The 288,358-nt window shown below is 41.6% G+C and overlaps 1 protein-coding gene across 8 annotated transcripts; it reads right to left on the bottom strand.

Moving 5' to 3' along the window:
* Positions 1–100,940: 100,940 nt before the first annotated feature.
* Positions 100,941–288,144, bottom strand: LMO7 (LIM domain 7). Of its 8 annotated transcripts, none has more exons than XM_039544106.1 (33): positions 287,990–288,144; positions 287,250–287,320; positions 233,827–233,897; positions 227,173–227,242; positions 194,212–194,318; positions 155,610–155,640; positions 155,067–155,180; positions 154,389–154,587; positions 151,797–152,049; positions 150,464–150,757; positions 150,019–150,153; positions 148,894–149,613; positions 147,348–147,377; positions 144,221–144,338; positions 142,551–142,693; positions 140,627–141,077; positions 139,524–139,841; positions 134,361–134,475; positions 131,668–131,829; positions 130,384–130,571; positions 128,274–128,334; positions 127,114–127,170; positions 124,941–124,966; positions 124,518–124,622; positions 121,123–121,215; positions 119,015–119,472; positions 117,255–117,320; positions 114,739–114,791; positions 111,991–112,210; positions 110,407–110,706; positions 106,380–106,488; positions 104,413–104,515; positions 100,941–101,522 (listed from the first exon to the last, which is right to left on the bottom strand). In XM_039544106.1, exons 2-33 carry the CDS (start codon positions 287,316–287,318, stop codon positions 101,500–101,502), a joined length of 5,262 nt encoding a protein of 1,753 aa, XP_039400040.1. In that variant the 5' UTR covers positions 287,319–287,320; positions 287,990–288,144; the 3' UTR covers positions 100,941–101,499. The 8 variants fall into 8 exon arrangements, with proteins under 8 accessions (XP_039400040.1, XP_039400049.1, XP_039400059.1 ...); XM_039544115.1 differs by having other exon boundaries at positions 150,019–150,150; XM_039544125.1 differs by lacking the exon at positions 106,380–106,488.
* Positions 288,145–288,358: the final 214 nt, after the last annotated feature.

Here is a 288,358-nt window from a genome sequence, read left to right as displayed (position 1 = left end):
GCACAGGAGGTTACAAAAGTTTAGTAAGGCTAACAGAAACGCTTTAACATGGAAGTACTTTGGTTCACATAGGCCTAGAGCAAGAAGACTTCATTGACACTCGTGGTCTTTCATCCTCCCGAGTTACCTAGATTTATGCCTAGTGACACCAACAACTGCCTAGTGACACCAACAACTCCCCCCTTTGAGAATACTCAACAAACTTTTGGCTGAGTTTTCTCATACTTTGAGGACAAAAAGCAATTAAGCTCTAGGGAGCTGGGGTCATTAATGAGGGGATATAGCGGGATTTCCTGGGGAAGAGGAGGTACAAATTCTATGTAGGAGTGCTTTACAGCAAGCAAGCAAGAGGAGAGTAACGATACACAACACCATACCAGTGAGCAGGAGGCAAACAATAGCACACGTCTATTTTGCAATCAAGCTCTGCAGAAATATTTACAACTGCTCTCTTGAGCTTAGTCACCACCAACCCAGGAATGAGTACACAGACAAAAGAGTGGAATCTTGTTTATTTAACAACTAAGGGATCGGGGCACTGACTATAAATCAGTTAGGTATATCAAGTGGTTTAATTTCCCAGATGTCTTGGTGAATAATTCAGTCCCACATTCATTCTTCCCATGGACCCGGCAGGATTCGGTATGTGGGAGCCCACACCCCCGTAACCGGTCCAAATGCTTGGAAGGAGTACTGTAAATGTTTACACTTCCACCCAGAAAGTGTCCAAGTATGTCTCCCTGACCACAGATCAGATGGTACTCCTGATGTGTCTGTAAGGGCAGTGGGCCAAGTCTGGTGCTCAAGATCAATTCAAACATACTAGATCCCACTGCAATGCCTTCCCAGCCTCAGTGATATTTAATACCATCTCTGTCAGTAACTTCTGGGTCATAGAACTAAAGGTGGAAATGACATGTAACTCACCAACTCCAGCCTGTACTGGGGATAGCTGAGCTCCAGAAATAAGGCTAGTGGCCCTTTCTAGTTGGCCCAATTTCTCATCATGTTTTTGGCTTTTAAGAATATTTTAAATGGCTGCTGCACTATTGGTCCCAGCTCACAGGGATCTGGTCAATTCCCTCTTCTTCCAGAGGAAATAACCCAGGCTCTCTGTTGTGCTAATCTAATGGCAGCCCTTGTGAGCAATTTGGGTATGTAGAAGTGATCTGGAAACTGGATAAGGACAATGTCATTTAAAATCCAGATAGGGAGGGCAATACATGCTGAAGGATTTATCCAGGACACAGGGCGCAGCCTGTAGAATAAACCCCAAAATCCAATCAATATTACATTCCCAAGCAGGGGTCCCACAAATTACTTCCTGCCAGTGTATAATTCTTTGTTTCTTCACCAGGGTCAGTTCTCAATGTCCTTCCTAGTCAGGAATTCCTGGATTTTGGCAATTTCAGTGGAGTGAGTGTTTCGTCTTCTTTCCCGAAACAGTCATGGTTCAGCATCCTACAGGGGAGAGGTTACCAGCACATCACATTGTAATGGTTTTGATTCTTTTAGAAAAGTTCAAAGGCATAGTAAATCTGTCAGTGGACAAGGGAGAGGTTACTAGCACTTCACCTTGTACTTTTTCCCTGCTGTCCAGAAGGCACAGTGGAGCAAGGAGGAGAAATAGGCTAATCATCAGTAGGAGAATTCTTCTGATGTGGAGGGATCTTTTTGCAGTGAGAATCATGGGTACAGGCAGTCAGTCTTTGGCACTTCACAGCGGTGTTGGTAGTCAGCAGGACTTACTAAGGGCCTTTCCAGCATGGAGCCAAAGCAGTCTTTCGTTGGTGGACCTTTACATTGATCCAGTCTCCTGGTTCCAAGGAGTGGCAGGGCTGCTAGGGTCTTTGGGTAGCGCTTCTTTACCTGTGAGAAAAGAAACCTAACACATTTCATTAGTGCTTGGCAGTGTTTTGCAGATCTCATAGCTGCGTGGGCAAATTCAAGCCCCCCCCCCTTTTCCTGGTTGTCAGCCAAGTCTTAACTGTGAGTAATGTCCTTGAATGGAGTCAGTGTCTTATCTATAGCCTGAGCTTGCTAGCTATTTTATTTTTCCAGTTAACTCATTTCGTTTTTTTGTTTTTGTTTTTCTTTTTGGCTTTTTTTTAACCTACAAAGGAAACTTCCACTCTTTACTCATACACCTTTTTTTTTCTTTTCACCAATGAACACATAAACATTGCCATTATACAAGACATTAGTCTTATTATTTAATGTATACCATATATGCCCTTTTACTAAAATAACCTTATTACAGAGCTTTGGAACAACAAGCCAGGACAAGCACACCCACTTTGATGAGTTCATTTAATACAACCTCTAGTCCAATAGCTTCCCACCATCCCCAGCCCTCTGGCTAGAAGTCTGAGGTAGCCAGAAGGATCCCATGTACAATATGGGGAGTGGGTTAACTTTTCATGTCCTTGCTTCCAAAGACTGTTGGTATGCAAATTTTAATAACAATTTTCAGTTAAAAGATTTGGCCAATGACGTTTCTTTTTCTTACTTAAGGAAATGTATTAGACTTTAGTATATCACATTTTTCTGATTTATCCAAACAGTTTGTATTCCAAATTGAACAAAACAAGTATCTGCATTTCAATCCAACACTTTCCGCTTGATTCCAAACCAGACCATCCCATGAAAACACTAAACACAACAATTCTGGCCACGAGACAAACACCACAAGACAGAACATAGAACACAAAACATAATTCCTATTGTGCCAGTAAATGCATGATACATTGAATGCTGTTCAGCTGGCATCAGTTTTCTCTGATTATCTGAAAGACAAAAACAGAGGTCTACCCCTTCTGGGCAGTCAATCATCGCTTAAAATATACAAATACCCTTGTTGATTTCAGGCAAAACGGGGGAATTACCCCATATTTTCTTGTATGTGTTTCATAGGCAGCCCAGGTTTCAGTGGCTTGCTACCTTATCAGTTAGATAATTTGCATTAATGCAGATGCTTTCTGGCTTGCTTTTTTACTTTTAACTCCTGCTTTTAAACACTGAAAGAAAACACCACCACTTATAGTGTCCTTAGACCCTAATAAAATTTCGGGTTAACAAACTCAGTAACCTGATGAACACCTGACCAGAGGACCAATCAAGGGACAAGATAATTTCAAATCTCTGTGGAGGGAAGTCTTTGTCTGTGTTCTTTGTTTGGGTCTTTGTTCTCTCTTTGGATCTAAGAGAGGCCAGACGGATTTCCAGGCTCTCCAAGTTCCCTGAAGTATTTTCTTCTATTCAGTATAGTGAGTATTAGAAAGGCGGATTAGTCTTATAATTAATTTCTACATTTGCAATTGTGTGTTTGCTGGAGAAATATCTTTATTTCTGTTTGCTGTTACTTTGATTATTCTGATAAAGGAGGATGGGGGAAGTCTCTCCAGGTTTATAAGCTAGACCCTGTATATTTTTTCCATCCTGGTGTTACAGAGATAGTGTTACTTTCTTTCTTTCTTTCTTTAATAAAATCCTTTTCTTTTTAGAACCTGATTGATTTCTTCCCTTGTCTGGATTTTCAGGGGAAGGGGAGGGGGGAAAAGTGAATCCCTCTTTGTTTTGATTCAAGGAGTTTGAATCAATGTGATCTCTCCCAAGGACTAGGGGAGGGGGAAGAAGGTGGGGGGAATGGATTATTTCTCTTTGTGTTAAGATCCAAGGAAGTTGGGATCTGTGTTCCCCAGGGAAAGTTTGGGGGAACAGGGAGTGTGCTAGACACTGGAATTTCTAGCTGGTGGCAGTGTACCAGATCTAAACTAGGATTTAAGTTTAGAGGAGCCCATGCAGGTCCCCATCTTGTGGACGCTAAAGTTCAAAGTGGGGAATAAACCTATGACAGTGTTTCATAGGCAGCCCAGGTTTCAGTGGCTTCCTACCTTATCCGTTAGATAATTTGCATTAATACAGATGCTTTCTGGCTAGCTTTTTACTTTTAACTCCTGCTTTTAAACACTGAAAGAAAACATCACCACTTACAGTGTCCTTAGAGCCTAATAAAATTTCAATTACATAGCACTGTATACATTTTTCAGCTAATTCAACTAAATTGTTCATAACCAAATGATTGCAATCCAATAATTTCTTTGCCTGAATTCATTTACAAACATTTTAAAGACACCAAGAACTTTTTCTCTTTAGCATTTTTACAAAGTTCAAATGCTGTTCCCTCCAGCAACTACAGAGTTAACTTCTCACTCTTCCTTAAATCACTTGCTTGTCTCCCAACAGCCACTTTTATCAACTCAAATCACCATTCAAGTATCCTCCTGGGTATTTGAAATCCCCATGCTTACACTTACTTACTCCTTCCTTCCACTACACCCTCAAAATTTTCCAACCTGTTTTCCAATCTTCTCTGTCTGTTGCCTGCCCGCCTGGGCCGGATCCTGCTTTTCTCGCTGAACCGTCCCTTCCATGGGCACCAACTTGTTCCACTACCAGTTTAGCTAGGAGGGTGGGCTTCTCAACTAGCCCCCACCCCTTCTGGTCTTTTCCCTTAAACATTTTTACTTACAAGACTACCCAAGTCCTCCTTTGTGAGGCTTGCCACCTGGGCAAAAACGCATGGCTCATTGCCGTTTAACTATTCAATTTCCTCTTGTAGCAAACACACTGCTGTTACGGCATATGCTGAGCACAAATGGTTAAATTTTAACAAGTCCCTGAAGGACCGGTACTTGCTTAGCCAGGGCTTCCTTTTCTAACTGGAAGTCCTGTCTCAAGGCCTGCAACTTTCCCTGGGCGCAGGTTTGAGTTGCTGCCTGGTTCATTATCTATGCTCTTAATTGCTATTTATCAAGTACACATCTCTTCCCTTTTCTCCAACTACTCTATTGCCCAGTCCTGCTACGACTGGGGGTAGATCCACCTGCCACCCTTCCCGGTCAACCAGGGTGGAGAGAGGAATGCTAAACCCCCCTCCAGTTCTCAGACTTATTGCGGCTGAGAGTGGGCACACCTTTAATCATGCAATCCTCAACATATAACACCAACAGTATCAAACAAAGCAAACATAAAATAACAAGGGTAAAACAAATAGATGGTGTAAATTCTGCAGGGCTCCCCCATTCACAATTGCTCACCAAGCTGTGACAAATTTCTGTTACCAATCTATCCCTCATGTTAGGTGATCAGGCTGACACTGCAGGACATTGGGGGAAGATAAAGAAAACACACCATATAACCGAATTTTAAAGCTTCATTAAAAATAATAAAACAACAATGGAGAGTGTTGGGAACGCTCCCACATCACTCAGGAAGAACATGAATGCCCCAAGCCCTAAGCCACTTTAATACTCACACATGTCCAGACTTGCCACGTCTGTGTATAACGTTCAGAGAAGGGGAATAGGTGGATGGGAGATTATCCTGTATACAGCTTGTCCAGAATTTCCAACATGCTTCCGCTCTTGGGAGGGCTGTTCTTTTATACCCTGGAATCTCCTGCGGTGTCTCTTTCAGAGATTCCAGTCCAGGTCAGCTGCCTGTGGCTTCTCCAGCGTCACCAAGCCACACTGGCTCCAGGGTCGCAAAGGCACACTGTTGGATCTCACTGGACAGTTAAGCTTTGCAAATGTAATCTCAGTTCTGTAACTTGTATTGCCTTTGGTTTGCCTCTGTCTATATTTTTTTCCACAGCCAGCTGGGGCCGAAAGCAGTTTTTCTTTGTACTTAGCATAGTCTGCGTTGATTCTTGACCTTGAACGCAGAGCAACTTTCTCTTTATCTTTGGGCCAAGCTGAATTTCAAATTAACCCGTTCCTAGACAAATTGCTCACACTGTGTCAGAGGCTTTTTTTGGTGATTAAAAGCTCCTCTGAGATGTATGATCTTATCTAGATTGAAGGTACCTTCTAATGGGTATTTAGATGGATTTTCACGCGTGTGAAGATTCCAATTCTCTAAATACCTGCAGGTTTTAGGACCATAATGTACGTACATGTAATATGCTGGGGTACCCTTAGGGGGTGAGGTGGAATGTTTAGACTGTCCCTCACCCATTTTCCACTTACACACACAGGGAGGGTGCCCTGTCCGTGCTAGCAGCTCATAAACTAAGGATCTCTCCCTACAGGGTACTCACACAGGAGAGACTAACGAGGATGACCACGACTCTCCTACACCTCCCTTCAGCAAAGAGCGTTGGCTAGTCTCTGGGAGACGGCGCCGCTTACTCTGATTGCGTCCAGTTAGATGATCAGACTGTCAGTAGCCCACACGGAAAGGAAAGGGGAGGGAAGATGGGTTCACACGCTCCTAGACTCAGGTAGCTTCCTCACCGGACGGTGCCAGGCCGAGTCAGCCCACCGTGGGTCAGATCTTCTAAAGATCCACTAGTTACCGGGCTTGCATTAGAGTAGTCCTGGTCACGAGCTTTCGCTTCGCAGGGTACTCTGGGCGTCTTCCGGTAACAGTCAGTCACACTGGTGAACACACACACACACACACACACACCAAGGCCTTTATTTCCTATTACCACGATGCATCTGATCTTGCTGCACAGTCAATAAGTTCAGATGGCGTGAGCCACAGAGACAGACATCCCCACGGACAGTCCTCCTCCCAGTGCAGCTCTGGGGCATATGATGGGGAATTTTTACAAGAGCTCTCCATACAAACAGCTTCAGAAGCTACCCGCTTGCTGACAAAACAGGAGTAATTGAAGGATCGTGTTGTAATTAAGTGATCCTTCCGGTGGCCACCTTTCCTGGCTCTCTAGCTGATACTGAGGCCAGTCAACTGTACAGAACCTCTCCCTGACTTTTACTAAAAATAACCATGACAAAAATCTTAGCCTTACCTATGAGCTGCAAGATCACAAAGACCCCTACCGGCAGCAAGTGGTACTGCATTTTGTTGCACATCAGCTATGCCAGGGATCGGCAATCTTTGGCACGCACCCAGGCGGGCCAGGCCAGTTTGTTTACGTGCCGCATCCATAGGTTCAGCTGATCACGGCTCCCACTGGCCACGGTTCGCCACTCCAGGCCAATGGGGAGGGCAGGAAGCATCAGCCAGCACATTCCTCAGCCTGTGCCGCTCTCCGCCGCCCCCATTGGCCTGGAGTGGAGAACCATGATCAGCCAAACCTGCAGACATGACAGGTAAACAAACTGGCCCAGCCCATTAGGGTGCTTACCCTGGCAGGCCGTGTGCCAAAGGTCGCCGATCCCTGAGCTATGCTATAGTGTGCCATAATTCGTGGGGCTGAGTCCCACTTCCTCCCTAATGATCAGCTTTTCCAGGCATATATATTGTTATGATAAAGTTATATCCACTGATTTTTTGTTCATATGATTTGACCCATCTTTCCTCAAAACAGTTAGTTGTTAATCTAAAATAGGCATTTCTTTCAACTCTTTTTTTTTGCTTAACCATGTTTGTGGTGATTGTATTTATTTTTTCCAAACCATAAGTGATTAAATACATTTACTGGCTGCAGTCATAAGAATTCTAAGCAGGTTTCTATCTTCATTTAATTTCAGCAAACCAGGACATTTTCTTAATGCCTCAATACCAGGAATTTGTGGTGCTATTTCCCTGAAATAATTCTTGCATCAGTTTGCTCACATCAGACCAGAAGTCTTTCAATTTGAGACAATCCCAGGAGAAATCAAGCTGAATACTACACAGCTGAACAAGGAAAGAGAGCAATACCACTTACTGATATTACTTGCTGGAATGCTGTATACTTTACTTTGCTCCTAAAACCACTGGAAAGTGTGCTGAGTAATGACCTATGCATAACAGAACACAATAGATCATAGCCCTCAGCTGGAGTCTTGTTTGTGAAATACAGCAGCACGCACTGTGTTCAGTGAAAGTTGTGAGTGCTCAGAACCTCAGAAAACCAGGCCACTTCTATTTAAGTGCTGATTCTGCAAATGAAAGTGCTTAACATTAAAGATGTGGAGTAGCCCCATTGACTTCAGTAAGATTATCACACATGCGTCAAGTTAAGCACGTGTTTGTAGGGTCAGGGCCACCGCTGCATAATTTTCAGTACCCTGAGTTTTGCTGTTGACTTCAATGGGTGCAGCATCACATTTTTACCATTTTGGAAAATCTTCCAATCAATTTTTGTTTGTATGACTCTTAAAGAGTGGCCATAAAAAACATTATTCATGAAGCCTGAGTTTCAAAATTCTAGCTAAACTATGAAAGCTTGTAGAGGAAAATTAAAGGATTATCCAAAATCTAAAAGGACAGAACAAGGACAAAAGAATCAAAGCAGGGCATCAAAGTTTTATCAAAGTAAAAATCATTTGTAAGGAAAACTGTGAAGGCCACAAGTTCACAATTTCATTATACTGTTTCTAGATGCCACATCACTATAAAAGCATTCTTCAATGCATGGGCATCCCAGGGTTTCTTAGTCACAATAGTCTGTTTTGTTTCTTTCTTTCTTTTTTCAACAAAACAAACCTAAGCAAAAAAAAAGAAAAGAAAAAAACCTGGGGTTTAGTCCCTGCTAGGTCTGCAGCATAATATCCTAAAATTGAATAGATGAACTTAAAATGAAACCATTTTTGGCATCAGAATAGAGCCATTATGGGATATTTAGTAACCGTGGTAACAGAGGTAAAAAGGCACTGTCACTAAGTCATCAACCTTCAAATAAATGAATACAGTCTTTAACAGGCACAAGCGCAGTATTATTCATTGTATAAAAAGACTAGCCTCGGTGACATAATTATTCTGGTGCTACCTGCACAATATAAACTACAGACTCATTAACTGAGTCCTAAAAACAAATATGAATATCAGAAGCAAAAATTAATATTCATGCACTGTAAAGGAGGAGAATGTCAGGACATCTGGCTGTTAAGTGTTTACTAAAGCAGACTTGTTGTGCACTCTATATTTTGTATGGCCTATTTTAAATAAGCAATAGTTGCACATCAGAAGTTTCATGGTAAAGAACAGAAACAGGCAAAACTGCAATGTGACTGAATTAATGCAGAGGTGGAACCCTTAACTTATGGAATTTTCTGTTTTTTGAGTGTTTATATTTTTCTCATTGTTGAAAATAAAATGCTTCTTTCTGCATTTAATTTCCATTATATTTGTGGGGAGGGAGGAAAGATGATTCCTCTGTCCTCACCCCACAAGTTGCACTAAGTGCAGCACTGAATCCAGGGCATGCCAGTTCCCTCCCCATGAACCAGATTGAGGCAGTATGTCCCAGCAGTCTCCATCCCCACTCACCAGTATGACCAGAACCATAGAAGAGGGAGCTTCCTAAATGGTCTTTGAAAAGATCCTTGCTCCGACATGTTTCTCGCCCCCTCCTCCCACACTCTGACAGCAGTACCAGCAAGAACAACTTTGAGCGCATGCACCTCTGACACAGAAATGGATATTTACACCTGGAGCTTTTGAACAACAAACTCCAAACACATCTGATCTTCTCAATTTCCTCCATAACCTCAACCCTGTTCACCATTCTTTCCTTTCTCTCCCCTTTGTACGCTGACCTGCCTCATGTGGTAATTCCTCCCACACTGCGCTAAATAGGAGCTTCACTGGCGAGTTTCACTTTCTATTGCAAATATTTGCATAGGACTATTTTTAAACAATTAGGCTGGGAATTAGGCTCTTTGCTGCTGCATATGTATTGTTAATTGGGGAATATACCATATTACAGGTAAGAATAGACCACAATTATGTGAAACCTTAGAACTACCATAAATAGGCAAGAGAAAGAGAGAGAAAATACAGTACTTTCTTACTTTCTTTTATAGCTTCACATACATACAGCTAACTCACAACATGCAACAAGTATAGCAAGTTAAATGTTACACACAATATAAATACGTGAGACTAGGTGGTATCAGGAGGCAGGTTGTGGCCAGCATGGTTTGTAACAACATTGTTCCATGGAACAGGTTGATAGTTCTGGCTGTAAGCAGTAGAATATAGCTTGGTTTTGAGCTGCCATTTTCAAAGGGCTGTGGAATCCATATGAAACAGAGAGTTTGGACATGGGTTGTTCCTATCTTGCAGTCATACGCGGTGCACATTTTACTAATGCAGACTGATGATACATCAATATCCAAATTAAGGGGAAATTATTCACTGGTAATTCTGTTAGTCATAGTCTCATCTTTCAGCCTCCCACAGAGACAGTCAAGGACAGTTGGTGTCATCAGGAGGAAAAATAAATCTATGTAAACTCCTGCATGGCCCATCTCGCCAATTAAAAAATTCCAGAGCAAGAGAAGTGTTGGAAGAGGAATAATAGAAAGAAGAACTGTAGTAAGAGGCGCTTTTCTCACAGGAGAAAAGAGCAGGATGAAAAGGAAACTATGAAAAGCAGAATTATTGATGAGTAACTTTCATTTGTCAAATGGTTCTCTTCTCCCATGCTAGTGTAACCCACACACTTTCTGGGGGTGGTGTTCTGTCTCATCTGGCACCGAGATCACATAGAGAGATTAGTAAGTTTGCTCTACAGCTTTAGCTAACAGCTAGTTGGCTTTTATCTCATGCACTAAGCACCAGAGGTCCCTCCCATCCCACCTGCCAACGACTGGGGTCTGTCGGCATTACACTAGCACAAGGACAGTAAGATAGTTGGTGGATATAGTAAGTAGTACTCTGTGAAGGAGGTTTCTGGCATGCTTGTAGAACCTCAAGTTCAATGGAAAGCCGGTTGGTAACACACCATGAATTTATAAGTGAATGACTACATTTCCTTACACACTTTGTGGACTGATACTTCAGCTCTTACTGTCCAGAAAATACCCCTTGAAGAATGTTGGACTTGCTAGGATGTCAGTTCACACCAGCTGAAGATCTGCCTCCTAGATTTAGCTAGCAATAATGATAATAGCAGAGGCCTTTCTCTGAAGGATCCCTGAAAACATACAAACAACTTGGTACTCTTGAGAATGAGACAAGTTAAAACTTTGTAACTCATGTAATGTCTGGTGAATACCGGGAAAGGCAGGAATTGACAGCGCAGGAGCACAGATCTCTTGCCAGGTAATGAAGCTCATGCCCTGCACAGAGTTAGCATAATAACAGACCTTCTAATATTAAGTCCCAGAGAAATGTGTGTGTTGTCGTTGGCTGCCTTGGCTTCTACTCCAAAGACCCCTTGCCCTTAGCACAGGATTCTAATGCAGAGTACACTGCCTTAAATCTCTCTCTCTCTCTCTCTCTCTGATTTTGTTCACCCTGCATGAGCTCCAAAAAGTCTAACTTCCCAGAGAGATTCAGGATGTTAGATTTCTCTGTCTTTCCCTTCTTGTTGTCCTTGACTGTAGGGAAGAGGGAACAAAAAGAATGAGAAATTAGAAGAGGAGGCAAAGCAGGAGGACCCTGAGGCAAGGGTATCCAGGCTTTCAGGATGGCAACTGGATATGGAATGGGGTTTACATACAGGGGGACAGCAGGTCCCTACTTTCTGTGACAGGATGGGAGAACAGAGTTTGGATTTTTCCTATAAAGAGATTGCAAGGCACTGTCTGACTTTCCAGTAGTTAAATAAGATGCCATTTTATGAGCTCTGAAAATGTCTCTATATCGTTGTAAAAGGCTTCCTGAATTATTGATGTTAGACCCTTTGAGCAGCACACATGATGTATTATTCTTTTTAAAAATATTGTAAAAAGAGTTTCAAGCTAGATTAGAGTTTATTACAGTGGAGTATGAAAAGGAGCTTGTCTTCTCCTTCACTTACTGCAATGAAAAGTTCAACAGAGAAGTTATCTTCATTTCTGCAAAATTAAATTGTACCGAAGTATCATACTTTCCTATTGATCAGAATAAAGGCCTTTTCAGCTTCAGAACTACCCTAGCATTAGATTCTCAGGGGATAATACACAAATGACTTGTCATTTTGGTATTAAGTGAACCCATGATATATCAGTTATTTATTATACCAAAATTTTTGTACAAAATTGCAATTCCCCTCTCAAACACTGACCTCTGAAGCATCACTTAAAACCCTGTGGATGAAATCTGCAAGCTGATGCAGTCAGTGGTAAAACTCCCATATACTTTAATGGGGCCAGAATTTCATCTTGTTGGTTATGAACTACATAAATTGTGGTAATGTCGCCTGTATCACTGAACCCATTTTTCATCCATTAAATGACTACCTCTGCAAAACAGATGGTTCTATAGATCAATCGGAAGAGCAGTGCAGCATCAAAAGCAGCATCTTCTAAAGTTATAAATAAACTCAAAGATTACTAGAAAATTCATTGGGTGTTCTTTTTTATTATTACTCTTATTTATAATTTTTTCAAATACAACAAATATACCAAAATACCAGATTCATCATAATACACAAAGTAAATAAAGAGGGTTAGGATAAAGGGAGGGGAGGGGCAATGACATAACTATTTTCAGGGTTAATCACAGACCTCTAAAACATGGACATTAATCATAGACCTCTAAAAAGTCAGCCCAAATTGATTTGCATTTTTGGGGTGTTCCCTTGCTGTGGAATGCCAGTCATTTTTGATTGGACGTTCTTTTCCATTCACGACTTCATGGTGACTGTCAACACCATATGACATACTTCTAAATGCTTAGAAATCACATTCTTTATCATTATTTCCATTACTTTTTAAGTACCAAGCATTATAGAGTAGGAAGCTACTGCTATGTGGTGCCAACTAGGAATGACAAGAAATACAAATCTAACAGGATGTAGGGTTGCCAACAGTCCCTTATGACAAGGGATGTCCTTTGGTTTTTTATCTACGTACAACAAGATTGGGAGTTGCTGAGTGTTGCAAAAAGCAGCAAGAAATATCCCTGGTGAACGTAGGTGAGTACTGCTTATTCATTATTATTATTATTGATTATAATAATGATAATAATAATAATAATATTGGGAGGGGGTACTAAGAAAACAGTCCCTTATTTTTGAAATACAATATTGGCAACCCTAGGTGGTGCTAGTGTAAAGTGCATTTTTGTATGTATGCCACTCACATTTCCTCTTTGGAGCCTGGAATCTGAGAGAGAACTGCACTTTCAAAGTGGGGCCCAGAAGAAAAGCAATGGCAACTGGAAGGCTCTGTTTTTCTAATACAGCAAATCAAGGACTAAGCAGGGCCGGTGCAAGGATATTTTGCTTCTTAGGCGAAACTTCCACCTTGCGCCCTCCTTCCCACCCCACCCCCGTAACATCAGTTCATTGAGGGGCAAATCTCAACTAGCCTTTATAGACCCCAGGCAGAGGTGAAAGTAAGCCGGTACGGTACAGTACGGCGTACTGGACGACATCGGCTTCTGCAGCGGGGATTTAAAGGGCTCTGCGGGGAGCCCTGAGCACTTTAAATCCCAGCCCCGTCCAGCTCCGGCGGCCGAGCTGGGGCCAGCATTTAAAGGGCTCCTCCAAGATCCCTGCTGCAGTGGGAAGCTCGGAGAAGCCCTTTAAATCCCAGCCCTGGCCCACTGCGGTGACCGGGCGGGGCGGCAGGGAACTCAGAGGAGCCCTTTAAATCCCGGCCCCGGCCCGCAGCTCCGGCGGCTGGGCTGGGGGCGGGATTTAAAGGGCCTGGAGCTCCACGGCAGCTGGAGCCTCGGGCCCTTTAGTTCGCCCCAGGGGCTGCCAGCCACCTCTGCAGCTGGGAGCCCCCTAGGTGATTTAAAGGCCCTGGGACTCCCAGCCACAGCTGGTACCCCAGGGCCTTTAAATCTTGAGGCCCCGCCTCTTCCGGTTGAGGCCCTGCCTCTTCTGAATGAGGCCACACACACCCCCAGGACTGTGTAACTCACGGTAAGTCCTGTGAGTTACTTTCACTCCTGACCTCTGAACTCCCCTGGAGGGTGCACAGCCTCTCCATGAGCCCTCCCCTCCCCACCCCACCCCGGCGGCTCCCACTCTGAGTCCACTCACTGGCTTTGCCGGACTTGGGCCGCTGCAGCAGCTCGGCAGGGAAGAGCTGCCTTCTGGGGCCTCCTGCAACAGATGCATGTGGGCAGAGGCCCCCCGTGCACCGCCCCCCCCAGTTCCCTCCTCGCCATACTCAGGCTCTGTGGCTCCAAGGAGTGTGAGCTGCCTCTCCCAGAGCAGGCTTAGGGCCCGGCACCCCAGCAGCCAGCTCACATGCCCAGGACCCGCAGACCCCGAGCATGGTGAGGAGGGAGCTGGGGGGCACACTGGGGCCTCTGCCCGCATGCATCTGCTGCAGTCTGCAGGAGCCCCCTGGGCAGGCGCCAGGCCGCAGCCTGGGCAGGAGGGCGGAGGGCACGGCTGCTCCCTGCTAGCAGCACCACCACTGCCTTTGCAGGGCTCCTGCCCCCCTGCACTGCACCGGCTCCTCCATGGCTGGGGTTCGCCACCACCACAAGCAGGACACTGGCTCTCCGGTGCCTCGGGAAGGCGGCTCTTCCCTGCCGAGCCAGGGCACCACTTTTTGGTGCTCCCAGGACTGTCCTTAGGATTTATGGGGCCCTATGCAGTATTATTAAACTGGTGCCCCTATGCCTGACCGCAGCCTGAGCTTGCAGCCCGTCGGGGGCGGGGACAAGGCAGAAAGAATAACAAGATGCCCTGACGGAGAGTCACAGTTCCCTGCAGAGACTCCTGTACCCTCTCCCTCACGCAGAATGGACATGCAGAAGGTACCTAATTAAAAGCAATAAACTTGGGAATACAAAATGTCAGTCACAGGTTTTTTTATATGCTCTGAAGTTTGTCAGACATTTATTTGCAAAAACTTTGTAGTACGGGTGAGTCAGCTGTCTTGCTGAATACAACATTAAATATTATGGAATACATGATGCGGCTCTTCTCTGTTTTACATTTTCTTAATCAGTATTTCTAAGCTGATTTTATATTTTAAATGTACTCTTAAGCCTTCATTAAGTAATCATTCCAGATTACTACATATTTAACTCATTGAAACAGACATTATTTTAAATTAATCAGTCACAGAGGTGTAGTGTGTTCATAACAATGTTCATTGCTTTTAGAGAAAGGGAACACTAATTTACTGTGTGTGATCTCCATAACAATACACATTTATGAAATTTCACCAACTTTAAAAACTATGTTTCCAAAGATTTTAGGCATAACAAAGGATTTTATATCTTACTAAGGTACTGATTTTGCTTAAAACTAGTTTATCAGATAGTCAGAATTAAAGACAGGGAAAAGAGCTGTTGCTTCCTTCAGTTGGGGGGGGGAAGGGGTTGAGGGGGTGAAGGGAGAAATGGATGGACAGAAAGGACAGGAAGACTTTGGAAGTAAGTTTTTTTACTATAGTAATTAAAATGTGTATTTTAGATAAGAGTGGTCTTTTGAAGAATTTATTTTAAAAACCATATGTCTGAAGATCCAAGCATTTAAGGCTAAAGATGATTGTGCATCTAAAAGTCTATGCAAGGATTTTTTAGAGATGTGATTTTACAATCTTCACCAACTCACTAATGAAATATTTTTAAAGCAAATTTTAAACTAAGGTCCTGTAGGCTGACATGTTGTAAGTAAAATTTTTATTAAAGTGAATGTTTGAAATGAAATATACACAAGTTGAGAGGGAAGGTACTGTACTTCTGGGGTCAGGCTTGGGTTATGGGGGGTTACAGATATCGTTTGCAAGGATGAAAGCATACATACATATCGTATAACCAGCATAGACCCAGATTGGGGTGCAAGGGTTTTTAAAGTGTCAGTGGATAAGTGGGCTCGGGTACGCCACCCATGGAATGAATAAGGAGTCCAAGTCGGTATCGGTGGAGCAGATAAGTATATGGGTGGGGTGCGTCCCTTGGTCCATCAGGGAAGGAAGTGGGTTATTTCCCTGGTCGGTGGTCTCGGTTACTCGGTGTGGTATTGGCGGTGTCTGGTGATGTGTTTGGTATAAATGTCTCTGGACCATGAGCTGTCTCATGAGCCGGGCGTAGCGTCGACCGACCCCACACGCTCTCAGAATCGGCTCGTTGCAGGGGTCCCACAAGCCCAAGGCTCCACAACTGTTTTTGTCAGTACATTCAGAAACTAACAGTAGATACCTGGGGGTTGGCAAATGCCTGTTAAATGTCTTCATTACCCCTTGAATGGCTTTTTAACAGTTTCAGTGTTGTGCTTAATAGGTCTGGCAGGCTGGAGACTGTTTCTCTTTTAACTACTAGATCCCCTTCCCAGGAAGACTCAGAGCCTGCAGGAAAGGTCAGAACAGGGATAGGAAAACCAGTAGAGTGGACACGAAGACCCAGTGATGCCCCAAATTTTCAGGTGCCCTACCCAGCTGCCTATGCCTGAGGACGGCCCTGGGCGCCCCCAACCACTTGCCGCCCTAGGCCACTGCCGAATTCGCCTAGTGGTTGCACCATCCTTGGGACTAAGGATCATATATGCTAGATTTTTGTGACTTTGTCTGAACTTAGTGGTACATACTGTAAGAAAACTGTGTAATGAATTGTGCTAGTCATATATATTAAATAATATTAGAGAAATGAATATTGTAAAAAAATATAAAGGAATTTTTGCTGATCCAGCATTTCCAAACTTAGTTAAAACAGTTTCAGAGTTGTGTGAAACCTGGTTGTCTCTTATTTCATAAAACCGTGGTCTGTGATTGACAATGTGATTGACAATAAGAAAGCGGAGAAGAACAGGGGAAGAACATAGCAGGGACCAGAGAAAAGAAAAAAGTCGCTTTGCTCCCAGGAGAGGTAATTTTGCCAATTACTTTTCTTCCCTTGTCTGTTTTTGCATTTATATGCAATACATAGGTGATAAAAGCATTGTCTTAAAACATTCAAAATAAAGGCTACAAGAAATTGGAGTGGATCTCATTTGTTACCCAACAATACCATTGTGTGAGAGTATACATATACCGTTAGCCCACTAGTTTCATTACTGCATATAGTAAATGTGCAGAAAGCCTGGAGTCAGTAAAATAATTTCTTTTGAACTTAAATTACTTGCAACATACCGTAAGTGATCCTTAACCTGATCCATCTGTATTCATTCTAACCTGATCCATCTGTATTCATTCTAAAACAGAGGGTGAGTTATATAAGGGTAGGATTAAGCACTTTTTGAAATCAGGATTGCACAACAATACTCTACAACTCTGTATGGATTCCCAGGGCACACTGTGGTAATAGATTATCCAATGAGTCTGAGTTGTTTTTTTTAAAGTTCACGGTTATTCTTTTTTAAAGTTGATTCACCAGCGCTCCAGTGACAGTGACAATTATGTGAAGGCCTTTTTAAGCTAACCCACATTGAGGTTTGGAACATTCAGCAGCTTCCAGTAATCTTTGACATTTCTTTCCTTTGCTCTAACTTTGTTGCCTGCTGTCCCCATAATTGCTGCTTTTGCTGAAACTCTTTGGTTGAGGAAAATGCAGAAGATGACTATATAACAGTAATAAATCTCACCATATGGAGTGGGGGGGAAATGGAAAGAAGAAAACAAAAATACAAATGAGCATAGGTGTGTCTTGGAAGCAAAGCAAGAAGGAAGAATCTAAACCCACATTTATCATATTTGATGTATCTAAATAGACCATAGTTTTGCATACAAAATGTAGCTAATAAAGGTTCCATTTATTAACTACAGCACAAAACAGCATAATAAAAAATGCTAGCTGTATGCTGCCATCTGCTGATTTTTTATATAATAAAAGGTTAGCTGTTGACAGACTTGCGACACCTTGTCCCTCTAAGAGGTGTGGATCTTTTTCATGAGATTGGCTTGTCTCTTAAAAATATTTAAATAGTTTTTAACCCTTTTGCCAAGTGGAGTTGGTCTGGTTCAATATCTAGGGATTCCTCTTAAAATTACAAAACAAAACACCAAAACTGGTTTGAGACCCATCTGCCCCCAGAAACCTCTGAAAACTAAATGCAATACTTCCCCAGTTGCATGCACTCAGTCTGTGTATAATAGAAAGGGGGAAAGGGACCACAGCATTAATTTGGGGAAACACAGCAATAATGACTCAAAAGTATGCAAACCACAAGTAAAACACCCACCTCCACAGTATGTTGAGTAGTAGTCCTTTGCCTCAGTTTACCACTCTGCTGTGTGACAGTCCAATAGATGAACGTCTCTTTAACAGAGCAGTCCCCATTTCCTGCTGCTATACACCACTCATGGCTTGTCAGTTGAGGTCAGCAGCAAAATTCCCGAATCCAGGGTGGGTTCACCTCCAGCGCCCATCCCACCGAAGGGGGCATGAGCGATGCCTCTGCCACTGCTGCTGCCTCTGCCCCTGCTGTGTCCTTGGCCCAGCCCAGAACAGGCCTGCAATGCCACGAACACCTAGCAAAGCCATTAGTAATCACAGCTATCGGGTTTGCTGGATGAGGGGCACGTTTGCTGCTGCATCTCTCACCTTGCTGATTTTAGCCACAATACCATGTTCCACCACCTAGCCCAGTTTGCACAGGTTTCAACTCTTAGTGATGTCAGTGGATAGTGGAGAACCTCACTGCTGCTGCTGCTGCCTCCTCTACACTGTCTTTCACCAGAACACTGTCTCCACATCAGGCCTCAGGCTCATCCCCATAGATCAACTTAGCAGTGATTTCAGCTCTAATGATCACTGAGACAAGACAAAGCTTCTCAAGTGAGTCTAGTCAGCTTTGTCTTTAAACATTCGAGGAAGAAAGGGACAAATAGCATCTAGGATCCTTAAAGAGAGTCCTCACCACAATCAGGAACACCTGTCCCCACCCCTCTCTGCCCCCTGGTTTTCCTTCACTGCCTGATGCTTAGTGAGTGAGGCTACAGTTAGGGTGATCATATTAAGTACAGTTCTACTGCATTTTAGTCATACAAAAAGGAGAACAACATTTCAGTGCCCCTGCATCCAAAACATACATGAATTTTAACCCAAAGCAGCTAAAATTGATCATATTGACAAAGCAGGTATGTCTATGGATCACCTTGGCTAAGTAGATGTGTCTATGCAAATAAGGTCTACTCCTGAAGTCTTTTCTCACAGTCCATCAACTGATGGCAGAGAAGAGCTCATTCAGAGTACTGACTTTCCAGTTATAAAGTCAGAGGGACAAACTCACTGTTGACATAAGCAGGTGTAAGTCTAAGAAACCAATGGAGTTGTACCTAGTGGACCACTGGGGAATCTAGCCCATGGTTGCCAAAAACTATAGTAATTGTTACTAGCTTGTACTATATACTGTTTCTTTGTTGATATTAATTTAAAGAGAAGTTGTGCTGCTTTTTACAGTTCAGCTGATTAATCTTATTTTTTTTACAGTTCTCTCTCGCTATCCCCTTGGTAACTGGGATTCAGACTATTTAATGTGAAAAAGTCTCATTTTTGTGGAACTCTCATTCTAAGTCATATAATTACACATTCTGCTCTTGAAGGTAGGATTATAATGTTATACTGCTTCTCAGATGGTGGAGCCCTGGAGGCTCGCCATCTGTTTTCATGTATTTTTAATAATTGAATGACTGTTACTATAGTTCAGAACTCTAATGTTCTGATGCAGTGTATAGTGAATTGAACCATTGCAAATGAAGATATGGGAAATTACTTGTTCTGTTTAGTTGATATTTATATCAATACATACAAAAAAGAGGCTCACATACTGCTCTAGGGGTGAAATCCTGGCTCCACTGAATCATTGGGAGTTAGCATTGACTTCATTGGGGTCAGAATTTCATTCTGTGTGCCTTTGTCACAATGTATGAAGACTCAAGCCCCAACCTGCATTGGGCTTCATACAGGTGCAGTTCCATTGACTTTAGTAAGATGGCATAGAGGTGCAAGTCTCAACCCATGTTGAGCTCATTGCCAGAAGGAGGTTTTAACTGACCATTTGAGGATGCAGGAATATTGTGGCAATGGCTCTGTATATGGAAAAAGAAATAGTTTTTAACTAATTATTGAAAGTTTGATCTGAACCAGTCCCTTTGCCTTCAAATGGCCTTTAACTTGGTGTCATTATGAACTGTGCTAAGTTTAAATTGCTCCAAAATGTAAATAAATAATAGTGCAAGTGATGACTTAATATGCCTATAGTACAGTCAGATTTTACAGTATTCTGGCACCCCTTCTACGATGCTATAATTAAGAGGAAAGTGTTAGGGTTAATAGGCCTCAAATTGATCTACCTTAATTTTACTTATAACTGTTTTCAAAACTGATATAATTCTTTATATTTTTAATGTACCCTAGTGGATGTTCTTTTAAAACAACGATTAGTACTGGTAATCCAATTATTATATTTGTTTACACACACACACACACACTACACATGCAACGCAACGCACACACACACACACACACACACACTTTCTCTTCCACTTCTAAGAGTAATAAAACAACTGTTTTTAGAGAGTGGGATGCTGGGCTTTGAAATTTCCCAACATTTATGGTCGTACCCCATAAACAATAGCATAACCAAAGTCTGACAGACAGAAGTGCATAATTTTGACTGTTGTGCTTCACCACTTAAAATCATTGATTTTTTAAAATGTGACTCTGATGTTCATGAAATGTTTGATGTTGTTAAAATTCTCTCTTTATTCACACAGCGATAACAGAACAGGATGGGAAGCACCCAGGCTAGCTTCCTCCATTCTACCTCACCAGTGTGCTGCAACAGTAAAGGCAGTAATTATTCTATAATACATAACACCAAAAGAGTATTGGGTTAACAGCATAGTGCTAGCCTCTATTTTCTGCCTGGGTACGGTGAGACATACATTAACAATCTACCTTAATTGCTTGCTTTTGTAGGCTTTGGCCACAACCACTGTAATATTATTTAACTACAGTTCTTAGCTGTGATTTGTAAATGGTTTTCCCACAGTCTATAATAGCACCACAGTGATGGGAGCTGCCACGCTAACATGTAGCACAAATATTCAGTAACTAGAGCAATTAATACATTGCAGTTTGTAGGAAGCTCTGAGTGTTGCAATTAAAAAGCTTCCAATGTAGCACTGACTGTTAACCAAAAACAAATGTAACCTTGAAAGAACTCACAAGCAGACTATGTAGTAAATAACTATTTATCAGTTTTTAAAATGAAGATAATGATAAACAGCTTGTGTAATGTCACACTTACCACAGAGCCCATGCTTTGCAATACCTAAACTTTGCAATTACATTGGTCAATATGCCTTTGCCTTCCCCTTCTCCATTCCCACCAAAAAGATTTGACCCACAGAATCTAGGACTATTGAATAATTTCCTATTTATTTTTCTGTACTGAAATCTTTTTCAGGAGGGAGGTGGATGGGTTCCAGGATGTTATTTTAAAGCCACACTATTACAAATGGTATTTTTCAACATAAGTGTCTTTTCTTTCTTAAAGTTCGATTTTTTGCATTCAAGACCATTAACAGACAAGAGTATCAAATGTTACATCAGATAAAGAAAATAAAAGAACTGTATTTTATTATAAAGCACTCACTACACATAAATGCTTAGTTTTGTGTCTTTATTTTTTTACAAATTAACAGTCTGTAACACAATACAAATTCTAATTAATAAACTTTCTTGACATATATCTAACCTTCTTTATAAAACTCAGTATCAAATTCCAATAATGCCTTGGACAACACTTTGATTAACTTGAATATAACCCAGACATCAGTAGAGTCTAAAGTGGCAATCAGTTGATTTATCATTAGTAAAGTCCCAAGATGCTCTTATACATGCCCCAGAGGTGACAGAAGCTTTCTTTGGTGGTGTGCTCTTGTGTGTTGTTTTCAGCATATATCTAACCTTCTTTATAAAACTCAGTATCAAATTCCAATAATGCCTTGGACAACACTTTGATTAACTTGAATATAACCCAGACATCAGTAGAGTCTAAAGTGGCAATCAGTTGATTTATCATTAGTAAAGTCCCAAGATGCTTTTATACATGCCCCAGAGGTGACAGAAGCTTTCTTTGGTGGTGTGCTCTTGTGTGTTGTTTTCAGCAGGGTAAAATAGGTTCATATTTTCATTTATAACATGTGCTTTGTGGTACAATCCGTACATTTAGGATAACTTTTTCCCCCCATCAGAGACATCATACATCTTAAGTCAGTTACAAAGGTAAGGTAAGAGTCTCAAAAGTAGTTAGGCTCCTAACTGCCATTGGTCCTTGAGTCAGTGGATCATTCCCAGGACATAAAATAAGGGTTAAATGCTGAATCAGTAGACAACTTCAAACTTATGAAATGGTGAATCAGTGCCCCAAATTGGCATATATAATGACAGCCCAATGAATAATGTATGAGTGAGAGTGATTGTTAATTACATTTGGAGTCTCTTAAATGTAGATCTGGTTTTGTTTGGTTCAAAATGGAAGGAAAATAGTACACTCTTTGCAACATGAAGTACCGCATTTGCTTGGTACAAATAGGGACATCAAAGGGGTATTGAAGAGTTTTCTTCAATTTATTATCCATAAGAGGAATTTTGAGTCCTGAAGTTTAAGTTATAGAATTTGTGGGATACACTTTGGAGTATTTCTCATTGAAGAAATAGTTCACTAGACTAAGGTAGCAATTTATTTGTCGTAGGCCTCCGAGTGTTTCTTCTAATCAATTCTTCCTCAGTTGTGGAGTATCCTGTGTTTAGAAAATGTGTAATTTATAGATATCTATAGAAATCCTGAGCAGGTAGATTTAATTAAATCTGAGCTGTTCAAAATTCAGTAAGTGTTATGTGAAAAAGTCTCCAGGGTTCAACAGCCCATTGGCATCCCATCTTTCAAAGTTAGCATCCTTCAGTTCTGGAGGAAAAATCATGTTCCAGGGATAGGAAAGCAAAGGACAGACCATCCCTATGCCCCAGCTCTAAGAGGTCCCGGACCAAATACATGTTATGGAATATGGTCCAGCCCAGGACAGTGTAGGTCTGGTCAGGATGGACCATGTCCGCCAGCACGGACCCCAGCCACAGCAAGATGGCCTTCGCTACGACCTTATAGTCCGTGCTGAGGAGCAAGATGGGACGCCAATTCTGTAGGCCGCAGAGGTCCCCCTTCTTCAGCAATAAGGCGAGCACGGCTCACCTGCACGAGAGAGGGAGGACCCCGCTTTGCAAGGACTCGGCCCAGACAGTGACTCGGCTGAGGATGTCCCAGAACACGCGGTAGAACTCCACGGTCAGCCCGTCCATGCCCGGGGATTTGTTGGTGGGCATGAGCTGGAGGGCTCCCAAGAGCTCGGCCAGAGAGAGAGGCAGCTCCAGCCAGTCTCGGTCGCCCATGCTTACCATAGGGAGCCCAGTCCAGAGCACTCTGCAGGCTTTGGCGTCGGTCGGATCCAGGGAGAAAAGGCTGGCGTAGAAGGCCCTGGCCCTTCCACGCATCTCCTCCGGATCCATGAGGGGGGCACCATCCTCCGCCAGGAGGCAGGTGACATGCTTTTTAGTCCCCCTCTTTTTCTCCAGGGCGTAGAAGAAGCGGGAGCCGCAATCCATCTCCCAAAGGAGACGGATGCGGGATCGAACGAAGGCTCCCCAAGCCCGATGGTCCTCCAGGGCCCGGAGCTCCTCCCGCTTCTCCCGGTACGCTGCGCAGAGGTGTGGATCCTCGGGGCCAGAGGCCAGACACCTCTCTAGCTCTAAGACCTCCTGCTCCAACTGCCCTATCACCGCATCTCTCCGCTGGCTGGCGCCCCGGGAGTAGTCGCGGCAGAAGAGCCAGGCGTGCACCTTCCCCACATCCCACCACCATCTTGCCGAGGGAAAGGCACGCCACTGCCCCCACCAGGCCAGCCAGAACTCCTGGAAGGACGCCACAAAGCCCACGTCCTCCAGCAAGCTGTTGTTAAAATGCCAATGGACTGGCCCCGGCCTCTCCGAACTGAGAGAGGCCGTCACAGTCACCAGGTGGTGATCCGAGAACGGAGCCGGCCGGATGCCAGAGGCGTGGGCTCATGCCAGATAGAAACGTGAGAAATAAATGCAGTCCAACCAGGAGTGGCATAACCGATCGTCCTCCACCCGGACATAGGTGAAGGTGCTGTCGTCGTCCGGATGGTGGTCACGCCAGACGTCCACCAGGGAGTGATGGTCCACGATCTCCCCGAGGACACCTGCGGCTGCCTGGGATTTCTCGACTCCAGAGCAGACCCGGTCCTTGAGGGTGGTGTTGAAGTCCCCTCCCAGGACCAGGCACTCGTGAGGATCCAGGGTGCCAAGGAAGGCCGACGCCTGCCGATAGAAATGCACTCGTTCTGGCCCCGTGTTCGGGGCATAGACATTGACCAGGTTTAACGTCAGCCCTTCCACACAGGCCCGGACATGCAGCAGGTGGCCCGGCACAACCTTGGCGACCCCCAGCACCTCAGGCCGTAGCCCAGGGGAGAACAGGGTGGCCACCCTGGCCGAGCGGGCGCGAAGGTGGCTAAAATATACCCCGCCCCCCCCACTCCAGCCACCAGCTAGCCTCGACGGCTGGAGCCGTGTGGGTCTCCTGCAGGAAGATCACAGAGTACCGCCCCCCAAAGGAAGGAGAACACCTGCCTCCTGCGGAGACCCACCCTACAGCCCTGGGTGTTTAATGTGGCAAAGGTGATCGACAGCCTCCAGCGGGCCCCGTAACAACCCATGCTCAACCCCAAAGGTCATGAGGGAGTCGCAGAACTTGCGGGCCTGCCGATAGGCTGCGATGTCCTGCCTCCCGGTCCCTCTTCCCTCCCCCAAAAGGGACCTCACAGCCTGGAGGGCATGATGGAAGTCCCCCCAGAGCTGGAGGGCAGGCTGCACCTTGCCCTTTGAGCCACGGGTGTCCTTCAGGAAGCAGCGCAGCTCATCCCTCAGCGCAGAGGGGGACGTGACAGCCAATCTGCTGCCATCCTCCAGTGGGGCCCCTGAGAGATCGTTGTGGCCCGCGGAGACAGGCAAACAAGACGCTGAGCACCAGCGCTGCTGCGCTGGGTAGCCCGTTCCCCTCCCCAGCAAGGAAGGGGGGGGTGGAGGGAATAGTGCAGCCCCTACAGTATTGGGAAGGGGAGCCTCAAAAACCGTCGTCTGAGGGTTTTCCATGTATAGCAGGAATGAGACAACTTCGGGGCCGCCAATAGAATGGGAGGTGGAGGGGAAAGGGACAGGCGATGCCTTGGGGACAGGAACGGGGTGGGGTGGGGATCAGGGCCAGGTAAATCACAGGGGGGAGATTCCGGGGTAAGGGCAGGGCAGGCAACCAAACCAAAACCCAAAGTTTAGGGCGGGGCAGGTAACAAACACTGAAGAGCTTGGGCAGGGCAGGCAGACTAACAGAAAGGGAAACTCCCAAAGGGTCAAAGCAAGTGGCGGGTGGGGCAGGCTGAAGGGGGGAAGGGGCAAACTAACATGGGGGGCCAGGGGGCACAGCAGGGAGGGGGGGTCCCACCAGCCAAATGCAGCTGTGGGGGGTAGGGTAAGTCCAAGGGGAGGAGGCACGTGCACCAACGTGCGCTTGTGTAACTCAGTCCTTACTGCTCACTGCTGCACACAGTCCCAGGTGGTGAAAGGGGGGGAACAAACAGCCACATCGAGGGATGAAGAGCAGGTCCAGGTGGTATGCGGGGTGGTGGCGGGGGCAGGGGAGAAGCAGATGGGCAAGGAGGAGGGCTCCACGCTTCTCCCCCACACTCCCCTCAACAGCAACAGGTGTCACCACCAGCCCAGGAGCAGAGATGGTAAAAGTCACTCAGTTTGTAAACAAACCCCCTCCACAATGTCCCTTGGTAGGAATCCTCTCTTCTTACACTCCTTGAAGGCAGCAGCGGCTCCAATGCAGCAGTAGCGAGCAGCGGTCAGCTGGCCAGGCAGGAGGGACCTGTAGGTGGGGGGGTGGGCATGCTTCTCCTTCCAGAGGTGGGGAGACAGGCCGGCAAGCCCCCCTCAGCAACAGCAGCGGTAATCCAGGGAGGGGGAACACCAGCTAGCAGAAGCAGCAGCAGCCCAGGAAGGAAGGAAGAGCTCCAGCCAGCAGCAACAGCCCAGGGCAACCAGAGAGGGAGAGGCCCAGCCAGCAGGGCAGCCCAAGCAGACTGATCTCTCCCTGTAGTGGGGCAACTGCTCCACTCCAGTAAAACAAGGGGTTAAAAACAGCCCTGGAGAGGGCTGTGGCTGGGATAAGGGATTAAGAGCGGCTGAGGGAGGCTGGCAAGGTAGTTGGCCCCAGGCGTGGCTGGTGTAATCAGGCCACAGCTGGCCTGGATAAAAGGGCTGTGGGGACAGAAGAGTCTCACTCTAGTCCTGGAGTGGGAAGGGCTAGCTGCCTGAGAGTAAGGTACCTTGTTGGGGAAGGGTCAGAAGAGCTGGGGAGCTCCAGCCTGGAAAACCCCTCAGGTTGCAGGCCTTGGAGAAGGCCTCACAAAGGTACTGGGATTACAGAGGTGCAGCCTGGGAATAGGCAGAGGTAGCTGGTCCTGACTCCTTGCCAATGATGAGTGGCCATTACAGACTGCAGTCTGCCCCAGTGAGCAGGGACTAGATCAGGGATCGCTATGCAGCCCCCAGGGTAAGCACCCTGTGGGAATGTGGGGGAGGAGAACGGATGGTACTGCTATGCTTCTGCAGGGTGTAGCTGAGCTTCAGCTACAAACACACAACTATAATGGAAGACTCCAGTCTCCGTGTATTCCTGTGTGTCCATTGGCCGTGTCAGAACACATAGGATACCCTAATTGCGTGTCTGTCCGTCGTGTCCGAAGGCATACCCCAACACATGATGCAATCTACTTTTCTGGTGGAGTGTCCTTATTTGGTGAAGGCAGTTTTGAGTGTGTTAAGGTGTATATCTGGGCCTTAAGTGTCATGTGAATGTCTTTGTTAAGCTGCTGTTATGCTCCTGGCAATCAATAACTTACCCACCTGTTTTATGCTGCTTAAGAACTGGAGTATGCTTGTTCTGAAGTTTTGAGTTGCTGTGTCAATGATGCATTTATTTCCCTTTCCTATTCTCAGTGTTTCACGTTTACCTGTGTAGCTGTGTACAGTTCTTGTTTACCCTGTGGCTCTCTTACATTGAAGAAAGCAAACTCAGAACTAAATCAAGGAGTCTGTTGCCAGGGCAATGGCACGTTGCTTTTGTTAATGATGAAGATCCAAGAAGCAGTTCACATATGCTCATTATTGCAAAAATAAGCTGAGAGGGCTAAAGAGAGAAGTAGAAACAATCAGGAAGATATGGGTAAATGTGAGCTGTATGAAAGAAATCTGACCTATGTGTAACCTGCACACCTCCTGGGTGTGGTGTCTGTCCCCTCTAGTGGCACTGAGACCATTTAGAGATTAAGTCTGCTACAGCCTTAGCTAAGAGCCATATGGCTTTTAGCTGGTGCGGTAGAGGCTTATGCATTTAGCTGCTTAGTGCAGTGTGTAAGGCAGCAAATTCCAAGTTTTTTGAGTAGAAAATAGTCATCCCGGGGAGAAAACAACGTGATACATGCACAGAAATGATTGTCAGGATAATAAAAAGAAGGGAAAAAAGGACAAAATAAGAGCATAAGAACTTGAAGCAGGGAGTTGAAGGTAGGGGGCGATTCAGTATTACATCTCAATAACATTTTTGCCAAAAGTGGTAAGTGAGGGTGTAAAGATTAATATCTATGTAACCCCAGCCCTGAGGTGTGGCTGCAGCCTTCTCCCTTTTTCCCCTCAGGGCTATGGGTCCTGGGTTCACGTATAAGGCAGCACCTGGTACTAGGAAACCTCTCCTAATGCAAAGAACATAGAGGGTGTCTTTCTTGGGAAAATATTTAATACACAGTCTCATATAGAGGAGTGTCTGTCAGAGCACACAAAAATAAAATGGCAATCAGAATTCCCAGAGTAATAAAACAGTGGTGCTTCATTAGGCCTGGGGAACACAGAATAAGGGATAGTGGAAAAGGAAATTAGGATAATAAATGACAAAACAATAATACGTACCTCTACCGTCTCAACATGTACAGCCAGCACAAATCATCCTGTGCTCTCTCCCAGCAACAGCCTAGGCAAATAGCAAGTTTAGGCAGAGTTCATGAAGGGTGGTGCAGCGGTGACTCTAGAGTGTTTGTTTAAAACAAAATAGCAAAAATCAATAAACAGGCAGTATCCACACCAAGATCATCTTCGTGGCTCTTTGGTATGGATAGCAATGTGCAGTTAGGCTGGCTGTGGCCTCTGGGGTGTCTGGTCTCTGCTGAGATGACACTGTGCGATGTCCCCGACATCCCAAAAGGAATCAAAGTGTGCCCTTGGGTAGGAATGTGGAGGGTAGAAGGGCTGTAGTCCAGGCTCGAGTCCCCTAGGTGCTCAGTATGGTATTTCAGGAGCACCCCATTCAACCTAATACTAACATTTCTGATTTCTCAGTGCTAATCAGTCTCAGGAATAGCAAGGCTACACATGCCAAGGGCCTCTAGGGGAAGTTGAGGCAAGAGTAGGACATGGATATTAATATGAAGAAAAGAGATGCAAGGTTTTACAGAGGAAGGTCAGGCCAGGCATCTCATTTAAAGTGAGGGAGGGAAAAAAATTCAAATGGTGCTTTTAGGTAAGTTGGCTTGTCATGGCTGACCTTTCTTTCAGGCCTTACAGCTAAAATGCTCGGTCAAGCCCCCTTTGTCTGTCATCTTGATTACTGTAACCTACTCCTCCTCTCCAGCTGCCTCAGCATTTATGTTTCTGCTCTCAAGTTGATACACAACATAGATGACATCATCTTCCTTGCCCTTTGCTCTGACCATGTCTCCCCTCATTTTGAATCCCTCCAGTGGCTCTACATCTCCTAACGCATCAAGTTTAAGCTACTTCTCTCTGCCTGCTGTGCCCTACTTAATTTTGCCCCTACCCACTTTTCTTCTCCTGTCTATTTCAGCTCCTCTCCCCTTCTACACCAGTGACGACAGCCCCAATATACCATTTGCCTGCTTCATCTACAGTGGTACTCGTGCTTTCTTTTGCGCTATTTCACTATTTTCTGAATTGAGCTAATCTGCAAATCCAGTATCCTCTCCACATTCAAATTCCTCCTTAAAATTCACTTCTGAAGTGACACCAACTAACCAAGCATGGTGAGGGAGAGGGCAAATGTGGGTAATGTCACTTTTCTGATTTGTAAAAAAGGAGTATCAACATATGGCCAATCGTCACTGTGATCATGTTAATTCTTTGGCTTATTCCTTCCTCCTACCTTCTCTGCTCACACTAGATTGAAAGCTTTTTAGGAGCGATTGCTTCTTAGCAGAGTGTGTTTATCCAGCGCCGAGCACAGAGGTGAGCAAACTACGGCCCGTGGGCCACGTCTGGCCCGCGGGACCCTCCTGCCTGGCTCCTGAGCTCCTGGCCCTGGAGGCTAGTCCCCAGCCCCTCCCCTGCAGCCTCAGCGAACCGCGCCACCGGCACAATGCTCTGGGCGGCTGGGCAGCACAGCTGCAGTCCTGCGGCCTGACCCGGTGCTCTGTGCTGCGTGGTGGCATGGCTGGCTCCAGCCACAGCCATGTCACCAGCCACCGGTGCTCCAGGCAGGGCGGTAAGGGGGCTGGGAGCAGAGAGGGTTGGATAGAGGGCAGAGGAGTTTGGGCCAAACTTTGGGGTGGTGGTCAGGGGGCGGGTTGTGGATCGGGGGCGGGGTGGTCAGAGGTTGGAGAAGGGGGGGTTAAAGGGGTGCAGGGGTTCCAGGGGGGCAGTCAAGAAAGGGGGATTGGATGGGGAAGCAGGGGGCAGTCAGGGGCAGGGGTTCTGGGGTGGTCAGGAAGAAGGGGTGGTTGGATGGGGCAGGGGTTGGGGGGGGATTCAGGAATGAGAGGAGGGGTTGGGTGTGGGTTCCAGGGGCCGTCAGGGGACAGGGATTGGAGGGGTGGATGGGGCAGGAGTCCTGGGGGGGCATCAGGTGGCAAGAAGTGGGCAGGGGACACGGGGCAGGGGCTGGGCCACCCCTAACCGGCCCGCCATACAATTTCCGAAACCAGGCCAAAAAGTTTGCCCACCCCTGGCCTAGCATATAGCAAGTACCGCTGGAAACAAATAATAAATAAGACTGAGGATGGTGAAATGGGTCAGTGTCTGGGAAACTATGGACCAGAATAAAGGAAACAGAAGGGGTGGTATTTCAGAAAAGCTCAGTGCTATAAAAGAGATGGTCTTAATCTCAACAAGGAAGGAGTAGAGTAGAGCGCATCACGGCAAACTACTGAAGGGTAGGGAGCAGAGTCTCTCACAGAGCAAGAGAGATTCTGAAGGAAGCTGCTGCCTGAACTAAATATTTTTGAATCAGAAAAAAAAACGAGGAATGATGCAGGTGCAAATGGAAAGGCTGAATATTGCTTAGAGGGGCACAAACTTTTCCAGTCACACACACACACACCGCCTTACCTTTAATGGAATCTGTGTACGCGCACACACACACACACACACTTACTGCAGAGCCAAGACTTCTACCTTGCAGTCAGGCTGAACAATTAGGGCAGGGCCAGTACCTGCCTCTCTACCTCTACCCCCTCATGTTTACAGGGTGAGGGAAGGTACATGCAGTGGTGACTGGGGGTGGAGCCAGTGCTGGGCGTGGAGACTGCTGGGAGCGGCAATCAGCACAGCACACTGACCCTCAGGCTAGGTGGCCTGCTGAGGTGAGTCAGGAGGTGGGCCCCACCTGCCGTGTGGGGCTGTCATGAGCCACCTGTCATCACCACTTGCCCCTCCCGCCCATGTTCCTCCGTGCTCCTTTAGCAGGCACACCCCCACAGTTTGCACACCACCGACTTAAAATGAAAAAAGTCACACACACTTGTCAGGGTCCATTTTTGCACTTCTTATACATTGAAAACAACCACTCCGGTCAGTGGGAGTTTGGGTCTATAAGAAATGTTTGCTGTATCTTTTTTCTAAAAATGTACAGCTGAAAAATATTTCCTTGATGTATTTTCAGAACTAAAGTCAGAGTCAGGGCTAGCCCACTGGAGGCCCTAAGCAGGAATATTTTTGCGGGCCCTCTTACCCACCCCCTTAAAAGCACTATTTGCATTATTTCCACAAACCAAAAAATATACCAACACAACATATACCAATGCACTTGTTAAAAAGGCCACATTAAATAAGATGAATGATATTTTGCAGGTAATGCTAAACTGGGGACCCCTTGAGCTGCTCGGGGCCTTAAGCAATTGCTTAGTCTGCTTATTCCTAGCACCACCACTGAAGAGCATTAAATAAAAGGTCTTTCTTTCTTTCTCACTAGTTTGCCATGTAACAGTGTGATGAGTCCAACAACCAGTGACATAAAAGAACCTACAGAAGTGAAGGAGATGGTAAGTAGCAGTATTTTAACCACATCAGTACTAACAAAATATGCATGGAATGTCGAGGAAACATGCCACTCCATTGTGGTTGGCTATGCCTAGTAAACCGTGTGACATTCCCAGGTTTGAAATGCTGGCTTGACCTCTCAGCCTTGACATAGTCCTGCCACTGGACATTCCATTCATTTAAGAACTGTTGTGAGCACCCCATCATAAAATGCAGCAGCAGATGGGCTTATGTCTTCTGAAATATGTAACTGAAGTAAACAACTTTGGCTGAAGCAGAAAACTTATTGCAATATTCCATTTCCAGGATGGAAAAGCTCATATCAATGCGACAAGACAACGAAATGCACCATCCATGAGAGTGGGATGTGGGGAGGCATTCTGGAAAGAAATTATTCTTGGAAGCCAGACAGAACAGTATGAAATAGAACCAGTGGCAAGAAAGGGAAATTCTTAGCCCTTTAAAACAGAATGAGAAGACTGAGCAGAAGATGTTTACAAGATAAAGCGAGCCTGTAAAAACAATTATAGGAATTTCAATTAACCTGAAGTAGAGTGGCATAAGATATCAAAATAACATTTCACTGTTCTAATAAGCAAATTAATCCTATTTCAGAATTTGCTTCATTGGACTAACAAGGGCATAAATGGTCATCCCTTTTGACTTGTACTTAACCAGCTTCTCTCAGCAGCCATAGAGATCTTAACCTCAGAATGGAGATTTCCAAATATAATTCCAATTAATAAATGGCTTATTTAATGCCTTTTAAGCATTTCAGAGAGACTAATTTCTGATATATTAAAGCAATACTAGCAGTGTGTTGAAATCTGCAGGGCTCACTATCTTTTCTCCTATTAACCAAGTGGTTCTGTTAATGATAGTATGTTATTTTAATTTATTGTACTGGTTTATCATACACCATGTATAGACAAATGTAGAAATTATATATTCATTGTAAACCTGTGCTAACAATAATAAAAATTAATTAGTTTTAAAAAAAGAATTCTGAAATTATCAAGGAAAGATCCAAGCTGCCGATGATATGCTGCTCTTATTTTAACAAGAAACTCACACAAAAAAAGTCCCCCTTTGCTTGTGATAAACCTTGTGCTGCACAGGGTACAAGCTGAGGGACTGACAAATCCATTTACTTTTCCCTTTAAACAAGAACTCTCTCATCATCACAATAATGAAGGAGGCAGAATCACGGAAAACAGCCATATTAAATTGGACTTGGCTGGCAATGTTTATACTTAGCTCTGAAAAATATACTGATATAGCGTCACAGCACTCGGCTTGTGTGCAGTAATATGAAATGGGCATATAGTGTAACCCAGTGGTGAGTATGGTAACAGATCCCCCACTCTCCGGGTCTGATCCACAAAGGATATGAGTCTGTTACAGTCCAAACAAGGGAACCTTGGCTTGTTAGCTCTGAAGATCTCTGGTTCATTCCACCAGCGTCAACCAACACATAAAGTGGAGCTTGTCCAGGATGTAAACTGCTCTGGGCCCCAGATGCTCGGCCCCAGTTTCCTTTGATCAAAGGAAGTATGTAAGTCAGTGGCGGGTATGTGGTACAGGTCCATCTGTGTACCCGATCCACAAAGGAGAAGACCTTGTAATGATGTCCCAGCATTTTCCACTGGGAGTTTGTTTGATAATTTCATGATACTTTGGTTCAATTTGGTTCATTCCAAAGACAGAACATTTGTTCCTTAGAAGTATTTTTATGAGGCTTGGCAGGGATGGTTTAGTAGTAGGCTGGGGATAGGAAAGAAGATGAATTCCATATGAGAAGCAGGGAAATCACTCCATCTTGCCATTCAATTTGGTGGTGGAATTTTAATAAGGAGCTCCTGAGAAGCTCCTCCCATCCAGCACATAGCTAATATTGCACACTTACTTGCATGGTTATGAAAAGTGACATCCATCACAACCAAAACACCTTATGGTTACAGGAGTAGATGTGATTGCTTCTGTAGTTCCTCTGTGCCAAGTAAACCACTTCAGATGCCTTTCTGAGCTAATCTAACATAAACCTTCGAGAACTGGTTGTCGCCATTGATAAAAAAAAATTGAGTTATGTTTATTCATAATTTAAATAATATTTAGTACATGATGGGAACTTCCAGTATAAGGGGTCATTTTGGTTAAATAATGAATCTTGCAGATTCTGGATATTTGGGGCTAGGTTCTTAAGCAGCACAACACAGACTTAAACGGTCATTTGAAGATTCACCCTGGGTAGGGGAATCCCCAGATGGGATAGATCTGCCTTGGTGACACCATCACTCCCTCTCCAAACCTTTGGCACATGAACAGTGGTTGTGGAAATGGGCATGTGGCCTGCACATTACAAAGCTCCAGTAATTGCCAGCTGCTGTGGGGCTGTGGACAGTCATCACAAAGTTGACCAGCATGCGGAAAAGACTATGAAGATTGGGAATAGGTTTACTCTCTTGGGAGTAGGAAGTGAACGCAGTATGTGGTATGGTTTGTTGGAACTAAACTTGCAAGAGTAAACCCTTTGTAGAATTAGTTCATTTTAAAGATGCAGTAGTCAGAAAATAAGCTACGTACTCCCAACACACTGGGCCATTGGTTCAGTATATGCTCACGTTGAAGAGTGGTACCTAGCGCATCGCCAGTATTATTTTATGCAGACCTGAATTTTTCTTCCCAACCCTACTCAGCTTGTGAGATCCAAAGCTGTCACACCATGATGTCATAGGTCTGCAGGAATCAGTTAACTGTGAAAGTCTTGTAGATTTTAGGAATTCTGGCCATTAGCGATCATGGGTTTAGAAAATTACAGAGGAGAGTGGATTTTTTGCAGGTTTCTAAGGAAGTGGCAAAGAAAATACAGACTTTGGGGTGCACCTGCTGTTTGCTGAAAGCCTGGCCCTTTTGGAGATTGCTTTGAAACTGCAATACCTGTTTCATTTCAGCCTTTATTGCTTTTACTGCTCATCAGGGGGTTTATGGCTTACTGACAGAGAGAGAGAGAGAGAGGCAGGCTGTGGCTGAATCATGCTGCCCTGAAGTCTGTATTGAGGCCATGCATTTGAACTGCTCTAATTCAGGTTACTGGATCAAACTCACCTTTCATATTTCTTGAATTATGGTAGATTTTTAGTCTTTTATTTGTAAGACTCATTACAGCACCTCTGTGAGTTAGGTAAGTATTATTATACCCATCTACAAATGGGCAAACTGCAAGCACAGAGAAATTAAATGATTTTTCCCACCCCACTAGTCAATGTCAGAGCTAGAAAAAGAAACCAGGAGTCATGCCTCCCAGCTCTAAACTCTAACCATTATTGAGCACAATTCAAACAAGGCTTTTGCAGCAAGAAAGTGAGGGGTTTTGAGAAATACGCTGTACTATTTCCATAAGTAGGCATGGGGGCTACTTACTTTAAAAAAAATGGATTGCAGTACCATTCAAAAAAGGATTTAGAGTAGGTAATTATTTTATAAGTAGAGATTGAGGCCTGCACAAAAAGAACCTGATCCCATGCTTGTTAAAGCCAGTGGAAAGCTTCCTAGTGACCTCAACGGCCATTGGATCAGGCCCATAATACACGCACCCTTACATGAATGTTTACAAAAATCACTAACTGTGCAGTTTGGGAGTGGTGCACAGTGTTGACAGGATAAGCAGATTTGTTGGTGTAGAATCCTCACCGTATCCTTTTCAAAAATTTGATCAAGTGGGCTGAATTCAGCCCAGGTGTAACTTCTAGTTACATTTGAGTTACACCAGGAGTAAGTTTAGTTTGAAAAGTTATTTGGTATTTTAGAGGCACAATTATGGTAAAGGTTTTTAAAATCAAAACCTAGGCCCTTACTGCAACTTTTAGCTGCAGTCAGCATGTTATGAAGTATATTTGGGAAGCTATTTGATCAGATGCATGATCATCATACACTGGGTTGTATCACCAGTTGTAACAAATTTATTTTTCTCACTCATGCTTAATGAGCCAGAATAAGGAAGCACAAGTAAGCAGGATTATATGAACAGTGAATAAACAAACATAGAAACATCTGCCGAGCAGTAATATGTGTTTAAAACAAATGGATGGAATTGTTTGGCTAGGAAATTTAAAGTAATTAATAATACAATTGTATTCTACATGCCAGTGTTTTTACTGGTATGTTGAAAGCACTAAACTTTTGCAGCTATCTCCTATCCCTGATTTTGTGATATATTGGAAAGTGTGTGAGGTTTATGATTTGAGCTTTATGAAAAGATTCCTTTGTTTACCTGGGCTATAAAACCTGACTTTTTTAATTAAAAAAACCACATTCCTGCTAGATTTATTCTTTGAGAAAATGATAAAATAAACTTCTTCACTGAGGTTCATAAGGAATATGTTTAAATTAAGGACTACCAGAACCAGAGACAAGGATGTGTCCAGGCCCAGAGGAGTACAGATAAAGTCTCCGAATTTTAGAGCTAGTTTGTAGTCATAAAGAAGATGTATAAACTATGACGCTATTGCATGGACAGATCCACTAACTATATCTCTGATTTATTAAAAACAATATACTGTAAAATGGGCTTTCATGTTTGTTAATACTATAATTATCTAATTACTATTATAAATATTATTAAATATTTTTATTGCAGCAGCACTTTGGAGGGCCCAATCAGTTATACTGGCACTATGCACATACACGCAACTAAAAGCCAGTCCTTGCTCCAAACAGCTTACAATTTACAGTAGCACCTCAGAGTTATGAACACCAGAGTTATGAACTGACTGGCCAATCACACACCTCATTTGGAACCAGAAGTCCATTGGCAGCAGTAGAGACCCCCCAAAAAGGCAAATACAATGCAGTATGGTGTTAAATGTTAATTACTGAAAAAAATAAAGGCAATTAAAAAAAAAAGATTTGACAAGATAAGGAAACTGTTTCTGTGCTTGTTTCATTTAAATTAAGATGGTTAAAAGCAACATTTTTCTTCTGCATAGTAAAGTTTCAAAGCTGTACTAAGTCAACGTTCAGTTGTAAACTTTTGAAAGAACCGTAACGTTTTGTTCAGAGCAGGGGCGGCTCCAGGCCCCAGCACGCCAAGCGTGTGCTTGGGGTGGCATGCTGCGGGGGGCGCTCTGCCGGCGCTGCGAGGGCAGCAGGCGGCTCCGGTGGACCTCCCGCAGACGTGCCTGCGGAGGGTCCGCTGGTCCCGCGGCTCCGGCAACCAGCAGAGCGCCCCCCGCGGCGTGCCGCCGTGCCTGGGGCGGCGAAATGGCTAGAGCCGCCCCTGGTTCAGAGTTACGAACATTTCAGAGTTTCTAACCACTTGCATTCCCAAGGTGTTCGTAACTCTGAGGTTCTACTGTAGTATGTAGAAATATCCTGTTTCAACAGAATTATAATAATAATTTGTTTATGGTAGGGCCAATGATGTGGTAGGCATTTTCCAGACAATCAAGAAAGGACTGTCCCTGCCATATATTTCTTATAGGCTATAAATGCACACTCAGAGATTAAAGGAAGGATAACAATACCAAAAAAAAGTGTGTGTGTGTGTGTGAGAGAGAGGTTATTCAAATCAACTCTGTTCGTTGTAACTAGCAAGGCATAATGGTTCTTTGTAAATGACTTAAATGTAGCAAGGGTTGAGGCCATACAGATGAGCTCAAAGATATCAATACCAAAGATAGTTGCCTCTGTGCCTTCTTGAAAGTGGTTCCCTGTGTGAAAAGCTTACAAACAGGTGATTGAGGGTAGAAACATGGCAGAGTGGTGGGACAAAACAGAGCTTGACAAGGCCTCACTTTTTGACATAATCACATCAATGGGCAAGCAAAATGACCATAGCAGCTGCATTTTGTATGGATTTAAAAAGGAGCACTTCTGGGTTTGGGAGGCCAGAGAGGAGAACATTGCACTATTTGAGGTAGGAAATAATGAAGGCCTGAATGAGAGATTTGGCCATAGGTATGGAAAGAAAAGGACAGATCTTGGAAGCATTGAAGAATTAAAAACAACAAGATTTGTATCTAACTTAGATGCTTGGGACAAAAATAACCCATGAGTGACAAAGAGAAGTTCAGTTTAGGCCATGCTAACTTTAAGTGGAGATAGAGAGAGAGAGGCCAAGATGCAGGATTGGATGGAAGAAAATATGTTAGTGGTGAAAGGAGATATTTTTGAATTGTTGTTATAGATGCAATAGCTGAAGCTACATGAGCAGATGAGATTGCCCAGGGACAGGATATAAAGTAAGAATAGCAAGGGGCCAAGGACTGAGCCCTGGGGAAACCTTTACAGCCAGTGGGAAAAGGGAGGAGAAACACCCATCAAAAGAGACACTGGAAATCAAATCTGGGAGCAAAACCAAAAAGGGACAAGTAGAGGATGAGCTGAATCATCTCCAGGACATGAGCTCCTAGAGAAGTTGGTCAGTTTCATATTGTCTCTGACCAACAAGTCCCTAGAGATTTTTAAAATATTGGGATTTCCCTGTAAACAAAATAAAATAAGGTTGCCTAATTAAAAATTAAACATCATAAAGTCTACATTCAGCCTTGCTGCAGTAATATTAGAATACACTGTGACAAAACTAATGACACTGTATTTTAAACTCTTCTCAAACCTCACAAGAAACTGAGCATCTGTAGCACCTGTTTATTGGAGAATGGTTTATTAAAGCGGTTCTCAAACCGTGGGTCAGGACTCCAAAGTGAGTCATGGCTCCATTTTAATGGGGTTGCCAGGGCTGGTGTTAGACTTGCTGGGGTCCTGGGCCAAAGCCTGAGCCCCAGTGCCCAAGGGCTTCAGACCTAGGTGGTGGGGCTCAGGCTTCAGCCTTGGGCGGTGGGGCTCAGGTTACAGGCCCCCCACCTGGGGCTGAATTCCTTGGGCTTCTTCTTTGGCCTCCCCATCTGGGGCAGTGGGGCTCAGGCGGGCTCAGGCTTCGTTTCCTACCTTGGGGTCGCATAGTAATTTGTATTGTTAGAAAGGGTTCACGGGGCAATGAAGTTTGAGAACTGCTGGTTTCTCATCATCATCATCATCATCTTTAATTAGAACTTTAGTGAAATTGTGCTGAATAGTTTGAACACTGAGCACTATTTCTTAAATGTGGATAAAAGCTTTTAAAAAAAATCCTCTAGTTTCCTGACATCTGAACTACACAGTAAAAATGATCCTTAAGATAAGTTATTTTAATCTTCTTGTTGAAGAACACATTAATAGGAGGCACTGTGTGTGCACTAAGGGGACTTAATACAATTCAGCTACAAGGATTTCTAACACAAGCCAAACTTTTATGTTTGTACTCCAGAATGTTTTGGGGCTGGGGAATATCACAGGAGGGTGTTGAAATTAAATTGGAATGATCTTGGTTAAAAAAATGTAATCATATTTCCTCTACACAAATTAGAGTACAGCCCTTTTGATATTACAGCAATATTCGAAAGTGCCAAGGCACCTCTAAGCATAAAAGCTTGTTGGGAATTCTGAGATGAAATTGCTGCGCATGATGGGATTTTGTACAAATGACCTCATGTTGTAATAGTTCACAGCATGAAGTGAGAAATGCTGTGCATAATTCACAGAACCATTGGGGTACTAAGAACTGTACAAACCTGACCCTGGTGCATGTGAAATCTATAACACATACAGAAAACAAAGTGCAAAAGAAGCATTGAAAACACCTAAAATCCACATCACCGTGGGTCCAAAGTTGACACAATAGAATCAAAGATTCAAGAATACCTCTTGGCAGTGAACTATTTAAAAAATATCTTGAATAACATATTTAATAGCAATGTAATGAATAATACATTGTAAATTGCAGTTTGCTTGTTGTGAGATACCAGAGCAGATGATAGAAGATAATGGCCCTCACTTCACAACCAGTTCATTTTGGCTATTCAGTAGCATACCACAACACTTCTTATAATTCATCTATTATGAGGCCAGAAGGCACCATTTCGATTATCTAGTCAGATCTCTTGCATAACACAAGCCATAAGAAAAGCAGAAACCTTTACAATGTGAGCCAAGTCTTATATTGAAAGCAGTAACAGCTTCATATCCTCTGGACTGGGCACAGAGAGAGACCCACAGTGAACAGATGCTCATGCCAAAGACTAGTAATCCTGAAGTAGTTAGAAAAAACACTACAGGCCTGATCCACAACCTAATGAAATCAATGGAAAAAACTTCTGACCAGAATATAAGGACAAGAACACCAGACAGCCCCAGTGCAAATGGAAAATAAGGTTAGATTTCAAACAGGAAATGGCTGGAAACCTCATAAGTTATACATCAGCACCAAGGTCATACGTCTAACCACACCTAAGGGGCAGTCACACAGGAAGGACAGAAGCAGGAGTGCAAGTAGGGCAGTACCCTCCAGTACCCAGTACCTGCAAGAGATTTCTAGCCAGTACCAGAAAGATGTGGAGCCAGCTCCTCTGCTCCCCACACCAGAGCACAGGGCTGGGAGTGTGGGATTGCGCTCTGCTCCTTAAAGGAGCAGAATGTGGCTAGGGATGGCATTCATTCTTATGGCTTTAGCAGCACAATACATACGCTAACAAACAAACAAACTTATATTCTTCAGTAGTCCTCAATAGGGGAGGGGTGAGAGGGATGGAAGATATTTAAATAAAACAGTGTTTTTCATTCTGTTTTTCCCCATTGGTCTGAATTATCCATGACATTCAAACTGCATTAAGTTCAAATCATTAAAGGAATGCCTCTGCTTGCACTGACCAGAGGGTGTTTGGATTCTGTTGTCAGTCCAGTTCTGCAGCCTGACAGGAATCAGTGGTGTTGTCCCCAGTGTAATTAAACATAGAATTCTTCTCTACAGCCAAACTAGTCTAACATGTATTTTATTAACTGGAACTGGAACAGCAAAACAAAGAAAACAAATGCTTCATTTTCCAGCTTTGTGGGTGACAGAACTATAAGTGAAGATTATAATGCTGCCGGACACTGATGGCTTTAAACCAGCTGGCTCAAGAATCTGCCAAGAACTTTGCTGAAAATATGTTCCTCATCTTAGCAACAGAGCTAAGACTTATCACACATCTGCCCACCTTTATTCAAATGAAGCTCCTTCTGATCTGACAGCTCAGGCATTGTCAGTTTCATCCAGAACAATTTGCAATCTTGGAACCTAATCCTGTAAACCCTTAATCATTTGATCAGTCCCATTGAAGACCATGGGACTATTTGCATGACTATGGACCACTTTTGTGGTAAGAGTTTCAGCAGTCTGTTCCTATAAAGGAAGTTGAATTCCCCCCTATTTGAAATGCAGTGTTTGGGTACAATACCATAATGCAGTTTAGAATACAGTTCTACTTAAAATTTGTCTTTTAATAAGTCATATATATGCTGAAATGGCTCCTCATCCAACACCCATATTCCATATAAACAGATGGAATCGATACTACATATTTGGGGGGAAGGTGAGTAGTTAAGCATGTTGATGTTTGTATATACAAACACCCATTTCATCACTGTACTGGAAAATATAGTTGAACTTAATTTTCTATGGAATTTGAAGACAGTTTAACAGCCCCAATTGTTTTCTGTGTTAATCAGTGTGTACCTGAACAAATTACATGCCTTCTAAGAGAAAAGAATCAGTCCCCACGTACTGAAAAAAAAAAATTCCTTCCAACCGGTGTTCAGAAAAGTGCTACAAGACACGTACATAACCTCATGAGCAGAGGGTGGAGAGGAGACCCTCCTACATTATGACCAGCAATAAATAAATAATCAAATCTCAAAGAGGCAGAGGTTCACAGATTTCCAAGCCTGAAAACCTGTGTTATGGTTTAAACTACCTCATCATGTACCAGGTTTATGGACATTAAAAAACTAACTGCAAAGGAACACTGATGCCCATTAACTTGAATGTGTGCCAGGATGCCCTCTCTGACTGGGCTCAAAGGCTCAGTCACACCTGAACAGCTAAAAATTAACCTTGCCCTTTTAGGCTAAACAGAGTCATGTCACTGGCTCCATCTTCTGTTGTTTCATAACAGATAACAAAACTCCTGTGGGGCATGGTGCTGGCACATAGGGTCTCAGATATGTGGTGTGATTTTTCAGAATCTTTTTGGGGAATAATCATGTACGTGAAATGGCTGGTCCTTATGATTATGCTATTTCTATGCATGTATATTCATCTTGGTATCTGAAGTTCTGAACATTAGCTATGTTTACTACATGTTTGCTCCTGTGGTAACGCACACAAGGTATTTAGCCAGCACATGGAGGGACAAGTCAGGTTGAATGGTCCATTAAGGAACACTTAGCTCACAATGGACCCTGGAAAACACCTGTCTACACTTAATGTACTTTTCCTTTGAACGTTCGAACTACAATATGGGTGGGAGTGATGGACGTGTAACTTGCCTATGTGACTCAAAACACCATCTTTCACAGTGAGAACAGATTTCCCTTCACTTTGCAGAAGCTAAAAGACGCCGGTAACATCTTCATTTTGCTTCTTTTCTGCTCCAGTCTCTGGACTATGAACATACATCAATGGTAGCATTCTAAAGGGACTGAGAACTTTAAGGTAATCTGGAGCCTTGATATTCCTTGATCCTTTGCAGATGGACTTATGAGTTGGATATGGTACAGAGACTATTCTAGCCTCATTGATTGCTGATTTCTCTCTTGCCTTGCAATGGACAAAGATCAGATGGCTGCTGATTTTCTCATATGAGTCAGCAGCCTTTGATACTTGTGGCATAAGCAACATAGCCCTTGCTTGTGTGGTTTTGTTCTTTCCTCTCCAAATGTCAAAGCCTGTTCCCATTGAACTCAACAGCAAAATTTCATTTGATTTCAGGATTTGCCTCCAAGAGATCAGAGAATGTGATTTTGATCAATTGCTTATCTGAGATTTCTTATCTGTCCAGAGGCAGTTCTCATGCATTTTCTGCCAGGCTGATTTTGATTCCTCCTCCTCTATGTCATGCTGAGGAAAATAATAAAACAATTTGGGCTGTAGTTCTATCAAGATGCACATGGCACACACAGTTCTAAGCCTCTTTTCCATCAAACCCAGATGGCGCAGCAGCTTTGCTTTCCTAGTGCGTGGCGGAGAGCAATATTTAGATAAAGGCAAGCTGGCAGAAGCTTAGTTTGGACATAAGGGAGTCACTGATAATGTGTTAAGGGAAAGAGGGGTGATTGTCCTTCCTATCCTTCTTTCATTTAAGAAGTTTTCAATTTGGGGTGCTGCTGGATCCTCAATGACACCTGGAAGTACAGATGGCACCAGGGGCCCAAAGCTTCATTTTATAACTGTAACTGTTTAACATAGTTCCTGAAAAAAATACATCAAATACATGGACAGTATAGCACAGAGCTCATCTTAGGTCAGTTGATGAGAGGAGGGGAGAGGTGAAGAGATTATTTGAAATATATACATTACAACACTATCAGATACAAGGCAGAATCTGATTAGCCTTTACTCACATGAGTTCATGTATCTATTTTCCTGAATAACGGGAGCAGCATTTGACCTCCTGTGTGTGCACATACCTGTGTGTATATTTTTTATCTGCACTACATCGATAGAAGTCCTGGTTTTCATGGGGACCAAAATAACCTCAGCCACATTCTTGCTCTGAGTTGTTTGCTACCTTCTTGGTTATATCCAGTGTGACTGTTAAAGCCAAGATAGCAAATCAAAGCCTGATCCTGCAAGTGACTGCGAGCAGGGGCAGGAGTAGGCTGATGCAATCAGTTGCAGGACCAGGGCCTCAGCCAGTAGATATCAAGGGGGATACCAAAACTGGCCCATGTTTCACTCACAGTGATGGAGTATTGGCACGAGAGCATACTGCAGCACGGCTCAGGGGAGAAATGCAGTCTTCTTGTAAATAAGGAAGAAGCCTCCTACATTCACGCTTCTGGGGAGTTTATATTGAGAAAGAGTAGAAAACAGAAAAGCTGGAGAAAGACTGTTCAAAATGAGTTATAATTCCATAACAATTAGTAAGGATAACTTTCACATTACTGAGGGAAAGGATGAACTGCTGCTCATCCAATTTCTGTTGGACACTACAAGGCCAGATTCTATGGTGTGGTAGCCAAGCACTCAATGCAGCTCACAAGCATATGCCAAAGTGTTATTTACAGCCCGGCGTCCTTGGCTGGCTCAGGTCCACCGACAAAGTGTCTTCTCATCTGGGTCAGCTGCCAAGGGTGCCTATGGGCTGTTTCAGCAGCTGGAGACTGCTGGGATGTAGAGTGACGGCAAGCGGAGCAGCCTGGCCAAGGAGCCAGCCCATGAACTGCATTCTACACCACAAATTGAACAGTACAGCCTATGAGTTTAACCAGGATTGCATCAGCATTTTACCAGAATTCTCTAATGATAATTTCAAAACTACTTACTGTTTTACAGCAACAAAACTGTGACGATTCTACCACTCTTTCATAAGAATATTTTTTCTTAACTGTTCAAGACTGAATTTGATTCTAAGACGCTCAGGGAAAGGGTCTATCTTTGTTTGTACATTGAGGCCTTGATCATAAATGGGGCCTCTGAGTACTATTGCAAAATAAACATTAAATAATAATCACAAAATTACATCATCTACCTTTTTTCTGGTGAGGCAGAGAAATAATTTTAAAACTGGAATTTCTACGTTTTCTTTTCTTCTATTTTAGTCCAAACCCTCCTCCTGTAGGCATTAAGTTAGCTAATTTTTCAAGAAAGTATTCAGATTTTTTTGCAGTTGCATTCTAGTGACTATCCTGATCTTGTTATAGTTATATCGTGTATTATCAAGACTTTGATGTAATATGATTTCAGATGTCACTAAGATTAATAGCTAGTGCTGTTACAGAATGTGTGTGTCTGAGAATAACCACATCAGTAAAGGTTTACGTGATGGCAGTTATTTGCTAGAAACAGAATGCAGCACCTGAGCATTTAAAACAAGTTCTTTCTGTTCAAACAAAGGTAGATCATATGATGATCAACACCTAGCTGGTATTAACACGGCTCTGGTGGCAACCAAGTGGTTGCTAGGCTTGAAAAATCTGCATAAATTGTCACTGGGTAAATTAATCTGTCTAATCTGCATTTTGGTTCCCTTCTTTCCAGTTTTTCTCATTGTCATAGGTTGTACCTCTTGCATGCTCCCCTGGGGTGAGGATGGGCACCTCTCTCATCCCAGACATCCCTCTATGGGTGTAGATGTAACTGCAGAGCCAGCTTAGGGTGAGAGAGGCAGTCTCCCAGCTGTAACTCTTAGGGAAGTGTGTGGGGGTGGGGGGGCAAATTGACTAATCCTGCAGTCCAACAGTCTGGGCTCACCCTGATGTTCCTCACAAGGCAACAGGTAAATAGTCTCTATGAAGGGGGCTGGGTTCCTACCTCCTGAGTACCTGAGAGGCCCAGGCTGAGCATCTGGTAGGGTGACCAGATGTCCCAATTTTATAGGGAAAGTCCCGATTTTGGGGTCTTTTTCTTATATAGGCTCCTATTACCCCCCACCCCCATCTCGATTTTTCACACTTGCTGTCTGGTCACCCTAGCATCCAGGGCTCTAATGAAAAGCAAAGCAAAGTAAGGATGGTCCCTTTATGTCTCCAGAGGATCCATGGTGCACAGGCTGTTAAGCCGTTCTCCTGGTAAGTGGCCCCAGTTCTATGGGATTAGGCAGCCTGCATTCTAGCTATTCTTCACTCCAGTTGTCACTCTGTACTGGGTGTGGATTCTCCTTTAAAGGAGCCATTGCCTTGTCACACTGCCTGGTATGGGACACAGCTAACAATGCCAATCTCAGGTCAGACTGCCAGAAAACAGGGCATGGACCCCCAAACTGGTGGATATTCTATCATAAGATTTCACCAAATGTGTGCTTTCAAAATACTACACTAGTTATTATGAAGCCACACAGAGTCCCCTTCAGGTCCTCTAGCCTGTCCTGTACCACCCAGACAAACCAGACTTCCATACTGAAACCAGAAATCACATATATTAGGTTCTTCCAGTTCCAAAGAACCAGGCCCCCCCAGGTCAAAATATACTTCAGAGCTTACCTAAAAATCATGCTGGTAACCAATCTTTTAGTAAAGATTGGTTACTAAAAACTAAAAACTAAAAACTAAAGGTTTATTAATATTCGGAAAAGGAAGAGAGTTATTAAGAGGCCAAAATTAATCAAATACATTACAGTTGATTTCAGAGTTTGTAGATCAGGATAATAGCAGTGATATTAAATATGCCAGTTTGTAATAACCCTTTTTGGTTCATCCCAAATATTGGGGTCCTCTATAAATAGAGCTAACAAGCTTTTAAGATCTCTCAAACTAATAATTCTGAAGTAGACACTACACTGTGTGCTTTGATATATATTCAAGCAAGAAGCTATTATCACTAGGACACAACTGTATGAGTTCTATTACTTGGGACATGTGTCTATTGAAGCAATTTTCACAGCTGGTCACAAAGATATGTGTGAAACCCATTTTTATCTTTAACAAAAAAGGAAAGCCAGAAAATTTACAAAAGCATTATCTGCAGTTAACCTCTGTAAAGATTACTTTTGCTTCATTGTCATATGGTAACATTATCACATTAATTAAATTATCAAGAATGAAAATCTAGGGCCTTATTCACCTCTCTCTTACACAATTGTAAATTCACCAAAGTCAGTGGAGTTGCACCTGATTTACACCGGTGTAACCGAGAAGAGAAACAATACATTTAACTGTAAGGACATGAGGGAACTGTTATATCATAGACCACTCTCACCTTCATTATAACTGTGCAACTCTGCATGCATAGGGGTGGGGGCACATGGTACGGCTGGGCAGCTGAGCTGGGGAGCTGTATTGAGCAGGGAGAGGCAGAGACAGAAGTGAAGGAACAGCTGGGAGCTATTTGGAGACGCTGCTGTTTTAACTCTGCCAGGAGAGGCAGAGGAACAGCTGGGAGCTGCATGGAGGGGCCGCTGCTTTCCCAGAGTGGGGAGTGGCTTTCTGGAAGGGGTGGGGGGATGCAAGCTGTTCTGGGGTTGTGCCCCACCACTAGGGTGACCAGATGACCCAATTTTATAGGACAGTCCCGATATTCTGTGCTTTTTCTTACATAGGGGCCTATTATCCCCACCCCCACCCCGATTTTTCACACTTTCTATCTGGTCACCCTACCCCCCACCATCAACAGGCACAGGTCCTCTATGTTACATCTTACAACTCTGTCTGACTTTAAAGTGTATGAATTGCAGATGGTATCCATGTTACCAAAAACAACTCATGTAAATGATACAAAAATAGGTTGTGTGGCACGACAACAGTCTACAAAAGCTAAAAGCACACTTTGGACTCTAGGCCCTGAATCAAATCAGATTCTATTATTCTGGCCAGGAATCCTCCTTTAGGCAGCTCTGCTTGGTTCCTATTAAACCTAGCACACCATCAAGGTCTGAAAATGGCTCATCATTGCTCAGGCAATGTGCAGACTCTGAACACCAGTTAACTATTTCTCCTCTTTTATCCCCTCTCTATCAAGAAGTCCTGATTACTCGCCTGCTTAAGCTGTCATTCATGATAGTCAGCTGAGCAGGCCCAGGGAAATCATCATGTCATTACATACAGGAGTCACTCCAGAAGCTGCATGGTGAAAGCATTTCAAATTAGCCTGAGAAGGTCTAATTTACTGTATACCGATCTGCTCTCAGGAATATGCAGTGAGAGCTTGTGGGGAGGTGCAGTTTCAAGATGAGAAATCTCACATGGCCAATTATCCGTTCAAGGTGTAGCCAGGGGCGGCTCTACGTTTTGCACCCCCCCAAGCAGCGCGGAGGGAGGCGCGGCGAGCCGCGCGGGCAGCGGACTCGCGGGGCCATGCTGCAGAGCTGGGGCTCTGGGGCGTGGCTCTGCTGGACCTCGGCCGCGGCCGGGCGCGGTGTTCTCGGCGGCTCCGCCTGCGCCGCGGTCGTGGGTGGTCCCGGTCGTGGGCCGTGACCGTGACCCTCCCCTGGACCCAGCGCAGGTCCGCCGCCGCAGGTCCGCCGCCCAGCCCCCCGCCTCAGCTGCAGCGGCTCGCAGCCGCCGCGGCGGAGCCAGGGCCCCCCCCTGGGGCCCCCCCCTTTTGCCCCCAGCTTTTTTTACCAGCTCAGCTTGTTTTTGCTGTAGCTCAGAATTGCATTAGCATCAGTTCATGTCTGAGCTGGAGTAACTTATAAACATTACACACACCGTCAATGACTGTGCAAGGTGGGCGCACATTTGGTAATTTTAAGCTAGCCCAGTGCACTGTTTTGAACAGTCCACTAAAACTGACAAGTAGTACTGGGATGTTTTGGGAACTATCCAGACCAGTAACCTTGGGGGCTTTTGTGCTGTGTAGCTGTGGTTCAGGTCTCTCATCCTGACACCACTAGCATGCCCTCAAGCACAAGGTCTTACCCTGGCTCTCACCAGCCTAGTTACTCTTTGCAGAGTGACAACAGCAGCTCTTCCAGAGTGGGGAAATTCTCTCTTGACTTGAAAGCCCAGATATTCTTTTCAATTTCAGTTGTCTCAATGTCTTTCCATTAACTATAGCAGGGTTTCTCAAACAGGGGTTGTCGCTTATGTAGGGAAAGCCCCTAGCGGGCCGAGCCGGTTTGTTTACCTGCCCCATCTGCAGGTCCGGCCGATTGCATCTCCCACTGGCCACGGATCGCTGCTCTGGGCTAATGGTAGCTGCTGGAAGCCAGTGGGAGCTGCAATCGGCTGGACCTGCAGACGGGGCAGGTTAACATACCAGCCCAGCCCGGCCCGCCAGGGGCTTTCCCTACACAAGCGGTGACCCCTGTTTGAGAAACCCTGAACTGTAGTGATCCACCATTGTCTTCTCCTGGGATGGACAGTGGAGAGTTACTTGAAGCTGGTTTTGTGTAAACAACTGGCTTGGGAAGCCTGACTTCCCTGCCTGACTGCTCCCTGCCCTGCTGTGAGTTGTAGTGCTGATTAGGAGCACTGTTTTCTATATACACAAATATATAAATTCATCACCCCAGTTTGTATAATTTCATAATGACCATCAAGTTCAGAACATTACAAACTTTCATAAACGCCCTTACTCAATATATTTTTATAGTACTCAGTTGGTTTATCTGCTAATTTTTTTGGTTTTAAAAATTCTGTTCTCTCCTTGGGCTGCCTGGACCCTGTTTGTGACAGGTGACAAACATGTTTCCAGCACTTTAATTTGTCCTCTCTCCCATTGTACCTCTATGCACCATATGGCTTTTTCAAGGACGTACTTTATTTCATTTCTTTTCAGGTATGGTTTGTGGGTTCTTTATTTAAAAGCAATAGCTATAACAGTCCATCACTTGTGGAGCCCAGCGAACAAAGATGTATGGCCATAACAAAATTATAAAGCTGGGGAACAAAAGGTTACTATTTACAGCTCTTTACGTCTCCAGGGGAAAAGATCACATGGAACTATTGAAGGAAATGGAGAGGTAATAAAGGGGAGAAAGATTGTCACTAAACTATAAAAAAATTCATTAATGCTCCTTTGCACTTCTCTTTGAAGAGAAGCATCATGCCATATTGATTTTTATTTCAATTAGATTGATACATTTTCCAGCATGGCATGAAATTTTATTTAGAAGAATGACTCATAATTAAATAATTGTCAGGCCACAATGCAGAGGTGGGACTTTCTTCTATGAAGACAAAAGAAAGCCTCCTCTTCCATTACAAACATATTTTTCTAAGTTTAAAAAATACAAACCAACCACGTTTGTTGAAATGTACATTTTCAGTGGTTTTGGATATATTCTATCCATTGTTCTAAGTACAATCAAATAGTCCTGTAGTTGCTTGTGTGCTGTTATATGGGTGACATTAGAAATCATAGGTCAGACCATCTGTTGGTGGAAATTAGCTTAACTCCAGAGACAAAGGAGTTATGCTGATTCCCCTCAGCTGAGGATCTGCCCCTATATTTTCTCTTGATGTGCAAGCTATCTTTTCCTGTAATATATATCCTGTCAGTGAAAATCTGACATACTATATGCACGTAAATCCCCCACACAGTTAATGCTGCATGTACTACTTTTTCTGTTTAGATATTATAGGTTTGTTAAGCCAGGAGCTAATGTCTCTAAAGTATGCAAGACTGCTTCCATCTAAAACACAACTGGTAAAACTTTTTCTACCAGCTTGGCTAGAATGCATACATATATCAAACATCTCAGGTTGAGCGTTAGTTAGGATGTTCACGTATACTAAGCTAAATTCACAATAGGCATAAATCAGTAATGTTAAATCCTTGGGGCAGCCGGCGTAGGAAGCAATCACTTGAAGCCAGAGAGCAGGCAGCTAACCAAAACCTCCGTTTTATTTACAGACACAGAGAGCTCACTCAGCCGATCGAAACCGGTTGAGCTAACCCATAATAATCTAACTCAGTTGCCATAGCAACAAAAACCATGACAACCAAATACACAACATATTCCTCCCCCCCTAATAAGAACATCCCCTAAATAAAACACACACTAGACTAGAGAAGGAGGGTAGACTGCCTCCATTCCCGGCTAAACCCTGGGGATTATTTTGCCCCATAACCGTGGGTTCGCCCTAGCTAAAGATCCTGCCGATGAGGAGGCCTTCTGTCTCTAGGTGGATTACGGCGAACTTCTGGTGTTATTGCACCCGAAAGCACTAGGGGCTCAGGGTCCGCAGCACGAACAGGTGAGGAGGTGGTATCAGCTCGTGCTGGGCAAAGGGGTATCTCAGCCGCCGGCAGTAATGGAGGAGAACAGTCAGAAACAGGTGACTCGTGATTCGGTCCTCACCAGAAGAGGTGAAGTCAGACCCTCACCTGCAGATGGGTCCTGAGGACTGGCATGACCTGGCAACAGCTGATCTACATGTCGCCGCCAGGTAAGATTCTCTGCAGTCCGGACTGTGTAGGAAACAGGTCCTGTTTGAGTGATGACTGTGGCCGGAACCCATTTAGCTCTGGAAGTATAATTCCGAGCCAAAACTGGCTGTCCTGGGCTAAAGGTTCGGTCTTTTGCTCTGGGTGCCCGTCTGATGACTTGATATTGCTGCTGATGTTGCACAATTTGTCGGGGTTCAGAAGGTTTCAGCAGATCAAAGCAAGTGCGCAGCTGTCGTCCCATCATTAGAAGGGCCGGAGATGTGGGTCGTAGCATGATGTGTGTTTCTGTAGTTTAGTAAATAGTTATCAATACGCTTTTGAATGGAGTGTTGTCCCCTTGCTGATTTCAAAGCGTTTTTCATTGTCTGCACAAATCTTTCAGCTAATCCGTTGGTGGACGGATGATATGGTGCTGACGTGATGTGGTGTATCCCATTTGCCTTCATAAAATTTTGAAACTCCTGAGAAACGAACTGCGGTCCGTTGTCGCTCACAAGTTGTTCTGGCAGACCAAAACGACTAAAGAGTCCTCGTAGTTTTTGGATAGTACTCTCTGCTGAAGTGGACTGCATTATAGAGACTTCTGGCCATTTAGAATGGGCATCTATTGCCACCAAGAACATGCTTCCTTCAAGGGGCCAGCAAAGTCAACGTGAATACGTTGCCACGGGTTTTCAGGCCAGTCCCATGGGTGTAGGGGTGCCCACTGGGGTGCATTCCTCACACCCTGACATGACATACAAGCTTTTGCCTTCTTTTCAATAGCGCTGTCCAGTCCAGGCCACCAAAAATAGCTTCGTGCAATTTCCTTCATGCGCACTATTCCACAGTGACCGGAATGTAACTGTTCTAACATCTGTGATCTCAGTGGTGGTGGAATAATGACACGTCTCCCCCACAACAAACAACCAGATTGGACCGATAACTCCGTCCGCTTGGACATGTAGGGAACAAGGTCGGATGAGACCGGAGAGGTTTGTCGAGATTTTCCATGCATCACCAGGTCCATAACGTGGGACAATACTGGGTCAACGCGAGTTGCCTTCTTTATCTGAGTAGCAGTGATGGGTGTATTCTCTACCTGTTCAAAGTAGAAGATTTCCTTTTGGGCACTATCTTGGTGTTTGACCGGCAAAGGCAACCTTGAGAGGCCATCTGCATTGCCGTGCAGAGTGGATTTCGATATTTGATTTCATATGTGTGTGCTGAAAGTAACAATGCCCAACGTTGCATACGACTAGCAGCTAATGGGGAATGCCTGTGTAGGGTCCAAAATTGATGTTAGAGGTCGATGGTCTGTGAGAAGAGTAAATTTTCGCCCAAACAGGTACTGATGAAACTTCCGAATTCCAAAACAATTCCTAATGCCTCACGTTCGATTTGGGCGTAGTTAGTTTCTGCTTTGCTTAGAGTGCGTGAAGCAAAAGCAATAGGTCTCTCTTCTCCTGAAGGCATAATATGTGACACGACTGCTCCCACTCCATAAGGGGAGGCATCGCAGGCCAATTGCAGTGGTAAGGATGGATCAAAGTGCGTTAGAACTTCAGAATTTAGCAGAGCATCCTTAGCTTTGTTAAACGCAACATCACAGGCTTCAGTCCACTTCCAGGCCTTGTTCTGCCCAAGGAGCTCATGAAGTGGTTTTAGCAGTGTGGCTAACTGTGAGATGAACTTTCCATAATAGTTCAGGAGTCCTAGAAACGAGCGCAGCCGGCTTACATTTCGAGGTGGGGGAGCCTCCACAATAGCTTTAACTTTTGCAGGGGCCTTATGAAGACCTGCAGAATCAATGATGTGTCCCAAATATTCAACAGAGGGCTTGAAGAATTCACACTTGTCTTTGCGAACTCGTAGGCCATACTCTTCCAGTCTTTGTAGGGTAGCCTCTAAATTCTTTAAGTGATCCTCTTCATTTCTTCCAGTGACCAGGATATCATCCAGATAGCACTGAACTCCTGACAAGCCACACAAGATCTGGTCCATAGCCCTCTGGAACAGGGCGGAGCAGATGTTATTCGAAGGGTAGGCGACAGTATCGATAAAGCCCTTATGAGTCACAATAGTCAACAGCTCTTGGGACTTTTCATCGACGCATCTGTAAATATGCTTGACTCAGATCAATCTTACTGAACTTTTGTCCCCAGCCAGGCCTGCGAAGAGGTCATCGATGCGGGGAAGCGGGTATTGCTCTGCACACAACACTGGGTTGACAGTGACTTTAAAATCACCGCAAATCCGGAGAGAGCCATCTTTCTTCACGATTGGAACGATAGGAGTGGCCCATGAGCTATGGGTAACTGGTATTAGGACTCCATTGGTGACCAGGCGCTCCAGGTCTGCTTCAACTTTTGGCCTGATGGCATATGGCACAGTTCGGGCTTTCAGATATTTTGGTGGACTGCCAGGTTTAATGTTCAATGTCACAGTGATTCCCTTCATACTTCCCAAATCATCTCCAAAAACAGCAGCATGTTTCCTTAGAATAGGGGTTAGACTGGTTTCTTCTTTAGTCATCCGGTGCACTTCTGCCCAGTTCAGTTGGATCTTCCCAAGCCAAGACCTACCCATTAAGGCTGGGTAGTCACCTCTCACCACAAACAGTGGCAATTTAGCTGCCTGTCCATTGAGCTCCACCTTAACATCAATAGTGCCCAACATGGGCACAGCTTCACCTGTATACGTCTTCAGAACAGTTTTTGTTGCCTTAAGCGGAAGATGCTGTAGCTTTTCCTTATACACAGTCTCAGGAACCAGCGAGACAGCTGCACCGGTGTCTAGTTCCATGCGTATAGGTTTGCCCTCCAATAAAGGGGTTACCCAGTATTCATGTGAGCCCGCTGCCAAAGACAAAACATGCAGTGGCACTTCCTCTTGTGAGGAGGTATCACCTTGATCATCCTGGGTCTGCTCTAGGGTATGCAAGGTTCCTCTTTTGTCGGCCAGACCACAGGCCTCTTTTTCTTTTGTTTACAGGCATACTCAATGTGTCCCTTTGCCACAGTGTCGACACACCAGGTCCTTACACCAGCATTCTGATGCCTGGTGACCCAGCTTACCACAGCGGTAACATTCTTGACTCTGCACCGTTTTGTGGGTCAGTTCTTGTGACACTTTTGCACCCTAGGGGATGCACCGCTGTATTGTGCCTCCTTGTAGCCAGTTCCATGGAGACAGCAATATCAACAGCCTTCTGTAATGTAAGCTGAGCCTCTGTCAGTAGGCGCTCCGTGATAGCTTCACTGCAGAGGCCACACACTAACCTGTCACGCAGGGCATCATTTAACATCTCTTTAAATTCACAGTGTTCTGCTAGCTTTTTTAAAATGGCTACAAATTGTACAACTGTTTCATCTTCCTTTTGGTCTCTTTTGTGGAACCTATATCTTTCAGCAATTACCAGTGGTTTTGGGGAGAAATGAGACCCCAGGATTTCCACAATGTCACTGTAAGATTTAGTCTCAGGCTTAACAGGGTGCAGTAAGCTGTGTAGCAGAGAGTAGGTTTTAGCCCCTACAACAGTTAAGAATATTGGCACCTTCTTCGCTTCTGTAATGTCATTTGCAATACCAAAAAGCTCAAAACGCTCAGTATACACATGCCACTGCTCTGTATTCTCATCAAAAGGCTTCAGGGGCCTGGTCAGAGAAGCCATGATTTTTAGTTTCACTTTCACAGTCAGTGCAAACAAGCAGCTTTTTTTTGTTTGTTTGTTCTTTACCTTGACTTCTACTTCCTTCTGTTACTGGAGCAGCACCAGGATCCCACCCTCGTCGCCAGTGTTAAATCCTTGGGGCAGCCGGCGTAGGAAGCAATCACTTGAAGCCAGAGAGCAGGCAGCTAACCAAAACCTCCATTTTATTTACAGACACAGAGAGCTCACTCAGCCGGTCGAAACCGGTTGAGCTAACCCATAATAATCTAACTCAGTTGCCATAGCAACAAAAACCATGACAACCAAATACACAACAAGTAACAACTTCAAACTTAAAGAGAGTTGCACTGGCTTATGCTACAAGTGAATGTGGCCCGCAGAATCTAGCAGTTGCTGGATGAGGAATTGGTTAATTCTAGTCAACTCCTTCCAGAAGTTGGCAGACAATTCATTAAAAATACTTTTAAAATTGGTGTTGCTCCATAAAATGTGGAGGTTTGCAAGCAGGGTGCTTGTGTGGTCAGAATAAATTTTCTCTCTATCTTTGCTTCTATATATGACCATTCTTAATATCTGGCTGACAAGGATCAGTCAGTATAGTGTCTTCATGGCTAATGACCTTGGATCAGAATTGCATCTTTGCTTTACAACAGTGTGTGACTTAACAAACAAGATTGCTCAGTATCAGTCCCGAGATAATAAAATGATACTAAGTTCATTAGAAAGACATAAGATAGGTAAGTAGAGAGTGTTGTAAAGGAAACTGACTCTGAGCTCGGGAGACTTCTATTAAGCCTTCTACTGCACACCACAAAGCAGAATTTGAGGATTTATTCTCTTTTTGCTCAACTAACTTAACTAAAATGAATAGTGATGATATGCATGTGCTCTGAGAGGAAATACACTCATTTCCTGTTTTGAAAAGGAAGCTGAATCATGCAATTCTTTACTAATTATTGTCAAATCACATTTAAATTTGCATGATTTTAAGTAATTTTAATTTTTTTTCTTGTATATCTCCTGTTTTTCAAATAGTCATGTCAGACCATGGAGGGGTCGAAGCTCTAGTTCCAAAGACTTTCAAAACACAGTCATTACAACCCTGGAAGAAGTCAGAAAAGTCATCCAGATACATCAAATAAAAATAATTTAATACATTTTTTTTTTAAAATAGAGACACGATGCCTTACCAGTATGAACACTGGAGAAAAACATGCCCTTGTGAAACTGAAAATTACAAAGAACGGCTTTAGACTGAGCAGCCAACAAGGTTAAAATTGCATGTCAAAAACAAAATGACAGAAGTTAACTGGTGTCAATGAGTCGCTCTTTTCTCTGCACTCAATTACAAAACTGGTTGTCAGAATTGCTAAGACCCAATAATCATTGTGATTGATAGACAGCTCTAAAAGTCAAGTATATAAAAGCAAAGTGATTTTTTCCATTTACTCCAACACTTCTACCCAGATAATAAGTAGAATTTAAGATCTTTTGTAGCAAAGGTTAGAAAGGATCAATCTGTATGTTTCAAAGAATCCTTAACACCTCAATTGAAAATCATTCAATATGCCAAGACAAAAACGTGCAAACTATATTCAGTCACCCAGTGACAAAGTAATTTCAAATAAAACATTTTAAGCAGCACAAGTTTTAATCTTCAAAGATGAACTTTTAAAATGAGTCTAACATTCAACTGAGAAGTAAAAGCGAATCTGTCTAGTGAAGACAATACCAATGTTAGGCCCTGTTTAACAGCATTTCTGAGATGTTTTGATGCATACTTAGCTGAATTACAATATAGCAGATGAAAGGGCAAGAATTTGATGGGATTTTTCTGATAAAATTATTGGGTGGGATTTTCAAATGGACTATTCGTTGGGATAACACTGCTCCTAGTCCCAAATCTGAGCACTATTTGAAATCACACCCACAGTGGTTTATTCACCATTATCTAGTTGATTTTGTAATTGTAGAAAACTGGAAGAATGAAACACTCAGATGTCCATAACTAGATTAGTACTGAATTTTCGGGGCCATTAATTGACTTGAGAGATGGCACAGGGTAACTTGGAAGAGGAGGAGACTGCAGACATGACAAAGCACACCAACCTGGCAGAGGGTGTGGCATCAGTGGGGCAGGGCTTGTTTGAAGATTTTAATCCAAGGCCCTGTGGTAGATTTCCAAAGGCCAAAGTCAGATCCCATCATGGTACTTTTCAGAAGAAGCTGGGGATAACATTGTTTTCCTCTATGGTAACAATCATTTTAAAGTTGAATTCCCCTATTAAACTGTGAGTTTACTATTGATTTTCATTTAAACAAACAAAAGACCACATTGCCCTTCTTCTAGGCACTTTTGCCATCAATTAAAATGCAACTCTCAAGCAATTTTTAAAAATTGCAGAACAAAATCTCACCACACCTTGACTCCCCAAAGGAGACAGCACTTCCGTCCTCCCCCAACACCCTTTCCCAAAGATGAGCTTTTTCAGAGTGACCCCTGAAGGGGAACAGTTACAGGCTATTTTGGACCAAATGGGAAGTTCATGGGAAGACAGTAAAAAGCTACACAAAGAGAATAATAAATCAATTATCTTTGCTGTGTTCTGTGTATGTGTCATAATATACTTGCTTAAGGTAACTTTTTCTTTTGAGGAAGTATTCAAGGGGATGGGGGGGACTGCAAGAGACACAAACCTATCAAAGTTAAGTATAATACTACTGCTTGGTAAAGAGTGATAAATGAAAGGAAATGCAAAGGGTTAGGATGGCATGCTGGTACTGACTCAGAAAAGCTCCTACCCACTTGCTTAACTTTAAGTCAATGGGAGTGAAGCACATGCCTAAGTGCTTGGCTGAAGCATGACCTCTTTTCTGAACTCAGTTCCTTGTGACTGAATGTACTGCTGGACCCTTGGAATAGCATGGAATGTTAGTGCTGTATCAAAAAACAGAAGGGGAAGATGGGAAGGACAGAGAGACACTCAATCTCCGTAGCTGTCCCCTATGACTCCTGGAAGTCACATGAGATTGATCTTATGGAATAGAAAGTCTCATGATTCTTATGGATGACTCTCCAGTTCTGTGCTCTTGCTAGAAGGCAAACATTCTGCTCCAATCCCTGCCCATGTGTCCTTAAGGAAAACTCCCTGTAATTCCTAAAATGAGTGTTTGAGCCCTCATTTGGGAGGAAATGTTTAAATGTTTAATTCCATTTCCATCCCAAATAGAATATGCTGTAACATTCAGGCAGGAATACAAGATTTTCCCTTGAGTTTGCCAGCTATTGTTGGTTTGCATCCCGCTACAACAGGGGTTCTCAAACTGCGGGTCAGGACTCCTCAGAGGGCCATGGGGCTATTACAGGGGGGGTCGCGAGCTGTCAGCCTCCACCCTAAACCCCGCTTTGCCTCCAGCATTTATAATGGTGTTAAATATATACAAAAGTGTTTTTAATTTATAAGGAGGGGTCGCACTCAGAGGCTTGCTATGTGAAGGGGGTCACCAGTACAAAAGTTTGAGAACCACTGCACCACAATGACTTCAACGCATCCTTGTGTCTGTGCCAACATTTTTCTTTTCAGATTTGTTAGCCAAAAGTATAGGCCAATTGTACATTTGGATTTATGAAACATGTTTAACAGCCAGATTAAAGAAAATAGCGAAGGAAAGATCTGAATAATATTAGATGCATTATAAAATCAGGAATTAGCTGTGGGTTTTATCAACACCTCTGTCCTTAGAACTCCATCTATAATTTCTCAATAGAATTCGGATTAGAATTCCTCATGAATAGAACTTCAATCCACTGAACCCGCTTCACTTCATTTCTACCGGAAGAACTTTAGAATTCCATGGAATCTCATTCAGAAACCCTACTTCCCTTCCCTATTGATTCCTCTGTTTGATTTGAACTTGTTGGTTCTTCTCTCTTTTTCCCCCCTTAGAGGGTATCAAATATTTTCCAGTATTAAAAAATATTAAAACCCTCCTGGTAGCTCGGTTTTCATTCTTTTTTAAAAAAATCACATTTATCACTTATGGTACGTCCCCCTTTTTAATTTCTTTCCTTTAACTCTTTTTGTGTCCTAGATTCTGAGGAATGTTGGCAGCTGTCTTCATTTACATTTTTTAATCTTCACCTGTCACTCTTTTGAGCTGCTGTTGCAGGCTTTTCTCTATCACCTGACATGCACTTTTCTCATCTTACTTCTGTTTGCTTTCTTGCTTTCAATGAGGCATTTTTTAACACTCTCATCACATCAGATCTCTACTGAAAAAGAAATCATAGGGCCAAACTGCTCTGTTATGCCAGTGCAACCCCAGAGACTTCAATGAGAAAACACAGTCATAAATGGGAGCCAAATTTAGTTCTCAGTCTTTCTAGTGGATAACTAAACTCTCTATCTGAAAGTAGTAATGGCAGATGGGATCAAAGAAATGACTAGAGAAGAACTCATAGCTGATATATGTGATCTCTTATTCTGAACAAACAGTGATGGTTTGCAAGGCAATCAAAATGTTGAAACTCCTAGATGAAGGAGAGAGAGACTTTTTGGCATCATCAGGCTTCATATCTCATGAGATCTGATATCTTTGCATCAATATGAATCCCAGATTTAGTTAAGAACTGAGTCCATTTACAAATGTTGTTAAGTGTAAAATTAAAATAAGAGGATAATAGATTACAGTGATCCAGATGTCTCTCCCACACTCTTTCCCTCCCCACTGGTAACAAAACCTCAGTGATCACCTACAGCTCCCTTCTGTGATCTTTACATTTTAAAGGAAATTTACATCTTGTTGCCATTTCTCAGTTAATAGTTCTGCTGGCTTTAGCTACTGTTAATTAGACTTGTTAATTAGATCGCCTGTGAATTTCATATAAACACCACTTTCATAATTGTGCTAATGAGTGAAATGGGCAAACATCATCAAAAGCAGTAAAAAAAAAGTATTGACCTAGACTTTGCTATATCAAAATAGAGAACCACAGTCCTGGAAGCCTTGTTTCAATTCAAGCAGAACTACTACTCTACCCTGCGTGCATTGGATGATCCAGGAAATCATGAGCAGGGCTCAGCAGAATGAAAACAAGAGTTGTTTTTTTTAAAACACCATGTCATTCAATGTGTTTTCTTGCGTGTCACCTGGATTTCAGGACAGCTTTACACCTGAGGCCAGGTGTGATGATAGCTGAGCAGTACACAGGTTTAAACTGTAAGGTTTTTCTGTGCTGAGAGCAGCTTTCATAGATATTTCAAAGACTCCAAAAGCACAAAATATACTATACTGTCCTTCTCCAGAGCATCTCCTTAGGGAAAATGGCACCCTAGGCAACCTTGGATTTTAGCACCCTGGGCTCCCGCTGCTTGCCCAGGCTCCCCACCCCTCACCCCATTGCCTCCCCACCCCATTGCCCCAAGTTTAGATTAAAAACAAAAATCACACAGAACAGCTCATTTGTAACATCATGTCAATAGGCTGAAGCCAAACAACTTGACAGACTGCCAGGCATTTGTCTGGATACAATTCTAGTTCCCTGCTGACTTTTTTGTGAGCTTGTAACCCTGTATATGTGTTATAATTTATGTGTTATTTTTGGACTTCTGCTTCTGGAGAAGTAGAGTGTCATTAATTAATCAAACTTTTTACAATGTATGTTTGTGACAGAAGTAACTAGAAGCTGTAGTATACAATTTTCAAACAAAGCCAACTATAAAAATTAAAAAACAACCAGTTGCAATCAGCACCTTGCTATAAAATATCTCACATTCAAACTCAAGACGTAGCACAGGTTTTATATATGGAACTTGTGAGATCATATCAATCTTTCACATAATTAATGCAAAGGGGGCATCTTCAGATTTTGAATGCATACATCCATGTAGACATATGTGAGAAAATAGCTGCTATCTATGTATATGTAACACATCCCCTCCACATGTGTAGGTCTGGCAAATTGGGCACTTGATAGGGATATGAAGCAGAAGCTCGGCTGGTGTAAATTGTCGTTGTTCCAATAAAACAAGTGACACCTGCTGAGGATCTTGCCAAGTGTATATATACATGCACATAGTGATGTGAAGACCACATTTAAAATAAAAATTAATATTCACTCATGCAAAAAAGTGTGGGGTGTAAGACAGGGAGAGTGTAAAGCAAAATAAAAGATGATCAAAAACCTTACTCTGCTGGGATCAAATGAGAGAGAGAGAGAGAGAGCGAGCAAATTCAAGGTCAGCCAGTGAAGCACAGACTAATACATTTCTGAGACAGGAAATGGAAGAAAAAGGTTTTCTTAAGAGCAGTATGAAAAACACTCAGATATAGGAGGGCAATGAGGCCCCCTGTTGTTCCACTTGCAACAGTCTGCAAGCTCACACCTAGCCAGCCATTTCCTGGACACACACAAGTCACTGAAGATCAGGCTAGTTAAAACAGGCATACAACAGGATTTATAGCAGAGCCTTAAAGAAACATTGTCATCTCCAATATGGCCCCACATTTAAAGGTTGTTAAAACATGTTTTTACAACCCCTGAGAAAGACGGTTGGTTTTGTTTTTAAACATTGATGGAAATAGTCAGTTTTGAACAAACAGTCCCCTGTAATGTTTGCAATCCGAACAGCCTAGCACAGAGAATCTGAAGGTGAAATTGATTGTAAACAAAAATGAAACCAACCCCAGCATCCAAACTGAGAGAACAGAAAAACAAAACAAGCTGCAGATATACTGAAGGGTAAAATGAACTGTTAAATGTTCAGATTTTGTCATCTGAGAGCCAAAACCCATTAGAGTCAGTGAAAAGTCTCTCACTGACTTCAATGAACTGTATGTCAGTCCCTAAGTTAGTTGGTACAAGGTATCATCTAATGTGTATTTAGTTACATATTTATTTAATATTTAATCTACTAATCTCCTTAATAGTCTAAAATGTAAAATAGGTAAAGATACTTGTGTGTTTATAGTCTATGGATTTAAGGTGATTGAAACAAATTTAAAGTCCCTCTATACCTTTCAGTTTCATATGGTGGCCACCTTGTTAATAACCATACCCAGCTCAGCCATAGAGGGGGAGGAAGTTGTCTCATACTTCTCTTGCTGAGCAGAGAGACCAGTAGCCTCCAGAGACTGTTGTAGGGAATTTAAATGGGAAAGATCTTTACCATCATGCGTCTGATGAAAGCTCATGCTCCAATACGTCTATTAGTCTATAAGGTGCCACGGGACTCTGTCACATATTTTATGTTTTCTGCCTAAACACAAGGCTTTTGAAATGAGATTAAAAAGACTGTATAACAAATTATTGTCATTAACATAGGGTTCTGGTCATACTAATATCAGTCGCAAAAGGTCCAAATGTTAGTTAGCATGCTGTTTCTTGCTCACATTATCATGAGAAATTAGAAATCAAGTAGTCCACCCCAAAAGGGCAGGTTGACAACTGCATGGTATGTTCTAAAAATGGAAAAAAATAATTTATACAAATCAAGCTATGCTGGAATGTTAAATTTAGTCAGGACTCCTGATGCATTTTCTGTATTTACATCTTAACACCGAGGACACTTGCAAGGGAAATGAAAAAGGAAAGGTATGGGGAATAACACAAACAAGGAATGTGGGAATTTATAGACTCTGAACAATATCTCAGAGACTTGGGGCTCAGCTCTCTGATGGATATCTTAATTGGGAAAGATAAGATGTGGTACAAGTGCTCAAATCTGTTGCTATCAGCATAATTATCTCTCTGCTCTTACAGCTAGAATAAATCCTCAAAAAGACCTTTACCCATCTTCAAGTTTTCTTCACTAGGTCAGTCACTTTGCTGCTGTGTTTGTTAGGCCTGTAATAGCTTGATCACTTTTAAAAATAGGGATGGAGAGGACTGCTGGAAAAGTGGAAAAGTAAAATAGAGATGAATAAATTACTTTTCTTTTATTCCCACCTCTTTGATGTATGCAAGGAATATAGTGAGTATTTGAGTAAAAAAGGCCGCTTCCTTCCTTTCTTATTCCAGACCTCAGCATGTCTGCATCTTTTAGACAACTTGAGGCATGGTATCCCAAATTGATATCCCCAGTCCTCTTTCTCCATGGAAAAGTCCGGGACAAGCCAATGGAGTTATTTCTATGCACACATATGAGGCGAGACCCATACATATTATGAGTCTCATCCACACATTACCAGGGGCGGCTCTAGAAAATAGGCTGCCCCAGGCAGCGCGGTGTGCTGCGCCGCCCTTCCTTGGTCCCGCGGCGGGTCCCCTCTTCCCGCGGCTCCGGTTGAGCTCCCGCGGCAGGTCCACCGGAGCCCCGGGACGAGCGGACCTGCCGCAGGCATGACTGCGGGAGCTCCACCGGAGCCGCGGGAACAGCGGACCTCCCGCGGGCACGGCTGCGGACAGTTCGCGGGTCCGGCGGCTCCGCTTGAGCTGCCGCAGTCATGCCTGCGGGAGGTCCAGCCGAGCCGCGGGACGAGCGCCCCCTCCGCAGTCATGCCTGCGGCAGGTCCGGTCGTCCGTGGCTCCGGTGGACCTCCCGCAGTCATGCCTGCGGCAGGTCCGGTCGTCCGCGGCTCCGGTGGACCTCCCGCAGGCATGACTGCGGCAGGTCCGGTCGTCCGCGGCTCCGGTGGACCTCCCGCAGGCATGACTGCGGCAGGTCCACCGGCCCAGCCTGCCGCCCCCTAGATTTGGCCCCCCTAGGCAACAGCTTGGTTTGCTGGTGCCTAGAGCCGCCCCTGCATTGAGCTGTTAAACTATAACAGCTTCTTCAGAGCCATTAGCATCTATTCTGTGCGTTGATATTTACAGAATTGATACAATGTATTTTAACTACCCAATAGAATGTAACAGGTCTGCATAGTTAGAATCCCATATTAATGTGCTAGATGCCTTTTAATATCAGATAGGCCACAAAGACCCTTTAATTATACATCTCTACCTCAATATAACGCTGTCCTCAGGAGCCAAAAAAATCTTACCATGTTATAGGTGAAACCACATTATATCAAACTTGCTTTGATCTGCCAAAGTGCACAGCCCCGCCCGCCTGGAGCGCTGCTTTACCGCGTTATATCCGAATTTGTGTTATAGTGGGTCACATTATATCAGGATATTTATTTAGACATTTTATATTTATTTAGACATTTTAAAAAACGCAGAGTTCTGCACAGAAAATTCAAATTACAAATTGGAATAAGTCCTTGTTCATCAGCTAATTTAAAATTACAGTTCTTGGCCAACCTAGGATTGTTTTTTAATATAGCACAAAGACTGAGATCATAACTTGAGATTAACTGCTAGAAAAACTTTATTTCCAACATTTGAGGTCAGAATATAATGCATCAAACTTTTAAAAAGTTTTATTTATTATCTTAAAAGTTTAAAACAGCCAAAGTTATCTGTTTTTGAAAAGCATTAAAAATGTATTCATAGCTGAGATGAACAATGGTACACCAGGCTTCAAAGGGAAAATGTTCTCCAGTTTTCAGCTATGTAGAAGAGCTTTAGATATAGATATAGATGATATAGATGGTGAGCAGTCTCTCGTGTGTGTGTACACACACAGCTCACCATATCACATTCCTCCTTCGGTGTGCTGTTGAGAACAAACAGCAATGTGTTTTTTTCTACTTCTCCACATGGCGTTAGAATATATTCTGGTTTTTCAGAGGAGGTTTCAGCCTCCATCTCTCACAACTTTTGAAGCCATATGTCCTGTTTTTTCATGGCAGAATCTCTGGTTACTTGTGCTCAGGGGTGAGCTGCAGCGGGTTCGCACGGGTTCGCGGGAACCCGTTGTTAAATTTTAGCAGCCATTTTAGAACCGCTTGTTAAGGGCTGCTAAATTTAACAAAAGTTCCCGCCCACTCCTCTCCTGCTCCGCCCCCTTCTCCTCCCCCTCCCCTGCTTCCCGCGAATCAGATGTTCGCGGGAAGCCTGAACAAGCAGCATGGAGGCAGCCAGCAGGTAAGCTGGGGCGCGGAGGGGGAGGGGAGATGCGGCTGGCTCAGCAGCTCCCGGTCCCAGACCGCGGCTCCCTCCAGCCCAGCGCCGGCCGGGGAGTCGGGCCCCGCGGCTGCCGCCGAGCGGCCGGGCCCCAGTGCCGGCCCGGGGAGTCGGGCCGAGCGGCCGGGCTCGTGCCGGCCCGGCCCGGGAGTCGGCCCGGCCCAGGAGTCGGGCCCGCAGCGCCGGTCGTGGTCCTGGCAGAGTGGACCCGGTCCCCAGGCAGTGTGGTAAGGGGGCAGGGAGGGGTGGGTTGTGGGGGTGGATAGGGGTCAGGGCAGTCAGAGGGCAGGGAACAGGGGATTGAATGGGGGCAAGGTTCCCGGGAGCAGTCAGGAAAGAGCAGGGTTGGATGAGGTGGTGGGGGCACTCAGGGACAGAGAGAAGGGGTAGTTGTATGTGGTAGGGGTTCTGGGGGGCCATTGAGAATGAGAGGAGGGGTTGGGTGGGGTGGCAAGGGGCAGTCAGGGGACAGGGAAGGGGGGGATGGGTCAGGGGTCTCGTAGTGTATGTGTTAAGGAACATGAGGGGTTGGATGGGGCACGACCCCCCCCCACGGAGGGGGGGGAAGGAGGGAACCCGTTGTTAAAATTTTGGAGGGAGGAGGGAACCCGTTGTTAAAAATTTGGCAGCTCATCACTGCTTGTGCTGCTGTGTTAGTGAGCACAGAGAAGTTAATAAGTCTGACCTCTTCCCTGCAGAGGCAACTGTTGTGCCAATGCTGTGCTAAAATAAGATCCCAACAGGTCATTTTAATCAGGGAAGCAGAAAGAGAAGGCTTCAGGTAACATTTTCATTTCCATAGGCAGAACAACAGTCATTCCCTCCTGATTTTTTGCTCTCCTAGACTGTCCCAATTCTTGCAGTGTCAGAGGCACCAGTATCATACTCATTCTCACCCTTCATGTTGTTAGTAGTCACTTTGTCTAGAGCACAATGACCTAAATTTTCAAAAGTGACTAATGATTTTGGAGAGCCTCATTTTTTTGGATACCCAAATTAAGACACCTTCAAAAGGGGCTTTGTTTTCATAAAGTGATGAGCCCTAAGCCACTGAGCATCAGGCCCCTTTTGAGAGTATTGTCAACTCCTCTTCAATCCGCATGTGTGTGTCAGTCATGTTCTTGCTGCTTCAGTGCGCCACATGATGCAAGAGAGAACAGGCTTGAAAAGTGGGCCTAGCTAAAGTGAAAGGGGAAGCTTTTGGTGAACTCTCTCACAAGCAGGTTTTCTGCTCTGGATGAATATAAAAAATGAACTTAAGTACCAATAGGTCAATTTTGGAACTGTTAGTGCTCAAATAATTGCTGATCACAGACCAACAGTGACAATCGCCACTCTCTTTGTCCTCAGCACACAAATCTCAATGACTCTTGCTTGCCGGCAATACCTGTTTGCTCCCATTGGCCCTGCTGAAGTTAGGGTTCCCTTGAAAAGATCACTCACATGGAAATCTACTGACTTGCTGATCACAACTAAGTCCCAGCTGACCGGGAACATCCTCCACTTTGAGAAACACATGGGTTGGATCTCAGTGGGCTTTGCCAGGGTCTATGCATAACTGATGAGCATGAAGATGCCTGTGAAGTACACGCTGCATAAACGCCAGATCACAGGAAGAACTCTGGCACCATTGAAGTCAATGGCAAAGTTCCCATTGACTTCAGTGGGGATGAATTTTCACTGCATGTACACAAAGTGAAGATAGGCATTCTTCTGGGACAGTTCACATGAGTAGGAGGGAGCAGTAGGACCTTCTAAAATCCCAAGATCAACTCTGATTCTGCACTGCTGTCATATCACTCTTTAACAAAGCCTTTTGTACATACTGTCTGAATTAGCTGGGGGTTCGTTAAAGCTTGGTATTGAGTGAGGAAAAACAGGCAGGACCAGGGTAACACTGAAAAGCCAAGTGGCTGCGTTTATTTAGGGAATGATTACAACTTGGGCTGGGGGGGTAGGCAACTTTGGCTGGGATGGTATCAAAAGTACAAACACACCCCAAAACACAGTAATAATCCACTTTATACTGCTCACCACACCACACCAAATAGGCAGACACACCGATCACACAGATAGGAATCGGGTTCGTCAGAGCGATGCCCGGTGCAAACACAGAAAAGAGACCCACAGGCCACTGCCTCAGCCACCCTTGCTTTCACACAGAGGGTAAACCCAGAGTGTGGTGCGGCTGCAGCTGGGCAGATTCCACTCACTCAGACCGCGGGGACTGGACCCCCTTAGTCAGCTACCCTCTAAGTAGAGGCGGCTCCCCAGTTAAACACACACACACTGGACACAGACAGAGCAGTGATTCAATCACATAAAACAGTTTGCAATTAACAATTCAATAACTAATAAAACAATAATACAAGCTAGCTAAACAATTGTGCAATTCTGAGCTCACTAATACAATTCTGAGTAGATATTTGGTACCAAGTTAGAGAGGGAAAAAGTAAGAGGCTAGATAAGCTAACTGTCAGATATCAAAAAGCAAATACCGCACTCCAGGCGCAGCTGACCAGCAGAACAGACACCAGAAGCATGACGAGCTGACAGGGATCGGGTCCAAATGACAACGAATCCAAACGATACGACACGAGTGCACTTTACCGGGAGGAGACCCTGGCCGAACGAGTGATCAGGTCCTTCAGCTAACACGCGGATGCTCCACACCAATTTTGGGGGGGGACCTAGTTTTATAGAAGGGTCTCACTCCCTCGTGTCAGCATCCGATTGGCTCCCTGGTCCCTCCTCCCTTCAGGTTTCGAGCTGTTGCCACCCCACGTCGGAAGGATTTGCACATGGCACACTGGGGTATCTGGGCAGAATTAGGTCTCTGTATACAGTACTCTGGAGTTGCTGGGCAGAACTAGCCTGACCTCCAGATGACCGAGCCCAAAAAGAGCGGGAAAAATGCACACAGCACCAAAATGTTGCACACGACACCACAAGCTGCTGGGCAGGATCAGGTCTCTGCACACGGCACTAGCCCGACCCTTAGATGACCCAGCAGGAGAGAGGGGAAAAACAAGAACACAGGAGAGCATACACAGCCAGTGTTGCTGGGCAGGATTGAATCTCTGCCCTCTCCTATGCAACAAGAACCTGGTCCAAGATGGAGGCTGCCTTGTCCTTTTAACAGGACAAGATGGCCGTGGACCGACAATTGGCCATACAGAGCCATAACCATATATCGGATTGCGACACATACCTTGTCCTTCTAGACATACCTTCGGCGCCGTGGGACCAGCGGACCCTCCGCAGGCACGTCTGCAAGAGGTCCACCGGAGCTGCGGCACCGGCGACCGCCAGAGCGCCCCCCCCGCAGCGTGCTGCCATGCTTGGGGCGGCAAAATTGCTAGAGCCGCCCCTGATGGCATCTATATTCTAGGATCTCCACTAACTTCTGATTGGTTTTTAGATAGTTTAAGGTGTTGGCAATGTCTTGTAAAGTCCTAAACAGCATGGGAGCTGCCCCTCACCCTGTGCAATACTGCCACAGCTGGGGTCAGTGGAGGTGCTCAAGCTGCATCTTCCTCAATTTAAACAAGAGAGAGCTTCAGCTTTGGAACTAGCTCTCTTTGGTCCAAAATAGACAAAACCTGTTGACCTCCAAGGTCTTGTCCCAGGCCTTTAAGGAAGTTTGATATTTGTGCATTGCTGGCAGGTATTTGGGAAGATATCACAGTGAGGGAGTATTTAGGAGGGGGGTGGGGGATTTTAATCTTAATTTCAGCTCATAATTTTCTGATTTTTAGGACCATGTCAGATTATCCTGGGTTGCACCAGTATGATTGAATTTTTAACATATGTCAAAGACCCTTTTTAATGTCTCACAAATATAAAATAAATATCTTCACACACAATTTCCACATGTCAGTCTCTGACATCACATCAGATGACATCAGCCAGCTATTCACATGGATTCTTCAACAAGGGAATTTAGCCTACAGGGTTTTTCATGTCAACAGCAACCTTAAAACTACATTTCTATTCTGAGATCCATACAGACTCTACTGTTCTTCTCTCCACACGCACGCAAGTAGTTCAGACATATAGGTAAGCCAAGCAGAATATTGGTGCTGAGATGTACCATGTGACTCTGAGAAAAATTGCCTCCCTAATCACTCACTACAGTGCCTATGGATGCTGCACTAGCAAACTAGCTTGCTTTTCACATCACCTCCTTTGGTTTCAAGATTGTTTCACCTAATGAATGTGGCAGTTATTTTCCAAGCACTGAGCATGAACTCCTGAGGAATATGTAAACGCTGGAAAAAGGAACAAACTAAAGTGTCAGGGAAGCATAAACAATGTGGTTAGACTTTTCAGTACACAGCAAAACTAGTTCTCTGCATTTTCAAAAATGCATTTTCAAAAATATACATCCAAAGCCATTGTGTGGGGAAACATCTTTAGTTTCACTAATGTTTGGCTGATGTGAGCATTAAAAGAAGCATTCTTCTTCCATACACTAAGCTTGAATTCTAAATCTGTAAGCAATGCATGGAAAAACTATGTTTGCTAATGTCTTGGATGTTGATAAAACAAAAGGAACAAGAACAACCGTAATATAGCTTTACAATTTACTGAAGCACAAAAAGTAGCTCTCTTAAGTCGGCACCTTCTCAGTACTGGACAAATTGTCCACTAGGCAGGAAAACTCCATGACTTTCAGCTATGAGTTGTCTTCAGGTTTTTCCACTGTGGGAGAGGAGTGAGACACATCATACCCATCCTTAGATCCTAAAGGCTGGGGGAAGCAATCATTGTGACCCAAGAACCTCTTAATGCCAATTGGGCAGGGGGGCCAGAGGGGTTACAGGAATCTCCTGCATTAGTTCACCAAAGAATGTCATGTGAGGTTTCGAATGAAAGCTGGCATCACAATGGTAATCAATATCCATGTGAAATGTATGTACAGATACTATGGAAGAAGTTATGTATATATACTAAAATATGTTCTTAAAGTCTGTATCAAAGTATTAGTCACTACCAATGGTAAAAACCGGTTTTCTGTCAGATAGAGGTCTAGCCATCTAGCTGTTTACATGTAAATTGAGTATTGTCTCCTTCAAGGGTCTCCCATCACCAGTCTGAAGTGAATGCAAATGAAGGATTGTAAGTACATCAGAAAGAAGGAAAAAGAAAGAGAAAAACAGTGGGAGAAGAGAACTTTATCTTGAGGTGCATATCAAGTGTTTTCTTGAGTATATTTAGGGGGACAAAGGGGACCACTGGACCACCTTCACTAAGGAAGTACAAGGACAGCAATTTTGCTTCCTGCAAAAGAGGGCTCAGCAAAGCTTGGTTGAAAATGCTGGAGAGAATTTTGCATGAGAAAAGCTTCTTTAGACAAGACAGTAACTTGTTAGTTTAGGCACTAGACAGCATGCTATGATTTTGTTTTATGTGGTACCATTTGTTTCCAATATTCATATTCATTTTTGTGTGAATGTCTGTTCTTTAATAATAATCGTATGCTTGTTTTTGCTACAAATATAGCTAAGTGCTGTGGAGTTAAGCACAGCGATGACCCTGAGTTGAATCTTACAAGCTAGTAAGTACTGTTCCTTTGGGAACCGCAGGGCTGCTAATTTTCAGTGTGCAGTGGATAAGGGGCTGGATACTGCAGGGAATGTTCTGAATATTCAGTAGCTGGCCTTTGGTGACCTGTACAGAGAGCGCAAGGCTGGCAGAGGTAAGGAGCATGTGGCCTGCCAGAGGCTGTTATTCAGGGAGCTCATGCACAGCAGGCACAGACAAAACTGCTTCATGCTAAAGGTAGGTAGTGGTGAGGTGCCTCACAAACCTGGTACCCCAGGGGACCACCACAGTCATGCAGAGACTAGTGGGTTGATATTTGAAGGCACAAAGGGCAATTAGTTACCCAGTACGAGTCAATAGAAACTTGGGCTCTAACTCCCATTTGTGTCTCAAAAAATCATTTTTCCTATCCTTCCACACTAATTTCCGGTACCCTTCATCCTTCATAGCAGCACAATTCTCCTTAGAAGCCATGCTCCTGTGAGATCCTTGCCCTTGAATACACTGGGTCTGGGGAATCACTAGAGGCAATAACAACCAGTGACTCCCTTTGGTAAGTATTCTGCAGTCTCGTGAAGATTAAGCAAGGACTGGGAGGTGTGGGGGCTAATACTGTTTCGTTCCCACAAGGGCAGCAACAGCTGAAGCAAGGAAGGAAAACGTCATACAATGGCCAACAATAAAGATGATGGTGAGATGCTGCTTTACAGCCAGAGAAGAAGGGAAGAGGAAAGCTGCCCCACACTCTATGGCTCATTTGACACTTGGGGTGGGGGACTGCTCCCTTTATGCAATCAGCAGCTCAGCCTCAGCTAAGCTGGCGATTTCCCTACAAGCTTTCCAGCTGGAAGAGAGGCTGCCGTAGATACATTTGGCTGTTATTTTCTATAGTGTCAAATGGGACTGAAGTCAGGCTGCCCTCACTGCTTTTACTCTGGGGTTTGGAAACCAAGGTGAAGAAGAAAAATATGACGACTGCAGGGGGGAAATCAGAGAAAACCGAGAGCAGGTGAATGTAGGGAGGAAGTGTAGAATAGGAAAGTGGGATGCGCACTTGGAGGGAGAATAGGTGGAGCAAGAAGCTGGAGGGTGTGGCAGGAAGGAAGGCAGGAAAGGGATAGGAAAACAGGCACAGAGATGGAAATGGAGAAGAGAATAATGAAACACTCACCATCAGCAGAGGGTTACTGGAGTCTCTCTGTCCCGTGCACACGCACACATGTACCTCATTTTGATAGTGGTAACGATCACACAGATGTTGAGGATAGGCAGTTTCCTCCTATAGGCCCCAAAATCAGAGGGGAGACTAAAAGAATGCAAACTCTATTCTTGTTCAATTTCATGATTTTTTGGGGGGTCGGGGTGGGGGTGGGGGCATGTCTGATTTACAATTTTTGAACACTTGGGTGAAATTCTGATCCCACCGAAATCAATGGCAAAACTATCATTGACTTCAGTGAGACCAGAATTTCAACCTGAGAGTTGGCAACACTAATAATTTTCAATACTATTACTTTATACTAGAATCGTATTGCATTGTATGTTGGCTTCACATAACACGAGGTGTATGATGTATGTTTCTAATTTTAATTCACGTTGGTCTTTTGCATACAGTGGGGGACAGGGGCTCTCTCAAGTCCCTTCCAGACCCACTGCCAGTCATTTATAATGTCCTTCCCTGCCGTTCACAGCAGACAAGGGGGGTCTTTAAGTAAAAACAAACAGCCAGAAGAAGGGTCTTCTCCCCTCTTTTTCTTGTGAGGAAGGGGAATGTGTGTGAAAACAAAGAAAGGCAAAGGTGGCCTGGCTATCAACCAGTCTTTCTGGATTTGGGTCTTGTCATTAGCAGGTTTATTGTCTTTTTAATGGGGGTGACCTCCAGCCCCTCCCTCTTGGGGCACACTGCTTTGTAGCTGGGCCATGCACCATTCAGAGCAGTGAGCCCTGCCATTGTCTCCCTCTTGGCTGGCCTCTCTCTGCTCTCAGCAGTCTCTGAGATGGAGCAGCCCTCTTCCTGTTCATCACTCCTTCCTGTGGCATCACTCCTTCCTGTTCCCTGAGTAAGCTCACCCATTGAGGCAGAACAAGCCTTGCAAGTTCACCTTATTGGTGCTGAACAGACCCAGAACAGCTGGTTAGTCTCCTCTCCACCACAGTGAGGGTGTGTCCCTTCACACATATAATGACTTGAAAAACTCCTCAGTGCTTTCACAACCCTCAGAGGGACATTGATTTCTGAAATTGTTTTGTGCTGGGGTGCTAAAATGTGTATTTTCAATTACAGAATAAAGTAAAAAAAAGTGGGATTTTTTTCAGATTCGACATGTATTTTTGTCAGTGGACAGGATCCATGTTGTGGCTCTCCAGTAAGTCTTCCCAACTAGAAATCTTCCATGGTGTGATAATTATCACACTCTGAGATCTGTAAAGGTCACTTTGACAACCAGCTTTTTAAAGAAAGCTTTCAAACTATAAAAAAAATAAAAACCAAAACAAATGAGTTATCAAAGCCTGGAACTGCTCTATGCAGCTCCTCATAGAGCCATTTCAATAAAGCCTTCAGAAAAAAAAATGTGGGAGGAGATGATTTTACAAACAGGGTATTTACTCCCACACTTAAGTAATCAAGTTCTCAGGAGCATCCTATCCATTACAGGAAATGTTTTCCTCAGGTGATTGCTGCTTACCTTCACATTAAGAGAACCTGACAGCTTTAAGTAGATTTCCCAGAGGCTGGCTGAGCTGAATATAGGCAGAGGTATTTGTTGCAATGATCCCATTTTGATGGGATTGTTGTCAGTACAAACTGTATCCAAGAATGTACCAATTCGCGCAGTGAAAGTAAATACCATTTGCAAAATCATCTCCTAACTAGTAAATGGAACTCCTCCCCTGTTGTTTTCTGAAGGCTTTATTGAAATATACAATGTGAAGCTCAAAGTCAGAACAGCCTGGGTACAATTGAGGAGACTCTGTTCTGCCCTAGGGCTGACCTATTTAAACAGGGTGAGAAACCTGAGCAGGAGACTAGAAACTATCCAACTTACAAGGGGTGATGATCTCTCTCTCCACCCCCATCCCCTGCTCCCCCTCTTCCATGCTCCCAGAGGGTTAGCCTGACCAGACACAGAGACTTTATTTTGGACTTTTACTTGGATCCAGAGCTAAGGGCCTTTAACTTTTATTCTATCTGAAACTTCATTAAAGGAAACCGTTCTTTTTATTAATTTCATTTGGCATCCCATTGCCCTGGTCTCTGCAAGCAGATGGGTTGACACCCAGTTGCGGGAAAGTTAAGTTGGGACTCACCTGCAATGCCACACCTGGCCAAAAGGGGGTCACATTGTAAAGGGATAAACCATCCTAATAGATAAAATGCTAGTAGAGAATTCAGTCCTGTTCAGACAAGGACATTAGTCACATGAAGACAGATGGCAATGACTAACTTTTTATTTCAATGGCAATGCAACCATTACAGACCTCTCTACTGCATTCCCTCTATCCAGAATTTCCACTAACACCTACCAGCTCACCTAGTCAGCACAAAAAATAGGTCATTCTATGAAAGGCAGCTGCAGCTAGCTCATATCTTATTGCTGGAGAGTCTGCAATAACAGATTTCCCCCAACAGCTGCCTGAAGATTCCAGCCCCCAGAGAGACTGATCAAGGAAAAGAAGCATGGAGGGTCACTTCATACATTCTCTTATTATCTACTAAATCTTTTACCGGGAGTTTCTGCTCCAGAGAGGCTGTTGAGTGAATCCAGCCTGTAATGATACATGGAATATGACATTAAGCTGTTTAAGCAAGCAGTGTTTGGCGAAAGACTGTAAATAGTAACTAATACAGTGACTCTAGTCCAGTGAACTAGAGAGTCCACTCCAAAGTTTGATTATAAAATGTGGGTATGACTTAGCTTAGGATAAATCAAATTATAAATCAAGCAGAAGAGTAGGATCACAAAATGAAAAGTAATATTTGAGATTATTAATTCACACTTTACTTCTATATTTTTGGCGTAGCCAGGAGTCCTTATATGATTGCTTCTCCATGTCAGGATACAGGGAAATCCTGTGTGATAACTCTAGGCAACATAATCTATGTTTAGTTAGCTTGGGTGTTAGCCAGAGACAACAACAAAGTTTGCCTGTGTCCAGTAGCTCCAATAAAGAACACTTTGTTTTTATTGTATCCGTGTCTACCATGAGAGACACTTCCAGTGTGACACATTAAATTGAATGAAGACATGACTAACAACTGACACTCTTGAAGACCCAATGACACTCAATACCCTAACGTTGTTGGGAAAAGCCTCAAGAGAAAAGATGTGGTACATTTATCAAGAGTCAGTTACTTTGTTTTTCACTTGAAACCAAACCCCAGTAAAGAAGAAAAACCTTTAGCGATCAACTAGAAAAGCTTGGCCAGCACAGTAAAACACAATTAGCAACTCAAAGAAAGAAGGGGAGGCCACAAGCCAAAAAGGAAAGAAAAAAATGAAAGTCATGGTGTAAGGAATGTGTAAGAATTTTCTTAGGTAAAATAGTGTGGTTGAGATTTTTGAAGCAATACAGGGAATTTAGCCACACTTTCCCCATTCATTTTAATGGGTGGACTAATTTTCTGATGATATTTTAGTGATACTGAATCATATACATCTTTGATTTCATATAGACCTTGGACAGAACAGGATCCAAACTGCCTTTAGGATGGCATGGGTGAGAGAGAAAGGTAGTTTAGAGAGCCTCCTCCAGTGCTGAACGTAGCTCCTCTGTACGCAACATTACTGTAACTAGCCAAGCAGTTTACAGACTTGGATGATGTGCTATTGAAAGCGCTAAACAGAGTTTGTCAGCGCATACATTGACTAGAACAAGTATCCCAATTGTGTCCTGGCTAAATTAAAGCTATTTTATACACTGGTGAATTACCTGTTTATAGCATTCTGCTTATAGGGGTACAATCCTAAGTACCAAAGTTTAGTTGGTAACATACCATTCCATTGTGCGAAAGTGTTATTGTAAACCTATATTTCTGCTGAGGTAGTAGATATATTGTACAACATCTGGGTCCCAGTACTGTGATTTTTATGCTTTCTAAAATGAAGTGGTCCAGGTCAGGATTAAAAACCTGAGACGATGGATTCTAAAACTACTCCAAGGAAGCATAAGATGTGCCAGAAAATGCCAGTGTTGTCTGGTACTTGGAAATCAATTTTCAGTAAATTATAATCTTCCACAATTGTTGATCGTATGGACTTTCTTTTGCACCTACTGCTTTCTTCAGAAGTGCATTCTCTGAGGTTCTGTCTACACTACAAATGTTGGTTGATGAAAGTTATTTTGGCATAAATCTGCCACAGTATGTCGCTCATGCATGTGCACACTTGGCTGTTTGTATTTGCACCACATGGCCTCACCAGGAGTACTTATGTCAATGCACAGTGTGGTTCACCATGGGTAGGCATCCCAGAGTGCAACTTGACATGTCCGGCACACTGCCTTTTGGAAATTTTTGGCAATGCATGATGGGGCAGAAACAAGTCCTGCACAGGTGATGGGAGCAAGGGGTCAAGTTCCCATCATAGAACTTTCTCCATCCCATGATGCCATCCATATCCCATCATTTTCATGCCTTTTTAAAAAAAAGTCCACAAACCCATGCAGCACTTTTCGCTATCTGCCATGTCCAACAGAAGCATGGAGCCTGCACAGCTCTGAACTATTGCCATCAATGTTGCAACCACAAGACGAATAATCCTCTGGTATTGCAGAGCCCCAGGAAGAACTGCAGCAACTCGAAACATGTCGATTTTGTGAAGGACGGATTGCTGTGGGATGTATCAAAACCAGTTCAAGGTTGTTGGTGGTGTTCACAGAGCAGCTGCAGATGGTGGAGCACTGCTTCTGCACCAAGAAATGAGCACTGACTGATGGGATTGCATCATAATTAAGGCTACTATTCGGTTACGGAGGTCACAGATTCTGTGACTTTCCAGGACCTCCGGGATTTCTTCTGTGGAAGGGTGGGAGCAGCTGACCAGCAGCCAGCCCTGGGACCGCCAGAGCAACAGTCCCCAGCCTGCCAGAGCAAAGGCTGGGGTTGGGGAAGTGCTCCTGGGGCAGGGCCGGCTCCAGGGTTTTTGCTGCCCCAAGCAGCCAAAAAAAGAAAAAGCCACGATCGCAATCTGCGGCACTTCCGCCGTGACTCTACCACCGCCGCTTCTTTGGCAGCAATTCGGCAGCCAGTCCTTCCCACTGAGAGGGAGTGAGGGACCCACCTAAGAGCTGGACGTGCCGCCCCAAGCACTAGCTGGCCCTGCTCTGGGGCTAGAGCAGCAGCAGTCAGCCCCTGTCACAGTAGCGAGACTGGAGCAGCTGCAAGCCCCGGCAGCGCTCTGTTTGTCCAGCCCTCTCTACCTCCAGGGTATTTTTATGAAAAGTCAGGGGCAAGTCACAGGCTTCCATGCATTTTTGTTTATTGCCCGTGACCTGCCGTGACTTTTACTAAAAGTAACCATGACAAAATCTTAGCCTTAATCGTAATGCAGGCTTGGGAAGATGAGCTGTGGCAGCAGAACTTTTGGATGTGAATGACCACATTCTTAGATCTGTGTTTTGAGCTCTCCCCAGACCTCCAGCGCAGGGACACCAGAATGAGAGCTGCATTGAAAGTTGAGAGGTGAGTGGTGATTGCATTGTGGAAGCTTGCAATGCCAGATTGCTACCAGTCAATGGGGAATCATTTTGGAGTTGGAAAATCCATAGTGAGGGCCGTTGTCATGCATGTGTGTAGGGCCATTAATTATCTCCTGCTATGCAGAACTGAGACTCTAGGCAAGGTGCAGGACACAGTGGATGGATTTTCAGTAATGGGGTTTCTGAACTGCAGTGGGGTGATGATATGCACACATATCCCTATTTTGGCACCAGCCTACCTTGCCACAGAGTACATCAACAGAAATGCCTACTTCTCTATGGTTATGCAACCATTGGTTGATCGCTGGAGACACATCACAGACTTCAATACTGGCTGGTCAGGAAAGATGTACTTGCATGGCACTTGCATCTTTAAGGACACAGAACTATTCAGAAAGGTGCAAGCAGGGACATTCTTTCCCAACCAGCAGATAACCATTGGCGATCAATATTGAAGTGTAAGTAGTGAGTGATCTGCTCATAGAGGTCCATGTTTCTGTGATTTCTCCGTAGCTTCTTCCCACAGGCACAAGAGATCCAATATCTCCTCTGTACTCCAGGCAGGAACACGACTGGAGTGTGTAGCCGGCGTGGTCAGCTGAGCAGCTGCACACAACAAGGGAGAGCTGCTAGGAATGCTCTCCATGCCAGGCAATCGGGGAAAGGCATTTAAAAAATATGCAGGGTTTTTCAAAGGGTATGAGGGGCAACAGGCTTCCGGTCTCCATGACCCTTGGCAATAGAGTTCACAATTGTGACCAAAATGGTCAGTGTCTGGCATTATGGGACAGGCTCTTGAGGGCTGGTAGGGTCGATATAGGTCACACAGTACTTTGACCATTTAATGCAATCTGGGAAGGTGGTGTTATCACCATCATGGGGTGCTTATGTCAGCGGGAGGCAAATTTGAGCATAGACACATGCACAACTAGGTCAATGCAAGGCAACTTATGTCAGCCTAGTAGTGTAGCATAGACCAGGCTTGTGACATTACACATCACCAATCCATGCCACTCTCCAATTCATCACTAGAACATCACTGCACACTGATAATTTTAGTGTAAATATCTCAGAGGGAGGTACTATGGATAATGTACCAGTTGAGCCAGAATGAAACTAGGCAGAATAGAAGGAATGCAAGTGACCTCAGCAAAGGAGCAGTGTGGCATCATATATTTGGGAAGATGTCAAATAGAAATTAGGGATATACAATAAGTAGTCTGCGGAAGCAGATTTAAAAAAAAATAAAAATACTAATGCAATCTATAAATACTCTTGCTAGTTTGAATTGATGTCCTTTCACCGAGTCCAACTGTAAGGTCACAAACAAAAAACATCACTCAATACTGGTAATCAGTAACATGACATGAAAAGCTATTGCATTATAGCACAGAGAATTGCCCAAAACCACATTGACATACTAAATGGTGGTTTCTTTACAAGTGCATTGCCATGACAACCAATTAAAAATCACTCTCTCTTGCTGAATTAACTAATGCCTAAGTTGCTAAAAATAGAGAGAAAAACATTTTGGGTAGTGATCATATCCTTGTGACGAACACAGAGATTTAAAACGAGTAGCAACTTGCCTAACAATTTATATCAATTCCACAGTAAAATAGCTTTGTGAGGGATTGTGATGGGGTTGTGCTACTCCCTGCTCATCGATGGCTCCTTGTGGCTCATCTGGGGAATTATCTCACTGCTGTCCATGCTCTAGCCTGAAGTTGCTCAGTCTGTTGCTTCGGTCACTCACTCCGTGGCCTCTTTCGCTATTCAGGAGCTGTACTGCCTCTCCTTCATGGCTTAGCGCTCTGGCCAAGTCACAGCTGTCTTCCCCTGCTGGGGTCTCACCAAAGTCTCTCTTTACACAGTCTCAGGCACTCTCCGTATCCATGGCATTGACTGTCCCACTTCCACAGTGTCCTTGTGGAAGTGGCACAGTCAGGAGAAACTGGGCCCACCCTCTCCACTCTCCAATAGGTTCCAATCCTGGGACCCTCGAATCTGCAGTTCAGATCTATATGCTCCCAGATTTTACTGCTCCTTTGCTGGACTACTTCCTAGATTCCTATTACAGGTTCCTGCTCTTCCCCCTTTGTATCAGGGAGCCTGACTGCAAGCTACCTCATTACAATCCTCTTCTCTTTTGTCAGCTCCCTGGCTTTATCGAAGCTCTGCCTGTTTTTGCCCAGGTGAGCTTCATCCCCAACTCATCACAAGGATTTACAAGTTTTCCAGGCATTTTCTAAAGCTCCAGAGAAGTGGGCTGGTTTCATGTTTAATTCCAAAGAAATATAAACTACTGGAGCTCAGTGATCTCAGCCAAATCACCTGGCAATTGTTTTGGGTGGCTGTGTTTTGAAATGAAAGACTAGTCACGTTCTTTTGGACGAGAGCACTTCCATCATTTTCATTCATTAAATCTTTCGTTTTAAAATAGCAAATTTAAAAGAACTCATCTGTAGTTGCCTTAAAGTGCCTTAAAACAGAAAACTGCTGATTAGAAATTTGAAACTTTGTTTGTACAGAACAACTTGATGAGCTCATCAGTTAATTTTGCACAGAAGTCTAAGCAGTGACTTTCTACCAGTCTGTCTTAAAATGCAGTTTAAAAAACAATTTTAGAAAATCCATTACTAAGACTCAGATTCTAGGACGCTTAGGTTGAGTAGGATATTGACAAATTAACAATACTTGTGGAGTAAAGATGCTATTCAGCATGAGTAAGGCACTCAGAATATGGCCCTGAATTTTTTTTATGAAATCTTAATTTCAAAACAACTTGCCTTTTTGTGGGTTGAACTTAAATATTCCCAGTCATTGTTTGTATTGAATCATGGTACTACTCTCTAAAAACTATTTTTAAGAATTGACTACATGAAAAACAGATACAGACATCTTTTTACATTGTCTAAGTTGAAGCACAAACATGTAAACATCAACCAAATGTAAATGGACTTTATAAAAATTGTTATAATAATCACCATCCTTGTTAGTAACACAGACATGCGATTTTGACAGCATTCTTTTAAAACAATTAAATGGGACTTATTTGGTTGCTGGATTTTAGAATTTTTGTAACCAAACCTTTCAGTAGTACTATATAGATGCTTTAAAGAAGTTATAAATTCTTAAGTATTAGTTGCCAATATCCATACTGTCTGCTTCTGATTCTCTTAGCCTTCAGTGAGTCACCACCAAAAACTCCATGGACTTCTGTGGCACTAAGCACCCCTGTATTCACACCCTATACAACATTGTAATCTGATCATTAAGTGAGGTATGTGTGTGATAGGCAGAAAAAGTTATAAATATATGCTGGAATTCTAACTAAAGGGTGTATAAACCAGGCATGTCAGGGGGAGTTGTTAAACAGGTCTCTCCTAAACAAAGGAATGTGTGTTTACCTCAGTTTACATATAAGCAGTTAACAGATTCATCAAGCTAACAAGGGATGGAGGCAAACCTCACACTACCCCTCCCTTTGTAGCCATTTGTCCTGGGTTTGCCACAATATATATAGAGTATCAGAGGGGTGCCACAGGATTCCTTGCTGCTTCTATATATAGAGTGAGATCTTTTCTGAACACAGGTTACACTAATGATTAATATGGTTGTGAAATGTCTGTATTAACACTATAGGAAGAATTATGAAAACTCATTGATATGTTTTAAAGTGTGTGGCTGAACAAAGGAAAGAGCAGAAGGAAAGAGCAGTTCTCCTGCCCAGACCAAGCGAAGGGGTCAGCAGAGGCATAGGGAGGGACAACTATTTACCTGTAGGGTCCTGTGTAAATTAAGCATGGTAGATCAAAACAATGGAAGGCTCATTTACATACAGTGGGATAGGAAGCCCACAGGAAGTAAATAGCAGCATGAGGTAAGCTTTCTGGTGGACACAGCAAGCTTCCAGCCTCCTAAAGCAAAGTCATTGCACTTTGGGAGATACAAGCAAGGACAGAAGCCATCTTTGGCATCCATCCCCAGACAGACACAAGGGAATAGATCCCTTCAACCAAGAGAGGGTTGGAGTCACTGGGAACTGATTGGTGAGAAACCTGCTCAGGCAAAGATTGTACCTTTTAGACTTTTAAAGGGGAATTTGTTTTGTTTTACTTGTAACTTTTTCTATCTTCATTCTTTATACTTGAACTCACTTAATTCTATGTATATTTTGTTAATTTATTTAGTTTTTACTAGAAACCAACTCAGTGCTGTATTTAAAGGGAAGGGTGCATTTACCCCTAGTTAAGTTAATAGATTGATATGGTTTGGTCTCTTTGCAGGAGCAACGAACCTTATTATTTTTCTGAGCTGTCCAGGAGAGGGCTGGACATCTCAGGGCAAATGGTTTTGGGGAAATTTGGGACTGGGAATGTGTTGGGGTCCTCTTGCTGGCTGTAACCAATGCTGGTGTGACTGGTGTGTTGCTGGCAGGCTGCTGGGGTCAAAGCTGCTGGACCAGAGCTGCAGCTATACACGGACACTCAGGGGGTGACCTGCAGGCTGGTAGTGAGCAAACCAGATTGTGAGCAACAGCAGCAAAGCACTGTGAGGCACCCCAGGGTTACAGGGCAGGCAGTGACAACCTCTCACTGGTCTGAATTGCACCTCAGAATGTGACAACCTCACATACATAAGCTGAGGATCTGAACCATGCATTCTGTTAACATTGCAAAGAAAAGGAACCAATATTAAGATCTGTAAGCATCTAAAAAGTAATGGATTAGGGCTGATACAAAATACACTGGGCAATATGATCACTTTTTAGGTAGAATTACAAAATTAGATAGAATGACAAATGTTTAGATCATCAGAAAAACATTGCCAGATCAGCGAGAGCACTTTCAATTTTAAGTAGCAATAGCCCCATTTATGAAATTACTTAAAACTGCTCTGGAGAATATACATGTAGGGAGCTATCCTGCTCTGACACAGAAGATATTACAAGGGCCTCTAAGCTCTCTTTCTCTTTTGATTTTTAGGATTCTGAAACCTATTTTAAAAAGAAATCTGTTCACTGCCTATTTGAATGAAAACTTAAAAACAAGCCCCAAGCTTTAAAATTACTATCCATAGTAAATGAAAGAAGCAGCAGTCGAGTCATCAAATTGTCTATTATACAGAGTTATGAAAGCAGCCCATTCACTCCCATAAAGATGTACAGCATGAAAATTTAATTAAGCGCATCAATCAATGAAATGGAAGGAAATAGCTTCACAAAACATGCACAATAAAAACTATTCCAATGACATTTGTAGAAAAAAAGCAGATCATTTTTTGGAAATGCTCTCACCATTCTGCTGTGTTTCTCTTGATTGCTTAACATTGTCCTTGGCTGACTAGCATTTTGAGTGTTATGAAAAGGTAAAAGGAGGTTAATTATAATGGGAATAAATGTATCTCCGTTTGTTGTCTTATGTGTTTCATAAAATGATTGTAGCTTTAAATATTTCCTTAAGTGACCAGACCCTGCATGATCCTTTGTAGATAATAGTGATGACTGGGCAGATCTTGATTTCTAACCCATGACTTTTGAGTCCTGTTTAAACTCAGACCATATTACCAAACAAAAATTAGAAAGACAGCAGTAAGAAGCCCTTAAAAGCAGATGTTCTCTACACAAGATGTCAGTTCACACTGGGCTATGATTAGCTCACAAGTACATGCCAGATTAAAAAGATTGAATAAACTGCAGCTCTCGAGCATGAAGAGAATTAAAGCAAGTGAAGAACAGACCATAGAATTTTGGTTTTCTAGGTCTTGCTCCCCCCCCTTCACATTCACATGTTTCATCAAGTGAAGGGGAAGCTAAATTTTCAATCATGGTCTGGGCCTGGAGTTCCTGGCAGTGGCCTCAATAAGTCTCACAAGTGAGGCAGGTTCAAGCCTAGAGAAAGTGTGGATGTGAGACCTCCGAGGAAAACACATGTCCCAGAGGAAGTGGTGCTGGTTAGAGCTGGTCAAACACAGGGATATTTTTCATGAAAAAATTAGTCCCCATTTTTCAAAGACTATTTTAAAAATTCATTTTTATTTTACCCAGCTCTGATATTGGTAATTCAGAGAGACTTTCCTCTGAGTCAGTTCTGCACTGATTCTGCAGCACAAGTCTATATTTTGGAAATATAAAAACAAGGGCCTGCCCACTTCCACTTAAAAGATCCTGTGCAGTTTTTTGTAAGAGTAGAGGATCCAGTTTCCTGGATAGTTTGCAGCTTGACTAGTTCTAGTCTTAATTCTCCATTTCCCTTCAACTGAGTATTCTGCACTTCCTGTCCTAAACAGCTGTGCACTGTCAAACAACTGCCATATTCCACCCTAGAGGAGGCTGCACTTCAGTTGTGGATCAAGTAATTCCCGAATGAACAGTTTGTAACATACTTCGGGGACCTTTGGGATGAAAGATGCTTCAGTATATACATAAAATATGTTACTTTTAAAGGCAGAAAAGGGAAAGTCACGAGAAAAGGTTATACAAAAGTACAAATACTTCCTTTCCATTTGGAGTGTAATGTAAGATAGGATCCACCCAACTCAACTCCTGCACCTGAAAGAATGACCACAGAATCTTCCTCTGTGTAAGTCTGCCTCTCTCTCTTTGTCCATCCCTTCCTTGTTTTGAGAATACAGATACCGCCTGTGAGAGTTTGTTTCTCAACTGGATAGGATTTGTACTTAGCCCCCCTCCCCCCCCCCAAATATGTGTGATCCACCCAACTCAACTCCTGAACCTGAAAGTGTGACACAAAGCTCTTTGAAACCCAAAAAAAGAAACAGGGAGAGAATGAGGAAGTGAGAAGAGAGGATTCCTTTGGCTATCCTGTAGACACTAGCCCCAGAGGAACCATCAACTCTCCACTGAAGATGGGACCAGAGGCAGCCACATTCCATTTGTAGTCTGTAAAAGGGAAAGTTGGCTTTGCAGCATCCAAGGACTCATCTCTTTTTTAGAAACATATATTATTCAAAATAAGTTCTGTCTGGATTCTATATGGGCTGAAAACACAGTTTCCAATCTGCACCAGTCTGACAGCAAAACAAGCCCAGGCAAAATGGGGTGACTCCTGAAGCTTTCCATTGTTACTGGAAATTATTTCTCTGTGCCACCTTCCAAGTGGTGCAATGACTTTGCTCCATGAAGGAAAACCATGGGCCAAGCAATGATAAAGTTAATATCATACCAGGACTGACTCTAAAATTAAATAAATGCATTTTTTGTCTTTACACTTATATAGTTCAATACTGATGCTTACAAACAACTGCGGGGTACATCACATGTATCTGAAAGATTTAAACCTCAACCACTCAGGTTGAAAATACAAGTCCATGTAGCTTCACAGACACTTACTGCAATCATCTAACTAAGAAAGCTAGAAAATACTGCATGGAAATTCTATAAAAAGAAGGACTTATTTGTTTCACTACAGTCTAATGAGGAAAATACAAACCCACTGCTTGTCAAAGCTTGGTATCAGTAGAGATTGTCCTAGCTTCTTTAGATCATAATAGAACGCAATACAGCAATGACATTTTATGCCAAGCAATCATTGTATTTAAATCAGGAGAAAATGGCTTTTCACAGAGACAGTTAGCTGAAAAATTGCCAACTGAATTTAATTTGTATAGAAATTCCTGGTTTACTCTAATTTTCCTCTGTCAAAACAAGTCACCTGATATACAAAAAATTACCAGAAACTCAGAATCCTTGAAATTAGAGATGTCATGAGCACCACAAAGATGATTTATAAGCCCCCAAAATGTGTGGGCACTCAACAGCTTCTCCAGAGGATGGATTTATTTTGTTTTTACACAGTCTTACTTTCCCAGTGCCTCTCTCAAACTTCCAGAAATGCTAACTAGAAGGTGATACTTACGCAGCTATCCATCAGAAATCAGGGAGACAGGAAATAGCTTTAGTTAACTACAAGTCGTTGCTTTTGTTTTTTTAACCCATACATTTTTACAGTCATGGCTAGATCCTCAGCTGGTGTAAATCAGTGTCACTTCATTTAAGTCAATGGAGTCATGCTGATTTTTTTTTTTTTACCAGTTGAAAATCGGCTCTTAGTGTTTAGCTTAGTCAAAATTACCACTTAGCTGCCTTACAAACAAGCCACACAGAACTAAGTCACAGTTCAAATTATAACTACTCTATGATGGAGTAAATCACCACTGGAGCTGGAGCCTTAATACATTTTTGTACTTTTAGCAAACACTTGCACATGGTCCCATTCCATTCAAGCCACTGGTGTTCAGCAAAAACTATCTGGTGCCAGTGGATTAGATCCAGAGATCATCTCCTAAGATGGATAACAGCAGTGTTCTTGCAGAGTGCCCGCTCCATCATAGGAGACTACAGATGGGTGAAAGCCTCCCAGACTTACTTTTATTTAGCACTGCACTGCAAACCACACAAGACAGACTTGGCGGGAATTGAAGAGTGGCAATCAACCTATGTGCACTAAAACAGCATTAGATGCGCATCTGTTTCATTGGCCCAGCATGAAGCATGATTGGAAGATAAATATACTTGCTGAACAACATAATCCCTGTTCCCATGTAGAGACACAGTGGAACTGAAGCTATGAGAAAAATCTTCTTTCGACTATGAAAATTAGGAGTGCGAGGTTTAAATATTCTTCCTGAGGGACAGGGAGCTGTTCTTGTTCTGTCCACAGAGATGGATAGTTTTGTTAGGATACTCTAAAGGTCATGTCCTTGAGAGACTAGGGGAAGAATTAAAATGCCTTCCAGCTCAGATGAAAATGATGCTTTGATTTCACAAGCTCAATGAGTTTAGGAACTTCAATTAGTTTCTTATGAGTAATTCTCCCATTTCAAGTTGCCATATGTAATCGCTCATGGTTTGGAATATCTGCTTAAGAAAGATTCAAAGACTACATGCACAGAGTTTCCAGACAGGATGGATACTTGACAATCAGGCTGAGAAACTACAGAGGAACACAGTTTTGGAGGAGTATATGGGGATATAGGCCAAATTTCTATGTTACACTCCCATTTCCTTGATATTGGGTATGTACTTATAACAACATTTTGGACTTCACATTTTGCAAGTGGGATAAGGAGGAAATGAGGAGAAGGAATGAAATTAAATAGGGTTGGGTGGGTGAAATAAAGGCAGATAGGTATGTGTTATGTAGAAAGTTAGACAATGACTCACCGTATGTTTTACATAGCTTATTAGAATGACAGGACTCTTCAACAACACACAAGGATCCAGAGAGTTTTCATTTGGCACCCCCAGGGTGTCTTACTGAGAGGAAGAGTGAAATCCCAAGGCTCAATGTTATTTTTACAGGTGTCAAGGATCTAACAACCACCATCAAGGCAGAAAAAAAAAAAAAAAGCTCTACAGAGATAGAAACGAAAACATGACATATTGCAGAGGAGGATTGAATTCCTCTTGCTTTCAAAGACATAAAATGATGAATTATTCCAACAGAGGAGAAACAGGGGCAATTTGTCACTCTTTTCATTTGCTGATGACAAAAAAATCCATTGGAGAGATGTTTGTATTGTCATTGTTGACAGAACCACACACTCGGTTGTCATACTTGCTGCTAATGTTAATTCTGAGTAAAACAACTACTCTGACTAGCTTCCCAGACACTTATTTTTATGCAGCATATCTTGCTAGTGAAGCATTGAAGTCCCACCAAAGATGAAGAGCTGTGACCAATTGAAGGTTGCACATTGGTAATTTGGTCAGACACAAACCTGCTGTCACTGAAGTAGGAGCAGGATCAGCCCCATAATTTGCAATAAAACAGAGTATTGATATAAATGCCATCATTCCTAGTCAGGTGTGACTTGTATAGAATGTAAGTCCTATTTATGCAATACTCCCTCATGATCTGACTGGAGGCTGCTTAAGATGGAGCAGGGCTGGCCTTACCATGAGGTGAAGTGACTTGTGGGGGTGGGGGTGGGGGGAGCACTAGGCCCAGAGTGTAGAAAGTTGTGTCTGCTGCTGGTGCATATGTTTTCTCTCTGCTCTAGATGCACAGAGACGGTGGAGTGCTGTGCTGGAGGAAGGAGGGCACAAGAGACATAACAGGCAGGCAGGAGAAAAGGTGAGAGGGAATAACAGAAAGCAGCAGGAGCTGCAGGGAGAGAGGGGAGGAGGAGCTGCTTATGTACCTCTCTAGCACCCTCAAGAGCCTGGATTGATTAACACCAGCTTCTCAAGGAGCTTCCTGTTTCCTGCTGCTTCCCTGAACCCCCTTGAGGGAGAACAGGCAGTCAACTGAAGTAGTAGGAGTCAGTTAGGCCCTTAAGACGCTGACATCGTCCCTCACTCAGGCCCTGCTACCAGCCTGCTTATTTGTTCCCTTCAGTGTTGAGAGCCACTATAACTGGCACAGAACAGCAGGCATGAGTGAAAGAAGAAAACGCCCCTCTGGGGCAGCATTCAGAAAAAAGAAAGAAAGCGAAGGAAGCTTTTCTATCTAAGCAGGAAGGAGTTCTCCTGAGATACATAGACACAAATGTTCACGGTGAGCCTTCTGGCCGCATTGGGGATGTGAGTGGTGAGAAGATGCCTGATCTTCCAGTCAGTGAGAATGCAGGTGAGCTGGCAGCTACTGCAGCATCCATATCTCCATCTCAAATGGATGTAACCATGCACATTCCTGAAGAAAAGTGTAGATCAGAGAAGAATGTGGTGGAGGCGCAAGGAACAGCTGCTGCTGAGTTTAGTTCCTTAAGTCTAGATGATCCAGGACTATGGACCCACTTGAGCAGTAGCCTGAGGGACTTCCTTGTACTGCATGGGCCACAGCAAGTGAAAAACTTCTATTTTCATTGTCTTTGGGGAACATGAAGTTTCCATCTAACACATTACTGGCATGAAATCCCCAATGGTGACAAAGTGGAGAGGCCATGGCTTATGTACTCAAAAACTCAGAATGCTGCATACTGTTTTTGTTGCAAACTCTTTCAGTCTAATGTTCCAGCCACATTGGGTACTACAGGAACAAAGGACTGGAAAAATCTGGCTAGCCATGAGAAGGCAGCAAATCACCACAGAGCATTCAATAGGTGGAAAGAGCTTGAGATGAAACTAAGGTTAAAGGCCACCATAGATGATCAGCATCAAGAGAAGATTGCATCAGAGTCTCTTTACTAGCAAAATGTTCTGAAAAGGCTCATTGCCATTTTGAGAATGCCTGCTACCCAAAACCTAGCACTGTGTGGCACTTCAGATCAGCTGTATGTGCCAAGCAATGGAAACTTCCTTAAAATTGTGGAACTGATGGCTGAGTTTGATGCTGTACCCCAGGAGTGTCTAAGAGTCACCACCCAAGAAATGTACACACACCCCTACTTTGGAAAAACAATTCAAAATGAGATCATACAGTTACTGGCAACAACAGTCAAACAGAAGATTGTGGCAGATCTGAAGTCAGCAAGATATTATTCTGTTATTCTGGACTGCACACCAGACATCAGCCATATGGAACAAATGACTTTAATGGTGCGTTTTGAAACAGAACCTAGTGAACAGGGGCGGCTCTAGAAATTCTGCTGCCCCGAGCAGGGCGGCGCGCCGCGCCACTCGCACCACCCTTCCCCGGTCCCGCGGCCGGGGCAGAAGTGCCTGCGGACCGTCCCGTGGTCCTGCGGCTCCGGTGGAGCATCCGCAGGCATGCCTGCGGGAGCTCCGTCCAAGCCGTGGGACCAGCGCACCCGCCGCAGTCATGCCTGGGGGAGCTCAAGCGGAGCCGGGAAGAGGAGACCGCCACAGTCATGCCTGCGGCAGGTCCGCTCGTCCCGGGGCTCCGGTGGACCTCCTGCAGGCATGACTGCGGAAGGTCCGCCGGAGCCAAATGCCGCCCTGCCAAGACAATGCCGCCCCACGTGCCTGCTTGGCACGCTGGGGTCTGGAGCCGGCCCTGCTAGTGAAAATGTCCCTGCATTGGTGATTGTCACACAGCATTTTCTAGAATTTATTAACATTGATGATACTACAGGAGCTAGTATGACAAATGTGCTTCTTAAAAAGCTGGAAGATATGGGTATTGTGATAGCTGACATGAGAGGTCAGGGCTACGATAATGGTGCCAAGATGAGAGGAAAGAACAGAGCAGTGCAGACACAGATCTGAGAGTTAAACCCTGAAGCTTTTTTTGTCTCATGCAGCTCTCATTCATTGAACGTGGTTGTCAGTGATGCAGCATCAGCTTCTAGTGAGGCTGCTGAATTTTTTAATGTAATTCAAAGCATCTATGCATTTTTCTCTGCATCAACTCATCGATGGCAAATTTTGAAGCAACATCTGGGAACATCCTCTCTGACACTGAAACCACTGAGTGCCACACAATAGGAAAGTCGAGTGGAGGCGATAAAGCCTATCAAACACCAAATTGGGAAGACAGATGATGCCATAGTTGCCATTATGGAGGATAATGCTATGGCAGGAACTGTTTGTGGTAAAACAGTGGCAAAGGGAAATGGAATCACCAGAAACATACATAACTTCAAATTTCTGTGTGGCTTAGTGTTGTGGCATGACATACTCAGTGGTGAGCTGGAGCCGGTTTCCACAGGTTCAGAAGAACCAGTTGTTAAATTTAGAAGCCAGTGTAGAACCGGTTGCTAAAGGGGTGGCCCGACTTCCCCAGGGGGGCAATTTAAAGGGCCAGGGCTCCAGCTGCCTCTGCCGGTCCTTTAAATAGCCACCAGAGCCCTGCCACTTCCCCAGGGCTCTGGCAGCTATTTAAAGGATGGGGGTGGTAGAAGCAGGGGAGCCACAGGCCCTTTAAATAGCCCCCAGAGCCCAGGAGTAGTGGGGGGCTCCAGGAGCTATTTAAAGGGCCAGGGCTCCAGCTGCTTCTGCCAGCCCGGTCCTTTAAATAGCCACGGGATCCCCGTCACTTCCCCAGGGCTCTGGCGGCTATTTAAAGGACCGGGGCAGTAGAAGCAGGGGAGCCCCGGCCCTTTAAATAGCCCCCGGAGCCCTGGGCTGCTGCTGCTACCCCAGTGGGGGAGTGGGGAGGAGAAACTTGCGGGTTCTGAGGGAGGCAGTCGGGGGTAGGATGTGGGTTGGAGGGGGGGAAGACAGGCACATGGGTCTTGTACTGTACTCACTGCGCGGTTCCCTACCAGGTCTTCCACAGCACTTCGGCAGCGGGGGTGGGGGGTCTTCACTCGCTCCAGGTAAAGGACTTGCCACCGAAATGCTGCCAAACATCTGGAGCAAGTGAAGACCCCCCAACCACCAAAGTGCTGCCAGGGACCCGGTAGGGAACCAGTTCTTAGGATTTTGGGAGCTCATCACTGGACATACTGTTTGAAATAAATGTTGTAAGCAAGACTCCAAGGTGTTAACCTTGATATATGGACACAAATCAGATATTGGGAATGGCAATATACAAAAACCTGTAGGAGAACACTTCAACCTCCCTGGCCACACAATAGCAGATCTTAAGGTGGCCATCCTCCAGCAAAAAAACTCCAGTTTCTCTTAAAAGTCTGGTCCTGATGAGCTTCAATTCATTTGCAAATTTGACACCATCAGTTTAGGATTAAACAAAGACTGTGAATGGCTTGCCAACTACAGAACCAGTTTCTCCTCCCTTGGTTTTCACACCTCAACTGCTAGAACAGGGCCTCATCCTCCCTGATTGATCTAACCTCGTTATCTCTAGCTTGCTTCTTGCTTGCTTATATTTACCTGTCCCTGGAAATTTCCACTCTTGCATCCGACAAAGTGGGCATTCACCCACGAAAGCTCATGCTGCAAAACGTCTGTTAGTCTATAAGGTGCCACAGGATTCTTTGCTGCTTTCCCAAGAGGTGTTTCTGTGGTGGCGGGTTGGGGGTAACCCGGGCCCACCCTCTACTCCAGGTTCCAACCCAGGGACCCTAATGGCAGCAGCTGTTGGCAGCCGACCTTTCACCGCCAGAGCTGCTACACTTCCCTGGGCCACTTCCCCACAGCTCTCCTGCTTCTCTCTCTTAACACCTTCTTCACCCTTACCTTAGGGCTCCCTTTCCAGTAGCTTGAGGGTATCTTCACTACCCAGCCCTTCAGCTGCACTTCCTCTCCTCTGGGCTGGTCTACACTACGGGGGAAAATCGATCTAAGATACGCAACTTGTAGCTGAAGTCGAAGTATCTTGTATTGAATTACCTACCGTCCTCACGGCGCGGGATCGATGTCTGCGGCTCCCCATGTCGACTCCGCTACCGCCGTTCGGATTGGTGGAGTTCCAGAGTCGACAGGAACGCGTTCGGGGATTGATATATTGTGTCTAGATGAGACGCAATATATCGATCCCCGAGAAATCGATTGCTACCCACCGATACGGCGGGTAGTGAAGACTTACCCTCTGACTCCATTGGGTCTAACTGGAGTGAGCCCTTTTATACTATCCGAGGGGGCCTTAATTAGAATCAGGTTTTCACAATAGCTTAACATCCTCACCTGACTCTTTGCAGGTTAATTGGAGTCAGGTGTTCGCATTAGCCTGGAGCAGCCCCTGCTCTGGTCAGTCAGGGAACAAAAAACTGTTTATCCAGTGGCCAGTATATCTGCCTTCGACTACTCTGCTGTACCCAACTGGACTGGGTCTATAAGAGTATGTATATGTATGTATATATACACACACCCAATAAAAGTACTGTTTATAATCTAGCAGAAAAAAGACAGAATCGATCCAATGGTTGAAAGCTGATGCTAAATTAACACAGACTTGAAACAAGGCCCAATTTTTGAAAGTGGGAGTAATTAACTATTGGAACAATTTACCAGGGGATTCAGTGGATCTCGATTACTGGCAGTCTTTAAATCAAGACAGGCTATCTTTCTAAAAACTACGCTATAGCTCAGGGTTTCTCAAACATGGGTCGCCGCTTCTGTAGGGAAAGCCCCTGGCGGGCCGGGCTGGTGTGTTTACCTGCTCCGTCCACAGGTCCGGCCGATCTCACCGCCTTATAGGTGAGACAGCGTTATATCGGGTTTGGTCTGGTACAGCGTACCGACACGAGCTGGTATGCCGTGCCGCACTGGACCGGCTTCCCCGGTGGGGATTTAAAGAGTCCAGTGCTTCAGCCGCTGCGGAGAGCCCCGGACCCTTTAAATCCCTGCCGGAGCTCTGGCAGCGGGGCTCGGGTGGGGATTTAAAGGGCCCGGGGCTCCCTGCAGTGGCTGGAGCACTGGGCCCTTTAAATCACTGCCCAAGCCTGGCTGCCAGAGCCCCGGAGGGGATTTAAAGGGCCCAGTGCTCCAGCTGCTGTGGGGAGCCCCAGGCCCTTTAAGTCCCCGCCCGATCCCTGCTGCCAGAGCTCCAGTGGTGATTTAAAGGGCCCGGGACTCCACACGAATTCGGATATAACGCGGTAAAGCAGCAAGGCTTGGGTGATGCTTTAAAGGGCCCGGGGCTCCCCGCTGCTTTACCGTGTTATATCTGAATTCATGTTATATCGGGTCTCGCTCTGTGGGGGTAGAGGTGTACTTCACTTGTCTTGCTTACAACACGCGAATAGCGTAGCTGAAGTCGAAGTACCTTAGTTCGAATTACTTACCCGTCCTCACGGCGCGGGATCGACGTCCGCGGCTCCCCCATCGACTCCGCCACCGCCGTTCGCGGTGGTGGAGTTCCGGAGTCGACGGAAGTTGCTGAGTTCGCGGATATATCGCGTCTAGATGAGACGCGATATATCGAACTCCGAGAAATAGATTGCTACCCGCCGATATGGCGGGTAGTGAAGACGTACCCTTATATTGTTGACTCTTATTTAGTTTGAGATCCTCTATAATCCCCTGACCCCTTTCTGCAGTACTCCTTCCTGTCATTTCCCATTTTGTATTTGTGCAATTGATTATTCCTTCCTTAGTACTTTTCTTTTGTCCTTGTTTAATTTGGTCCTATTTATTTCAGACCATTTCTCCAGTTTGTCAAGATCATTTTGAATTCTAATCCTGTCCACTAAAGTGTTTGCAACCCCTCCTGTGTTGGTATCATCTGCAAACTTTATAAGTGTATTCTCTATGCCATCAGCACCAGTTCCTTCTTGTAGCCACCTCTTCTGCTAATGTTGGAGGGAGAGAGGTTGGACAATTACTGTTTGTTTGTTTTGAAATAAACTGGTATATTTTGGGACAAGGATGTAACAGGATGTTAAAAAAAAATCTTCTATTACAATGGCTGGAAACAAAGGGGAGGGTGGGGGAATTATGGAAGACTTTCAGAGCGTGTGTGTGTGTGTGTGTGTAGTTATTGGGTTTAAAAGCATCATCTAGAACATTACCTAGGAAACAAAGGAGAGAATATTTAGACACTACATAAAGGACAATAAACCAGAGACTGACCCAATCACAAATTGGTGGATTATATCACCCAGACTGATACTAAGCCATGGAGTGCAGCTGTTAAAATAGAATTTAAATCTTACTTGGCCAATCCATTGTAACTAATGGTGTGTCTACATGGTGAAATTTTACTGGCAGAATCTCTTCGTGTTTGTGCGTGACACCAAGTAACCTGGCCTCACTGCTGGTTCTATTCAACATTGTCCTTCATGATATCAGGAGACCTGCAGAATTTTTGCTCCTTAAGGTGCATGACATGCCACATCTACCCCAGTGTAAAGAGATGTTTAATCCACTATGTGAGCTCAAGGCATCCTGCTTGGATAATTCCCATAAGGAACCTTCATATCACCTCCAGATGGCATATAAAGTGGCAAATGCTTATCTTATGAAAGATCCAACAGTTCACCTTCTGGTTTTGACCTTCCAATGCCATCTTTGGGTAAAGCTCAGTTGGTTGTTCCATATGTGGAGGGATCAGATGTGCTCCTAATGACTATAAATGGAGCCTTTGTGATACTGGCCACAGTGGCAAGGGGGGGTAAGGAGATGTCGGCCACATACTTTCAGGCTCTATCAACTGGCAAGGGCTGTCTGGTTCCTTCATGGACTTGCACAATGCTCTTCCCTCAGCTGTTGAATGGTTAAGTCTCTTAGACAGTCAAATCAAGCATTAGTCTATGTAGATACAATCACAATAAACGCATATACACCTCTACCCCAATATAACGCTGTCCTTGGGAGCCAAAAAAATCTTACTGTGTTATAGATGAAACCGCGTTATATTGACCTTGCTTTGATCTGCCGGAGTGCACAGACCCGCCCCCCGGAGCGCTGTTTTACCGCATTATATTCGAATTTGTGTTATATTGGGTCACGTTATATCGGGGTAGAGGTGTACTGGCAGAATTATGCTGGTATAGTTCTGCTGGTAAATTTCCCCATGTAGGCAGGTCCTAAGAGGTTGGGCTATGCTCAGCAGTGTTAATCCACCTCCATCAGATAGGATCGAATTCTATTTTTAATAATCAGCCTGCTGCAAAATTACAGTTCACTCACAATGTGTTTGGCAAGTACTGACAAAGGGTTTCCAAAGGGTGGCCTATCATTCCAATGCAGGGCATGAAGTTCAATGTTTCTCACATGAATGTGTATTGTGAAGAGAGACACTACTGACACTGGCATGTGATGCTCCATCTCAGGGGCAGCCCACAACATTTTGGCACCTGAGGTGGGGAGCTCAAATGATGCCCCCATCTCCCTCACTTGGGCCAAAACTTTGAAAGGTCTCCATTCTGCCTTCTTTCTGTTCTACTCCTCTCATGGTACTGCTCTGCAACTTACCCCAATAAAGGAGAACTAACAACTTAAAATGCCTTGTTCAAAAATTTTAAGTAACATTTAACTTTCAAATGCCTGAACAGCAAATATAACTTTTCTTGTCTACATAGTAAACACTGGCATTTTTATCTGTGTGAATAATCAAAGTGGTGCTTTCTGTGCCTTCTTGGTTGCAAAGATTTGAACTGCTGCCTGAAGGTCTACAGTCTAGGCCAGCTCATGCTCTATTGAGATGGTTGTAAGGCCGACCAGCCTCTCCTGTATCATTGTGGAGCGTAGATGTGTTTTTATGAACTTCAGCTTGGAGAAGCTGCGTTCTCCACTGGCAACTGTTACAGGAAGTGTTAGAAGTATGCGCAGAGCAACAAAAGCATTTGGAAAGAGGGTGGTCATCTTATTTGTGCACATACATTTCAGCAGGATCAACTCCAAAGGCTGTTCTGGAATGTATCTTGAAAGGGCTTTCAGTTCATCACCTAAATCACTCTCATCAATATCACGCATGTCATCCTGTGTCAACACTGTCTCTAGTGCCCTACATTGCTGGTGTAGGTCTTCTTCAGGTATAGTAAGGAGTTTTGGAATATCATACAACATCCCAAATATACTGCTGTGTTCCTTGAGCTACATGAAACGTTCTTCAACTGACTGTATTGTACAATCTAGCACCTGGTTAAATAATTCAACTTTGAATCGTTATTTGGGGTCTCTTATGGGATTATCCTGTGCTTCGTAATCAAAATGTCTTTGGTGACTCTTGTATTCTTGAATGGGTGGGAAAATAGCTTCAGTGTGAAGTTCCTCTGCCAACTTCTGTGCACTCTTCAGAACGTTTTGAAATCCCTCATCTGACCGGTAAGACTGTAGGTATGACTTTGCTTTGTCCAGTTGTTCCATTGCTCCAGATATATCAAGGTTCAGAGTTGGCATCGAGGTTTGTTGGTAACTGCACACCGCACCATAGTAACTCTAGCTCAGGAACCAATCCATGCAACAAACCTCGATGCCAACTCTGCCCACATATCTACACCAGCAACACCATCACAGGACCTAACCAGATCAGCCACACCATCACCGGTTCATTCACTGCTGCACATCCACCAATGTAATATATGCCATCATATGCCAGCAATGCCCTTCTGCTATGTACATCGACCAAACTGGACAGTCTCTAAGGAAAAGGATAAATGGACACAAATCAGATATTAGGAATGGCAATACACAAAAATCTGTAGGAGAACACTTCAACCTCCCTGGCCACACAATAGCAGATCTTAAGGTGGCCATCCTCCAGCAAAAAAACTTTAGGACCAGACTTCTAAGAGAAACTGATGAACTTCAATTCATTTGCAAATTTGACACCATCAGTTTAGGATTAAACAAAGACTGTGAATGGCTTGCCAACTACAGAACCAGTTTCTCCTCCCTTGGTTTTCACACCTCAACTGCTAGAACAGGGCCTCATCCTCCCTGATTGATCTAACCTCGTTATCTCTAGCTTGCTTCTTGCTTGCTTATATTTACCTGTCCCTGGAAATTTCCACTCTTGCATCCGACGAAGTGGGCATTCACCCACGAAAGCTCATGCTGCAAAACGTCTGTTAGTCTATAAGGTGCCACAGGATTCTTTGCTGCTTTTACAGAACCAGACTAACACGGCTACCCCTCTGATACTTGACACCTCTTGGGAGGGGAAGACAGGCCCCTGTCAGGCCAGGAGGCAAAACTGTTCTGGAACAAGCCCGTTGGGACAACAGAGACTGTGAGAGTTCTCTCACCAACCTCCTTGCTGGCTTATGATGAAAAGGGCTCGGTAGACTGTACCCTGGCCCTAGAGAGAGAAGGGCTATGTGGAGGGCCGCAGTGAGCCTCTGAGGCTAGCATAAATCGCCTGGAAGTGTGGGACCCACGAGGACAAGGGCGGAGCTCTGCTACAATATATATATATATATATATATATACACACACACACACACACACACACACACACACACGCGCCAGTTAAACTAAAAACATACAATATTTCAAACTGCTCCACTTGGAGATTTTTATTATTAGCTAGAAATACAACGTCACAATAGGCTTTTGGAACTGACCATTAGTAAATTTACGCTGACAAATCTTTTTAGGATTATTTTTATCTTTTGATGTCATATTTTACGTAAATGCTCCCCAACTGGAGACCATTATCAGGCTCCTCTGACTGTAGATCACAGTTTCAGTGGCAGGATCAACTGCAGATTGCAGTTAGTGCCTGGCAGAGATACAAGTATAAAGCTGGCGCAGATCTAGAACTGGTGACTCTTCAAGTGAGTCATGGGTTCTCACACTTCAGCAGCTGCAACGGTGGCGGCAGATTTATTTTCAAGGGACATGGGTGTCCAAAAGTCACACTGAGAATTGCCACTGCATGTCAAGTTTCCTCCTTTTCTTCAGCTCCCTTCTGTCTATCTGGCGGTTTTCCAGGTAGCAGTTAAATATCCAGTTGGCAGTTAACCTGGATACAAGCATCATCCTTTGATCTTAACATCCCACGTCCACAATACCAACAGGTGGTAAGACTCAAGACTGCATGAGAGATTGCTGCTCTGTTTACCTGGAAATACTCACTGTACTGGGAGTATAACTGATTGCGGAAGCACATTAAGATACTGACTATGAAGCTGCTACATAAAACTAATTTTTATTCACCACTTATAATTGCTATTTGCAATTCTTCTGCACTGAGATGTGTACACAGTTCCATTCCTCAGACAAAAAGCCATAGATGCTATCTTAGTCATTGGAAGAGGACATTGGACTGTACTGCAAAACAGCAACAGTTTCAGTTTGCTCTTCTCCAGGCTGTGATCACTTGGATTTACTATTCTTCTTCTTGCTGATCTACAGTGTGACCAAGCACTGGTTCCTGTGTAGAATATTAAAAGGGAAGTAACATCAGTTTTAATTTCAAAAGGTGATTTTAGGATTCTTCAGCTGATTAAAAACAGGCATTTTTCTTTCATGTCAGTCTCATTTAAACACTGCCATCTTGTGTTTTAGAGTATATCCATTTTGTTAAACTTCAAAATTTGTCTTCCACTCTGCACTGAATCCCCACAGCCCTGTACCTTTGTGGCTAAACCTGCACCTGCTGCTTAGGAGAGCAGGATGGAATATTAGCCTCACAAGCCATGGGTAAGAGGGGGTCAGCAACGGCCCAGCAGAGTCCACCACATAAGGGAAAGGGTGGGAAAAAGCACCAGTAGCCATGAACAGTCCACTACACCATGAAGGGTGTGCAGAGAAGCCCTAAAAACAGTCCACTGTCCTGGGAGGTGGGGTAACCTCCCCACAGAGATTCCCCCCAATCTCCAGCCCAAATCACCTTATCACTCCAATTCTTTTTTTTTTTTTTTTAAACTGTGGTGCTCCTTAAGGGGCTCCTTCTGATCCAGATCCTTCTCGCTCCTACACCATACCCCAATCAACATCCTGACCCTCTGAAACTGCCCCCCATCCTCTTTCCTGTCCAAACATCTATCTCAATGGGCCTCAGTGATCTTTTTTGCCCAGCCCTCATGATCTCTCTCAAATCTTGCACCTGCTCAGATTCCCTTCCTCCCATCCAATTTTTTCATCCCTTCCTTTTCGCTTTCCTAATCTCTTCTGCTCCCCCTGAGCCTTCTTTCTCCCCAAGACTCCAATTCCTCCTTTTTTCTTCATTAAAGAGCTAAATGGAGGGTGTGTGTGTGTGTGTGTGTGTGTGTGTGTGTGTGTGTGTGTGTGTGTGTGTAAAAACAACATAACAGCCATATTGAATCAGACCAAAGGTCCATCTAGCTCAGCATCCTGTCTTCTGACAGTGGCCAATGCCAGGTGCTTCAGAAGGAATGAACAGAACAGGTAATCATCAAGTGATTGATCCCCTGTCACCCATTCCCAGCTTCTGGCAAACAGAGACTAGGAACACCATCCCTGCCCATCCTGGCTAATATCTATTGATGGACCTATCCTCCATGAATTTATCTAGTTCTTTTTTGAACCCTGTTATAGTCTTGGCCTTCACAACATTCTCTGGCAAAGAGTTTCACAGGTTGACTGTGCGTTGTGCGAAGAAATACTTCCTTGTGTTGGTTTTAAACCTGCTGCCTATTAATTTAATTTGGTGACCCCAATTCTTGTGTTATGAGAAGTAAATAACACTTCCTTGTTTACTTTCTCCATAAGTCATGATTTTATAGACCTCTATCTTATCCCCCCTTAGTTGTCTCTTTTCCAAGCTGAAAAGTCCCAGTCTTATTAATTTCTCCTCTCATGGAAGCTGTTCCATACACCTAATCATTTTTGCTGCCCTTTCCTGAACCTTTTCCAATTCCAATATTGTCTTTTGAGATGGGGCAACCACATCTGCATGCAGTACTCAAGATGTGGGTGTACCATGTATTTATATAGGGGCATTATATTATTGAAGGGAAATAGTCCAACAGATGGAGTGGAATCTGAAGCTCCTGGGTGAGCTGTGTGCGGTGCAGAGGATTTTTGCTCATACACCCAACGCGGTATGAAGAGAACCACCCAGCAGCACTTGCAGCAGAAGCAGCATCTGGAACAGATATCAATCTTTGAGGCTGGCTAGAAGGACAGGCTGTGACAACCTGTTCAGGCCTAGGTACTAGGGGCAGAATTACAATCAAGGCTCTAAACAGAGCCTATTGTGCCTAGTGGTTAACCTGATCCTCTCTGGTCTCTTTCCCTTCAAGTAAAGTAGAGTGGGAAAAATGCAAATGACTAAAGATTATTATATGAGATGCTGTTCAGTAAAATTTGATGGCTCTACCATTTAATTTATGCAAAGACTTTTTCCATTAGTTCATGGATTCAGACTTTAAGGTCAGAAGGGACCTGCTGCTTATTGCAGGGAACAGAACCTCACCCACCCACTCCTGTAATAGACCCCTAACCTCTGGCTGAGTTACTGAAGTCCTCAAATCATGGTTTAAAGACTTCAAGTTACAGAGAATCCACTATTTACTCCAGTTTAAACCTGCAAGAGACCCATGCTGCAGAGCAAGGCAAAAAAGACCCAGGGTCTCTGCCAATCTGACAGGAAAATTCCTTCCTGACCCCAAATATGCAATCAGTTGTACAGTGAGCATTTTGGCAAGACCCATCAGCCAGACACCTGGGAAAGAATTCTCTGTAGAGCCCTCCCCATCCAGTGTCCCATCACCAGCCATTGAGGATATTTGCTACTAGTAATCACAGATTGCCCACAATGGTACGTAGCCAGTCTCATCATACCATCCCCTTCATAAAATTATCAAGCTCAGTATTAAACCCAAATAGGTTTTTTTGCCCCCTTGGACGGCTGTTCCAGAACTTCACTCCTCTGATGGTTAGAAATCATTTAATATCAAGCCTAAACTTGTTGATGATCAGTTTATATCCATTTGTTCTTGTGTCAACATTGGCACTTAACTTAAATAACTCTTCTCCCTCCCTGGTATTTATCTCTCCGATATATTTAGAGAGCGCAATCATACTTCCCCTCAGTCTCATTTGCTCAGTTAAATTAACTGTTTCTTGTCAAATTTAGAGAGACTTCAAGTAAGAAATGCACGTAGATAATTCAAGTTTTGGCTGGATGCATTAGCTTCCACTTTCTTTCCTAGAAAAGGAACATTTAATTGTAGAGATGGCTCCTCAACCCATTCACAGACGTAGAAGTTTTTAGCAATGGTAAAGATGTAATTTTGCAGAATCTGAAATGCCATACTATAAAAGAAAGTCAGATGATAAATTCAGTTGCCTGAGTTTCAAATGTGTCTAGTGTGGAGAACAGAAGTGGCCACACAGTGCATAAATTTTAACTGCTTTCTTCTGGAGTTCTTGTTGCTCATCTACAGTATGGCAAATTACTTCTTATTGCAATGAGACCCACATTTACAGGTCAGTATGATAAAGACTTTAGCATGCACTAGCCTTGTCATCCCTGTTTCCTTGAAGGCACTTACATTGTATACCAAATGTATGAAGTCAAAGTCAATAGGTCCACAACGACAGCAGAACAGGCAATTTACCAGCTTCAGTGTGGTCAGGTATTTCTAAAGGAAACCTTTTATTAAACAATACATAGTAAGATTTGTAGGCAATTATCTGGGTCAAGAATCAAACAGAAGTTGAGGAAAAAGTTCAGTGAAGCTAGAATGTTGGTGAAGAAAGATAAAAAGATAAACAGCACTTGATAAAATGGAGGAAAATTACTGCCTAGATTTGTGCTCAGTTTAAGAAAAGGTTACATCTCCTTTATTGAAGGATCCCCCCCCTACTTCCTTCTGCTGCAGCCTCTTTCTCTACACCACCCTCACCCTCTCCTTATCCTAGCTAAGTTCAGAGCCCAGTCAGATGAAGAAACATTTTGGGGGCTTGGACATGGGATTTGGTGCCCTTTGATGTGGTACTGCCCAAGACTTGAGCCTGTGCCTCCCCCCCCACTCTTTTTTTGAGGCAACCCACCAAATGGTCAAAAAAACTGTGAGCCAAATCCTACATATTGTTGCACCTGCCAAGGACTGTGCAGTATGACTGGTAACTATTATTTTTCTACCACTTCGAGTCATTGACAAAAAAAATGTTGAGAACCACTGTCCACGATTGCATAGTGCACATCCCACCAGAGTTCTCTAACGCAGCAGCAATTTAGTGAAGTTCAGGAACTCTCTCTGAAGAGCCTGGTGGCCCCAACAAAACTTTTCAGCAAAGCTTCCAACTATCCTTATTAACTAGCACATGTTATGCAACACACACATTCAGTCAGGTCACTTGTACTAAGTTTTGAAAAGAAAAAACAAATGGAGCTTGACAGGGGAAAAAATGCTACTACATTTAAATCTGGAGTGAGTGAAACGGCATATAGCAAGAAGTGAGCCGCTGGTGTCCCTATGCCTGCATGGTGGCATTGTAAATATTAAACAAGAAATGTTTTACCAAAACAAAAATTCAAACACTCATATTTATTGTTCAGCAAATACACCCTATGCACCATTCATGGCCCTGGATATTTTGAAAGGCAGGAAAGAGAAGGAAATACCTAATAAATGCAGCATCAGAACATTTATTTACAAATATACTGGAATTCAACAAAAAATTCTCCACTTTCTGGATTAACTTGTTTGAGGGGAGAAAAGAGAGACCCCTTTCCTCCAAACAGGTTCCATTGTTCTTATGCAGAACATTATGCCATCACCACTGAGCAAACAGACTATACTTTGTATTTTATTTTCAAAAAGCAAATAGTAAACAGTTTTAGAAACCACAATACAGAAAGCAAACATTTTGGTGTACATTTTAATGCAGCTTCATATTATTCTAGAGAATTCACTTCGTAGCATATGTCAAAAATAAAGACAGCAATTACAAATACATATTTATATTAACTATTTCAATAGTGCTCATTTAAGAACATAAACAAAATACCCTCTTCATATACCATTGGAAACTCTGCTAGTTGATTATCAGCCTCAAAAATGTTTTGAAGTTATTACTGATAAATGTTTGTTCTCCCTTGTGCTTTTTAGTATATTGAACTCAAAAAGTGAATGTGTTCCCCCCCCTCCGCCCCCCAAGAGATTTCCTTCTTGTGATTACATTCTCATAAATAACTAAAGTTGAATGAAAGATACAATGCATCTTCTACATAATCTAGACAGGCAAAAAAGTTACCCTTAAAAAACACAAACAAAATACATATTTATAAATCTACATCACCAGCAACCACCTCCTCTTCTATCTGCAACAATGATTTCATATTTATGGTTGCTTCACATGGCGGTTGGCTGTCCAGCTGTTGGGGAGAAATAGAAAAAAGTTTTAATTAAGGAAGAGTTTATTGGAGTGTTTTAGTAAATGTAAGATATTGAGTTAGGTAATAAAAGGTAATAATTGGAGATATACCAATCTCCTAGAACTGGAAGGGACCTCGAAAGGTCATTGAGTCCAGCCCCCTGCCTTCACTAGCAGGACCAATTTTTGCCCCAGATCCCTAAGTGGCCTCCTCAAGGATTGAACTCACAACCCTGGGTTTAGCAGGCCAGTGCTCAAACCACTGAGCTATCCCTCCACCCCAAAAGTTCAAAAAATGTCTGTCAAAATAATATCATTAATCAATAGCTGTTTGCAGTTCCTTTTTGCAAAAGGTAATGAACACAGCATCTAAATACAAGATAGAATCAATATGCAAACTACAATGAACAACAACAACAATACTGGTTATACTGTGAGATTAAATCTAAATTCCCGTTTAAAACAAATGGATTTTCAATGGTGTATACAATCCATCCAAAAATATCATTTTAAAACTTTTTCTCAGTCAAAAATATTGGGGGGGGAGGGGTGTCAGGGTCAGGTTTTTATTTTTTGTCAAATAAATGTTTGCTAGATAGCTAAGCTCTTAACAATCACAAATCTTTTCAACAAACATTTAGAAAGTATCCATCCAATACTCTGCTGCTTTTGCAATATTAAAAAATATTACAAGTAAATATATTGTACAAAGTTGTTTATTTTACATGTCACTATCATAATAATCTTACAATTTACCATTCCAAGGTTCTTAACCAACCTTCTACCCAAACATATAAGGAAGAAAATGGGCCACTTGTACAGTATGTCTGGAAGTTTCACAAATTACAGGTTGTTACAGACCAGGAGGGACGGAAGAGACTAATCAATTCCAGAGTCAAGGCCCTTTTATAGAGAGTGCACTATAAACAGCACTCTCATGTCTACAATGGGATGAGCTCTAGCTCAAGTGCCTCCACTGATCACAACTGCTGTAACAACATACTGTGGGAAAGGCAGCTTCTCAGGTATCCAGGTTCAGAGAACTGGACTTATTAGCTTAAAATCAAGAGTCCACGTGGAAGCAAATTGGTCTCCGTTGCAGATCCAGGAGCACTGGCACTCTGTGCATAATATTTCTCTTAAGTGATCACACAGCCACATGTGTTATTCATTTCATTCCACTGATGGGGTGAAAAGTGGTGAAGATATAGAGCCCTCTCCTCTAACTTACCCTTTCAATGGCTCAACATACACACTGAACTGGGTAACAAGTTAGAATCCTACAGTAAACCTACATGAGAGCTCCCTTGCTCCAAACTACCCTCCAGGCCTTTAAGAAGGGTGAAGAGGAGACCCACTCCAGAGTAATTCTGTCCAGGGATGGCTACATGTCACCACAGCTTTGTGGACCAGAATATTACAGGCAGATCTCAGATTTAAAAATTAGCAGGGGCACTTCATCCTCATCCACAGCAGCAAATTTTCCACCACCACTCAAATACTGGCTAGCTATAGTCAAGAAAATCTGTGGATTCCAAATGCCAGTGTTATATCAGTTACACAGCAACTTTCCCCAAAGAGGGCAAGTGATCAAAGATAAGTCAGCAAGAGCATATGTGACAAGAAATGGTTTCTTTAGCAGAGTCATCACAATTGTTTTTCAAAAACAAGTGGCATCCCTTTATCTTCTCCAAACACATACAACCCCGCCCCCAATCTGGAAACAAAGGAACCAGTACTTTTCCCTTCCTCCTGCTGGACCTCCCCCATCCAGAAAAGACCTGGGGGTTCAGCTCATAACTTATAGCCCAGGATATCCCCATTGCTTTCCAAACCTCAGTGAGCCATACAGACCAAAATTTAAATGGAAAAGCTGGAGTGCTTGTCTCTCTGTCATTCATTCTTAGAAACTCTGACACCCCTCTGACACTCCTCTCAAAATTATTAATTTAAAGAAGTTTGGGTTTGCCACATAAAAGTAGCGAAATAGGAGACTCTGGATAGAGAACTCTCCTCAGAATTAAGGAGTTGTCTAGCACTTTCTGCAGCAGCAAAGAGAAAAATGCTTTTTTTTTTTTCAAAGCACCAGCACCAAGCTCATTAAGTTAGAATTTTTGTAAATGGGAATAAAGAAAAAATTCTATACTGCATCCTTCAATTAAAACCTGCAAGTAAATCAATCCACTGCTGATCTAATACTCCCAAATGAATAACCAATCATGAGGTTATAATTCAAAAGAGTGTAGCTTTGGAGATAGTAACCAACATCCTATAATTAGGATGAACTAATCATTTTCCTAGTATGTGCATAGATCAGTTTTATAAGTAGATGCAATTTTGCAACATGACTGATTTTTTATTTAGTGTACAGCAATGACTTTAAAGGTATGCCCACATTGCAACCAAAAGGTGTTATTCGAGCACATTGCAGTCACAATAGCAGTGAAGCCACAGAAGCAAGGGCTGCAGTATGGGCTGTACACCCCATCCAAGACCACCCAAGTGGCTAGTCTGTGATTCTGTGGCTTCACTGCTATTGTTAGTCAAGCTAGCTAGATCAAAGCTAGCTCAGCTATGTCTACACATGCTGCAGTCACACTTCTGATTGCAGGGTAGCCATGCCCTAAGGTGCCACTTTCCCAGATTTGTAAAGAATGAAGCAAATCCATAATAACGGGGTGGCAAACCATTGCACAGTATATTAAGGGAGTGGAGAGTACAGCCCACAAAGAGAAACAAATGAAACCTTTATGAATCAATTCACTAATATACCAAGTTAGCACTAAACACAAGAGTCTTTGTTAAGTACAGCAGTAGGCAGACTCTGGGAGCCCCAGAGCAAAAGTAGAAAATAAAGTTTTCACACACTTATTATAGTCTGGTCTCCTTACTTTTAAATCTGACATAGCAGTCGTTGCAGAAGAGTTCATTGTTTCGGATCCTGACTTCAGCTCCTGAGTGTGAGCCCCCCAGGTCACATGCACAAGCTGCGCACTGTATTAAACACCAATAATTAGCAACTTGTTACAAACACTGGGAGACAACATATTCAGAAGCAGCTTATAGTAAAAAACAGCGAAGCCTGAACCATAAACCCAAATTACCAAAAGCAAACATACGATTTACAGATTAAAATGCAGCCAACCAGGGGAGACATCATTTAAAGGTGATGACTAGCAAACTAATAGAGATGCACATTCTAAACATATAAAAAAGAAATGATTCATAGATCAGCTCATGAAATCTTGTTTAAGCTTCAATTTCTCTGAAACAAAATTTAAAAAATGGCACAACATGAAATAACTTGTTCTTGAAACGGCAACAGCAATTTTGGCACAAAACATTTGTGTGTGCCACTTGCAGATTCCATGCAACACTATCTGCTTTTCATTCTGCTACCTTGCTTTTCAAGACAGGAAGCATTTATGCCCAATTATTCTAAGTGTGTATGCATAATTTAAAAGAATTCTTGGGAGCTTCAGATTCCTTCATTTTGCCAAAACAGAATTCTTGCCACCCTTCCTTATGCTAATATTAAAATGTTTAAGCATAGTGGGTGAACAATGCATTGCTATAGCGGGAACTAAGCAATAGCTCTTGAATCTCCAAGTAGGCAGAGGTGACACATGCACATATAAACCTCATGGTGTCTGGATGAACTGTCTCTGTATCACCGTTCTTTGGCCATGGCTACTCTTGCAGATTTGCAGAACTGCAGCAGGGTGTGAAAAACACCCCCTCCAGTGCTGCAAGTTGCGGCGCTGCAAAGCGCCAGTGTGATCAGAGCCCCAGCGCTGGGAGCACGGCTCCCAGCGCTGTACGTTAATCTCCATAGGGAGGTGGAGTACGGACAGCGCTGGGAGAGCTCTCTCCCAGCGCTGGCGCTCCGACCACACTCGCGCTCCAAAGCGCTGCCGCGGGAGCACTCCCGCGGCAGCGCTGTGCAGCACTAAGTGTAGCCATAGCCATAGTTTGTGCATGCTGGATTTAGAAAATAAAATGAACACTACAGAACAAGGGGGTTAAGGCTTTGTAGCCTCTGTGAAAAATGCTACAGTAGGATGGCATCTAGCAAGGGTATCAGGAGAAAAAAAAGGTTCTAGAATTAAGATATATTCATTCAGCTGTTCCACAGGGCCTAACACACATTCATAAAAGCCCTTATATAACATCTAAAATAATAAATTCAACTCTGCAGTACTTTGTTCAATGGTACACTAATCCTAAAACAATTGCCTTTGGGAGAGATAATTCCTCCTATGTGCCAGCGCAAAAGGGTAATTCCTCTGTGCTGACTACCCATGTAGCAGAAAATAACATGGAAGAAAGGCAGCGGAGAGCCGCTTGTGCGGATTACTATTCTTCCTTCTATGCAGGTGTACAGAAGTAGGTGGAGCCTTGGCTCCTTCCCCTACAACATGCCACCCAACTCAGCTGGCACAGATTACTTCTTTCCTTCAGCCTGGAACCAATGACCAGACACACTTAAGTTTTAATCTAGTTTCTCATCTATTCCTGGAGCAGTGCATTTATGTGTTGTCCCTTACTAAGGGGTTTATGGCAAAGTAGCCTGATTTTCAGAGGGCAGGTGGCTCAGCATTGTCTGAAAATGCCTTTTTTTAAAAAGTGAAAATTGGAGTGTAAAATGTTAAAACTTTAATAACAATCCAAGGAGTAGTATTAAGGTGAATGCTTAATGCCTGTGGATAGGACTGTTGCATGGATATATGCATGTAGCACACAACATGAGTGGAGCTAGTAGCATGTGATTAGTAGAGCCTTTACAACCAGAACTCCAAGTAGCCATGCGTGCTTCAAGTTAGTTCCCGTTTCTTCACAGTGTTTCTCCAGCTCTCACCTTAAAACAACGTAAATGATAACAAAGACCAAGAGATTCGATGATCATGGCTGCTCCTTTGCCCAGAACGTTATTACAGTATGAACATATTTTCTTCCCACTGACTGACCTAGATACAGAACAAGAATGAGGCTCAGGTCCTCAAAACCACTTGAAAATGTTTAAAATATAGATGAAAGTGATTAAGAACATGATGTCATGAGAGAAAGCATTGAAACAGAGGACTGTGTGCTGCAGTTATGAATGGAAAATTAGGTTATCGGGGAAAAAACATCAAAATTAATATTATGTAATTAAATCTGTAAGCTATAAAAATCTAAAATTTCAAAAAGAAAAAATCTACAGAAACAGACAAAACAAGTGAACATAAGATTTTATGTTGCATTCTTGCACACTATTTTATCATGTTAAATGCTGGTTGAAGAGGAATCGAAAACAGATATTGCTAAGCTTGGAAACTAGTGATACATAGTTTTTGTTCTCCTGTCTCATTTCTTATCTGAAAGAAAGTATTATTAGGGCTACACTTCACTAAAACCTTTGCCAAGTACCACTCTCTGTAGCTTGTTAGATAACTGAAGTCTGGTTCTGGACATACATTATATTAACTCCTTTGAACATGTGCCTTATAGAGGTCAATTTCCATGGGCCAACCAGATTATTTGAAATCCGAAAATGGAAGAGAGAACAAGAGAAGCAGCCATTTTTAAAGAGGTCATTTTCTTGCACTATTAAAAAAAAATTAAGTAGTCTAGCTTTTAAAAAAATTCCTCAATTTATCAGCATGTTCATGAACACTAGAGCTAGGAAGGGTGAAGGAATGCTTTTGCAATGGTCTCATTACACCTATTGCATGTAACTGTGTGTACATGAGTTTCCAAAATCTTATACACACATTTGTTTAAAAAAAGTTTTAAAAACATGAAAGAGCATGGTTATCTTTACTCCAAAATAAACTTTAATTACTTCCTTTTCTGGATTAAAATAATAGATTAAAAATTAAAAGAAATGACCTATCCTACAATTACCCAGGATCACTAGCCATGAACATTTCTGAGAGTTCCCTGAGACAATGTTGACCACATGTCAGCAAAAGAGATGTGGTCAATAAAATGTGGGCCTTAAAATTTTATGTATTTATTTTTTAAACAAAAGATTCTTGCAAAACCAATAAATGTCAGAAGTGATTTCTGGAAAGTACAAGGAGACTTATCATTTTTCAGGGCCGCCCGGGGGGGGGGGGGTGCAAGTGGGGCAATTTGCCCCAGGCCCCAAGTTCTGCAGGGGCCCCCACGAGAATGGCTGAGGCTCCCTCCCCAGCCCCAGCCCGACCCCATCTCCGCCCCTCTTCCGGAGCCTCAGCCCAGCCAGCAGCGTCCGGGACAGCTGCAGCGTGGCTCCGGCGGGGCCCCTGAACCCTGCCCAGAGCCGCGTGGTCAGGGGGCGGGGCTGCGAGCTCCAGCGGGGCGTGAGCTCCCTCCACTAGGCCCAGAGCTTGCAGCCCCGCCCCCTGACCACGCGGCTCTGAGTGGGGCGGAGCTCAGGCCCTGCCGGAGCCACGCTGCCCCTGTCGAGGGAAGCTCCTGGATGGGCTGAGGCTCCGCGTGAGGGGGGAGCCAGGGGTAAGGGGCCAGGGCCGGGGGATTGGCTAAGGGGCAGGAAGTCCCAGGGACAGTCAGGGCACAGGGAGGGGGCAGAGGTTGGGGCGGTCAGGAGACAGGAAATGGGGGGGGTTGGATTGTGGGCATTCCGGGGGTCTGTCAGGACTCAGCGGGGGGTAGATAGGGGTCAGGGCAGTCAGGGGACAGGGAGCAGGGGTGGGGTCCCGGGGTGGTGGTTGGGGGGGCAGGTGTCTGGGGGACGGTGAGGGGACAAGGAGCAGGATGGGTTGGGGATTCTGAGGGGGGGCGGGCAGTTGGGGGGCAGGAAGTGGGTGGGGGTCTGATAGGGGGCAGGGCAAGGCTGTTTGGGAGGCACAGCCTTCCCTACCCTAAAGCTCATTCAGCAGTTTGAGGCTTGCAGAAGAGCCAAGCTGTTAGCTTTTCCATTAGGGCTACCATCCCTTTCACTTCTCAAATGCAAAATTATAGTCTACATTTAATTTCAGTGCCATAGGGAGATTCATGTCAGGGGAGGGTAGCTTCATTTAAAATTAGCCACGGGGGGAGGTATCACATGAGAAGAGCAATATCCTTCCCAACCCTACCAAGGGTGACCCCCACTCCCCTGCATTCCCTGAGGCTTCAGAGGAGTTAATTCAGTGGTTCTCAAACTTTTATACTGGTGACCCCTTTCACACAGCAAACCTCTGAGTGCGACCCCCCCCTTAAAAATTAAAAACACTTTTTTATATATTTAACACTATTATAAATGCAGGAGGCCAAGCGGGGTTTGAGGTGGAGGCTGACAGCTCGCAACCCCCAGTAATAACCTTGTGACCCCCTGAGGGGTCCTGACCCCCAGTTTGAGAATCCCTGGGGTAATTTAATTTTAGCACCCTGTGTCCATTCACATGCATGTGCTATTTTGAGCATTTCAGTTTTCACAACATAGGCTCATCCCAGATTCTGGAACAAGCTCAAATGCTCAGTTCGTGGAGTATGTACATAAGCTATACTAAAGACAAACCCACAGTAACCGTCTCCAGTTTGTGAGGGACCCCGTGGAGCCAGTCTCTAGGAAACAGATAAATGCATGGAGGTTAAGTCCATTAATGGCTATTAGCCAAGATGGGTAAAGAATGGTATCCCTAGCCTTTGTTTATCAGAGGGTGGAGATGGATGGCAGGAGAGAGATCATTTGATCATTACCTGTTAGGTTCACTCCCTCTGGGGCACTTGGCATTGGCCATTGTCGGAAGACAGATTACTGGGCTGGATGGACCTTTGGTTTGACCCAGTATGGCTGTTCTTATGTTCTAACCTAAATGAACCCAAAGTTATGGAGACAGATACAAGTCAAGGAAGCCAGCAGAGTATCAGAAACCTGGGAAAATCTCTGACTGGATGGGCTCAGGCATTTGGTCCCAAGCTGAGGTGGTTCAAAAGTTTTGGATTTATTTTAAGCAGAATTTTTTTATTGCTTCTTTAAACAATCAAACACAGCAAGCAGCAAATATTTGGCCACACACTTCTGAAACTCCAAACCATATTCAGGTTTTGGCAGACTAATTTCAGCTTTTCAATTAAAAAAAAAAACAAAAAATTTTGAAGGAAAGCAGACATTGTCCGTGATTTTTTTCTGCTTTTTAAAAACCCCTAGTTTTCGATCCAGAAAAAGTTTTGACGGAAAATATTTGTCCAACCCTTTTAATGAGCTTTAGTGCCTTTTAGCACTAGCTGATGCTGAGAACCAGTGATACCTTGTAAAGAAGTTCTCTCAAAACTGGGTTTGTGCCGAAATGCAGAAGGTTTATAGTTCCCAGGGCTGCCCGTGGGTGCAGAGCAAGTGGGGCAATTTGCGCCAGGCCCCGCAGGGGCCCCCATGAGAATATAGTATTGTATAGTATCACAATTTTTTTTAATGGAAGGGGCCCCCGAAATTGCTTTGCTCCAGGCCCCCTGAATCCTCTGGGCGGCCCTGTAATTTTTGTAACCCACAAATAATTTTGAGTTGAGTGACTAAAGATGTATTGCTTCATCTTCTCTTTACCAGTGTTAGGCAGTAGCAACAAAACCCTGGGAAATTTTCTGAACAGCTATGAGAAAAATGAAAGTGATAACACTGTCCTTCTATGGTGCCTTTCAGCTAGATAACTCAAGGCACTTTTCAAATATTAAATTTTACAACACTCCAATGTGGAATATTATACAATATAATATAATTGAACAATATAATTATACCTGTTTCACACACAATCAGACTCCAGTACTAAGAGATCAAGTAGCTTGTTTAAGATCAAAGCCAGCCAGTGGCAAAGCTTGTAAAAGACTCATTAGTTCCAACTCCTCTGCTGCAACTACTATATGAGAGTGTCCACAGTTCAGCCAGCAATTTACAAATTTTCAACAGATGGGCAACTACTTACTTGTTCCGCTGCTGGGCTCCTGATTGGAAAGCAGAGGTAGGAGACTGAGCACGCGGTACAGAAGAAGGTGCTGAGGGGAAAGTGTGGGAAGAAGTGGCTGATCTTCCAGAGCTGGCTGAAGGAGGTGCTACACTGGAGGAGGGGGTACGCATGTAAGCTCTGTTCGAAGTAGACACTAGTGGAGCAGCAGATCGACCAAAATCTTGACTAGATGATGTGGAAGAGGCAGATTGATTCATCCAAGATGAACGTCTCCATGAACTTGTTCTTGCGGAATCAAGATTATCTAACGATTCACCTCTGAAATGTATAATTGTTATGTGCAGAATATTACTGCCCAGAAACATATCTTCTTATGAACTAACCCAGGGGTCGGCAACCTTTCATAAGCGGTGTGCCAAATCTTCATTTATTCACTCTAATTTAAGGTTTTGCATGCCAGTAAGACATTTTAAAGTTTTTAGAAGGTCTCTTTCTATAAGTCTATAATATATAACCAAACTATTGTTGTATGTAAAGTAAATAAGATTTTTAAAATGTTTAAGAAGTTTCATTTACATTTAAAATAAAGTGCAGAGCTCCCTGGACCAGAGGCTGTGTGAGTGCAATTGAAAATCAGCTCGCGTGCCATAGGTTGCCTACCCTGAACTAACCCTTTATCATGCTTTGATTTTACAAAAAGGAAATATTTAAGTTTTCACTTTACACGGGGTATCAAAATATTCACCGTATCTATTTTAAAGGTTGATTTTCTAAGCATAATTATTTTTTATAACCTGAAGAATATTTTATTATATTCCTTTATTAAAAATATTTGAAGTGGCAAACTATTTATCATAACTGGGCATCACTAGCCTTAGTGGGAAAAAATGACCAAAGAAGGTAAGGTTAAAGCACTAAAGATAACAGCAAATACACTTCATTACAGCTTTATCAGAGTGAAAGAAATCAAATTGTTTTTATTTAGTAATGACACCAGACAGTGGTGGTGTTTGTATTTTTCTCTAAGAGATACCAGTTCTAAAATAGATCAATCCCTCCCCTCATTAGATAGCCACATAGTTGTTTTGCCAACAGCTGGTTTCTGAACAATGACCTCATGACTGATATCTTACTGTTTCCTAAGTGACAAACCCAACGTTTAGACCCTACACAAGCAACATACAAAGAAATTCTGAAGTTTCCTACAAGATATTTGTGTGTTAAAAATTACTGAAAATTATTCTTCAGAACCTATATTTAAGCTTTATTTCACAACAAATTAAATTACCGAGGTTCTCAAATAGATGTGCAAATGACAAGGCACATTAATCATTAATTCACATTACTGGTACATCAAAGGAGAAATAAGCAAGTGAGGAAGTATTTACAGTCCATTCAACAACACCTTTATACTCCGTACTTGCAAATATTTGATCTCAGCTATAACACAAGCAAGTTTTACCCCACTATGTTGTGACTCAAATGAGCTCAAAATCTTTACTGGCTTTACAATCTGTGCTGCAAAGCAACGTTCAAATGCCCCAAAACTAAATATTTATCTAGAGGCAAAATTCAGTTTACAATTTTCAAAAAGAGTCCTACCTCTTCATTGTATTCTTGTGTAGATTAACGGGGTCCTTATGCACACTAGAACTACGCTGCCTAATCCAGCTGTTGTCAGTATGTAGTGACGTTTTTTTTCTCATTTCCTGAAGGATATGTTGTCTCTCTATTTCTGCTGTAGACGGGGCACGCTCTTTTTGAGACCCCTTCTGTGAATCACTGACATTCCAGGACCTTTCCAAATATTTGTTGTTTGTACCTAATTTGAAAAATACATACATCTGTCAAGTTTGAGGGAGATAAAACATAAAAGCTAAAATTAAAAAGCAAATTGTTAAACTAGCATTGCCATATCTGAAGCAACATATGCACCTTTGTGTTGTTAATATTTGATGAAGTATAATTTCACCATTTTAGTATTGATTGCCATTACAAAAGCAAATATTACCAGACAACATGCACATTACAAGCATTAAAGACAAAAAAGGAAATATCCAGTGTCAAGCCAGCAGGGAACTATCGAATATCCAAGTTAAAGCACAGAAGCAAGCATCAAGTATTCTGTACTTCTAGGACATAGTGCCAGAATAGGGTAGGCGTTATTTTGCCCTTCCTCCCCTGCCCCACAACATAAATATCCCCAGGCTGCTTCTTACAGATGTAGGCTTTTCATGTAACTAGTGTCAAATCAAGCAATAAATCATAATGTACAATGTGGAAATTTACAATTAAAAAAAATCCAATAGAGACAAGCAAAAACTGCTTATCAACCATGGTACAACGCCACACTACTTTTAAACAAATGAGTATTCCCTGCACTTTTAAGGTCAGATGAAAGCCAAAAAGATCCTTTGCTCTAAAAGCCTCAACTCCCCTCCCTCTTTGAAAGAGGCTTTTCTCCAATAATGAGATGGAAGCCTGCCAGAATACACAACTGCATCACAAATTCCTTCTCCCCTTTCAGAATTTATAATCCACACCCCCTCTAATTATGGGAATTATTCCCTGTTCAAAATGTCAAATTTATTGCGTTTTAGAGGAGACAGTCTTGCTTTATAAATGTATCTGCTTCAAAAACACCCTTGCTGGAAGCATTTTATCTACTCTCTAGTTACTGGGATATCTAGCCATTGAAGGAAAGGTCAAACTTCTTGTGTAAGGCATCCTTTGGTTCCTACCTGACATCTTAAAAAGGTAGAAAAAACAATGCCACTCTCCTCAAATGAACAGAATTACTAGTGTTTAAGAAAAATAAAAGGAAATCTGTTATTATTCAGCTACTCTTTGTGCTAGGCCTACTTAAGTGAATAAAACAGTAAGTCACTTCAGTTTTAATATCCCCTCTTCTAATCCTGCTTTGACTACAGATTTACTATTGGATTTATTGGTATTGATTAACTTGTCAGATATTTCTGGAAGTCTAGTCATCTCATTAGTTTTGGTGATTGAGATCTGATTTGAGAAAGTGATCTTGCCAATTTGAGCTGCATTCTCACCTTGGTCTGGGTTAGCATGTTCCATCTGATAAACCATTTGTTTTCTTGTAGTCTCCAGCTCTGATTCTTTTGCCTTTTGCAGAGTCTTCGTACTTTGCTTTCGGTTTAACTTATCTTGCAACAGCCACTGCGCAATACCACCTAGTGCAGTGGTCCCCAATGTGGTGCCTGTGGGTGCCATTGCACCCGCCAGGGCATTTATGTGCACTCACCTACTGACAAGGGAGCACTTCCGCCGGATAACCCGCCGCCAAGGAGTTCGGCCCCCAGACAACCAACTGCCGAGAAGCGGCAATGCCAAGAAGCGTTGCTGCCGAAATGCTGCTGCTTCTCGACGGCATTTCAGCGGCAACGCTTCTTGATGACGCCGGTTCTCGGCAACATTTCAGCGGCTGGTTGTCCAGCGCCCGCCACACACTTCTGAGAACATGAATATGTTATTGCAACAGAAAGGTTGGGGACCACTAACCTAGTGGTTTTCCATATTCACCTAAAGTCACGTTTGCATACACAAACCCATTTATCACTTGTACAAAATATTTTTTTTTAAAAGTAGCTTGTTGTATCTTTCATCATACTGTCTTTAGTAAGTCACCCACATTTCCTTACATACTATACTCGAAGCAGATTCTAAAGTATCTAGAATATAAATTTCTAAAGAGAATGCTATGTAATCTTATATTTTGGCAGCTTCTTAAGAAAACTGAAGCCGTTGTTATACCATCATGAAATCATCTCCAGTTGTTTTCTTCCCATATATACAGAGTATGTTGCAAAACAATTGTGTTAATAATATTGCCCCAGTGTTTGTAGCATTGAGTTGTTATTCTCAGTGCAAACGCACTAGCATAGTACATCTATTATCCACATTAACCCCATTGTTTCTATATTCAATCTACCACAGAAAATGCATTAAAATACAGCCTTACGCATAACTATTTAAAAGTATTAATGTGCTATATAGATTATGATTATAATATGACTAATCATACCACTTTAAAATAAATTTGAACTAAAGTATATCTTAGTAAAGCGTCCATTCTGAATTTAAACCCACTGACTTTTGGATAATTTACCACATCCCTTAGATAATCTATTGCAGTGGTTAATTTTCCACACTACTAAAAATCTGATATAGTATGTTGTATACTTGAATTATGAGTGGCAATCACAAATGTAATCTTTTTGACCCTCAAATATCTAGTTGCTGTAACTACCCTTTGATTGTATTCACGTTTTCATGCGGTTAACAATCAATTTAAAAAGATCTAATAGAAATTAAAGTGCTCACCATTTCTGCTTCTGGGGTAATCATCCAGTTCTGAAGTCGATCTGGATTTATTTCTATAAATACAGAAAACATGTATGAGTTGTATTACCATAGCGCCCAAGAGCTCTAGTCATGGTGCAGGACACTGTTGTGCAAGGCACTCTACAAACAGAGACCAAAAAGATGGTCTTGCCCCAAAGAGCTTACAATTTAAGTATAAGACAAGATACAACAGATGGACAGACAGACAGACAGACAGACATAGGAGAGTACATGGAAATAATGAGGCAACACTAGTCAGCATTGACAGGCTGTGGTCTCAGCAGTATAAGCTATTGTTATTTAGTACTAATCTTGCAGTAATTCCCGGAGACCTCAATTACAGAGTGGAGCATCATTCTCCTAGGTGCTGTACAAATATTTGAAAACATGGTCCCTACCTCATTCCCCTAGGTTATTAGACTGGAATATCAATGAAGATCAGACACAGTGCAGCATACCAGTCTAAGGAGGACTATTTCAATTTTATGGGTGCAAGCTTATATTTTTAAGTTTGTTACATGGTGATGTACTTACCACTTCCTAGTTTGGAAGTGCTATTGTAGCTGAAAGAAAAGTATGGCCTTACATGCTACCTGAGGATGTTTCTCGGGAAATCCTTGTGGTTCATTGATCCTATCATGCAGGGGAAAGTGCCTATGAGTTTTAGCTGACAAAAAAAAAGTCATCAGATGCACAAGAAAATGAATAGTAGGCGAAAGTGTTCTGGCTGCCCAATGTGGAAGTTAACATAGCACCTGGCTGCTGTATGCTTAGCTCTAGCTCACGAAAGTGAGGCTCTGACTGTACATACAAATATGGTGTTTATTTAGAAAAGGAACAAAGAGCTCATTTCTTGGACAGCAGCTTCAATATTTAAACTACTGATGGCTGTTACAGCAGCATCACTGTATGCAGTCACTACCCAGTGCAAAATGAGTCTACCGTATTAAGCCAATACGGCCTTTTCATGCAATATTCTTAATTGTATACAGTTTCCTGCTCCCCATATTAATTGTTTGTCCTAACAGTCTGACTGATCAGTTCTTGCACTGGTCAAGAGCTGGGTGTTACAAATGCTCAACTGCATATAGAAGCAGTTACAACAGGGAACAAGGAAGCTAGACCTGGGCTTATGCCTCTAGCACCTTTGGCCTCTCCCCATGGCTCCACAGCATAACCATTTGGTGCAAAAGCCCTCACCACTTTCTGCGGGCAGAGCACTAAGAGGACAGAATACCCATCAGTAGACCTTGGCGAAATATTTTGGACAAATAGTTTATTTGCCAAAAAATGCAGTTTTGGTCAATCCAAAACTGTCAATTTGACAGGAATTCACTAAATAGTTTCAGCCAATTTTTTTCCAGGATTTAAACACCATTCAAAAATGGGGAGGTGGGGAAGAAGAAGAGCTAGTGGTAGTCCTCCCACATAACCGTTAGCCCTCGGCGAGGGTACTCATCCACGATGTGAAAAACCCTACACCCCCCTTTCTATTTAAAGTAGAGAAGGGGTTTGAACTGAACCTCCAACCTCTCAGAGTGCCATAACCATTTTTGATTCACTAAAAAAATTCAGAATTTTAAGTTTTGATTCAATGAAACCTGAATTTCATTTTCAAGTTTTAGAACTGCTAGCAAACTAAAAAAATCATTTATGTGCAGTTCCATGCATCAGATGCACCATCTCAGGTCTTGGAGTTTCTTCTTGTGACATCACAAGTGCCCTACTTATTTCTATTGGAAGAGTGGACTAATTGCTGAAAAAGGTATACAGATGACTCCTAGTACCCCACAGTTGATTGTATCTGAATTAATGTTGGATGGGAGAGTTATGGATAGAAGATATTTTTATGGAGATGGGGAATTTAGTACTTTTAGGGTTATTCCAATAATTAAAAGGAAAAGAAAATACAACTGTGCATTTAAATGAACCAATGCACTGTTAACAAAAAAGCTTCTATTAAAAGCAGAAAAGAAGATAGCAAAAAACCAGGCATGGGTTAAAACAAAACAGAAAATAGGCAAAGTTTAAAAAACCGAAAACTAAAAAGATGTGTGCCATCTTCTTGATAATTTTGTACTTTCATTGTATCCCTCCTTTCCCTGCTTATCTTTTATGTTGCACAATTTTCTGTGTGGGAACCATGCCCTAGCTTGTATAACACTATGACAACCACTGTAATAGCTGAGATTGTTTTCCAGTCTCATTAGTCCACTCCCACCCACAAATTCACCTCCTTACACTTCCTGGCTTTCTTTATAGAAAGATCTACCGACTGAAAGATGTTCTATGTTACAAACAGAGTATGGCTTAAAGAAACCAGGTGGCCAAAGCTCCTGTAGGTGAAAGCATAGCACAAGGACTGCAAAACAATACTGCTGGTAAGGACTCTAATCGGCACCAAACCAAAATGGTTAAAATTTAATGTCAAATCCAAGGCTGTGTAATATAAAGGTGAAATTCTAACCTGCCTGGAGATTCAGTATCATACCAACCTGTCAGCAAGAAAGTGTCCAGATGGATCTTCAAAGTTTTGAGATACTTCATAATGGTCATAATGTCTATAAGCAAAAAATAAAATAAAATAAATATATGAAATAAAGTGAATTAAGTAAATATCAAACCCAAATTGGGAAGAGATGAAGAAATAAGGTACAAACAACATGTACACAGCAAACTGAAATTCTAGGAGGCTCAGCTCCTGTTTCAGTTTGAAAGCTGTATCTGTCACGCAACTTCATTTCTAAGATCTTTTATGAAGCCAGTCAGACCTACTGTCTGTCAATGACAATAATTATCAAACACTGATACCAAAGTGCTAACATTAGAGGAATATGTATATCTATATGAACACAGCTTTTTGGGGCAGGGGCCACATCTTCATACATGTTTGTATAGTGCCTAGCACAATGAAGCTGCCATCCCAATTGGACCGGAAAGAGTTGTTAATATTGTTAATCCATTTAAAGTCCTACTTCAGCAAAGCAGTTTGCTCATGCTTAAGCCCAACCCTGTTCGGCAAATCCTTAAGAGCACACTAAAAAAAAAAATTGTTTCTCTGATATTTTAGTGAGAGTGGCACTTCTGTGTTACTTGTAACACTAGTAGATAAAATATTTTCAGAAAGGAATGTTATTAATAAGTTAATGTGTGTCCCTTCCTCCCGCTCTCTTTACTCTTTAAAATAGACTGCTGAAAAGGGTAGTGGAAAGAGATTGTCTGAAATAACTAGATTTAGACTAGGTATTTCTAAAATGCTGTGGGATCTAAGCTAATATAAATTATCTCATAGATACTGTAGTACAGGGATCAGCAACCTTTGGCACGTGGCCAGTCAAGGAAATCCGCTGGTGGGCTGGGATGGTTTGTTTACCTGCATCGTCCGCAGGTTTGGCTGATTGCAGCTCCCACTGGCAGCTGTTTGCCGTTCCAGGCCAATGGGGGCTGTGTGAAGCAGTGTGGGCCATGGGATGTACTGGCTGCTGCTTCCCACAAACCATCCCGGCCCACCAGTGGATTTCCCTGATGTGCCGCATGCCAAAGGATGCTGATCCCTGCTGTAGTATCTTTATTCCACAATTAATAGAAACATATTGCTGTGCTGGTCAAACCACTACAAGATAACAGCAGTAAGTGTTTGACTTAGGAATGCAGAAATGCAGCTGGTAGGAAATAATTAACTCAGTATTTCATTATAAATCTCTACATATGTGTTGAAACACAGACTTGCAAATTCCCCATTAATGCTACATATTGTCAATAGAGCTAGGTGATAACCTCAGGTTTTCATGGTAAATTTTCAAGTTTTTGGCCCAGCTCTTATCAGTCACCATGTTCATTTGCGTAAACCCTTTTGAACAAAAACCTATGAAAGCAAATAAACAAACTAATTTCGTTAAAAGACAAAACCACCAGCTTTAATTATGGGCCTGATTCTGTCACACCCTTACAAACAGTGAATAGCGGTTTACTCTGACACTCAGCGGGATGATGAGCGAAATAAGGTATCACTCAATAGAAGGAAGGATGATAGGCCCTTATGTTTGACTGAGGTACAAAATGTGTATTGGTAGTGTAATGAGACATAGGTTTAGGTTGTCACAGAATGCACTCTGCTTAGTGACTTCATGTCTATCTTTTCTCTTGATATTCACAGAAACATATGTTTAATATACACATACTTCAGGATATCTGCATTATCTTTGAAAATATACTTTTGAAAAGTAAATGCATCTCTCCCATTGTGAGTGCCGACCTTCGGTATTGGGGCATCTGCATTGGTATCTCCCTTTCTTTTTCCATGAGCCGCTTCTGCTCCTCGGCCTCCGCCCGCCGCTTCTGCTCCTCAGCCTCCGCCCGCCGCTTCTGCTCCTCAGCCTCCGCCCGCCGCTTCTGCTCCTCAGCCTCCGCCCGCCGCTTCTGCTCCTCAGCATACTGTTGTTCCTTTGCTTTCCACTCTCTTTCAAGCTCTAGTTCTTGGGCTTTCCTTTTTTGCTCCAAATGCAGGGCTTTTTCCTCTTGAAGTCTCCTTTCCTCCTGGAGTCTCTGCCTTTCCATTTCCTTCTCTTCCTCATTCTGCTGCTGTTCCCCCCATTCATGTCTTCTGCCTCCTTCAGGAGCATCAGTGTCTTCTCCCATGTTTGTTCTCCAGCTAGAAATAGGTGGTGCATGTGCAGTTACCGATACTGTGTTTAAGGTTAGGGCAGTCGGCTCCTGTAGGAGGGGAAAATAATGGTTTTAGAAACATGATAGTGCAGGCTACCTATTTAGGAAACATTTTATTTTGTGACCAGGGACTTGAGGGGAAGAATCTCAGGGGACTCTCAGTGGCAACAAAGAGTGTGCTTCTTAGTTTATGCTTTAGGGATGTCTACAAACACAGTCTTCTAAAGTGAGAAGTTCCATTTTATTTGCTAGCCTTGATTACCCCTTTGCCTAGTCTTTCCAAAAGTGTCTGCAGCTTTTATTTTTTAAACCACCTTTATGCATGGAACACCTAACCTATACTTATGCTTCAGGCCATTCCTTCTCTTCTTAAGTCCCTACTAAAAACTAATTTCCTACACAATTTTCACAATAAGTAAGTCAGTGAATATTCACTCACTTTTTTCCTTATTTTACAGGTTGTTAGAAACAACCTTAAATGAATGACAGTGAGCACATATCTAAACTCAGTATCCATGTTAACTGTACTGATGTAACCCTCATCCTTCAACGTCCCCAACATCTAAAATTTAAGAACATAATGGCCATACTGGGTCAGACCAAGGTCCATCTAGCCCAGTATCCTGTCTTCAGACTGTGGCCAGTTCCAGGCACTTCAGAGGGAATGAACAGAACAGGCAATCAAGTGATTCATCCCATCATCCATTCCCACCTTCTAGCAGTCATTTCTGACATTCTATTTTGTATGCACTCCTCTGAAAAAGGTCTTTGAATAGTTTGTTTCCATGCAGGAAGCAAAATAACCCTTTCAAATGAAGGAATAATGTGTTAGCCCAGATCACACTCTCAGCACTTATGGTTTAAAACAAAAGGTCCTTAAGTCTTTCACTAGGAGGTGCTCCACAGCTTAATTAAGGGACACTAGTCTTGCTGTTTAAGTTATATGAGCTTTAGATTTGTTTTGCTTTCCTGTTTACTACTTTATAAGCATAAATATGCTCGTTGGTACACCTGAAGGAGGAGGAAGTGCTCTCTGAGCTGATACAGGAACAGAGAACAACGATGCCTCCAAAGCATCTGGACACCCAGAATATAGCCTGTTCAGCTGTAGAACAGACTACAACTGCAGAAGGAAGCAGCTAAAGAAACTAGACACACTCTTGACATTTTGAGATATATGGAAGACTTTCATCAGCAAGGCTGTAGTTGATATTTTCTCTAAATTCTTCAGAGGTAGGATGGCTCTGCCTTAAGACCGCAATTTAACAAGGTACTTGAGCACATGTCTTAATTTGAGTATGGAATAGCCCTAGTGACTTCAGTGGGACTAGTCATAGGCTAGAAGTTAAGTACATGCTTGATTACTATGCTGAATCAGGGCTGAAGTTGGTCGTTTTCACTCTGGTCACAATGATATTGTTTTGTTTTATAAGCCAGTTACCAACTTATACATTTCTTCTGTTCATACAGCTTAGCGGCATGTTGTCCTGCTGTCTTGAATGAGTCTAAACCCAACTGATCATAAAAGTAAACCACTGACTTTGTACAGAGTTATTTTTATTCTAGGAGCATTTATTCTCTGCATTGGGCAAATGAGAAAGCAACAAAGTCATTTGCATATTTAAGTACCTACTTCCACTACTGCTCAATAAAGGAACCATGAGAAACTTGAAAAGTGAACAAACACACATCACCTACCTCATCTAAATATTTGGAACTCTCTCTTTCTGCTTCTTGCTGAGCCTGTAGCCATTCTTCCCGCAATTTCTCCTGTTCACGTCTGTATTTCTCCTGGCGGGAAGAGTCACTGATTATATTAAAAGTAAATTAAAAAGTGACAGGAAAACAAGATCTTCATTTGTATTAAAATATTTGTTTTCAGAATAACCTTGTGCAAAGCAGTACGTCAAGTATAATAAAAACATAAGCAGCACAGAATTCTAATAGATCGCAGGTGGCGAAATCCTGACCCTAATGACGTCAAAGAGAGTTTTAACCACTGACTTCAGGGGAGCCAGGATCTCACCCTAAGCCTCAGAAGACTCACCAACCTATTACATTTCCGATCTTATGATTTGTTTTTGGTTTAGCTATGAACTTATTTCTATTAAGCTACAGTAATATCAAATCTTAACTATTTATAACAGGACTAAAAACTTTTTCGTTGGTTACAAGTTAGTAATTAGAGTCCTTAAAAAAAAATCACTAATCATTTATTGGACCAACTTACCGCACTCATTTTGGGACTCTGATTATGTATTAATTTATTATTATTATTATTATATCTCCAGAAGCACCCAAAATGCATTTGGCACGGTACAAACACCTAGGGAGGCACAGGCCTTGCCTTGGAAAGATGAAGGGTAGGAAAATTATATATACACACTGTTTTGTTTTCATGTTGGGTTCATCATCCCCCTTAACAGAGCTTCTGTGGGTTAAATTATACTCAGTGCAACCAATAATCTTTGGATGGTTAATGAATTTGCACGCAATGCTGAGGATGTAATTTGAAGATAATGAGGTTGTACATGTTTATTGAGAGAAAAGGCCTCGATCCAGCAAAGCACTTAAACACACCACAACTTTACACACAAGTAGTGCCATTTGGTTAGTTTCACTTGGACTACTCACACGCTAAGTGCATTACTAAACTGAAGTCTATAATTTGCCCTGAAGAATCTCTCTCTCTTGTGATGGGTGGAGATGGAAACATTAGGGTTACCAATTTTCTAATCACACAAAACTGAACACCCCTACCCCACCCCACCTCTTCCCCGAGGCCCCGCCCCAACTCATTCCATCCCCTCTCCCTCTGTCGCTCGCTCACCTCCACCCTCACTTTCACCAGGCTGGGGCAGGGGGTTGGGGTGGGGGTGGGTAAGGGGTTCAGGGTACGGGAGGGAGCCCTGGACTGTGGCAGGGGGTGTGGGCTCTGGGGTGAGGCTGGGGATGAGGGCTGGGGCAGTGGGTTGGGGTGTGAGGAGGGGGTGATGGGTGTGGGCTCTGGGAGGGAGTTTGGGTGTGGGCTCAGGGATGGGGCAGGGGGTGATGCCCCCTGCCCAGGGATGGGGCAGGAGGTTGGGGTGAAGGCTCTGGGATGGGGTTTGGGTGGGGGAGGGGGCTCAGGGATGCAGCAAGGAGTTGGGATGCAGGCTCTGGGAGGGAGTTTGGGTGCGGGTGGGAGTTCCAACTTGAGGCAGGGGGTTGGGATGTGGGAGGGGGTTTGGGGTTCAGGCTCCAGCCAGGTGGCGCTTGCCTCAGGCAGCTCCCAGTCAGTGGCACAGTGGGGCTAAGGAAGTGGGGCTCCCTGCCTGCCCTGGCTCCGCACGTCTCCTGGAAGTGACCGGCATTCCTGGTTTGTAGGTAGAATGGCAAGGGGGCTCTGTGAGCTGCCCATGCCCACAGTTCCTGGCCAATGGGAGCTGCAGAGCTCGCACTTGAGAGGGGGGCAGCGTGCAGAGCCCCCATCGCCGCCCCTGTGCCTAGGAGTCGGACGTGTTGGCCACTTCTGGGAGCCATGAGAAGCGAGGGCCAGCAGAGAGCCTGCCTTAGCCCCACTGTGCCGCCAACTGGACTTTTAGCAGCCTGGTCAGTGGTGCGGACTGGACCAGCCAGGGTCCCTTTTCGACTGGATGTTCTGGTCAAAAACTGGACACCTGGCAACTGGAGGAAACCTCCCAGCTTAATACCAAAGTCCAGGCTGGATATGCAGGATTAGCAATTAGAAAAAGTATTTCTTTTGCTCATTCACTGACATTCTCACAATCCATTTTTAGAAAGCCTCTTTCAATGGGGAAGGAAAACAAACTGTATGTTAAGACTACTTTAACAGCAGCTTTGTGTGTCCCTAAATATTTAACACTCTCTAAAGCTAGCCATAAAGAACATGAAGCCTATTTTCTCCTTTTTTTAAAGGGAGGTTAGAAGTGCCCAAGTCACTCTATTCTCTGAGCCTCTACACCTCTCTTGAGAGTGACTGGTCCACTGCTATCCCAAAATATTGGGCGATACACCACCAAGTTATCACAGAAGTATAATTCCCAATACAAACCATTGTTGGAAAAATTAGTACAATAGTGGCTGCCTTTTTTTTTTTTTAATACATAATACTAGTATCCTAGTTCAGATAAAATATTATATTCCATTGCTTAATTTTCTATTGTGATTGACAATCAAGAAAACTGGAAGTGAAGGGGGTCACCTATTATAGAAAAATAAATTTTAATCAAAATTAATGAAGACTAAAAGATATCCTGTATAGTCCATACACAGCATTTAAAAGTATGTTTAGTTTGGCAAACTACAAATATGTATGAACTGTTCTTAAAAATAAGCCGCCTTAAAAATTAAAAGATTAATTGTAAACAAATCATTCTGAAATCAATTAGCTGGGTTATAGACCTGTAAGTAGAGCTGGTTGAAAAACCATTTCTTTCTAGTGAAAATTATGGAAAAAAAAATTTCAGTCAAAGTTGTTTGTTTGAACTTTTTGCAGGGAAAATTCAAAACAAAACAATGTATATCACACCAACATTTTGTTTCAAAAGGTGAATTGAAACAGTACATTTTGATTTGTCAGTTTGGGGATTTTTGGTGCATTTTCCCCTTGGCCTCTTCTCCCCCCTCCCTTTTTTTTTTTTTTGGCCACTGACTGCAATAAAACTCTGATCATTATTATTCCCCCGCTACCATCACCACCACTTTTTCTGCTCTAACTTTTCAAACTCTCTCTAAATTTGGAAAAGTTAGAGTGACAAAAGGAAAAATGAAACTAACTCTGCTACTGTGTAACTTTTCCAGAATTGGACAGGTTCAGAAAAGTAGGCCATCCAAAGTCTAATATTAATAATTGTTAATACTTTTGCTGCTTTTATTCATAGATCTCACAGCACTTTACAAACTTGAATGAGTGGAATTATCATTGTACAAATGGGAGAAGTGAGGTGCACAGAAGTGAAACCATTCATCCAATGTTATACAGCATCTCAGAGGCAGTGCTGGGAACAGGGCGTAAGTCTACTGAACGGCAGTCCCATATCCTTCCCTCAGTCAAGGGAATCTCTGTCTATGAGTACGTAGATAAACTGTACCTGAAGTAAACGTTCCTGTTCTTTCTGCCATTTTTCCTGTCGTTTTCTCTCTTCTTCTTGGTCCCAAGTCCAACGACTAGGAGCATTAATAGACGGAACCGGGAGCTAAAAGATCACAAAAAGAGGATGATTAATCCACTGTCATTTTAAAAACACATTTTTAAAAGCTAGATAAAAACACATTTACAAACATTAGCTACAACCTTAGTGCAATAAAAACCTACACACTTACAACAGTTAAATTGTAACCATTATTACCAGCTTTAAAAAAGGTTTAATCAGCAATCTGGATAGGTTTCTGACCAAAATAAGAGCATACAATATAAGAACAATAGGAAACGTAAAAGCAGGGTTCCCTGAAATGAACAAAGCCAGACAAACGAATAACCTCTTTCATTAAATTCATTTATAAGCAGTACTCACATCAGACACTGCAGGCTCTGAGCCTCCTGTAGGATTTAGGGTAGAGAGGGGAAATAGAAAAAATGAAAAAAACATTACGATTATGTGTTATGAGGTTTGCTTAAATGTGGAAAGTTTCACCTGTATGAATTCCAGGATATAATTTGTTAAACTTTAAACCATACTTGTTTCATTTGACCCTATTCCCTTTATTTAGGTCAAGGAATCTTTAGGTATCTTCAAACTAATACACATCTATCCAGGAAGTTTTTGAAAAGAGAATAACCCTATTACATGTTCAAATCTTTCAGATGCTATCTATAATTATTTGGTCTTGAATTAGCAGTACATCCCCAGCCTTGTAACATGAAGGACTAATTACAGTTTTCCCTAGCTACTCTGAAAAAATAACTCAGTGCTGTTTCATAATCCAAAAAGCTACTCTCTTAAACAGTTTTGTTAGGATTCAGTTATACTGGTTATATATTCAGGATGCTAGAGACTCACATTTTACATTTATTAATACCAATAGGCCTTCCAAAAGCAACTAATCTTCCATTACTAACCAACATAAATACCTCCTATTCTACTCCCAGAGAGAGGGTATCTTCAACTTTTCCATACTTGATAGTGTGTGTCACACCTGATATTTGAAGGTTGTCACTATAGCTCTGAGCTTATGCCACAATGATAAAAAAAAATGCATGCACTGCACTGATAAACAACACTGTGGGAAAACTATGGGAAATACACACTTACAATTCAGGTTTTGGTTTTGTTTGTTTTTTTTTTAAAAAACAAATTCTTGTCCATTTAATTTTATTGTCCCAAATAACCAATAGTTTAGATCATGTTACTCACCTGCAAAATTTAATTGGTGGAAAAAAGTAACAGGAAAGCAACATATTGGAACCTATTTTCCTACACTATAACAAAACATGGTGGAGAAAATGGAGCAAATTTGGTGTACAAAAAAATGTATAATGGCTCAGAGGCCTTATGTCAAATTAATAGATGTTCATTTTTATATCAATTATATATCTTCAAAAACAGGAATTTATAATTAGTGACAAATTAAAGCTCCTTAAGTGAAACTATTAATATATCATATATTTTAACTATTAATACAATATGTATGTGGATATTAATAGTATGCTTTACTATATAAAAGATTCTTTTCAAACTAGGGAAAAAGGACTGCAAATAAAATACTGCTATTAAATTCATTATACAAAAATAATAAGGAAAAAAATATTTAACCAAGGAAAATACAGTATTATCTTAACAGTTTGGTTAAAATTTCATTATGTTTAAAAATACAAAGCACACATTTAGAAATGAACAGTATGAAGTGTGCAGTGGCATTTCAAATGTCACTTTAAAAAGACAACCACTCAGTGAATTCCTAACTCTCCCGGAGTCAATGGCAAAATGCCATTGACTTCATGGGTCCAGAATTTCATCCTCAAGGTCTACAACAAAATATTGAAACATACAAAACCGTTTTAAAGACAGTGTTAGATATTTGACATTAGTGAAAATTTGAGATGTGACATGCAGAACACACCAGAAAAGCAAGCCTACAAAACTGTAATGAGAGCTTTATTTTGCACACCTTAAAGCATAATAATAATAATAATAATAATAATAATATAAATACAATTTTTTTTTGCAAAATTTGTATTGCTTTTCTTTGGACTTGGTCATTGTTACCTACTTTATAATAGTAAGTTATCCATTTTATTGTATTCTATCAATTTGGACATCGGTGTAAAGCAGCAGCTTTGAATAAACTGAATTTACTATAAATATTTTAACAGCTCTTTAGCCTGTGCACTAAAACTGTGCTGGAATGGTCAGTTTTAAGCTGTTTTGTAGGGAGTTGCAAACCTGAAACAAATCTGTTACAAGTGGAAAAGTGTTTTGAACAGCATATCAGAGGTTTAAAAGGTTTTACATATACCAAAAAAAAAAAACCACACACAAAGACCCATTACCACAAAGGTAGACCCATGAATTGTAACAACAACCTGATGACCCTGGGGAAAGAATGGAAATGGATTATGTTGTTTTGTCATGGTTGCAACAAACAACACTGAAAAGGCTTAGTACCCAGCACCAGAGACTTATTAGGTAGAGTGTACAGTGGGAACAATTTCATGAAAGTACATGAAATGTTAGCTTTTTGTTTTACCTTGTTCAAAAAATTGTGACCGTCTTTTTAAGTTTTTCAAAGAAATAGGTTCAGATTCTATTTGAAAAATACAAAGAATACAAAGAAGTCAATACGGTGCTGTCTAACTACATATTTTTTAATGACTATCACCATTGGATAACAAAAGACATTCATCAGACCTTTCCAATCTACAGTAACATCACTTGGAAAAACTGAAGGATAGAGAAAAGCTAACCTTTTATTATAACAAATGCAGATTTTTTTAGTAGGTTACATCACACAGAGATTAGTACTTCATTTTAGTACAACTGCTATCCATCTACTATAACAGCATGGTTGAGCCACTTTGTGTGGGCCTGGATGTCTGGCAGCACCATTTTTCTGACCTAAGATCCCACACAGATTTTAAAAGTCTGACAGATTTTACAGATTCAGATTCCTTGGCATCTCTTCTCCTCTACTACCCTCAATTTAACTGTGAGTCAAATGCAATCGTACCTTTGCCTAGGTCTATGTTCCACCATGCACATTTACAATACTATACAATGTAATTGCATGAGTGGTTCCCATTAGGGAATTAGAATTCTATTAGGAGGTTTAAGTGCCTACGTTCCCTCCCCTTCTTCCCTCCCCCCAAGGCTACCTTTGTTAACAGAGTCACTAACAGTTATGGCACAGAGCCAACAATATGCAGTCCACATACCAAAAAAGTATCACACTTGAGTTCTAGCAAAACAGATATTTGGATGCTTTTCATCCCATGTCTCCAGGAAGGAGGTTGGAAGGGAGAGAAACCACATATTCAAATTCTTAAAGGCAGAGGAAAGACTGATCACCATAAAGCATCTTTATGTTATAACCATCATTGCAGAATGAATAGGTGGAGTTAAGTTTCTGTGTCTTCTTGTTTCTCCTCTTTCATCCCTACCACACAGTCAGTTCACAACCAGTCATGCTGCGATCTAGGAACTTATCAGTACTCTGTTTGCGGTTCTTAAACCATTCAATGCTCCCTGGAATAGAACTCCATGCCCCTCAGATGCAATTGGACCTACATGCTACACTTGTAGCTTTCATTTTCTCAGAGGCCTAACATTTATTTCACTGTATAGTAATATTTACAGATACAATTCATGTTCTCTCCTCTCAATTAGCAGCTGAAAATATTGGCAGTTTACCTTTTTGTTCATTAGAGCTCAGATCTGCTTGCATTCCATTTATCACTTTTGCTCCAGTATCCTACAAACAGAAAACAATTTTAGTATAATTTCATGTGAATCAAGTTTAACATTTCTTCCCAGAGAAATTCCACACAGCAAAGTGTGTCAGGTTGTTATAAATTCCTCAAGTTAAAGCAATTGTTTAAATCTTCTTGCCTATATTTTATATAATAAAAAGACCATAGGCATTAGCTGGGATTAATGACCAGTTGCAAGATGATGGCCGAAAGGAAACCATTAATTCACCAGAATATGTCATGGGCCAAGATGGATATCCCCGTGTTTTGTTTATAAATAAAAGCACACCATTTCTGTTTCTTGGAATGGCAGCATTCATTTAAATGGTCACTGGAAATCCCTTGTACTGAGCATTTCTAAAGAATTCATGCTCTATAAGGGTTATTATAATCAAAAATATGTTCTGATTAAACTTAAGACAGCTGGTACTTTTTTTTTTTTTTATTGCTTATACACTCATCTGGGCAAACAGAGGTTACTCAAAATGTGTTATTGGCCTTTAACAACATCATCTCAGTATTAGCAGTATCCCATGTTTCCTATAATAAGCATATGGAAGTAAAGGGAATACAGCAAACCCTGCAGTAACTTTATTTAAGGCAAAACTGGCAAATTTTTAAAGGTGACCACTGCATGCAGGGCCAGTGCAAGAATGTTTCGCACCCTAGGTGAAACTTCCACCTTGCGCCCTCCCTCCCCCCGCGCCTCCACCCTGAGGCACACCCCCGCCGTGGCAGCTCCCCCCCATCCGCCCTGAGGCACCCCCCTTGCAGCAGCTCCCTACCCTCCGCTCTCAGGCACTCCTCCCCCCACTCCAGCTCACCCCTGCTCCGTGTACGAGCACCCCAAGCATGCTGTGGCTGCTTCACTTCTCCCGCCTCCCAGGCTTGCAGCACCTAAGCTGATTGGCGCCGCAAGCCTGGGAGGCGGGAGAAGTGAAGCGGCCACGGCGTGCTCGGGGAGGAGGCGGGGCAGGGGTGAGCTGGGGCGGGGAGTTCCCCTGTGTGCTGCCCCCCCTTTACTTGCTGCAGGCGGCCCTCCCCATGCTCCCCTGCCCCAGCGGCTGAAGATCCGGCTGCCACGGTCGCTGTTGAAGAAAATGGCGCCCCCCAAATGCCAGCCCCCTAGGTGACCGCCTAGGTCGCCTAAATGGTTGCATCGGCCCTGACTGTATGTACATAACTTAACAATAATTCAAATACACAAACAATATAATGACAAAACCAAACTGCTCCTCTCTCCTTGTCTACTGAAAAGAGCCATCAATCTTCATTCAGTAAAGATGTTCATGCTTATTTTATTATGCAGCCAGGAAGACCAAACAGTATGATGTCGTTCTGAATAAATTAGTAAATCTAAACTCTAGATGCAGGGGAGAATCACCCCTAAACTCAATGAGGGCAAAGGGGAATCAGGGAACCCTCTGATTCTGTACCGGCCTTGTGCAGACATTGAGAGCAGCCTAGTGGCTGCTCTAAATTATATCAGTGGAGGACTGAAAAAAAAAAAAAGATCCAATCTGCCAAGTCCTCAGCCCACTCCTATCCTGGGGTGAAAGTGCCATCTAGCATAAGAGCTGCCACCGCTAGGTTTAGATGAATGGAGAGTTCCTCCCACAAGGGGAATTGTCCACTGGCTATTTATGGCCAGAATATGGCTCCTTTGTGCCGCTCATTCTGGAGAATGTGCCCCTATGTTTGAAACTACATCAATGCTCAAATAATTTTACTATATCATGCAGTCTTTGTGTAGTTATGCAGAAATCAGTTACCTAAAAATTTAATTGCTACCAGAACAAAAATACTGCTACCGTGTGATTCTGTGACTCCACATAATATTACACTAGTTTTGTACAGAAATAAGTTAGACACACAGGAATTAATATATTTAGCTGAGATTCTAGTATTCTAGTTAGAAAGCAAAATTAAAACTGCTTTCCTGGAATTACTACAATTACTTTCTTATTCCTCTGTGAGGCCTTAAAGCTTTTCCTTCGTTTCTCCTCCCAACACCCAAACACCGTTCACCCCCTGAAAAAAAAAAATCTTACAGAATTTTGAAGGCTGTAGGAGAAATCTCTTTTGGCTGATATGTTTGAAGAGTTCGTAGAATTCTGATCTCCAGAAGTTGCATCAATCCATTTATTTTCAGGTGTACCTACAATGTTGGTAGCCATACTGGTGAGATTGAGGATTTTATGCCTTACATATGGCAGGGAAGGCTGGTCTTTGCCCCAATCTGATTGGCACACGGAGATCAAGAAATGAATGTGGACAGAAGAGTCAAAGTATAAAAGAATAAAAGTTAGTGAAAACACATTCTCATTTTAAAAAAAGACAAGAAGAGAGAAAGATGAAGTAGGTAGAATTCATAAAGACAGGAAATGGTTAGGGCTTTTATAAACAGACCAGCTTCCCATAACAAGCAAGAGTTAGTCAAAAGATGGGCTTGAGAAATACTAGCAAGTTTACTAAGATTCATTACAAATATAGATATTAATATTAATTGAAAATTATTTTTTCACAACAATGTCATTGGTAAGGACAAAAGTTCTCTCACCTGTAATCAAGCCATAGGGGGAGTGAGCAGTAAGCTGTGTTTTAACTGACAGACACATTGCTCCTGGAACATTATCTACAAGTTTTACAGGAGTACAAACCACCAAATTTGTCCCTGCAAATTTATGGATGGATGTTATAATCCACACTACAATTGATTAGACCACACAGGTAAAGAGTTCTAAGTGGCCGGCAGCACATTTAACTGTATAGTAACTAGGAAGAGAAATTGTCCTCACCGTAACTAAACCAAAGCAGCAAAATGGGTAAGGAGATGGCTACCCCTGGCCTAACCTCTACAGGGTGCAATGTTATGTCAGAAAAGGGGGACACTGCTGCCTCTCTCAGATGCCAGCAAGGATCCTAGGAATGGACATCACCTCCTGGTCTGACAGAACTATCCTCCACCCCTAAACTGAAGTGGCAAGAAGGGGGCATTTTCAATTCCTTTCTGTGGTGCCCTTATGTATCTAACAAAATAACCTAGGACGTACATGTAACTATGCACTCCCTCAAAAATTAGACCAGCGCATAACAGAGTGGTAACCAGTTTAAGGTTAGCAGACTTGCTAGTTAAGTTATTTGCGGTACAAACCATATAAAAAAGAAACCCCAAGTTATGTTATAATAAAATACACACACTAACAAAGCATGTAGGTTCAGAAAAGGTGTTGCCGAAGCAAGGACTACAAGCCCCAATCCATCAGAGCAACTTCACTAAAGAAAGCTTATTCACCTTATACAACATGCTGTAGTTGCCCAGTGAAACAACTCACCATTTTTTCCATATCGTCTGATATCCATGACCAGGTTTCCAGTTTCTAGTGCATTGGCCATGGCTTTCTCCCACTGATTATGGTCCATTTGTGAAACTCTTGTGCCATCAACAGCAATGATTTCATCATCTACTTGCAGCTGGCCAAGGTCTGCAGTGCTACCTAACAGATCAGACAAAAATTCCTCATGTCTGGGTATACTTAAACACTTCTACCACAGTCACGATGGGGAAAGTGGCTATTCAGTTTGTTTCCTAAAAACAATGCTTATAGCCAGAAATTTAAGTAAACTTAGTAAAACTTGCTATTGTACACTGGCCTCTCCGGGGTATGTAATGCTGGGTATCTTGGTTAGCGTAGAAGTACTATATAGTTTTCTATTATAAAATAGATCTGTGGAAGTTGGAGGGGAACAAGAAACTTTCAGATTTGCATTTCATATTGCAGCTAGCAGTTCATTGCAAAATTCTTGCTGCCTCTTTCTCACTAGCCCTGCTCTGAGAGGCAAGAAGTGCAGGCATCCTGATATCGGTCAATAACGATAAACTAAATTTTAACTGATGTGGTGACATAAATGGAGCTAACATGTAACGAGATTATGAATGATGCAGGAATCGCTATGTAATAAGTGAATATTGATGTCATGGTATCAGCAGTTCAAGTGACCAGGTCAGTGAAGTACAGTTATTCCATATCGTGTTAGAAGACTTTCCTGAGGGAATGCATTGATTTAACTCGCATTAGGGTTAACATTATGTTTATTATACCCCCTCGTTGCTTTAAGTTAATGGGAAGCATATAGAAAGGCAACACAATGGCTTCCCATATAAGAATACCTGAGTATGCACTAGAAAGACAATGGAGGACAGCTGTTAGCTTCAAAGAGCCTGAATTTGAATTTTGTCTCCAACCTTACTTTGTAAACCTTGTTTTGCCAGGCAGGGAACTAGACATCAAAAGACTTGACTGAGCTAAAGTCTGTCTTCAAAGTGAGTGGTGTGCTTCTACTCAACTGGAGTAGTAAAAAAGAGTGCACGGAATTGCATGTGGGAAAAAGCTGGACTCCCAAGTAAGCCTCCAGGAAAAAAGTTGAAGAATTCAAGGTCACACAAATCCTCTCATACCACCACCAGAAGGTAACACATCCAGGACCAGACCAACCAACCAAATTTGAACCAATGGCACTTGCTGTGGTCTCCAGATTACATCTGTAGACATACATCAGATGACCACTTGTGTGAACTGATCATTTTTTCATTCCAGTACACAGGCTTTTAGATGAAGATTGAAACACTTAAAGGTATTTTTTTCATAATTTTTCCTGCAGATAAAAGGTATTTTCCTTTCTAAGAAGTGTAAATATTGCCATTTTTCTACTCTTATTTTTATACAAGTATTTCTTTAGTTCTATCTGAATATTATGGTAGCAAACTAATGCTCAGCTAGCTTCATATGGTAAAATTAAAATATTTCTGATTTACACTAAAGAGCACATAGAGACAGCCCTTTGCACAAAGTAACTGATGTAAAACAGACTTAGTGGCAGTGAAAACAAATTTAAATTGCCTTTTGGATAAAGCAGTTATCAATTGTTTTAGCCTGTTATATCTGGAAGGAGCAAGCCATGATTAACAGTGATTTAAAACCTGGCCTTAGCTTTCATTTTAAAGTCAATGTGTAAGGTGATTGTTACACAATTATTTTTCTGTGAAAAGAAATGCAGTGAAGTGCCAGGCCAATATGAAGCTTCCAGTGGTGTCTTCTCTGCTCTGGTTTTAAGCCTGTCTTACTGCAAGGTAATATTTTAGTTGTAACCAAGAACATTATTGAATATGGGGTGAATGTTACTGAAAAAATATCAGTGTACTCCATAAGACTTGACAGTTTATAGTTTCGGTGGAAGGGGTGGTTGGATGAACAATTTATAGCTGAATTTTTAAAAATAAATAGCAACGTAATACAAATAATTTTAATTTGTTCTTTAAAACAAACTACAAGAAACTTGAGATACTGATTAGAGCAAGATTCATTTCCACAGCAAAAAAAAATTAATCCTGGATATTAGTAAATATTTGAAGAAAATGGCACTATAATTTGTGAGTATTTATTCCAACACCAAACAAAACTCTGACTAATTCCTTTTTGTTACTTCAATAAAAAAATATTAATGCAGATCATTTAGAAGCTACAGTTACTTATGGAATGTAATATTTTACAATCTTTAACATAGTGGAGGAAAGGAAACCTGAAATTAAAAAATAGTCTGCAACCAAATACCTTTCCTATGCATCTGTCTCTAAAGTTAATATACTCCAAGAAAGGAGCAGTCTCTATGTTATATGCATGCCCCAGTGATATCCCTAAGTAAGCAATTGTATTTAGCAGACATTCTCAAGCCTTAGAATAATGTCTGGTAAATAAACCAGAATTTATACCATTGCTATGGATTTAAGACTTCTTTACTTCAAAATACACTTTCAAATATTTCTTAAATTAAACCAGTTTTAGTGGATGAAAATACAGAGGAATCATAGCGTATTTAGCCTTTAGCAGTCAAATACTGTTTTCTTTTCACTTTCTTTCCATCTAAATTCTTTGGAAGATTTTCATTCATCATTAAATACCTTTGTCTAGCAGTCTCAATCCATTAACAGTAAGAGATACGTTCATAAAAGGGTTAAATATTAGTTTACCTTCTTCAATTGTTTGTATAAAAACCCCAGAAGGTTTCCAATTTGTGGTGAACCCAAAGTTGCGACTGTTACCAGGTCTCTGGTTTATACTGATTCTCATTTCACTGTACTGGTCCTGAAAAATAAAACATGACACTGCACTATCTGGTGTCACAGGCATCTACATGAAGGAAAGTTTATCCACTAAATAAGTGAGGCTATTCACAATGTACGTTTTAATTATCTATTAACTGACTATAGAGCAGTTTTCTTTGTAGAACATGCTAACTAGGTTTTTTACTTAGATAATTATGTTTTAAAGGTTACATAGAAGACATTTTATGTACACATACATATTTAACGGTCTGTAGATATTATTAAATTTGTCATAGCAAGCTGTTTAGTGCAAAATGCTTTAATAAGAGTTTATAGCAGGGGTCAGCAACTTCTGGCACGCAGCTCGCCAGGGTAAGCACCCTGGCAGGCCGGGCCAGTTTGTTTACCTGCCGCATCGGCAGGTTCGGCAGACTGTGGCTCCCACAGGCCGCGGTCTGCCATCCCAGGCCAATGAGGGCGGTGGGAAGCCACGGCCAGCACGTCTCTCGGCTCGCAGCGCTTCCCGCCACCCCCCATTGGCCTGGGACAGTGAACCGCGGCCCGTGGGAGCCCCGGTCCGCTGAACCTGCTGACGCGGCAGGTAAAGAAACTGGCCCGGCCTGCCAGGGAGCTTACCCTGGTGAGCCGCGTGCCAGAGGTTGCCAACCCCTGGTTTATAGGAAGGAATTAGATGACAGTGAGACACCCATGAAAGGTGAAATGGACAGCTAGTTTACACAAATTGTATCTCAAGAGAGATATTTATTAAATTAATTATGAAAGATTTGAAGAAATGGAAACCCTAAATGGGTCATCATACATAGGGTGACCAGATAGCAACTGTGAAAAACTGGGACAGAGGGTGGGGGGGTAATAGGTGCCTATATAAGAAAGTCCCAAATATCGGGATTGTGCCTATAAAATCGGGACATCTGGTCACCCCAGTCATACATAATATAGTTAATCTGTGGAATTAACTGCCTCATGAGACTGAGGCTCATAACCTATCTGGAATTTGAAAAAGCTGGATATAATGACTCATTTCATCTATAATTATGCATACGAAGGTAGGGGTAAGCCATGCTCCTTTAGGCCCCAATGTTGTAACGGGATCTATTGGTGTGGACCACTGTCTCTGTGTGGAGTTCTAATTAATAGGTTCTGTGTGAACACAGGGGTCTTAAATTGTAAACAAATTACTAGAGCTGCTCAGAAACCAAAATTTCCATTCCCTGGGAAATTCTAACATTTCAAAATTTACCATGAAACAAAAATGCTGAAAAATTCAACTCAGAACTATGAAAAATATTATTTCATGTTGATATTGAAACAATATAATGTAATATAAAAGCTGAAACAAAATTAATTGACATTATAGTCAAAGCTAAATGTTTTTCAACATTATCGAAATGAGAAAATCATAACACTTCATTTAGATTTTTTTGGATTGAAAATGTTAAAATGGACATTTCTACAAAACGAGTATGTTAATACTAAACCCTTTACCGTGGCAGAGTAGGCCACTATTACTGTATTATATACAGTATAATTCAGGAGATAATTAGTTTGTACGAATGAGCAGAAACATAACTGGCTGAAGCAGCAACAGTTCCAGCACCATCACTGGTGGCAAGAAGGAACTGAGGGTGGGGAGAACTGGTGGTGCCCTATATACCACAGCATGTGTGCAACACTCCAGGGAGTGCTGGAGCTGTTCCCCTACAGATACTGCTGAGGGAAAAACTTCTAGCACCGGTGCATGTGGCGAGCACACACCTCTAAGCCCAATGGACATGAGTAAGCACTCAAAGAAGAATACAAAGATCTGCATAATTCCTGGACATTCTACACTGTTCTGAGTAGCAACTGTCCTCAAATCTCCATCCATACACTTACAAATTTTGTCATCCTAACTTCTGGCCTCTACACTCATCATGTCACTGTCTAACCCCATATACATTAATATCAAAACAATTCCATCAGAAGAATTATTCTAATTAGTGATGGGGAAGAGCTACATTATAATAAGCAAGGAGGAGCAGGGAAAATATAGCGAGTAATAAGACTGGGTGGGATGACACAATGAAGAGGAGGTTACAAGCCGAGGCAGCCACATGGTTGGGCAAGTCTGAGGACAATAGGCAGTTGTGCAGAGGGGTTTACAATAGTCAGAGCCCAGGGTGCAGAAGAGGAACATACTGCAATATACCAATATTACATTTCTTCCTGTTTACCAGGTAATCATCTTGGCCAATAAAGTCACAGACACTCACAGTATATAAGTCCAGGACAGATATTTCTGAGTTAGTTATTAGTCTAAGATACAGCTATTAGCTTATAAACCAGTAAATGCCCTAATATTATTTAAATAGGCTTTTACTTTTCTTGCTATACAACTGATCTGACTGAATAGAAGGAGACCATTATACTAAATTTAATATAGAATATTGAGTAAGTTCAATACAGTATCATATATTAAGAAACCATTAGGCTGTTAAAATGTTCCATAAATGTAGGATGGATAAAAATCAATGATATTTTTATTTAAATTAAATAGGGTTATTTATAAAAAGAAAAATGTATTTAAAGTTAAATTTGAAATTATGACAACATATGCTAACACAAACTTACTATAATTTATAAAAAAACATTTAAAGTTTTAAAGAAAATCAAACTGCTGAACTAGGAGAAGTCACTGGCTAAGCATTGGAATCAGAGAGTTTGTTGAAGTACTAAACTAGCATTTGACAGCAGTAGTCTCTTCTGCAGGTACAGAGAGATTAGGGTGACCAGATGTCCTGATTTTATAGGGATAGTCGCCATATTTGGAGCTTTTTATTATATAGGCACCTATTACCCACTGACCCCCTGTCCCGATTTTTCACACTTGCTATCTGGTCACCTTAAGAGAGATTAATTTTCTTCATTTCAATTTATTCAACTACTTCAGTTCAATGACAAATGAAAACATAGGAAAGCTTGACATGGTGATCAGAAACAATCAATTCAATTTACTAAACTATATATACTACTTTGTTCAATAAATCAATTTGTTTTAATGTTTTGATAAGGAAAAAAGTTCACATATCCAGCATATTTAAGATAGTATTTTATTATTTAAATAAAGCTATTTTATTGAATTCCAATTTCCTTGCAAATCAGTCTAATAAAGAAGAAATGCATCATTCACCATTTTCTATCATAATAAAAAGTAACAATTAAGAACCTGAATGTATGTTAAGCTATAATTACTTAAATAAAATGTGTATAGATAGTGTATATAGATAGTGTATAGATAGTGTATAGACAAGATTCATTTGCATATCAATACATTCTGATATGCAAATAAACTAATGAGAATCAACCTTTCTTTAAGAAAATAACTGAAAAATACAAATGCAGAACCAGTTAAACTTGATTACTTAAGTCAGTGATTTAAATCGCTCAGATTTATATCAAACCACGCTGCAAGAAGGTCTCATGTCTATTATTTTCATCTCTTCAATCTGAAGATGTGTTCTCCCTCCTCAAGCCCAGCTCTCAACAGAAGGGCAATCCATCTCCATGCACTGAACTGAACCATATGGACAGGTACCCCCCAATGCCTACAGTGCTCTACAAATGCCACATGAATGGTTCAGTGGTTCACAGAGATACCAGTCTCTCACTTGGCTGTGAAATGCCTTACCAGCACACAAGTGGACATCTCAATTTGTGGGAAAGGAGTTCCTACCTTAACTATAGCTTGACGCATACTGTATTAGAAAAAAAAATTCCTCATTTGCCAGGCGGGAGAGTTTGCCATCACATACCTGATAACCAAGGCCCATCTAGGCTCAGTCTGAGTTTTAATAGAGAGAATAGAATGAAATCTGACTCAGAACATTTTATTTCCATTCAGCTCACGTAAGCCATAAAAAAAGACCCACATCTAACCTAATATAATTCCTTTTACTGCAATGCATTGAAAACATCTCCTTCTACATGCAACAATCATGCTGTCAGAACCTTTGATTAAATAAAGTAGGATGACAGGCCAGGCAGCAATGCTAGGAGCCTATGGTGTAAACTGAAAAATATATTTCAAAGTTGGTTTAAAAATAAAAAAAACTCTTCAAAATAATATTTGCAAATCTATTTTAAAACAAAAAAATAGAGCGGAAGTGATTGCACCAATTGGAATTCAGGGTCCTGTATTTTCCCTCCAACAGCTGACATAACTGCTATCTACAGCAGCATAAACAATGTAGAGAATGTGACTCCCAGCATGGTCTTGGGAGTTAGTGATGTCAACTGTTGCAAGAAGCTACTGACAGCTGACACTATTGGTATTCAGGTTACATTTGAAACAAGGGACTGAGGGCAGGAAACAGCAGTCAGCAGTGGAAGGATTATGGTACCTTATGTGCCCCAGAGCACTGAAAGTAGAGCGCAGGACCTAACTTCTGAACCGAAGTTGGAAACTTTCCATTAAACAGGCAAATATTGAGGAAGTGATTTATTTTTAAAAGTAATTAGTGAATATAGAGTAAAGCGAACAAAAGAATTATTGGGGGAAAAAAACCCTGCCTCAAGGCATTGCAGTAAAAAGTGAAACCTGGAGTGATGCTTAGCACATTTAAAGGTTAGATTTTCAGAAGCTGGCATTCATTTTGCCACCTAAAGTTTGAGGGTGCAAATAAATGCTAGAGCAACTAACCTAATTAAACCCACAAACCAGATTCTTCAATGTCCTAGTGACCTTAATTACTGCTGCAAATAATTGTGACTACAAAAATAGAAACCTGCTTAATGCTAAACTGAAAATTTGGCTCAATTTTTACAAGAAACAGAGAGAGTCAAACTCAAAACAGAGAAAAGAGGCTTAGAAAGATTGTAGTAATCAAAACAACAAATTACATAGGCCAAGTATTTCTTTTTCATACTCCATGGGAAAGAGAAGCGCTTCTTAAGTGAAATGGGTTATTTGTTTCTCTGAATACCTCTCTCATTGGTGAAGCATGTTAGCCTACGGCTTTAACAATCTTTGTTCACACTGTCCTATTACTACTAGGTTACTGTGGGTAATTCTATACTTTCCAAACTCACCTGTGACACTGAAACCTCTGGCTCTGGCAGGCTTCTTATTTCTGCAGAAGATGCAACTGTAATAGGGTCAGAATGAGTATAATACTCTGATTTAAGACCAGGGGACACTGCATCCTGGTATTGGGATGTAGCAGAGGCTCTCAGTGCAGGAGACACTGTTATTTTAATGCTTTCCTTTTCCTCCTTGCCACCACTTGTCATTGCATCTGCAGAGAGAAGTGGTCCTGCTTCCATTGTTGAAAATGAATAGCTCGTGAGCAAACTTTGAGATCTCTTAGCTCCATCTACTTCTCCATTATATTTCTGGGCATCGTCCACCTGGAATGAAAATGATGTTGTTTATATAGGCACATGCTGCTTTTTTTTTTAAAGCATAAAAGCCTCAAGTTTGATTCTCAGCAAACTAAGCTAAATAGTCCAGAGAGCTCAGCCACAGAAGTTTTTGTATCTTTTTCTCCATCCATTCTTTCAATGCAATTTCCCATTGCCACACCTACTACCCTATTATCCACTATTACTAAAAGAGCAAGATGGGTTTTTTCCCCTCTTAGATGCAAGTGAGCAGGATAACTAATTCAGGTTTGGATTGAAAAGAAATGCATTAAAATAGCATGCTTTTAGACACATCAGTTTCAAATTTAGGGCAGCTAGGGAATTATGGAAAAGACAATACAATTTATGCAGATATGTTGATTAACAATATACTAAGGGGCAGATGCTTGGTTGGTGTAAAATTGTTCTCGTTCCATTGACTTTGATGGAATGACAATTTACATCAGCTAAAAGTATAATTATGCTAAATAAGTTTCAGAAAAATGTACTGATAGGTCAATAAATTTTCTAGCAAGAAAACACGAACTTTTACCAAAAACCAATATGTTTATCAAATGTCTGTTCATAGGAAACAGATCATAATTTTAAGTACATAACATCAACAATTATTTAGGAAACTGGCAGAATTATTTGCTCCATTATTAGTACCTCCTTTGTTAAACAGGGGCAGGAAATTTAAAACTAAATGCATTAAAAAGTTCAAATGGCTATTGGGTTAACTATTCAAGATAGTAACATTCACAAACATGAAGAAATTGAAGGAGTTTTACCGTAAATGATCTGGGAAGTGATGAGATTCCTCTTGAGGGGACACCAAAAGGTCTTGGTGTAACCACAGATGTTAACCTAGAGCTATCAGTTTTCTGGTAATTTCTGGGGAGAGAAGCTGAAACCCGAGCTGACCCCATTTGTGCATTCACTGAAGGGTGAGTAGACAAAGGGACTGAGCTCTGTTCTTCTAATAGGCTTTTAGATGGAATTTGAGTTTCAACTGTTGCATAGATCTCTGGCTTTTGAGAATTCTCATTGTTAGTTTGTGCAGCATATGATTCTTCATTCTTCTTAAAGCTGTAAGAGGCATCTTTTTCAACAAGGTAATCTTTTGCTACTGATGATCTGGAAGGAGGTTTTTCTTCACTAAATACATCATCTGATGAATGCATTCGCCTGCGTTCACTTTTTTGCTGGATGTCCCGGTAGGATCCTTGATCTCTGTTCTCCCTAAGGAGACAGAGAACTCATTAACATACCAAAGGAGTGACCTGGAGAATACATGGACTTTAAGAAGTCTTTCAGCTATGAAATGATCAAAGCAAAGACTGAACTATGGAAGTCTTCCTGTTTAAATGAAAATGAATCTACCTCTAATTAAAAATTCAAATTCTCTCTTTCCACATATTAAAATGACTAATGATATTTTCAAGTTATAAACTGTTACGCCAAGAATTACCTTTTCCCTGAGAAAGCAATACAACTAGTTCACATAAAAATGCTTGGAAGGCTAGGTTTTCATTTTTAGGGATTTTTTTACATCTTTATTTATTTATTTATTGGATGTTAGGCAAGGTGTGGATGCCTAGTTAGATCTGGTAGGGTGGACGACTTTGAAAAGTGTAAGCCGAACTACAGAGTTCTACTGATCTAGCTACTGTATTAGAATGGTATACCAATTTAAAGAACACATTTTAGGCATTTGCTGATGCTTAAGTGGAGGCTTGGTTCCTTACCACATACATTTCCTTATACTGTGAAATGAGACAAATATATTATTTAGAAAATAGTTTTTTAAAGTTTTGGTAATATTGCTATTAAATATGAGCATCTGTTTTTATTTCTAGGATAGAAATGACATCTTGTTCAATAACATAACACAATGGAAATTAAAAGTTACTGACACTCAAAATATTATATTTATGTTTTAAAAGGATCCTTTAAATTTGGTTTGTAAATGTATGCAGCATGTGTATACACACACACACACACACACACACACACACACACACACACCATTGATTTAAAAATGGATGTCCGTGCATTTATAAAGCCACCACTTATAGGGAAATGGTGGTGTTATCAATTTCCTTTCTATTTATTTAGAGAGAAGTCTTAAAAATATTTACAGTCTGCTCATTCTGTATATACCAGAAGGATTCATATAGCAACAGCATAGGGGAAAGTTCAAGTGAAATTTTAATCCCTATGTTTACTCATAAATGGATAAAAAAGAATTTCAGTTGCAATACTAAATGCAAAGAAAAATATACAACCATAGTAAATCAGACAAACAAGATTATTCATTCTAGACAATTGTTTTTAGACCTGTTTAAAAATATACTATTAAAGTGAATGAAGTTTGATTTCAAAGCAAAATTTATTCCTACATTGTTTCATTCTGTAAGTTATATTTTACTTTTCTAACTTGCTTTAACTTGCACTATAAAGAGTTTACTAGTATCTGCCTTTCAATTGTTTAGATTTCTGCATTGTATAAATGGACCCAAAGGTCAGTATGGACCCAAAGGTCAGTAAAGAGTAGCTTTATCAAAATATATTCTTCAATAAAAGGTGTACCAAGTTAGTTCTATTTCATATTTGAGCACAATTAAAATGCTAGTTAAAGCTGTTCTAAGATTAGAGTGAACACACATGCTCAAATGTAAGTAGTGCATACAACATCTCCATTAGGTGCATTACCTGTCCTGCTGCATTTCTTTCAGTGACTTGCTATTTCTTTCAGAATTCTCAGAGGCTCTCCTTTCGATTTCTTCTCTCTCCTCCTTTTTCTTTTGCAAATCTGAAGTGAAACTTTTTCGACGATTTTTCCATTTTGCTAGATCCTAAAACAAATCACATTAATGTAGGCAGATCTGATTTTCTAGTGATCTTTAACAACTACTGAGACTACCCTATTACATTGCTAAGACTGCTCATTCCAACTGGATACCAGTGTGTCCTAATTTTGCTTTATAAAGCCTGTTTGTCTGCACCAAGGGTAGGAGTCTCATGTGTCTTCCTGTAAAATCTGACCCAAATGTTTCTGACCTAAATGTTTCTGAGACAGACTGTGTTTGTATTTTTCAGGTAAGGTGGCCTGCTGCCTATCATTAAGTAAGGCTAACAAATTGCAATTTTATGCCATAAAAAAAAAGGTGCAGTTTTTCTTTTAACTTCTTTCCAGTCACTTCTTCAATATTTATCTAAAATGTAATAGCAATGCTTAACTGGATATTAACTTTAAGTGAGTGAGTGAATGAGTGAGTGTAAAATACAGAAAAGTAAAGCAACATTTGAATGGACTGATGTAGGGACTTGAGTATATAACCTGCCTTAAATCCTAAATGGAAAGTGTGAAGTATCAACCTATTTTATATTTTGCTCATGTTCTAAAATCACAATGCAGGTTAGCAGTCAGCTGTGTCTGCCCCATAAAATACCAGAACTAGTTTAAGCAGAAGTACTGAATGTTTAGAAGCAATGTTGAAAGCTTGCTCAGTGTCCAGTGCTTATTAACACCAACCCCTCACTTCGATAATCATTACCTTTCAACATTTGAAGGAAAAAATTGAGGTTTTGATATGCCCCAATGGATGGATAGATAATTAAAAATGCTTATCTCAAAGCTGTGATATTAGTTTTCACGGTAAATTTAAACAAGGACATTTTTTTCAAGGGAGAAAAACTAAAAAAAATTGGAGAGGAAACACACGGGATATTTTTCCGAATGACTAAACTTTTAAACATAAAATCATCCAAATAGCTTTACAATTTCACTGCATGTGACTTTATGTGCTAAATTACTGCACTTAAAAATACACATTCTGCCTCTCATTAGATTTCACAATATCAATAGTATGGCACTTCCCCCACAACTCACAGATGTTTGGTTTTGTTCTGCTAATCTGATATGCAGCCTTTTTTTGTACCCCTTCCTATGAAACTAATTTATAAGATTACTGTATTGCAATACATTGTCTGTTTCTTAGCATTTAAAGAAATTTACGCTTGCCATTACATTAATAAAAAGAGAGAAGCAAATAATATAATAATAATAATACTGCCTTATCTTGCATTGTCCTGCACATAAATTGGGCCTGAAGCTGTTTTTTACTTTTGTACTCTTTAAAAGCTATCATACAGATAAATCTTCCTCTGCAGAGTTGATCAAAGAAACAGATAACACAGAAGCATTAAGGATTTACATTCCACACACCCAGATAATCTACAAATGTTTAAACTGGTCATTTACGACCCAATCCTGTGAGGTGCTGACACCCAATGCCCTTTGGCTTGAGTGAAAAGTAACACTGGATTACAGAACTGGGCCCTTGGTGGGGCATTTAGGGGGAGCAGAATGGAACACTCACATCTTGCCATTGTTGATCTTGTTCCTGTAGCTTGGATTTTATTTTCTGTAGCTCTTCATAATGAACCTGGCGCATAACTTGGCCTTCGTCTATACTGACATCATTCAAAGACTTGCTCCTAGAACCAAAAACATTGTTTTGCTTAATGTAGTCTTTGCCAGTATTTATGCAAGTAAGACTTCCAAGAGGGAGGAAGGGATTTATATTAATATAACCTGAGTTGTCCTATCGTGCATTTTTAAACAGAGCAGGAAAAACATACACTAGCTATTTTTCAGTATCCTGTATGCAGTGGTGCCAACACAAACATCAATGACAGCATCATTGGTCAAAAATGAATAGGAAAGGTGAGAATCTACTCGTATGGTCTCCTAGCAGCTTTACTCTGATAATTCAAATTGCACTTTTCTGCTCTTGAACGCTCTGCCTCTGGTCAGATTTTTTAACTCTCCTCATGTGTTCAAACCATGCAACCCTTCTCCCCCAGTACGTTCACTGTCTCCCTCTCTCCCCTCTTTCCTAATTCCTCAACATTGGCTTCTTCCACCCTGCTTTCCATGTCTGACTTCCACACCTGTACTACTGTCTCATCTGCTCCTGCCCTACCTTTATTCCCCGATTTAATATTAGAATTTATGATTCACTTACTATAGAATAGGACTCACATTAATTTGTGTTAGTCCTAGCCCTTTCTTTTCTTGCCCCCGCCCATTCATTGTCTATCCCATGCTCTATATTTGCCTAAATCGTAATCTCTTTGTGGACATGGACAGTATCTTTTCTTAATCTTTCTAAAATGCTATGCAACAGCACGGTTCTATGTTACATATTTAAAAGGGACAGTCATCTTTAAAAAAATTACTTCTCCCATTCAGAACAAAGCCCTACAGGTCTGTGCGGTCTTTGTATCCTTTATCCTCTTTAGTACTACCTGGATTCAGAAGGCCTCTGCTAAACCCCCAAATCCATCAAGTTTCCTTGTAGCCTGACTTCAGGGTTTGGCCATCTCATGGAGAGAGTGCATTATAATTTTATCCCTGCAGTTTCTGAATTTTTTTAAAGCCTCTTCTGGATTGGCCATGGATGTGCCTTTAGAGTAACATGGGACCCTCCCTTCCCATCACAGTGCTTCAGCTGATTGCCTGAGGTGTACTCCCACCCAACCAGCTCAGGGAGAAAAGTGACTGAAGACAGAACCAATTGTATGATGACCTGAATGACAGTGAATGGCCACTAGACCACCAGGCCAATAGAACATACTAAATGCTCCTGAAAGGGAAGAATTAACAGTACTCACTTAAGCCAGTTATAACACGAAAAGGTATTGTACAAGTTTCACCTATTTTTTGCCAAAATCAGTCAGTCCTGATCTGCTCCTCCAAACTTGGGCCTATGCCAAGCAAACATGAGCTATACAAAATTATGTGGTGGTTGTGTGATGCATGCAAGTAGGGATTAGGAAGAGGCTAAGCTGAGTTTCAGTGGCAACCTAAGACTTTGGACTCTGCTCTTCAGCATGTAAAAGGTAGAGCACTCAGTTATTGTCCTTGTTTTTGTTTTTAAAATGGGAAGCATGCCAATTCTAGCAACAATACTATGGTTACTACCTCAGGCACTATTTGTTTGGTTAGTTTTCTGTCCTGTCCTTGTTTTTATCATTCATTTTTACTTCAGGCACAGAAATTGTTTTTGTATTACAATAAACCTGTATCAAAGCACCAAAAGTGTTCAAGACTGGTTGAGGGAATATACACTAATTATTATGAACGGCTTTCCTCTCTCTTGCTTTTCTATATTCTCCTTGAACAAGATAGAAAATGTAAATAATTTAAATTTATATACTTGATTAAAACCTACTTATAAAAAGTGTGTTGATTTGTATGTAATCACTTAACATCAAAACCCTATCTAATGGATATACCCTCATTCTCCCTCTTCTGAATATGTAACAGAGCTCTCTCCAGGACCAGTTTTCACTCCTTGCTGATTTTTGGCAATATTTAACCAATTATAAATAAAAGTGTTTCATACAACTTTAGAAATGAACCAAAATCTGAAATAAAGATCATGGTAAAAAAGTGCACAGATTTCAAAAGGGGAAACTAGAAAAAATTAGTAAAGCATGCAAAAAACAAACATTAGTGCATATGCAAATCTACAAAGTATATTCAGGCAAAAATCAGTGAAGCACTCCTCTTCTCCCACTCCTCTTCCCAACAAACATATTGTAAGCCAAGTAAAAAGCAAGACTTAAATGACAAAATTGTGCTTTAATGCATACTGCTGCAGTAGAACATGGAGTAGGTTTACACTCAGTATTCAGTCACCTAGCGTTGGATAAATAGAGTCAATAAATTATACAATGTCCAGAAAGCCCAACCTCTCTAGTGGAAACTACACCCTTAAATAACCCTGAAAGGAAAGCTACCCTCATTTGCCTATCAATTTTTATTTTAAGATGCCCTCTTTTTAAGTTGGATTTTTGGTGCCATCTTTGACAAAGACTGTTAACCTCGGATGCAGAAACATGATATCCAAAATAATAGGAAAGGCTATGCTAAATTAATTTCACATTAATTTAAGCTGCTCTTGATTTTCTTCTCTCTCTCATTCTAGGTGATTTATTCCACACATTTGGACCTTGGCCAGTTGAGATGTCTTCCTATACTTTCTTATCAGGATAAATAGATATTTAAATTCACATCAACTTCCATATTCTTGCCCATACCCTCCATTAAAGAAGAAGTAATATTTACTAGTTTTACTCTAGATTTGTTAAACCTCTAAAAATCCAATTTGAATATAGTGGGGAAAAAAACATGCAAGTTTCAGCAAGAGTGAAATTTCACAGCTGATTTCAAAAAGCCTGACAACAGCAGCCATTGCAATTTATTTACTATATATGCAATACTTTATACCACAGTGAGCTTCTATCAGAAGCATAGCTATTGTGTTTCCAATAACTTATGAATATTCCTCAAGTACAGAACTACGGAGCAGCATGCACATGGTGCTTTGAGCAAGAGCTTTTAGCTATTATGCATGCATAAAAATTACTGGGAACGTTTAATAAGATGCACAAAACAAATGGTATGGTGAAATTTTCATATTTTTATCATAAACTTACCCATCCTCATCAGAAAGCTTTTGAAACAGTCTGAGAAATCAAAAAACCAAAAATAAATTCATTTCAGGGTTTTATTCTATATGTAAAGAGAACATAAGAAGTTTGATGTGGAAGCATTTTGACTAAAGTGTTGGGAGAACATCAAAAGATCAGGAGTTACAGGCTTGGATCGGTACCTCAAAGTTCAGATGCAAATCAGAAACCTACCAGAAACTGTGTATTCTGGAAGTCAAGCTTAAAAATCTCACAATACGAAAAAGGTCCCTATCACAATTCCTAGTATTTTCAGTTTGGAAATCATGCATGAACAGTCTAATAGTCATTACTCATTGCCTCTTCCAGTGCTATCTAACACCAAGAAGTGCAGACAAAAAAATGATGACTATTTTGTACTGAGTCCTAAGACAAAGTTTGGTTCAGAAAGATTATATTTTTGTTCAAATTAATTTCCCCATTCCTAAGGTAACAAATGGAATGAATGAACAGAATGCCAAAAATGCATTCAGCTTAACACATTAAGATGCAGAATCAGATGCATTCAATATGATGCAGAGTTAATTTTTTTAAATTTTAAAATACTTAGAGAAGACTGAGTATAAATATAATTTTTATTGAGTGAAATAGCCTAAGAAGTCAATTATATTCCGGTGTTTTAGAAATACTTTTAACCAAATGCAAGGCTTGTTTTGCTGTGTTAAGCTTAAAAATTAATGACATACACAATATTAGCTGGAACATAAAATTGTATCAGTCATGAAATAAGGATGCTGAATGAGAAAAATTGCAACTTGCAATTCCGTATTTTCAGTGATAAGGAGGACTTGAAAAAACCCACTGTCCCTGAGTGAACACAGAGTTTGAAAGAGGACTGGGCAGGAGTTAAAACCGAGGGCAGATAGGACAGCAAGGCTCTGTGAGCCAGGCAAGGAGTTGAGCATTAAATGGTGACAGATTTGATTTGAAAAAAGGGAAGAATTGACTGGAGAAAGGAAGATGGGCTAGAGGAAGTTAAATATATACATACACAAACACACACACCCATTTGGGGGGGGTGCTTTTTAGGGTCATGGTGGCACAGGCATTTTTCACCTAGTATAGTACCCTTAGAGCTGTGGGCAAGTGAGCCTCGGGAATTTTTTCAAACCTAGCTCATAAGCAGTATTAACAGAGCTGCTATTCCCTAAGATCCTGCAATAAAGTATACAGATAATTTAGGAATGTTTGTACACTGGTGTTGAGAAATGCCTTATTGGTTTCCATGGTCTCTTGAGTAATTGCTCATCTTCCTGCTCAATCATGGAAAGATGCAGGTTATCTTCAGTCTCAAATTATACAGTGTACATTACTAGCACTGATCGAATAATCTAAACCATGTTGAAAATACGGTATTGCCCCATCATAAGCTTTTCTACAACCACACAAAATAAATACATTGCAGTTTCACACTGCATGCATGGTTCCATTCAGTACAAGATGATGCTTTCCTTAATGGGAACATGTCAAATACTCAGACACAAGCACTCTCCACACAGGGACATAACCTGACCTCTCAACCATCTGGCGTTTCTTGTGTCTAACTTTGCTGGCCTCTCTGATAGCCTCCCATTTTTTCCAGTCTTCTTCGCTGCATGGACCTGGAGTAAAACTGACTGGCTGCAGAACACTTCCTACTTTCCAAGACTCAATCTTGCGAGTCAGCATATCATCCTTCTTCTGCTGCAAAGAGGGTGATAAGACTCTACCACCATTTTTTTCATCTTCTGTTGTGATAGTCTTGTCAAGTAAACAAAGAAATTTGGATTGGATTTCTGGTGGGAGGCTCCAAGGATCAGGAAAGAGTGCAGGATGGTATTTGTCTGGAGCACCTGATAAAGGCACCCCTTTTTTCTGTGTTTGTACTTTACGAACAGTCATGTCATCTTTTTCTAAGTCTGGAATAACAGGTTGGCCTTCTCTGGGTTGCAGAATTATTTCACCCTCTAGAAGAGGTTCTTGCTCAGAGGATTTTCTAAAGTATTCAAAAGCTTGGAGAGCAATTGGATTTATGTGGAAAGCCCCAGTCTTCCGAACAAACAAATCGTCATTTTCCAAGTCTGGATATAGGTCTCCATTCATAGTTTCCCTCTGGTTGCATCCTGGCGTAAAAAAAATATTCTTTCTGCATGTTATGACCCTAGGGCCAGAAGTAGGATCAATTTTGGTCTTCATTTCAGAAGACAAGTAGTCATCAGAGTATTTTTGGAGGGTCTGAAGTAATGAAAACTGACTGAAGCATATAAAACAAAACAAAACAAAGGGAAGGTAGAATATCATTAATTGCCAGAAGACTCAGACTGCAGACAAAAAGTATTCAGAGGAGCATTTGTTTTAGAATTGGAATATTCTGAGAAGCACACACACAATTCAGTATTTGCTATAATGCAGCACATATCCACCCCTCTAAAATGATAGTACAGCATATTAACTTTGGCAGAAACAGCAAGATCACATGCTCATACACAAAGCCAATGATCCTTTACAGTTTGTTATGCCTGTCAGTAAACTAGCAACTTGTGACTAAGTACGGAGATAACAGCAACATCACATTGCACTTTTAATCCACTCAACTGTTGCACTACTAGTAGTTTCCCTTGATGCAGCAAGATTTTACAGTTCATGCAATTATATCAACCTGGGTTGATCAGAGGCGTATGTGATTCCCCCTTCTGCAATTTGGGACAATGATTTCCCCACATAATCAGCAGTCGGTTTGGCATTGCTTTGTTTATTGGCTGAATCTTCATCCTCAGAATCAGCCTTCCTTCTACTGTAGAGTAGTATGAGGAATGGAAAAGAGGGGAAGTTAAGAAATATTTAGAGTAATTATGGACTAAAGCACAAAAAGATAGAGGTGCAATTGTCTATTGCAGATAATACATCAGTTTATTTCCCTGCAAAAACCTCGGTTTGAGCAACAAATAAGACACAAAAAAAGCCAGCTGTTAAACTTTAAAGAAACAGCTAGTGGAGCTGAAAAAAAAAACAGGCCAAAAAAAGGTTTCTTGATGCATTTATAGCTACAGTGCACTCAAATGGTGTGCATGCATGAGATGTAAGAGGAGCATGCACACACAAACCTGAATCCCTGAAGCTCCTTATACCATGGTTTGGAAGAGGATCCTTTTTTGATGTTTTTCCAATGCAATTCTTCTTCTGGAGTCCAAAACTTAGGTAGAAACTTGTCAAAAGAAACCATTGGGTTTGAAACTGCAGAATTTAGTTTGCGAACATAGAGATCATCTTTTTCAATGTTTGGGATGCCTACTGTCTTTTCTTCCTCATCATCAGAATAGCCGGAGAATTTTGAAGAAATGTTAACTTTTGGCTTGCTTTCCTCTTTAGGGTCCAAATGCCTCTGCCTCCTCTGGTTACTGTTCAAAATATCCAATCAATTAAGATACTTTAGGAGCAGCTTCACAAAATACGCAAGAGACATGCTTTTTGGCTCAAAAAGTTCAAATTTGTGAATGAAGCAAATTAGTTTTCCAATTCCATTACTGCAGCACTAGAACAAAGTTAAGTGGTTATAACAGCATCTTATTTCATCTGATAAAAAGAAAGGAATTTGACAACAAAGAATGTAGTAATTTATCAGCAGAGTTAAACAAATGCTGATTAGAAAGGTTTGCTTTTTGATGCAGTTATTTATGGATTGCAATTTTGGTAGTACAATAATTTGGATCTAGGATTAGTATCTCTGACCTCATCGGTTCAAGCACAGCAGCTAATGGACCAGCTGGATAATTTTGTTGCAAACAAGATTTAGGAGAGTCCTTGTGCAAGATGTAAAGATGTCCAGGTGCAGCGGAACTCACAGAGTTCTTTTTTATTAAGAATCTACGTTTTGCTAAATCATCCATAACCACGTCAGGCAGTCTTCTTTCATCTTCTGAATCAGAGCCACTTTCATACTCATGGATCATCTGCAGGGAAGCTGGATTTGTAAACCCACATTCTGCTCTGCTATTCTGACAGGAAGCTAAAGGATTCTTTCCTCGTTCACTGAGATTGACCAAAACAGGAACAAAGTGAAGACAGTGAAATCACCTAGGTCGTGATGAAGCCTCAAAAACGGCTGCTAATCTCAAGTGTGTACATTTAGAAATTGGAAAATTGGACAGCAGAGATTAGTAACAACAAAATTGGATAAGCTTTAACCAAGAAGGTTAAACATATGCTCCAGTCGCTTTAATTCTGCATTTTAAGATCATATAAATTCCCACTGTTAAAGTTTTATCCATGTCACAATGTTAATCAACCAGCTATGCAAAGAAACAATGTTTTTTATTTTGTAAATCTCCAATACTTTACTTTTAATTATAAGTAAGGGCAGCTTCTCTTGCTTTAATGAATAAGTCTATTCCATTTGCCATAAATCAAGGTTGCTCTAATTAGATACCACCCTAGTACCTTGAAAATGTTCCATCTGGCTCAGTGAAGACAGGACTTGCCCAGCTTCTTCTGTTGTCCTCATTCTTCTCTATCCTTTTTTTCCTGAGCGGTGCTGGCATATATGGTGCCTGTTTCCTGTTGCTGGGTAAGAACCGATTGAAGTCTGTAGTAGGTTTTGGTTCAACCACAGCAATCCTGCGATATGACATGTTATCTTTGCCAGAATCATGCATTTTGTAAGGCAGTTCAGAGTCCGTGTCACTTTCACAACCTTAAAAAAAAAAAAAAAAAGCCAGAGTTTATCCTCCAGATTTTATTCCGACTAAAACCTAAAATAAAATAAACAAAAATAAAGTCGATTGAGCTATGTATTTTCAGAAGTTTCACCTGAAAACATGCAAAGCTACTAACATGATAATAGCAGAGGCGTTTTTAGAAGTGCATCATGAAGCTTTGATAGGATGCATTAGGTTGAAATTGGTTTACATACTAGTGTTAGAATGTAATGAATGTTTTACTGTCCCCATTTGAGGCTGAAAGCAAAGTGCTAATCTCCAGAACTAAATTTTATTTTAAAGTTGTGCATTTGCCATTCAAATTAGTCAAAAAAGACTGTTAGCACATTTCATGTACTACTGAGAAATTTAATATAATACTTTTGATTAATGAGAGGTCATTAGATTAACACACAACTCCAAAGAGGTTGGTTGAGGCCAGAAAAATCTATGAAACCTTGACCAAGCAGCTCATACAATTTACACATTTGATTTTGTAAGTTATACTGTTTAAGCAGATCTGCAAACTTGGACAACTATAAAATCAATTTTACTTTACTATTGAAATTTAAAAGCATTCAACTACAGGACATATGCCACATTCAAAAATAATTGAAGGAATTTGATTTAACAATCTTTGCTATTGGCAATTTTCTTCATAAAAACTAGAATGCCAAAATGAAATTACATCTATTTTCAAACTGGAATGAAAACCTTTTAAAGTATTTGACCTCAATGCTGGTTTCTGAGGGAATGTGAAAAATATTTGTGATCTGACTTATGCCTACAAAAAGAACAAGGTAGAAGAGACTTGTAATTAAGAGGTCTGTCTAAAGATCTTTAAATAATCTTACATAAAGTGTTGAAATATACAAGCAAAGGAGAACAGGATGCATTAAGAATGAAACAAAGCTTCATTTCTCATCTTTCTGGCTGTTAGTGATTTAAGTCCCACATTTAGGGTACATCTACACTGGAGCTGGAGGTGTAATTTCCTTCTGGCGAAGATGTATATGTGCTACCTTTGGCCAAGCTGTGAAAAACAACAACGTAGCTACTGTGCCAAGGGTAGTGGCTTGACTACACTGCTATTTTTGGTGGGCTAGCTCAAACTAGCACATATACGTCTATCTGAGCTGGAAAATTACCTCTCTAGCTGGAAATGAGCTAGAATGCCCTTAGATAAGTATTATATTTATGCATGTGTTACATCATTTGTAAATTACATAATTAGACTTTTCACCTGCTCTTCTCAGCCTGCTTTAAAAAGGTGCTTTACAAAGCATTTCTATCCCCATTTTCTAAATGAAGCAACAAGCCCGGAAAAGTAAAGTGACTTGCCAAGAGTAAACAACAAATCAGTGGTAGTGTCCAGTGCTCTAGCCATTGGAACAGTGAATACACAGTAGAATAGCCTTAACTTAATATGTAGAATATTTACACCTTTAGCTGTTTGGGATTTTTTAAATAAGTCATAGGCATTCCAGTTCTTCACAGAAAGCAATCTCATGTAGCATCTCCTTTGAAACTAGACACACCCATGGAGATTCTAAAATCTGAAAACCATCATTAGTGCTGGCCGAAAAATGTTAGGTATGTATTAATTAAAATAAATAGGAGACTTTTTATTTTTCAGTTTGGGTTATGATGTTGAAAGTTTTTGGAAAAAAATGAAAATTTTCCACGAAGGTTTATTATTGATCAAAAAGTTTCAAATCAAATTTTTTGGCAAGCACTCTTAGTCATAGACGTTTCTGGTGATCAGGGAATAACATACAGATTATCATTTTAGCCACAAGGCCTGTACATTATTCCCTGATCACCATAAACTTCTATGCCTAACTCTGTACCACACACTTTAAAAAAAAACAAAAAAAAAACAAAAAAAAAAAACAAAAAACCCTTCACTATTAGTCATGCCATTCAACAGAAAGATCAATCTCACTTCCTAGCAAAGCAGTGTGGGATAAGAGAAAAACCTGGTCATAGGCAAGTGGTCAGCAGCCAAACCCCTATACATTCCTTCACACAATTTAAAAATGAGCAAGAGGGAGGACAGTGGGGCAAAAGTCCCAAAGAGTCCAACTGGAGACACATTTGTATGACTAGATTATTTGTTTTCAGTCAGCTGCTATCTAGTCAATAACTCTTCATGCAAAAACATCCTGATATGGCACCCAGTGCTACTGCAGCAACCTCTAACTTGGAGCTGCCTTTGAAATCAGTGGGAATTTAACATGTTGAGCAACTGCAATATTAGGTCCATACACTTTCTTCCCCCAATCTGTCTCTGACAATCCATAAATTAACAGAGAACCCTAATAAGCAAAAATACCTTCACTGCTACCCTTCAAGGTTATATCTGATGAAAAGCTTGTGGAAGATCTTGAACCAAAGGAGTCCAGGCTATCGAAAGAATCGTCTCTTTTATGGCTAGTGGAAGGTGAAAATGCTTCTCCACGGTCAATGTACCAAATATCACCGTACCCACTGTCCCTGCCACTGCTTTTCAGACTGCTAGATTCTTCGAGGGCCTAAAGGAATAAGTTAGTTATTTTTTTCAGCAATTTAAGAAGCAGGTACTATTTTACATAATGCAGTACACAATTTTAAATGCACCCTGAAGCTCAGACAAACATATTTTAAGAATCTCAAATAAATATACAGAACCTAGGACAGGGAAACCCAGTTCAATGCTTTAAGTTTAATTTTTCTCTGGTTAAAAAAGAAGAAAATTCTTTAGGTTCTCTCAGATAAATGAGGGAAGATGAAGTCTACAATCCACTATTAACCTGGTAGTGGAAGAACTCAAATATGCTTTAAGTGCATTAGAAAAAAAAATCTGACGAGAAATATCTGCCATCTTTCTACAAAGAAAAATATAATTAAACCCCAAAGAGATGTTTGGAGTTGACATTTCTAATGCATGGCATATGGCAAACTATGCAGCATACATTTAATACTCTGCCTTACAAAAGTACATAGCAGCTACTATTCCATCTGGATTTCTTACCCTGGTCAGAGCTTGTCCTAGTAATTTCTCAAATGCTTTAAGGTTAAGGTGTGGACCATTGTAACCAGACTTGTTTTGTGCTTTCCTCCCCAGCCAGTATAATGTAATCAAAACCTAAAACCAAAAAAACAAATTGAGAAGTTCATTAGTTAACTATTAAACATCATGCCAGTGCAAAAATGTTTGAACACAAACTGCTGTGGTTGTTTTCAGGTTTTCCATAAAGAAGTGTAAAATCTTTTTTTTTTTTGGCACATATTTGCCAGGCTGTCTCAATCAAAATAAGCTGAACAGTTACCACTGTGCTCCATCCAGATGTGTGTCAGTGACAGAATATTAAATTATTACTGTTTCTAATTCATTCTTTTAGTAAAGTAAACCAGGAAGAGACACACAGTAAGGTAGTACTAATGTACACCAGACACATGAATAGCTGAAGACTAAGCTAAGAATGACAACAACATGACTAGAGAAGTTTTTAAAATAGTAAACTGGAGTAAGCGTGAAATAATTTCAGAAAGCATTAAGGTAAACATGTCTTACGTTTTTAAGTCTTCTATTGGTCTCCTCTTGCCTGCAAAGGAGAAAAAAAAGAATTTCAGTATTTCTGACTAGAACACCCAATACCATTTTAATCTGAAATAATGTAGTATTAAAAAACAGAGCTACGTTTCTTAAGCCCAGTTAAAAGTTGCCATGAAATATGGATAGATTTGATTCTTTAAAAAAAAATACAATTATTTACAACTTCAGCCACTACATACAAGAACAAAGCTGAAAGCAGAAACAGTGGTCTGAGGTTTTAGACCATTCTCTCTGTAAAAGAGAATGTGACCTTCATTATAATCAGTATTTCTGACTTTAGGGGAAAACCATACCAAAGCAAAAATCTGAATGGTTTTGTTTTATAACTTTTGCTGGGAAACTGAAAGCTTTAGATAAAGTGGCAAACAGCCTAATTTTCCTGGGGATAAACTCCCTGTTAATCTGGAAGATCTATAGGTCTCTCTGGTTCCATCTGCAGATTGTAACTTTAAGGTATTTTTGGTGTATATTTTCCAAAATATTTGCCTCTGAGCCGCAACCATGCATAGCAAGTTTCTGCCAAGTAAGAATTTTTCAGAAACTTGAGCAACTGAAACTGGAAACATCTGGAGAAGGCCATACTTCAGAGAATGCACTTGCAGTGTACAAGCAGTAATATTAGTGAACCTGTTTCAAAACTGCTTGCTTGTAGTGCTTTGGTGTGTGAATCAAGGTGTACTTTCCTCCAATAAAATTTTTAGGAGGAAAATTAGGAGAAACTCCTCTTTCTGGCGATGCTCTCCAAGTCTCCATATAAGATCATATTGTTTCAGTAACAGATACTTCAAGTGAGGAAGAAATCCTATGGTGGACATCTATGAAGTAATCTGTCAGGGACTACGAGGGTTTACATCCCTTATGAAAGCATTTTATCCTATCTAATGTAATTGTTGGCTGGAGACTGGGACTTTTCCCCTTTTCTTCTTGGCTCCAGGGAGGCGTCTATCCTCATCTAGTTCAACTATAATATCTCTCCTGTCCTTTACAGCATACATACATAACTTTGTATCACTGACAACTTTAACAGATATTTTGACCTAAGTGTTTCTTGCCATGTCTGCTTTTTGTCAGGACTTGTTTATATGGTCTCCCAAAATCTTACTGATTTTGTACCGACCAGTTTGGTTCCACCTTGGTTCAGGTGGAACTTTTCCCTTCTGTACAAAAATGATCCTTTCTCCAAAACATTCCACATGTCTAATAAATTTAAAACACCTAAACATCAGGGTGGATGGCTAATGTGCTCCACTTGGAAACAGGAAGGCGACCTGATAAGCCTTCAGAAACTTTTGATAAAGCAAAGAATATGAAAACCCACTTTCTGAGTATGGTGAGCCACTATGAGCATACAATTCTTATGCTTTCCACTGCATCAGTTCTGAGTCCAACCCAAAAAGTGTTAACTTTATAAAATTTAAGAACTATTTATTAAGACGCCATTACCTCTATTTTCCATTGCAACCACTGAAGTCAATTCGGGTGTCCTGCCTGATAAAAACTAAAGTTTTGTTTTCTGGGATTGGCAGCTGTGTACACACTTGAAGGCCCGACCCCTTATGGCCTGCCACAGTGTATTTCTGGGGCTCAAGTCACAGATGTTTTTTTTCAGTCAGGCTTTTCAATGAATATTACAGTGTTTACTTCTGGTTTTCATTGGTTTTGGTGGATTGCTTCAGGCCAATTATTTTGAAACTGGAAAACATTCAGCTACTTTAGGATGTTTTAATAATCATTATAGAACACCTGTGTAGGTTAACGAAATATTCTATAATACTTAGAGCAATACAGAAGAAAACACATGAAAATCCCAAGAAAACTTAGTTTAATGAGGTGAAATTGCCTTAGGTTTGCTGCTCTAATGAAATAGGAAAGTCAAGGAGTTGCTCAGACCTATCCAGTAGTTTTTCTATCACTCTGTGCTGGCACTTGCATCACTTCTTTGCTTCCTCTAATTTGAATTACTAGCAATTAGTACTTTTGAGCAGCCTGTTACAATGGATGCAGCAGGAGGGCAGGGAAAATAACCTCTCAACCCCAATATGATAGCTGCCTCCTCATTTAAATACCATCCAAAGATGCAAAGTCCAGAAATAAAACCTATGAGAAATGATTAAAGAATTTTTTTAATTATCTCCCTAGACTGTTTCTGGCTCTTCCAGTGTGTCTCATATTTCTATGTTCTCTCTTCTGTATTTTAAATCTCTGGTGCAGGTGGTACTTTATATTTGTATTTTGCACAGTGCAGCAACATTATGGGCAACTAGCAATAACTTTACTTTTTAAAATGGCTAGCCACTAGCTTGCCACAACCTGCCAACATCCTAACATGACAAAACTCGGGCCGCCCAGAGGATTCAGGGGGCCTGGGGCAAAGCGAGGATGCTGCGGCACTTGTACTCACCCGGCGGTGGTCAAGGTCTTCGGTGGAATTTTGGTGGCGGAGAGCCCCTTCAGTTGCTCCGCGGAAGACCTGGAGCAACTGAAGGGCCCCCCCGCTGCCGAAGACCCAGACCACCGCCGGGCCAGGGCTCACGGGGCCCCTTTGGGGCTTGGGACCTGGGGTAAATTGCTCCACTTGCCCACCCCCGGGCGGCCCTGGACAAAACAAGTCCTGAAGGAATTTTCCAGCAATATGGTGTACATGTTTACAAAGAGACATTGTTCAAAGTGCCTGTATCAATGCTGGAGTAACAATAGTAATAAAAATAGGTATTCACAGGGCCGGCTCTAACTTTTTTGCCGCCCCAAGCAAAAAACAATGTGCCATCCCGCCGAACCAAAAAAAAACAACAACAAAATAACAGTGCCGCCCTGCCGAACCAAAATCAACCCTCCCCCTCCCGGAGCGCCACCCCACCGAACCAAAAAGAAAATCAATTCTCCCCCCCCCCTCCGAGCGCCCCTTATAAGGTGCCACCCTGAGCACGTGTTTGGTCGGCTGGTGCCTGGAGCCAGCCCTAGGTATCCAAAACCTTGAATTTTAGTAATATGTAAACTATTAAAGCAGCCTAATGAAATCCTGGTAAAAGCATCAATATCACCATGTTACTGAATGGAATTAACAATGTAAGAAGTCAATCATCACTTAACTTCAGAGTTGCTGCTCAATAGTTATTCTACCAGACGGGTGCAACAGGAATGTAACACAGATTCACCCACTTCAAAAGGCACTTGTTATCATTTGAACTATTAAAGAACCTCCTACATGAACATAGTAGCCAAACTTGTGACCAAAGTATAAAATCCACAAACAACTTTATAATTTCATTTAAACATACTGATGGAAAAGATTATATCCATTTGGTATGGATTCATTGTGAATTGAGGAAAAACTACTAAGAGTGCTGGTGTTTTTTCCAGGTCTGTATCAAATTATACAAGCGTGGAATTTTAATTCAGTTGCTATTAATGAAAGTGTGGAAGCACTCCTCAAGTTAACATTAAATTTAGTTTTCTTTAATAAAGCACTCCAATTGAAATGTTAGTGTAATACAGTGTTAATCATCATAGGCTGGATTTTGCCTTTAGTATAGACCTAAATTAGGGTGGGGCATATGAAGCCTTAGGCACAATATCTCCTAGACGTCACTGTACCACTTGGGCCAGAAGAAGGACTTTGTGATATCTTTTTTGGGGTGCCACACATAGCCTCATAGCCCCACATGGCCAGCCAGCTTTGGGGCCAGTGCATGAGACATAATAGCTCTGCCTACTCTCCACCCACTTGTTCCTATCTGACATGCAGCCTCTGTTCTTTGAACTTAGCTCTCGGTAGCTCTAATGCAGCCAATTAAGGTTCACCTCTACTCTTCCATGCAGCCCCATAAGGGTTAGCCACAATTTAGACCTGAACAAGTTTTCCTTAACTTTCCATTCTCCTATACTACGTTTGATGGAATTAGAAAAAGGACATTACAATGATTTTGACACTGTAGCTTTTCAATCACTTAACATTCTTGGATAATTATAACCTCCTCTTGAATGTGAAGATAGAGTACCCAAGTACATATGCAGCCCTGATTTAACAAACACTTGTCTCCTGTAGGCAATCCAAGGAATTTGCTGCAGCAATTAATTTGCCACTTAAACAGAATTCACAGTATGTTAATCAATGCAAACAAATTCTATTACATTTAAGTTTGTAACGAGGCTGCTCCTTTGCTCACTAAGAATACAATGACACAACCCAAGGCTGCAGCTCTGAGATATTTGTAATACTCATGCTGGGACAAATATGTGTTACTATGACTTGCTATAAGCCAGCCAAACCACCAGTAATATAATTTTGCTAATGTAAATTATTGAAGTTTCAATTTACAGGACTGCCTAATGCCATTGTCAAACATTACTTACTTCCTGTTCCCAAACATTTTAATGGCAAATAACACTAACTGTTAAAGCTCTCAGAGCTAAGCAACAGTAGCTATTGATTAGAGTGCTTAAAATGTGTGAAGATTCTGTGAAAACAAAAATAGTTATTTAAAAAAAATTACTGTATCTTCAATATGTACACTATCTCATGAGGTTCTCCTTACAGTTACTCATATGAAGAAATAAATGTGTACTCCTGTTCTTTTTTCATATGAAGAAAGAATTGTATCAGCTATATTTAAAATTGATGTGTTTTGAACATTTAAGCTGAGTACTTACTACGGTTTTAAGAAAAACTCTGGTCTGTTTTGATGTCAACACTTACTTTCCTTCCCCGTCTCCCTGATAACACACACACTAAACTCCAGGTACCACCAATACATGAGTTTATGGCTAGTTTGACACTTTAAAAACAATGCCATGAACTCCCCAGCAACAAGTGACATGAAACTCAAAACAAAGAGCCCTCAGGTCAGGGAAGTACTACCGCTGCCGATTTCATGGCATCCACTAAAGCAGGTGTGCCGAGTCTTCATTTATTCACTCTAATTTAAGGTTTCGTGTGCCAGTAATACATTTTAATGTTTTTAGGTCTCTTTCTATAAGTCTATAATATATAACTATTGTCGTATGTAAAGTAAATAAGGTTTTCAAAATGTTTAAGAAGCTTCATTTACAATTAAATTAAAATGCAGAGACCCCCGGACCGGTGGCCAGGACCTGGGCAGCGTGAGTGCCACTGAAAATCAGCTCACGTGCTGCCTTCGGCACGTGTGCCATAGGTTGCCTATCCCTGCACTAAGGCATTAAAATGCTTTCTAATTTCCTCTATTTTTTAGTTACAAATGTAGAAATCTTATCCATAGTTCGTGTTCTCTCTCTCTCTCTCTCTCATCTGTTATATCTGAATCGGGGATGGGGAGGAAATCCATCTTTATTAAGTTTTTTTTTTTTTAAATTCAGTTGTATCTCTCAGAATATAGATTGCTATTTTTCTTTTCCAGATCTGCTATGTAGATAAATTCATGCATGGATAGACTTCTGTTCTAGGCCAGTGTATTCTGCAGTCATCCAAGGCTGCTGAACTTGCCTCTGAACGTGTAATGTGTGCGGCCACATGTAAAATCTTTCCTTGTTCTGTCCGGCATTGAGAGCATCTCGCATTACCTGACACAGCGGGGAAAGCAATGACTTGTACTCTATTGGGGACACTGTACAGGAGTACAACCATCTGTCTTAATGAACCACGACAGTTCTAGGAAGGGCACTCTACTCATTCTCAGGCTGAGCAAGTTCCAATGCTAAACTAAAGTGCATGCCTTTGTCAGAAACAAGACTGGTAGAATGGTGCTGCAAGATCCACATCAGATCTCCTATAAGGAAGATACTGTTGAGGGAGCCAAATGGACATGGCTTAGGAGAAAGAACAGTTTGAATCCCCCAATGGGAGGAGGTTTGGAAAATACCCATTAGTGGAAGAGAGACTATTACTCCTTTCACCACTGACAAATGCCACAGGGCCATTGCTAAGCCCATGCCCCAGCGACAAATACCCTGAACCCCTCCTGACAGCTGCCAAAAGTATCTCCCCCCTACTCAGTCCCCCATACTCTAAAATATTGTCACTATGCAGCTTACCATAAAAACAGAAAACAAATTTATTTTAAAAAGGTATCATCATATTCTCCTTTTCACCTTGTATCATCAGGGGCTTTTCATTTCACGGATGCAGGCTGCAGACTAGAGGCCCACTGTATTGCAGAATTCATAGACCCCCTAAGTGTGCTGGAAGGAACCAAACACTCATTAACCAACTTAGACAGAGGACAGACTCAACTTACGCTTATGAGGAGGATGTTAAAGCATCTGAAGGTTTCTCCACCCACTCGGGGTATGCTGCACAAGTGAGTTGTTCAGTCTCTCTGCCCAAATGGCAGTACGCTCATGCTAAATTTTAACCTCCTTGGACACCTACTCAATTGCTAATAATATTCTGACTATCAGATTTCACTGAACTCCCACATGTTGCTAAGAATAGAAGAGCTTCAATGGAAGATGGCACAATTACATGGTTACAGAAATATAGGGACACTTCTAGCAGCTGAATTTTTCATAATCTGGATATTTAACTCTAAGTAACCTCATTTCAGAGCTCAGCCCAGCGTAAACAACATTACCCTGTGATTACAGCCAATACCCAACTTGAATTTGAGCTCAAATTCAACTTGCAGATTTGGTCATTCTTTACATATAAAAAAACCACAAATATGTTTCAACTTAGAGAGTAATGTGCCCACTGGTCTCCATGCTATGCATCATGTAACAGCATATCAGGCCATCTGTAAAGTAATGTTTAAGGAGTCTCCCCTTCAAACACCCACTCCATTTATGACTACATTTTCCCCTCCCCCAACCTCTGTGCCCTTACAACCTCCTCAGACTGTGACAAACATCCCTTGTCAACCTACTTGTGAAGCTCTGTTGCCTCTGATGACTGAGCAGCCACAGTGCTGGAAAAGCTAGATGATGGCGCAGAGAATTTCCAAAGTGTGTGTGTGGGGGGGCAACCAGAGAATGCAGAGACTGATGCAGATTTAAAGTCTTTGTGTACTCTTCCTATTCTCCACCTCTCTGCTATGACCCTTCATGCTGCATTTTCTTACATCCCTTATCAAAGTGAACAGAGTTATTTCTAGATACATGCATTAAATCTGGCAAGGGACAACACAGTAATTTTATCCACTTCCTCATGCTTCTCCTTTCCTACCCCTCCCTGTGTAGTCATCCCCTATAGTTTGTTCACATCTTAATTTAGATCATGAGCTCTATGGGGAAGGAAATCCACCTTTATCTATATTGCAAAGTGCCAAGCATATCTATGATACTATATAGTACAACAACAGTGCCAATAAAACAGGATTATGGCCAGAGACTAGACATTCTGGCTGACAAATTGAGCAAGGTCAGGATCCCTGGTAAAACAAGACCCTATAGGTCACAAACCTAAAGCCACAACTAGTAGGACAACTGATTGATAGGGTTTGTAATTTCATAAACATTTTAAGGTATGTTAAAGCATGCTAAAATGAAAGTTATATTGGTGGTTAATGCAATACCACTGACTGGCTTCAACCTATATATTTTTCTTAATTATGCAGACCTTGAGACCCCTACAGAAAAACACAGCTTCTGAGCTGAGTGAACTAAACAGATTTGCCTGCATAGTTAAGCTGTTCATTCCCCCTGCTCTGCCTGTTTACGCAGGTCCTGAAAATATGTGGAGACATCATGAGGCAGCATCTGCAGGCTTACCTAGAACACTCACCTCCACAAAGCTAAAGCACCTAATTTTAGGCCTACCAAGTTTTGATGATGTCTTGGTGCTTAGTGACTGACAGCACTATGAAAAGTTTCAGGCTCCCCCCCCCCAAATTCAGTGACAAGGAAATCGCTTGTTCATGAAAACCATATGAAACAAATGAGTAAATATTGAAAACATGTTCACATTTCACACAACCCTAACTTGTACCCATCTACATCTCTGCTTTGATTTTTGTCTAATTTTTCTTTTCTGACACACTTAAAGATCTTTGTGAATGTAATAGTAATACTCAAAATCATGTGCTCTTTTTCTCTCTGCTCTGTGAGCACAGTACCTATTAACATCAACTTCTGGAAACCCATGAGACCTAGTATTTATGTCAAATAGAAATAGAAGTTCAATAAAGTAACTACCAGGTTCTTTGTTGCAGTCAGCCATGTGCCAGTCATTCTGGCCAACAGCACCAATACAACACCCTACTTTCACAAAAAATGCCTCCTCCTACAGATAGCAAGTTAAAAGATGGAAAGATGACTCAGGCTTGCATGGATGATTAAGAGCTCTCCATATTTCAGATAAATGGTTTAACTTTATAGGACATATCTGAACTTCATGTTAGTGTATACCACTCACTAGTTGTCTACTCAGTGATAAAACAGTCGGTCAAAATTTCTATAAACAAGTAATTTTAACAACATTTAATGTTTTATTAACTAGCTCCAATAAAATTACATTTCATACCATTATTGGTACATCCCATTATTTCATAGAACTTTAAAACATTGGTCCAAAGTATTTGTAGAATATTATTTGAGGACTTTTTTTCTTTTGGCCTTCCTCTGATTGTTGACATTTCTCTGTATTTAATTATATAAACCCTATCTTCCCAAGCATCTTAAGTTACCCTAAATTTTATTTCCTTTTTTTTTTTTGACTGCCTTTCGCTTTGTCAGTGATTTTCAAATTATATAACCAGATTCCATAATCCTTCCTCAAAGTCAATACAGATCCTTATGGTTTTCCACTAATCTCCACCCATGCTAACTTTCCTTGTATTTATTTTCTCACGTATGTTTTCCGGCTAGACCATATAATTCACTATTGACATAAAAAAAAGTTGGTCATCTAAAGACTTTGTAGATATCCACATAAGGCACGAAGTGGGTATTCCCTCACGAAAGCTCATGCTCCAACACGTGTTAGTCTATAAGGTGCCACAGGACTCTCTGCTGCTTTTATCTAAATTACAGTGCTTTGTTGTCCTCCCAAACCAGACTGTAAACTTATTTATGGGGCCTCTTCGAAAACTATAAATATCAAATTAAGTGTTAAATCAGGTACTGTGATCACTGACTATAGGCATAACCCATAAAGGTATAGTTGTGGATTAGCACAGAAGTATGGAAGAAGTTCAACACAATATAACTGAGTAAGAAAAGAACATTTACTTTCTGTCTAAATTAGAGTAACCATGGCAACTTGCAGGTAGAAGTTGTCAAAACAATCCCAATATTCAATTTCTCTGCCAGGTGGCATTGTTTTGCTGCCATTATATTAAATTTAACATTTCTTCTGAATCATGAAAATACAAGTGCTGTGCTTTTACTTTAATTTCTGCTCTTAGATTTTGATTGTGCTTGAATGGGGTGGATACTACAGTTAAAATTGCAAATTTGCTTTCCTTTCATCCACCTATATTCTTTCATTATATCCACTAAAAGTTGTTCAGATACCACTGTGATAAGCATAATATCAGAACCTAGACAGATTAGACTGAAGAAAAAAAAATATCTGTTAGGCTCCCAGCTTGGTCTTGTACCCAGATGTAGATTTGTTAATTGTTACTTTGGTAGTAGGAAAGCAGGGTGAAGGAATATATACATTACATTATTAATATCTTTTTAGTTGTGTACAATAGCTGATTAAGGTTTCGAACTTTTAATGTTAAGCCCTCACTGAAGAAAAGTCACGGCTTACGATTTGAAAAACAATTCTAAAATAAGTTATAAGCATTTGGCTGCTTATTTGGATTGACAATTTCTGCTATATTTTATTTCTGTAGGTATCTGAGAGTAAAAGAGTGGCAGTTGATGGCAACTTGTATTAACTATTATTGCACATAGGAGGACTATAGCAATAGTGAATGTTGCTAAGTCTGAACTGTTCTTTGCTTCACTGCTGGGTAGTTACGAATTTATGTAGAGACAGCACAGTAGTTTAAACGCTCAGAGGAGATTGTTTTCTTGGCTAACTATGAACGTTTTATATTATTGGAAAACCAAGATTCCCAACTCTCCAGGAAAGATATATTTATTTACAGCACCTGATGGTTCATGAAATACTGGATTGAATAGGCATATTGGTCAAAGACTTAATGTAAGAGTCCCAGAAATGGGACAATGTCATTTTCAGGTCCTGATCTTACTGAAATCTAGGCTGTTGCCACATAAAGAAATACATTTTTGTGATAGGTTCTTCCAAAATTATGACAGCTGTGGGAAAATTCTTGACAGAACAAGAATCTTGGAAGTCGATCTGGTTTATTTAAAGAAGTGCCACCTGCCCTCTGTCCTAAGTCAAGGATGGTAAGCAAATAATTTATTCCACAAGTGTCATGACAATATGATATGGAAGCATCAAAAACAACTCCATAGTTAAGGTTGTGTTGAGCTTTATCTTTGTGTCAGGGTTAAATTCTCCTGTTTTACACTTCAGTTGTTGAATTTAGTCTCCAAATTTGACATGTAATATTTTGGCAAAATATTAACAATTTTATAGTTGCTTTTTCAAACTTTCCCCTATTTTCCTCATGTTTACTCATTGAGTTACTCTAGCAACCACTATATGTTATCATGTATGCAAAGAGAGAGAGCAAGCAGGAAAGAGGTCAGAATAATCATAAAGTAAAGGCAAGCTCAAATTGAACCTTAGCTCCATAAGCTAAAAAAAGAACCAAATAATTTGGTTTCAATCACATATGCACAGAGTGAGGCATAAAGTAACTGACCACAAGGAAAGTGTTCAAGTTTCATATTGCCTTAGGTTTTCCTTGTTTGCCTCTTTATTTATGGGCAGAGACTTGAGTCAGAATCAGACATTCCACAATTCAGATTTTCATTGACTTGCCTTCTGGGTTCAACTTCCTTTTTGGACAGAAGTTGTTTCTCTGAAGTGGTTCATGTAGAAATCATAATGTAAACAGTAAAATTACTGCACAAACAAAAACTATGAATTATAATCCCCCTGAAAAAAGGCAGAGAACAATTATCGTGCCCCATTTTGCTTAGACAGGAACAAGCTAAAATAAGCAAATATTTTCCACATTTTGCTGCAAATCTCACATGCTGATCTCAGCCCTTGCATCATCTGTGTGTAATGGAGCAAATTAAAGAAGTGAGCAACCTGAGCTGAATTTTCTGTAGTTTTCAGTCAGTTCTAACATTTGATCCATTACTAAATTTAATTGGTCATTGTCACTGAGAAAGTTACTCTTTTTCTGCTCGAAATATAATAAGCTTTCCAGTGAAACAGGAAATCTGAAGTGCTTCAGGGTACATGGAAACACTTACCTTTGACTTAAACCAGCCAATCAGATAAAGGATATTTTTAAACATTTGCTCCAAATGTTAAAATTTGAGGGGCAGGTTTTCTGGCCAAATTCTCAATGTTGGAAAAATGAATGCTCCTCTATTAAAAGAGTGAGAGAATGGGTAAAAGTCCAAGTATTTGCCTTGTCAGCTTGCCAGAAAGTGGTGTGTGAGGGACAGGGGGGACTAGTCTGGCCATGTACCTTCGAAGTTGGAGTTATATGAAGCAAAACTATATGTATTCTCAGCACCCCAAACAACTGAAACCAAAATATGCTGTCAGTCACATGAGAGTATCTTTTGTAAAGTGAAAGTGTAACAAAAATAGTTAAACCAAATTATTAGCATGGGTAAACAGACCCAGCTAAATAAATATGGATGATCTCACACTCTTACTTGCATTGGTACTTGTGAAACATGTAATTCGGACCAAAAAAGTGCTGATTGAGAAAAAACCTAACATCATAATTAAGACACCACTAAAAAGAGCTTTAACAGGCTATTCCTACTTATAAATAAATAAATAATAATTAGAGATATACCAACCTCCTAGAACTGGAAGGGACCTTGAAAGGTCATTGAGTCCAGCCCCCTGCCTTCACTAGCAGGACCAATTTTTGCCCCAGATCCCTAAATGGCCCACTCAAGGACTAAACTCACAACCCTGGGTTTAGCAGGCCAATGCTCAAACCACTGAGCTATCCCTCCCCCCACAAACTTGCCCTGTGAAAGAAGTGGAACACAAAGGTCCTGCTCCTGTTTTAACAGAAGTCAAAAGCAAAACTCCCATTGACTTCAATGGAAGCACAAAATGAGCCCTAAGTTAGGAAGCTTTCATTCTATGGAAAAAAGGTACTGTAGGCATTCACACTTTACACAGAAGCTATAATTGGTCTTCTGCAAGCTTTTACCAAAGTCTAGCCAAAATAAGTACAAATCTTGCAAGCTCACTGAAGCAAAAACACATTTGTGAGGAAAGCGTATGCTAACCTTCCGAAAAGCCAAGCTTCCTTAGTGGCTTTATCCTTCGCAGCCAGAGGCTGGGTGAGACTTAGGGCTTGCCTACACTGGGAAAACGTGCTGGTGCACACTAACTACTCCACACTGTGTACCTTTATGCACATTAACTTAATGCATTTTGGAAGTTTAAGCTAAACCACATGCAAAAAGTGTGCAAAAAGTGTCCACACAGGGAGTTAATGTGGAGTAGCAAGTAGCTTTAAAGTCACACCCTAGCTTGTAATGTACTAACTTTCCCATGTACACAAGCCCTTAGTCTATGGCAAGCAAAGCGGGAAAGGACAGGAGGTATAAAACCTTCTTCCAACAACATACAAATAACATTTCTACATGCAAGGTGGAGTTTCTTTTGACACAGCTAAGAGCCAGAGGCATCCCAAGGCTCTCATCTGGGACTATGGGCCTAGAAAGATTCAGGGCTTCCTCAGAAAATTGTGAATTGTGTCATTATTTATGAGAAATTGCTAAATTAAATAAAATCAAAAGAAGAGCAAACAACAACATCTGCTTTTCGCAAATTACAATAAGTGAGGGTGAGCTCAGGATATTCAAGGATTAGTGTCACATGCAGTTAAATTCAGCCTTCTTTCCTATTTAAGTGTTTGGGGGGCACAAGCTCTCTGGCATCCTATCATTTACCACTTTTAGCCCATCAGTAATTAATGGTTTGTCACTCATACGCTACTGGGCCAATACTCACTGATCCCATAACAGGAATAACAGCCAAGTTCTTATCATCCAAAGTCATTTAAAACTTCTAATCCAAGATTGGACCATAAGCCTGAAAATACATCCAGTCTGATAAAACTAATCCACTGTTTTCCTCTTATTAGACTTACAACTTTGGCTCTAAATGTATCAAACAAAATTACATTTCTGGAAATAACACAGGGAGGCCAGCTCAGAGACCTACCTGCCCAGGGAGTACTCTGCATTGCGGTAGACCTGGGTTAAATTCTAGCCCTGTTCTTTTACCCAGTGGGCTGGAAGTGCTACAGAGAGGAAATTCAACCAGCCCAATGGAAAATAAATTGTATGGTGTCACTCAATTTTAACTTCTAAAAGCAGATTAAGGAATAAGGTTGTCTGGCTCCAGCTAGAACTCATATGTTCCTTGGCCCAAAGGATGAAGGGCATAAAGTGCATGAGGAAAGAATGGTATGGGAAGTTCTCAGTGCCATGAAAAAACTTGGGAAGAAAAGCAAACATACAAGAACGGTCATCTTGATAGATTAATCTTAATATACATACACAAGCATTAACCAGGTTCTCTCAAACATGTTCATTAGGAACAAATGCTGTATTCTTCAAACAATTGATTTACAGTCACCACATACAATCGCAGCAGTTAGAGAAGGAAAGTAGTTACTAGAGGTTCTCAGACAGCGGTACGTGGACCACTGTTGTAAAAAGAATTGACTGGTCACAAACGTGTTGGATTTCCTTATTACAAACCGCTAAATTGAATTAAATGCTAAAAATGTATTCAATACTTGCCTAATACATCCTCCTTTTCCTGTTTCATAACAATGAATGGGTGGAGAGCTGGCCCATGACACTCCCAATCTATTTGTTTATCTAGACCATGCTCCTGCCAGGGCAGGTGTGCTCCTCACTTGTTAGTAGATTGGCTAGTCAACTCTAAAATGTCACCATGCTGGGTCCAGTAGTGTATTTTAAAAATAATGTACTGAAAATGCAGGCTTATGGTAAAAAGTTTTGAAAACATATGGAAATTAAAATTCTAGAGGTTATTCAGCAATGGTTTTATATCCCAAAGGAATGATATAACCATTATCAACATAGATTATATTAATGAGAGAAATTAGCATAATTTACCAGTTTTATAGATTATGGTTATTTTCCATATTCTCAAAGGATTGCCCAAATTGCAGTATACTATCATGCAAGCATCATCATTTATCATTTGAATTTTTTCTCATAGCAGAACACCTCATGATATAACAAACCATCTGTTCAGTGTGATATTATTGGGAGTTTGCAAGGAATATATGGTGCCTTAGAGAACAAAGGGGATATGTGTTAAATCCCTCATCACAGTTCAGGAGGAGTTATTCAAAGAATAAGGTTTCAAAAATATTGGACCAATGGAATGATATATGCCTCAAAAAATATATGGCATGCAAACTATTCCACAAGATATGATGAAAGTTGCTTATCTTATCATAGCCCCTTCAATATAAATTTGAATATGAAACTACATGAAACTTCAAGACTGAAGTGCAAATTTAGGGAGTAACATAAAAGCGTTATATATAATTTGATGGCATGAATGCAAGACAAAACTTCCATATGGATCTATATTTCTGAACACTCCACATAAAAACCCTTTGCTTGGGAAAAATATAGTACAGCGTATATTTTAGAAAACAAATACTGCAGCTAACTACCTGACATATTATTAAGCTGTTTTGTATTTGCATGAAGCCTTTCACCCTAAAGAATCCCAAATTGTTTCACAAACTATGGACAATGAATTCAAGTATTTAGGCACTTGAATTCCTAGTGACTTCAAAAGGCGGTGCAGGCACTGACCATCTCTGTAAATCAGACCATTTATTTAGGTGCCTTTCTTTAGGCACCCCACATTTTGAAAATTTGTTCTGTATACATGGAGTACCACTGAAATCCAGGCAACCTGTTTTGAAAACTACCACCATCAAGAAAGCAGAGCCAATGGGGATGCAGCTGTTACCCTGGGTGAGGACAAAAGGAGAAACTCCTACCCTTGTAAGTAGTGCTATAGGATCTTCAGCATGCACACAGACAAGACTGTGGATTTTAAAGCCTCATTGTGAATCACTGGATTGTATGTGATTTAGAGTATTTAAGATATGCAAATTTGAATACATCAGAGATCTAATTTAACTCTGTGCTCATTTAAACCTATTTAGAATTCATACTATACTCAAAATGCTTAAAATTTGAGATTAGACAAAATTAATTTTGAGATCCTCCTGGTAAAACTAATGAAAATGCGTTATGCCTTTTTGGAAAGCTCTTCATTTTGCTCTTGAATTAAGCTTCCTTCTCTGCAAACAGAAAATCTAAGCCCAAAGTTTCCTGATATACCTTTTTCATTGAATCAAAAGAACGTTTAGATAATATTACAGTGACAGCATAGGCTTTTAGTATGACAGTTAGTAAAAGTCACACCAAAAAAGTTATTTTCCATGGACTACTAGAACTCATTTCTTTAGTGGACAGTGACCATTATATACTACAGTATTTACACATTTATTTTTAGTGCCTTTCAAATTCATTGCATTACCAAACTCTTTACATGGTTAAATAATGGCAAGAGAGATTAACAGACCAGAGGATCTGCAGCTCAGATCAAGAAAGGTGTTTCCTTTCCTGGCCCTGCATTCCCTGTGATCCAGCTGTAATGTGGATACCTCCTCCTTCCAAGCTGTCCCTCATGCTTGGAACACACTCCTTCAAACTGCTTCCAAAGTCACTACTCATAACTTTCAAATCCTGCCTACAAGCTTACTCTTACCATCTCTTCTATAGTGAGTTTGGGAAAGACAGGTAATTTTTTCTTTAAAAAGTGATCCTTAACATCTATTCATAAACCTGTCTTAACAAGCAATTATGTGATCTTTTGACTCTCTCTCTTTCCTGTAATATCCTTCAAACACTTGTTGCTTGCATCCTTCACTTTTTGTCTCATATTATACTTGGATTGTGTGCTCTTTGAAGCTGGGGCCATGTTTTTACTTGTTTTGTGAGCTGGCTAGCATATGTCCAGGCTCTTGAAAAATAACCAACAGCAGCAGAAGAGATGCATCTTCAGCAGAGATCTGGAAAGATATGGAGAGATACAGGAAGGCTATTTCAGACAGCGGGAGGAGCAGAGAAGGCTACTGGAAACTGTAGCTAGATTACATGTAAGGATTCAAGAGGCTGAGATGAACACAAGGAGGGGAATATAGGGCAGAACTGGAACAAGATTTTGAAATGATTTCACACAAACCTTTGCCCCTTGTAAAATCTAACAGAGTGATACTAAGAGACTAGAGTATTTTAACAAATTAATTTAGGCACCCAAGGTACTCAAAAAGTCCCCATTGTGAAACACCTTAGCACGTCAGAATTAACAATATATCAGGTACCAGTCTTGAAGTACCTGAAATAACTGGCACAAAAATTCCATTATACATAAAGCCAGAAAATATTTAACAAGTTTCCTTCTACACCTCATTCTAGTTTGCAAGAAGCCCAGTCTCCTCTGAATAGAGCTGGGCAAATAGTAGGAAAATTAGTGAACGTGATCACTAAATGCTACTTGCCAAACCTACATTCAATTAAATCTGATCAAAAAGTGGGGGCCTTAAACATATTTGCTTTTCTGTGAAAATTCTGGGAGGAGCTTTTATTCATATGACTACAGATATTTTGCAAGAATTATCATATTTCCACCAGCAGTGCTGGCCTGCCCCTACACCCAGTGACCAATAAATCTAGCTCTTCTCTCCCTTGTTCAGTCAGGAAGAAACAGCCATTTTAAATAATGTTCAAATACATATTTTCCAGGCCTCTTATCTCTTGGCCTCTCTCTTCCCACAATGAAGTGCTTTCACCCAGGTACAAACAAACACTCTCAAAGAGCCAAAGGCTCAATGACTTATTCAAGCTTTGCTCATATGTGTGAAGCTTATATTATCCAAAAGGGAACAAAAGTCATCCTATATGACATAGGTGGTCAAGTCACACAGCCAGAGTATTGAATTCTGACTACAAATACTCCAAGATGTATTTGATGCAAGCAGTTCACGAACAACTCAGTTTTAGAACTCGTAGTTTTGCAAACTTATTTGAGTCTATATGAACAATTGCAAAGAACTGTTTGAATCATGGAAAACATTTGCAAATACATTTGTGACTCGCAATTTGTGACAATTACTTTATTCTCTGTATGAGCTAAATTGAATAAATTATTCATGAACAGATTAGCTATGATTAACAGGAACAAAGTTGTTGAATATATTATTCATTCATCTTTGTGAGAATAAACTGAGGAAATCAGATTGGTTCATGGTCAGTTTGGATAGACAAAAATGGGCCAAATAAGACAAACACGTAAGAACAGGAACAGTTAAACCAGCTATTTCTGTGAAAAAGTTGCAAGGCTTTTCACCCATGAAGGGGCAGAGAGAAGAGAATGAAATGGCAAATACTATTTGTAAATCCTTGGAGCTCAGTGACCTTTATAAGATTTCCATCAGCAATTGACACCCAACAGAAGCGCGCACAGCCTACATTTCAAAGAGTAAAATACTTTGGATAGCAAAAGTGACTGGTGGTTTGCAAAATGACAGCACTGAAGACATGTTTCATTAGCAATGCGTCCTATTCTGTATTTATTCAGTCTGGGTGGGTGTTCCTTCTGCTTAACCATCTGATGTGTGATCTGAAAATGTCTACCCAGTGCTTAAGTTGGTTTTGGGGGGGGGTTGTGTTTTTTTTTAAAACACTTTTGAAATCACTGCACTTTATAAGAGCAAACTTTATTACAAGTTATGATGTTGGATGCAAAGTATGTGAAAATAGTTTTTTGCTTATTTGTAGACAGTAATCTCAGCCACTTCTGCTAATTTGTTATTGGTATTCTCTAGCTTTAATAAATAGAATGTTAAAATGGTTTTGCAAAAGAAAGTCTTTCTAAAAAGCTACATTTCTATGAGTTTATGACAAACATTCACTTTCCTGTAAGTGACTCTGAGCCAGTCATAACTACTAAAAAAAAAGTTTCACACTGGTCTAGATTGAGAGATTTATATTCCTTCCCTACATTGATTTTACTCAGATCGTCAAAGACAACTATCCCATTATTCTTAGTACTGTGGAACATTTAACAATTGCAGGTAGACATACACATGCTAGCTCTGCTAGTGCACTAAAAATAGCAGTGCAGCCATGGTGGCACAGGTAATGGCTCGGGCTAGCTGCTAGAATATGAACCTGGGGGTTGGGTGGGATTGTATTTTGGTGACTAGCCTGAGCCATCGCCCATGATACCATGGTCATGCTACTATTTTTAGCACACTAGCTTGAAGAAAGAGCTGAAGCGTGTCTACCTGAGCAGAAAATCACATCTCCCCACTGCTGTATAGACATACCCACAGATGTTAGAGTTGAAAAACATCTTGGATGAGATTTTCAAAATCTTGTAAGTGACTTTAAAGCACAAGCCATAAGCTTTCAAAGGGACTCATGCTCCTAAATCACTTGAGTGCTTTTGAAAATCCCACCCCTCACCTAGTCTGACCCCTACTTGTGCAGTAAGTGCCTCCAGTTCCACGAAGGCCCCTCAGTGTCCCTCTCTTTCTGCCTAGTCTATTCTTCCACCTATCTTGTACTGGCTCCATTAGGCTGGATGTATCACTCAAACAATTTTATTTTAAGTGTTTCAGTCATCCAGTCGGGATCCAGAAAATTAACAAGCAATTAAGTTGGCCAGTTTCGCAACAGGACTATTGAATAGCATATATTGAAAGAACAATTCACGAAAACCTCATTGCTTGATGTCTGTTTGGTATACAGAAATCAGAATGGATTTGCAAACAGCATAAAGGGCTACATTCACTGGATAATCTGACTATCTCTAGTTCCTAGATCCATGTTAATAAAGGTATCAGTTCCTTTGAAAACCACCAAAACAGTTTGAAAGGAGAGAAGTTTAAAAAAAGAAATGGAAGGAAAACAAAAGGAATCTATTGCCACTGTAGAACAGTTGGAAAATACAGAAAATGTACTTTGCATCTATTATTAATATCAATTTAAAATTGCATATGAAAAGCTCAGTGATCAAAGTTAAAACAGCCATTACCCATGCAACTACCTCATGCTTTCTATTCCATTCCATCAAGGTTGTGATGCCACGCCCACCAATGTGGCAAATCTGTGAATGCTTAGTCACTGTGATGGCTTAGTCACTGTAGTGAGTATTACAAAACATTGCGAGGGTGGAACACAAGCTACACTCTTACCTACATAGTTTTCAGCCTAGTAAGATAATATTGCCCAAAAATAGCCCTCCTAGAGTTTCATGTGAGACTTAAAAGCCAGAAAATTAGCCAAAAAAAAAAAGCTTTGAATATGAAGAAGCAAATTATTTATTTATTTATTTATTTATTTTTAAAAGGCAGCTCAAGAGACACCATGCATGTCTGTCTCCTACTAGGAATATTCCCTTTTAAATGGACTATTAGAGACTAAAAGCAAATGGGAGTTGAGGATGCTCAGCATCTTGTAAGAAGTACTAAGTATCTCAGACTCAGGCTAGCTAATAGGGGAAGGAGGTGAGAGATAGAAAATAGGAAGAGGATAAGAAAAAGACATTCATCAGCACTCAAAGTTAGGCCAGAACTCTCAGAGCTCACATAGTAGCATCAAGGCCAGAGATCAGCAGCAATAGTTTTCAAAGATACAGAACAAATCATAAAGGAGCAGAGGAAAAGATATAAATTTAAGCATAAATTTTTTTAGAAGCACATTAGCTCAACAGTGAATTAAAGTTTTGTGAATTTAAATATTTAGCTTGTCTGGTTCTTACTCCATAAATATCACATAGTAGCTAAGCTACGCTTTTCTTCATTTAAAAACAAGTTATACACAAGCAAAAAACCCAATAGGGTTATCCATTTTGTCCGCGTGAAAAAGTTAGCAAATCTTGAAGAGCAATTAAGTTTGCTTCTTTGAATATGCAGACAAAAAGTCTATTGGGTTTTTAAATTTCTGTTAACATCTGTTGCACTGTGGAGCTACACACTTTGCCTTACCTACACATAATGGAAGTTTTTCACAAATTTCCCGCTATTACTAACACCAGTTCAGTTCCACTAGTAGTAGCAACATTGACCACCAGCATAGAAGAGTCTCCAGCTGCTATGCCATCCTTCCTGCAAGGTGCTGAGCACTGTCATACAACTTTCATAGTGCCACAGTTTGTTCTTCCATTCACCTTCCCCTGTCCCTTCTCACTTATTTTTAAGAAAAATGTTTTTTAAAAGGACTACATTAATGCAGGACCTGTACCAATACCCCATAGCTGGAAGACTAAATCTAGGCACCAGGGTAAAATTAGACATGAAAAATGCTCATTCAACTTCATCCCTGCTGCAATTTTGAACAAACAACAGTTGTAGCATCTTGCTTATGGGATTTTTATTTAACATATTTTCAAGACAGTCAGTCAATCTTTCCTTTTTGTTATACCTCTTTCCCTTCCTGGCTTCACTTCAACCTTTTCTTTCCTATAATAGAGCATAAGAGAAAGTTACTCACCTTGCAGTAATTGAAGCCTTCTTTGAGATGGGTGTCCCTGTGAGTGCTCCACTGTAGGTGACGGTGCGTCATGGCGCCATTGATCGGAGATTTTCAGTAGCAGTGCCTGGTCGGGATGCACGCACTCAGTTGGTATCTCCCATCCCATTGGAATCTTCCTGAGTGTGTGCGTTCCACACCCTCCTTATTTCCTTCTCTACCGTGGATAAATCATACTAGTACTCCAAAGCAGAGGGGAGGAGGGCAGGGAGTAGAGCACTCACAAGGACACACATCTCGAAGAACTTAAGTTACTGCAAAGTGAGTAACTTTCTCTTCTTCAAGTGCTGTCCCTGTGGGTGCTCCACTGTAGTTGAATGTGAAGTAGTACCCACTATGGTTGGTGGGATTATGGACTTGTGTGAGGAACAAAGCTAGACAGTACCGTATGGCTGACTATGGTGTCTGCCGTGGTATCCCATGTGATAGCATAATGTTTGGCAAATGTGTGGTCAAATGTCCACATGGCCGCCTTGCATATGTCTGTAACAGGTACGTTGTGGAGGAAGGCAATGGATGTTGATATTGCTCTAGTAAAATGAGTCCTAACACCCTCTGGTGGTTGAACATTCTGGGCCTGATAGCAGGATCTGATGCAGGCAGAGATCCACTAGGAGAGTCTTTGCTTAGAGATAGCATCACCCTTTGATCTCTCGGCAGTAGAAACAAAAGCCTAGGGGATTCAGGAAACGGTTTAATTCTGTCAAGGTAGAATGCATGAGCCCGTCGGACGTCGAGGGTATTTGATGCAGCTTCCTGTGGAGTCGTGTGAGGGTTGGGATGGAATACAGGTAAGTGTATTGACTGGTTAAGGTGGAAGGTAGACACCACCTTGGGGAGGAATTGGGGTGGGTTTGTATGGTAAGCTTGTGTTTAGAGAAAATGGGGTAGGGAGGGTAGGCCATCAGGGGGTCTTATTTCACCAACCCTTATTGTTGACATTATGGCAACCAAGAAAGCCACTTTCATGGACATGTACAGCAGGGATGAGGTGGCCAGGGGCTCGAAAAGGGGTTTCATAAGAGCGCAGAGAACTAGGTTGAGACTCCAAGAGGCTACTGGTGAATTAATCTCAGGGTAGAGATTTTGCAGACCCGTGAGGAACCGTTTCATGGTGGGGTGTGCGAAAGTGAATAGCCATCCAGAGTGTCATGGAAGGTGGTAAGGGCCGCGCGGCGTACTGTGATAAAACTGAGTGAAAATGCGTCCTGTTTTAGTTCGAAAAGATAGTCTAAGGTGTCAGGGAGCTGGCAGTCTGGGGTATTAGGCATCTGTAGAAGCACCAGATGGAGAAGCATTTCCACTTTTGCAGGTAAGTCTTACAAGTGGAGTCCTTTCTACTGTGCAGGAGGACATGTCGGACCTGTTCTGAGCAGGCTAATTCGTGGGATTGAAACCATGAAGGAACAACACCTCCAGATGGAGTTTCCAGAGCTGCGGAGGAAGAAGCCGACCGCAGTCCTGGGAAAGGAGATGTGGTCTGTTGGGGAGAGTATGGGGAGGACGGATGGACACGCATAGCAGGTAAGGAAACCATGTCTGCTTGGGCCAAGCTGGGGCAATAAGTATAACCCGGGCCCTGTCCTCCGTGATGTTGCATAGAACCCTGTGTATGAGCGGAATCAGTGGAAAAGCATACATGAGGGAGTTGTTCCAAGGAATGAGATGGCATTTGCAGTTTTGAGGAGTGGCAAACAGGTCTATCGACGGAGTGCCCAGTGGGAGGAGAGCTGTCGGCGTATCGAGGGATGTAATTCCCGTTCATGTTTCTCGGAGAAGTGTCTGCTGAGTGTGTCAGTGGTAGTGTTGTGACACGTGAGCAGGAAGGAAGAGGTGACTTTTATGTGACGTATGCACCAATTCCATAGTTTAATGGCTGTTGTGCATAGGGAGCAGGGGCGGCTCTAGCTGTTTTGGCACCCCAAGCACAGCAGGCAGGCTGCCTTCGGCGGCTTGCCAGCGAGAGGTCCCCAGTCCCACAGATTCGGCGGCAAGCCTGTGGGAGGTCCGCCGAAGCCGCAGGACCAGTGGACCCTCCACAGGCATGCTGCTGAAGGCAACCTGCCTGCCGCCCTCGCAGCGACCGGCAGAGCGCCCCCCGTGGCTTGCCTCCCCGGGTACGCACTTGGCGTGCTGGTGCCTGGAGCCGCCCCTGATAGGGAGTGATATTGTGCTCCTCCCTGCCTGACAGTTCCGAGTTCTAGGAGATTGATATGCAGACACGTCTCTGATAGGGACCAGAGGTGCTGTAGTCACCTAAGTGTGCTCAACGATCTATCTGGAAAAAGTGACCATGGTCAGCATGAGTACTGGGAAGTGTAGATGGAAGGGAACATCCATGCATAGGTTCTCTGGTTTTGTCTACCAATGTAGGGAGGCCAATACGTTCAGTGGCAGAGTTAGTGTTATGCAGAAACTATGTCTGCTGGGTTGGATGAATGTATATACGGAAATAGGCATCTTGTAGGGTGAGGGCTGTGAACCAGTCCCCTTTTGCAGAGCAGGTATTATTGTGCCCAATGTGACCATCCTGAATTTTTGTACGTGTAAAAACTTGTTCAGTTGGCATATATCCAATATAGGTCCCCACCCTCCGCCTTTCTTTTGGGAGTAGAATCCTTTTCCCCGATGTTGCGTCATCACAGGTTTGACTGCATCTTGGTGGAGAAGATGAGCTATCTCCACAAAGAGAAGGTGCTCATGAGAGGGGTCCCTAAGAGGGACGGGGAAAGGGTGGGCAGGGAAAATAAGAAAGGGATGGAGTAACCTGATTGAGCTATTTCCAGGACCCGAAAGTCTGGAGGCAGTAGACAAATGGGCAAATAGGCGGCTGAGTCAAGGGGCGGTTGTGTAGACCCCCGACCAGCATTTCAAAATTGTTTGTTACCCAATGGTGGGAAGTAGTTGGTTGCGCCTGGTTTTGCCTGTCTCTAAGAGGTCTGTTGTGGTTTTTCCCAGTGTCATACGGTCTGGACTGGGGTCGGTGGTATTGTTGTGTGCGGTGCCTTTGGTAAGGTTGATACCATTGTCTCCTGGAGAGGGATGGGTATATGTCCAACGTGCGCAAAGTGTCTCTAGAGTCTTTCATAGTGTGAAAGATTTCATGTGTTTTTTTTTATTTTGTTTTGTTTTATTTGAAAAAAAGAGGTTCTTTGTCAAAGGGGAGACTCTCCACTTTGGACCGCAAATCTTTTGGGATACTGGATGCTGAGAGCCAAGATGACCAGCGCATCACCACTGCAGTGGTGCAGGCTGCTGGATCAGTCATGTCCATGGATGCTTGTAGTGTCATCCTAGACACCAATTGACCTTCGACGAGGACTAACTGGAAGTCCGCTCTCCTGTCCTCCAGTATATGGGAGGCAAATCAAAGAGCTTGTTGTAGTTGTCATGGTCATAGCTTGCAAGGAGGGTGGAATAAGTTTGCAATTCTAAATTGCAAAGTAGAAAAAGTATAAACCTTGCGGTCCAGGAGGTCAAGACGTTTGAGGTCCTTGTCCTGCAGAGTGGGCCGGTAGTGTGGCTGCTTTGTTCCGTGTGTCGCTACATCTACCACAATAGAATTGGGTTGTGGGTGGGGAAAAAAAGAAATTGATGTCCCTCATGGGCACGTAGTATTTATGTTGAGCTTTCTTGCATGCTGGTGGAATGGAGGCAGGGGTCAGAGAGAGTACCAGTTGGTTCTAGGAGAGCTCTCCCTATGGGTAGTACTAACTTTGAAGGTGCAGAGGGTTGCAGGATTTTGAAAAGCCTATATTGTGTCTCCTGGGCTTCCTCCAAAGGGATGTCCTGGCTGAGTGCCATTCTCTTAAAAAGTTCCTGGAATTGCATAAAGTCATCCATGTTTTTTGGAGGTGGAGGCATAAGGGCGACTTCTGCAGCTGATGGCGAGGCAGAAGCCAGTAAAACAGGGAAGGGTTCATAACCCATGTCTTCAGGAGGGGGTTCAGGAGCTCTAGATGTTGATAGAGCTGGGGTATAGGCACAGGACGAGCTTGTGGTCCAGTAGAAGGGGTGCAAGGAGGAGTGGTGGCAGGAGCCGACCACGGGTACCACTGAGGCCAGGGCACCGGCTAGGAAAAAGATGGGTCCTAGCCACTGGGGGACAAAGTAGGGAAACTGAGGCTGATTCATATGATACCCCAAGATATGGGGCATATATGGCTCCAGTGGGGGGGGGGGGAAGACTCAGGCAGGGAGAACCCTGCCTGCTGCTGTGTGCCGTTCTCACTATCAGTGAAAGTATCCAGGTCACATGGGGAGAGCTGTTGTTCAAAGAGTGAGTGCTCCCTGTCCAGGAGCGGAGAGTCAGGCTTAGGGGCCACAGAGATATCCTGCTGATGCAGGAATTATTGCTGCTCCCTAGGCTGGTGTGCTGCAGAGCGTGAAGTCTGAGTGGCAGCCTGGAGTGATTTTAGTTTCACTTTGGCAGGAGCTGAGAGCCCTTTGTGAGAGCCCCTCAGGGGGTCTGAATCTGCACCGGGGTAGCAGGCAGGCTCAGTGCCAGAGGTGGAACGCATTGTCGGCACTGGGTCCATTGTCGGTGCCGGGGAACCAGTGCCAAGGAGAGCTTCCTGCTGCAGGAAGTCAGGTTCCCTGCTTTTGAGCCCTGTGAGAATTGCTTGTAAAGTGCAGGGGCAATCAGAGTTGCCTGCTCTCGGCGCTGACAGCACAAAGGGTAAAGACCCTGCAGGAGATCGTTTAACCTCGAGTGTCTCTGAGAGGAGACATTAGGGCTTCCTGTCTCTTCATGTGAGAGGTTGAAGCCAGGCTCCCGGTTGGTTCCGACAAGGGAGCGGGTTTACTGCCCTGCTCCATAGGCAGCTGCAGAGCTTCTTGCTTCTGCTCCAGAGAGGGTGAAGCCATGCTCCCGCTCAGTTCGGACCTGGCCGGGGAGCGTGAGGGAGAGGGTTTGCCATTGCCCATCTCCAGAGGAGGCTGCAGGGATTTCTGCATGAGAAGCAGTTTCAGCCGCAGGTCCCTGTCAGGACGAGCCCTGGTTTTGAGGTTCATGCAGTGGACACACTTGGCAGGGACCTGTGTCTCGCCAAGGCACTGTACACAGCGTGAGTGTCCATCGGATATTGGCATAAAGTCCTGACAGGAAGCACATTCCTTGAATCCTGAAGCCCCTGGCATTATTGCACTAGTAATGCCAGGGGAGTGTCTCAGTGGGAGACAAACTTGAGGGAATTTTTTTTTAAACTAAGTAACTATTCTAAAGGAAGGGAAACAACTGGGATGTTACTAACTAACTCTTTCTATGTTCTTTGTAATTGTTTCCTTCAAAAACCAGGGAAGAGGATCAGCACTGCTCCTAGTCCCGTCTTTGGCCGAGGATAGTTGAGGAGGGTGTGGGACACACGCACTCAGGAAGATTCCAATGGGACGGGAGATACTAACTGAGTGCATGTGTCCTGACCAGGCACTGCTACCGAAAATCTCTGATCAACGACACGGGGACGCACCGTCACCTACAGTGAAGCACCCACAGGGACAGCACTCGAAGAAGGAGGCATCTTTTCTTGCATTATGTTCAGCATCTGTTCTCTCATTCCTACATATTTTCTCATTTCACCTTCTTGTATTTTCTTCTTCATTTCTGTTCAATATTCTCCACTGTATTTTCTCCTTCCATCTCCCTCCAAAATCTTACTTTTGATCCCCTACTGCTTTTTTCTAATTTAATTACTTCAGTCTCTCTTCCTGTGTATTTCTTGCACACATCCATCCTTAGACCTACACATTTGGTTTCAAATGTGCAGTTTGTTGTAGATATTTTTGCATTTAATACATATACAGACACTGTATAAAAGGTCAGTTCATCACAGTTGTCACATTAGCAACTACTATAACAGAAGATTCTGGTTTTTAATTCTGATAATACTATTGAAGACAAATCTTTACACAAAGAAAATTATTATTGCAATTAGTGTGGGGAAAACTGGAGGCTGAAATACACGTGTTCCACTTCTGCTGTGTTTTTCTGTCATTAATGGAAATCTCATCAGGGATTGTTTCCCTTTAAAGAGGAAAAATATCTACCATTTCAGAAAGTTACCCTGTGAAAGAATGTTAAACAGAGCTATTGACTGACATAGTCAACACTAAAGAAGGCGTGGATTAGTATTAGTTTACAGAAGTATGGGATAATGCCTTTGCTATTCAGATTTGTGATGAAAACACATCTTAAAGTCAAACGCTACTAGCCTTAATATTGTGAAACTAAACCCTGACTTCCAACTGGTCTAGGTATGTTTGACCACTGTTTTACATAAATACATTGATCACCCCTGAGGACAGTCAATATTTGAAAGTATCTTCTGCTATGTGCTGCAACATTTGAAAACAGTCTTAGACATGGGTACTGAATTAAAATGGATACACTATTACCTCATGGATTTGCCCAGCTTCTTTCAGCCATTTTTGCTTGAGAGTTATTCATTGGGCTCCAGTAAATTTGGCTGTAATTTAATATTCCATGTAACTGTGTAAATATTTCAGACTCAGTATTTTATTTCCAGTTAAATATATCCTGCTATGTACAGCTCAGGGATTACTAATGGCACATACGCAGCTCTACAACATCAGGTTCACAGGAAATGAGAGAACAAATATCACCTATATTACTCACAAAAAGTTAATTAACTAATCATCCTTAGCTGCTTCATTGCTTATAATACAATTCTGACTCAATATCAGAGACCTTACCCATTTTTACAGGAATCAAGTGTCACTACTACTGCATGTTGCCTCTATATCCAACACCTGTTACAAGTTCTCTAGCCTTAACCTTACAACAGGTCTCTGCCCTTTCTTCAAACAGTGACAAGGAAAGAGTGGGCCCCTTCAGGTTGTTTATATGTTTCTATCAATTTGGCAACCTTCATTTACACAACGCTGGTTGTTGGGGGGTTTTTTTTTGGTCATTTGTGAGACATTCTCGTGATAAGATAACAGCAATAAGGTGGGAACAGAAATTTCAATCCCCTTCAATTTGTACTACATAAAATAATTAGTACGCTATTCCTGTAATACCAATTATTTCAGGTAGTACTAGAAACAGAAATCATACTAAATGTCTTAGTGACTATTATATGCCTAAAAATTACAAGAAACATCTGTTAGAATTTGGTCTTTGAAAGCATTTTAAAATTTTATTAAGTAAAAAAAAACAACTATGAACTGATTACTAGAAGCAGAAAATGTGTTGCAAATGGAAGACATATATCATTTAGCTTAATTGGCCAATGTTACTGTCCTCTAGTATAGGACCTTACTCATCGTTACTCTGCAGAGAGGAAAGGTACAGAAAATAATGCAAGTGTCTTTCCTCCTCCTTCTCTACTCCCTGCTTTCCCCAAAGCAAGGAATAGCTCCCGCTTGCTTAAAAAAAAAAATCAGTTCTTCATGTTGCATGTGGGCTTGTCTATTGAAGAGACAACCGTATCATTCAGGGACTTAGTGGTAATTTACAATTACGGATAATCTGATACTGAATTTGTATCTAGAGTTTATATGTAATCTGGCATGCATACCAAGAAAGTTGATAAGACTCCTGTAAAGATAATGTAGACTCTCAACTTACCAACTCCCAAAGGCACAAAATGTATTTTTTTAAAATAAGGTACTTGCACCAAAAGATTACAACTTCCGTAATGCACCTTTGCACCCTTCAGTATTAGCTTCCATTCCAGATTTCTCTCCCCACGTCTCTCCCATATTGTTTTATAAATACCATTTGTTTTCGGATGGCAAGAGACCGAAGACCAAATTTGCACATGTATTCAGGTGCCTAAAGACACAGATATACATCTAGTGGGATTCACAAAACAGCCTAAGTTAGGCGCCTAACTCCAATTGACTTCATGTATGAAATTCACTATAAAAGCCAATTAGTAATAGTGATGTTACCTAAATTAAAGTTATCTCAGCAGTGTACTTTTTAAAAGATAACGTGTGAAATCCTGATCTGAACATATAAATTCCTTCTTGCAGAAAGTAACTTTTTTTTCTTATATGTCAGTTAGATTTGGTTGAATAACTTCCAACTATTTAAATACCAATAAGGGTTGACTGGTAGCACCATAAACCTCACTAAAAGTAGTTGAATTACTCTCTCATCCATTCCCAATCTATACTTTGTCAGAATTTTTCAGACCTCTTCAGCCTTTCAGTATTTCCAGCTGTCAACTAAACTGCTGTGGTTTTCAGCTTTTACAGCAGAACACTCTTACATAACAGTCAAGGTAACCAAACAATATACAGACTATGCTCGCTTACAAAAACCACAAGATAAGCATGATACTACTAAGGATCACTGACTAGTAAGTTACCCTACAGAATGACCTAAATCCAACAATCTTAAGAATTTCTCTTAATCTTAATTATGACAGACTTCAGATAAAATAAATAAGATTAAATAGTTTAAAAGATTAATATCTATACCATTTACTCTGAAAAGCTAGATTTAATTCCTGACATGTACATCCAAAGTCCAGAGCATATTTTATTACCTATAACTGCAAATGATTCAAAACTTAAGCATGTTAACCATATGAACTTTGAATATTTTTACCCAATATTACTATGATTTATTATAGTATTAGACAACACAAAGTGCAATGAGTTCCAGTCTCTTGACATGCGCATACTTCATTGATATTAATTAAAATTACACATTACAAGGATTCAAATACCATGGACATTGATACACATAATTGGTATAATTACCAACTCTAAAGTATTAAAGTTGTAGGTTTTTATGAAAATACCAGTGGTAAATGACTTGAAGAGAAATACTCAATCCATGAAACCGCTAAGGATGTTTCTGGATTGTTCTGAAGTGGGGTTCCTGAGTGTTTTGTTACAGCTGAAGTGTGACTGGGAAGCTTAATTACTACAATGAACATATATTTTAACCATGTGTAAGAAACATTTTTCCTTCTCATTTGAATGCAGACTTAAAGAACAGAAGAATGGCCATACTGGATCAGGCCAAAGGTCCATCTAGCTCGGTAGCCTGTCTTCCGATAGTGGCCAATGCCAAGTGCCCCAGAGGGAATGAAGTTTCAACAATTGCACTTTAGTCTCAGGTTAAGTAATATTCTGATGTATAAACATGTCAATATCATTAAGTCAGTGAAATCTTTCCCTTTAAACTTTTCATTTTAAACTGAATTAAACTGTAGTTTCTCAGGTTTATTCTTCCCCATTAAATTTACCACTAAGGGGGATTTTGTTCTTATTTATGTTGGTGTAAATTGGAATAATATTGAGGTTAACTACTATACCACTTATAATCCTGAAGTACATGGCATGCATCAATTGCATAATTTTTGCTGTTCTACAAATTTAAAAAAGTATGAAATTGCAATTCTGTGGTTCTTTGAATAGTTAAAAGTTCTATTTCCCAACTTACTTTAAATGTTTGCTCTTGTGAAAGTAAGGAGCTACAGCAAAACCAGCTTCCCCACCCAACTCAACCAACATATCTCAATCCTGTCATGTAAATGGCCACCAATGCATCATTGTGTAATGGTTACCAATAAGACCAAAGTTTAAATTCAAAGTTGCTAGTAATGAAACAATAGCACATTAAATAACTGAGCCACTTAGTCACACATTTGCTTGAGGTCTTTTCTTTTTAAGACAGATATTCTAGGATCCCCATTTTATGGGCATTTAATTCTGAATTCTCCAATCCAATTGTAGTACCCTACAGCAGAGAACCAGATGTAATTCCCAGAAGAGCTTGTCATCAATGCACTTTGAGCTGGCCAGATGGCCCCTTTCATCATTTGCTGGAGACAGTCTGAGTTTGCCTCCACAATGTTCTCAAAATGCTAAGCCAGGAAGCAAGAAATGGTACTGTCCCTATACTAACACACAGGTCAACCCACCACAAGTGCAGTTCTCCCCCTAACCAGAGATTTCTCTCTATTCTCTACATTAGTGTATTTTCCTCTTTTCTTTTTCTGTCAGATGTTTATGACTGAACAACTATTGAAAAGAATCAGCCCCTCCTCCCTGAAAAAAAATTAAAATAAAAAAAAAACAAAAAACCACACATACACACACACAAAATTGGCTTAAAAATCACAAGATTTCTAAAAAAAATTGTAAGGTTTAGATTTGTCCTTTTGTTTTACTTGCCATTTGGTTTTAGAACATTTACAGTACACTTGAGTCAAGTTTTTCAGGCTTTTCTCTGCAACCATAAGGGCTAGAAACTGATGTTTTTAAATGAAAGCTGAGAGTCTCACAATCACATGACTCCAGGAGCCAGGGCTTTACTAAAACCACCAAATACTACAAGTCTTGCAATAAAACTACGAGAAGTTGATAACATTGTTCATGCCTCAAAGACCACACTTGGAATACTTCTAAGTATAATGCTTTCCCTATTGATGCATAAAGGAGCAGTAGCATGGATGAGACTTACACCAGTGCCAGTTTCACTCTGCTTTTGTTAACTGAGCACAGGAATGGGCATCATTAGACCAGGATTCTATGCTCAGCTCAGCTACTGTTTCCATTGCAAACTGTATGTTTCCCATTTGATAGCATGTATGGGAGCAGTGTTACCAATCTATCAGAGCACCTCTCTCCCTGTGACATACTTTCAAAGTTGCAGTCCACAGAGATACCTGAGCTGGAGCACCATTGGTACAAGTGAGAAGGCACTATGGGCAGTGTGCTCTCTGTTAGAGCCCTGTTCCTTTGGAATTCACTTCCTCCCTTAGTCCATAAAAGTTTGATAATCTTTAGTGTGTCACACGGCCATTCTTTTCTCTATCTCCCATAAGAAGATGGGTGGTGAGTAGGGCTGGGTAGCAGTGAAGTGGAACTCGGGGGGAAAAGGGGAGGAATTTTTGGGGAGGTTAATTAAATTTATATTTTCACGTTATTTGATTTGATCACGGTACAATTGATGGGTCTGTTTATTTATTAATGCCTTTTTTAAAGATTGCCCAGGGTGCAAAGATTTTTGGATGGGTGAAGAGGAGCAAAAACTCAAATGCCTTCTACTGCTATAAGTTATTCACTTAAGTCAAGATGTAGAGCTCTATGCCATAGCGTTATAAGTGCTGAGTGAGTTATTTTGTTTTAAAATCTAAGCAATTACATCCAAGCCATTTCCCATCCCCCCATGTTTAAAGAACGATAAGGTTATGAAGTCAAGCACTCAAAGAATTAGGAAATACCAAAATAAAAGTTGCCCATGCAAACTTAATTTAGCCCCTTTATATATGTATAAGCTAGTTTTTAATAACATCATATACTTCATTCTGCTTTATTCATTGCACAGAATGAAGTATTCCACTGAGGCTAAGGCACTAATTTATGGCCAGAACCCCTTGTACTGAGGAACCTCACCATCAATATAATTTAATGGGAGCTGAAGGTACTGATCTGACCATTAAGTAGGATGAAGCCTAGTTAACTATTGCTGCTCAGTATGTCCATGAACATTTGACTCAACTTCTGCTTAAAATGGAAGCCTATAAATTACTTACTTTAATTTAGTGAAATATTTAATTACATATTTCATTCAGTCCTTACAGAAGGCTAGAAGTGGGATATTAAAGTTTAACATTACTCCTTCAGCTAGGGTGACCAGACAGCAAGTGTGAAAAATCAGGATGGGGGTGGGGGGTAATAGGAGCCTATATAAGAAAAAGACTCAAGAATCAGGACATCTGGTCACCCTACCTTCAGCACAAGGTTTTGGAGCTTGAGATAAATTATTAGATTCTTTAATGCTAAGCTTTACAACACAAGAAATTATTTCATAAATTTTGGCTTACTACCTTTTTTTCTAATTTATCTATTCACCAGCATTTATTTTGTATTACCAGTCACCCATTTGAAATACAAGATCTTTATTTTTTTAAGCCGTCATACACTACTGGATAAGCATTTTACTCTGACAGAGGCATTTGTCAACATGAGACAGACAATCCCTATTCTTTACCATACATAGCAGTTGAATAACTAGGAAGCCCAATATTAGAATCTCTAGTATCAATAAGAACATTTGAAATTTGACATCTCACTGAGGTAACTCTGGTAATTTTAAAGCTATTGAACTATTTTTGTAAGAACCCTGCTACAACTGGGAACAACTGGGTGCGTAATTTTAAAAAGAACTTGGTAGGAAGTACTCAAGGTTTTTAAATAGTAACTATGTTGCTAAATGAAAGTCACTGAGCTCATGTTACACTCAAGCTGATATAATTGAAAAGAACCAAATGAATCCGAAAGGCAACCCAATGCTATTTCAGATTTAAAGCAATTGAGAAGTTGGTGGGTTTAAGAATAATACCATCTCATTTAGTTCTAAGTATAATAAATGTTTAGGCTAAAAAAATTGTAGCAATAAATTACACACACTGAAGAGAATGAACAGAGATACATATACATTTAACTAAATAACCAACCATGAAAGAAGAAGAAATGCACACAACTCTTTGGGATGCTGTATGATGGATGGTGCCACCTCGATCATTTATTTTAGACATGACACATTGCTATACTACACCAATAGCCAATAATTTCTAGAGATTTACAGAAAAACTGAGCCATAAATATCAGACACTAATCCCTGTTCCCATCTTCACTGGCAGAAAGTCATTCATGACAATATATTTCCCATGTCATACTACTGCTCTTCTAGTCACTTAACTGCCATGGTATGAAGAGATTTGCAATCGCCTACACATATAAATACCAGAATTTGGATAATACTGAAGCACTGAGCCCTGGCAACCCCCACAGGGTAGAAGCTGTGAACGGAGCTGAGGGACTGAAGCCCTGAGCCTCGGCACTCCCCCAGTTCTAAAGCCCTGAGCCCTAGTGCTATTGAGGGTCAGAAGCCCTGAGCCGACCTCCCCATGCCTGGAGCCCTGATCCCCTGCAGCCCAAACCCTCCCTGGCTGAAGCCCTGAGGCCTTACAGTACTTGCTGTTTTGTTTTTGTCTCCACTGCTGCCTGAATGATTACTTTCAGTTCCACATGGTGTCTGGTTGACTGATAAATCCATCACTCTGAGGTTCTACTATATAAAAAATCTTTGTCTCTTTAGGACAACAAAACTTTATACAAAACAATGTAAACAAGGAATAATTCATTAGCATCAAAACAAAATGAATACTAATTTGGAACAAGCTCACCTCATATGGTATATGAGAAACATCATTGAAATTCCTAACATGACAATGACAGTGTACCAATTTGAGGCAAGTATGTATTTTTATATATCACACACAGGTGGAATTATATACAGTGTATGTCAGAAACCTAATATTTTTTTAAAAGACCATTTAGAGAGTCACTTATTCAGCACATACTGCTAATCTGCTGACAACCTTATTATTTTATCTGGGAACTCTCTGCAAGAGACTGCCTTGCCTCCAGGGTGATTGCATGACATTTGATCAACTTTCTGATGAAGAGTTATCCTAGTGTAAAGCTCTACCAGAAGTTTGGCAGGAAATGACCACTCACTCACTCTCTCCTAACTTAAGTTTTAAGTGTGCCAAAATTTGCCAGGATATTCAATTTACTGCTTTACGATGTGGTCAAACTGAAATGTCTGAGCATTTTAGACATATTATAGAGCTATCATATGATACAGGTCATACAGAAAGTTGACTTTGTATTGAATCAAATTAAAAAAGCATGACGGTATGGTATGCAAGTATTTCCATTCTGCTCTAATCTTTCTGTATATTCGTACGTGAATCATAAAAATGATCAATGGTTAAACCTACTTTTCCTACTAATTGAATACATGCAGCCCTGTTGCATGGTGGGGTTAAAATACTATTTTACATTACTATATGACACACCCACTTTTCTTTCTCCAGGAACTAGGAGAGGAACTAAGGGTGTTAAAGGAAAAGTTCTCAAAGCCAATTAAAAGGAAGGATAGACAAGTGGTTAGAGAACTAGCCTAGGACTTGGGATTTGGGAGATCTAGGCTCAAGTCATAGAATCGTAGGACTGGAAAGGACCTTGAGAGGTTAACTAGTCCAGTTCCCTGCACTCATGGCAGGACTAAATAAAAACTAGACCATTCATGACAGGTGTTTATCTAATCTGTTCTTAAAATCTCCAATGATGGAGATTCCACAATCTCCCTAGGTAATTTGTTCCAGTGCTTAACTACCCTGACAGTAAGAAAGTTTTTTCTAATGTCCTTCCTAGGCAGTCATTTCCCATTTTGTATGTGTGCAGTTGTGCTCCATAAGTGGAGTAATTTGCTGTTCTCCTTACTGAATTTTATCCTATTTACTTCAGACCATTTCTCCTGTTTGCCCAAATCATTTTGAATTTTAATCCTATCCTCCAAAGCACATGGTTTCATCCAAAAACTTTATAAGTATGCTCTCTATGCCATTATCTAAATCACTGAAGACGATATTGAACAGAACTGGACCCAGGACCAATCCTTTTGGGACTCCACTCAATATGCCCTTCCAGCTTGACTATGAACCACTGATAACTGGTTGGAAAACTGTTCCAGAGAGTACACCTCTACCTCGATATAATGCTGTCCTCGGGAGCCAAAAAAAAAAAAATCTTACCACGTTATAGGTGAAACCATGTTACATTGAATTTGCTGTGGTCCACCAGAGTGCGCAGCCCTACCCCCCCCCCCCCCCGGGAGCACTGCTTTACTGCGTTATATCTGAATTTGTGTTATATCGAGGGAGAGGTATATAATGCACCCACCGTACAGTAGCTCCATCTAGGTTGTATTTCCCTAGTTTGCCTATGAGAGGTTCATGCTAGACCAGCGTTGCTCAAATGTGGCCGCCAGGGGCCTTTTTCTGCGACCACAGCCTCCTGGACTGTTATTGGGGGAGAGGGGGGGACAAAGTAGCAGTCCCTCCCTGTTGCTCCTGGATGCACCACCTTGGTGTTGATTGCTGCTGCTGCCAGCAGTGGTTGGGCCCTACTCGCCCTGTGGAGGCACCTGGGGCACAATGCTGGAGGACCAGGCAACCACTGAGTTCCCCACCTTCCCAGGGGTGGTGGGGTTCAGGCTTTGAGCTTCAGCCATGGGGTGGCAAGGCAGTGGGGCAGGAGGCTCTGGCCACAGGGCTTTGGGCTCCAGCTCCCCCACCCCATCTCCCCCAGCCTCCCCATCCAGGGCTTAATTTTACTCAGCCCTGTCAAGCCTTGGGACAATCTGCTGTGAAAAGTGATATTAACAAACATACAAATATCACTTTTCACAGCAGACTTACTAGCTAGCAATTAATAAATTACAACAATTTGGACGTGTATGTGCATATTTAACTGTTTTTCCTAAAGGGAATTAAGTGTGAGTGGCCACCAGCAAAAGTTGTTAGCTGCACTCTGAGGCCACCAAAAATTGTGTCTTGAGAACCGTGTTAGACAGTATCAAAAGCCATACTAAAGTCAAGATGCATCACACATCTGTTGCTTCCCCCCTCCACTCGGCACCCATATGGCTTGTAACTCTGTCAAAGAAAGCTATTAAGTTGGTTTGATATGATTTGTTTTTGAAAAGTCCACGCTGAATGTTACTTATCACTTTAAGAACATAAGAATGGCCAGACTGGGTCAGACCAAAGGTCCATCTAGCCCAATATCCTGTCTTCCGACAGCGGCCAATGCCAAGTGCCCCAGAAGGAATTAACAGAACAGGTAATCATTTAGTGATCTATTCCTTGTTGTTCATTTCCATATCTTTTCTGTGTTTGCAAACTGATCGCTTGATTATTTACTCCATTTTTGGGTAACAAAGTTAAGCTGACTGGTGTGGAAGTCCCTGGGTTCTCTATATTTCCCTTTTTTATAGATGGGTACCATATTTGCTCTCTTCCAGTCCTCTGGAACCTCTCTTGTCTTCCATGAGTTTTTGAAGATAATCGCTAATGGCTCAGATACATCCTGGAACTCTCAAGGAGCTGACTGAGGAGGTATTTCATCAGGCCCAGGTGACATGAAGACATCTAAATTGTCAAAGTAATTTTAAACTTGTTCTTTCCCAATTTTATCCTCAGACCCTACCTCATTTTCACTGGCGTTCACTATGTTAGAGGTCCCAGTCGTTACTAACCTTGTTGGTGAAAACAGATTTCCTGAGAGACTTTGGACAAGGCACTTAGCCACTCTGTGCCTTAGTTCCCTATATGTAAAATGGGTCTAACACTACTGCCCTATCACACAGCAGTGTTTGAGAATAAATACATTAAAGACTGACATGCTCAGGTATCACAGATACTAATGGGTGCCATATAAGTACGTCTTTCATTTCATGGCTGACTACCACCACCCAGGCACGCCTGCTACTTTTGTGACTTGTGCTTAGTACTCAGACAAGTTGGACAACATACCTTGCACAACAGTTTGCTAGCTTACTATCTGACCTCCCTCAGGTTTCAGATTGTCAGAATTTACTTTGCTGAAGACTGACTAATCACACACAATTTAAAATTACTCTTAGCTATATTTTAAAATCAATCTAGACTAAAATAGGGATTTGGAGACTTGTGAATAATTACAGTAAGGCAGAGTTTACAAACATCTTAGCTCCTTGCACTGCATAAAGTCACTCAAGAAGTATGCCAATATTTTGAAACCCAGCAGCTAAATCATCGTCCACAAAATCATCAGGCCAAATAAATCCTCAAATATTTTAGAAGCATCTTGCTATCATAAGCACAAGAGTTTAATCCCGAATTAAGTTTCATTTTGCAATGGACATGAAGAACATTGCAGCATATTCTCGTATCGATTGCAAGCTATCGATACGAGAATCTTCCAAATTGAAAAAGCTGGGTTGTTACACACTTTTTCCTCATCACCTTTACAAAAAAATTGTTTTTTTTAAATTAAAATTAAAATAAATAAATAAAGGGTTCCCACCAACTCAATCAATTCTACAAAATCCAAGGACATTTGTATTCAGTAAGTATCCTAGAATTTAAGCTAGTCAATTTCTGTCCCCACCCACTGTCCCCTTTCCCCTACTGGAATTGAACAAAGGTGCCAAGCACTACAAAGCTAAATAGCCCAAGGAAAGATTTGCTGCATGCCATATTTACCTTAGTAACACCTGTTAACTACCGAGTTCTTGGAAGCTTATTAAGGGCTCTATCCTTTTCTCACTGAAGTTAATAACAGAACTCTCATTCAAATGAGAAAAGCCTGAGTCCTAAAATTATGGGAAGCAATGAGTTATATTGCAAGAACAAACATGTCTATTTCATGGGAAAATACTGTCATCTATAAACATAACAATTACTCTGAGTGTAATCCAACATCTAGTGGTCTGAATACATTGTACTTAGTTCCTGTTTCTCTCCCCACTCTGAAGTGTAACATTCAGTAACAAATCTTTGAATTGGAGAAAAGTGTGGTCCTTCAAAAATGCAATACTCATACCCCACAGCAACTCATCTGAATGCCACAAATTACTAGTCTAATCCTTGAAATTTTTTTTAAACTACTGATTTCAAAATTTAAACAAATAAATCAAGAAATATTTTTAAATCTATTTTAGCACCTTCTGGTTATTATAGTACACAATTCACCTACAGAGTTTATTCTAAAACTAAATTGTAACAGAACAGTTTCTGCTTCACATCTTTAAACACTAAATATTAATTAGCAACCCAGTATACTGGTAGGTATAAAAATACTAATTTTAAATTACAAAGTAAGGTTCTCTACAGGATATATTTGCACTAATTATATCAGACCTAACCTAATAACTTTAACAAAGCTACGACCATTCTGAGCTACACTTCTTCAAAACTGCTCTGTTGCTAGCTGTTTTAAGCAAGAATTTTCTAGTCAAACATTTTAAAAAACTCTGACTGGTAAAACATATTAGCTAACTTTAAAAATATTAGGTGGAAAAACTTACTTGACAGTAACTCGACTGGACAAATCCTGAAGATCACCAGGATGAAAAAGCTGAGCTTCTTTCAATCCAATATTTTCACAAGCTTTCAGAAAAACATTTATATTATCCTGTGAAGAAAAGTGGAAAGTGATTGCTTAATTAAGCAGCACTGAGCAGGTATTGCAAGTTGATTAGTATGAACGTCTAAGTTTCAAAGTCCAGCTCATGGAAAGAAAAAAAAAAGCAATCTTCCAGATCATAAATACTAGCAATATTTCATATACGTGGCTGGGCTAGTTGCGATCTTTGTGACTGACACACACGTTAAAGATTACCTGGTATAAAGCAAGTGGCTAGCCAGTAGGCAGTAATCTGCACTTTGATGTCAGTTCTGCTCTACAAACAAACGCCCTCTTTCTAGCTTTGCACGACAAGCCTCACCTCTCGCCTTTAAAAATAACTCCAGCTACTGACATTCACCCACCCAGAAACTGTTGGCAATGGAGGAATAAGAGGAGGAACATTCTGTTTCTATGATTACAGATTACAGAATGATTGTGGAATACGGCACCTGGAATCTGGGTTTGGTTGCTGAGCAGGCTCTTGAGAGAGAGAGAGAGAGAAACCAAACTGCATGATCAAGGAAGCAGCAAAAATATTTTTTTATAGTATGGGACTATAAAATATAGGAGTGGTACAGTATTCATTCATTGCACCTGCTACAGACAACTGCCTAGTAAAGACAGGGTAACCAATATAATACTGTAAAGATTGCACAATTCATTAATTCACTTTCTACTTCATAATCAACAAGCAATTTACAAGAAATTCCTTCTCATTAATATTGAACACTATTATATAAAACAGAAGAATTTCTCTTTGCACACACTTCACAACTCAACATGGGAAAAAGGGTTACAGGAGAGGGGAGGCTAATGTTACTTAATTCATAAGCTAATGTAGCTATGTCATTCAAAGTTTCTGTACTTAAAGTACTAGGTCAGACTTTGCACAGTCTGTAAAACAGCCATTTCATCAACTCAGTACCATCTTAAAACAGCCTTTCCCCCTTTTTGTTCTCCCTGGAGGCAAGAGCTCAATAATTTACATTCTAAAAGCTCCCCCCCACACCCCACTTTAAAAAAAAGTGTCAGTAGAATCTAATACAAAGCAGTTTAATAAGTGAACTACAGTTTTTGTAGGTCTTTAGACTCTAGTATGTCTTAGCATATTTATTAATGGATAAATTCAAGCTTCATTTCAGGAAAATGCTTGTATAACATTTAACATGTAGACAGTGTTGTATTATACCATATGTCATAGACCCCAATCTTCACTGGACATGGAGGCCCATGGAATCGGAAGCATAATGCCTCCAAGTGTAGGCTGTTCCCCTATTGCAGAAGGGAGAGGGTGGAATCAGGGGAAAGAGCGGCACACTGGCATAGGCACAGGAACGAAGGGTGAGGGAGGTGCTGCAGCACCCCGAGCTCTAGGCCCTGGCTGCCAGCCCCAGGCACACCCCCAGCTGCGGCCTGAGCCTTGGCACCCTTACCCCTGTCCGTGTCCCCCCATCCCAGAGCCATGGCTCTGGGGGTGGGAGGGGCATGAGGTAAAAAGTTTGGGGACCACTGCTTTAGAGTTTCCTTAGCTGGCTTTCAGCACCACCACTATAAAAAAAAGTGTTCATCGCCACTGCACAGTTGGGAAGAGGCAGGGCCATAATCACAACCCTGCCCCCCCCCCCAAGCCTTCAACTGAGTGCGCTGCTGAACAAGCAGTGAAATTATAGCTGCCTCTTGGGTGGGTGCACTGTGAGGAAAGGCTCTCATGCTCTCTCTCCTCCATCCAGTGCACCCACATAAGAGGCAGCTTCAATCTGGCACCTGAGGTGCACTGCCAGTTTGTTCAGGCCTACAAATTTATTTAAATCAGACAGGAAGGCAAACTTATCGAAACTCAGAGCATACCTTTGCCTTCAGTAATTTTTATAAACTGAATGGGGCCTCAAAAGCTTCAATGAAATGGAGAACACACACTGTACATTGGCCTGCAGAATGCTTCAGGGACAGAAGTGTCCAAAAAGGAGCCCATTACCCTGAACAGTACAACAGCTGGAAAGAGAGTAACCATGAGGCACTCTGTTTGGAGAATGACACTGAAAGATAGGAGGAGCTGAGAGACTAGACAACTAAACTAGGAATTGTTTAAAGGCCTAGGGAGTCCAAGAAAAGCATGGGGATAAAACTATTACTGAGCTGCTGTGAAAGAATGAGCAATTACCCTGGGGGGGCTGGCGTCATAAGGGTGGACTCAGGAGTTGAACAAAGGGGACATCTTTTCACTGGGTGGAGATACCAAAAATCAGAAGAGAAGAATCCAAAATTACTGGATTTTCCAAATAAAATGTGAAATGGTATCAGAATGTGCAGATAAGCAAGGAAGGAAGGGGTCAGAGAAAAGAAAATTGGGTCTTGCTGACAATTGGGTCTTGCTGACAAACAGAAAAGCCAAAGTTGCTGGTTAGGTTGAGAGAGGAGAAAAGCTGTGTACACACACAAAATTAATTCTGAAGAAGCTGGACGATATTTATTCATGACAACGATTCAAAAAGTAACAGCAAAAAAATGTTTTAGGACATCAGAAGCGGGAAGCCTGCTAAACAGCCAGGGGGGCCACTGGATGATCAAGATGCTAAAGGAGCACTCAAGGAAGATAAGGCCTTTGTGGAGAAACTAAATGAATTCATTGCATTGGTCTTCACAACTGAGAATGTAAGGGAGATTCCCAAGCCTGAGACATACTTTTGAGGTGATAAATCTCAGGAACTGTCCCAGATACAGGTGTCATTAGAGAAGGTTTGGGAACAAACTGATAAATTAAACAATAAGAAGTCACCAGGACCAGATGGTATTCACCCAAGAGTTCTCAAGGAGCTCAAATGTGAAATTGAATAACTACTAACCATAGCATGTAACCTATCATTTAAATCAGCTTTTGTACCAGATGATTGGATAGCTAATGTGACGCTAATTTTTTTTAAAAAGCTCCAAAAGCGATCCTAGCAATTACAGGTAGGTACACCTAAACTTCATTATCAGGTAAATTGGTTGAAAATACAGTAAAGAACAGAATTATTAGATACACAGATGGACACGGTTTGTTGGGGAAGAGTCAACATGCTTTTTGTAAAGGGAAATCATGCCTCACCAATCTATTAGAATTCTTTGAGGGGGGTCAACAAGCACATGGACAAGGGAATCCAGTGGATATAGCGTACTTAGATTTTCAGAAAGCCTTTGACAAGGTCCCTCACCAAAGTCTCTTAAGCAAAATAAGCTGTCATGGGATAAGAGGGAAGGTCTCCTCATGGATCAGTAACTGATTAAAGACAAGAAACAAAGGGTAGGAATAAATACAGTTTTCAGAATGGAGAGAGGTAAATAGTTGTGTCCCCAAAGGGTCTGTATTGGGACCAGTACTGTTCAACATATTCATAAAGGATCTGGAAAAAGGGGTAAAACAGTGAGGTGGCAAAATTTGCAGATGATACAAATCTACTCAAGACAGTTATGTCCAAAGCAGACTGCGAAGAGTTACAAAGGGATCTCACAAAACCAGATGACTGGGCAACAAAATGGCAATGAAATTCAATGTTGATAAAAGCAAAGTAATGCACATTGGAGAACATAATCTCAAGTATACGTATAAAATGATGGGGTCTAAATTATGTTACCACTCAAGAGAGATCTTAGAGTCATTCATTGTGTATATTTCTCTGAAAACGTACACTCAATGTGCAGTGGCAGTCAAAAAAGCGAAGAGAAATATTGAGAATCAATGAAAAAGGGATAGATAAGATGACAGAAAATATCATATTGCCTCTATATAAATCCATGGTATGCTCATAACTTGAATACTGCATTCAGATCTGGTTGCCTTATCTCAAAAAAGACATACTGGAATTGGACAAGGTATAGAGTAGGGCAACAAAAATGATTAGGAGTATGGAACAGCTACCATACGAGAAGAGATGAATAAGACTGGGACTTTTCAGCTTGGAAAAGAGATTACTAAGGGGGGATATGATAGAAACTATAAGATCATGACTTGTGTGGAGAAAGTAAATAAGGAAGTGTTATTTACTCTTCATAACACAAGAACTCAGCAAATGAAATGAACAGGCAGCAAGTTTAAACAAACAAAAGGAAGCATTTCTTCACACAGTGCACAGTCAACCCCTGGAACTCTTTGCCAGAGGATGTTGTGAAGGCCAAGACTATAACAACGTTCACAAGAACTAGATAAATTCATTGAGGATAGGTCCATCAATGGCTATTAGCCAGGATGGACAGTGATGCAAATCCATACGCTGAAGGGCCCCTAGCCCCTGGTTTGCCAGAAGCTGAGAAGGGGCGACAGAGGAAGGATCACTTGATGATTACCTGTTCTGTTCATTTTGTCTGAAGCACCTGGTATTGGGCACTGTCGAAAGATAGAATGCTGGGCCAGATGGAACTTTGGTCTGACCCAGTATGGCCGTTCTTATAAGACTGCGGAGCATTAGAATGTCATCATGCTAGTGCACCAAAGCCAAGAAATGTCTTTCCAAATAGCTAGCAGCCATTTTAAATTCTTACACAAATAAAATACATTAAAATCAGTTAATTGATTTTTATCCAAGTTCCTATGGGGTTATTAAAAATAAGTGAAAGTGACCCAAACCAACTGCAAGCTTGACAGCATCTCCTTAAAATGTAGGAGCAGGAACAGCAGTGATGCTATAATAGAATGGGATCCATCTGGTCAGATATTAGATCAACACCTCTCCTTACAAAATAAATAAAAATCAGTCAACAAGGATGTAAGAAATAATGACCAGAACTCAAAGATAGCCGGGTAGTTTATTATGTAAGTTCTCTCTCTATGGCTCTGAACCAGCCTCCCAATAGGAGTTGTGGGGACAAACAACTTAACTAGTTTTAAGATAGCTTGACAAGCTTGTGATTGCATGACGGGTTGCTTGTGGTGGGGGGGCAGAAATCAGTAGTCTTGTTTGTCCCTTCTGGTTCATGGCTTATGTTTGTAAAATCTCATAGAATCATAGGACTGGAAGGGAACTTGAGAGGTCATCTAGTCTAGTCCCCCGCACTCATGGCAGGACTAAGTATTATCTAGAGTCTAGACCATTCCTCAAGCATCAGGACTTCCGCTAGTCACCTGCAGGAGTCAGGGGAAGGGATTCCTTCTTCCTAGAAGGATAGAATATCAGGGTTGGAAGGGACCTCAAGTGGTCATCCAGTCCAACCCCCTGCTCAAAGCAGGACCAATCCTCAGACAGATTTTTGCCCCAGATCCCTAAATGGCCCCCTCAAGGATTGAACTCACAACCTTGGGTTTAGCAGGCCAATGCTTAAACCACTGAGCAATCCATTCCTTTCCCCCATCTTCCCCCCCCCCGCCCAAAAAAAAAGTTGGGTGGGTTTTCTTCCCATGAAGCATCTGAGATGGCCACAGCTGGAGAGGGACATTGGGCAGGGTTGGCTAATGCTGAGAAGTGGTACTAAAAATTCTCATTTAATTCCCTACCATTGGTGCAGCTCAGTATCTTCTATTCTGTGCCTGTGGCACACAATAGCTTAGTCTCCAGGAGGGTCTAATTTTGGTTGCTGGGTTTAGTGTGGAGGTGGCTGGACAGTGCTGGTAGCTTGTGATGTAATGGAGGTCAGACTAGATTATGTAGTGGCCCCTTCTGGTCTTAAGCTTTTTGACTCTTTATGGTTAGAAAGATGACAAAGTAAAAACAGCAGTTTACTGAACAGACGTACTGCATGTCTATTTCATGTCACATCTGCGTAGTTTTCTAGCTAAAAAAGTTTATGCTGCTTTTTACTCCTGTTTATACTGCAGGGTAAATTCAGATATGGGAGATTAAGGCAGAATAAAACCCATTCTTACACCAAAATGAATTAACTAAATTCTAAGAGCAACATCTTGAACAGATGGCACAGCAAGAGAGAATAATGTTTTAACGTTCAGATCCCATGTTAATGTTTGCAGAGCACGTGGTTAGAAAGCCATCATTTTACTGGTGCAACTGAAAAAAAAATGGATGTGAAAGACACAGACGAATGGAGCCTATAAACTTATTTTAGGGAGTTACTTTTCATAACATAACTGCATTTTAACAACATTAAAGGTTTGATACTACTTGAAATTTGAAAGATGTTCTGCAATCCTAGTCCTAATCCCATTGTACTCAAATTACCTCAGGTCAGCATTGGTGTTATACACCATTTTATACAACTATGAGGCTTAATTGTGAGAGAATTTAAGACTGAAGGTCAGACACGAAATTTAAATGCAGTTTGGTGGGATGTTATATGCAAAAAAGGAAACAAAGCAATTTCAGCTGCTTCACGTAGGACTCCAGTTTCATTAAAACTATAAAGATTACACCACAAATGCTGACTTGCATGGAAATATTAGAATTCAATTTCATTTTGCATGAATCAAAGTAAGCCACATCCCAAGATAATGCGATGGGATACTAATAGATTCCCAACCTGTGGTGAGAAATATAATCTATGCTTTCATCACCCACAAGCAGGAATTTAAATGCTACATATCTCAGGAATGAGGGAAGATGCCACACCCTTCCAGGGGTGCACCTGTCTCTCTGCTCTGCCACAGGGGATTGCTAGCCACACAGTTATTCCTGCTTCTGCTGTGTTTCTGCTGCTCAGGCTTTGCTATACGGTACTGTGTTAGTGCTGCTCTCTGCAATCTCTATTGTAAGAGCCAGGAAGCAGCACTATGTAGCACTGTGGTAGGGAAGGTGTGAAACAAACAGCAGTAGGGAGGGTTGGGAGAACACAGCCCTCAGCTAAAATATGGAGAAGGGGAAGAAAGCCCCTAAAATAGAAGTGAGCAGCATGGATGAACAGGGAAACAGGTGGCAGCACTAGAGAGCAGAGATGTACAGTAGAACAAGAGCAAATAAGAGGAGCAACATAAAGCAGAGAACACAAGAACAGAGAGGGAGAGGAAAATACTGTAAAGAGGGAGGGAAAAGAACAAACAGGACTGAGAAATGGAAAGCACAATAAAAAAAATCCATAAAAAAAGAAAAAGCAATTGAAGGATACAAGAGAATAGAAAGATCTTGGCAAACCAAATAAGCTAGATAGAACACCTGTATCAGGGTTTGAAATAAGGGAGTTAGAGTGGGCTCCTGGTCCAGTCTGTTACAAAGAGGTCTCTAAATAAGAGAGGACGGAACTACTGTCTTATTTTGACTTATCTTGTGGCTTTTAGACATAAGGGAATATGCTGATTACATTAACATCAATTTACATTTATGAACTGAACTTAAACTAGAAAAATCATCCAGTTTACAGTTATGGCTCCCTGATTAGTTGTCACTATGATGGGGGAAGGAAATCCAGAGCTTATTTACATTGAAACAGACTTGCTTTCTTTGGAGTTTAGTCATGCTGGGTGGGAAGCATATGTTCACCTTATGGAACAGTTTCTGAGGTTTTATACATATACTGAAGTGCAGCGAGGTCTTGTCATTTAGCCGGGGCAAACAGCTTTTTAACATTAGCAGAAACACAAGTTGTGACATCTTTAGAATTCAAGGGCTCTTTAAAAAGTAGGGGTGTGGGGAAAATGTACTTGGAGTTTGGGGTGTGGGGGGGGGGGGAGGAGAAACAGTTTCCACGGGACAATACAAAAAGAGTATATAATCCTCCAACCCATAGATTGGGATCTTCTGCCATTTCATTTAACTGAAATGCAAGCAAACACAGAATTAGACCTACTGAACTCAAGTAAGTTTCTTTTGCCAATTTATGACTTTCATAAAGGAATACACCACCCTAAGAACTATGAACCAGGGTTTATTTGTGTTAAAGTACCACATATTCACCTGGATGGGGAGTTAGTGCCAGAACTTCTTTAATTTCTACTCGACTGCAAAGAAAAAAGGTAAAGTGATGCTAAGATTGCACAATGAAGCACCCGAAATTCAGGAAATGTGCAGCTGGGTGGGAGTGATAGAGTGGTCTCTTTGCAGAACTTTGAAAGCTCTCCTGAGCAGGCATTCAGTTCTGGATTGCTTAGAGTTCTGGTATGCCAAGCAACAACTGCAGGATTAAAAATCTGCCATGCTTTGAAGAGCTACATGAACGAGGCATAAGGGACACTTTGCTCATCAGGAATGCTTTCAGCAGGCACTCTTTCTTGAGGACCCTACTGTTACAGTCCAGGACTAGGAGAGCTTGCCAGCAGGCTTTAAAGTCTGCAGTTGGGGCCAGCTCCCACAATTACACAAACGTATAACGTATTGTCTGCCTCCAGAACTTAACTAATCAAGCATTATTCATTAGTTACAGCACAGATGTGCATCCAAAGTGGGTAGTTTCAAGATGCAAAAAATGGAGTTATTCCCCCAAAACACAGTGGTTACAAATTTTAAAAGCAGGAACAAAACACACTCCTTTCACCATATCACACAGCAACAAACAGATGAACAGGATTAGCTCAAATCTTCCATATATTTCACCTTTGGGAAGAAATCAAGCATGAACAATTTCATTCTAAAAGGTATTGGAAAATAACAAGTGTGGCATGGGGGCGGGGGAAAGAGGGTTATAATGAAAACATTTTTACTTTAAAACTACTGAAGTCACAATGGGACTTTTGTAATATACTCAGACAGGCACACAGGCCAGTGGCATCATGTTACCCACTAAAAATATGCTATTTCTTAGTACAGTATTTATGATACTCTAAGTACATCCACAGCTTTGGAGGTGTAAGCCATGCAACCTACACGTTCCACAGGAAGCCTGCTTGCAGATACTTGGGAATATTCAGTCAAAAAAAAGGCATATTTCAGCCACAAATAAGGTGTCTAAAAAGTATAAATATTTGTTTCCATACACCCAAAGTCAATTATGCCAATCATAAGGCCCATGTTACTGGATTTAATTTAGGACAGAACTTGGAGCTGCATTTTGCAATAGTACCATATGATAGCGACACATTTAAATTAATAAGCAGGGTGGGGGGAAGAAATCCATAAAAGAATCTTGATAAACAAGATGAATGACTAGCTGTTTATCACAGGTGTGTTCAGATTATTATTAGTTTTCATATTATAATGTAAAGAGGGGGTTGGCCTCAAGATGTTATCACAGGACCGGGAGCCTAAATTTGAATGCTAGTCTGTTGTGTCTTTCAACAGGTTACTAAATATCTGATTCACATTCCTTACCCTTATTGACAAGGGAAGCAAAGGGACAAGGGGAAATCTATGGCCAGCACAGATAAGGACAATATGGACTTTTTAGAGAGTATTAGGAACAAAAAGAATCTTAACAATGGTATTGATCCATTAGTAGATGGAAATGGTAGAATTGTCAGTAATAATGCAGAAAAGGTAGTAGTGCTAAACAATAATATTTATTGTGTATTTGGGGGGAAAACAAATGATGTAGTTATATATGATATCATTTTCTACTCTAACATTATCTCAGGAGGATGTTAAGCAGCAGCTACTCAAGTAGACATTTTCAAAATCAGCAGATCCACGTAACTTGTATCCAAGAATTTTAAAAAAGCTGACTAAGGAGCTCGCTGGAACATTAATGTTGATATTCAATCATCTTGGAACACCAGAGAAGTTCCACACACAAAAAAAGGGAGAAAGCTACTGTTGTGCCATTTTAAAAAAGAGATAAATGGGATGACCCAGTAATTACAGGCTTGTCCATCTGAAATCAATCCCAGGTAAAATAATGGAGTGACTGGCATGACACTCAATTAATAAAGCATTAAAGAAGAGTAACATAATTAATGCCAATCAACCTGGGTTTATAGAAAATATATCCTGTCAAACTAACTGGAATATTACAAGTTTGGTTGATAAAGATAATAATGTTGATATATGTTGTAATGTAGACATAGCCTCAGTATACTATATCATCATTCACAGTGGTGCAGCTTCACCAATGCTTCTGGTGAAGATGCTCTAAGCCAATGGGAGAGAGCTCTCTTGTTGGCTTAACTCTTGCCTCCACAAGAGGTGGTAGCTATGTTGGTGAGAGATGCTCTCCCGCTGACATAGTGCTGTCTACACCAGCGCTTAGGTCAGTATAACTTACATCACTCCAGGGTGTGGATAATTCACACCCCTGAGCAGCATAAGTTATACCAAAGTAATTTATAGTGTAGTCATTGCCTTAAACTTCTTTTAGGCATTTGACTTGGTACAGCATGACATTTTGATTTAAAAACTAGAACTATATACAATTATATCTCAAAATGTAATTATAAACTGGGAATCATTATCTATTGGATGTGTTTCTAGTGGGATTTGTTCTTGGACCTATGCTATTTAAGATTTTCACCAATGACTTGGAAGAAACCATAAAAGCTAAAAAATGTGCAGATGACAAAAATTGGGGAAGGCTAAATAATTAAGAGGACAGGTCACTGATAAAGAGCATTCTGGATCGCTTGGTGAACTGGGCACAAGCAAACAATATGTTTCAATATGGTTAAATGTAAACGTGTACATCTAGGAACAAAGAACGTAGCCCATACTTATACAATGGGGGACACTATCCTGGAAAGCAAGGACTCTGAAAAGGACTTGGCATCATAGTGGATAATCAGCTGAACATGAACTCCCAGTGCAATGCTATGGCCAAAAGGGGCTAATGTAATTCTAGGATGCATAAACAGGGGAATCTCAATTAGGAGTAGAGAGGTTGTTTTACCTCTGTATTCGGAACTGATGTGACCACCAGTTCTGGTGTTCACAATTCAGGAAAAATGTTGATAAGTTGGAGAGGGTTCACAGAAGGGCCACAAGAATGATTAAAAGATTAGAAACGTGCTTTTTAGTGATAGATTGAGCTTACTGGGTCTATTTAGCTTAACAAAGAGAAGGTTAAGAGGTGACTTGATTACAGCCTATAAGTACCCACATGGGAAGCAAATAATTGATCATGGACTCTTCAATCTAGCAGAGAAAGTCACGACATGACCTAATGGCTGAAAGATAAAGCTAACAAATTCAGATTGGAAACAAAGTGAACATTTTCAATAATGAGAGTAATTTACCAAGGGTGGTAGTGGATTCTCAATCACGGACAATTTTTAAGTAAAGACTGTATGTTTTTCTAAAATCTATGCTCTAGGAACTATTTTGGGGAAGTCCTATGGCTTGTGTTATATCAGAGATCAGACCACATTGTCACAATGGCCCCTTCTGACTTTGGACTCTATGAAAAATGGCATACTACCACCTACTTACCGTGGAATGGTGTTGTAGATGTAATTAATGAACTTAATCCTCAGCTGCAACTAAACACCAAAGGGGTTGAGCGGAATGACTTTCCTCCTCCCCTCCAGTTCTGTACCACTGCAGCCAAAATGATGCCTGACACAGCTTAGATCAACAAAGAATTGACCTAACTTATCCCAGCTGCAGTGGTCCAACAGAGAGTGGTGCACTGGTCAGGGATCAGATGAAGTGCCATGTGTTCCTTCCCCTCCCTCTGCATGCCCCCTGCATAGCCTGCAGGGGGACAAGTGACTCTGTAGAACAGCTTATGCTAGCTCTTGCCAGTTGAGGAATCCCCTGAATTCAGGACACATGATTGATTCTACCCAGTGTTTGTACACTATGTGGCGAATTCACTTTCAGCATTCAATTTCTAGAAAGTACGTTCAAGTTTATTGTTCATGATCTTCTAAAGGATAAACAAAAATTCTTGCAGTCTATAAGCTTTTCCATTAGCTCAGTGCTTTAGGTAACAATATTGTTTAATCTAACCTGCAATATGAACCACCATGATACACTATGGAAAAAATGTGTTTTGTATACTAATACTTCGAAGGGGAATATTAAAGTTTAAAATCACTATTTACATGTGTGACTTAATTCAATCAAGTATTTTACACTGAACACAGGTTCTGTATAGCCATCGTAGGCCTTTCCTATAACAAGGTACTATACTATAAAGTAAGAAATAGGATAAGAAATACACACTTGAAAAAGTTTTACTTTAACCAATATACAACATATATAGTGGATAAAGGACAACTTACTGAGCCTTGCTTGTTCTGATAAATACATTTTAAACAAACTTTGCTGACAGTTACTTGCATGCATGTGGGAGTAAAGAAAATCAAACCATGTATTTTTCACTCTTGACAGTTTCTAAAAACATGAGTTTACAAGATAAATATGCATAAGCTACCAGGACATCAGGTCAACCTACTACATATAGTCAGAATGACAGTAATCCACCTGAAGGCTAAACTTTATTACTCAGAAAGTCTCAGGAGATTAAAAAACTTTCAGTTTGCCACTGAAACATGGATGGTGCTGGCAAAGCGATAAAAGTTTTTTTCCCACTTTTGCATACTGTGATACTCTGTACCCCAAAGTTGCACCCCGGAACCTGCATATTCACCACAGTCATATGATTATGATGTGTTTTATACAAAGTATGCCTGGTGAGGTATTCAAAAAGTCAGTCTGTTGAACCTTAACATCCTGTTGGATTGTACATACTATCATTGTATATGAAGTATTACTTTACATGCTACTGAAATATGTTGAGGTTTGGAAATACCCACAGCCAACCTGTCAGTTGCAACAAAGGAGGGACGGACAGCGTTAATGGCCCATCAAGAAAAATCATCTATCCCAGACACTTCTCAGAGAAGGCACATATGCAACGAGGGCAGACTAACCCACGTCACAGCAAGAATCTCTCTAGCAGCTGGAAAAAAGTATAAAAGAGGGACAGTAACATCATCACTCGGCCTCTGCCCACCCACCCCTTTCCATCTCAGTGTCTGGAAGACAAAGACTTTGAACTAGGGAGACTGGTCCCAGGCTGTAAGGGAGTCCAGTCTGTCTTGAGGAACTGCAAGATGCTTGTACCATCAGTTAGGTGAGACTGATTCAAATCTTGCTTAGTCTGTTTAAGTTAGAATTTAGAGTGTAAATTAACCTTTTTCCTATGTAACCAACTTTGATTGTTATGCCTGCTACTTATAATCACTTAAAATCTGTCTTTCTGTAGATAATAAATCTGTTTTATATTTTACGTAAAAACTGTGTGTTTGGTTGAAGTGCTTGGGTAATTGCAGCTCAGATTACAAAGGCTGATGCATGTCCACTTTCCTATGAAGAAGTGGTGAACTTATTAATGATTTTACATTGCCCAAGGGAGCCTTGAGCAGTGCAAGATGGTACAGTTCTGGGGTGCAAGGCTGGTGATTTGGTGGGGAATTGGCTGAAGCTTCTCTATTGATAGTTCATGAGTGGCTAAGAGATGATTCAAGTAACTCAGCTGGGTGTGTCCCTGCCTGTGGATGGCTGTGTAAGTTAAGCGTCTGTCAGAGACTTGTAGCTTGACATCAGCACCACAGTGCGAGAGACAGCCCAAGCTGTTGGGTTTGGATGTCTCAGTGGTCCCACAGTCCAGGCTGCACCCCAGGGGTCCCCATCACACAAACAGGCTTTTCAGTTCTGTCGATATAGTTTATAATTCACCACAAGAGAACTGACACTAGATTACTATATTCTTACACAGTACTTGTAGCAGTAAAGAAATGTTGGCTTGCTCCTTCTTCTCACATACCAACACAGTATCTGTCACAGATTCTCTGCTCGTTTAATCTCCAGATTGGGATTGTCTTGCTATGCCGAAAGAAGGACAGGAGACATTTGGCATGGGCTTAATCAGACCACAACTTTATTATTAGATGTCTGGGACTACCCAGCAAATAACAGTGTACAGTGCAGGTAACCCATGTTTATTCCATAATTACCTGGGGGGCTTCCATCAGCTCCCTCTCTTTCCCTACAGGTCCCTCCAACAAATCCATTGTTGGGATCTTACCATCCATTCCCCTTCGTAGGAAGGTTAAGGTGGGCTATAAGAATGGGGGGAGGTTGGCTCCCTGCCGTACCAATCATAGGAGTCCCCAACTGCCCCCCTCCCCCCAGCTATAAAGCACTGGTCCCTTCACTTGGCCAGCCAGCCAAACAGCCCCCACTCCCTGCTTAAAAGGTGCAGGGCGGTAACTGCTCCCTCTGCATTTAACAACATTCTGAGATCTCCCACTCCCTACCCCTGCTTTCCTTACAAAAAAAAAAAAACAACAACCTCAGTTCACCTTCTGAATTAGCTTGCTTTGTACAAGCTGCACTCCATGGATTGCAGCTTACTGGTTGTTGTATGTAGGATACTCAAGGCTTTGCGGACCACTGAGCAGGAACTGAAAGGGCTGCACATCTCAGCAACATTAAGCTCTTGTGCTAGCAACAAGCTCTCACAGGTCCAGCCTAATTCTTGTACTATGTAGGAAGAAAGCAAGGTCTAGCAGCAACTCAAACTGCTCAAAGCAGCATTAATGCTGCCAGCTTCTTCATTAGTTCTTTTTCACACATGCCATCACAGAAATAAGTAGTATGACACAGGGAGGTATGTAGCTAAGGCAAGACATTTAGGTATTTGTATCACAGTGATAGAAATGGTATGAGAATCTCAACAGAATAGAAAGGTGAGCAGCATATCTGTCCAGTTCAAGCACTGAATTTTAATGAAACTATCACCTCTTGCAACTCATTTAAATTTATCCTTGCACCAAAAAGTGGATAGATATGAATCTTTCAACAAAAGAGCCTGTGACAAGCGGGAGAGAGAACAACATGTGTCCTGCTTATAAATATCCTTTCAGTTTAGCACAGATACTATGAACTGCTGCAATACTAAAAAAAATTCAGGAGATATTTTGGAATTTAAGTTAAAGCATAAAATGTCACTAACAATCATGCAGAAAAGTGTAAGTTGTCATATCATCATTTAGTTAGGAATGTTTCCTTACAAACATATTGTTAGTCATAAAATGTTTAAGGAAATAAAAATAGCATACAACAAAACAGTACATACTAGACTACAGTTGACTGTGTTGCTAGGTAAACAGTCAGACCATGCAGCCTATCTAGCAACATGCTTTGCAAGATGTGCAAATGTTAGCACCTCTTGGCAGGGCCACCCAGAGGGAGGGGCAAGCGGGGCAATTTGCCCTGGCCCAGGGCCCCTACGAGAATGTCAGCGGCTCCCCCCACCCATCGCCCGGTGCCTCCTTTGGGGGGGGGGCGCAGCGGTCAGGGGACAAGGAGCAGGGTGGGTCAGGGATTCTGAGGGGGGGCAGTCAGGGGGCAGGAAGTGGGTGGGGATCGGATAGGGGGCAGGGCCAGGCTGTTTGGGGAGGCACAGCCTTCCCTTCCCTAAAGCTCATTCAGCAGTTTGAGGCTTGCAGACAGCTATTTAACACAAAGAGACAAGCTGTTATCTTTTCCCTTAGGGCTACCATCCCTTTCACTTCTCAAATGCCCAATTATAGTCTACATTTAACTTCAGTGCCATAGGGAGATTCACATCAGGGGAGGGTAGCTTCATTAAAATTAGCCACTTTAGTTTAACAGTGATAGAGCCAAGAGAGCCATGGGGAAGGGATCACATGAGAAGAGCAATATCCTACACTACCTACCTCCTTCCCAACCCTACCAAGGGAGACCCCCCCCCTTTCCCCAAGGCTCCAGAGGGGTTAATTCAGTGGTTCTCAAACTTTTGTACTGGTGACCCCTTTCACATAGCAAACCTGTGAGTGCAACCCCCCCCCTTATAAATTAAACCCACTTTTTTATATATTTAACACTATTATAAATGCTGGAGGCAAAGCAGGGTTTGAGGTGGAGGCTAATAGCTCGCAACCCCCACTAATAACCTCGTGACCACATGAGGGATCCTGACCCCCAGTTTGAGAACCCTGGGTTAATTTAATTTTAGCACCCTGTGTCCATTCACATGCATGTTCTATTTTGAGCATTTCAGTTTTCACAACATAGGCTCATCCCAGATTCTGGAACAAGCTCAAATGCTCAGTTCGTGGAATATGTACATAAGCTATACCAAAGACAAACCCACAGTAACCATCTCCAGTTTGTGGGGGACCCCTGGAGCCAGTCTCTAGGAAACAGATTAAATTCATGGAGGTTAAGTCCATTAATGGCTATTAGCCAGGATGGGTAACGAATGGTGTCCCTAGCCTCTGTTTGTCAGAGGGTGGCCACTGTTGGTAAACAGGATACTGGGCTGGATGTACCTTTGGTCTGACCCAGTATGGCCATTCTTATGTTCTAACCTAAATGAACCCAAAGTTATGGAGACAGATATGAGTCAAGGAAGCCAGCAGAGTATCAGAAACCTGGAATAATCTCTGACTGGATGGGCTCAGGTGTTTGGTCACAAGTTGAGGTGGTTCAAAAGTTTTGGATTTTTTTTTTAAAGCAGATTTTTTTTATTGTTTCTTTAAACAATCAAACACAGCAAGCAGCAAATATTTGGCTACAGGTTTTGGCAGACTAACTTCAGCTTTTCAATTAAAAAAACCACAGCAAATTTTGAAGGAAAGCAGACATTGTCTGTGATTTTTTTCTGCTTTTTAAAAACCCCTAGTTTTCGATCCAAAAAGAGTTTTGATGGAAAATATTTGTCCAACCCTTTTAATGAGCTTTAGTGCCTTTTAGCACTAGCTGATGCTGAGAACCAGGGATATCTTGTAAAGGTGACTTGAAAAGAAGTTCTCTCAAAACTGGGTTTGTGCCGAGATGTGGAAGGTTTTTAAATGTTTATTTTTCCCAGGGCCGCCGGGGGTGAGGTGGAGGGGCAAGTGGGGCAATTTGCCCTGGGCCCCATAGGGGCCCCCATGAGAATATGGTATTCTATAGTATTGCAACTTGTTTTTATGGAAGGGGCCTCCAAAATTGTTTTGCCCCAGGCCCCCGAACCCTCTGGGCAGCCCTGACTCTTGGGGGCTGAGGAGGAAATCAGACTTCTTTGGTGTCTTACTATGGATTTAGGTATGGCACCCTAGTTTAAAATTTACTTTACAGGTTATTTTAAGTCATGTTTGTACATTTAATTAGGGGTCCATTAGCAGAGCACCAATAAATTCTCTTGAAGCTTCAGTTTGTAATGCAAGCTCTCATCCCCAGCACCCTGAGAAACCTACCAAACCCTACACTTTGTGGTTTTGTATGCAATTCATAAACATGCACAGCATTTGCTAGCCCGGCGTAAAGAGGACTTGGAACTGAACCATACATCCCTAGATGATCAAGCAGATGACTACTTTTAGATACCTAGATCAGCACAGTTTAAGTGACAGATTATTAAACAGCCTACTGTGAAGCTAGGTTTTACCCTGCTAGAATTTCAGTGGTAACTAAAAATATCCCACAGATTTTATATCACCATGCCCTTTACATACACACCCTGCATTTCAAAGTGTTTAGGCAGTAACAAACAAGTTTATAGTCAAGGCTGAAACATACCACACATTCTCAAGCAGAAGAGCACAAGACACCAGTGGACCACATCAAGAACTAAATATGCCCAGTTCAGTAACGGGAGGATATATAGCATGCTTCACCTCTAAATATTAAGACCGCCTACTTCTTCCCAAGGGAAGAGAATTGAGACCCAGCATGTGTATGGATTTAGAACCTTTTCTTTGTTACTCAGTAATGTGAAAAGTTTCTAGGGTATTTTAATACTTGTTATATACCTATTCACTGTAAGACTGTGGGTGGGATACAGGAAAAGTAGTGAGTTATGATTCCACAAATAGCCTTATCAATCTTCCACCTTTCAAGTGTTATTTTTAAATCTACAGTTTGAGGTTCTTTTGGTTAGAAATAGATCATATGTATTTCTCAGCTAAACTCGATATTCATGTTTTAGTTTATTTCCTTAGTTTTCATTCTGAAAGGTGATAATTTTTCTTAGATAATGCATTTGTCTGTTAATAAAAAAAATCCGTATTTTCACCATTTGATTTAAGGGACGGTTTGTTTCATAAAGCTTCTTACATGTGGAACAAGAACTGCTTGTGAGGGCAGAAATATCATGGGACTCAAAGCCTTTCAGATTCTGCTATGAGAGGAAGCCACACCAGAAATAACAGTGTTAACTTGTAATTACATTTTGTAGAAATATTGAGAGATTTTACATTAATAAGATTCACTAACCAAAATAATAATAAAAATTAATAAGTTAATAATAAATTGCTTGATATTTACACTTGACACTGCCAGTATGAGGGACATTTTCTAAGACTGATATAAACACTTTCCTGGCCAGAAAACGCATTCAGGCCCTCGTACTGGACCATTGATCAAAAAGAAATATGTTTTATCTTCCATATTTTAATTATGAGGACAAGCTACATTATATCTTTAAACATGCACATATGCTTTTAGGTCTAGACTAAACAGACAAGGTTTGGGAAATCCATGTCTTAAGCGTTAGGGTATGCCCACCCTGCAAGTAGACAAGCACAGCTGCCCTGTGTCAGCTCTGTCAGCTCATGTTAAGGGGCTGTTGAACTGCAGTGTACACATTCAGGCTCAGGCTGGAGCTCAGGCTGTTGGACCCCGCAATGTGGGAGGACCCAGAGCTCACGCTGCAGCCTGTGCCCAAAAGTCTACACTGCAATTGAACAGCCTCTTAGCCTGAGGCCTGCGAGTCAAAGTCCAAAGATATTTGTGCAATTAATTTAAAACTGCACATTCTGAAACATGGTAGCTAAGTGCTCTTACTATTTCATCAAAGTGACTTTACTGTAAGTTTAAAGGCTTCAATCTATAGTCTTGTGTCAACACAAATCAAAAAGATAACTCAAACCAGAATATCAGGAACAAAATCTAAAGAGATGTGTGATGCATATACTGTAATTGTTTATATGAAATGTAGTAAAAACACCAGCAGTATTTAGAACTATACAAATTTGCAGTCACTGTCTTTCCCGGTATTTAATGCTTTTACACACACACACACACACACACACAAACTCAATTTGCTGTCATGGGGGGGGAACCCCACATTATATTGACTAGCAAATCTTGTTATATTCTGAAACTTTGTGCTGCGGATATCACTGATAAAGAGCTGAAGTAAAGGGAATTAATCTCATCACTGCCATTTAAAATATGCTTACTTCATACATGCCTTCATATATGAAGGCTGGAACTGTGTTAAAATACAGTATCAAAGGTGATCATGGATGCTTAAAACATCTTCTCTTCCCACTTCCTAAAGGGGAACTCACAAGCAGGATGGCCATAAAGAGAGGAGAGGATGCATTCATATGATATGGGCTGGGCCAGGGGCATAAATAACACAGCCTGAGAGAGAGAAGGGTGTGGTGCAGCATTCACTTTCTGCCTGCCCCTGTTAGCAAGACTGCTATAGACAGACTGAAGTTGATCATGAAACATACCACAGGTGCAGTAACTGAAATGTGTTAATTCATTTAAATAGAAATGCTAAATCTACCAATTAAGAATCTGCTAAATTATGGTGTGCACAAATAGAATCATGTTGGATGAGGGAAAGACAATAGCAACTCCCACCACTGTTTCTCTCAGTTCGACCTGTCCAAGAGCTTCTTTTAAACTGTAAACTCTTCAGAGCAGGATCTACCATTTTGTGTTTTGCCCTGTGGCAAATACAAAACAACAAGCTGAGTAAACCAACTGCTAATTTAAACACAATACTTTTTAGTAAATCAGATCACATAGCACTTTGCAAACAGTGCAAGCCACGTACCCCCCACCCCAGAGATTTTACATTTTAAGAGTACCTTCCCTGCAGAGTTAGCCCAAGTGATCAGCGGCCAGAATTGAGCACCTGAATTAGCCTAGGCCAGGTGTGAGCAGTTATACTACAAAGTCTGGAGGCATCTCCCATGGCTCTTTGTGCTGAGATGCTGGATAATTCTTTCCCAGTCACTTGTATCAATACTAGGAAAATGTGTCTATCGGGGGAATTGGGGGGAAACACTGGAGGACCATCAGCACTCAAGTTTTTTATTCTGTATTCTCACTGCCCAAGTTAAAGTGGAGGCCACACTCTAACCTATATCCCCAGTCGGGTCAGCTAGCCTGGGCTGAAAGCGCTTCCAAACCCAGGTTAAGAGGGTTTGTGTGGGCGGGGGGGCAGTAGGGAAGTTTGGGGGAAAGGAATATGCAACCAATATAAGCAAACACACACAGAAAGGTCATCCTAAATAAACAACATAATACCAAGGGGAGGGATAGCTCAGTGGTTTGAGCATTGGCCTGCTAAACCCAGGGTTGTGAGTTCAATCCTTGAGGGGGCCACTTAGGGATCTGGGGCAAAAATTGGTCCTGCTAGTGAAGGCAGGGGGCTGGACTCAATGACCTTTCAAGGTCCCTTCCAGTTCTAGGAGATTGGTATATCTCCAATTATTACCTATTACCAATACAGTATTAAGTTCACTAGCCCAGTGGTTGTCAAGCAGGGGTATGCATACCCCTGGATGTACGCAGAGGTCTTCCAGGGGGTACATCAACTCATCTAGATATTGGCCTACTTTTATAACAGGCTATGTAAAAAGCACTAGCAAGTCAGTACCAACTAAAATGTCATACAATGACTTGTCTATACTGGTGTATGTACTATACCGGGGTCGGCAACCTCTGGCACGCGGCTCGCCAGGCCAAGAACCCTGGCAGGCCAGGCCAGTTTGTTTACCTGCCGTGTCGGCAGGTTCGGCAGACTGCGGTTCCCATTGGCCGCAGTTCGCAGTCCCAGGCCAGTGGGGGTGGTGGGAAGCGCCGTGGGCCGAGGGATGTGCTGGCTGCAGCTTCCCGCCACCCGCATTGGCCTGGAATGGCGAACCACAGCCAGTGGGAGCTGCGGTCCACTGAACCTGCCGACGTGGCAGGTAAACAATCTGGCCCAGCCCACCAGGGTGCTTACCCTGGCAAGCCGCATGCCAGAGGTTGCCGACCCCTGTACTATACACTGAAATTTAAGTACAATATTTATATTACAATTGATTTATTTTATTATATGGTAAAACTGAAAAATTGCTTACTCTCTCATTAGTAGTGTCCTGTGACACTTCTGAATTTTCATGTCTGATTTTGTAAGCAAGTAGTTTTCAAATGAGGTGAAACTTAGGGGTAGTCAAGATAAATTCGACTCCTGAAAGGGGTACAGTAGTCAGGAAAGGTTGTGAACCACTGCACTAGCCATCTCTGAACCAAAGCTATGCCCATTTCTCCTGAGGGTTCTGGGATTTTTATTCTATTCCTCTGATTCTCTTTTGTTAAACTGCTGCACCATATGTGCCTCAGCTCACTCCTTTTCCCATAACTTTTACCTTAGTACTTAGAAGTAAAGTGTGTCAACAATTTCACAGCAGAGAGAGAGGTGGTTATCCTGTCCAGGCCTGCCCAGTGGGTTTTTGTTCCATGCTGCAACCTTAAAAGGAGCTGAAAGGAGTTAGGTGCCCAACAATTCAATTTGAATGGAGTACCAAACTCTTAGGCTCCTTTGAAAAATCAGTGTCTTGGGATCCCTTTGAACTCAATCCTCAAGAGATTCACCAAAAACATAAGCCCACAACCGTGGGTACAGAGTGAGCCAGAGCCGCTCTGAGCATGATAGGATTAAAAAAAAGATAGGCTTTTCCCTCTTAACTGCAGCTGTTTGTGTATCTTTTTTCCCTAATGGTTGGTGGGTGGGTATTGGGAATTTCTAGTTGTGCTTGCACCTCTAGAAATGCCTTGGCCAGCAGGAAAACAGGACAGATTGTCATGAGAGTGTTTGGGAGGTGTGATCTGTGAAAACAGAGCTTGTCCACAGGGGTGGCTCTAGACATTTCGCCACCCCAAGCACGGTGGCATGCCGCGGGGGGCGCTCTGTCCGTCGCCAGTCCCGCGGCTTCGGTGGACCTCCCGCAGGCATGCCTGCGGAGGGTCCGCTGGTCCCGCGGCTTCGGTGGACCTCCCGCAGGCGTGCCTGCGGAGGGTCCGCTGGTCCCGCGGCTTCGGTGGAGCTGTGGGACCAGCGGACCCTCCGCAGGCACGGCTGCGGGAGGTCCACCGAAGCCGCGGGACCAGAGGATCCTCTGCAGGCATGCTGCCAAAGGCTGGCTGCCTGCCGCCCTCCCGGGGACCGGCAGAGCGCCCCCCGCAGCTTGCCGCCCCAAGCACGCGCTTGGCATGCTGGGGCCTGGAGCCGCCCCTGCTTGTCAAAGGATGACTGACCTAGATGAAACTGCAAAGTTTTCCTCCACAGACAAGAACAGAGAAGCAATATGAACTTGGACCTCAAAGTTCAGAGCCCTATGAGCAAGAAACTCCAAGACCCTTCTCACCACCACCACTAGCAAAAGTGTAGGCTTTCCCAAAAAGTTGAGCATTTAGAGTATTGTTCTCTGCCCTCTTCTTCCCCACCCCAGAAACTCCTTGCCACAGCACATAATTACACTAACTGGAAAATCTAGTTAAACAGGGCAAAGTGTCCAGCTGAGCACTCTTCTGTGTGAGGAAGAGCAAACTTGGAGAAAGTCAGGAGAGAAGGGACAATATCTACATGTGCCAAATTATTCTGCAGTTTTATTGGTGAGTGTGCCTCTTGTATGTGAGCCAGACAAAAGCCCACTAAACATGGACTGATGTTAAAAAAAGCAAAAAACAATAATCAGAGGAAAATGCAAGGCCTCTTATCTGAAGATGTTTTATGCCAAGTTTCTCCTTGCAACCTGGACGATGCGTTTCTCTCACAGAGACTGAACTGGAGAGGCATAGCAATCTCTGCCCTGCCTCCCAATTAATAGCCCCCATCAACAAAATGGAAGAGCTACGACTGGTATACTCTAATCACTAGAAATAGCTTTCTGCTCTGCCTGAAACACATGGCCAAAAGAGCTGCAGGATATGTTAACCATAGCATTCTAGCCTCTGCTTTGGCCATGCATTCACCAAATGCAGAGAGGCATCTTGATCAGCAGCAGGGGCAGTGTGCTGCACTCCCACATTACCAACAAGATTTCTGGTGAAGGGCAGGCAGGCTCAGAAAGGGGACTGGACAAGAAATGCCAAAGGCAGGGCTGAATTCCAATCTCTCCCATACCTCATCCAGCTCCAGAGGTCTTTCTTTCCACCCACACGCTGGGTTATCCATACTCTTGTCCTGTGTTTGATTCAATCTTCGCTCAATGCACTCCCTCAATACAAAGCTTCAAAACTGAAACTTAACATAAGTTTTGTTTTGCCTCAGAGCACACAGGGGAAAGGAGGAGTACAGTACAGTCATTCCCCTTGAACTGTGCTGAATACACTGCTGTCAACTTCCACACAGTGAAGCTTGCTAACTAGCACTGGTTGAAAAAAAATGATGATTTTTTCCGCAAAAAATACTGAATAACATTCTTTTCCAACATCTGCAGAATGAAAGAGCTTGCCCTTTTGTTTCTTGAGTTAAGAACACAGAAGTTAGGCAGGAAGTTTACATCAAGTCAAAATTGTGAAAATACACAAAAATAAAGTTACACACCAGTCTGATGCTATTTTTTAATTCAGTGCTGATTTTTAAGCACTTTGGGGTATTTCTTACCTTAGCTGGTAACTTAGAATGGAGTTACACCAGGGAATAACTGAGGCTCATTTCCAATCATTTCAACAACTGGCAGCCCCTTACTGAACTCACTATTTTAACCCATCCCTTAATTGTGCATCTGAAATTTTTGACAGCTGAGCCCCCTTCAGGAAGCCTAAATTGCACCCACCTTCCACCCTGAAATGTGGTGTTAAAGGCCTACTCTTGCATCTGCCACATCCTCCCCCTGCAAGCTAGTTCTCTGCATTCACCCCACCTGGACATGCCCCACACCCAGGGGCGGCTCTACGAATTCCGCCGCCCCAAGCAGGGCAGCGTGCTGCACCACTCGCGCTGCCGGGCGCCGGTCCCGCGTCTTCGCGGGACCTCCCGCAGACGTGCCGCTGGCCCCGCGCCTACGGTGGAGTTTCTGCAGGTACGCCTGCGGGAGGTCCACACGAGCCGCGGGACCAGCGCACCCGCCGCAGTCATGCCTGCGGGAGGTCCGGTCGTCCCGCGGCTCCGTTGGACCTCCCGCAGGCATGACTGCGGAAGGTCCGCCGGACCTGCCTGCCGCCCTCCCATTAAAACGCCACCCCACGCGCACGCTTAGCGCGCTGGGGTCTGGAGCCGGCCCTGTCCACACCTTGGGAAACTCTGCCATAATCGTTACATTAAGGGTTTGAAACCTTACCTCAATCCTCCTCCCAAAACAACATCAATGGAATCTCCCTAGAAAGCTGCAGCTCAGGCCTTTCAAACCTTTGAGAGGCAAGAAATACTAACATAACTGCTTTGGCGTTTAGAGAGCATGGCCCCTTTAAATCTTTTTCCTGAGGGGGGAAGTGGTGATTGTTCCAGAAGGAGAAAGTGCTGGGAGGGGTGCACAGAGAGGGAGAGGGGAGAGCAAGAAGGGGTGTGTGGCTGCAGCAAGCAGGCCCTCACAGAGCAAAGCAGAACAAAAACCTGGCTGGAGCCTGGGAGGGACAGAGCAGCTGATCAGGGACACCCCAGGACAGGAGCCAGGAGGAACACTGTGCCAGGGAGGAATCGCCTGATGAGGACAGACTGGAGCTGGAGCTAGCATCATTCTCGCCCAAAGCTGCATGGGGTTGGGAGTACTGAGACTTGTGACTTTGCATTGGGAATTAAGAGGGAGGCTGTTAGCTAGCTGAGTGGGGAGGTGGTCTCTCTCTCTGTGTGGCTTTGCAGAGAGCAGCAGAAGAGGGCACCGGATAGAGGGGGGAGAGTTTCCTGGCGCCAAAGACAACTAGGAGCACCCAAGACTCACTGCAGTTTGGAACTTTGCCCAGGACTCCTGAATTCTGTGTGCAGGCACATTGCTCTGTGTCTGCCCTTTCAGATTGTGCTACCACTGGGCCTGGGGGGCCTTGAGTTGAATGAAACCCTGTTTTACTGCTCCCCCGATATTTTCCAGTTTTTCTCCTTTCATCCCTCTGTGAATAACTATTTCCCCTTCCTACATTCCTTGTAGTTTTCCAGGGCGGGTGTGTGTGTGTGTGTGTGTGTGTGTTCACGCTGAGTGGAAGGGACTTTCACTGCTGCGAGCAGACTCATCTTGGCCACGATCGCACTAAAGTTACTGTGTTGAATTATCCTTTATCTTACTCTGTAACAAAGATAACATTTATTGTAAGCATGTTTAATACCACATAGACATTTGTGGCCAGTGAGGGTACATCTACACTGCAAAACACTCCACAGCAGCAAATCTCAGAGCCTGGGCCCACTGCTTCAGGCTCATGCTATGGGGCTAAAAATAACAGTGTAGACACACCCATTCAGGCTGGAGCTTGGGTTCTGAGACCCCCCCCCCCCCATCAGTTTCAGATCCTGACCTCCAGCCAGAGCTGGAATGTCTACACTGCTATTTTTAGCCCTGTAGACAGAGACAGTTGACCCTGAGCTTTGAGACTCTCAGCCATGGGATTTTTATTTGCAGTGTAGACGTACCCTGAATGCCCAACTTTCATTTCACTGGTTAATCATTCAAGCATATCATGTATTGTCTCATTTATCTTTCCATCATGATTATCCCTGAACTGTGTGGGGCACACCCAAATTCTCTAAGCAGCAATATAATGAAACTAGACATGAAAACTATAGCTTGTTTTCAACAGACTAAAAAAACCCTTGGAAATAAAAGTGATCCCACTAAATAACTAATCCCACCTATTTTTTTTAAAGTAGAATATAGCTAAAACATTACAATAGCAACTGACTGATGTCCATTCAGAAAAGAATTTGGTACATAAAAATACGCACATCAATTTCCTGTTTCTACAGGCAGAACACAACAGCATACATTTCAGGTGAAATTTAGAACGTTATTTTGGCTTTCACTATTTATGTTACCATATTCAATAAGTTTCTTTTCAAAATAATCTTAAAGCTACTGATCATAAAATCCTGCTGCACAGTCAAGCACATGCCTTCAGACCTTCATTAAAACATCCTATTGAAAAATTTCTGTGCAACTATTTAGTACAGTTATCACCAGCCCTCTCTTTAACCACAGTTAAGCATGTCAGCTTCATACCATATTTGCATTGCAGATCAGGCAAGCTCTATCAGAGCAAAAACAAACCTGTTAAGGAATTCTGTGAGAAAGGCAAAGGGAAAATGAGCATTCAAGCCACTAGGTTTTTTTCTCCAAAGGAAAATGATTCCCAGATGGCCACAATCTTGAAAAAAATAACTGCATTTCTATCAGTAAAGCCATGAGTGAGACCAATGTGAACTGCCTGAGATGAAGATTGCATGAAGTATTTTGGAAATATAGTTCTAGAGTTTGAGTATGACAGGGTGCAACTGATGCTGTGGCAGTCTGAGACTAGAAGATCTCTAGCGGTAGGGTGTTAGCCTGATATTTTGGTTAAAGTCCCAGCACCACTACATACTCCCCACATGATCTTGGGCAAGTCACTTAGTCTCTCTGTGCCTCAGTTACCCATCTGTAAAATGAGGATAATAGTACTTCCCTACCTCACAGGGGTGTGATGAAGATAAATATGTTAAAAGATTGTGAGGCACTCTGATACTACAGTAATGGGAAGCAACAAAGAATCCTGTGGCACCTTATAGACTAACAGACGTTTTGCAGCATGAGCTTTCGTGGGTGAATACCCACTTCTTCAGATACAGTAATGGGGGCCATATTAGATATAAAAAAGATACAGCATACTCCAATAGGCAATATAAAGTGGAGGAAGAGTCCTTGGAAGAGTAAGAGGCACTATGAAGACATTTTCAAAACACAACAGGAAAGACTGATTGGTAACTTTCTAATACTTTGAGTGCTTCTAAGCAATGGAAGTCCCATTATTCTGAAAGTTTCAAAGTAGACTGGACAATGCACAAGTAAATATTGCAAGGAGTAATCCACAACTGGCGGGATAGAGAGTTGATTACCAGTAGCTCTTTTCCATCTTTAATGTCTACATTTTTTATTTCACTGACCTGTCATGAACCCCTATAGTAGCAAGTGACTATGTTCAATATAGTCTCCTTCCTTTGGATAAACATGACTGGTTCTCTGTGTGAATTTCACATGCACAGATAAGTGTTAGGATTTAGGGTGTTAGTACAATAAAGTGCATACACAAAAGTTTGTTTACCAGTGGAGATCAGCAAAAAGCCCAATTAAAAAAAATCAGGCCTGTACTGATTAACAGTGCAGTACATTTGTAATTATGATCTAATCCCATATTTTAAAAAGGGTTTTTCAATAACGTGTTTCCAGGTTAAAAAATAAATCCTGCTTATCAGAGATTCTTAAATATAATTTTAGCCAGCTGCATTGTGCCTATATTCACCCCATGTTATGGCTAATCTTGCTTTATGATGTTAATTTTTCCCCCTCAAACTCTTTGTTAAGGTCTTCACTGGCAATGGTAACAACTTGGTGTGTGTGTGCAGGGTCAGGGAGAGCTATATTCCTAAAAACAATGTGACACTCCACTTTTTGTGCTAGCAAACAAAAAAATATGCCTGCAAACCTTGAGTTCTTAGAACTGATCTAAAATAATAAGAGATACCAGATTAGATGTGTTAGCTATTAAATATTTCAGTGATGATTCAAGCCAGAAGTTAAGCCACCACAAAAATGAAATCAATTCCATGGTTTTCTGGTTTGGATTATTGGCTGCTTCCAATGCCATTTAGTCAGTCAAGCTACTAACAGAGTAACTGTACTGTCTTCCACAAGGATAATTTTGGTTTGACTCAAGTTCTTTCTTAGATTTTTTTGACGGGAAAAGAGTTCCGCACAAAATTTTTTATGTGAGTAAAACCCAAAGCCTTTCTAGGATGAAAGCCACTAATGCACCATGCACTTATCTCATATGGAAACAGATATATTGGCTTTCCATAGTTTTCAAAAGTACACGTTAAGCTATCCCAACTTTATGGCATCTTAACCAATTAATTACGTAGCTCCTTCTCCTCCTCTAGAGACTTAAGGGCTACATACTTTGCCCAAAAAACTGCTGAAATTTTTTACAATTCTATGTTTTTTAAGATATAGAAAGTAACTGCAGACATTCTGCATTCCACTTGCAAGAAAGAACATAAGAACAGCTATACTGTGCCAGACCATTGGTCCATCTACCCAGTATCCTATCTTCAGACAGCGGTCGGGGCCAGGTGCTTCAGAGGAAATGAACAGAACAGGGCAATTTATTGAGTGATCCATCCCATTGTCATGTCCAAGCTTCTGGCACACAAAGGCTAAGAGATACCCAGACCATGGGGTTGCATCCAATGTTCCCTCTAATTTTTTCCATCCATATGCAAAATAAATTTTGTTATGTGCAGATATGCACCACAAGTAGAAACAAAAAACCTAGATATAATTTATATTTTAAGAAGTTACCATAAGGATAATTACTCCAGCCAGGACAGGTTAGGCATTTTAGAACTCACTACTCAAATAATTAAATTTAAAGTGTAAGAGAAATAATTATGTAATGCATAGATCAGTCAAAACACAAAAATAACACACTTTGAAAGAATAATATTACAGAGAATATATGTGCATTGCAAGAAGTACCAAGTAGCAGCAACAACAACAATACAAGTATGTGTTGGAAGGTGAGCATGAAAGAGTGTGTGTGAGAGAGAGAGAGAGAGAGAGAGAGAGAGACACACAGACACACACACACACACGAGCTAGCTGCTGGGGAAGTCTCAGGGCTGGTCCACACTAAGAAGCGGTGTCGAACTAGGGTACGCAAATTCAGCTACGTGAATAGCGTAGCTGAATTCGAAGTACCCTAGTTCGAACTACTCACCCGTCCAGACGCCGCGGAATCGAAGTCCGCGGCTCCAAGGTCGACTCCGCCACCACCTTTTGCAGTGGTGGAGTACCAGAGGTTCGAACTATCGCTTCCGGAGTTCGAACTATCGTGTCCAGATTGGACGCGATAGTTCGAACTCCGAGAAGTCGAACTCACTGTGTCGACCCGGCTCGTAAGTGTAGACTAGCCCTCAGAAACATTGCACTGTCTCTTTAAAAAAGGCCCTCAGTCACTCATCCTTCATCGCAGGAGCACTGAGTCCTGAATCACACTGTATCCCCTCTCCCCTGCTCTGCGGAGATGGGGGTCCGGGGGAAGGGGGAGGGGGACACCCTGATCACCCCCCACTCCACAGACAGCAGGAGGGTCCTGGGAGCAGCTACAGGACAGAGCAATGTGTGGGGAGGGGCACCTGAATACACGCTGCTGGCTGTGTGCGCTCTGCTAATCAGTTGGGCGGCATTTGAATCTCTCCTGAGCGGCCGTGCAAGCGCACAGCTTACAGGGAACACAGGTTGCATCCCTGATAATCTTGGCTAATAGCCACTGATGGAACTATGTGCTATGAATTTATCTAGTTCTTTTTTTGAATCTACTTATACTTTTGGCCTTCACAGCATCCCCTGGCAAAGTTCCATAGGTGGAGCAAGAAGGCCTGGCAGGCCAGGTGAATTGCTCTCAGCTCCCTGACACGGATATGGAGGACTAGATCATCCCACAATCATCGGCCCTGGGTGCTCAGCTCGCCCAGGTGGGCTCCCCAGCCCAGGTCTGAAGCATCAGAGATCAGGGTTAGTGACGGGCACACAAAGGGGACTCCCTGCAACACCAACCACCAATTCAGGAATGACAGGACGTGATCTGGCATCCTGACTACACAGTGTAGACAGTGTCTGTTGGGGGTGTAGACAGACACCAGCCACACTTGCAGAGGCCAGTGGTGGAGCTGGACGTAACTGACCACATAGGTACAGGGGGCCATGTGGGCCAACAATCGCAAGCAGGTGTAAGCCATGGTGAGGGAGCAATTCCTCACACGGGAGATCAGGTCTGACATGGCCTGAAAACATGCCTCCAGGATGAAGGCTCTGGCCCACGTGGAGTCAAGAACCGCCCCTATGAATTCTGTGTGTTGAACCGGCCTTAAAGTAGATTTTTTTTCTCTTTTATAAAGAGGCCCAGGTCATGGCAGGTGGAACACACCAGATCGAGGCTTCTCTGTACTTGGTTCCAAGACCTGCCCTTGATGAGCCAGTCATCAGTGTCTGAGGTAAGTGGCCACCGGCGGCATACATTTTATAAAAATCCTTAGAGCCAATGAGAGCCTAAAGGGGAGTGCTGTAAATTGGAAATGGGGTTCGCCCACTATAAAACAGAGGAAATGTCTGTGACTTTGCAATATAGAGATGTGGAAATAGGTGTCCTTCAAGTCGAAGGTGGCGTACCAGTCTCCTGGATCCAGGGAGGGGATGATGGAGGCCAGGAAGACCATGCGAAACTTCAACTTTTTGAGGGATGTGTTGAGGCATCACAAGTCCAGAATGGGTCTGTGGCCCCCTTTTGCTTTTGGGATTAGGAAGTAGCAGGAGTAGAATCTCTTTCCCCTTGTGTCCCAAGAGACCTCATCCACCGCCACCATGTGCAGGAGCTTCTTGACCTCCTGAATGAGGACTTGCTCATGAGAAGGGTCCTTGAAGAGGGACCGGGGGAGGGAGGAGAGGAGGCTGAAAATTGTAGGGTGTAACCATGAGACACTATGTCTAGCACCCAACGGTCTGAAGTGACTTGGGACCAGGCCAAATGGAAGGGACAAAGATGGTTGAGGAAAGAGTGCGATGGATCCTGGAAGGTGACTGGGGCATTGCTCTCGACCACACCATCAAAATGAGAGCTTCTGGCCCCTGGAATGTTTTGCAGATCGGGCTGCATGGGTGAGCGGGAGGAAGGAGGAGGATGGTGGCTGAAACCAGCATCTCTGTCCCTTTTTCTTGCAGATCCCTGTCGAGACTGCCAAGGCCTAGGGGGTGGCCAGAAGTGCTTCATCATAGGCTCCAGTATATGCATTCCCAGCGAGCGAAGGGTGGCCCTGGTGTCCTTCAGCCCATGCAGCCTCACATCCATGTAGTCTGAAAAAAGACCGTTCCCATCAAATGGGAGGTCTTGGATGGAGGTCTACATTTCCTGGGAGAGACCTGCAGTCTGAAGCCAGGAGCTGCGCCTCATCACCACCGCCAACATGGCCACCCTGACTGCAGAGTCCACCACATCCCATGCCATCTGGAGGGAGCATCTGGCAACCGCAGTGCCCTACTCCACCAGGGTGCCAAATTCTTGGGCCAAACCATGTGGAAGGGACTCCTTGAACTTATGGAGGGAGTCCCATAAGTTAAAATTGTAACAGCCAAAGGGGGCCTCATGGTTCGCCACCAGAACTGCAAACTGGCCGTCGAATAAATCACTCCCCCAAACAGATCCAACCATTTAGCCTCTATTCTTGGGGGGTCAAACTGGTATGCCCCTGCTTGTCTCTTTCATTGGCCACAGAGACCACCAGTGAGCCTGGGGGGAAAGTGGGTATAGAGGTTCTCAAACCTCTTGGCTGGGACAAAGTACTTCTTTTCAGCCCATTTTGAGGTGGGAGTAATGGAGGAAGGAGTTTGCCAGAGACTCTTGGCAACCTTAAGGACACCGTTGTGCACCAGTAGTGAGACATGGGTTGGAGTGGAGGCTGATAAAACATTAAACAAGATGTACGTCTCTTCAGTCATTTCTTCCACCTCCAGGCCCAAGTTCTCGGTCACCCGACGCAGCAGGGCCTGATGTTCCTTGAAATCGTTCAGCGGGCTTGCCCTTGAGAGTCCCGCAACCGCCTCATCTGGGGATGAGGACAATGATTGCATCACTGTGGGGAGGTTCCAGGACATCTTCCCCTGCGGGGGAGGGTGGCTTAGGGGTAGGCGCTGTTCCTTTTGCTTTGACCACCAGGCGCACCTTGTGCACCGAGCCCAGTGCCTTCGGTGATGTCAGCCGCTGCTCCAAGGTGGCAGCCGATGAACGGTGAAAAGGAGCCATTGGCATAACCAGCATTCCTCATGCGCCTCAATAAGGCCACTGGCCATGCTGCCAAGTCAGCACTGTTGAAGCAGCCTCGGGTGCCTATTCACGCCAGTGCAGACTAGGCAAGGGGTCACTGGAGGAATCCCTTTCTGGTGACCACGGTGGAACTGTCAATGACTGGGTCTGCCTGCTGACTGTTGTCACTAGGGACCAGTGCCCAGAGTGAGGTGATCAGTGCCAGTATCAAGGGGACTCGTGTGTGTGCGCGTGGCAGGGGGGCGGGGGGGACCAGAGACACAACAGGGAGCACTCTCAATATGCAGGCGATTAGGACCTGCGTCTAGAGGACAATCTGCAGAAGGATGAGCGGCGTCAGCAGTATGGACTCTGGCATTTTGCTCTAGGCGATCTGCATCAAGATGGCGGTGATGGTCACCGGTGCCACGTTTACCGAGGACGAGTCCCAGAGTGTCTGGGCTGCAACTCTGGTGACCTGCGGTGCGGAGGTGGAGAGCGCTGCTTTGTCTCAGGGGATTGGCAGCCCTCCACTGCCCCCTAAGGGATCTTAGTGGCTGGCTTGGAGAGCCTTTGCCAATTCCTGGGGCACATGCTGTATCGATGCTGTGGGTGGAGGCCTGTACTCTGTTGGCGCTGGGGGAGCCTGTGAAGGCGTTGGTGCTGCCAGGGTTTTTGGTCCCCAGGCACTCCTGGGAGACGGTGGTGGACCTTTCACCAGGCTAAGGGCCCCAGCTGGCGAGGAGCGAGCATGTGGCTCCGGAGTGGCCGGGCAGCCCGAAGTGAGTCCTTTGCCCGGTGGCCTATGACACTTTTGCTCAGTGCCGGGGAGCCATGCTTTTTAGTCTTCTTTTGAGCACCAAGGGATGGGGAACGGTGCCAAAATACAATACAAATAATAGACAGACCTATTTGCATAGCACAACAGACATTGCAGAACAGTAGCTATTGTACACCAGTTCTAAGAGAAAAATGGTTATACACTGTAACATAAAACACAAAGTACAGGACAAGGTTACTTTAAAATCAGAGAGAAATCTTACACTGAAGACACTGGAAATGATTTTATTACTTACCAAACCAGCTATTGGAGTAGATAGACGATTGATCTTCTTAATGATGCCAGGTTTGATCTTGTTAATCAAACTAAAAATAAATGATAACATTAACCATGATGCTATTATGTAATAACGTTAACATTTTACCCTAGGCATACCAAAAAAATCAAATGTTTGTGAAAAATTGTTTCTACATATTTCTCATTTAAATTTGAACCTACTAAAACAGGATATAAAAAAAAGTTGATACTCAGCCTTTCCAAATATAAAAATCAATCAATCACAAACAATCAAGAGGCAAGACGGCTGAGAATGGCAGAGAGAAGGCACAAAAGAAATAAGAAATGCATAGGTAAGGGAAAGAAATGGTTTCAGGTTCTTGCCACAAAAGTGGAGATGTTCATCAGAATCTAAGCTCTTTTGTTAAAAAAAATTCTTCTGGTTGAGAAGATACCAGTATTTTAATTTTCAGGCTGAAAAATATTTAGTTTGCTCTGCAAACACTATAAACACCACCAACAGATTAACAGGAAAAAAATTAATGTTTGTAAAATGGTTATTTGTACACAAATGGTTAGTCTCTTATAATCAGCACAAAGGAAAAAAGGGTCATCACTAAAAAAAGTGCATCGACATTTCTTTAAGATGTGGTCAAAACTCAATGTTAAATACTTCAAAGCTTACATTTGTCTAAAGGACACACCCAATGGAAGTCTGTAAGGCTCCGTTTTAATACATTGTGTCATTCACAATACAAAATAGGCTTCAAGAACCTGATTTACAAAATCAAAAGCATGTTACTAGCATACTTTTAAGCATGTATGTGCAAGTCAGGTATTCATGCTTACATAGTCAAGCAATTGAGCCAATTGCTCCCTCGGAGAATAATTAAGTAATATTTTTAGCATAAAAAATGTCATGCAATTGTACTTTATTTAGGATAAAAGTTAAACAAATCATTACAATAGCAAAACATATTCCTTTTTTTAAGGGTTGGAGTAACTAGTGCTGGGGGGTGGGAAATGGTTCTCTGGTTTATTCAATATAATTCATTAGTCCTACAGACCGTAAGGGGGTCTCATCCTGCTGCTGCATTCATGTGGACAGATCACTGCATCTGCACAGAGCACCAGTGATGTCCGTACTAGGGTGACCAGACAGTAAATGTGAAAAATTAGGAAAGGAGGTTGGGGGGGGGGGGAGAATAGGAGCCTATATAAGAAAAAAAGACCCAAAAATCAGCACTGTCCCTATAAAATCGGGACATCTGGTTACCCTAGTCCAGGGATCTCAAACTCAAATCATGACGACAGCCACATGAGGACTAGTACATTGGCCCAAGGTCCGCATCAATAACACCTTTTCATATAAAGATATAAAAGCCCCCCCGCCCCCACTCCACCCCTTCAATGAAGCCCTGCCCCAGCCTGCCTCCTCCCACCCTCTCCCTGACCCTATTCCAACCCCTTCCCCAAATCGCCGCTCATCCCCCCTCTTCTCCACCTCCTCCCCTGAGCGCACGGCTCCCCGCTCCTCTCCTTCCCTCCTGGAAAGCGCTAAGCGCCGCCAAACAGCTGGAGGTAGGCAGAGAAGTGGGGACGTGGCGCACGGGGGGGAGGGGTGGCGGGTGAGGGGAGCTTGGCAGCCACAGGAAATAACTCCACCAGCCACATGTGGCCCACAGGCCACATTTTTGAGACCCCTGCCCTAGTCCATACAGTTCTGTGGGATGCACATAAAGATGCAGTTGCAGAATCAAGGTCTTAAAACTACCTGCTCTGCACAGATTACTTGCCCCTGCAGTATAGATTTCATAGAAACCTATTAAATTCCAGTAATGAGATAGGAAAGGTAGGAAGAAAGATACTTTCCCTTCCAGCAAATCAGGTGGAATTTTAAGGCTCCAGGACTATGGGTATTAATATCTTAACATTTCAGTAAGTAGTCACTAAAAATAAGAATATTTGAAGATTTACAGTAAAAGAAACCTGTTGGGTGGGTTTTCAAAGTATTATTTAGCTTCTGAATACAACATTTTCATTTGTCTATGTTTTTGGTGCAGGTGGTTTAGAACATGGGATGGTCTACAAGTAGTATGACTTAAATGGAGTTACCTTTCTGGACTGCCCACAGAAAATTCAACGTATTACAATGAGAATTCAGTCTCCTTTACCTCAACAATTGCAGCAGAGCCACTCTGAAACAGCTTACTAGTCTAGTATTTAGTTTACTGTTAGAATTTTTGCCCCCCATTATACCACAGTGGAAATACTGTGGTTGGAAAATTTTGCCCATTTTATTCATAAAACCACCTTTCCTTCTACCTCTGAATATATTAAAATGAGATAATTTTAAAGCTATCTATAAAACTTAAATGCAGACTGGAACAAGTTAGTGCAATGTAACTACATTTTCAGAAAGCATTTTTTAAAAAAGAACGTTATATGCTAAGTCAACCTGCTCAGCAGAATTAATTTTGAGATATATTTTACTGCATACGGCTATTAATGAGAGTTAAATTAAGCCGATTAGCTTCAGAAGAGAGCTCCCATATGCCAAGTGCAAGTTATTCTTCCATTCTTTTGCCAAACATATGACAACAATGATCACACTTCACCTTTAAGTGGGTGGTGGGGCATTGTTTGACTTGCAGGGGGAGAGGGAATAGCTCTTTACAGGCTGAGTGAGCGAGGCTCAGAAGCTGCTGCAAAAGGGGGAGTGGGTCACAGTAGTGATGCTGACTCATCCCCAGGGACCAGAATCAGAGACTTTAAGGTCAGAAGGGACCATTATGATCATCTAGTCTGACCTTCTGCAGAACGCAGGCCACAGAATCTGACCCACCCATTCCTCTATCAAACCTATATCTGAGCCATTGAAGTCCTCAAATCATGGTTTAAAGACTTCAAGGTGCAGAAAATCTTTCAGCAAGTGGCCCGTGCCCCACAAAGGACTGGGGAGTTCAAAAGGGTCAAGCCCACTGGGAGAAGCCCCTTTTCGCCAGACCAGGTGGAGTAGCACCCACCCTCCCGGCCCTTAAGGTGGCAAAAATTATCAGGTTTGGTGAGGACCTGCTGTGGGCATTACACTACCTCAGGGATCACGCAGCCCACCAGGGTAAGCACCCTGGTGGGCCGGGCTGGTTTGTTTACCTGCCGCGTCCACAGGTTTGGCCTATCGCGGCTCCTACTGGCCACGGTTCGCCGTCCCAGGCCACTGGGGGCTGTGGGAAGCAGCAGGTATTGAATGAACATGGAGTTACCTGCACTGTACAATTTTATCTGTCGGGTAGTCCCAGACATCTAAGAAGAAAGTTGTGACCAGATTAAAACTATATCAAGTGTCTCCTAACCTTCTTTCGGTATATCTGGATAATGAAGCTAGCAGAGGTTTTTTAAAAAAATACCTGTTCAGAGTTCTAACCCTGAAACAAACATTTTAGCTTTATTTTAAAAATTCATACCTAGTTTTTGAATCCACACTTCTCTCCCACTATATTTACAAGACTCCATCTAACTGTTCAGTTTGTTTTTTAAAACAAACTTTTCCAATTCATGATAATTTTGAACTAATTGGTTGCTACTGCAATATAAGAAGTACATTTTAAAAAGATATAAACCAAGTATTTTATTGCATCAGCACTTAGAATCCAAGAATATCAGGGCTGGAAGGGACCTCAGGAGGTCATCTAGTCCAATCCCCTGCTCAGAGCAGGACCAATCCCCAACTAAATCATCCCACCCAGAGCTTTGTCAAGCCTGACCTTAAAAACCTCCAAGGAAGGAGATTCCACCACCTCCCTAGGTAACCCATTCCAGTGCTTCACCACCATCCTAGTGAAAAAGTTTTTCCTCATATCCAACCTAAACCTCCCCCACTGCAACTTGAGACCATTACTCCTTGTTCTGTCATCAGGTACCACTGAGAACAGTCTAGATCCATCCTCTTTGGAACCCCCTTTCAGGTAGTTGAAAACAGCTATCAAATCCCCCCATATTATTCTCTTCTGCAGACTAAACAATCCCAGTCCCCTCAGCCTCTCCTCATAGGTCATGTGCTCCAGCCCCCTAATCATTTTTGTTGCCCTCCGCTGGACTCTCTCCAATTTATCCACATCCTTCTTGTAGTGTGGGGCCCAAAACTGGACACAGTACTCCAGATGAGGCCTCACCAATGCCAAATAGAAGGGAATGATCATGTCACTTGATCTGCTGGCAATGCTCCTACTTATACAGCCCAAAATGCCACTAGCCTTCTTGGCAACAAGGGCACACTGTTGACTGATATCCAGCTTCTCATCCACTGTAACCCCTAGGTCCTTTTCTGCAGAACTGCTGCCTAGCCACTCGGTCTCTAGTCCGTAGCAGTGCATGGGATTCTTCTGTCCTAAATGCAGAACTCTGCACTTGTCCTTGTTGAACCTCAGTTTTATTTTGGCCCAATACTCTAATTTGTCTAGGTCCCTCTGTATCCTATCCCTATCCTCCAGTGTATCTACCACTCCTCCCAGCTTAGTGTCATCTGCAAACTTGCTGAGAGTGCAGTCCACGCCATCCTCCAGATCGTTAATGAAGATATTGAACAAAACCAGCCCCAGGACCGACCCTGGGGGCACTTCGCTTGAAACCGGCTGCCAACTACACATGGAGCCATTGATCACTACCCATTGAGCCTGACGATCTAGCCAGCTTTCTATCCACCTTATAGTCCATTCATCCAGCCCATACTTCCTTAACTTGCTGGCAAGAATACTGTGGGAGACCATATCAAAAGCTTTGCTAAAATCAAGGAATGACATGTCCACTGCTTTCCCCTCATCCACAGAGCCAGTTATCTCATCATAGAAGGCAATTAGGTTAGTCAGGCATGACTTGCCCTTGGTGAATCCATGCTGACTGTTCCTGATCACTTTCCTCTCCTCGAAGTGCTTCAGAATTGATTCTTTGAGGACCTGCTACATGATTTTTCCCACTTGTTCTACTCCAGGTGTTCTCAACCTTTCTTTCTGAGCCCCTCACCAACATTAAAAAAAAGTCCACAGCCCACCTTTGCCACAACTGTTTTTCTGCATATAAAAGCCAGGACCAGTGTTGGGGGTGGGGGGAGAGCAATCAGGACAATTGCCTGGGGTCTCACACCACAGGGGTCCCCATGAAGCGAAGTTGCTCAGGCTTTGGCTTCAGGGCCAGGTGGCAGGGCTCATGGCCCTGAGCTTCAGCTCTGCACAGTGGGGCTTCGGCTTTTTTCCCTGAGCCCCAGCAAGACTATCTTGCTTGGCAGACCACCTGAAACCTGCTTGCAGCCCCCCCACGGGGGCCTGGACCCCTGGTTGAGAACCACTGTTCTACTCAACATCTGATTGAAGCAGCATGAGGAAATGACAAGTTCTCCATCTCTATTGCGGTTTTAACTTTTAAGAAATCATAATTCGTTGTTCACTTTGCCGCTCAACTCCCATATCCCGCAGGGGAAGATGGAGGAAGCAGCCAGAAAAATAGGATGGGAAGGAGAAGTGAGTGGAAGAAATCAAACAATCGATCAATAAATAGAATGTAGAGAGAAGACAACAAATAAAGACAAATGAGAGAAATACGGAACAAGTTGCACCATTTCTGCACTTTTCATAATCACTGTTTATGGTATGTACAGACAGAAACTTAAAGGCTTGTAAATAAATATTTTTGCAGCCCATGTAAACTAGTATTCCCCCACGCTAACTCATCTAAAAATAATTTGGAGACACAGACAAAGTGCTATTTTTTTTAATAAAAATATGCTACTAGGAATTCCTCTGCTCCCACCTAGATATTTCCCGGTGTTGTTGGCATTCTGATGACTTACTCCTGCCCTGCCCTAAAATCTTAGCGGATTAATGCCGCCTGCAGTCTTGGGATCCTGCACAGATGGAGTTTAAAAAAAAAACAAGAAGAAGAATTCAGGGACAGGATGAAAGTTCTATTACCCTGACTCACTGGCAAGGCAAGTCCTGTTAGCTCTCTGCCAGTAACTCGTGAGTGGTTGGAATGTTTCCAGAGGAAACTAGGGACAGTGAGCAATCATAGAAATAGTCAACCTGATGATGCAGTTATTTAAGTCAACAATGGAGTGAGTGAAGAAGGAAAAAATTATACCACATCTTCTGTGTAAATGGTTCATTTGAATCCAAACTATTCATTTTGATTTAGAGTGCTTTAACATTTTTAAAATTTTCAAAAATAAATGTGAAGAGAATTTTGAAACAAAAACTCAAAAATATCAAAACGTTTAGACTTTCTTGGAATTCTGGTGGTAGGTTTTTTGGTTGGTTTTCTTAAATACGAACAATTTGGCACAAACAAGGATTCACAAACTATTTTGGTGTTTCTGAATCAGCATTTTTTGCTGAAAAAAATTTGAATGAAAAATTTCACCCAGCTCTAACAAGTACCACTTGGAGAAAATTACTTTTCCCCCCCACCCCATCACCTTCCATCTTCAATAGTGTGGTCTGAGACTGACAAGTAGTATATTTAATCTAATTTGCTTTGACAGATATTGTTTGCAGCCAAGGAAACATCAGTTGAACAAGATATTTAAGAGAGAAAACTAGACAATTTTATCTTAATTAGCGAATAGGTGATATATTTAAGCTGTGCAGTTTTTACATTTATAGTGTACATTTTCCATACTTACTCACACAACAGGACTCCGTTTTCTAAAGCGGCTCGAAAATCTTTGGTTCCAAAACTTTTCCCGGTGACTGCCTATATAGAAAACAACAATGTTAATTTGTCTTTTAACAATAAATTACAACCGGGCTAGCAAAAGACTGATAAGTAGTATTACAAGACTCAGGACTTCACAGTCAGAAAGAGTTCTTTGGAAGTAATATCAATAAAAACAAAACAGTCAAAGGAATGCAAGTTTGTTCTTTATGCCTCGTAAGAAGAGCTTACATTTAACTATATCAGTAAATCCATCTCCTTCAGCATGAGCCAATCATCAACTACACACTGGGAATAGCTACCATTATTTTCTAATGTAAATGATTACTGTGAAGTGTGCAAAGCATGGTAAATTTGAAACAGAAGAACTGAACAAGTTCCATGTTTCCCAGATATTTTCACAGTTTGCATACACACACTTCTCTAAAACTATGATACAAAGTACAGTGCGAACTTTCTAGAGAGAAGGTTTTTAGCTATATTTGTAAAGAGAAGTTAAGGCTTGCAAACAACTTTTGACTTATTCTATCCAGCCTTTACTCACTATATCCAAACTGATACCTATTTCTAGGATGAGTAATGAATCTTTACTGATGTGACTTTTTTTTTTTTTAAATTAAAGGTGGGGAAACGGAAGGTAAGTAAACTAAAAGGGGAAATGGAAATTAGATATATAAGCAAGCTTTTAAGGACCTGATCCTGCAACAATAAATGTGCACAAGTAAAAAAAGAACAGGAGTACTTGTGGCACCTTAGAGACTAACACATGCATTTGAGCATAAGCTTTCGTGGGCTACAGCCCACTTCTTCGGATGCATAGAATGGAATATATATTGAGGAGATATATATACACATATATGATGCTCTCTGTGTATCTCCTCAATATATGTTCCACTCTATGCATCCGAAGAAGTGGGCTGTAGCCCACGAAAGCTTATGCTCAAATGCATGTGTTAGTCTCTAAGGTGCCACAAGTACTCCTGTTCTTTTTGCAGATACAGACTAACACGGCTGCTACTCTGAAACATGTAAGTAGTTCCACTATCTTCAGATCATTATTCCTACATAACCAAACTAATTTACATTAAAAAAACTCAGAAAAAGTTTTAAAATTATTTTTAAACTTTGTTATGTAATTTTTATTTCAAAAATGGTTATTGAGACCAAAAAAACCAGATTATCAGATATAATAATGAGTACATTATGAAGCTCTTCCTGTTTGTTTGGTAGGGTGTCATGCGTTATTCCAGAATTTCACAACAAATAATCAGGCAGGAAGACAGATAGAGAGTGTTCATTTCTAGATAAGAAACTTCAAAATTCAGAAAACAATCTTGTAACAAAAATAGTGAAACTGGTTCTTCTAGATAATGTGTGTCATTTTCCTGTTAAAAAATGGTTTGAGTGAGTACTTGTGTTTGAGACTCATATCGACTTATAGTTGATCAGTTAGTGACATCATTTTAAGAGATATTAAAGTTTACCCAATAACACATCTGAAAGCAAGTTCAAATAGTAGCACCCACCCTGCCCTCTCCCGAAACATTCTTAGGCATTTGGGATACACTTAACCTTATTTTAGTACCTTGTTCTCTTTCAACCTGTTTTACATTCAATGAGGAACATAATGTTTTCTTCTTATATTGATTGCATTACTTACATTAAAGATTTAAATATAGACAGTTTATAGAAGAGTTTATATTCCATAAATTAAACTAGGCCCCAGATCCTGCAAACACTAAATTCTAGAAGAGTGGAAATCATATTTGCAGGACAGGGGTCTAGAGTTGTAGTTCTGATTCAAACTCAAAAATGACAGGACGCACTTATCTAGTTAATTACTGAGTAAAATACCTAGGGGCCAAATTTTATCCACACTTTGTCTGCTACTCCTATGATGTACATCCTTAAGGTCAAGGCAGAATTTGGATTTAAATATGGACAGTTTATTCATAAAGCCACAATTGGAACTGTAAATGTGATATTTCTTCTAGTCAACAGCAAAGTGGCTACATTTGGTGTGTCACAAAGCTGCAATGGCTTATTTTCCTATAACGCACAAACCAAGCACATCCAAATGTTGAAATTCTTAGCAAATTTTAAACTTCGTAATTGAAAATCTCATCTGCAGTTAGGGTGACCATGTGTCCGGTTTTCAAAAAGGGACCCTAGCATCTCCGGTCAGCACCACCGACCAGGATGTTAAAGGTCTGACTGGCAGTGCTGAGGGTCTAAAGCAGGCTAGTCCCTACCTGTCCTGGTTGTCACCGTGCTGCACCCCGGAAGCAGCCAGCAGGTCCAGGTCTTAGGCAGGGGGGCCCACGGTGCTCCGCGTGCTGCCCCCACTCCGAGCACCGACTCTGCACTCCCACTGGCACCACACTTAAATGCCTGCGGGCAAAAGCAGCGTGTGGAGCCCCATGGCCCCCCTGCCTAGGACCTGGACCTGCTGGCTGCTTCCAGGGCACATGCAGCATGGTGCCAGGACAGGCAGGCAGCCTGCGTTAGCCCCCACCTGCTGCACTGCTGACCAGGAGCCACTTGAGGTAAGCCTATGTCCCAACCCTGATCCCGAACACTCTGCCTGAGTCCTGAGCCCCTCCAAATCCAGAGCCCCCTCCTGCACCCCAAACCCCTCATCCCCAGCCCCACCCCCAGCCATAGCCCTCACCCCTCCTGCACCTCAACCCCCTGCCCCAGCCCAGTGCAAGTGAGTGAGAGTGGGGGAGAGTGAGCCACTGAGGAAGGGGGAAATGTAGTGAGCAGGGGCAGTGCCTGGGGAAGGAGCGGGGCTAGGGTGTTTGGTTTTGCGTGACTAGAAAGTTGGCAATCCTATCTGCAGTAATCAAGAAATACATTGGTCATTGAGACAGCTACTGTCTAACTCATTGAGATAGTCCCTCCAGAACATAGAATTGGCTCTACTGGCACAATGTGGGGAATCTTAGCTTGTCATTGCCTATGCTGAGCCTGTTCTCTAAATAAAGAAAAAACTTCATTCTCCATAGCTGTCAATGGAGCACCTTTCATAATCACCAAGTTCACTGAAACACGACAGCAGCTGGAAAGGACCCACCACTTCCCAACAAAAATGAGTCTGATCTCACTGTGAGGAGTTTGCAGATGTTTGCATTAGACTTCTGGACTTGTTAAAATTACACATCTAAAATTAAAAGACTGTTTGCACTGGACACATTTTAGCCTTTTAAATTATTCTTCGTACAGCCCCTCAGGCATCTGCATTAATGCAGAGAGAGAGAGAGAGAGAGAGAGAGAGAGGAAGAAAACTGTCAAACTGATATATTTTAAGAATTTTTAAAATTAGATACATTTACTAAGAGATTTTGAATACTAATAAAGAATAGTGTTGAAAACAAGTTGTTACTAAATCTTATGAACTCAGGTCAAGCTGCTTATGCTAATTTTAACATCCCTTATGCTAAAACACTTCAAACTACTATAGGCCATCCTGGGCCTTAGCTTATTGCCGAGACTTCCTTAACATTAATATCCAAACTATGTTTCAGCTATATAGGTTTCATTAATAAATTATTTAAAAAGCAATTTCTCACACACACACTATATGAAATAGGCTTGTTTCACAGTCTCTCCAGGATTCTATCCTGTGTCACAGGTCAATAGACTGCATATATGGAAAAAACTAAACTAAGTGGCTACCTTTGGTGTGTCTATTACTAGGGTGACAGTTTAATTTTAAAAAAATCAGGAACATGAACAGCTTTCTGATAAGGACTGTCCTCTTGAAAGTGTGCATAAAACTTTCAAAATGGTTTCCTATACATACATGATAACTCTGCATCTTACATGAAATATAAGGAAACAGCAAATGAGTCACTTTGTTCACATTAAAATCCTATTCTTAGGCTGCTATATAAATATAATGGGAAGAGATTCAGAAGTTTGCTTTCCTCCACTGCAATGTCATGAAACACGATTACAGTTTGGGAAAGTTTGAAGTACTCAAACTTGCAGCCAAAACTGGCCTTAAAAATGGGATTAAAACAAACACTCAAGGAGGGGAAAAGTTTAACTGTAATTGTTAAGACTCTCACTATTATTTATTATTCAAATCCAACTAACTATAGATAACCAGTGGGTGCAATGAACAGACTGAAGGAGAACGAAACATATCAGTTGCTTATCGTTGTCAAGTTTTTGTATTTGCGGGCATCCTGGCCGGTTATTTTTATGCTACACACCACTGGCTGCAACGTGTAGTGTATGTGTAGCTACTAGGGCTGTTGATTAATCGTAGTTAACTCATGCGATTAACTAAAAAAAAACAAAACAAAACACACTGTTAAACAATAGAATACCAATTGAAATTAAATATTTTTTAATTTTTTTCTACATTTTCAAATCTTTTGATTTCAATTACAACACAAGACAAAGTGTACAGTACTCACTTAATATTTTTTATTACAAATATTTGCACTGTAAAAATGATAAACAAAAGAAATAGTACATAAGAACGGTCATACTGGGTCAGAACAAAGATCCATCCAGCCCAGTATCCTGTCTACCAACAGTGGACAATGCCAGGTGCCCCAAAGGGAGTGAATCTAACAGGTAATGATCAAGTGATCTCTCTCCTGCCATCCATCTCCACCCTATGACAAACAAACAGAGGCTAGGGACACCATTCCTTACCCATCCTGGCTAATAGCCAATAATGGACTTAACCTCCATGAATTTATATAGTTCTCTTTTAAACGCTGTTATAGTCCTAGCCTTCACAACCTCCTCAGGCAAGGAGTTCCACAAGTTGACTGTGCACTGTGTGAAGAACAACTTCCTTTTATTTGTTTTAAACCTGCTGCCCATTAATTTCAATTCACCTCATACAAGTACTGCAGTGCAATCTCTTTCTCATGAAAGTGAAACTTACAAATGTAGGTTTTGTTACATAATTGCACTCAAAAACAAAAAAAAGGAAAACTTTAGAGCCTACAAGTCCACACAGTTCTACTTCTCGTTCAGCCAATTGCTAAGATAAACAAGTTTGTTTACATTTATGGGAGATAATGGTGCCCACTTCTTATTTACAATGTCATCTGAAAGTGAGAACAGGCGTTAGTGTGACACTGTTGTAGCTGGTGTCATAAGATATTTACATGCCAGATGCGCTAAAGATTCATATGCCTCTTCATGCTTTGGCCATCATTCCAGAGGACATGCTTCCATGCTGATGACACTTGTTAACAAATAATGGGTTAATTAAATTAGTGACTCAACTCCTTGGGGGGAGAATTGCATGTGTCCTGCTGTGTTTTACCACATTCTCCCATACATTTCATGTTATAGCGGTCTCGGATGATGACCTAGCACATGTTCATTTAAAAAAAAAAAAAAAGCTTTCACTGCAAATTTGACAAAATGCAAAGAAGATACCAATGTGAAATTTCTAAAGACAGCTACAGCACTCGACCCAAAAATTAAGAATCTCAAGTGCCTTCCAAAATCTGAGAGGGATGAAGTGTGGCGCATACTTTCAGAAGTCTTAAAAGAGCAACACTTTGATGCGGAAACTGCAGAATCCAAACCACCAAAAAAAAGAAAATCAACCTTCTGCTGGTGGCATCTGACTCAAATGATGAAAATGAACATGAGTTGGTCCACACTGCTTTGGATTATTATCGAGCAGAACCCGTCTTCAGCATGGACACATGTCCTCTAGAATGGTGGTTGAAACATCAAGAGACATATGAATCTTTAGTGCATCTGGCATGTAAATATCTTGTGACACTCACTACAACAGTGACATGCAAATATCTGTTCTCACTTTCAGGTGACATTGTAAACAAGAAGTGGGCAGCATTATCTTCTGCAAATTGTAACCAACCATGTTTGGTCTGAGCGATTGGCTGAACAAGAAGTAGGACTGAGTGGACTTGTAGGATCTAAAGTTTTACATTGTTTTATTTTTGAATGCAGGGGTTTTTTGGTACACAAGTCTATGTTTGTAAGTTCAACTTTCATAATAAAGAGATTGCACTACAGTACCTGTATGAGGTGAACTGAAAAATACTCTCGTTTTTATACAGTGCAAATATTTTTAATAAAAATATAAAGTGAGCACTGTACACTTTGTATTCTGTGTTGTAATTGCAATCAATACATTTGAAAATGTAGAAAACATCCAAAATATTTAAATAAATGGCGTTCTATTATTGTTTACAGTGCGATTAAATTTTTCATCGCTTGACAGCCCTAGTAGCTACATGAAAGCAAGCTGCACCCACAGTGCACTGTGTAGCTACACATGTCAGTGAAAGGCTCTGGCAGAGGGGAGGCAGCTGGAAAAGGGTTCAGCAGCTCCCTGCTGCAGGCAAGGCTCCAGCAACAGGGAGCTGGGCAGAGCCTTTCCTCTCTGCTTCCTCCCTGTCAGAGCGTTTCCCCTCTGGAGGAATCTTTTCCTGTGGGAGGGAAAAGACTTCAACAGCAGGGAGGCAGTGGGACTTTACCCTGCTAAAAATAGTACTGTAAACAGGTAGTCACAGCTTGGGTGAGTAGAGAGCACGTAGGGTATGTACTCGCATACATACCCACACCTTTCAGGCATGTCTTTATGCCACCTGCCTAAGGCATGCCTAGGGTGACCAGATGTCCCGATTTTATAGGGACAGTCCCAATTTTGGTGTCTTTTTCTTATATAGGCTCCTATTACCCCCTAACTCCATCCCGATTTTTCACATTTGCTGTCTGGTCACCCTAGGCATGCCCCACCAGCTACACTGCTGCTATTTATATCCATGTTAGGGGGCTACGTGGGTATGTATTCTACATGCCGCCAAAAGAAGCAAGCAATGTAGACACACCCACGGAAAAGTTTTAAAGAGGGACTTCAAGGGTGACAACAAAGTCTATTTGTGGCTATCTATGGGGAGCTCTTCCTATGCATAAGAGATAGGGCTGCCAACTTCCTAATAACACAAAACCAAACACCTGCCCTGCCCCAACCCTGTCCCCGAAGCCCCACTCCCATTCACTTGGTAACTCACTCTCCCTCATCCTCATTCATTTTCACACGGCTGGGGTAGGGGTGCGGGAGTGGGTGAGGGCTCTGGCTGGGGGTGCAGGCTCGAGAGTGGGCCCCGGGGATGAGGAGTTTGGGGCACAGGAGGGGGCTGACAGGCCAGCACAGCAACTGGTGAGGAATTTTTTTTTGGAGGGAGGGAGAAGCTGGGAGTAGGGGAGTAACCTGTGACCACCCCCCACATGACCCCACCCCTAACCCGGGACCCCCCCCACTCTCCCCACCCCATCCCTTCCTGCCTTATCTGGGGAGAATGTCTCTGACCTGGCTGCAGCCTGCTCCGGCGGGCCAGACCCAGCGGCGCAGCCACAGCATGTTCCAGCAGGCTGGGCCGGGCGGCACAGCCATAGCCTGCTCTAGGGGATGGGGCCAACCAGCACAGCTGCAGTCTGTCAGCCCTGCAGCTGCAGCTGCTTCAGAGGCTGGGGGGAGAGCAGCGTGGCCAGAGGTGGAGAGACTCTGGCTCCACCTCTTCCCTTCTGGCTGTGCTGCCTCTCCTTGCTCCCTTTGTTGGGGGGAGGGGCTGTGTCCCACCTCTCCCTCTCTATACCTGTTCATAAGCCAACTCCCTTCTCTGGTGCTTCCCTTTTTTACTAAAAAAAATTTGGCTTATGAATGAGTATATACGGTATTCCTGTTTGTCCAGTGAGAAGTGACCCATGCCTATGCAAATTCACCCCATAAAAGAGCAATAGCAGTAGATGTCCTTGTTGGAGAGAATATTTAAAACCTGAAATTATGAGGGCATAATCCATTCAAATTTTGCTTTTGTGATATTACTCAGACCCCTCCTCCCCAATAGAATTATATCCCAAGAGATCAGATTTCCCTATTGTTTATTCTATAAACATTACATAGCTTCTGCTTCTTGAGATTGAGATAGGAATCCAGTTCAAAAGTAGCCACCCTATTTGAATGAAATTTATTCAAACATTAAATTATTCTTACATCTCTCCGCAACTAACTTTTTTTTAAAATGAAGCATGGTCTTATTTTATAAACTATTTATTATTGCAGAAAAGTAATGTTAGATTGGTAAATTGAAAGTTTCCAGTAGAGTTGAACTAACTGATTTTTCAGTTTCTGGCCAAGGTGAAAAAATCTGGGCGGGGGGGAGGAGTATTTCAGGTCAAGCTAAAACCAGAAAAAATTCAATGTCTGGCCAAAATGAAAAAGCAAAGAAACCTCTTGGTTTAACAAGATATTTTGTTAAACACAAAGTGAGAATTTCTTGTTAATTTTCAGGTGTTCTTTACCCTTCTTTGGTTCTTTAAACAAAACCAAACAAACAAAATATTGTTTTAAAACAAAAAACCTAAACGTTTCATTTTTAAAAAGTAAAAACAAAAACATTTAAACTTTTTTTTAAAATGTTACTTTTTTTAAAATCTGAAACAATTCACCAAATTCAACCCAAATTCACAAATATTTTCAGCCCCAAACTGCATTTTTTGGTAAATAAACTATTCATCCAAAGACACCTGCCCACTCTAAGCACAAATTAGCAAACCTACTTACTCAATACTGGTTATTTCTGATTGCCATTGTAATAGAGGGGAGTTAAAAAAAATACCATCTGTGACCTTAACTGGTAATATTACCAGTTGCAAAGAGTTCAGCTGAAAATCGTGCCAACACAACATCTTGATTAGTTGTTATCATCCCATAAATGCAACAAGAAATTCAATTTAAGAAACAGGAAAACATTTGGCTTCCTGAGGCTGATCCCATTAGAGTGACACATTCTACTCAAGTGGAAGTGATGATACACTAAAGGGTACATTTTATTTGCCACAAGAGGAAAATTCAACTCACATGAAGAATACATATTACTCAGAATCTGGTTTCCCAGAATCACAAATAACTGAGATAACAGAAATTAGGGTGTGACTCAAGACATTCCATTTTCATTATTTGTGTAGCTTTTAGCATTTTACTTAAGTACACTTTAATTTAGCATAGCCAAAAGGAATAGACATTTTCAGCATAATCATAGTACATAAGTGCACAAGTGTTATCCTTTCAAATCATAATTTGAAAAGCTTCCAACAATCCTGTAAATACAAATACATTCAAAGCTGCCATTTTCACACTTTCATTCCCACTCTCAGCCAATACATTCAAACACACTGAGCTGAAGTTGGAATGAGGGTAAAATTGCTTCAGAGGCAACAATTTGTATGCCAAGTCCCAGCCAGAAGCAAAACACAGGAAGAGCACATTTACCAAGTACCTAACTTTGAGAGTCTATAGGAAACAGTTCAGAACTGAATTATCTAAAAATTAATAGATAACATTTTAGAACACTGCATTGATTCACTAGAAGTGCTATTTTTGTGCTATTTTAGTAGCCCATCCCAGCATTAGAAGCATACAATTAGTCTCTTGGCTGCAACATTGCTTAGGATTGGCAACATTTTTTAAATACACAGAGAATTAACATCACATTGATCATTCCCCAAGCTGCATTTTCTATTTTAATGACTATTGTGTGGGATGATACGTCTATCTTCACAAATTATAGTTTACTATGGATGGGGTAATATAGATCTGCCATTGTGTGTTTACAAGGTTCAATTTCCTAGCTACAGCCCTACCTACTATTGTTTAAACTTGCTATGTGTGTTTCATAATAGGGTAGAGTTTCACTGAGTAGTACATCGTCACACGGTACATCTCAGATATGAATAGAATGAAAACAAATTTGTAAATAGCCCATAACAAAATCTTGACTCACTAAATTCTGTCTGATTGCCATAACTCACCTTGTCAACAAAAGATATGTATTAATGGGATGCTGACAATTTGAAATCTACCACTGTTGTTTGCAGTGTTATTATATAGCTGTGTTGGTCCCAGAATATGACACTCACAAGGTAGGTGAGGTAATGTCTTTTATTAGACCAACTTCTGTTGGTGAAAGAGACAAAAATATGAGCTTCACAGAGCTCTAGTCAGTTTACACAGTGAACGAAAAGTAATTTCAAATACCACACCTGCCTGAGTCCCCTGGATTACTTTGGGGTTTTTGTCATCACTTTAACATATGTGTCTTCCATGCAGAAACAAGAAAATGTCACTAATTATAACAAGGGAAACAGTGACAGCACTTTTGTTACTGTTGGTTTAAATGAAAAGGAGAAAAAAGTAAATACTGAATTACACTTTCAATTATAGTAAGATTAGGTTACTTGCAAAACTAATACATATAAAGTTTATACGCAGAACTGTGATTTTTAAATTTGAATACCTCTAAGGCTATGCCTATATTCCACACCTCTTACAGTGGCATATAGGGTATGTGTAGTTATATGCCACAGTGAAAAACAAGCTATGCCCACACTGCTGTGCATAGCAACACATATCAGTGCAAGGGTCTGGCCTAAGCAGTGCCTCACTGTTCACACTGCTATTTATACCTATGCTGAGAGTTGGGGGGGGGGGGGAAGATGTAGTGTATGTACTCTACACACTGCTGAAAGGGGTGTGCAGTGTAGACATACCTTAAAGACAGAAGAGGCTTGTGCAAACTGCAATCAACCTCTTGCGACACAGACAACGCAAGATTGGAATTAAACTTTATGCAGTAAAGAAATGTTCATTCCATACCAGAACGTATGTGTTATAACTGAAGTTGCAATATAAACTTTCAATACGTAACTGATACTGTTTAATTTATAATTTTTGTGTAATAACTCAGCAGGCCCAGATGGTATTCACCCAGGAGTTCTGAAGAAACTCAGATGTAAATTGCAGAACTACTAACTGTGGTATGTAACTCATCACTTAAATCAGCCTCTGTACGAGATGACTGGATGGTAACCAATATAATGCCCTTTTTTTTTTTTTTTTTTTAAAAAGGCTCCAGAGGTGATCCTGGCAATTATAGGCCTGTACGCCTAATGTGAGTACCAGACAAACTGGTTGAAGCTATAATAAAGAACAGAATTATCAGACACTGATGAACACTATATGTTAGGGAAGAGTCAACAGCGCTTTTGTAAAGGGAAATCATGCCTCAACAGTCTATTTGAATCCTTGTGGGTGTCAATAAGCATGTGGATAAAGATGATTCAGCTGATGTAGTGTGCTTGGACTTTCAGAAAGTCTTTGACTAGGTCTGTCACCAAAGGTTTTTAAGCAAAGTAAGCTGTCATGGGATAAAAGGGAAGGTCCTCTCATGGATCAGTAACTGGTTACAGGTAGGAAACAAAGCATAGGAATAAATGGTCAGTTTTCACAATGAAAGAGGTAAACAGCAGGGTCCCTCCAGGATCTGTACTGGAACCTGTGCTGTTCAACCTATTCATAAATGATCTAAAAAAGGGGGGTAAACAATGAGGTGAAAGAGTTCAAACAAGCTACTGAATTATTCAAGATAGTGAAATCCAAAGCTTACTATGAAGAGTTACAAAGGAATCTCACAAAATTGGGTGACTGCACAACAAAACGGCAGATGAAATTCAATGTTGATGCAAATGAAAAGTAATGCATATTGGAAAACATAATCCCAACTACACATACAAAATGATAAGGTCTAAATTAGCTGTAGAGTCAAATATCTTGGAGTCACTGTAGTTCTTTGAAAACATCTGATCAATGCACAGTGGAAGTCAAAAAAGCTAACAATGTTAGGAATCATAAGGAAAGGTAGAGGTAATAAGACCATAAATATCATAATGCCACGATATAAACCCATGGCACTCCCATACCTCAAAGACCACATGCAGTTCTGGTTTCCCCATCTCAAAAAAAGATAAAAAATAAAAAAAAATAGAAAAGATACTAGAATTGGGAAAGGTACAGAGAAGATCAACAAAAAATGATGAAGGGTATAGAACAGCTTCCATACAAAGAAATTTAAAAAAACTGGGACTGTTCAGTTTAGAAGAGAGACAGCAAAGGAGGGATATGACAGGGGTCTATACAATCACGAATGATATGGAGAAAAAAAAAAAGTGTTTTTTCCCTTTTCACATAACAGAAGGACCAGGGGTCACCCAATGAAATTAATAGGCAGCAGGTTTGAAACAAACATGAGGAAGTACTAATTCACACAATGCAGTCAAGTTGTGAAACTCGTTGCCAGGGGATATTGTGAAGGCCAAAAGTATAACTGGGTTAAAAAAAGAATTAAATAAGTTCATGGAAGATAGGTCCATCAAGGGCTATTAGCCATGATAGTCAGGGATGCAACCCTATGCCTTGGATGTCCCTAAACCTCTGACTGCCAGAAGCTGGGACTGGACAACAGGGATGGATCATTTGATAATTGTCCTGTTCTGCTAATTCCCTCTGAAGCATGTGGCACTGACTACTGTCAGAAGACAGAATATCAGGCTGGATGGACCTTTGGTCTGACCCAGTATAGCCATTCTTAGGTTATTATTTTTATTCTTTGTTGGAGGAAGAGCATTAAGAATAGTAGTCTTGTTCACTGTAGAGGAGAACAGCAGGCTAAATAAATCTCCACCGCTATCTATCAGCAAACCCCTGTTGGGAATCCTTAGGCAGGCAGAGTCACAACTGCAACATTTCAGGACTGGCAGGAGAAAGGAAGGAAAGTATCCACACTTTAGATCTAAAATCTCCTCGAAGTATAGGTTGCAGTGATTCTTCTCTGAAAAATAGTGCTTTAATACTAGTCCTGGAAGTGTTTTACTACTCTTTGTTTTCAGACATTCTAAATCTTTTATGATAGTAAATGTACATGGTTCCATAGATTGGTAGTTGAGTGCCAAATATAATAGGTCCCTACTTTGAAGGGTGTAACCTAGAACCAGTTGGGGGTGGGGGTGGGGAGGAATTCCAGGAGATAAAGAGGTGTGTACAATGAGAAGAAGCCAATGTTTTGGTATAGCTGTGTTGTCACCTACACTGAGGTGATCCGTGTATTTATTATTACTGGACAGTTTCCCCAACATCAGAAGACGCTTTTCTGGAGGCATTATTCCCTATGTAATATTCACAACAGATGCAGTTTGGAGTAGAGCTGGTCAAAAAAAATGACAATATTTTTCACAAGATTTCTGAGCACTGATGGTTTTCCCATCTTGTCTCTTCTCTCTCCTGTTTTTCTCATCTCCCTCGGGGCCCAATATTTTCCAATCGATTCCATGTGCAAGACTAGCAGATGGATGACAGATACAGAAATTAGATGGCAAACAACATTTCATAATGGGTAGGGGAGGTACACAAAGGCACACAAGTCTGTGAAAGTCCTGAGGAAATCATCATAGTTGTGGGTTAATAGCCAGCATCACTGCTCTTTCTAGTAATTATTGGACTTGATCCAGGGTCTGACCCTGCAGAACTCTCAACAGTATATCTACCTAGCGATAGCCATGCAGACTCAATGATTAAACATAAGTTTAAGAAAGGGAAGACATCTGTGCTTAGTTGCAAAACATATTGTATTTGCTGGTTTTTCAGGAAAACTTAACAGTAATAATGACATTACATACCAATGAAAATTAAAGAAATTAAAAATAAACACCACACCTATACATTCAGGTCTATAAAATCATTAGATACTGCTTTATTTTTTGAAGCTACAAGTCAAGTTTTAGAGGTATAAGGAAAGCAAGCTACTCAATGCTTTGGCAAAGAGACCTTAAATGATTAAGTTTAAAATGTGGAAGAGGAAATCCTAAAGAACAAAGATGTGTGCTTATTCAAGTTAAAGTGTTTTAACTCAAGTAAACCACTAACTTAAAAGTTCTGTATTGGACTGGCTGCGAGATGCAGAAGCAATGTAACAAATGAACCAACTCAGGAGTGAGATTTCAGGACTTCTATTTCTTATGGCTTGTAAAAATGTGTTTACCTGTAAGTAACGAGATTTATATTTAGAAAAAAGTGTTAAAAATGCAAGACAAAAAGCTAGTGAAAGATACATAATCCAACATTTAACTGTAGACTTCAAGCCTACATTAGGCCCTCTCTCTGGCAGGAGATAAAAGAAATTAAATAATTACAGTCAGAAGAGAAGGATGATTAGAAATCAAGAGGAAAAAAAGATCTAAGAAAGGATCACTCACATCTGAAGACCTGAAGGGAAGATGGGGTAGGAAGAAAGTAAAGAGTTGGCCCAATAGTAATGAACAGTAATGAGGATTTGCAGAAGAGGCAGCTGGCAATCATCAGCACTTGATATTAGCACACTTGATATGAAATTTTGATGAAGGTCTTCATGGAAGTTTCAAGGTTTGGAGCTGGTTTGTATTTTAATGTTAAAAACAGAATTCACGTTGCTTACAAAATCAGAAATGTTGGCATTAGTAACATCACTCATCTAGCTGTAAATTAGTTGGCACTACTACTAATGTACATTTTTAAGGGCTAAGGTGGAATTCCAAATGTCTCAAAATATCAACTGTCTGTAATTCAACACACTTTGGTGGCTGATCCTGAATAGTTTGTCTTTAGTTTCACTGTTCAACTATTCATTGGATCTAACATGTCTAAACGTTGTTTACTGCCCTTTAATTAAAATGTTTTCTAATATAATTATCTCAAAATAGCAACTGTGTTTTTATTCAAGGATACAATTGCCTCTGATTTAGAAATCAGAAGTGGAAGAGGCCTGTTAGGCCTTTCATTTCATCTCCCTGGTAATCAGAGCTGTTCCCTATGGTATACGTGCTTTTCCCATCTCCTTGCCAACATTACAAGTGACCTTGCTTTTAGCACTTCACTTTGGAGATTATTCCACAGTCTCCAGTAGATATTTTTCCTCTAATTAAATCCCAAATTATACTAATTTCTCATCATACTTTTGAGAAAGTTGTATGCTTAAGTATGCTACTTTCAAAAAGCTTTTTCAGTTATTCATCCTAATTTTGCCTTTAATTTAATCCATTACTCCTAATTATGTGTTCTTGTACTACCTTACCTCTCTCCTTCTCCATAGGGGGAAATCCTGGCAGTCAGTGGTAAACCTTTCATCGACTTCAGTGAGGACCAGGATTCCTTACTGTTTACACCTTTCATTTATTTGTAGATTTACTGTTAGCCAAGCCCAAGCAAATTTAACTCAAATTTTTCCTTAAATGAATCGCTCCAGATCTGATAATTCTTGTTGCCCTTTCATGAACTCCCATAAATTTGTCACTATCTTTCTGGTAATGAAAAGTGCCAAGAACTGAACACAATATTCCAGAAGGGGACCAACCTAGAGTCATATGTAGTGACTATATCTCCCTGTTCCATGAAGTAGTAGCTCTCTGCATGCAGTCATCCACATTTCCCCTCCCCCTCCCCTTGCTACTGGATTGCGGCTTAATAGAAGTTTGGACTGCAACTTTGTAGAGCGAATTGCAGGATTGGGGCTCCAATCAATAACTCTGAGGTAGGATTTGTCTAGATGTCCCCCCATGTCTCTAAGTATTATTTCTCAGGTTTCTCGCTCTCATTAAGTGGACCTGACTTCCACTGAATAAGTGGTTTTACACAAGATGTTGAACAACAAAAAATACTGCCAAAAATTATTCAAATAGTGATCTGGAGAAGGAACAGGTAGCTGATTTAATTATTTCTTGCAATATAAATTCAAGAGTGGGACCCACAATGTCACAAATGCTTTATCTATGCCTGAGGGAACACAACTCAGAAAAGCAGGAGAATTCAAAATTGTGAATAATTGATTGTACGAGACTAAGAAACAAAGAGACCGTAAAACAGATGTGTTCCATTACATTTTCTCCTGTTGTGTCTACTTTGCTGAGAGAATCTAAGATAGATTTCATGTTCTGGAAGAAAGACACCCACTCACTGCAGCAAAGACTTTAGGCAAGCTGAAACAGAAGTTAGTTATATCCCAGAAAGTTAAATTGGTGTATCCTGTCTAATTATCATAAGTTAGTTTACTGATAAAGGAAAGTTTGTTTAAAAACTAGCTGAACAAATGATCCCCAGGAGTTGAAGACACTCAAACACAAAGAGTATTGACTTAAGAATTCAACATGCCATGCCTCCTAACCAATCATCTCACTTAAATAGTGGTTTGAGACAAGCAGTATAAGGAAAATTAACAATCTTGGTCTTTACATGCTCATTGCATGCTCTTCGCCAGGAACACTTCAGCCAGCTATGCAGGATTTTCCAGAAGAGGCTGTTCTAACTCAAGTTACAACAATATTTCAACAAGCAATTTAAAAATAGATTTTGACAAGTTAGATTAACTCTTGCCTGTGCTTTTTAAGACCTATCCTACCAAATGAAGGTTAAGGTCTGATGGAATTAGCATTGCATGGATATTGGCACCCTTGGATGGGTTAACACTGATGAGTCATGTGAATGAAATAAAAAAAGATTGAGTTGGAATTTGAAAGAAAGTTTGCCCTATTGGGATAGGGGAAATGTTTAAATGGTAGATCTGTGTGTGTAAATACATAGTTTTCTTATATTTAAGATAATTGGGAGGTTTCTTGCCTGGTTGAGGCAATCAGTGTTATTAGGATTTCTTTTCCTTACCCATGCAAATTTTTCTAATTCCAAGATTTTATTTTTACAGTACACTTTACAATTGTAGTGCAAGGGGCAAACTTACCACGAAAAAAAATCTTATACACAGAAAAAAAATGCAGTGATTTATATAGTCATATGAGAATGAAACAACCACTTGTTAGATGGGCATCTGCAAGGCTTAGTGAAAATAGCAACCATTAAGAAAAACAAATGTTTTGACTTAAAATGCATCCTTGCCTCACATCTATAGATAAAAGATTCAGGTTTTAGCTTTATAACTAGAAAGGATTTTATTTTTATCGGTAAATGTTGGTAAACATCAGTTTCACCACACACATACAAAAAAGTATTTCCATTAATAATAATCAAAATTTACAGATATGCAAAATAAGAAAAATGTTGCCTGAAAATTTAGAATTTTATTTAAAGAGGTTTACTTCGTATATTTTTGACATTCAATGTTGACAATTTGTGTTTTAACAGTTATAAAGCTTTAAGTTTTTGAATCTCATCATTTACTGTCATTATTGTCTAAAACTCACACTCCCAGGATTCCCCACAACTGTGAAAATTTAAAATTGATAAAAAAAATTTAAAAAAGTAACAAACATTGATATTATCATCAAAATTATAAAAAAAACTGAATTCTGCCAACCCTATTTATAAAACTTACTTTGGTTGTAATGAACACTGGAGACCAAGAACACTTTGAAGTGCTTTACAACGTGTATCAAGCTAGGTGTATTGTATAACATTTTATAGGACATGTTTAAGGATATGTATATCAGCCATGCAGATTCTCTTATTAAACCTCATTTGGAGTTCTCTCTGAACCATTTAATATATTAGATTTTTCTCAGTTGTCTTTGAACAGCCACAGTGTTAAGAAGGTTTTTAAATATTTTTTGTCAGCTGTCTGATAGAAGTATCCACACATTTTTCAAACTGATTACTTTTCCTCCATCTTCTCACTTTTAACTGTGTGTATAAAAAAAGAAAAGAACCCCTCCCCCCCCCCACAAAAAAACGAAGTTCCCTAATTGATCATCAGCAAAAAGGCAGGGTGACCATATATCTTAGTTCACCAGCATCACCCCGGTTTATGGCACTCCAGGCTTAATGAAGCCAGCATTAGATGCAGAAACAACTAGAAGCAAGCAGAACAGAGTCCATCTACTTCCATCAGCCCCACTGATGGAGCCAGATTTTGCCATGCAGAGGAAGGGGTGATGGGGCTGAAAAGTTATCCTATCCCACACTCATCTGGCAGCAGTGGCTCCCGTCCCACAGGGCTGGGCCCAGCTCCTACTCTGGGCATTGTGACCCAGCACATAGGGTCACAGCACCATTCAGATTTGTCCCAGCCACTCCTCCATCATTCAGCAGAGTGGCACTGTGACATTGCACATGGGTTCACAGCACCAAGTAACCCTGTGCATCATGTCACAACCCCCGGAGTGGAGAGCCAGACCCAGCCTCATGGGACAGGAGCTACCGCTGCCAGAAGAGTGCAGGGCAGACTCACTCTCCAGCCACATGTGAAAATTTGTATTGTACACCATTTCTCTGTTGCATAATCTGCTTGAAAAGATGCCACACATAGACCTAAAAAAGCTGCTGGTATAGGGGAGGGCACAGTTATTGCCCCTCTCCCCCATTAACCCTATCACTGACCAACACCCTGCTCTCACCTCTCCATATGTCCCACATCACTCGGTTCTCTGTCCCTCCCCTATCTTAATGTCTAAGTCAAGTCATAAGTTGACTTTGAGCGAAGTCCAACATGGCACTGGCAACCTATTTTTCAATGAAGTCTGTTGTGTGGGAATTAAAATTTAGGGCACGACTATATGTAATGAAATGGTTATGACAGTCAGTGGTGCAGCAACACCAGCACAGAGACAACAGGGAGAAGGAGCAGTGCCATGCAGCCCAGCCCCTGGCCATGGCCTCCAATCCAGGTGGGGCACAGACACATTCTATTACTGTAAGGGGGACATGAGAGGAAAAGTTTGGGTACCACTGGTTTAAGAATTAAGGTGAGGGAGGGAAATAGGGGAATGAAGTAAACAATGGGCAGTAACTACAGCACAGTGACATCTCAAGGTAATGTCTTTCCTAACCGTGGCATTATCCCATTCCCAAAACCACTGTTCCATCACCCACACACCTCTATTCTATTCTGTGTGATTCTAATCTCCTCCAATGTGAAACTCTTTCTTTCAGTTACTATTTTATTGCTTCACTACAGCAATGTGTGGTTTTGAGACAAGTTAGAGTTCTGTCAAACCAGTCTGGCCCCCTAACCAGGGTGTGTTTAGAGGAACCATAGGCAGATTTGGCTATCTCGCTACATACACATCGATTGCTACATGCACTGCCCACAGGGTGAGTTTAAATTACTAATATTATATATAGTTTCTCTCCCATTGCACAAGCCATTTATTAGTGTCTTATTTTTAATAAGGTATTTCAGCAGAAATCTGTACGTCCTACAGCAAAGGGGGAGGGGGGAGAACCAAAGATTTAAAATATCAAACAGTTTTCACATAATGGACTTAAGTATGAAAATTGTCCCTTTATGCACTTAAACATGGGTATTTTTCCAGGGTTTTAATATCTACATTTTCCTTGGAAGAAGAAACTATAAAGAGAAAGAAGATTTAGCAAAACTACTTTATCTGATAATGCTTATCTCAAAGAGAAGTCTGGATATTGGATTTATAACCAGCTAGGCAAGGATAGTTCTGTGTAGCAGAAACTTATGTTAGTTTGTGTCACCTCTAGGCTGAACCATTTTCAATATTTTTTTTCCAGGAGAGATATTTGACTATAATAATTAATGAAAAATGCAAAAAAAGCACTAAATAGGAAAGAAGAGTCTTTTTTATGTTATGCCAGTGGCAGACACTAAATCCTGAAAGAATGTTGATCTAATCCTAATAATTTAGTTTATATAGCTTTTATCCAAGAGCAAACACTTTTTGGATTACAAAAGTAGATGCAAATGTTTGGGATATTCTTGCATTTCTACTTTACTGTTCTGTCTTCAAGTATAATAAATCTGAAGCACTAATCTGGAATAATGTTACTTCTAGTCCAAACAACTAATGTAATAGGAAGATGCCTAAAATATAAAAATATTTCAGACTTCCATAGGATAGACAAGATGCCTGAAGCATTATTTTCAAGCCACAATGATTTCTATGATCAAATACCTTTTGGAATGTTCAGACTTAAGAATGTCTGAAGTTCTGCCTAGCAACTTAGACAAAGCATAGACTACTTAGTGTATAAACATATTTCCTTTATACATATTTCATGATAGCATGCATTTCTCCCACTTAATCTAGTAAATAATTACTTTTTCTAAGCAAAGATAAGTTTAATTTTATTTGCAAATCAGTAGAGCAGTTGAAGACACCCTATACTTTACCATTAAACAAACAGATTGGCAGATAAACACTTTAAACTTTAGGTCACTGCTTCATATTCTTGATGTAAAACCGGGGAGAAAAATAATGTTCCCTTTTAAGTAAGTCACAGTTTTGACTACACTGCCTTTCTGTGCAAGATTTAATCTTATTTGTCTATTATAAATCAGGCATGCTGCACATTTTTCAGAAGACTTTCTTGAACATTAAACCTTACATCATCTACATTTAGAATAAAGTGTGCTGGGGTAAGCTCAGGGCTGAAATATTCACAACCCATCTGCATAACATTTACAGAGGGACAAAGGAATTACTGTACAGCAGGAAATTAGTTGTCCATCTAGCCTGCTGTCCCATCACTGACAGTGACCAGTACCAGATGCCTCAGAATAAGCAAAAGTCTATTAGTGAATTTGTACAGTTTGTCTACCTTTTATGGTGGAAGAGTCTTCCTTTCTCTGTCTAATGGTATGGTGTAATGGAAGGAACAGCTAGACAGCAATGAACATTGTTACTGGAGAGAAGTCACCAGGAAATGGCAATCACCATAGTGAGAGGAAAGGTATTCAACAATCCCTTTTCCTGGTACATAGCAAATAACCACTCCTACACCTGAGTCAGGGTACTTGCTGTATATTTGTTTCTTGTGCAACAAGACGATGGAGAAGCTTGTGTACAGACACAGCTCATGATATGACTTTTCAGCTGTCACTATTTATCATATCCAGGGGCATGTAATAGGTCTCATTGCCCAGACAGCTTACTAAACAGTATTCACAAACCCACCACACAATATTTTTTTTTAAATTGCCTGCACTTGCTTGCACAGTTAAAATGTCACTCAAGAGAGCAAGGAATGTGCCTTGCTCTGTTTACTAAAGTATCACATAGTTTATATAGTGCCAAAAATTTAACAACCAATTTAGAGAAGGCAAAGTGAAGGAGAAAGAGTTTGCTCATGAGTATGAGGAATCAAGTTAGTCCTCAGCCTTTTCATTCACTTATGAACATGGGATCTTATCTAGTGAAACAGACCCCTCACCTTCCTGCCTCTGCATAATTTACTCCAAGTCAGAAATATTTACATTGTTCAGCTGTAGTTTTGTTTTGTACAATGGAATAATACATGCATTAATATAAATCACATTTTCTCCAAGAATACTGCATCCAAAAACAAAAAACAGAAAGTAAAAAATCATGAAACACAAAGGAATCCTAGTCACTCAATATTACACAAATAAGTATCATTTTTTAAATTTAAGCACTGAAGACAACAGGATATGGTCTATTGTGCAAGAATCTCTTCCTTGAGAATATACTGCTACCATAACCTTATGCTTCCCATCAATACAGTTTAAAGTACGTTTTCATGAGTTCCTTAATGTAACTTTAAATGTATTATGAAGTTAGTACTTTACAAAATGTTAGTAAAATGTTTCCCAAAACAAGACGGACATGTTAGAACTCAGTGATGGAAACTTACCACTTTATTTCAACTTTTATTCAACTCTTGACCATTTTCATTAAAACAAACATATTTATCATACGCCCATTGTTACATTCAAGTTCTGTTAACAGGTTTCAGAGTGGTAGCCATGTTAATCTGTATCAGTAGAAATAACGAGGAGTCCTTGTGGCACTTTAGAGACTAACAAATTTGTACCCAGAAGTCACCTACTACAAGACAGGCCCAACAAAGAAAGTAACAGAATGCCACTAGCTATCACCTACAGCCCCCAACTAAAACCTCTCCAGTGCATCATCAAAGGATCTACAACCTTCCCTGAAGGATGATTCCATCACTCTCACAGAACTTGGAAGACAGGTCAGACCTCACTTACAGACAGACCCCCAGCCTGAAGCAAATACTCACCAGCAACTACACACCACTCAACAAAATCACCAACCCAGGAACCAAACCCTGCAACAAATCCCGGTGCTGACTCTGTCCACATATCTATTCAAGGGACACCATTATAGGACCTAACCACATCAATCACACTGTCAGGGGCTCATTCACCTGCACATCTACCAATGTGATAGCAATGTCCCCCTGCCATGTACTTTGGCCAAACTGGACAGTTTCTACGCAAAAGAATAAATGGACACAAATCTGACATCAGGAATCATAACATTAAAAAAACAGTAAAATAACACTTCAATCTCTCTGGTCACTCAGTAACAGACCTGAAAGTGTCAATTCTTCAACAACAAAAACTTCAAAAACAGATTCCAACGTGAAGCTGCAGAACTGGAATTAATTTGCAAACTGGACACCATCAGATTAGGCCTGAATAAAGACTGGGAGTGGTTGAGTCATTACAAAACCTAAAACTGATTTCCCCAATACTAATTTCTCCCTACTGTTACTCACACCATCTTGTCAACTGTCTAATGGACCTCTCTCTTACAACTTCAAAAGTTATTTTTCCTCCCTTGGTATCCTGCTGTTAATTGATTTATCTCATTAGATTGACCTCACACGTGGTAAAGCAACCCCTATCCTTTCATATATTTATACCTGCTCCTGTATTTTCCACTCTATGCATCTGATGAAGTGGGTTCTAGCCCACAAAAGCTTATGGACAAATAAAGTTGTTAACCTCAAAGGTTACACAAGGACTCCGCATAAGTTCTGTTAAGTTATCTGAATTCAGTTTCATCCCCAAAATACTGATAATTCATTTTTCAGAAAACAAAAAAAACTATCCATTTATTTTCATCTGATTATCCAATGTTATTACTGAATAAAGTAGCACGAGAGTTAAAGAAACTTATTTTAGACTGCTCCAGATGCTGATTTTTAAACTGAAAAATGTAGCCATGATGACAGTACAAAAATGCACAGACATATATTGGCCAATTTAAAAAATAGGTGCCTTTGCTTAGGTTCCTGCGTTCATATTTAGGCAAGTAAGGGTGGGATATTTCTCATACACCTAAGTGATTTAAGAGGACAAATAATAAAAGCCTTTATTGAAGCTCCTAAATCATTTAGCCATATGAGAAAATCCCACCCTTAGTAGCCTAAATATGAAATCAGGAACCAAAGCTGAGGCAGCTATTTCTGAAAGGGGGGATCAATTATGTATTTTTAGTCTACAGCATGAATACTAACAATATTTGAAATAACTCCTACTACTATGCAAAAAAGTAGTAAGACAGCAGGAATTTAAGTAATTACTTACTATAATTTTACATCCCAGAACATAGGTTTAAAATAAAATAATAAGCACCCAGTTATTTAAGGAGATGCATACATTAATGTCAAGTAATACTGAAAAACCTTAACTGATTTGATACCTTACACTGCTGGTCTGGCCCCTACACTCCAAAAAATGAGGAAAATGCATGGGTTCAATACACCCTCCCTAAACTAATGTGGTTTCTTCGTCTTTTACTTCAATACACGAAGTATTATTTACTAGTCAAAATCATATTTAAGAGAAAGTTAATCCCAGTAAAGTTTTTTTCTCTTTCAGATGCCTATCCTGATTCTCTGTAAAATATTAGGCTATATTAAAGAGGCATTTGTTTGCATTAAGACTTAGCAGAACCATTTTACCATATGCTTTTGTGACAGTAACAACTGTTTATAGAAGCCAAAAGCATCACTATTTTGGGCAAAGAGTTCATCCCTTTCATCTATACATTTTCCACCAAAATTTACACATTTGATCACTTCCTTGATGATTTAGTTAATAAAGGCTGGGATGTATTTGATAATCAGAGAAACATGTTGCATTATTTCTACCTGATTTTTTAAATTCATATTGCGTACATTATATTTAATGGAAGGAGAGAGCTTCAGTTCAGAGATAGTCACTGTGTAGTCTCTCTGCTTTGCAGTGATCCTGTGCATCTCCTGACATCTTGTGTTATAAAGAGGAATTTATTTCAACCAAATCATATATACTCAATGTGTTGCTTCAACAAGATAAATGAATTTTCATAGTGTTAGAACCATTGTAGAGCTAGTCAGAAACAGAAAGACATTTCTGAAAAACTACAATACTGTATTTCTAGTAGGTCTAGAAATGACCCCTATTTTTCCAAAAGAGCACTCATACAAATTCATTCTGAGCTGTAACTTTAATAGAATTCTTAATCTAAAACTGAAAATGACTCTTTAGGGTTTTTACTCCAGTAAGTTAAAAAAAAATTATTTTTAAATTTATGTATTGTTTCCATCATTCCAAACCTTTGTTTAAACAAATCAAAAGATCCATGTGAAATTAATCCCCATCCATTGACAAATATATGGATAGATGAAAAATATTTAACAACTCATTTGCAAAGTGCCTGTGGTTTTACCGTATTACCCTTAAGGGTTTTTAAATCACTGGACCTTACAAACATCTACCAAATTGCCACAACAGCTTCTTTTCCAAAACACCAATCCATATTAATGTCTCTAATAAATCTTGATATGTACTGATGCACATGGTGGATGCTCCAAAAGTCCTGCAAATTCGTGACACAATAAGCATCTGAGCTAATTAATGCCATACTTAATAAAACTGTCTTGTGGCAGTTGCACATACCATCATTTTGAAGTAGAGAAGCACAGAAGATAAACAGATTGTCATGCTCAAGCTGGAATATACTTTTCCCTAGTATTGGTTTTTAAAGGACCCCTTGTCCCCTCTTGCTAAAACACAGAGTAGTGCTGATCATAGGGTTGCCAATTTTCCATTTTTTCCAAAACCGAACACTACAGGACCCCCGTCGATTACTCCCCCAACCTGGAACTCACCCGCCACCTGCAGAGCCAGGGTAGGAAGATCGGAAGGGGAGTGCAGTGGGATGGGGAAGGGGTGGTGTTACTGGAGCGAGGGGCCGGGGCCCTGGGATGCTGAGGTGGTGAGATGGGCCATCACAAATGGCAAGCCCAACTGCTGGGCCCATTCCTCAAATGCCATACAGGGTCAGGATCCCTCCTCCTGCAGCAGCAACTACTCCTCCCATGTTCCCGGTAGCAGAGGCTGACCGCGCTTACTGCGGTAACCGGACTTCTGGTATCCAGTCAGCAGTGCTGACTGGTCACTGCACAGGTCCCCTTTCAACTGGAATTTCCAGTCAAAAACCAGACACCTGGCAACCCTAGCTGATGAGCTCTGGAAGGAGCCATTTCCAGTACACCTTGACCGTAAGGTGAAGACACTGAACCTTTTAAGAGGGATGCTCTGGCATTCCCACCATCTCTATCAGACACACTCCAAAATAAAATGGAAAAATTCAGATGAGAGTCGTGCAAATTCCAGATTCAATCTTCTCTTAGCATGAAAGTTGGAACGAGATTTTACTGAATATTATCCAGAGTGGGCATCTGGGGAAGCACTCTCCCTTTGAGAGAGTGTAGATGGAATACCCAGAAAGACTGCCGAACAGTAGAGTTCGGTGAGCATGTTCTCTGGAAGCACTTCTCTCTTCACATCTTATGTTTAACCAGACAGCACGCACACCTACCTCTGAAGAGTTATTTGATAGTCTAATAGCAATTGTGAAACTCTCATCTTTAGACTATGTGTGGAAAATAGTTGTTTATTCTTTGTGCCTACATCTCCTTCTATTCATATATTAGTCCAGGGGTCGGCAACCTTTCAGAAGTGCTGTGCCGACTCTTCATTTATTCACTCTAATTTAAGGTTTTGCATGCCAGTAATACATTTTAACATTTTTAGAAGGTCTCTTTCTATAATATATAACTAAACTACTGTTGTATGTAAAATAAATAAGGTTTTCAAAATGTTTAAGAAGCTTAATTTACAATTAAAACAAAACGCAGAGCCCCTGAACCGGTGGCCAGGACCCAGGCAGTGTGAGTGCCGCTGAAAATCAGCTCGCGTGCCGCCTTCGGCACGCATGCCATAGGTTGCCTACCCTTGTACTAGTCCTTTTCAGATAATCATGCTGTTGTTACAAATATGTTCCTTACCAATGGTTAATAAAAATGCCCCTAATACTTTTTTTTTCCCCCTTTAGTATATAAAAAAGCTCTCATGCTAATAAATACAGTAGCTGATCAGTTTGAATTACATTTTGGATTAGAAAAAAATATAGTTACAAGCTTTTAGTCATAATTTCTTAAGATTTTGCACACAGGGATTTTCATTTTGGTCAATATGCCTTAAGTAATACGAGTCTAAGCACGATCAATAAATAAAGCCATTAAACCTGAAAAGAACCTCTACTAAAATGGTAAAACAAACAGTCAAATTACAACTTGACATTTCGCCTGCGTCTTCTGCACAGATATCACAAGGATATCCTGTAAGTTCACACATTCCAATACTAATCTTCATATGCTTTCTTTCACTTTTAAGTTGCAACCATCATCCACAGGAAACTAAAAACAGAAAGGGGCTCAAGGAATGCCACTGGGGCTCCAGTAGTGCCAGGTGGGTTATTAATAAAACAGCAAAGATGCTAGAAAGTACCTCATACAACCTATCAATAATGTCCTACGTATTTCAGTTAATTTTTCTTCTTTTAAAGTGGGGAACCAATACTACTGCTTATAGCTAGGCATAGCACAGCTAATTATAAAAAAGGAAAAAAGATCTATTTCTTTTTTAGGAAGAAAAATCAAGCAATTCTCAAAGATTTATAGGAACACTGTAAGAAGGTAGCATTAGCTTTTGTATTATTATTAAAGAGATATGCTTGTCATATCCTAGTCACTAAAGGTTCAATAAATTATGGGAGAGAAGGGTAGCCAGATCTACATACAAGACATTAAGCACCGCACAGGATCAGGCCCAATTTTTTTTTTAAGTCTTCTTTTTATGTCAAGGAGATAAGCTCCACTAGGCCTTTTTAGCAGAGTGAACTATATTAAATACACATACACAAAGAAAGAAAAGGTACAAAAAACGTAGAGTGAGAAATATACATGTATACAGTATAAAATATATACAAATATTAATATAGTTGTGTCATACTATGCTATCAGAAAAGTTATGGGAAACTGAATACTGAAAAGTTTACTGTTCATTCATACTCTATTTGAGCATCAAAACCTTTCTTTAGCAGGGTTACTGGTCTAATAGATGGTGGGAAGCTGTAGATGTGGTATATCTTGATTTCAGGAAGGCTTTTGACAGTCTCAGATGACATTCTCATAAGCAAACTAGAGATATGAGAGTTAGATGAAATAAGGTGGGTGTACAACTGGTTGAAAGATTGTACTCAAAGAATAGTTATCAATGGTTCACTGTCAAACTGTCATCAGAGGATGGAGATGGATGGCAGGAGAGAGATCACTTCATCATTGCCTGTTAGGTTCACTCCCTCTGGGGCACCTGGCATTGGCCACTGTCGGTAGACAGATACTGGGCTAGATGGACCTTTGGTCTGACCCAGTACGGCCGTTCTTATGTTCTTATGAGTGAACGTACCTAGTAGGGTCCTGCAGGGGTCTCTCTGGGTCCATTAATATTCAATATTTTCATTAATGATTTGGATAACGCAATAGAGTATGCTTATAAAATTTGTGGATTACACGTGCCTGGGAGGGGCTGTTAGCACTTGGGAGAACAAGATTAGAATTCAGAATGAGCTTGACAAATTAGAGACCTGGTCTGAAATCAAGAAGAAGAAATTAAATAGAGTGAAAAGCACTACACTTCTGAAGGGGGGTGGGGAAATCAAATGTACAACTACACAATGAGGAATAGCTGGCTAGGCAATAGTACTGCTGAAGAGGATCTGGCAGTTACAGAGAATCACAAATTAAACATGTCGCAACCTGATACGCAGTTATGGCTCTGTATGGCCATTTGTCGGTCCACGGCCATCTTGTCCTGTTAAAAGGACAAGGCAGCCTCCATCTTGGACTAGGTTCTTGTTGCATAGGAAGGGGCAGAGACCTAATCCTGCCCAGCAACACTAAAGTGCTGTGTGTACTTTCCTGCTTTTTTTTTTTCTGTTGGGCCGTCTAAAGGTCAGGCTAGTGCAGTGTGCAAAGACCTGATTCTGCCCAGCAACTCCGTAGTATGCATTTTCCCGCTCTTTTTGGGCCCGGTCGTCTGGAGGTCAGGCTAGTTCTGCCCAGCAACTCCAGAGTACTGTATACAGAGACCTAATTCTGCCCAGATACCCCAGTGTGCCGTGTGCAAATCCTGCCGGCGTGGGGGGCAACAGCTCGAAGCCTGGAGGGAGGGGGAACCAGGGACCAATCAGATGTTGACACGAGTGAGTGAGACCCTTTCTATAAAACTAGCTTTCCCCCCAAAATCTGTGTGGAGTGTCCGCGTGTCAGCTGAAGGGCCTGATCAACCTTTTGGCCAGGGTCTCCTCCCGGTATAGCTAGCTCGTGTCGTGTCGCTTTGGATTTATCGTTTTGGATCTATTTCCATCAGCTCGTCATGCTTCTGGTGTCTGCTCTGCTGGTCAGCTGCGCCTGGAGTGCGGTATTTGCTTTCTAATTTCTGACAGTTTGCTTACCTAGCTTCCCCTATTTTTCCCCTCCCTAACCCAGTACCAAGTGTGTACACAGTGTTAAGGATTAAAGTATTGAGCTCATAATTGCACAATTGCCTAGGTGTATAGTTATTCTAAGATTTTAGTAGATTATTTATTGTAAACTGTTTTAAGTGTGTAAGTCACTGCTCTGTCTTTGTCCGGAGTGTTTGTGTCTGGGAGCTGTCTCCACCTGGGGATTAGCTGACCAAGGGGTTCCTGTCCCCGCGGTCTGTGTGAGTGGAATCTGCCCAACTGCAGCCGCACCACACTCTGGGTTTACCCTTAGTGTGAAAGCAAGGGCGGTTGAGGCAGTGGCCTGTGGGTCTCTTTCCTGTGTTGCACCGGGCACCGCCCTGACGAACCCGATTCCCATCTTGTGTGATTGGTGTGTCTGCCTATCCAGTGTGGTGCAGTGAGCAGTATAGAATTGTACTGTTAATGATTTTTTTAGTCTGGATCTGTATAGACTAACAGGTTTTTGCTGCAGGATGGGGCCACTAAATATACTACTATATATATATATATATATACTACTGCAAGACCAACCTGAAGCATATCTCGATGCCAACTCTGCCAATGTAATATATGCCATCATATGCCAGCAATGCCCCCCTGCTATGTACATCGCCAAACTGGACAGTCTCTCTAAGGAAAAATATATGGACACAAATCAGATATTAGGAATGGCAATATACAAAACCTGTAGGAGAACACATTTGACACCATCAGCATTCTTTGTTGCTTTTAATGATTTTTGGGTTGTTTATATTGCCTAACAACATCCCAGCTAAAAATTGCCTCTCTCCCTTGGCCCAAGTTGTAACTTTCCCCCAAATAAACGCAGCCACTTGGCTTTGCACCTTATTCTGGTCCTGCCTGATTTTCCTCTCCCAATATAAAGCTGATCGAACCGCAATCTATTTCGGACAAAACACTGAGCAACAATGTGATGCAGTTACATAAAAAAAAAAGACTACTATCATTCTGGGCTCTATTAACTGGAGTGTCATGTGTAATCCCTCAGGATATAATTATCTTCTGCTCAGCACTGGTGAGGCCTCAGCTGCGATACTGTGCCCAATTCTGGACACCATCCTTTAGAAAAGATGTGGAAAAACTGGAGAGAGTCCAGAGACGAGCTACAAAAATGATACAAAGTTTAGAAAACCTAGCCTATGAGGAAAGGCAAAAAAACCTGGGCATGTTTAGTACTGAGAAAAGATGATTGAAGGGGAACCTAATAACAGTTTTCAAATATGTTAAGGGATATTATAAAGAGGATGGTAATCAATTGTTCATGTCCACTGAAGGAAGGACAAGAAATAATTGACTTAATCTGAAGCCAGGAAGATTTAGGTTAGCTATTAGGAAAATCTAACTATAAAGATAGTTAAGCACTGGAATAGGCGACGAAGGGAGATCATGGAACACCCCTCCTCCCACCCCCAATCACTGGAGGTTTTAAGAACAGGTTAGACAAACACCTGTCAGGGATGGTCTAGGTATTCTTGGACTTGCCTCACAGCAGAGGGCTGGACTAGATGACCTCTCAAAATCCCTTCCAAGCTCTTAGCCAAGATGGTCAGGGATGCAACTCCATGCTGTGAGTGTCCTTGGCCTTTGTGTGCCAGAAGCTGCGAATGGATGACACGGGACTGATCACTCAATTGCCTGTTCAGTTCAGTCCCTCTAGAGCATATGGCACTGGCCACTGTTGGGAGGGTAGATGGACCATAGGTCTGGCCCAGTACAGCCAGCCATTCTTATGTTCAAACCCTACATTTCTATGAAAACCAAGAGTCAATTTAAGACCACTATCTTGCAAACATTTATTCGTGTGCATGATCCCGTTGATATGTGACTACTCACATGTCACATGGGTAAAGTCAAGCACATGCATAAATGTTTGGAGGATTAGGGCCCAAGGCATGAAAATAAAAGTTCACTTTATGATCTTTGTGTATTTCTCCCAGACTGCTGTTTGAAAATACAATAAATGGACCAAGAAAAAATATCTACATAGAATAAATCCATCTATCACATGCACTCTGGGAAGGAAATCAGGTTGGTATGATGATCTGGCATTGCTCAGCCAACACTGGTGTATCCAGAAATGAAAAATATTGGTTTTCCATACAACTGAATATAATTATATGGATCATGATAACTATTCCTGTCTTTGCAAAATTATACAATGCAAGTCACACTTAAAAAGCCATAATCTAAAAAGGTCTGGATTCCCATAGAGAACTGCTCTTTAAAACTGCACTTTTTCTATAGGTCAGTCTTGGTGACCCAGAGTATAAATTATACAGGGAATAGGATTTACCATAGTGTAACAGACCAGTAGATCAATATTTGATGGATCAGAGGAAATCAAAGACCAAGCCATTGACTGATGCTGTGTTTAAAGAAAATTCATTCCTGTCCCTTGCAAAGGATCATCTCACAATGTGATGTGCACGATTCAAATTACTTTTATTTTTCCTTCCCATAGTTTATATCAGGTCTTCATGCATCACTGTGGTAATGACTACCCCAGGATGCTGGGGCAAGGTTTCTTTATAGAGGTTTTTCTCCATGGAGGAATGTAGAGAGAAACAGGATGCTCAGGAAGCCCAGGGGCTGTTTACATATTTACCTCCCTGGAAAAAAAAAATCACATGATGAACGCAGATAGATAAACAAGAAAAATTCCAGTTTCCCCTGCCTCTAGACAAGAGTTAATCCTGATCTAGCCATGACAATGGATCTCCATGCAAAACTAGAATTACAGGATTACATGGGGAAAGTGAAAATAGAAGAAAAAGAAAGGAAACTGCTACTGTTGCATTTCTGTCTTCAAGATTCTGGAAATCAGAAACAAAAAGTAAAACATCTTGTGAAAGAGAACACTTGAAATAAAAACAGATCTGGAATTCATTAAACAGCTCTTAACCACAAGAAGTCTTATGTACCTGTATGGAAGGGCTACCATTGTGGTAGGTACTTCAAAGATTCAGACCTGCTGAAAACTGCTACTAGATTTAAGGGAACATTAAGGATTAAGACAAACCCAAAAGAATGGGAAATTGGGGGGGGGTGGTATGAGGACCTGTTGACCAGTCTTTGGCAGGTTTGTGTCTGAGATCTTCGCACAAAGTTCAAAAGCTTTAAATCTGGAGCTCTCTTTCCAAGGCGTTGGCTAGACCAGGCTTTAAAAGGGTATTAGCTCATGGGTTCCAAGACATGCATCTGAAAAGCATAGCATAGGCAAGGCAGTGTATACTTTACATGTGCTAAATTGGTTAGTTGAAACCCAGGCTTAGAGGCGACATGTGGGGGTGCGTGAGGGGTCCTGTCCCATCCCCTCTGAGATTTGCTGTTTGGCTTGTACTGAGCATGCTCAGTAACACTGCAGAAACTGCCTGCCCTCACTCGCCCCCTCCACTCCCCTCCCACACACTATCGGCAGGCACACATCTCTGCCCAGGCTTCCCATCCCCATACACAATGCTTCACTTGCTTGTGAGCCATTCAATGGATTCCAAGTCTGCTCCTATTTTAAGTGTTGTCTTCCCCAAGTTTACTTTTTTGTCTTGGAATTAAGTTTGAAAAACACTAAAGGCACTACTCTAACGTGAACAACTTTGCATGTGCTAAAGTCAACACAGGATTCTACTTAACACTTTCTAATGCCACATCTCTTATCCTTGTCTAGACAAAACCTAGGTCTGGTTATCTAATCAGCTATTGAGGACTGGTGGATCTACCTCATCTCCCACCCCAACCCCAGATTCCATAATTAACATCTTAAGCGCAACCACTTGAGTCACCTGAGGGCCTAATAGGTTTGTTAAAGCCTGTTCAGTAGTAACTACAATACAAAACATGCCAAGAGGAAAAAAATGTTAGTATTACAAATGTCATTCTGGTGGACTAATAGTACCGCTCTGCCCTGCCAAACAGGAGACTGCAATTTAATTCCCACTCAAGTCAGCAAGGTCTGAAACGGATATGAATAAAAGTAATCAAATTAATGCAGAAAATCCAAAAGATATCATACTGTCATCTTGGGCCAAAACTCCTAATCCAAGATATTTGACCCTATGTCATAGCTACAAGAACAACTATCCAAAGATACTTAAACAATAAAGCCGTATACGTGGTATGACACAGAATTAGGCTATGCTAGTTGATGAAAAAGCCACTGTCAATTCCAGAAAATGCATCAACTCAGACCAAATGCCATGTAAAAGAATGTCAAATCAACTGTCCAAAGGACAGTTTCCATGTCAATAAAGCAATTAAAGTGAATTACCAAGCTGCTCTGACTGATTCAATAACTCACTCCTACAAATATGCAATCAAAATAGAGTCACACTTGAAGACCTACACCAATACTTGCTAGCTCATTGTTCCGATGACTGGGAAAAAAGTCTACAATGAAGCTTTCCTAAAGTGCTTTACTCAAAGCAAAAGAACAGATGTGCAATATATTGATAGTGAAACGGTTAGCTTCTGAAATAATAGCCTTCAAAAAGAAATACCATCTTTAAGAGAGTGATTATGAAGGAAAAGTGTAGAATTAATGCAGTACATTCCCTGGAGACTTAGATTATATAAAGCCACAATACACTGCAATGGAGGAAATTGTTATTTTAATCAAGTCTGAAAACTTTGTGGACTGGATTAAATGATAAGCATTTTGTAGACTCATGAAAGATCTTGTGATTGAACTTGTGATACTAACATTTTTACTGGCTGCTAAGATATTTTACTTCCTGTTAAAGTATGGTTGGTGAAGTTTTCTAATAAAGAACAAAATTAGTTATGATGAGAAAACCCACTTTAAGGAACTACAAATGTTTGAAAATTATATATAAATATTTCCTATTGAGTTTCACATGAAACTAAAATTAAACTTCAGCTCAATTCCTTTCTGTGTCTAGGTCACATTTTTTCATACATGTGAGATATTTGTTAAAATTCATAGCACTTCAACTACACATTCTTCCATTATGACATAGTGAGGGTTATTTTAAGATGGAATGCCATTAATCTGTGCCCCTTAGCTCAGTAATTTGTAAATGATTAGCTCCAAGGCACTGAAACAAAGTAAAGCCTGACTAAACCTATTTCATTTGACTATTAGCATTTAATTTAAATAAGTTTTCAAATCCTATTGCCAGAACTCAGCACCTATTACTAAACAAGAGGAATTAAACATAAAGCAAGTAATAAGAAAAAGCAAGAGATGCAGTAATATGCATCCCCAGCAGAGCAAGAGCAAGGGGGGGTTTATGCTTAAAACTAACGGTATTTTAGACCAACTTCCATACAGGTTTCAAACAAGAATGTGTGTTTCCTTCATTAATGTCTCCTTGAAAAGAAGTTCAATTTGTTTACACTATTTCTTGCTGTGATGAACTTGGCTTTGCACTGTCAAGCATGACAAAACATATACTGGAATTAGACCAAATATAAAACCATTTAAATTCATATTCTCCTTCCAACAAAAGATGCGTATTTAACATGGGCATTGCCCTTTTCAAAAAAAGGAAAAAGAGGCACATAATGTTGAACTCTTGTCACAACTATGATGGATGCCATTAATAATGTGTCGGATCTGGCAAGTGTTTGGGTACGTGTGATGGTCAAACTAGGCTGCAGGAGGGTTATAGGAATGCAATAGCTCAGTAACAGTAGACCTAGTGAGAGCTTAATTCCTCAAGAGGTCATGGAGCTTCTTTGACCCAGATTAAAAACAAGAACTGAAACACATTGCGTTTACAAAAGTTAGCGTGAGGTATCAAACTCCCATGTTCAGTTAGTCACTCTTGCAACAGCACACATTAAATATACTTTAGGATATTTAGTACAGAGTACAAAACTACTTCTATGATTTATATTTTTCACCTTTAACAATTCATCAGAAATTGAAGATAACACTAGTCTGAAGATCAGGGCCTTTTCTAGCTAGTGGCTTTCAAACTGCAGGTTACAACCCAGTACTGGATCACAGAATGTAAAGCACTGGGTCGCGGCAGCTCTGATCAGCACCACCGACTGGGCTGTTAAAAGTCCCGTCAGCAGTGCTGCCTGGCTAAGGCAGGCTAGTCCCTACCTGTTCCGACGCCGTGCTGCACCCCAGAAGTGCCAGCAGCAGGCCCAGCTGCTAGGCAGGGGGGCCACGGGACTCTATGCGCTACCCGCACTCCAAGCGCCAGCTCCACACTCCCATTGGCCAGTTCCTGGCCAATGGGAGCTGAGGAAGGTGGTGCCTGCGGGCAAGAGCCACACAAAACTGCTTGCGCACCTCCACCTAGGAGCTGGACCTGGGGCTGCTGGCTGCTTCTGGGGCAAAGCCTGCCTTAGCACCCCTGCTACACTGCTGACCAGGAGCCGCTTGAGGCAAACCCGCACCCCAATCCACTGCCCCAGCCCTGAGCCCCCCCAAAACCTCTCATCTCCAGCTCCTTTGGGTCACGGGCATCAACAATTTTCTTCAACCAGGTCACCAGAAAAAAGTTTGAAAACCACTGTCTTAGGCAATGGCTAAAAGACACTAGCTAGACTTATGGGCTAATTACAGATATAAGTCCAGGCACCTCAAGTTATGTCTACACTGCAATTAAAGACCCACAGCTGGTCAATGCCAGCTGACTGGGACTTGAGCTAAGGGGCCGTTTAACTGAGGCATAGACTTTCTGGCCTGAGCTCTGGGACCCTCCCACCTCACAGGGTCCTAGAGCCCAGGCTCCAGCCCAAGTCCAGAGGTCTACACTGCAATTAAACAGTCCCGCAGCCCAAGCCCTGCAAGCCCAAGTCTGCTGGCATGGGCCAGCTGTGGGTTTATAATTGAAGTGTAGATATACCCTCACAGTCCACAAGGAAACAAATGCTACGTGCTCTTGGAAAGCTGTGGCATTCTTCTGTTTCAAGCCCTGGTAGTTTGGAAATTCTGGACCTTAAAATCTTGCCACTCTGATTATTAATTGCTTTAATCTGAATGTGTATTGCAATACAAAATTACTATGATAGCCAGAACTAGAAACTAATGCTTTATGCCATATGAAAGTATATCTCAGTTCTCAGATGTAGATTAAAGATTAAAGATTAAAGATTTATCCTTCCTAGCTCTTAGAGTCACTGGATACTTAAGTGAGCACTGCTGACTTCAACAGAAACTTCACTCATTTAGTTACTACAAAAAGTCAGTATACTCCTAGATAAGGAACACATTTTACTTTCAATCTTTGTAGCTAGCATATATTCACAGAGGGATCTCTACTACGAATTGATGGTAATACAGGACCTTAAATTTTCAGACCCAACCCACAGACCACAAATTCAAAAATGTAATCTAGCCCCCATTTTTACAACCAGTAAACTTTCCTAGACTAAAGATCAGCAAGAAAAGAATAATCTCTGGCCATGATTATTTCTAAAAATTGCTATGGCAGATGTGCCCACTCGCTCTTTCCCTCCATACCTAGACAGATACTGATAATGGAAACCTAAGTCTTACTAAAGTACAGGCAACCATTTATTTTAGTTTCTGACTTCAGGCCATTTCTCAATACAGATGAAATATAAGGACTTGTCTCCACAAGAAAGCTGTACAGATTTAAAGTTAAGCCAGTACAAACACCCTGTCTGGACACTTATTTCAGTTTCAGTGCAGGTTTTTTCAGTTTAGTTTAAACAGATTCCTAATCTAAGCCATAATAAACATGGTTAGTGGGAATAAGGTAGTTAGCAATCCTGTAACATGCAGCAGTGAGGCTAGAAGACCCAAGTGGTCTTCACTGCATTGGACTCTAGGATACATTCTTGCCATAAGACAAGATTTCCATATCTCCACTAACATCATTTAACAGCAAAAATTATTAAAATTATGGGTAAGTGATCTCTCAACCATAAATTTTCTTAAACTGATGACAGGAAAGAAGCAAACAATGAACTCCAGAAGAGGTTTTTAAATATGTCAAATACAGTTTTTTGACCCATCATACCTAATAGCTGCCCCACACAGAAATGACATCAGTTTAGAAAGAAACTCAACCAAAGTCTATAGGCTTCTTAGATGGGAGAACCCAGAAAAGGGGAGTTATTTTTGGAGGAGATGGAACAGACTTATTGGGAAGAATAGGTCACCAACAGAGTATACACTAAAATGTTTTTTACTGACTAAAGCAAATAATGAGTTCCTCCAACACAAGTATACACAGACTAACATCTTATTTCTAGTGTTCAACATCAAAAGTGTCTCATTTTCCCACTTAGCAAGCAAGAATCAACATTAAATTCCTGGAGTCAGTACTAAATGACTTGTACGTTAAGGCCTGTTGTGAAATAAATGTATTGCTAACTCTTAAGCTTTCTGTAGGACCACAGGAATCTTGTTATCACATTCATTTGATTGGTAGAATGGAAATAGGCCAGTAGCTTTTGGGTTAAAAAGAGTCTGGTGTAAAATTAAAACTGCAGACATTTAAGTGGAAAGATGCGAACTGTAAACAGGAATCAACTAACATGGAACATGTTAATACAATGCGGTGTTTACAATTTCAAATAGGATCAACAGCAAAAATTTTTAAAGCCATTGGCTTGCAATAGCACAATGGCTATCTATGAGTAAATGGATTAGAATAAAGCATCGGAGCAGAAGGAGAAAATGAGCTACTAATATTTTCTATGCCTTGGTCTACACTACAAGTTTAGGTTGAATTTAGCAGCATTAGATCGATTTTACCCTGCACCGTCCACAGGACACAGCCATTTCTGTTCACTTGAAGGGCTCTTAAAATCAATTTTGGTACTCCTACACAACGAGGGGATTAGCGCTGAAATTGACCTTGCTGGATTGAATTTGGGGTAGTGTGACAAATATTTTATCCCCTTTAATAAGATCCTGCTGGTTTTTACTTTATTGGTATAGCAATGAAAGGAGGCATGAAGCAATGCTCAGGCTACTCAAGGATCAAACTCATTCTCCAGTGTATTGTTGAGCAGCCCCTGTGTGACCAACCGCCCTCGTCCCCAAGTTCCATAGCCTCCTCACCCAGACACCCAAGAACTTGGGGGGGCGCCTTGGCCACCCAACCACTCCACCCCAGAGGACCGTCCAAGCAACAGAAGGCTGTTATTCAATACGTTTTGAAGTGCAGTATGGCCTTGTCCTTCCCTCCTCTTCCCTCTCCCCCTCCCCCCCCCCCCCGCCAGTGCTTCCCTCCTCCCTCTCGGGCTACCTTCGCAGTTATCCCTCTATTTGTGAGACAAAGTAATAAAGAATGCATGAATTTTGAACAACAATGACTTCATTGCCTCTGCAAGCAGCGATCAAAAGGGGGAGGGGAGGATGGTTTATTTACAAGGAAGTGGAGTGAACCAAGGGGACAGGTTTTTATCAAGGAGAAACAAACAGAACTTTCACACTGTAGCCCCCTGACCAGTCATGAAACTGATTTTCGAAGCTTCTCCAACGCACACTGCTGTGCTCCTCTAATTGCCCTGGTGTCTGGGTGCACGTAATCTGCGGCCAGACAATTTGCCTCAACCTCCCACCCCATCATAAATGTCTCCTCCTTACTCTCACAGATACTGTGGAGCACACAGCAAGCAGTAATAACAATGGAAATATTGGTTTCACTGAGGTCTAACCGAGTCGGTAAACTGCTCCAGCATGCTTTTAAACATCCAAAGGCACATTCTATCACCATTCTTCACTTGCTCAGTCTATAGTTGAACAGCTCCTGATTACTGTCCAGGCTGTCTGTGTATGGCTTTATGAGCCATGGCATTAAGGGGTAGGCCGGGTCCCCAAGGATAACTATAGGCATTTCAACATCCCCAACGGTTATTTTCTGGTCTGGGAAGTAAGTCCCTTGCGCCAGCTGTTGACATAAACCAGAGTTCCTAAAGATCCGAGTGTCATGTACCTTTCCCGGCCATCCCATGTTGATGTTGGTGAAACGTCCCTTGTGATCCACCATTGACAAGTACCCCTTTTGGTTTATGTACTCGCTGACTTGGTGATCCGGAACCCAAGATAGGGACATGAGTTCTGTCTATGCCCCGCTCCCCCCCAAAACACACACACACACACAGTTAGGGAATCCCATTGCAGCAAAGCCATCCACTATGGTCTGCACATTTCCCAGAGTCACTACCCTTGATAGCAGCAGGTCAAAAATTGCTTTGGCTACTTGAATCACAGCAGCCCCCACAGTAGATTTGCCCACTCCAAATTGATTCCCGACTGACCGGTAGCTGTCTGGCGTTGCAAGCTTCCAGAGGGCTATCACCACTTGCTTGTGAACTGTCAGGGCAGCTCTCATCTTGGTATTCTTGCACTTCAGGGCAGGTGAAAGCAAGTCACAAAGTTCCATGAAAGTTCCCTTACGCATGCGAAAGTTTCGCAGCCACTGTGAATCATCCCAGACCTGCAACACTATGTGGTCCCACCGGTCTGTGCTTGTTTCCCGGCCCCAGAATCGGCGTTCCATGGCATGAGCCTGCCCCATTGTCACCAGGACGGACAAATTGCCATGGCCTGTGCTTTTATAATAATAATAAATAATAATTGGAGAAATACCAATCTCCTAGAACTGGAAGGGACCTTGAAAGGTCATCGAGTCCAGCCCCCTGCCTTCACTAGCAGGACCAAGTACTGATTTTTGCCCCAGATCCCTAAGTGGCCCCCTCAAGGATTGAACTCACAACCCTGGATTTAGCAGGCCAATGCTCAAACCACTGAGCTATCCCTCCCTCAAGAGAAGTCTATGTCCATGTTCTCATCACTCTCATGACCACCCTGCCATCACTTCCTTGCCTGCCTTTAAAGGTTCTGGTGCTGCATATACTGCAGGATAACGTGCATGCTGTTTACAGTGCTCATAGCTGCCGCAGCAATCTGAGCTGTGCTATGGCATCTGCACAGAAAAAAAGGCACAAAACGATTGTCTGCAGTTGTTCTCATGGACGGAGGGTCAACTGACAACTGTAGCTATCCCACAGTTCCCGCAGTCTCTGCCAACCATTTGAATTCTGAGTTGAGCTCCCAATGCCTGATGGGTCAAAAACATTCTCGCGGGTGGTTCTAGGTACATGTCATCAGGCCTCCACCTCCCCCGCCAGTGAAAGCAATGGAAAAAATCGTTTCTCGCCTTTTTTCACTGTCACCGTATGTCTACTGGATACTTCTGGCAGACGCAGTACTGCAGCACTACACAGCAGCATCCCCTTGCCTTGCCTTGCCTTGCGGACGGCAGACGGTGCAGTATGACTGGTAGCCCTCATCGTCATCCCGTGGGTGCTCCTGGCCGGCCTTGGTGAGGTCAGCCGGGGCGCCTGGACAAAAATGGGAATGACTTCAGGTCATTCTCTCTAAGTTTTGTGTAATAGAGATTCAGTCCTGCCTGGAATATCATGCCAGCTGGAGGCTTCTGCCTCAGGCTGCTCTCCCAGTCGGCCGCACCGCGTGGTCGCACCTGCCCCAGCCTACCCCTTGCTCCCATGGCTCATGAAGCCTGGACAGTAGTAAGGAGCAGTTCAACTATAGTCTGAGCAAGTGCAGAATGGTGGTTCACTCTACTTCCCTGTAAGCCAATCGCTCTCCCCCACCCACCCACCCCCCCGATCTCTGCTTGCAGAGGCAATAAAAGTCAGTGTTGTTTCAAATTCATGCATTCTTTATTACTTCATCACACAAATGGGGGGATAACTGCCAAGGTAGCCCAGGAGGGGTGGGGGAGGAGGGAAGAAACAGGTGGGGTTGTTGTAGGGGCACCCCCTAGAATGGCATGCAGCTCATCATTTCTGTAGGATGTCTGGGACTCTGACCCGGAGCAGCCATTTGCATCTGTGGTTCTTTAGTAGGCTTGCCTGATATTCCAGGCAGGACTGAATCTCCATTACACAAAACTTAGAGAGAATGACCTGAAGTCATTCCCATTTTTGTCCAGGCACCCCTGACCAGTTTCACCAAGGCCAGCCAGAAGCACCCATGTCTGCCCAAGTGCCCCCAACTGACCTCACCGAGGCCGGCCAGGAGCACCCATGACAGCAGCAGATGGTACAGTAGGACTGGTAACCATCTTTGCCAACTTGCAAAGGCGAGGAGCTGCTGCTGTGTAGCACTGCATTACTGCGTCAGTCAGCAGCACCCAGGAGACATATGGTGACAGTGAGCTGAGTGGGCTCCATGCTTTCCGTGGTATGTTGTCTGCACGGGTAACCCAGGAAAGAAGGTGAGAAACGATTTTTTCCCGTTGCTTTCATGGGGGGGAGGGGGCCTGACAATATGTACCCAGAACGACCAGCAACAATGTTTTTGCCCCATCAGGCATTGGGAGCGCAACCCAGAATTCCAATGGGGGACGGAGACTGCGGGAACTGTTGCATAGCTACCACAGTGCAACGCTCAAAAAGTCGACGCTAGCCTCGGTACTGTGGACGCACACCGCCGACTTAGTGCGTTTAGTGGGGACACACACAAATGACAGTATCAAATCAATTTCTAAAAAAATTGAACTAATTTCGTAGTGTAGACATATCCTTTGTTCTTTGCAGCAGTTTTCTAATTTACAGATATTCTGGGACTGCTACAAAAGCACTATATTAGCATAATAATCAACAGGCACTGCTTGACACTAGACAGAATAGAAACAATTGGCTTTTGGAAGGTTTTCCTGACAACTGGAGACTCCAAACTGATACTTTATGATTTAACTAGGCTTGCACAATTTTCCATTGGTTACCTAATTTTTAAGGAAAGCTCTTCAACATTAGTTGTGATATTAGCCTGCAGCACTGCAATGAAGAGCTATTTATACCAAAAAGTTAAAGAGTTATATTATGAAAATATTCCATTATGTCCATTTCATTTTACGTAAAAACAAATCACCACCAGATGTGAGGTTTTAATGATCATTGGAAGCTCCTGCCATCATCTCTAGCCAAATTCACCATAAGTTAGAAAGTGTCCTGGCAAACAATAGCCAGGAGGTGATCAAAAATAGGATTCTTACCGAGCAATCACAATTACTACTTCAAGGCTCCCCAAAGCACAACTCAGAGTGAATGTGAATTCACATTGGAAGAATCCAGGATTAAAAACCAGATTCCCTTGGCAAAAGACTAAATATCATTATGCTCATAAAACCTACACTAAAATAGAGAGGACAATCCTTTAAACTAATCCAACAAACAGGAGATGCCTAAATTCACAGAAGTAAATAGACTTCTAAAAGTTCACACGAGTTGGAAATGTGACAATGATAAATAGATAATTTGCAACATCATCTGCTATCTGATCATTAGTTTCATGATTGTGTCAAATGCCCTAAAATTACTTTGCGTATATTAAGATTTTATGAGGTCATGATGCTAACCATCTGACTAGCGATGAGCAAGTAATGCTCCGCTTATTCACGTCTCCTTCAAATTCACTTATTTTCTTCCCATATCACAACATTATGACACTATTTTGAAACTAAAGGGGTGAAGGGAAGGAATTTAATCTTAGCAATGTTTACAGAGCTCTTATTTCCTCTGCCACAGAGCTATCCACATGCCGTAGGGAAGAAAGGGCGTGGAAAGTCAATTACAAACATACCCCAAAAGAAGAATTGATTCAAGCAATCTTTTAAAAAGAAACTATCATCAGATATTCCATTTCATGGTCAAAATAATCCATTTTACAATCAAGAATATAAACTTTTAAAAGAGAAAGTCTGTGACATGCTTCTGCCACATTTGAAAAGTCGGTATTATTGCTCTGGGCTAACAATTCTGGTAACCGAAGGAAAAACGAACAAGTGATAGCTTAGACATAATAGTTCCATACATTAAAACTTCTCTCTCAAAAGTAACCAAGAACGGGGGAAGAGTTTCCTATGAGCCAGACTCCTGAGAGGAGTGAAATTAGCTATTTTATATCCAGTCAAAAATAAGTTTCTAAAGCCAAAAATCTCAAAGAATCAAGGGCCTCAAATTTTGGCTATCACAATATAATAAAAATACCTAGCTCTTATATAGTGCTTTTCATCAGTAGATCTCAACAAAATCTTAAACATCTGGAGCTGTCTGTGGTCGCTACCCAGATTGATTAATCCTGAAGCATAGAAAAGACTTACTGTGCTGGCTGGGCCTCTGTGTGTGGCACACCCACCACCTACACACAGACATACACACTAAAGATTATGGCTCCTACCAGACAGAAAGCACCCGGTCTCAAAAAGAAACACAGGAAGTTGAAGTGTGTGCATTTTCTGCCTTGAAGAAGGAGGGCAAGTGTTTGCACCAGCACCTGGAGGGGAACTGCCTCTGCTCCCTCTTCCAGTAAACTGAGCTCATGCCAGTCTTATTGTTCCAGGAACTCTGCATGGATATGCTAACCCACTAATAAGGAGGCATAACACAGTGGATATTTTTATTTTGATCAAATTCATTATTAAAACTTATTATTCAGGGAAATACAAGACCCTAATTTAAAGATAAGAATGTGTTGTATTAATTCAAAAAGAGACGCAAAAAAGGAAGGGGACAGAGGAATTTGCCAGACTTGAAACCCTTTCCCATGACTTGGTCTTCCCCTGCCTAGTTTAGTGCAACTTCCTTTTCTCTTTCATAGACATTTCTACAGCCATAGTTCAGCACTGCAGTGTTTAACTACTACAGAAAATGTAAGAGTGTAGAATCCCAGAGCAGAAAGACAACTGGGCTAATTTTGCATGTGCAGGTTTTATTTTTAAGACATCAATTCATGGGAAAGTAGAGTCACCAAGCCTCCAGGATTGCCCTGAAGTCTCCAGGAATTACAGATTAATCTTTAATTAGAGATTATGTCATGTGATGAAACCTCCAAGAATACCTCCAACCAAAATTGGCAATGCTATGGGGAAGGCGGCAACATCGTTGAAAAGGTAGGTTTTACCTGATCTACAGAATACCCAACTTTATCCTGTTCATCCAAAATGCTGCTGCCAAATTAATCTCCCTCACTTGTTGTTCAGATCATATCACTCCCTCAATAAATGCCTTCATTATATTTGCATTCCCTTACGCAAATTCAAACTTTGTCCTTGTTTGAACATCTGTAAAATATGTCCCTCCCTATCTCTCAATGTTTACCCACTATGCGCCTGCAGGGACTGAAATAATAGGAGGAAGTGAGCCAGGGACACATGCTGCAACTATATGCCAGTTGTAACCAAGGACACTCAAAATACAGTAGACATGCAGCCAAGCATGAATCTAGTTTCACAGTAAAATGTGAAGTATTTTTTTAATGTGCTTCTAAAGACATTAAACCCAATCACCTCCCATACAAAATAAGCAGTCCAAGTGACTGCAATAAAGCACAGGGATTCTACAGGTAGAATTTACTTGTCTAGGCTAATCTGATTTCATACCTCTCCCTTAGAGTTCTCCCTCCCTTCCTGATATCCTACTACTTCCCATGAATGGGGAACTAGTCCTAACCTCCAGGGGCGGCTCTTGGAATTTGGCCGCTCCAAGCACGGCGGCATGCCGCAGGGGGCACGCTGCCGGTCCCGCGGCTCCGGGGGACCTCTTGCAGACGTGCCTGCGGAGGGCGTGCTGGGAGGGCGTCAGGCGGCTCCGGTGGGCCTCCCGCAGGCATGACTGCAGAAGGTCCGCCGGAGCCGCCTGCCACCCTGCCGGCAAAATGCCGCCCCAAGCGCGCGCTTGGCGCACTGGGGTCTGGAGCCAGCCCTGCTAACCTCAACACCCTGCCATACATGATAGAGAACCCAGTCTGTCTGTTTGGGTATAGAGGGAAGAGAACACATTTAAATGAGTTACCACCAGAGATCTCTGAGGTTGGAATAGCCATCTCCCCCCAATCTCCACTGAAATGCAACAAATTAATATATTAAATTGCCACCTCCAGAACTGAATCTTCATCTGTTTCAACAGTGGTTGCTAGTGTGCCAATCCAAAGCATTATTAAGTTGGTTATATAGCTCCTCCAGAGAGGCTACCCTGTCACTGAGCATATTTGTAGAGCAGCAGGGAGAGCTACTGCCACAGTAATGTTTTCTTCCTTTTCATTATCTCTCTGCTGGTTTTATTTCCTATGTAGCTCATAATTACAATAATAGAATATGAGGGTTGGCAGGGACCTAAGGAGGTCATCTAGTCCAACCCCCTGCTCAAAGCAGGACCAATTACCAGACAGATTTTTATCCCAGTTCTCTAAGTGGCCCCATCAAGGATTGAACTCACAGCCCTGGGTTTAGTAGGCCAATGCTCAAACCACTGAGCTATTCTCCCCCCCGGCCCCCAAATAAAAACAGATGGACATTCCTCCTTTACCAAGCTTCAATCTTTGGACTGAGAACAAATCTAAAGATATAAGACTTTCTCCAAAAAATTTCAGTGAAAAAAAGTGTGTTTTTTGATCAAATTACGTTTTTTCTAGGACAGTTTTTCACTGAAAGCATCTGCTTTAGTTGAAAATTGATTTTCCCTCCTCCCATCAGTAAAACAACAATTTTTGATTGCTAAGAAAAAAGTTGTTAAAGTTTTCCATGGCCAGGGAGGTGGGGGGAATATTTTCCAATCAGCTGTAATAAGCTTCCATTCAGAATGGTAATTTACACCAATAAAATTTCTATTTAATATTTCTGCATCAAAAATGTATGTAAAAATAAAGGAGGTACTGATAATGAAGAGTAGCAAAGAAGACTGATGACTAGATCTGAGGACCCTTGAAATGATCCATTCAGAACCAGCAAGCCAGATACATTCTTCTATCATTTTCCTAAACAAAGGGATTCCAGTTTAAAAAAAAAAAATCCAGCAACTCAACTTTTGCCATAGCTGAAGCCAATTTATAAGTGAATCAGATGCTTTGAGAGCTTTGGTTTAATAATACTTGAATATGTTATGCTTCAGAAAGCTTCAACAATATAAATCTTCTTTACATTTATTAGATGAATATTTTATGTGTCCATTTTAGATGCCACTGATCTTAAAGACTCACAGATTGGTTCTTTTGGTTAATGGAATGAAAAGGTATTTCCTCAAAACAGTATACTGGCTTTATTTTCTCCAGAGAATAAGCTCGGGCCCTTCCAGTTGGCTGCTATGAAAACACATCATTGAAACACACAGCACACTCACCATCAAACAAGCTGACCCTCACAATGATTTTATCCTTTAGAGAACACCAAGTACTTCAGACCCCACACTCAAAACAACAGTGAAGGAAGGTTAAACAGTAATTTTCCAGGACACTGATGAGATATAAAAATAAGATTTATAGCCAAGTATCAACCAAAATTAGCACCTACTTTATTAATGTGTCATGGCTTGCACCAAAGTTAAATCTTAGATTTTCCTATTCATTAAAAGCTCCTAGCACTAGCTACACTCACTTTTGCTTACAGAATTCAAAGGGTAAAAGGAAAAAATCACTGTTTAAAATAAGAGTTATACACTTTAGTCCTGTAAAGCTACGTATTTTTAAAATGACAATGTGCAAGGATCCCAAAACAGAAACAGCTTCCTGAAACAATGTCTCCAACATATAGGATATTGGAAGTACATTTGCTTAAACTTACAGAAGTATTTGTAGCCTATTGATTCTGTGAATATTGGTAGTTTTTACGTAATAGTAAGTAACTTAAAAACTGGAAAAGTTAGTTGTTTTTAAAAAAAAAAGTTTCTCCCCACATATTATATCTCATAACCACTTTTGCCTTTTACTCCTATTCTCCAGTAGATTATTTTACTGCTATAAGGAAGTCTAGAGGAAGGGAGAGTGGTTACAAGAAACAGCTGGAATGTGTCTGGTTTCTATAACACAATAGAATCCAAGTGTTTTCCACAACTCTGCAACGTTGTATTAAATATAATTCACCCAAGTGCTCATTAAAAACTTCAAAACTTTGGATGAAAAAAGTAGTATGTTTGATAGAGAAAAAGGAGTTAAATGAAGGAAGTTATTCCAGTATAGAAAAAAAAAACTAACAAGAGCACTGAGTATGGAAGATATTATCTGATGTCTGTTCACTCCTGAACTGTGGAAGGAAAATATAAGTGGCCCCACAAAGCTGATGAAAGGTTCAGGTCACAGTTCAAGAACACAGAAGCAGAGGAGTAATAATAGTTCCATGATTGACTGTAGCCGGTAGCTTGGCTAACTAACTCAGAACAAAAGAAAGCTACAAGTAAATAATCTAAACACATCAGTCTAGTCCAAAAGATCAACTAAAGAAAGAATGTTACATAACCCAATATTAGAAAGTGTAGATGTACAGCTAGTGATATTAAGCAGCTTTAAGAAATTTTCCTAAAAATGCTGAATGTTAGCACCTGGTGGTAAGATTTCAGAGAAATACCAAAAAATGCGAAGGCAGCTATCATAAATAAAATAAACCAATATATGTCTGCAAAACCTACTGAGAAGCACTGCAAATTCAACTAAAGTTTTATATGCACACATATTACAGAACTGTGAAGACAAGCAACAAACATTATACAAAATCCTGACTAAAGCGTAAAAAAAAAAAACAACCCTTACCAATTCACTAAAATACCTTTATATTCTCAAACAACAAATTACCATCCCAATAGTTCTCCCTGACACTTCCAAACACATACACAGCACTGTGACACTGCATTACTCAGAAAAGAGAATTTCAGCTAAATGTAAGAAGAGCTAAGCCATCATGTTCTGAAATATTCTTACCATCTCTGCTGTATGAAATTCTTGACAGTCACTTCCATAGTTTTGAATAGATCAGAGTAAGGTTACTTTTTAAATTTTATTTTCATCACTATTTACTTTAAAGTGTATATCTTGCAGTGGCAGTCCATGTTCATACCTTAATTGGATAAGTTTAGATTTATTCCATGCAAGTACCCATGGCCAAGAGTCTACACAAAAAATGAAATATTGATGCTTTTACTTAATAGAGGCTTAAATCCATCCCTTATGTAGACATTAAGAACCCAGCCAAGACTTGACAGCACAGCTATAAAAAGGTCTCCAGAAACTAGCCCACCCAGGTTTTATGGTTTGATCATAGAATTACTCAATAATAGATATAGTACAGGCAGCACAACATACAGATTTTACTTTTCGACTATACAGTTTCATTCTGAAAACATTCAGGACGTTGATGGGCTTTGCATCCTGGGCATACTTTATTTGGAGCCAGGCAAAACCTTTTCACCATGGTTAGCACAATTGAGGTAACTAATAGTCTGCTCAGATCATGTACCTCTAGGCAATGAAATGAGACAGGAATGCCTACCATCTCTACATTCATTTGTCCCATCTGTTGAACCAGACTGTATATATTAGATCCATGCTTGAAAAGAATGAGAGAGGGAGGATTTTTAAGAAAATGCAGGAAATACGTCCCAGCTAGTCATCTTTGCTGCACTGGCAGAAGCCATGAAAATATACGGTAGACATGCTGGCTTTATAACAAGTTCCACAAACAAAGTCATTTGGTGACCACATGTTAAACGACTATTTCATTGGATTCAATTCTTAGACAGTATTCCCAAATTGGAAGGTTATTTTAACTAACTCTGGTTGTCTTTTAAAGAGTAAGTTCTATCTTCAAGATGAAACATTCTGCCACTAACACTGAAATGAAATATGTAGGATTTTGTTTTAAGATACCTATACTATAAAATGTACTTTAAAATAAAATTTTAGATCACTAATTTACATCATTGCTACACTGCAATACTCCTACACAAGAAGTGTAGCACAGAATTGATCTTCCTTATATCTCTAACATTCTTGGTGACTATACATCTAACAAACCCAGTTAATGGTTCTCAGAATGTGTAACTATTTTTAGAACTCTAGATCCACTCATTAATGGGGATAAAAATCCACAGACATAGGTCACAAGAGGCCTCCTGACATTTTGCAATGCTGAACATTGCTTGGCCCAACATCTATGTTCACTTAAGTGGATCAGTCAAAGTTGTGTCCTAGATCTACAGGTCACATAAGCCACTGAAGTGAAACTGTTCTTTTAAAAAAAAAACCCACCCCAAAAACAAACAAACAAAAAAAAACCCCAAGATTTGCATGGATTACTGCCAAGTAGAGATTTACTACTATAAAAATCATTATATTCTAGTTAGACACCCATAGGGCAAATAATACTTGACCTTTGCAGGTAAGGATTCAAACTGTTTCAACAAACAATTTCAAACTGAGAAGTTCACCTGGAGAGTTGGTTTCATTTCAGATGTGGAACTCAAATAAAATAGTAGTTTTATAAGACAATTGATATCTCCGCTGCTTTACCTACATGTATTCTAGTGGAGTCATTAGCAATCCAGAACCACCCTTCCTTCTGAAATCTTTGATGGGCAGACCAAAGGCTCACCTCCTATCCCTACACCTGACATTATCATCTGTGGTGGTAAGTAGATATCTTTTCCCACCCAGATTCATTAGAAAGAGTCTTTAGGTTGGGGAGGGAAGTAGTCTACTCACACATCTTGAAGCAGTGGGGAAGGAAAGGGTTTTAAGCTTGGATCTATCAAACTCAGTCCAATCCTTTGATCCCTTAGACTATCTTTACAGTAGCAGGCATCTCAGAAACCATACGGAGTTCAACAGGAGAAGTAGAGCTATTCAGATTATTTCCTAGTTAGAAGAGAGGAAGGATGGTCTTGTGGTTAAAATTCAGGATGTTAAGAGAGCAGAGTTCTACACTATTCCTGGCTTTGCCATAGACTTGCTGTGTGACCTTGTCCTTGGGAAGGGATACCTCTACCCCACTGTAGTAATATTTTGCAGATGGTGTTTCTCACATCAGCAATTTATGTGAACTGCGATTAGCTCTCACCTATCCAACCAAGATGTGAAATTAAAACCAAACTTTGTATAGTCGTGACTGGCAATGGCTGTTATTGTATAGATCTGGGGGACTCCAGAGGTCTCAGCTGTAATGGTATATAAACCTAATGTCCTACTGTGCTCTGGTTTAGAAAATTGTCTGCATAAGGATGCCTGAAAATGGTTTTCATTTTGTACTCATACAAACTATTCTCTGCCACTGAAAAAATTAGGAGGCTCCAAAAACCATCTAGCTCTATACATACAATATGATGTGGGCTAATTTAGCTACAACTAATTAGGAAAGAGATCTTGGAGTCATCATGGATAGTTCTCTGAGGATGTCCACACAGTGTGCAGCAACAGTCTAAAAAGCAAACAGGATGTTAGGAATAATTAAAAAAGGGATAGAGAATAAGACGGAGAATATCTTATTGCCTTTATATAAATCCATGGTACGTCAACATCTTGAATACTGCATATAGATGTGGTCTCCTCATCTCAAAAAAGATATACTGGCATTAGAAAAAGTTCAGAAAAGGGCAACTACAATGATTAGGTGTTTGGAACAGGTCCCATATGAGGAGAGATTAAAGAGGCTAGGACTTTTCAGCTTGGAAAAAGAGGAGACTAAGGGGGGAATATGATAGAGGTATATAAAATTGTGAGTGGTGTGGAGAAAGTGAATAAGGAAAAGTTATTTACTTGTTTCCATAATATAAGAAATAGGGGCCACTAAATGAAATTAATGGGTAGCAGGTTTAAAACAAATAAAAGCAAGTTCTTCTTCACACAGCGCTCATTTAACCTGTGGAATTCCTTGCCTGAGGAGGTTGTGAAGGCTAGGATTATAACAAGGTTTAAAAGAGAACTAGATAAATTCATGGAGGTTAAATCCATTAATGGCTAGATGGGTAAGGAATGGTGTCCCTAGCCTCTGTTTGTCAGAGGGTGGAGATGGATGGCAGAAGAGAGAGAACTTGATCATTACCTATTAGGTTCACTCCCTCTGGGGCATCTGGTATTGTCCACTGTCAGTAGGCAGGATTCTGGGCTGGATGAATCTTTGTTCTGACCCAGTATAGCTGTTCTTATGATCTCTCTGAAAATGGTCAATCTCCTACTGGAATATTGAATTCTGTGCTCAGCAAAGAAACACTTTAGAACATGGAACTCTGTCCAGATTTCATTGAAAATTGCACTTGGTGAAATATATATGTCCTTTACTGACAAGGCCTGCATTCTCAATGAATGTACTGTTTCTCATTGGTCAAAAGTGACCTCTTCCCCTTACTAACATTAGCACTACTTTAAACACCTTTCCTTTCTTCTTCTCCTCATCATGTAAAAAGATTATGCCAAAAGTAGAAGTTCTGAAATCTCAACTAATGGAGGACTCACCACAAAAGGCAATAAACTGTGGTTTACAAAAAGTTCTCTTTTTTTAAGAGATACGAACACTAGCTACTTTGTGTATCCTTTCATCTTCCTCCAGTGATACAAGGTTTCACTTTGCAAAGTGAAAAAAAAATGCCTCAAAGCAAGCAAGCATTTCTAACAAAGAAACTAAGTTTAAACTGCAAGAAAAAATTTTATCTAAAGATGTAGGCAAGATTTTCAAAAATAGAAGCCTAACTAGAGGCTCCTGGATACATAATTGCAAACCTGCCTGATTTTCAGAAATGCAGAGCACCCAACAGCATCCACTGAGGTTGATCTATTTTTAAGTGTTACTGTCTAATAGATTCATGTTGCTGTACTTCACTAGGATTTCACAGAATAATGAATTGTTAGTGTTAACTTAACCAAACACAACAAGTTTCAGCTCAAAGGGCTTGTCTACACAGTGCAGCAATACACACTAGATGGGTGTGAATTCCAACGTGCAACATGTTGCACGCTAACTGACCTGCTGGTCAGATCATAGAATACCAGGGTTGGAAGGGACCTTAGGAGGTCATCTAGTCCAACCCCCTGCTCAAAGCAGGACTAATCCCCAGACAGATTTTCACCCCAGTTCCCTAAACAGCCCCTCAAGAATTGAACTCACAACCCTGGCTTTAGCAGGCCAATGCTCAAACCACTGAGCTATCCCTCCCCTAGTGTGTATTCACATAATACTGTTGAAAGTTTATCTTATCAACTTTTCTCTTAGTTATTGGCCCCGTAAAGTTAATTGAGAGAGCAATGGTTACTAGTACCAAGTGACTTCTGTGTATTTTTTGTAACTGGATTTAATTAAAAACAATACATAGCAAAAGAGACTATAATTGGTTTAAAGCAAAGCTTGAATTTCAAAGTAAATACATTTAAATTTACATTTGCCATTAACATAAAATGATTTTTTTATTTGTTAAACAGGTTATAATAAAGGTGTTGAAAACATTTTATATTTTAAAATCTGAATGTTATCCAGGCAGGTCAGATTACTAAATGCTAAAGAATAAATAAAGAAAGAATTCATAATTCAGAAGCAAAGCGTATTTATATTACATCACACAAGCTAAATAGAAGTTTAAAGCTCTGTTTTTACACTATGCAAGAAGTACTGAATATTTTACACTTGCTACTCCTTTCTGTTTGCTACTACCAGTAGAAGAGAGGACTTATTTCAACTGGTATGACCAGCCAATGTTAAATGGATTTTTTTTTAAAAAAGTTAGGTTTTCAAATTTGTTTTTGTTCAAGTAAGTTAATGTAATTAAGTATAAATTGCACTGACTTTAAAATAACTATTCTTAAAGCGGGAGTACAGAAATGCTTTAAAAATACTTTAAACCCCTAAGTTGATGCAAACTAGACATTCATTTTAAAAAAATCCATCTCATTTACTTGCCATGTCCTGAGTTGATAATCTTCTGCAACCCCTGCATAGTTTTAGGCACTAGGATGTCATCAATTTGCAAACAGGAAAGATAGAACCCTGAACCCAGGACTTGACAAGTAAGCAAAGTAAAATTAAAGATGTTTCTTTGACTATTTAGTTTTTTTAAAAATAAGTATTTTGAAGCATGTGTACAGTCAAAAAATTATAAGTTGCTATATACACTCAAAACAGAGTTCTTTATAAACGTACAAAATGATTGAAGATGGAGCCAGAGTATTAGTCTCTCTAAAGTTTACAGAAATGCACTGAAGTTAGTGTACTCATCTTAAACACTTGCCTTGAACACACACCTTGCAATTGTATGTCTGGGATAAACTACACCAATCACATTACTCACTGTAATTCACACTAGCAATATGCACACTCTAGATCACCCGCTGAACAACCCTCCCTTTACATACTGTTCTGTACAGTGACCACAGGCATAAGCCAGAGAAGTCCTGGTATCAGTCTATACATAAACAAGTTCTTTTAACCAAGAATCCGACTTTACAACTCACACAGACATAGGTTACCCATAATTTCTGGGAGACTGGGGGAGGGTGATTAGATCAAGCTGTCCCAAGAAAAGAACGAAAAAATTGTAAATGGTAATTAGAGGAGTAAAGCCCTGGTATTCTTTAATGGAAGAGTTTATTTTTGTTTTAAAATGGTTATGAGACCGGGAAGTTTTAATAACACATTCTACCTATAATAAACTGCAGCTATTCATGAAGTTAGAAAGTTTGTAAGCAAGTCTCTTGCAGGCCAAGCTTCCTTCAACTACCCGCTAAAAAAATACATTAAAAACACACACACACACAAAACTTCGGTTTACAACGTAGCTTCTCTTCAGTCTCTTGCTCTGAACTCCCAGCCCTCACAAACCAAGTGGGTCAGACAACCTCAGTCCTGCCCACAGATGCAGCCTTCTCCCCCCGCCCAGGCTTTGAGCTCATCAGATTCTCTACGAGAAGAATGCGGACCCTATTGTTTCCTTTGAAACGCCTCCGACAGCATCAGTGGAAAACAAACATAAACCGTGTGGAAAGGCCGGGAGCAGCGATACCTTCACCTTGAAGAGCAGGGGGCATGTCTTCCAGAGACGGACAAACGCTAAAGTTTACAAGCGCCTAAGCTCCATCAGCGCTGGACGCCACTTTCCCAGCGAAGGGGAGTCCCCAGGTCTACGGGGAATGTTTAGCAGCTAGTGTATAAGCCCCAAGCTATAAAGCAAAAACCAATCAAGACAATTTAAAAAAAATCCGCTCACCTCCACCCATCTCTGAGCTTCAGCAAAAGCTACATCGCAGCTGCCCTCGGCATCTTCTCTCCCCTCCATGGCTGGGAACCAAGAGAAAAGGGTGGGGAAGCGAGAGATCAGTGGCAACCCCCAGCAACGCCGCCGCTCCGGTGGGACTGGAGCTGGAGACTCCGCTAGGGCTTTTGAACGCTCCCGTCAGCTCCTCCCCGCCCCCTCCCCGGGAGTTTGGGACGGCTCCGAAAACCACAAGAATCTGAAGAAGCCGCTGTCTGGAGACCAAATCCGAGTCACCCCGAGGCAGCCGGGGAGGGGGGGTGCTGAGAAGAGGGCGGGAAAGTTGGTTGAACAGCATTTCTTCCCCCCCCCCTGCGCCCCCCGCCAGCACCCCCAGAATATCAGCCCGCCTCCGGCAGCTGCTCCAGCCCTGGGGCCGCGAGCCGCCGCCTTCTCTCCGCGGGGAACGAACTCGCTACGCCCAGGTTAGGGGTTCAGCTCCGCGTCCCCCGGGATGAACGTCCGGAAAGGCCGGGGCTGGGACATGCCCGCTGCAGCCTGGCTGGGGGGGTGGGGGGCGCAGAGGGGCTCCCCCCCACAGCCGGGGCAGCCGGGCCCTGGCTGGCTGCATGCGCCCTGCCCGCGCCCCGCGTAGCGGCTCCGCCACGCACCGGGGATAGCTCCCGACAGCCACAAATGCCGAGCGGGGACTGAACCTCGCCCCGCTCTCGCTTTCCCAGCCGCGCGGCTCTTACCTGCAGCTACTCGCCCGGACCGACTCTCCCCGGCTGCAGCGCAGTCTGGCGGCTCCGCTCTTCACGCCCTGGCTCCAAGCGTCCCTCCCGCTCCCGGGACGCAGCGGCCCGACCCCACCTGGCGGCAGGTAAAAGAAGCGCCCCCGAAGGACGCGCCGGCCTCGCCTTGGCACCTTGGTTGTGCCGCGCCTGCAGGGCCGCCAGGGGCGGGAACGGGCTCGCGGAGCGAAGCGGGGATCGCTCCCGAACTGGCCCGGCAAGTAGCCCTCCCTCCCCCCACCTTCAGCCGAGTGCCCAGGTGGAGACAGAGACCCTGAGTGCCCTGCAGTTTGCTATAGGCACAGGGCGCATCTTTCTCCTAAAGTCCTT

The sequence above is a fragment of the Mauremys reevesii genome, linkage group 1 (genome assembly GCF_016161935.1).
Source record: "Mauremys reevesii isolate NIE-2019 linkage group 1, ASM1616193v1, whole genome shotgun sequence".
NCBI classification, from domain to species: Eukaryota; Metazoa; Chordata; order Testudines; family Geoemydidae; genus Mauremys; species Mauremys reevesii.
The sequence above is the reverse complement of the archived record's forward strand: the minus strand, read 5'-3'. Positions and strand labels throughout refer to the sequence as shown.

Bases quoted from the DNA above. Each gene is read 5' to 3' on its own strand.
- LMO7 (XM_039544106.1), bottom strand. From the start codon at position 287,318: ATGGAGGGGAGAGAAGATGCCGAGGGCAGCTGCGATGTAGCTTTTGCT. The intron at 144,339-147,347 runs GTAAGTTTATGA...TTTTGGTTCTAG, and splicing joins AAGCTTTCTGATGAGGATGG to GAGCAAGTCTTTGAATGATG. The intron at 121,216-124,517 runs GTACAGTTTATC...TCTTCCCGCCAG, and splicing joins AACAGGAACGTTTACTTCAG to GAGAAATACAGACGTGAACA.